Here is a 288,358-nt window from a genome sequence, read left to right on the forward strand (position 1 = left end):
GTTGATGCACACATTGCCAGAGCTAGCTCAGTGTTTGGGAGGCTCCGAAGAAAAGTTTGGGAGAGAAGAGGTATTAGACTGACTAACAAACTGAAGGTCTACAGAGATGTTGTGCTGACCTCAATGTTGTATGCCTGTGAAACATGGACAGTCTACCAGTGCCATGCCAGGAAACTGAATCACTTCCATTTGAACTGTTTTAGGAAGATTCTGAGGATGACCTGGAAGGATAAGGTACCAGACACTGAAGTCCTTGCTCGAGCTGAACTGCCAAGATTCAAACCGTGCTTCAGAGAGCACAACTTCAATGGGCTGGTCACATTGTTTGAATGCAAAATGTACACTTGCCGAAAGGACTATTTTATGGAGAACTCGCATGGGGCAGGCAATGACATGGTGGTCAGAAGAAGCAATGCAAGGACACTCTCAAGGTCTCTCTCAAGAACTTTGGATTTGACTGTGCAACATGGGAGACATTGGCACAGGACTGCTCAGCATGGCATGCCCACATCAGGAAGGGTGCTGTGCTCTATGAGCAAAGCAGAATTGAGACAGCACAAAGTAAACTCAGGATGCACAAATTTGGGATATCCACCCCAAATATTCTCATGGACTATCTGTGCCCAACCTGTGATAGAGCATTGCAAGTTAGTATTGGTCTGATCAGTCACAGTCGGACACACTGAAATTTCACTTTCTCATAGTGATGTCATTTTGTTCCTCTTCGAGAATGAAAGACAACTATTTGAATAGGTCCACCCCTCACTGTAATATTCATTTTCTCTCATTAATTGTTAACCAGTCAGAGTTGATTGCCACCCTCAGGAACATCCATTCTTCCAAGGACATATAAACTGTGAGCCCTCTGTCATGATTAGTCTTTGGCATTCCAGAGTATCATTGATCCATTTTATTGGTGAAATGCAGCATTATTAACAAAATGATAAATTATCCAGAAATTACATCTCTTGAATTTTTATATATGATTAATATAGACTAGAGATCTCAAGTGGGAAGGGATCTTATAGGTCATCTGCTCCAATCCTCTAATTTTAGAGATGATTGAACCTGAGACTCAGAAAGGTTGAGTGGTTTGGCTGAAGGTCACACAGATAGCAAGAGGAAGGGCCAGGTTTTGAACTCAGGCCTTGTAACACCAAGTTCAGTGAAACTTTCATTGCCCCATAAAGCTTCTCAATAAGGAATCAGATCAGGATTTCATGTTCTTAAGGATCTCACAACTTTAGTGACCTGTCATTATTTCTGCTAAGTCAGAACCTGGGGCAGAGGAGACGCCAGTCTTACAATCTCTGTTGTAAGAGTGAAACATTTGGGAAATGGTCAACAAAAATGACAGATTCTTATGGAAGATCACCATCTTAAGATAAATCATTCCAAACTGCTCTGTAATTCTAACTCAGCCTTCCCTGAGTGGTGGTCCTGTTCACAAGTTACATGGGTGACGTGTTAATGTTCCAGAGAGAGACCACAGGCTGGTTGTGATTTAAAATGAAGGATGCCTGTGCCAAACCTTTTCTATAAAATTCCACTTTCCATGTACTGGCAGAAAATAGAACAGAAGTTTCTCTTCTTCCACCTCATGGAATTAGAAACAATTTAACATTAAGGAAAAACAGACCAGTCAGACCTCAATAGCATCATTCCAGTAGAAAACCAATTTCTTCGGTCTTGCCCACAGTACTTCAAAACCAAAGCCATGAGGAAGTGTTTAAAGGCATTTGTCTTTGGGGGGCATGAATTGAGAAAATACAAACATGGAAAGCCCTTTCCTTTCAGTTTGCCCATAGCCTTTGGGTGGGTGAAAACTGGTTTCAAATGCTCTCTAGAGTTGAAACCGTTTTTACCTGGTCTCCTAACTTTGGGTCTCCTCTAGGGGCAAATGCTTGGCTTACTTTCACCTGCCTTCTAAAGTGATCTCAACCACAGAATGAGGCCACAGATTATAGAAATAGAGATTTAGCTCTGGTAGATAATTTTTTTCCAATTTATTTATTTTTAGTTTTCAACATTCACTGTCATAAGTTTTAAATTTTCTCCCTCTTTCTCCCCCCTCCCTCCCCAAGATGGCATGCAATCTGATATAGGCTCTTCACATACATTCCTATTAAACACATTTTCACATTAGTCATGTTGCGTAGAAGAATTATAACAAAGTGGAAAAACCATGAGAAAGAAAAAACAAACAAAAAAATAGATAGCTTTGCTCTTCATTCCAATCCTGTAGTTCTTTCTCTGGATAGGGATGACATTTTCCATCATGAGTACTTTGGAATTGTTTTAGGTTTTTGCATTGCTGAGAAGGACTAAGTCTATCAAAATCAGTCACTGCACAATGTTACTGTTGCTGTCTACAATGTTCTCCTGGTTCTGCTCACTTCACTCAGCATCAGTTCATGTAAGTCATTTTAGGTTTTTCTGAAGTCTGCCTGCTCATCATTTCTTATAGCACAATAGTATTCTGTTACATTCATATACCACAACTTGTTTAGCCGTTCCGCAGTTGATGGGTATCCCCTCCATTTCCAGTTCTTGGTCACCACACAAAGAGCTACTACAAATATTTTTGTACATATGGGTCCTTTCCCTTTTCTTTGATCTCTTTGGGATACAGACCTAGGAGCAGTATTGCTGGGTCAAAGGTATTCACAGTCTTACAGCCCAATCAGTTCTTTTTTTAAAAAGGACTCCAGTCTGTTTTTCTGGTGTACTGATTTCAATTCAATTCAGTTCAACCAGCATTTATTAAGAACTAAATATGTGCTAGTCACTGCGTTGTGTCTTAAAATCAAGGTGCCTCCATCTTCAGAACTCACATTCTGTTAGAGGTAACAACATCTAGACAGATTAGTAAAGACAAACTATGTAAAAAATAAACACGGTAATTTCACGGGGTGGGCACTAAAAATTAGGGAGAGGAAGAAACATGCCTTGTAGGAAATGGCCCTGGAGCTAAGACACGAAGAGTGTAATCATCACAGTCCACCAACCATCCTCAGGCTCAAAACCTCAGAGTCATCCTTGACTCTCTCACTAAAGTTCAGCCAACATCTCCAATTTGTTGCAAAGTGTTATCATTTCTGGTAGCTGGGTGGTTTAGTGGGGAGAACCAGACTTGGAGTCAGGAAGACTCATCTTCATGAGTCCAGATCCAGTCTTGGACACTTCTTAGCTGTGTAATCCTGACCAACTCACTTTATCTTGATTGCCTCAGTTTCCTCATCGGTAAAATGAGCTGAAGAAGGAAATAGCAAACTACTCTTTGCCAAGGAAACCCCAAATAGGGTCACGGAAGAGTTGGACGTGACAGAAAACAATTGAACAATCTTTCATTTCTCCCTTCACAAAATATCTGCTATTAAACTGTTGAAGCTTTAAAACACATTAAGACTTTTGGGACGTCCTTGTTATGTGTTCAGTTTGCCTGTTGTCTTGTTCATTAGAATATGAGCTCTTTCAGGGCAGTTTTTGCCTTTCTTTGCATCCCCAGAGCGTAGCACGGTGTCTGATCTATGGTAGGTGCCTGTTGACTGACAGCTCAAAGAAAGCTGTCATGATCATATCAGGAGTGTCTGGCAGAAGGCAATTAGAAGCATTCCATGTAGGCAGCATCGTGAGCCTAGCAAACCTTTCCCCACACTGGGCTGCACTGAATTCAGAGCCTACCATGGACAGGGCATCTTTCTCAGTGTCTAGGGAGCTCCTGATGCATTCACCACTGCTACAGTTCCTTTCTCCCTTCCCTTCCCACCTGCTTCCCCTCTGCAGCTTTCCTGAGACTCTGGGCCAGGAGGGAGAACAAGGTGTTTCTAGAGACTTAGTTATTGTTATTCTTTGTCCTTTATTCTTGAAGAGAATCAATGACATCTGGAGGGTGATGTCATGACTTGCAAGTGAGGCAGGGCTGTGCAAAGTCATCAGCCTCACCCTCTTCTCCAAGGTCATCTGAGTGCAGAGGCAAAATATAGATCAGGGCAACTGGACATGACCCAAGATGTAATGGGAGACCTTGGCCTTTTTAAGCTAAGGTTTCTCCCAGGTCTCAGTCTGTCTGAGGCAACACCTACTTGGTGATTTAAGGCTAGGTAAGAAATGAGGCAAAAGATGACTTAGTTGGGCTACTCAAAAAAAAAAAAAAAAAAAGCAAACTGGGAGGGGAAGAGTCTCAGGATTTCTTGCCAGAACAAATTGCTATTTCCTTAGACGTCATAACCAGCCCTTGAGGGTATCCAAAGATTACATGATTAACTCCCTGAGAAAGGTCATTTTTTAAAGGTCTTGATAAAATGGAAAGGCAAAGCCTATCTGGAGCTAGAAAAGTGGGACCACAATGCAGGGTGGTTTCCTGCCCCTGGACTAGAAGTAGTCAGCAGGAGTCAAAGGTAGCCTGAGACCAGTTTTAATAGCAGCATTTCTGAAGCAAGTGGCTAAGAGATGATTTCTGTTCCCAGGTCATGGGGGAGAAGATGATGGAGTACTTTGATTCTAGATCATGGCAGCTCACCCATGTGATTACAGCTCTCTTGAAGACAGACACGTTTCACGAATGTGAAAGAACTGAACTTTCTCTAACCAACTCCCCTTCTTTCTTCACTTGCAAACTTGTTTGCTATGAACAAAAATATTTGTAGCAGCTCTTTTTGTAATGGAAAAGAACTAGAAATTAAGGAGTTGATCATCAATTGGGAGACAGCAGAACAAATTATAGTATATTTGCCATAAGAAAAAACACAAAGGATGATTTTAAAGTATCCTGGGAAGACATGAATGAATTGCTACAGAGTGAAGTTAGCAGAATCAGGGGAATAACTTAGACAGTAGCTGAACATTGTAAAAACTAACAATGTTGAAAGACATAAGAATCCTGAGAAGATAATAACCCACCAAGATTCCAGAGGCCTTATTTGTCATGATACCCACCTCCTGACAAGTAATGGATTCCATGCAGAATGAGATCTACCATTTTAGACATCAGTGAAGGAATTAACTTGACTTGACTCTACATATTTGTTACAAGAGTTTGGTTTTTCTTTTTCAAAGAAGGCTGGAGAAGGAGGGAGAAAAAGCATTTGTTGAAGACTTCTTTTTTTAGGTTTTTAAAGTAAGCATTGGTTTGTAGTTGGTTTTCATATTATGAGTTAAAATAAACTATTTCCTTTAAGTTGAGCTTGACTCTTTCTCTCTATATAAGTGTGGTCAATCCAGACGTGTATTTCCTTGGGTCAATTGGTTTATCGTATAAGTGTCCACTGGGACAACTTTGGCAGTTCGAGACATTAGCTAGAAAACTCTTTTCCTAGGAAGGCCTAGGGATTGAACCCTAAATCTCTCAAACTGGGGACATAGTTTATGAATCATTTATCCTATTTTTTCCTTATAAGGCCATAAGTTCCCCCAAGCAGAATTTTAAAAGAGAATTCTGAAACATTCAGTTCTCCAAACTGAACCTAATTTTCATTACTGGGGTGACCTAGGATCCTGGCTGACTTATTGGTAGGGTCCTGAAGTGGGTTTGAGCAGGATTTAGGAAGAATAATTAGTTAGGAAGTATAACTCCTTCCATACACCAATGGGGGAAAGAGTGTATAGATTTGTTTATGTTACTTTTATTTATAGGTGCATTATGGCTTATATAATGAAACATTGCCACCTAGTGGTTATAATGTGCTTATCTGTACGCTATCTGTTCCATATTATAGGTGTGTCAATTATCCTGCTAATTTACTAAATAGAGTTCCAGTCTCCTAGAAGAGACTGCTTTAGAGCCTGAATCCCAAGCAAATCTAAACTGCCCTCAACTGTACAGAACAATAAAGTGTGACATTCATTTAAAAAAAAAGTGGGCAGAAAAGCAAGGATGAAGCATGCTCTCCATTATAGAGAAGTGATGAACTTAGGGTTCAGAATGAGATATACACTTCTGTTTACATCCACTGAAGGAATTTGTTATCCTTGTTGTCCAGTCATGTTTGACTCTTTGTGAAAGAAGAGTCGCTTTTTGAGGTTTTCTTGGAAAAGATATTGCCATTTGCTTCTTTAGCTCATTTTACAGATGAGAAAACTGAGGGGAAAAGGTTAAGTGATTTGCATAGGGTCACACAGCTAGTAAGTGTCTGAGGCCGGTTTGAACTCAGAAAGATGAGCCTTCCTGACTCTAGCCCCAGAATTCTACTCACTGTACCACCTAGCTGTACAGTTATCCTTTACTATGTATATTTATTACAAGAAATTTGTTTTTCGGGGCGGAGCCAAGATGGCGAAGTAGAAAGACGCACATACACACAGTTCCGAACCCACAAACCACAGAACAGCTAGAGGGGACCAACCCAGGGCGAATTCTGCACCCAGAGACCATGGAATATTGGAGCGAGGGAGATTTCTGTTCCAGAGAGACCTCCAAACCTCTCGCGGGGGGTCCTTTGTGCCGTGGACTGGGCGCCGGGACGGGGAGCAGAGGGCAGCCCTGCTGCGGCAGTGACACCGTGAGGAAAAGATCCGAGCGGGCTACGGGGACGGGATCTCCAGCGGCCACGCGGGTCCCTCCACCCACAGAGGGACCTGCAAACCTCTCGCAAAACGTCCATTGCGCTGCAGACGCGGAGCCCAGCCCGGACCTGTGGCGGCGGCCATGGCTCCGAGAGGTACAGATCCGAGAAGGCTCCAGAGACGGGATCTCCAGCGGCGGCACAAGCCCCCCCACCAACAGGTGACTGATGAGGGTAGGTGAGAGAGTGTCTTTGGCTGGTCGAGAGGGGAGTGGGGTGCCCCCATGGCTCGGGCCCCCCCAGGAGATAGAAGCTGAGAGGCGGCTGCAGACAGGGGCTCCCCAAACGGGCGGGAGCCTGGATCCATTGTGGAAGGTCTGTGCATAAACCCCCAGAGGGAACTGAGCCAGAGAGGTGGCCCTGCCCCTGACCACCTGAACTTAATTCTCACACTGAATAGCAGCCCTGCCCCCGCCAAAAATCCTAAGGCAGGAAGCAGCATTTGAATCTCAGTTCCCAAACACTGGCTGGGAGGACCAGGAGGCCAGGAGGGTGTGAGGAGAACATTCAGACGTCAGGTCACTGGGTGGGGAGAATGCCCAGAAAAGGGAAAAGAGATAAAACTATTGAAGGGTACTTTCTCGGAGAAAAGACACTTCCTCCCTTCCTTTCTGATGGGGAGGAACAATGCTTGCCATCAGGCAAAGACACAGAAATCGAGGATTCTGTGTCCCAGCCCACCCAATGGGCTCGGGCCATGGAAGAGCTCAAGAGGAATTTTGAAAATCAAGTTAGAGAGGTGGAGGAAAGACTGGGAAGAGAAATGAGAGGAATGAGGGAGAAGCATGAAAAGCAGATCAGCTCCCTGCTAAAGGAGAACCAAAAAAATCTTGAAGAAATTGGCACCTTGAGAACTAGCCTAACTCAGTTGGCAAGGGAGGTGCAAGGGGCCAATGAGGAGAAGAATGCTTTCAAAAGCAGAATTAACCAAATGGAAAAGGAGATTCAAAAGCTCACTGAAGAAAATAGATCTTTCAAAACTGGAATGGTACAGATGGAGTCTAAGGACTTTATGAGAAAGACAGATATCACAGAACAAAGCCAGAAGAATGGAAAAATGGAAGATAATGTGAAATATCTCATTGGAAAAACAACTGACCTGGAAAATAGATCCAGGAGAGACAATGTAAAAATTCTGGGACTACCTGAAAACCATGATCAAAAGAAGAGCCTAGACATCATCTTCCATGAAATTATCAAGGAAAACTGCCCTGAGATTCTAGAACCAGAGGGCAAAATAAATATTCAAGGAATCCGCAGAACACCGCAGGAAAGAGATCCAAAAAGAGAAACTCCTAGGAGCATTGTGGCCAAATTACAGAATTCCCAGGTGAAAGAGAAAATATTGCAAGCAGCTAGAAAGAAACAATTCAAGTATTGTGGAAATATAATCAGGATAACACAAGATCTATCTCCCTCTACATTAAGGGATCGAAGGGAATGGAATAGGATATTCCAGAAGTCAAAGGAACTAGGACTAAAACCAAGAATCACCTACCCAGCAAAATTGAGTATAATACTTCAGGAGAAAAAATGGTCTTTCAATGAAATAGAGGATTTTCAAATTTTCCTGATGAAAAGACCAGAGCTAGAAAGAAAATTTGACTTTCTAACACAAGAATGAAGAGAACCATGAAAAGGTGAACAGCAAAGAGAAGTCATAAGGGACTTACTAAAGTTGAACTGTTTACATTCCTACATGGAAAGACAATATTTGTAACTCTTGAAACATTTCAGTATCTGGGTTCTGGGTGGGAGTACACACACACACACATGCATATACGCACACATACATAGAGACAGAGTGCACAGAGTGAATTGAAGAGGATGGGATCATATCTTTAAAAAAAATGAAATCAAGCAGTGAGAGAGAAATATTGGGAGTAGAAAGGGAGAAGTTATATGGGGCAAATTACCTCTCATAAAAGAGGCAAGCAAAAGACTTATTAGTGGTGGGATAAAGAGGGGAGGCAAGAGAAAAACATGAGGTCTACTCTCATCACATTCCACTAAAGGAAAGAATATAATGCACACTCATTTTGATAGAAAAACCTATCTCATAATACAGGAGAGTGGGGGACAGGGACACAAGCAGGGTGTGGGGGGGGGAGGATGGAGGAGAGGGCATGGGGAGGAGAATGCAATCCGAGGTCGACACTCATGGGGAGGGAAAGGACCATAAGAAAATAGAAGTAATGGGGGACAGGATAGGATGGAGGGAAATATAGTTAGTCCTATACAACACAACTAGTATGGAAATCATTTGCAAAACTAAACAGATTTGGCCTATATTGAATTGCTTGTCTTCCAAGGGGAAGGGGTGGAGAGGGAGGGAGCTAAAGAAGTTGGAACTCAAAGTGTTAGGACCAAATGTAATGTTCTTACCACTGGGTAACAAGAAATACAGGTTAAGGGGTCAAGAAAGCTATCTGGCCCTACAGGACAAAAGAGAAGACGGAGACATGGACAGGGAGAGAGGATAGAGGAGAGAGCAGATTGGTCACAGGGACAATTAGAATGCTTGGGTTTTGGGGGGAAGGGATAAAAGGGGAGAAAATTTGTAACCCAAAATTTTGTGAAAATAAATGTTAAAAGTTAAATAAAAAAAAAAAGAAATTTGTTTTTCTTTTCTTTTTTAAAATGGATTGAGGAGTGAAAGGGAGAGAAAATAGATTTCTGCTAATTTTTTTTAAATGGAGAGGTGTAGGGGGTGCTATAGATATGCAATGTTACATGCCCTTTTCAGATGAGGTCACCATATTATTAGTTTTGTGTAACTTTTATTTTGTGACCAGAGACCTCTCACAAAGCAGGAGTAATCAGTAAATGTTTGTAATGGAAAAATAAAACTCATCAATGAACCTTAATGGAAGAGGAAGGCCATGACTTTGACCACATGATTCGTTAGGCCAGCCCTCATTGCCCTCTTTTCCAGTTTCCAAAAGAGGCAGCTATACTATCTCTAATGTGGGGGATTGGTCAATCAATAAGAATCTGGTAACCGTCCTGGGTCCTGACTCAGCAGAGGTCAATGTCATCTTCAAGTTTGACTATCATCATTCTGCAAGACAGAATCTGCATGAGTATTTAGACCTCCTCAGCACCCTCAGATTGGAGGGTGAAGCAAGAGCTCCTCCCAAAGCCACCAATTAAGGAAGGGATCCAAGTCAGACATATGTTTTCATTTCTTACCTGGCTGCACCTTATTGGACTTTGTCTCTCTGTCTCTCTGTCTGTGTCTCTCTGTCTTTCTGTCTCTCTCTCTCTCTCTTTCTCTCTCAAATGTGCATTGTGATGCATCCTTCATTTTTAGAGAGGACCAATGATCTCACTGGTCATGTCTTGACTTTGGAGTAAATTGGATTTAAATGAAACAAAATTGCACAAAGTCATCAGCCTCATTCTCTCTTCCAGAGTCATCAAAGTCTAGTGCCAAGACAAAAGTCAGGATGCAGTGGATGACCTTGGCATGTTCAAAGCCTGACCAAACTCTAGCTCTCCACAGCACCTGCTTCAGTCGCCTCCATGGAACAAATTGTCATCATCCATCTATTCCACCAGAAGAAGTCATGTGTGCATTGACTAATTGGCCGACTAGGAGGTCTGAAGTCTCTCAGGTAGTGGTCTACTGCAGGGTAGCCAGAGATGCAATATCAGGGATCATGTGTACATGGAAATACCATTTGCTATGATCTGCAATGCCACTCTCTGTTGTTTCTCTGCTGATTGGCTAATAAGTAGCTTCTATACTTAGTGGCTACTGCCATCTGCTGCCTTTCTTTTGAATTGCATCTGCTAAGGAGCTTTTTTTCCCCAGAGGAGGGCAGAGTTAGGTCTTTTGCCTGTCGATTTCTGAGTTATTCTTTTTGTGTGTGCGACTTAGCCCCTAAACAGAAATCATCTAAGATAACCAGAACCCCTCAGGTCTAGTCTGTCTTCTTTGACTACTTTGCTTCCCCTTCAATGGGAAAGTCCATGGGCTTACTTAACATTTAGTCATTTAAAAAAATCAATTAGTGTTTATAATTTGTCCTATCCTCGGTTTACAAACCTTTTAGAAAAGATAATTAGCGTTTTATTTGGTGAAAGTTGAAAATTAGAAGCAACAGCCAAGGCAAATGGGAAAAATGCCCTTTGATTAAAGGCACTGTTTCATTGGTGTACATCAGTCAATCAAAACATGTTAAGCACCTACTATGTGTCAGGCATCATTCACTACCATAATTTTTGCATCTTTTCTGCATCCAGAACTAGCCATTCATCAGCAAGTATTTACCAACCACCTAATATGAATTCTCAGCTACATCGTGTGCTAAATGCTGGGGGACTACAAATGTTACATGAGAGTCAACAAAGAGTCTAAGACTTAACAGGTCACAGAAATTCAATTTAGTAGGTATTTGCTAAGCATCTGTTGTATGAATGAATAAAACATTTACAAAGAGTTTACTATGTACACTGGTCTAAGTACTGGAGATGCAAATAGGAAAGTATTCGTGTCTCTGATCTCAAAAAGATCACATTCTAATGGAGGAAAAAACCCATATGGAAGATTTCCATTGCCAGGCACATGGGAAAGGCCCCTGGTCCTTAGGATGCAGCAGCAAAGCAGATGAGAATACCTCTGCTTTAATGTCATTTCAGCTGATAAAATCATCTGTTCAATTGTATCCAACTCTTTGGGATCCCATTTGGGGTTTTCATGGCAAAGATACTGGAGTGATTGGCCATTTACTTCTCTAGCTCATTTTACAGATGAGGAAACTGAGGCAAACAGCCTTGCCCAAGATCACACAGGTAGCAAATGTCTGAGGTTAGATTTGAACTCATGAAGATGAGTCTTCCTGACTCCAGGGCAGGTGCTCTATCCACTGTGTCACCTAGCTGTCCCCTGATAAAAATGATACCACTGTCTGATATTGAACCATTTAGCAATGCCAAAGACTGGTGACAAGTAGCTGGGATTGAGCCAGTAGGAGTATTTACTAGGATACATCTCCCAGGGATTGCCAGATTGACTCGATGCCCATACGGCCCAGCCCTATGCTAGTTCCTGGCGATCCATAGATAAAGTAAAAAACAGTCCTTACCCTCAAGTAGCTAACATTCTTCTGGGTGGTAACACATATAAGATAGATCAAAAATAAATTTAATTTGAGGAGAAAGAGAGAAAACTTTAACAATTTTGAGGGTCAGGAAAGTTTCCTGTAAGAGGTGATCGCTGCTGAACATGTTCATTTTTAAATGAACATTAATAGATCCAGGATAACAAGAGTCCCTCTGGTCTTTCCTTTATAAATGAACATGTTTAGCAGGCATCACCTCTTACGTACATTAATTCACAGGATCATAGGGGGGCTGGTGCTGACAGGGCCTCAGAGCTCACTGAATCTTTGAGGAAACAGTTCCTAAGAGATTAAGCCACTTGCCCAAGGTCCTCTCCCTTCCCACTCCCTCCACCCTCGTTGTCATCATCAGAGGCAGGAGAGGAACCCAGGGCCCTATGACTACAGGGCCTTGCCTTTCCATCACTTTCCTGATGTTATGATCCCCTTCGAGAAGGAGGAACAAACAACAAGGAACAGAGGAACATTTATTAAGCACCTACTTAGACAGAGGTTCACATTCACTATTTCTCATCCTACCCTGAGATCGTATTTGAAAGGTCATTGTTGGTTTTGTTGAGAAATCTCGGTGGTGTCTGACTCCACATGATCCCATTTGGGATTTTTTGGCAGAGATACTGGAGTGATTTGCTATTGCCTTCTCCAGCTCATTTGACAGATGAGGAGACTGAGGCAAGCAGGGTGAAGTGACTTGCCCAGGGTCACACAGTTAGTAAGTGTCTGAGTTCAGATTTGATCCCAGGTCTGCCTGACTCCAGGACTAGTGCTGTATCCGCTGCACCACTTAGCTGCTTTTAATTAAATGAATTTAGGGTCTGTGTTATTTTTATACACAGTGTTCACATGGCACTTCATGCCATGAGGATAATAGCCAGAAACCCTTTTTAAAAAAAAACATACTTCGCAACCAAAATCCGGAGGGATGTAGTAAATTGGGAAAGAATTTTTACAGCTAAGCTCGGGGATAAAGGCCTCATTTCTAGAATATATAGAGAACTGATCCAAATGTATAATCATACAAGTCATTCCCCAATTGATAAATGGTCAAAGGATATGAACAGGCAATTTTCAGAAGAAGAAATTAAAGCTATCTATAATCATATGAAAAAATGCTCTAAATCACTATTGGTTAGAGATGCAAATCAAAACAACTCTGAGGTACCACATCACACCTATAAGATTGGCAAACATGACAGAACAAGAAAATGATAAATGCTGGAGAGGATGTGGGAAAGTTGGAACACTAATTCATTGTTGGTGGAGCTGCGAGCGCATCCAACCATTCTGGAGAGCAATTTGGAACTATGCCCAAAGGGCTACAAAAATGTGCATACCCTTTGACCCAGCAATATCGCTACTAGGACTATATCCCCAAGAGATCATAAAAATGGGAAAGGGTCCCACATGTACAAAAATATTTATAGCAGCACTCTATGTAGTTGCCAAAAACTGGAAGTCAAGGGGATGTCCATCAATTGGGGAATGGCTGAATAAATTATGGTATATGAATGTAATGGAGTACTATTGTGCCATAAGAAATGATGAACAAGAAGACTTCAGAGAGGCTTGGAAGGACTTATATGACCTGATGCTGAGTGAAAGGAGCAGAACCAGGAGAACTTTATGCACAGCAACAACCACAGTGTGTGAGAGTTTTTTCTGGTAGACTTAGATTTTTGTAATAACACAAGAACTTCTTACCAAAAAAAAAAAAAATCCCAATGGAGGATCTCAAGGCAAAATGCCTGCCACACTCAGAGAGAGAAATATGGAAGTCACTCACATATTGTAGCAGATCATGTTTGTGTATGTGTATGTGTTTGTGTATCATGTTCTGATTTGTTATACGATTTCTTTCATTTATCTTAGTCTGACTACATAGCATGACTATAGTGAAAATATACTCAATAGGAAAGTATATGTAGAATCTATACAGAATTGTATGCAGTCGTGGGGAGGGAGGGGGGGAGTGGGGGGTAAGTGGGGGGGATAAAATCACAATTGTATGGCAGTGATTGTTAAACATTACAAAATAAAAATTAAAAAAAAAAAGATAAAAATTGGATTGAATATTATCTCACAAAGGTGTCAAATGTGCAAACTACTGACTAAAAATAAAATCCATCTTAAACTTCAAAAAAAAAAAAAAACATACTTCTAAAGCATTTCCAGAGAGCCACAGAGCACATTCGGGGCTCCTCAGATGATTTATCTGAATGGTTTCGATGCAGCCCAAATGTGTCCTCCAGCTGCCTTTTCCCTTTCACAGATGCCTTTCTGACCTAGAACTGTTTGTAAATGAAGGTATCCTCTTCCTGTCTGAAAAACTCGCCCAGGAACACCTGGGGGACAAATGGTTTGTGGGGCACAGGGAGAGGTCAGACTTCTGAGTCAGGAGAAAAAAAAATTATACCCATGATATAAAGGAAAAAACTCTGAAAGACTTCAGAACTCTGATCAGTGCCTCCATGAGATCAGCGATGAAGTGTGCTTCCCACCTCATGCCAGAGGTACAGAATGAGCCAAGTATTTTCTGACACAGCCAATGGCCTTAGTTTCTTTTGCTTTACTCTACTTATTTATTATAGAGGAAGGAGCCTTCTTTTTTCAGGGGGTGAGGCAGAGAATCGTGGTAGGAACATTGGTGGAGGAAAAAGAAAGTAAAAGGAGAGGAGGGGAGGAGGGGGGAGGGGAGGGGAGGGGAAGGGAGGGGAGGGGAAGAAAGAAAACATTTATTAATTGTCTGCTCTGAGATAGGCACTAGGTGAGCGCTTTATAAATACTATCTCCTTACATCCCCATAACAACTCTGGGAAGTAGGTGTTCCCTACTGTGACCCCCATTTGGCAGTTGAGGAAATGGAAGAGAGCAAAGGTTAAAGAACTTCACGTTACAAATATTATCTCCTTTGATCCCCATAACAGTCCCGGAAGGTAGGTGCTATTAGGATCTCCATTTTACAGTTGAGGAAACTGAGGCAGATAGAGGTGACTTGCCCAGGGTCACTAGCCCCTTTGACCTTCACCTTTGGAGGACTTGGCCCCAGAAGTCCCTCAAGTCTACATCCACTAGAATCTTAGATACTCCAGTATCTCTGCCAAGAAACTCCCAAATGGGGTCATGATGAGTCAGGCATGACTGAATCTTAGGACTGAGAAGTAGTATGAGGACTTTACAGGCTCCCATAATCTTGGGCAGGCATCCTAGATGTCATGGCGTAGTTTTAGCAGCACTCCAATAGGCTTGCCTAGAGTTGCCTCCTTACCAGCCAGAACTCCTTCAGGGAATGAGTGCCATAACGTTCTGCTTCCTTAACAGAGTGACACATGGGTGACTTCCTTCATCTCCAGAGTCCCTATTTTTGTTTTTCAGCAATATTTGCCTAGGTTGTGGCTGCCCAGATCTGTTCACCAGTTGGCCTGCCCATGCCTATACAGTAAAGTGGCAAAGGAAGCCCATTTCTAAAGTCTGAGGTGGGACCACGGCCAGAGTGTGGTATCTAACTGCTGTTATGTGCGTTCCTATGGAGTAGGAGGCCATGATGGGGTATCACAGATATGCAGTTCCAGAATGGGACTTTCCCCATCGTGGTTTGATATATCATGGGTCAGTATAAGAAATCCAGTGGAAATTTTTCAGGAGTTTTGAGGAACCTACAGACCACATACAAAGGCCAGCAGAAAACCCAGAAAAGGTTCAGAAACTCAGAAATGCATAAAACATTTGTATAGTACTGTATATCATCAACATATTATATTCTTTAATACCATAATAATTCAGACTCCTTCTCTGCTATAAAGGGAGGGCCAAAAAATTTTACATGGACTTTCCAGATTGCTGGGGGTGCTGAGAGTTAGGTCCCTAACCCTCCCCTATTTGATGTGGAAGGGATAACTGCAGTCTATCAAAATCCAACTCTTTTAGGCATTTTGCCCCTTCCCTTCTTGACCTCCATTGAGGAACTGGCTCCAAAGGGAATTGATTTTTATTGAAACAGGTATATATAACTCTCTATCTCAGCCACACATAAAGGGACAAAAGACAATCACCATCCAAGGCCTCTGACTAATATTAAAAAAAAGTAAAAATTAAAATTAAAAAAGTAAAATAAAAATATAAATCTTTGGGGAGGTTCCCAAATCAATGGATCTCTATGGATAAGAAGAACCCACATCACTAACCAGTTCTAGTGACTCAACCAGCTGTTGCTCAGACTTATCTTGTAACCTCTCGAGTTCATTGGTCTCATCTTCCAACTACACAAATGAAGGAAGTCATGGGAGGTGGGAGGGGGAAAAGGTAAGTCCAAGGCTCTTTCATCACTGGGGTAGGTTTCCAGTCATCATACTTTCTTCTACTCCATCCTGCTGATCCAAGTCAAACTTCACTTGGGTCAAACCTGGTTATGGACCAGGACTAACTTGAGCCATTCTAATGGTTCAAGCTTGGGATTGAAATAAAACGAGAGATTCATGGACCACCTAGTTTAACAAGGTGTTTATGTGACAAAAGGCACAGTGGATTTGGGCATGGCAGCAGGAAGACCTGAGTTGAAATCCAGCCTCAGGGACTTACTAGCTGTGCAATCCTGGACAAATCACTTAATTTCTGTCTGCCTCAGTTTCTTCATTTATAAAATGGAAATAATAGCATCTCCATCCCAGGGTTTTTGAAGTATCAAATGAGATAATATTTGTAAAGCTATTAAAATAGTGCCCAGCACTTGTTATTGGTCAGTCATTTTAAAGTTGTATCTGACTCTTCGTGACCCCATTTGGGATTTTCTTAGCAAAGATAGTGGAGTGATTTGCCATTTCCTTCTCCAGCTCATTTGACAGATGAGGAAACTAAAAGCCAACAGGATTAAGTGACTTGCTGAGGATTACACAGCTAGTAAGTGTCTGAGGCCGGATTTGAATTTGGGAAGATAAGTTTTCATGAATCCAGACCCAGTACTCTATTCACTGTGCCACCTAGCTGCTTGGCATATAGAAGGAGTTTAATAAATGCTTATTCCCTCTCAAACCCTTCCAATAGCATGGAAAAGATATATATCAGGGATATAGCTTTAGTCCAGATAGCACTCTTCTCACCTTGTGTGAAGACATTTCTAGTCAGGTTGATGTCAGCTCACAAATTCTTTGTGAAGTTTAGTTAAGAGGAAGTTGTCTCCATTGGACTAAATATGTCTAGTCCAGGGGTGGGGAACCTGTAGCCCTGAGACCACATGTGGCCCTCTAGGTCCTCAACTGCTGTCCTTTGACTGAATCCAAACTTCACAAAATAAATTCCCTTAATAAAAGGATTTGTTCTGTAAAGCTTGGACTCAGTCAAAAGGCTGCATCCAAGAACACAGAAGGCCACCTGTGATCTGGAGGACACAGGTTCCCCAACCCTGATCAACTCTAACCCTCAGCATAGTTGAGATCTTAATAGCACAATGAGCTTAATTTAAATTTTAGCCACATTGCCTGTGTTTAGTAGGTGCCAATTTTCCACACCTACAGTGATGTTTTGTACAATTTTGTCATTCATGGGAATAATCTTCATTGATGACTCAGTCCCAGCTACTTAAGGATTTGTTGTTGGTGTTCAGTTGTTTTCCAGTCGTATCCGACTCTTCGTGACAGCCTTTAGGGTTTTCTAAGCAAAGATACTGTAGTCATTTGCCATTTCTTTCTCCAGTTCATTTTGCAGATGAGGAAACTGAGGCAAACAGGGTTAAGTGACTTGCCCAGAGTCACACAGCTAGTAAGTGTCAGAGGCCAGATTGGAACTCAGGAAGATAAGCCTTCCTGACTCCAGGTCTGTTGTTCCATCCACTGAGCCACCTAGCTTCCCACTTAATGATAGCCCTTTGGTAATTTCTGGTGACAGAGATCTGAACCTTAAATGTCCCCATAAACCTCTCTATTTCCTTAAGCAAATCCACACGACTCAGTCATTTATTCCTCACATTTTTGTTGACATATCATTGGCAGATGTCATCCATGGAAGGCCTATTGATTTACTCTTGCAGCTTCGGTATTTCATAGGTTTCATCTGGAGATAAATCACTTTCAATTATCTTTCACAAATCCAATGGCATGGACTTATTATCAGCTTTTACTATTTCTCCATTAGTATTTCTGTAGGTTTCTGGTATGTTCTTCATGTGCTCTCAGATCACCTATCAATTCTTTTTCTCCTTTTTGGCAAGGAAATTTGATCATTCTGTAAACTCGTTAAGGCCATTAACCCCATGTCTCATTAACGTTGTATGGATTTTTGTTAGGATATTTTACAAATCTGTTGTGGTCCATTTGACAGTTCCAAAAGTGTACATTAATGTACACTGGCATTTCATTGGTGTAAATTGCTTTAAATGCACTCCTTCCATTCAGCTTTTGTTACAGAATGCCAGTAAGCTCATAATCTATTCAGCCACTGCTCTCTCCCCGATTGCATTAAGCTCTAAGAGTCTTTCCTGGAAGAGACCAATGCATTTGTAAGTCAAATCTTTATCCACTGGTTCAATATGATCTTCCAGTTCACAATTGAAATCCTTCATTTTCTAGCTTCTCTTGCACACATGTAGAATTTCATACTTACAGCTCAAAGAAAAAGGAGGGAAAGCAAAAAAAAAAGGCAGAAAAATAGAATTTTATATTTATCCAATTCAAAGAAGATTTCTATGTCAATGAAGAAAGATCTCTTAAATGAAGGAGCTGTTGAATATGTTTTTGATGGAAGATATAGTCTGATGCTATCTATCAAGTGATGATTACGATACTTTGGGTATTACAGGTGGGCAGCTAGGTGGCACAGTGGATAAAGTGGATAGTCTGCAGTCAGGAAGACTCATCTGAAGACTCTTCAAGTCTTCAAGTATAGTCTCAGACACTTACTAGCTGTGTGATCCTGAGCAAGTCACTTAACCTTGTTTGCCTCAGTTTCCTCATCTGTAAAATGAACTGGAGAAGGAAATGGCAAACCATTCTAGAACCATTGCCAAAAAAACCCCAAATGGGGTCATGAAGTGTAGGACACAACTGAAACTACTGGACAACAGCATTAAATGATGACTGTCTGAAGATCTTCTCATCCTTTTATTATCTTAAGGGAACCAATGTAGCTCTCTATTGCCCATTTCTCATTTCTTATGCTTGCCACATGACCAGCCCCATTTCTCTTCTGGTCACACATGCGCTTGAGAAACTTCTATGCCACCTTCAACACTCCCAAGTACTACATGACCATTAAAAGATTAAAAGGTAACTGGGATAAAGATATATAAAAAAACTTTCCCGACCTACCTCTTGATGGAGGTGAGAGGTCCACATTGCATAGGTTTTTGGATTTTCTCAATGTATTAATCAGTCATACTGATTTTTTTTCCTCTCTAAGAAAAACCCCACTATTTGTCACAGGGGATAACTTTCAGGGAATGGGAGGGGAGAGGATACATGGGATACTATGATGATGTAAGAAACATTAATTAATTATTTTTTCTAAAAGGTGATTGGGAAATATTTACTATATAATAAAAAGACAATAATAAATGTTTAAATAAATATATATTAAATAAAAATTTAATATATAACAAAAACACAATAAAAGGAAATACTGTTCATATTTGAGTTCAGCATCACTATTCTTGACTAACTGTTCCCCAATCTTGTCCTCACCTCTCCCACCTAGAAGCATGCTGTCCTAGGATACAGGAAGACGAGTTCAAATCTAGCCTCAGATACTTACTAGCTTTGTGATCTTAGTCAAGTCATGTAACCTTGGTCTGCTTCAGTTTCCTCAGTTGTAAAATGGGAATCATACTAGTACTTAGCTCCCAGGGTTGTTGTGAAGATCAAATGAGATAATATTTGTAAAATGCTTAGCATAGTGCCTAGAACACTGTAGGCACTTAATAAATGCTTATTTCCTTCCCCAAGTGCAGGCTGTACTTGTACTTAAAATGTCCCTTTTGGGACAAAATGGCTCAAGTGCCATCGCTTTCATGAAACCCTCTCTCCTCCTCTCCCTGAAGGGAATCTCTCCTTCATCAAATTTCTTCACTTGATATGGACTTCTCTTTTGCCTTCTTTATCATGTACCTTGGATCATCATATTTATATATTTCCACCATGCAACTGTAAGGTTCTTCATAAGTTCAAGGGATGTCATTTTTCCACCCTCATAATTTCGGAACCTAGCCAACTGCCTTTGTATCTTAAAAAGTAGATTAGGAGTTACTTTTTCACATCTGAGTGATAGAATCTATAAATTATGGAAATACTCAGACTATATAGTTTAATAAATTATCCAATTGTTAATGGGGAAAAATAATTCCTGGATATTCTTTTCTTTATTTCTTCCCTAAAAAAAAAGTATCACTAATCTTCCTCTTCTCCGCATTCTCTTCCCCCACCCAAAAAAACCCTCACTTGTCATACATATGGATGGTTAAGCAAAATGAAGCCACCCATTGGTCATGTTTGAAAACGTAGGTCATTTCACACCACTCAGAAAAGTGACAAGATGACTGATTTGACAGGAGAGGGGAAGCATCATTTATCAATAGTCTTCTGAGTCCTTATGGCCAGTATATTGATCACAGTTATGAAAAATGAATGAATGAAAAAACATTTACTACTCACTTACAATGCTTTAGTCATCATATGAATTAGTTTCCTGTTTCCAGGATCATTTCACTCTACACCAAATAATACAAATCTTTTCATGCTTCTTTGAATTTCCTCATTTTTTTATGGTACAATGATAGTCTTAAAGTAGGCTGGTTAAAAAGACATGTGAAACATGGGTTACAATCCAATCTATTACTATGTAATAATTTGTTCTTGGGCTCTGGAGAAGTGAGGCTGGTGACCTTGCACAGCCCTCACTCACTCAAAACAAAGTCGCATGCAAGTCATGTCATCATTTCCCTGATGACATGGTCTTCTTCGTCAACAAAGGACGAACACAAACAATTTGTTCTTATATTTTTCTGTTGGATTCAGATAGAAATGGCCTTGGGATAAATTACTATTTTACTCTTATCCTTTCATATTTAGAATTTTGTGGACTATTGGCAAAGGTGATAAAATAATTGCTTTTTTGTAGTGGAACAAAGATTTTAGGATGTAATTCATCTTCTGTAAACTCATGGAAAGCATCCTTGATACAACTCCAGTAGTAGACAGGGCAGCAGAGATATTGAGCCCATATAATTTTGATCTCCTTTGCTTTTCTGTTGTTTTAGTTGTGGTTGCTGTTGTGTGGCTAAGTAGTTTCAGTTGTGTCTGACTCTTCATGACTCCATTTGGGGTTTTCTTGGCAGAGATACTGGAGTGGTTTGCCATTTTCTTCTCCAGCTCATTTTATAGGTGAGAAACTCAGACACACATGGTTAAGTGACTTGCCCAGGATCACACAACTAGTGTCTGAGGCCAGATTTGAGTTTAGGGAGAGGAGGCTTTCTGAATCCAAGCCCAGTGCTCTATCCTCTGCCCCCACCTCGCTGCCCTTTCCTTTGTTAGGTCTCTGTATTTTTAAAGCTTTTCATTACATGTAGCTTGAGGGTTGAGTACTTGGCATGCCAACATCTATTTAAAACACTATTCTTAAGTTTTGATGTCTCCGTGTTATGTCTGGGTGATCATAGCAACAGACTGGTCTGCGATAAATGGTCTGGTTCCAATAGAGTGCGTTGTTTGAGCTCTCCCGAATACCTTGAGGTCTGTAGTTTCCTATGGAGATTTGTCAGCAATTTTTTTCTTTTTATCATTGTTATAATGATGGTGTCATCATAACAGGTGCTTCATGGAGACAGCACATGAGCTGTTTGTTTTTAGAACAAGGGAGATGTCAACCTATTAGGAGTCAAATGAGTAAGTGGTTTTGTTGTCAACTATTCATTTAAACTCAGCTGAGAGGCTGTTGCTAGAAGCAATCAGGAACATGGGTGAGGGGCCATAAGTGAGCTTCTCCCCTATGTGGGAGGCACCTATGGGGATCCTAGGTTCCACCGAAGGGGAAAGGAGAAGAGAATGAAATCGTTTTCCAAATAACTGACCTGGTGACTGATCTGATCTGTATATATCTGGAATGTTATATCTTAGTAATGCAATCTTTTACATGTGGACTTGATCATTCTGTATATTCTAAACTTTTATGCTCTATATTCTTACTTCTTAGCCCATCCCATTCCCACCCATAAATTTTAAAATGTAGCTGAGTGGAATGGGTCATCAGTTTAGTCATTTTTCAGTTGTGTCTGACTCTTCATGACTCCATTTGGGGTTTTCTTGGCAGAGATACTAGAGTGGTTTCCCATTTCCTTCTCCAGCTCATTTTATAGATGAGGAAACTGAAGCAAACAAGGTTAAGTGACTTGCCCAGGGTCTCACAGCTAGTAAGTGTCTGAGGCCAGACTGGAAGTCAGGAAGATGAGCTTTCCTAACTCCAGGCCTCAAAATGAGTCTTAGTGATCTTTAAAAACAAACACCAAATTAGGCTGTTTACAAAAATGACCACCTGACTTTTTTTCCTCTATGAAATTTTGAGATTCTCATTTTCTTCACCTCTTGAAATCCTATCCATCTTTCAAGGCCTACACCAAAGTCAGATTTCTCCCAAAAGGCTTCCTTGAGTATTGTAGCCAGAAGTGCGTTAGACGCAGTTTGCTTAACTGACAAAGTAAGCATTTACACAGATCAAGGCTTGATTTTTTTGATTGGGTAGGCTTAAGAAAGTTATGGAGAACATGTTAACAATACAGATTAAATTGAAAATGTTGCTGCTAGAGTATTTTTATACCCACATGGAAATTTTTTGAAATTTAAAATATACTACTTATAATAACATCAAGAACAAATGATATAAAATGTGCTGTTTTCCATGAACATGGTTTTATGCCTGTTCTGGTTCTGGCTAGCCTTATATCTGTCACCATTTCTCCTCAGCACAACTAGGTATGGCTTCTACCTTAAAGCGGGAGTTGAACTAAAGCACTGATGTTTAGTCATTTTTCAGTCATTTCCAACTCTTTGTGACCCCATTTGGGGATATCAGATTTGGGGGGTTTTCTTGGCAAAGCTACTGAGGTGGTTTGCCCTTTTCTTCCCAGTTCATTTTACAGATGAGGAAACTAAGGTAAACAGAGTAAAGTGACATGTCCAGCATCACATTGCTAGTGTCTTGAGGGCGGAGTTGAACTCAGGTCTATCACTATGCCACCTAGCTGTCCCTAAAATAATGAAGACCTGAGTTCAACTCCGCCCTCAGACACTTAATAGCCATGTAGCTTTGGGCAAGTCACTTAGCCTGTTTGCCTCAGTTTCCTCATCTGTAAAATGCAAATAACACCTACCTCCCAGAGTTGTTGTGAGGATCAAATGTAACAACGACTGTAAAGTGCTTAGCACAGTGCCTGGAACACAGTAAGCACTATATGAACATTAGTCATTGTTTCTGTCATTTTCTTTGACCCACCAATTCTTTAGAATTAAGTCATTTCATCCCCCACTAATTTTTAATTCTTCCTTCAAAGGCCCTTTATTGATATAACTTTACTGTGTTGTTATGAGTAAATGGTGTTTAGCATTTCTGGTTTTCTGCGTTTTTACAATGTCTTTTACAGCGCAATACATGGTCAATTATTATAAAGACAACATACATGAAAAAGAACCATCTTCCAGGAACTACACATAGGTAGGCTAGTGCAGTTGGATTATAGCGTACATAGGGAGGAATAAGGAATAAGAAAGTTGGGAAGAAAGGAAGCATCCAAGTTCTAAAAAGCTTTAAATGCCCAAAAGAGGTTTATATTAGATGTTAAAGGTAACAGGAAGCCGCTTGAGCTCCTCGAGCTGAGGGAGACATGGTCAGACCTACACTTTTAAAAATCTCCATGTACATGTTGGGTAGAGAACAGATTGATGTGGGGAGAGACTTCAGACAGGGAAACCAATTACAAAGCTTTGCAACAGTCTAGGCAAGATTCATCTAAGTAATATATCAATAAATGTTATAATTTCTTTCATTCACAGGAAAATAAAATAAATGAAGAGTTAGGCACAGAATTTTTTCTAAAGTAATTTAATATAAAACACAATCCATTCTTTTCAGACAGATTAGATGATACCAAAACATAACAAAATATTTGAGATGTTTTAAATCCAAAGAGTAGAATTATAACAGTTTAATCAAATAATTATAGAGATGATTTATGCTGAAAATATTTATGTCCAAAAACAGTTAGATGTAATAGTTTCACAGTTCTTGAAAGAAACCTCAATGATCCCCCCTGACTGGATCACCACAGGTATGTGCCATAATTCAATAAACTCATTTTCACTACAGGTGTTACAGAAGTTGTGATGGAACCAGAGGTACACATTATATTTACTCAAATACAGAAAACACCATTTGTGGCTTTTATATTCAAAGACAGCTATAAAATTCAAAGCTTAAAGTGCAACAGCTAGACTGTAAAAAGTATGAATCTCCCCCCAAAGTGAGGGAGAACGCTTGCTACCACAGTAGACACATTTCCCCTTCCATAGGACACTAACAAACGAACTACTTACAAATCCAAGAATAATGTGTTCTCTTTGATTACACATTGCAAATACAAAAATACGAAAGGCTGGTTTAGCAAATACAAGAAAGAGAAACTGCTCAAATAGTAAGAAATTAGTGAAAGTCCAAAGGAAACATTTATAAAAAGAGAATTCAGCTGGTTAGTATGGCTTCTAAGTTGGATTTGATAGCACCCAGAAAAAGCCCTTGTGTTGAAAGATGCAAACTTTGTTTTGGAAATAACATTCTGGGTGGTTTTACCAGAATAAGCCTTAGCCCTTACCAGCCTTATAGATACAGTAAGTGTATAAATCTGATTGCTACATGACAGTTTTATTTCATAACTGGACATAGAAAAGGATTTATAAAAGAGCTCTAGCACCAAGGGTTGAACAAGTGAGGAAAATGACAGAGTACTGGTCTAGGAGACAGAAGATCCAGGTTCCAGTCCAAATTTTCCCACTAATTTGTCATCTAACCTTGGAGACAAACGTTTCCTCTTCTTCTGGAAAAAGAAGGGTTTTAGATCAGGTTGTTCCCTAAGGTCTCTTATATAATGTTGTGTTCTGGATGCTTTGGGCATGCTGTATCAATGAGAGAAAAATAGCTAATACCTGAAAAACATAACAAAGCAAGGATTTAATGACACTTAGAAGGACTGAAGGATTTTCATGATGGATGAGGCAAGCTGATCACTAAGTAATGAAAAAATTTCCAAAAGGACCCCCTGTATATGATAAGAATTTCTATGTTGGCTTACCTCAGAACAAGAAAATTTTTCCTAACCCTAAGATATGAAAATGTCTCAAACAACCATCACAGAAATTTGAGTTTATCCTTAACTGTGAACACTGTAATATCATCATTATCAGCCACTTCACTTTGCTCCAGTCACCACAGAACTTCTTCCTCCTTTTAGAATGCCTCAATGTAAAGGACAAGGGACAATTTTCAATTCCAAAGTTCAACATTTTTTAAGTTATAAAATAATTAGCAAAAAAAAAAAATCTCAAGAACTCATTGTTTGACAAAAATTGCTGGGAAAACTGGATAACAGTGTGGCGGAAATTAGGCATAGACCCATACCTGACACCGTACACAAGAATAAAGTCCAAATGGGTACATGATTTAGGTATAAAGATTGATACCATGAATAAACTGGAGAAGCAAGGAATAGTGTATTTATCAGATCTATGGAGAAGGGAACAATTCTTTACTAAAGGAGAGATAGAAAGCATTATGAAATGCAAAATGGATAACTTTGATTACATTAAACTGAGAAGTTTTTGCACAACCAAACCCAATGCAACCAAAATCCGGAGGGATGTAGTAAATTGGGAAAGAATTTTTACAGCTAAGCTCGGGGATAAAGGCCTCATTTCTAGAATATATAGAGAACTGACTCAAATGTATAATCATACAAGTCATTCCCCAATTGATAAATGGTCAAAGGATATGAACAGGCAATTTTCAGAGGAAGAAATTAAAGATATCTATAATCATATGAAAAAATGCTCTAAATCACTATTGATTAGAGAGATGCAAATCAAAACAACTCTGAGGTACCACATCACACCTATAAGATTGGCAAACATGACAGAATAAGAAAATGATAAATGCTGGAGAGGATGTGGGAGAGTTGGAACACTAATTCATTGTTATTCTGGAGAGCAATTTGGAACTATGCCCAAAGGGCTACAAAAATGTGCATACCCTTTGACCCAGCAATATTGCTACTAGGACTATATCCCCAAGAGATCATAAAAATGGGAAAGGGTCCCACATGTACAAAAATGCTTATAGCAGCACTCTATGTAGTTGCCAAAAACTGGAAGTCAAGGGGATGTCCATCAATTGGGGAATGGCTGAATAAATTATGGTATATGAATGTAATGGAGTACTATTGTGCCATAAGAAATGATGAACAAGAAGACTTCAGAGAGGCCTGGAAGGACTTATATGACCTGATGCTGAGTGAAAGGAGCAGAACCAGGAGAACTTTGTGCACAGCAATGACCACAGTGTGTGAGAGTTTTTTCTGGTAGACTTGGAATTTTGTAATAACGCAAAAACTTCTTATAAAAAAAAAAAATCCCAAAGGTGGTTCTCAAGGCAAAATGCCTTCCACACTCAGAGAAAGAAATATGGAAGTCATTCACAAAATGTAGCAGATCATGTTTGTGTATGTGTATGTGTTTATGTATCATGTTTTGATTTGTTATATGATTTCTTTCATTTATTTTAGTCTGATTACATAGCATGACTATAGTGAAAATATACTCAATAGGAAAGTATATGTAGAACCTATACAGAATTGTATGCAGTCGTGGGGAGGGAGGGGGGTAGTGGGGGGTAGGTGTGGGGGGGATAAAATCTCAATTGTATGGCAATGATTGTTAAACATTAAAAAATAATAATAAAAAAAAAATCTCCTAGGTTATGTGACCCAATTTAAACACAGAATATTCAATGCATTTTACATCTCAAATTCCAACACCTGTTGGGTCATCTACTCTGGATTCTGTACAAATTCTGTCTGAAATAAAAGTTTACTAGCTGTGTCCAAAAAAAATTGTCACAACCTAGTTCCTGAATATTAAAATCTTCACCTGTCCCACATAAAAACATATCCATGATTGTACATCATTTGATAAAATGTAGAGAAAACCTCTCAAAGATATGATTCTAAGGGGTTCTTTAGTTGTTATATCCAATGGATCCAGAGGGATAAACCTAAGCTTTCTTTTTAGGCCCAGTTCATACTAACTTCATTTTAAAAGGGAAGTTCAGTAATAAGTCTTAAAACATAATGATCTTACAACCCAGGAAGCTTAGATAAACACAGTGCAATTCAAAAGCTATTTTTTTTAAAAAATTCCATGCCTATTTGTTTCATTTATGCCAAAGGATGAACTACCAACCATGAAAGAAATCTATCACTATGAATAAACAAATAAGAGATGATGACATAAATACAATTTTTAAATAAAGACTGGTACGGTTGAATATTCCTTCCAGCTCTGTATCTGTGACCTTATAACCCTACTATCATCAGAGATATATACAACAAAGAAAGGAACATGGGTTGTTCATAGCCCAAGCACTGACACAGGAATCCTTGAGATATTAAGGAACCAGAGAAAGGCCAGAGTGGATCCTCTATACATTTACAGGAAGACATGAACAGTCACATGGAATGAAAAGGCATAAAGGGTAGTGATGAGATATGATCACTAACAGAGGGAGTAATGGAGGTCCATGAGACTATGGACCTCCTTTTTGCCCCAGGTCACCAGCAACAACGTTTTACTGCTTGTAACAAAGCATGGAAAGTCTGGCAGACCCAACACATCAACTTGCCTTATAGTAGAAGAAGGAAAAATGAAGATCCCAGGAGCTAGTATCATAATCCTGGAATATTCAAACATTCACCTATCAGCCTCCCTGACACCACCAAGTACCAAGCTATTTGTTTTTCTTTCCATCCCCCTACCTCTATTTCCAAAAGAAGCTCTGAAAATTCCCATTGGGCATCAAGTAAAAATAACAACAGATTTAGAGCCTTGGTAGAGTGGGGGGAGAGAGGGAAGCCTGAACCCAGAGTCTCCAGGCAACAATTTCAGAAATATCCCTTCCCCAAACCCTCTTACCATCCACTAAGTATAAAATAAGCAGGTCTTAAGACAAGCAGCCTATCCTTTCTTGTTGTTCAGAGACATCGAGATGGGCAGTATTCATGCCCATGAGAACAGCCTTAGAGTTATCGACTAGAGCTGTGAAAAATGAAAATACTTCCTAAATATTGGGGATCTCTATCTGTTTTTACAGTAAAGAATGGTTATACATGAAACAACCAAAACAAGTAAATAAAAATCTTCTGAAAGCTCCCCTTCAGGGAATTCCTGACTTTGGCCTGAAGTAGGCAGCAAGTAGGCATAGAAAGCCAACCTTCAGCCAGTGGTTGAAAGAGAATTCCAAATTGTTTGTCTCCCAAACTCTTACAGCAGCTTCACAAAAGCAAGTAAAAGAAGTCAATGGGCTCCATTAGCCATTTGAGGACATCAAGAGCTTTTTAATCTCCTAAACTCTTGCAAGGTCACCAACTTTGGATCCTATGTGAATTCCAAGAATAACACGTTGACTGGCCTTGAGTAAATGCCATGACCTAGTTCTCTGGGACAGAATCATCTGTTGTGACAACACAAAGTGCTTTCTGACCTTATAAAGAAGATATACAACAATCTTCCTTTCCTCCCCCTACCCCCAACAGTGCAATGTCATGGACAAGGTAAGAAACACTCCAGTGAAATGAAAACAAAACATCCCTGAGGTTAGCAACCAGTGCCACAAACCTTGCAGACATTTGCTACTGTTGTTCTGACTCTGAGTTTTGGTAGAGATACTGAAGGGCTTTGCCATTTCCTTCTCCAGCTCATTTTACAGATGAAGAAACTGAGGCAAAAGGGGTTAAGTGATTAGCTCAGGGTCACACAGCTAGTAAGTGTCTGAGGCCAGATTTAAATTGAGGAGACATTCGCTGGTTCTGACTCATCCCAGTGAAGAAGGAGAGCCACTGAGTCCATAGGGTCTTTGTGGAGCTGCAAAACTCAAAGAGAAGCACATTGGCAATGCTGAATGAGCAAGCCATGTTGGTGCTAATTCTGAATACATCTAACGGACGCCTTGGTTAAACATCTATTATTGCTAGCTAGTAAGTGTTGCAGAAGGGGGAGCAGCATTGTTATATGCCATAGTGGGGGGTCTTGTAATATGTTGGAATCCAGGATACACCAAAGATAAAAAAACAACACCCTCCTTTTACAGATGAGGAAAGAGAGGACCATAGGGGTCAGTGGTTTATCCAGGGTCAGGCAGCTCATAAAAATGGCAGAACCAGGATCCACACCCAGGTCCTTTAAATCCACATCTGGTATCCTTGGACCCCACATCTCACAGCCTTTCCACTACAACCATCCATCTACAATGCCTTCAAACTAAACTTCCATACTCAGGAGGTAGGGAGAAGAATTAAGGATGATCCCTAAAAATGACTTTCCAAATTACTGCATGATATTTCAGACTATTTCAGGTTACTCGAGGCTTCACTTAAGAGATTACCTCAACATAAAAATCACCAGTTTAGTTTGATTGGGTTTGTGCCAGACAATTCACATCTCCTTCCCCAAGAAAGGGAGGTAAAACTACCACCAAAGTTATAGCTGGACTTTCTGCAGCTGGGAGATGAAGGCTACTGCCCTACATTGTATGGTATATATCTATTATTCCTATCTATAAGATGAAGGGATTGGACAAAATGACCTCATAGGCTCCTAAGATTTCAAGTCAGAGTGGACCTTGTCTACCCTCCTTGCTTTACAGAGGTGGAAGCTAAAAGCCAGAGGTTAGTGACTTCCCTAGGGTCACATAGCCAATAAATGTAGGAAAACCAGGATTCAAAGCCCAGTCTTTTAAACGCAGGGGACTCTGGGATCCTTTCCACTATAACCAGGCAGTTAAGGTGCTTTAAACTCTAACATTCTATCATTCTATTCCCTTTGCTTTTCTGCTTTTCTATGATTCTTATTTGTGTATTATGAGCTAGAAGAAAGGAATTAAAAAAGAAAAAAGGGATATGAAAAAAGTTGTGCTCATTTTAAAGGATGACAATTTTTCACTTAATTTTGCCCAAATATAGATGATGAATCTAGGACTCTCAGCACAAATAATAAAAATAACTTCTAACCTTACTTAAAACCTAAGTTTTGTGAGATTAGTATTGAAAATTATTCTCCCACAAGCCTGTCATATGATTCTTCATGGCTGTTTCCTCCAATGAAAATCTCTGTAACAAGGATGGAGGTTTAGTCCACAGGTACATTTGCTGTCCATTCCAACCACAAGAGTTCTGAAAAGATCACATGTGGGTGGGAAAGAGAAGGAAAGAAGGTCTGCATTTAACAAATATTCCTCCCCAGTCTGTTGCTTTGGTCTAACAGGACATATTACTATCACAGTGTTTTAAGATTCATGAGCCAGTAGTAAGGAGAGAGGGCATCTAAAAATAAAGCCCAAAGAAGCTAAAACCAGGGCCAACTGAAATTCTACTTGTAAGCATTTTCAGTCTCAAAAAAAAAAAAAAAACCCACATCAAAACCCTTTCTTCCTCCTCTCCAAGAGAAAGGGCAAAAAAAGCATTTCTTAAAGAAAAAAAATACATTTCTTACTGTACACAGTTGAATTCTTGCAAGTTTTGAATATATAGGAGTGAAAAAAAACCCATCTCCTCAGCTGTCATGATCATTAACTAAGCACAGTAAGTGAGGAAAAATAAATAAGGAAATCAAGAGCTGCTGAACTTCACATCATGTGATCTTGACTGGAGATTTCTTGTTGGCACACAGAAGGGAAACATAGGGGACTCCTATGAAGGCCCATTTTTCACTGGGCCAGAATTTGATGACAGGACCTTGCTCTGGGATCTCGGAGGCAGCATCAAAGTAGGCAAAGCAGACACAACCCAGATAGGCAGCCAGACAAATGAGGATGTGCCTGAAAAACAGACAGAGTCATAAACCCCAGTGTTAGCCACAATATCAGGCATTGAATAAACATCTAATAATAATAATTGATTGAAGTTCCTTGCAAAAGCTTGATCTAGAACGCTGTTGCCATTTTAGGCTGACGTGTTCCTCTGCTCTTTTCAGAGTGTTACTGCAGGCTCTGGCCCCTCTTCATTTGGAGGAGATGAGGTTACAGCTCTCCTACATAGCTGGAGATCCCTGACCTATTCAGGGCCAACTTTTCTCATGCTATCCACTGGAAGTGATTCATTTGTTCTCCATAGCAGGAACTAATTCTAAAACAGGGAGGCTAAATCATGTGAAGAGAAGGGACCAAGACTGGGTCACCAGAGGTTGAAAAGAGAGGTTATGACAGGAGGGAAATGAGCTGAGCAGAGCTGCTTTTATTCCAGCCCAACCAGAAAATGCAATGATTGCCTCATGTCTATGTCTCAAGACATGACTATGTTTAAAGAAAGTCACCTATTTTTAAAAACTGTACACTTTTAGAGACTATTCAAGTGTTTGCATGGTCTTTTAAAATGAACAATGTTTATTACATAAACAGATCTATTTTCAAATATGAACAAAAATAGGAATAATCAGCTTGGATAAGAACTATGAAAAGACAGTCTTATACATTGTTGGTAGAGCTGTGAATAGATTCAATCATTGTGGATAATAATTTGGAATTATGCTTAAAAAAAAGTCATCAAACCCATTAACCCAGTGAGCCACTCTTTGACATGACCTCCGCAGAGATCAAAGATATAAGCACAGGTCTAAAATATACCAAACTATTCACAGCAAGCCCTTTTCGGGATTAAAAAAGGACTGGAAACAAAATGAATGTTCATTATCTGTAGAACTGCCAAACAAATAATGTTATGTGAACACAATAGAATACTACTGGTCAGTTAAGAAATGACAAATGTGAGGAATTCAGAGAAACACAGGAAGCATCGTATGAACTGATGCAGAGTGAAACAAACAGACACTTTTGGGACCCTGTCTCACATATGGGTGTATACGTATGTTTATATGCATATGCATGTATACATAAATATGAGTGAGTGTCCATATATACACACATGAGATGATATATGTATGTGTGTATGTGTTCTGTGTGTGGTGAGAGAGGAAGAGGAGGAGAGGGAGAAGGCGAAAAAGAGAGAGGCGAGAGGAGAGTGTCACAGTATAATTTTAAACATTAATATCTTAAAAACTTTAGGAATGATAAGTATAATGATTGCAGCACCATAAATTATAAAAATCACTAAAAGGAAGCCAAATTCTGAATACCTGAAAAACCATAATAGTCTCAAAATATACTTTGCCTCCTCTCCACAGAGTGACCGGGGACATGATGCTGCATTGTTAGATTGCTACATTTGGTGGCTTTTGCTTAATTACATTTTTAGATATGACATATGTGTTTGTCTCAACAAAGCCAAGTAAGGAGTTACTGGGAAGCAGATTGTAAGAAGGCAAGAGATAAAACCTTGACAGCATTCATTAAGCACCTGCAGAGTGTGTCAGGCAATATGGTAATTCTTTACAAATATTATCTTCCTTGCTCCTCAAAAAACCCTGTGAGGTAGGTGCCATTATTATCTCAGTTTTACATTAAGAGGAAACTAAGGCAGACCGTGCTTAAGTGACTTGCCCAGGATCACCCAGATAACAAGTGTCTGAGGTCATATTTGACCTCAGGTCTTCCTGACTGCAGACCCATCAGTCCTTGCACTTTGCTACCTGGCTGTTTTTGGTATTATCATCTTTAAGTTTAAATCCTATAGAATTGTCTGGGGACGCTGAGAGGTTATGTGAATTGTCCATTACCACACAGCTAGCTCATGTCAGGGGCAGACCTAGAATTCAGGTCTCCCTGACTCCCAGGCCAGCCCTCTGGCCTCTATGACTCTCCATGGACACAGCTTTAGACTAATACAATTTCCATAGCAGTTTTGTGGTGGTGTGTTGGGGTTTTAAATTTTTTGGCTCAGGTGTAATTTTTTTTAACTAAACCTGTGTTTCCACTGATATTGGGGAATCCCAGTGAAGAAATTCCCTCTACCAATGTAAACCAGCCCTCTGGTCTGCAACTTATAGAGTCTTATAATGGAGTTCATTCATTCATTCATTCATTAATTCATTCATTTGTGAAGTTAAATGAGGCAAGAAGAGGCTAAGTGATTTGCTCATGACCCCACAGCCAATGTGTCAGAGACAGGACTTGAATCCAGGTCTTTTTAACTCCAAGCCCAACCCTCTATTCATTAAACCATACTGCTTCTCCAGGTATACTAATACCTAAATAATCATAAAGCGAAGTATCATTTGTACACAGACTATCTTTACTAGTGTACCAAACTTGAGAGGGCAGCGTTGGCTTCATATGGAAGATAAATGGTTATAAGCCAAAAGAAAAAGAAACGATTTCTGACCGACATCAAAACCTGCATGTGAATGATCGCAGCAGTAAAAATGGAAAGAAGGAAAAAAACAAAACAAAATCAAATGATGTAAAATTATAATGACCAAGTTTGGTCCCAAAGAAGACGCATGAGGAGACATCTTGCCTTCCTCCTTTGTGGGTGTGGAACAACGCACATTGTATCAGGCTTCTTTCAATATCATTGATTAATTTTGGTGAATTTTTTTCTTCCTCTTTTGTTATTGTTTGTTATAAGGGGAGATGGTAGAGAGAAGGATACAATGTGAAATAAAGAAGATATAAAAACAAAATATATTAATGAATATCTAGTTAAAAAAAACTTTGGAGTAAGTTTATGTGTCATTTTATGTAGTTTAAGAATATCCCAATATCTACACCATCTCCCAACCATAATTTCATTTCATTAAGTTCTTAAATAATTTTTGATTTTCCTATGAGTACCTATCCCATTTTTTCTAAGCAGAAACACGCACTTGCAAGTGAAAAAAGGTTCTTCTGTGTTGATAGCCAGAGGCTTCCTGGGGGAAAAAAATCCACCTTCATCCCTACAGTAATCAATATTTCTCCACTGCTTTCCCCATTGTTGGGTTTTAGTCCTGACTCTGTCACTAAACAGATGTATGACCTTGGGGAAATCATTTAAGTTTTCTGGGCCTCAGTTTCCTCATCTATAAAATGAGAGATTTGGGTTAAACTAGTTTTAAGATTCCTTCTAGCTGGTATAACTTCATGGTAGTTATTAATTAGTGGTAAGAAGTCATACCTCAGCTGGGTCATATATATCCTACAGAAGGTTTGGATTCTACTCAGGCAGAGTACTTTCATGATGAACTGGCCAAGGAACAGTATAATTCATACCCTATTTTAATCTCACATTGCAGGTTAGTATTTTTGTACTTTTACAATTTTCCATTAGATAATGAAACTCAACACTTCTGTATCCTATCCCCATTTCATGGCCCTGCAGGGGTTTGATTTTTTTTTTTTTTTTTTGGTGAGGCAATCAGGCTTACGTGTCCTGCCCAGGTTCACACAGTAAGTGTCAAATGTCTGAGATCCAGTTTGAACTCAGATGATCCAGAGTCCTATCTACTTCCCCACCTAGTTGCCCCACTGATTTCTGTTGCTGCTGCAGTTCCTTTTTGGCTAGGTTTGATCCCTTGGGTCCATACTGCTATTTACATGACTTCCTGTTGCTGGTGAAACTGTTGTGTGTGTCTGGTTTAGGAAATGGCTTATTCCATTCTGTTCCTCTGATTTGATGAAGTACCTCATTAGTCTGGCTTCTCCTACAGAATGGATAAACACGTCTAAAGCCAGAGCTTCCTTGGAAGAAAGTGAAAACATGGCAGAAAGGTTCCCAAAATAGGTGTGGCCAACTTGACCTACATGAGACTTACCACACACAATGCAGATAGGGGAAGTTGAAAGAAGACCAGAGTTCACAGAAGGCTCTGTCACTGATCCAACAGAAGAGAGCCAGTGTCCACCAAAGACCAGAGAAGAGGCCTAGTTTATACACCCTCACGTTGTCACACCTGAGGGAGAAAAAAAAAAGGTAGCTTTTGAAAAGGTAACATGCCATCTGTCCTAGTTGTGGCTGCTATGACCATCTCTACACAGAAGATGATAAAATTCCTTTTGATTTGACTGTCTGAATAGATTAATGGAGATTTTGACTGCCAGTGTTTTAGCTGTAACTAACTCATATGTGGGGAAAAAACCCCAGTTCCCATCCTTGCAGTGAGATGTGTCAGCTCTTTCTTAGTTCCCCTTTCCCTCCACAAGGTTCCCTAGACTTGGAACTCTCAAAGGACTTCCCTGCTTGTGAGAAAGCTACAATATTCCCATTCTAGTTGGGAGGGTGGGAATATTTTCAGAAAGATCTGCCAGCAAAAATTCTATTAAAGTAAGTCTGAATGCACCACTACAGTCATCCTAGCATGTAAAACTAGGGTTTCCAATTAAGTGTCATGGGCTTAAGCTACTCTTTCATATTACTGGAAATATATACATACGTACCATAGATATACATATCACAGATATGTACATATGGGTGCTATGCAATCATTTCAGTTACGTCTGACTCTTTGGAAGCCTATTTGGGGTTTTTGTGGCAAGGATACAAGAGCGGTTTGCCATTTCCTTCTCCAGCTCATTTTACAGATGAGGAAACTGAGGCAAACAAAATTAAGTGACTTGTCCAGGGTCACATATGCAGTACATGTATGAGACCAGATATGAACTCAAGAAGATGAATATTCCTGTCTTCAAGCCCAAAACTCTGTCCTAGTGGTAGGTACCACCTAGCTGCCTATATATCTATGCATATATTTTAATTAATATATTTCAATATATATTGAATATATATTTTAACATATATATGTGTATATACATATATATTTAAGACAAATTAATTCTGAATCAGAAACTGGCAGGCTTAGCAATGGAGAGGATATCATTTGGCTTTCTAATTTTTCAGTTTTTATATGATATATAGCAACAATGAGGAGCAAACTCCAGTCTTTCCCCCTTCAAAACAATATAAATTGTAATAATCTAGGTACAAATCAATTTTTCCTCAAAATGATAGAAAGCATCTACCTAAAACTATTAATAAACATTATTTGTAGCAGGGATAACTCAAAGCCTTCCCAGTAAGATCAAGAATGAAACAAGAATGGCCATTATCACGGTTATTATTCAATATCATATTAGGAATGCTAGCAACAGCAATAAGAAAAGAAAAAGAAATTGAAGGAATCGAAATGGGCAATGAGGTGGTAAAACTCTCTTTTTACAGACAATATGATGATATACTTAGAAAATCTAGAGATTCAACTAAAAACCCAGCTGAAACAATAATTTTAGCAAAGTAGCAGCATATAAAATAAATCCACATAAATCACAAGCATTTCCATATATCAGCAACAAAACCCTGCAAGAAGAAACAGTAAGAGATACGCCATTTAAAATAATGGATAGCATAAAATACCTGGGAGGATCCTTGCCAAGACAAACCCAGGAATGACATGAACACAATTATAAAACATTTTTAATGCAAATAAGGTCAGATTTAAATAACTGGAGAAATATTAATTGTTTGTGGGTGGGCAGAACCAATATAATAAAAATGACAATTACCTACACTGGTCTCCTTATTCAATGCAATCCCAATTAAGTTACCAAAAAAATTATTTTTATTGAGCTAGAAAAAATAACAAAATTCATTTGGAAGAAAAAAGGTCCAGAAATAAAGCAGGATATAAAATAAATCTGACCTTAGACATTTACTAGCTGTGTGACCCTGGACAAGTCACTTAACCTCTGTTTGCCTTAATCCACTGGAGAAGCAAACCACTCCAGTATCCTTGCGAAGAAAACTCTATGGACAGTATTGGCATGCTATGGTCCATGGGGTCATGGAGAGTTGGACATGACTGAACAACAACTATGTGCCAGGCACTATGCTAGGTGCTAGAGATACAAGGACAAAAAAAAATTGAAAAAAGAGATACAAAGACAAAAAAAAAATAGAAAAGAATATCCCTGCTCTCAAGAAGACCGCATTCTAATGAGACAATGTATATGTATATAAATGCTGGGTGTCCCAAAAGTCTTAGTGCAGTTTTAAGTTTTAATAACTTCCAAAGTATAAATGCTAAGAACTTATAAAAAACATCATGTGGAAATAAAATTATTTATATTTCCTGTAATTTCATCTAGCTTTGTGAATTTTCAATAATCAATTTTAAAATCCAATTTTAACAAGGCAGGACACCCTGTCATTATGCATTGTGTCTGAGTTTCTGGATGATACTTTCTCAGACCAGTGGATCAGTAGCAGAGATTCTTTTTTTGGCCACCACGGTCTATCTCCATTAGACATTTTCTTGTGGGGTCACGTTAAAACTATCGTGTATCTATATATACATATGTATAAAATATACACACATGTATACACATATACATGTGTGTGTGTTTGTCCTTCCTTGCCAAAGAAGACCAACAACTTGCACTTGACTTTGTTTTGAGTGAGGGAGGGCTGTGCAGGTCACCAGCCTCACTTCTCCTCCAGAGCCATCTGAATCCAGTGACTAGATATTCATCAGGACGGATGACCTGGAGATGACCCAGGATGAGGCAATTGGGGTTAAGTGACTTGCCCAAGGTCACACAGCTAGTGAGTGTCAAGTGTCTGAGGTGAGATTTGAACTCAAGTCCTACTGACTCCTGCACTGGTGCTGTATCCACTGCACCACCTAGCTGCCCCTTATATATAATATACATATATAATATGTGTATATGTGTATATTATGTGTGTGTGTGTGTATGTATCTCCTTCTTTGAACCATCTTAAAAGCTAGGATCACTGAGCAGCAGCTGATGAAAGCTTCTACAAAGATAGAAAAATCGACTGAAGTAATGTACAGTATAAGACAACGGTTATATTAAAATTTAATTATTTAAAATTTGAAATAATTATCCTTTTGAATTTTGGGTTTTCTATAAGTTGGTAGCCTTTATATTTCTGAAGTTTCAAAAACCTAAAACTGTACTAAGATTTTTGGGACACTTATATACATAATAAACATAATACACAAATAAACATATAAATTATACAAACATGAAATAGTAATATATAGTAATATAATTTAATAATAGATACAATATAATGTAAATATAAAATATAGTTATTCCTTCCATATCATGAAAGGTTAGGGACAGGGTGCTCCCTTGATCTGGAAAATCCGCATAAAATTCTTTTGGCCCTTCCTTTGTGCCAGAGAAGAAGTCTGAATGATTACAGTATTAAAAGATAAAATGTTTATGTTACATAATACCATACATATATTTTATGCATCTCTGAGTTTCTAAATTTTTTCTTTGTCATCTCTTGGCCTCTGTGTGTTGTCTGCAGCTTCCACAAAACTCTCTCGCAATTTCCATTTCATTTCTTATCTGCAATATATCAAAAGCTCAAAGGGGAAAGTTGCAATGTAGAAGGGATAACTGTATTACAAGGTAGCTAAAAACAAAGACATCAGAGGGGAAGAGCACCTGAAGTTATGTAGATCAGGGAAGGCTTTGTGGAAAAGGTAGTACTTGAGCTAAGTCTGGAAGGAAGATAAGGATTCCATGAGGTGAAAATAAAAAAACGTTGTAAGGCAGGCATGAAAACCCACAGGTACAGGATATGGAGTAACATGTGAAGAACAGAGAGAAGCCAAAAGATGGATAAATAGCACAGGGGATACAATGCTGGGAAGATCCAAGTTCAAATACTGCCTCAGACTTGCAAGCTGTGTGACTCTGGGCAAGTCTCTTAACCTCTGTGTGCCTCAGTTTCTTCAACTGTAAAATGGAGACAACAATAGGGCCCCTGCCTCCCAGGGTTGTTGTAAGGATTAAATGAGTAATATTTCTAAAGTGCTTGGCACATAATAGGGGCTTATTTCTCCTCCCCCTCCCCATAGCTGGCCACAGAGTGTAGGAAAGGAATTAATGTAAAAGGAATAAGTTGTGAAGGGCTTTAAAAGTCGAAGGAGTGTGTATTTTATCCTAAGGATTCACTGGAGATTACAGGATAAAGGAATGATATGATCATATTTGTCCCTAAGGAGAATCAGCTGGGCAGAGGAGGGTTGAATGGGGAGAGATCTAAGGCAGGGAGACCAATGAGGATGTCACTGAGACAGTCCAGACAAGAAGGGGTGGGGGTGGCTATGAGAGTAGGGAGAATGGACTGGATAAGAAAGATGTAGCTAGCATTTATATAGTACCTTGAGGTTTGCAAATATTTACAAATATCTCATGTGATTCTCACAACAGCTTTGGAAAGTAGGCACATTATCCCCATTTTACAGATGAGAAAACTGAGACTGAGATGAAGGAAGAAAGAAAGAAAAGAAGGAAGAGAGGGAAGCAAGAAAGGGAGAAAAGGAGGGAGGGTGAGAAGGAGAAGGAATGAAGAAACAAAGAAAAATATTAAGAGCATAAATGAAGCATTTTTTTTAAATGCACAGAAGAAAACAGAGGGAAACACAGACAAGTGAGATCTACTGTCAGCCTAGGTCTTCCCGATTCCAAGAAGTTCAGTATTAGACTTTATAATTAGGGACAGGATCATTAAATAGGTATATATTTTTCCTTTTGAAAGATCAGAGGACTAAACAATTGTTCAGCTAAGAATCTGTTCTAACCATTTTCTTCTCCCACTCTTTAAGATCCTCTTCTAAAATGCTTTCCCTTTTAAAAATCTTTAGGAAAAAAACAAATTTATAAGTGTTAAAACATATCATTTGACTCACAGATAAAGACAAAATGAAATTAGATACTTTGGAGGGTTGTTAGGAAAAACAGCAGTCTAAAACATTATGTTCAAATTCATGTATTGAACAAACCAAGCCCTGTGCATATCAAAAGTCAGGGAAGTCTAATTCAAATGTCTATATGAACAGTTTAATTCTATGTTTGGGTTGTAGCTCCAATTTTTTTTTCTTTTTTTTAATGTTCAGAGTCAGTAAGAGAGCATGACTCATGCTTAATTCCCACAAAAGCCAGTTAGCCTTTGTAGTAAGAAAGCTCCATAGCCATAGATAGCAACCCTGCCTTACTGGCTGGCCATGCCATCCATCAGCATCAGATAGACCATCGATAAAATCATTTTAATTGGTTTGTTTTACCCATGGGCTATCAGGAAGCTGAATGATAGCTCAGCTATCCAGCAAGTAGAATAAGATACTAGAAGATTTTGCAAAGGTTCTTCTGTCCCTTTCTTCTCTACTCATTTAAAAGTCACTAAAGGGATGTCCCAGACTACAATCCAAGAAGATACAAGGTATGCAATAGTGGAAAAGAAATAGCAGAATGAACATTATGAAAGCTTTAGACTGCTTCCTTAGAGCGTTGTTTTTAAATAACTAGGAATAACGACTCCTCACTATGATCTGGGCATCCCCAATGAAGGCAATGCTCCCGTGTGACTACAACTTTCTACGGCAAGCAAGCATTTCTAAAGTAATCTTAAAATCAAAAATTGTTTTTACATGTAATTGGTGAAAAAACAAAGTATTTTTTTAAATGAAGTAATCTTAATTGATGCAAAACCAGGACAATTTACATAGTGACCCCAGTGACGTAAAGGAAAATAACACTGAAAGATGTCAAAACTGTGATGAACACAATGCCCAGTCTTGACTGCAGAGAACTGGTGATGAAATATGTCTCATTCTTCTAGGCAGGAAAGCAAACTACAAATACAGGATAAGGCCTGTGCTATAAAATATACCAGCGTATTTATTCATTTTGTTTTTTAATTATGAGAGTAGTCTTTGAGAAAAACACAACTCTGATCAAGAAAATGATCTATGACAATTCCAAAGGATCCATGATAGAAAGGACAAAGGATCCAAAGAAAGGACAAATAAACTCTGCGTGCAGACTAAAGCATATTTTTCCCATTTTATTTTTCACTTTTTTTCAACATGGCTAGTATGGAAATATGTTTTGCATGATTTCACATGTATAATAAGTAGCATATTGCTTACTTTCTCAATGTGTGGGGGAGGAGTTGTATGGAGGGAGAGAATATGGAACTAAAGATTTTTAAAAGAATATGAAAAAGAGGAAAATTAGCTATATTTAAGTATCAATAAAATATATACTTTTAATTATCTTAGATGGAAATGTTATTTGGTACTCCAAGTAGGAAGTTTCACTAACTTCTCTCTGATGGAGGACCTGAATTCTCTCCCCAAACACACACACATACACACACACACACGTATATTAATAGATTCTTTTTTGTCGCTTTGAATTAGAGGAGGAAAAAAGCAACTTAACCCCTCTGTTTCTCAGTTAACTCATCCAATTTGAATGAGGAGGTTGGTCTTTGTAACCTTAGTAGTAGGGAAAAAAAAATTCTTTACCAGTACTTAAAATTTATCTTACCTGCTTTTATATTGTCCTATAAGGTAGCCATAGTCCAACTTGGGGCACAAAATATTTTCTTATTTTACAAATGCAAAGGGTCTAAAGAAAAAGCTGTCTCTTATTATGTACAAACTTGCAAGACTGGTAGATATATTCTTACATACCCAAGACCACTGTCAGTTTCCTCCTTGGGTTGTATTAAATATTTTCTCTCAAAAGTCTGAGCCCCTACCCTTCAGACATGCCTGTCTCCCCCAATTTGCTGCCTGTCACATGGGTACTGTCATCTTATCTGGGCAGTCAAATTATACATAACCTAAACTTCTCTCCTCCTCAGCGTTAATTTCCAAAGCATGGACCAAAGAATGAGAACCAAGTGTCCTTGAAACTCTCCCCTCTCCCTTCTCCTGACCTCCTGTCTGTAACATAGCCCCCTTACGTCTGTAACTGTATATACTCACTGATGCTTTGGGATCCACTGCCCATGCTGCAGAGCTGTGAAAAAAAACTCAAAGTCTGCCTGCAAACTGAGAAGGGGGTCTTGTCTGCTCAGACCTGGACCAGAGCACTTGGCTGCTGTTGGTAATCAAAGCAGCCCAGCCCGGAGAAAAGAACGTGGAAGGAAAAAAATACGTCATTCACTCTCAAAGCTGTGCTGGGATGGGAAAGAAGACGACGGACACATTCAAGTTGGTATGATGATAATAATGATTAGTATTAATATAATACTTAAAGGGTTGCAAAATACGTCATTAAGTCAATTAATCCTCACGACACCAGGAAGTAGATCCTATTACTATCTTCATTTTACAGATACGGAAACTGAAGTAGTCAGAGGTGAAGTGATTTTTTACATAAGCTAGATCACGAGTTTAAGTGTATTTGGCTAGAGTTGAAGTCAGGCACTATCCAGCATACCACTTTGCCTCCTCCGCCAGAGGCTAGATAGACACATTTGATTGGGATGGTGATGAACATAAAATGCATTTAGAAAATTAAGCACATAAGAAAAAGAAGGACTGTTACAAGAGATTTTTAAAAAATAACATTTAGATATGGTTCACATCTGAAAGAGGGTCTAAACACACTACAAATGTGTTTATGTGCAAGTTCCATGTTTGTGGTAAGTTCCAACTACAGAAATCTTTTAGTAGCAGTTTGTTTGGGGGAAAATAAAATCCCAATTAGGAAAGTAATCCACAAAGAACGTTTCCCATTTTATCCTCTTCATACAAATGTTTTCCATCTTTGTTCTCTTTTATATCTTTTCTAGTGTCTTTGAGGTAGAGAGGTTATGTAAAGAAAATCAGCTCTTTCACAAATTACCCTTCATTTAAACTTCTGCATAAAATCAATAGATTTAGGATAATCTATTTTCTATTTATCTGAAATTACCCCATATGCCCCATCCCATGTAACTATGTCAGGCTGGCTCTAGGTCAATTAGTCCATAGATTCTCTTAATGCTACTTCAGAATTGGCATGAAGGCTCATCTGTATGCTCTCTAATGAGCGCTCAGCAAAAGTTACATTATAGACATTTACAGATTTGTGTATTGTTCTCTTTTTCTGTTCTGCTTTGTATTTGAAAATACTCATTTTGCTGATCCAGCCATTCTGGAGAGTAATTTGGAACTGTGCCCAAAGGGCTACAAACAAGTGCATACCCTTTGACCCAGCAATACCACTTCTAGGACTGTATCCCCAAGAGATCATAAAAATGGGAAAGGGTCCCACATGTACAAAGATATTTATAGCTCTCTTTGTGGTGGCCAAGAACTGGAAACGGAGGGTGTGCCCATCAATTGGGGAATGGCTGGACAAGCTGTGGTACATGAATGTGATGGAATACTATTGTGCTATAAGAAATGATAAACAGGAAGACTTCAGGGAAGCCTGGAAGGACTTGTATGAACTGATGCTGAGCAAAAGGAACAGAACCAGGAGAACTTTGTACACAGCAACAGCCACAGTGTGTGAGGAATTTTTCTGGTAGACTTAGTCCTTCACAGCAACGCAAGGCCCTAAAACATTCCCAAAGGACTCTTCAGGCAAAATGCCTTCCACATCCAGAGAAAGGACTATAGAACTGGAACACGGAATGAAGCAGAATATTTTCTCTTGTGTTATGTTTTGTTTTGGTTTTTCTCATCGTTGCGAAAATGTGAAATTCATTTTAATTTTTCCAAGCAACATGACTAATGTGAAAATGTGTTTTAAAAAAAGGGAAATGCTCATTTTATTTGGTGTTTTTAAATTGAAAATAAAACTTCTACTGAATGAGCTATCATTTTATTTTTTAGTTAATATGAGGAAATTTATTTAGCCATTGTATGGAAAGATTATCCAGCACTGATTCTGCTGGGTGCTGCTCTGTGCCCCATGGGGGCAACAGTCTGAGGCCTCAGTGTGGAACCACTCACTCTTCCTGCAATGGATTTTGTACTCAGGCCACCAGGAAGCTAAATCAGTGGTGGTAGCCTTAGTCCCCTGGGCCAATTATATATCAAGGATGCTTTCAGTATCTTTAAAAAATATTTTTTTTTAAATTATCTTTCCCTTGATGAACTTAGCCCTTCTCAGCAATGCAAGGATCTAAGACCACTCCAAAAGACTCACAATGGAAAATGCTATCCACATTCAGAGAAAGAATGTTGGCATCTGAATGCAAATTGAAGCACACTATTTACTCCCTCTCTCTTTTTTGTTTTGTTTTGTTTCTTTTTTCTTGTGGTTTTTCCCTTGAGTTCTAATTCTTCTTTATGCCACAACTAATGTGAAAATGTGTTTAATATGAATGTATAAGTAAAGCCTATATCAGATTGCACGCCATCTTGGGAAGGGGGGAAGAGAGAGAGTGGGAGAAAACTGAAAACTCCAAAGCCTATGGAAATGAATGCTGAAAACTAAAAATTAATTAACTATATATTTTTTAAAGTTCTCTTTTCCCTCTTACTGCCCCTCTCCCCCAATTAAACAATAAAGCAAAACCTCCCCAAATATATACACAGTCAAGCAAAACAAATTCCCACACTAGTCATGTCCAAAAATGTGTGTCTTCTTACTGGACTTTAAGTCCACCACCTCCTTGGCAAGAAGAGGAAACCCTCCACTTTTGTTAGAGAAAAAATGGCAAAACAGCCAGTCAGGCTTGTGTTCACATAAAGTCTACACTGATCAAGATTTCATGTTGCAGGAATTGAAAACCAGAAGAGACAGAATACTCTTTCTTCTCCTCCTCCTCAATGAGCATTTATTTAGTGCTTGTTGTGTACCAAGCACTGTCCCAAACAAATCCAGGCACCAGACTCTAGTAAGAAACAAGGATGGCCTGAGGTGGGACTGGTTACAGAGAGCGTTAAGCAAGTCATTCCTCAAATGTTTGTGTCAGAGTAAGAATCTGAGAGACTGGTGCACACGGCAAAGGTAACTCACCTTTTCAGTTCTGCAATGAGCAGCACTGTGCAGGGAATGCCCAAGGTCATCAGAGAAATATTGTTGATGGCTGGCTTCACAAATGCAAGACATGTAGTGACTCCAGATAGGACACAGACCACAGCTTTGAACCTGCCCCTGAAAGATGGAAAAACAAATCCACATCCAAAGATTTCTCAGTGTGCTGGGATTGTTTGTGGTTGCCTTTTTTGGGAGAGGATGACTCTATGTACCTAGCACACACAATTAAATGTCCAACTTATATGGAGTAAGGAGGCTTACATTGCTATGACAGCTATATTTACAAAGAATAATTTTAAATAGGGAAAAATCTCTCTCATACACACACACACACACACATACACACACACACACAAAATCTCTAAGCTGGAAGAGATCACAGAGGCTACATGGTACAACCTACATCTGGCCAAGAATGCCCTTTACAACATACCTGTAAAGGATTAGAATCATTCAATGCAAAAACTAGAATGAAGACTCCCTGAGTTTGAGGAATTTTAAGTGAGGAAGAGACTTGATCAGTTTTTCCTGCCCATTTCACTTCTTTTATGTGGTAGCAAATGAAAATCCCAAGTCATATGATAACTCAAGTGTCCATACTAGGGAGAGGAAAGGTATGAAAGAGATTCACAGCCAGCTAGAGTCAGGCTGCAGAGTGAGGGCAATGGTGTGGCAGCTCCAAAAACTACATTCTAGATTTCCTGTTTTGTATAGGAAAAAAAATCTCATCTCTGACATGTTAGAGATGATCATTGCTGGGCAAGATGCTTTCCTGCTTCCAGATCTCTACTTTGGGATTTTTCTGAGCACAGTAATTTATTTGGCAGCTAGGTAGCACAGTGGCTAATGATTTTTGCAAAAGCTGATTTTTAAAAATCACTTTCAAATTTCATTTTATTGTATTTATCCCCTTTGCTCTAGGCTCTTAAATCCTTTTTTGGATCCAAATCCTTAATAAAACCTCTTAGCTATTCCTCCCAGATTTTGTCATCTGAAAATCTGATAAGCATTTCATTAATACAGGCTGCTATCTAAGATGAACTAGTAAGAAATTTCTATATATTATAAACTCTATAATGAGTTTATAAATTTACAGCATGCCCCCCACAAAGCCCCTTACATGAGGAATTTATTTTAGAACTATATGGCTTTACTGAAATTTTGGAAATTTCTCAATTAAGTTCATTTGCTTTTTCTTACCAGGTACTTTTGAAAAGGGATAAAGAAGGCTTGGAGGTAACAAGGTCACTACTGTTCCAGAGGTCCCTACCACAATCTAAATCAGGAGTTCTTAACTTAGGGCTTTTGTACCCTAAGAATCCATGGGTAGATTTCAGGGGGTCCAGAAACATTAATAAGAAAAAAATCACATCTTTTTTTCCTCAATATAACTGGTCTCTTTGTAATCCTGCATCTTTATTTCATGCATTTTAAAACCCACTGAGAAAGATTCCATAGGCAGATTGCCCAAGGGGTCTGGGGAACCAAAAAAAAAAAAAAGGTTAAGAACCTCATGTCTAAACTAACACTACCAGTATCAAGGTTTATCCCTCTGCCTCCTAGAAGAAAGTAAAGGGTGACACATGGACATAAAAGTAATGCTTCCTGCCTCACCCCCTAAATTGATACATCTTGATTTTAGGACAAAATACAAACACAAAGGTAAAACTCCTAGAAGTATTTAAGCAAAGCAGTAGAAAAAGTAATTGAATTTCCCTCCATCTTATTTTTTTTCCTATTCTACTATGTTATGGAAGTGCTTGTTTTATTTCTTAAATTTGGAATAAAGTAAAATAAAAATAAAAATTTTTAAAAATTTAACTGAGTCTGATAATCCTTGCAATCTTACGTTCAAGCAATTAACCATTTATTAAGGGGAAAAGGCGTGTCAGCCACTAAAACATTATTCCAATGAGAAGTTGAAAGGGGCGCCCTCTCTGACCCTAAAGGAAGAGATGCACGCTTTCCTTTGACCAAGAGAACTGGAAGGTTCTGGCACAAGTCACTGCAGGGAAACAAATGTAAAACAGAGCCCATTAAACAGGAATGAAAGTTCACTGAGTTGTCAAAATATGAATTTATGCAAAGCTGTTTCTCAAAAGAAAAGAAAACTTTTAGCAAAAAGGCAGAGAAAGCCACTGATCTCAAAAGGTGGGATTCACCAGGAATTTCATGGCTGATTTCCAAGAAGGGGGGAAAGGCGTTCAAAAACCTCATGAGACTTTGCTCTTTAAATCAATCAACAAGTATTTATTAAGCTCTTACAATGACCTAGAGATTTAAAAAAGGAGTGAGGGAAACAGCCTCTGCCCTCAAGGGACTTTCTAACAGAGGAAAACATATTTACACATCTAAGTACACACATACATACACACACACATATACACATATACACACATAGTAGTATGGATATTACATACAATTCTATATGTATATATAAAAGCAGATAACTGTGTAGATAACAAATATAATACGTGTGTGTGTATTTCAGTCTCACTGTTTACGTAGCTTTTGCTGACTCAACATGAGTTGGCATCACACAAAGCTTGTTAAGGTAATTGGTTGCAAAGGAGTACATCAAGGATAAGCCAAACAAAACACCCTCAAAAGAAAGTTCCAAAAAAAGAAAAGAAAGTTCCAGAACTCTTCCTCCAGTTAATTATCATAAAATCCCATTGGGATTGGGCTCTAAAGAATGTGGAAGCATCCTCTGTGGGCAGAATGTTCAGCCCTGTAAAGTCATTCTTTTGCAACATGGAGAAAATAAACAAATGTCCTACTGCTGTGGCTGTTTCTCCTTCATTCTTGAAGGGAAGTGATGATGCCATGACATGCAAGTGAATTGGATTTAAGTGAGGGATGGCTGTGTCCAGACTCACTTTCTCCTCCAGAACCATCTGGATCCAGTGGCCAGATATGGATCAGAATGATGGGAGATGGCCCAGGAAGTAATGGGGGATCTTGGCCCTTTCAAGCAAAGATCTTAAATTGGTCTCAATTTGACTGAGGCAGCTCCCATTTAGTGATTAATGCTAGGTAAACAAATGAGGCAGAGAATGGCTTCTTTAAAAAAAAAAATCAATCTGGGAGAGGAAGACCCTCAAGGTTTCTGGCCAAGAGTCATCAGGGCCTAAACAATGACCAAGTGGGACTTGGCCTGGGACCTATTGTTGGCCAATCAATGAGAACCAGTGACAAATGTCACATGATTAACCTAAGAATCACTGTAAGATCTTCATTCCTGATTCCTCAGCATACTCTGGAACAGAGCAGATGCAGAGATTTTTCCAAGAACAAGAATAATTAATTCCAAGATAGCCAGAGAGCTTGTAACCAAATCATATTTGAACCCAGTGCCTTGTGAATTTTTGTAACCAATTCCTGTTTCCTCTGAATCTGTATGAAATTTAGTCCTACAAAATAATTCAATTATAACATTTTGGAATAAAACAATTGGTGTTTCAAGTTGGCCCTACCATTCCTAATGTCAAAGGGAAATTGATTCTAAAAATAAAATCTACCTTCAAGATTTTTGTACTCGCTATCAACTTGCTTAGAAAGAGGCAGCATGGTACAGCACCAGTTCTGAATCTAGAAAAACCTGAGTTCATATATCCCATGTCTTAATACGTACTACTTGTCTGACTCTGGGCAAGTCACTTAATTTCCCAGTGCTCTATGCAAAACTATTTGTTGCAGAGAATATGCCAACCTTCACTGGTAGAAGGCAGCTAGATGGCATGGAAGATAGAACACTGAACCTGGAGTCAAGAGATACCCACTTTTCAGATTCTGTCTCATATTTAGCTAGCTATATGAGCCTGGACAAGTCACTTAGCTTCTGTTTGCCTTAATCCATTGGAGAAGAAAATGGCAAACCACTCCAATATCTTTGCCTAAAAAAACCCATGGACAGTATTGCATGCTATGGTCTATATGGTCACCAACAGTCAGGCACAACTGACTAGTAGGACTAGTAGCAGTAACATTGTTGTTATTAGCAGTAGTAGTTCACATGGTTGTGATAGAAGAACACTTACAAGGTCTCTCTGAAAAACTTTGGAATTGATTGTTTGACCTGGGAGATACTGGCACAGGACAGCCCAGCATGGCATGCTCACATTGGGGAGCAAAGCAGAACTGAAGTAGCCCCCAAAAAACAAAAACTCCGAGATGCACAAATTTAGAGAATCCACCCCAAATGTTCACACAGATTATTTGTGCCCGACCTGTGGTAGAGCATTCAGAGTTCATACTGGTCTCTTCAGCCCCAGTTGGACACATGGAAACTTGACTCTAGCATAGTGATGTCACTTTTGTCCTCTTTGAGGACGAAGGCAACAACCAACCAACCTTAACCATTATTTCTTCACCTGGCAAGGTGGGATCCTTGTAGCACTGAAATCACAAATCTAGTGTATCTCTACCTGCTTAGACCCCTCCCCTCCAACGAAATCCTGAAAAGAATGTCCCTTTTTCACAAACGGTATACTGAAAGATTAGTGCTACGCATAAAGGGACCAGAAAACTGAAATGAAATCCTACTTCTTAGGGTGAAAATGACTGTCCATCTGACTAGTCATTTAAAAAAATAACTTCACACACAAAAATAATTCTAATTTTTAGAGCTCCAAGAACAACATATAGAATCCTAAGGCAGAACTGGATCTACAGTTTTCTCTGAACAGGTGGGAAGGGAAGAAGCATTTATGAGGCATCTATTATGTGCCAAGCACTGTGATAAGCCCTTTTTATAAATATCTCATTTGATCCTCACAACAATCTTGGGAAGTAGCTGCTATTATTATGCCCATTTTACAACTGAGGAAACTGAGGCACAGAGAAGTTAGCCATAGTATCCTACAAAATCACAGTATCATTCAAAATTTATCTGTAGCCATGTTTCTTCCCTACATGGTTTCTCTACACAGCATTTTCCAAATAAAGATGCTTTTTCCTCTGTCAGGATGTCTTTCCTCAATTCTTTTGGAAATGATTCTAGGAAGGGACTTTTTAAGGAGATCAGAATCAGACCTTCCTGCACATCTCCAAGCAGAAGCCGGATGACTCTCAGGTAGAAAGGATGACCACGTGTCATGGTGTGGGTTCTCTTCATATTTGGGCTGGGCTAGATACCTACTGAGGTCCCTTCCTGCTCTCAGATTCTGTGATTATGGGAAAGTCACCTGACTTTTAAAACTGGCATTCAAATAATTAGTCTATTTTTTTAAAAAAAGACTGTTTTAGGAAGGTTTATATATTTCTTCTAGAAGTATTCACCAGTTCCCAATATAAATAAGGACATCCTAATTGGACAACTTTGTGATCTGTGTCACCAGGAACCGTAAGTATACAAGGTACAGTAGGAGCTTAATAAATGCTCCGTTGATGTCCAGACAGATGAAAGTACAAAATTCCCTATAGAAGGTAAAAAAAGGCCTGGTGGTTCAATCTGGAGGGCTTGATTTGGGCATTGATGATATCTAAGGAGCGGTGAATTCTTTTAATATGAGTAACTCCAATGCACCTCTATGCATGACTGAATTAACCAACCCTGCCCAGAAGATGAAGCTAAGATACTCCTGAGTCAGATAACAATCACTGCTAACAAAGTCCAGAACTGTACCCTTTGACTGGACCTTTAGAAGGTTTTAGGGGATCCAGGAAGGCTGGGGTTCTGGATTCTGATTTAAACTGTAGTAGGCTAACACAAGTGAACTAAATCTGGCATTAATATAATGTGCCTCCAGGAGCCAGGGTTACTAGGTTATCTAAGGAGGGGTAAACAGGCCAAAGCTGGAAACATGTAAGTCAAAGTTCCCCTAACTATCAGAGTAGGATCAGGCTTTTGAGTGCTCCTTACTCCCCACATTCAAACTCAGCAAGATAGGGAGATCCAGTCTTTAAAAAAAAAAAAGTAGCAGGGCTTAGAGGTCTCAACCCAAGAGCAGTATTATAATTCCAAAGGATTATATAGAATCCTGGGGGGAGGGTGAAGGCTCACAGGAAATGGAAAGAGAATTTTGTTATCTATGTATAGGCTTGGTAAAAGGTCTTTACATTATCTCTTAGGTTAAATTAAAAAGCTGCATGTGGTATTTTGTTAGCCCTGAAACTAAAGGCCCTCCTTTTCCTTTCATTTTGGAGAGGTAGACACAAATTGAATTCTGATATTCCCAGAGAAAACCCTGAGTAGGGAAAAAAGGTAGAAAAATGTTAGAGAGATACACCTATGATTGAACGTGGTCCAACTAAACCTTCAGTTCTGTTTCTGAGCCACAATTCTTCCATTAGACTACAAACTCTTTGAAGTCAGGGATTGTCTTTTTTGCCCTTCTTTCTATCCCTAGCACTTAGCACAGTGCCTGGCAAATAGTAGGCAATTAATAAATGCTTATAAAGTAACAGCAGTATTGTAAGATGATCAGCAGTGAATGTCTTAACTATTGTCAGTAATATAATGATCCAAGACAACTCTGTAGGACTTATGATGAAAAATGCTATCTGTCCCTAGAGAAGAACCGATGGTATCTGAATACAGATTGCAGCATACTTTTTTTACTTTCTTTGTTTTTCTTGAGGATTTTCTTTTTTTTGGTCTATGTTTTCTTTTACAACCTATTATGGAAATGCTTTGCATAAATACACACGTATAACCTAGACTGAGTCACTTGCCTTCTCAGTGAGGGGTAGGGAGGGAGGAAGGGAGAGAGTTTGGAACTCAAAGTTTTAAAAATGAATGTCAAAAATTGTTTTTACATGTAACTGGGAAGATAAAATAACAAATAAAAATTAAAAAAAAAAGAAGAGGTGGCAAGAACGCACAAAAGAAGTACACAAGAAAGATCTTAACACCACTAATAACGACCATGGTGTGGTTTCTGATCTAGAGCCAGACATTCTGGAGAACGAAATCAAGAGGGTCCTAAAAAGTACTACTAACAATAAAGCTAGTGGAGGTGATTCCAGCTGAGCTATCTAAAATCCTAAAGGATTCCAGTAAAGTGCTGCACCCGATACGCAAATCTGAAAATTTGAAATTTGAAAAACTCAACAGTGGTCACTGGATTGGAAGAGATCAGTTTATATGCCAATCCTAAAGAATGGTAACACCAAAGAAGGCTCAGATTACCAAAGAATTGTGCTCATTTCACATGCCAGCAAGACTCTGCAAGTAAGACTTCAGCAATATATGAACCTAGAATTACTAGAGGAGCAGGCTATTTTTCAAAGAGGCAGAGGAACAAGAGACCAAATTGCCAACATTCACTAGATTGGGGAGAAAGCAAGGGAGTTCTAGAAAAACATCTATTTCTGCTTCATTGACCACACTAAAGCTTTTAATTATGTGAATAATCACAACAAAATATGGCAAATCATCAAAGACATGGGAATACCAGATCATCTCATTTGTCTCCTGAGGAACCTGTATGCGTGACAAAAAGCAACAGTTAGAACCAAACATGGAATAACTGACTGGTTTAAGATTAGGAAAGGATTACAACAAGGCTGTATATTTCACCTTATTTAATTTATATGCGGAGTAAATCATGCGAAATGCCATGCTGGATGAATCAACAGTCAAAATTAAGGTTGCCAGAAGAAACATCAACAATCTCAGATATGCAGATGATACCACTATGATAGCAGAAAGTGAAGGAGAATTAAGAAGCCTCTTGGTGAGGGTGAAAGAATGTAAAAGCAAGCCATGGCTTGAAGCTTACCATAAAAAATATTAAGATGATGGCAACTGATCCCATCATTTCCTGGTAAATTGAAGGAGAAGAAATGAAAGCACTGTCCAATTTTAAGTTCTTGGGATCAAAGATCACTACAGGTGGCAGCTGCAGCCACAAAATTAAAAGATGCTTGCTCCTTGGAAGAAAAGCTATGGCAAATCTGGACAGCCTACTAAAAAGCATAGACATTACCTTGCTGACAGAGGCCTATATAGTCAAAGCTATGGTTTTTCCAGTAGCAAAGTATGGCTGTAAGAGTTGGACTCTAAGGAAGAGTGAGCACTATATAGACACGTTTTAATTATGGTGCTGGAGAAGACTTTTGAGAGTCCCTTGGACAGCAAGGAGATCAAATCAGTCAATACTTAAAGAAATTCAGACTATTTACTGGAAGGACAAATACAGAAGCTGAAGCTGAAATACTCTGGCTATGCAATGAGACAGAACTTGTTGAAAGATAGGACTCCCTGATGCTGGGAAAGATGGAAGGTAAAAGGAAAGGGGACAGGAGAAGATGAGATGAATAGATAGTGTCATGGAAACAATGAGGATAGAAGGGACTGGTGTGCTATGGTCACAAAGAATCAGACATGACTGAACAGCTACAATAACAATAAATGCTTATTGACTAACTCCTGGATCTCCTTCATGATCAGTCAGTGAGGAAGACACCTGGTTTCTTTTTCTCACTATTATCTTACTTCCCCTTTCATGAGAGTGTTGCCATTCGTAGATTATAGGGAGGCCTTCTCTATCAGTCTATATAAATGGGCAGGCACTGTATTTATCATATTACCAGAATACTTAGTAATATTGCTCAGTAGAGGTGGGATTTCATTGTCTTATTTGTCACCAAATAATCTTTTGGCCATACCTGGCACAATGTTTAGAAGAGAACATATTCCTTACCTGTCATTTCTGAAGACTTTTGGTAAGTACCTTCTGGGGAACCACATGGCCAGTGCACACATCAATACCCACAGAATAGCAAGTTCATCAAGCATCTGACCCAGGAAACTCAGTGTTGCATGGAAGTAAACTGATCCAATTCCTAAAATCAATTACAAACCAACAGAGAGGGTTAGAAGAAAAAATACGATCATTCAATGTACAATGCTAGAATTCATTTTGCCTGACTCTACATATTTGTTACAGAGGTTTTGCTTTTCCTTATTTTTTTCTGGCTGGGGGAGGTTTGCATTTGGGGAATGGTGAAGGTGAGGAAGAAAGAAAGAAAGGGGAGGGAGAGAGAGGAAGAGAGGAGGACAGAGAGAGAGAACAGATTTGTTCATTGAAAAAAATTAAATTTTTAAAAATTATTCAATGTCAATGTTTAAAAGATTATGCTGACACCTAATTCACAGATGGCACATCTCAGGATGCAAACTGGAGAGAAAAAGCAAACAAACCCATACATATAGGCCACTGTTTATAAATACATTTATAGATGTATTTTGAAACGCATATAAATTTATAAATATATTTCATATATGTTTCAAATATGTAGATATCAGTGTATTATTAAATTCATGGTTAATCCCAATCTATCATATCCGAAATATACCAGAGCCTTCATAGAGATGGAGAGGTGATAAGCTTCAACATTCTCCCCATTATCTAGAACTTTTGTCCAATGAAGGGCTGACTGTAAGCCAAAAGAAACTATTATACAAATGAATCACAGGACACAGAAAGATCAAAGTTATGCAATTATTTTAAAGTCCACTAGAAACAGAAACAGTATTAGAAAAAAATATTTCTCACAACTCTCTGTTCTCAGAATTTCCCAGAAAATTACCACCACCAAGTAACAGTAACCTTAAATAACGGAACTGTGGAGGGGAGTTATGTAAACCTGAGAGTTCCAGACAGCCTCAGTTGTTTCTGTAACTTTTGTTTGAACGTGTGTCAAGCGAGTGAACAAAAAGGTTTTCTAGACGTCAGAGTTGCTTGAGTTTACAAAACATTATGTCCAAAGAAGGTCAGGAAGTAGGCAGAATTCAACATCCTCCCTTTCAGGTCATGCATGAAAGGCTAATCACAAACTAATCAACTTACCAACCACAACGAGTAGTGTCCATATTAAATATATGCCATTGTTGAAGCATGCTGCATATTGACGGAATAAGCACATGCAGATGGGCGGCAAAATAAAAAATAAGACATTGCTGATCTGGAAAAAATAAAATTAAAAGATGCACATTAAACAAAAGAGAAGAAAATAATGTGTTTAAAATGCATTTTGAAATATATTGTGGAAGGCTCTCACATCCCATCCTTCCCTTTTCATATCTGTATGTATCTACTTCACAGTTGGGGCAGCCAGGTTCAAAGCGGATAGAGTGCTAGGCCTAGAGTCAGAAGGACCCGAGTTCAAATTCAGCCTCAAACATTTCGTAGCTCTATGGCTCTGGGAAAGTCACTTAACCTGTTTGCCTCAGTTTTCCCAACTGTAAAATGGGGACCCTGGAGACGGAAATGGCAAACCATTCTAGTATCTTTGCCGAGAAAACCCCATTAAAAATGGAGTCATGAAAAGTTGGACACAACGAAACGATAACAGTAGATAGAGCACTGGGTTCAGTGTTAAAGGAGTTAATATTGAGATAAAAATGAGATAATATTAATAAAGCACTTAGCACAGTGCCTGCCACATAGTAGAGACTTAATAACTGCTCGTTCCCTTCCCCTTATTATTCCTCTCAAAAGTATATTTGAGAAGTCAATTTTGAAAAACATTAAAATAACATTTATACATGCTCTAAAATAATGCAGGAAATTACATGACTGTTCCTGTCTGAAAGCTCTACCAACAAGATCTACTACTGGTCTCTATTGTTTCTTTTAAACACATTTGTGTGCAAAAAGGAAAAGACAAAATTAAGAGTCAATCTCGAAAACAAAAAGAGGAAGAAACTATGGGAGAAATTCAGGAAAGCCAGAAAGTAACAGTGAAGACACAGATCTAATAAGTAAGTTGGCTACTGAATGAAAATTTTCCCATGCAAATTGTTTGGGTCACTCAAATTGAAAAGTAATCAGTCTGAGTTATAAGGTATTTGTGGGACTCTGTGTCAGAGAAGCAATTTGATTACTTCCTAAGAAGGAGGTTTTTAAGCAGAACTACATGAGAAAGTAACAAAATTTTAAAACATATTCATTTCTCTAGACATTTAGAAATTCAAAAAGGATGTTTGCTCTTTAAAAAAATAAACCCATGAAAAACACTGTGAACTCTCACATAGATAAGGGGGAAAAGATCAAAGCAGCCACTTTTCAAAGGACTTTCCGGGGCTATAGAGCTAACAGGCAGCAGGAAGTCACACCATGGCTTTGCACTTGGTTTTATTTAACTGCAGGTTTTCAATTATCCATGCCAACAGTGGTGTGGGTAACTGAGAAATAATTAATGATCCAATAATGTAGGGCATGAATGAACTTTTGAACTATTTTTTCCAGTGCTACAGATAGATTGGTATGGATCCATTCCTACACATGCTCAAGTGATCCCATCATGACCAATGAGCAGCTTTCATATTTAAAGGAGGTCTTTGGGGTACATGTGGTCTGTAGGTATGGGGAAAAGCCAAAGCCCTGGGAATTAGTATCCATTTGACCTTGGGCAAATGAATTAATCATCATGCACCTCAGTTTCCTAATCTGTATTGATGACAAAGATAAGATCTCTTCCACATGGTAAAAGCGTATAAATGTCCTTTTTAGTTCCTCTAGAAATATTTTAAAAAATAATACCTGTCTCTAAAGCCTTTCCAGATTTCTGGGAGAAGCCCCTTGGAAAGGTGAATGACATAGGTCAGAACAAGAGGATAAAGGACACTTCTAAGTGAATTAACCAAAATAACCATGAAGCTGATAACCAGAAATTTAACAAAAAGTTAGCTCTAGTCTGGCAGCCAAGTAGTGGAGTGGATAGAGCACTAGAACTGGAGTCCGGAAGACTCATCTTCCTGAGTACAAATCTGGCCTCAGACATATACATATTAGCTGTGTGACCCTAGGCAAGTCATTTAATTGTTTGCTGTTGAGGGCCAGGATGGAGTGCAGTTGACAAGATCAGGATAGACCTTAGGGGAAACTGTTCTTTGAGATTGTGCTCACTGTCATCCGGAATGGCTCTCCATGCCCCTCCCCCCCATGTTGCTGTCTCAGTGAGACAAACATAGAATTACAGAAAACAAGGGATATGTAAAATAGATGCTCTCTAGACTCACAGGCTTTAAGATAAGACTGATTAAACCACTAGGGCAGGAGACAAGCAGAATGTCACCTAGGCTTGCAGTTTCTGTCTATAAATACCCGGACTCTCAGATCAATAAACAGAGTTGGTCCATCTTCTCCCGCCTCCCATGTCTTTCTTCTTCACCACATCACCGAGCCGTGTAGGGACGCAGGCCGTCCACTACAGTTTGCCTCAATTTCCTCAGCTGTTAAATGAGTTGGAGAAGGAAATGGCAAACCACTCTAGCATTTGCAAAGACAACCCCAAAGAGTAGAACATGACTGAAAAATGATTAAACGACACTACCTCTAATTTAATTAAGAACATTGCTTCTCCTCTTCCCAGTATGTAATCAGGACACAGACCCAAGTAAGGGCAATCTCTTCCCTCTGTTACATGAAGAGATTAGACTAGGATCTACCCCAAAAGGAACACTCAAATCTTCACCTTTTCAATCGGTATTCTCAATATCAATCAATCAATAAACATCAAGTGCCTGCCATGTATCAGGCCCTGGACGTAATATAAAATCTGTGGGAGGAACATCATTGATTTCTCCAGGAAAGTGGTCCCAGAAGAAGGAAATAAAGATATAGCTGTTCAATTCTAGGATGCTAATAATAACCTAGGCTACATTTTAAGATGGTTTTCCTGGTTCAAGATTCCTATAAATTGTTACCTGAAATATTCCTGGAGCAAAGAGTCATGTCAGAAGGCATGGGGACTATGCCAAATGCCTTATATATTAAAAATAAATTAAATAAAACTATATCTGGCAGACCGGTGTCTATACTCAAAGTACAGTATTAGTCAGCATTAATATTTTTTCTCCAACAAAATCATTAGCCTATACAGTTATATATATCTTCCTTATCTCTTGATACTGCTACATCTACACCTCTTTAGTCACACATATACACATACCCATCACCTTTGCTGTGAGAGGCAGCTAGTGTAGAACATAGGATACTTGGTGAAGTGTCAGTCAGAAAGATTTGAGTTAAAATCCTGCCTCAGACACTAGCTATGTATTTAATCTTGGCCACTTGATCAGTTTGGGCCCCCCCAAAAAATCCCTAGAACTTAACTAAATAAATTATAAGAGTAAAAGGAGTCGCCAAGGAAATCCTAGATCATTTGCATAATACGAGGGGGGGCAGTTTCAAAGCAGTCTTCTCAGTCTGGTAGCTCACACTGCCCAAGTGGCTTCCACACTCTGGAGTTCATTCTACCCCAGTAGCCTTCTCACACTGGAAGCACACTCCATCCTTGAGGAATCCTCTGGTAAGTCAGTTTCTCTCTCAAACCTCCATTTTAAGGAAAATACCCAGGCCAGCTAGGAGCAGCTAGGTGGTGCAGTGGATAGAGTGCTGGACCTGGAATCAGGAAAACTTATCTTCCTGAGTTCATCTGGCCTCAGATACGTACAAGCTGTATGACCCTGGGCAAGTCACTTAACCCTGTTTGCCTCCGTTTCTCATCATTAAGATAAGCTGGAGAAGGAAATGGCAAACCACTGCACTACCTTTGCCAAGAAAGCCCCAAATGGGGTCATGAAGTTGGATATGACTGAACATCAACTGATCCAGATTCTACACAATTTTCAGCTTCAAATGTTGTCTTTCCCCATTAGACATAAGCACCCTGAGGGAAGAGACTGGCTTTTTTTCTACTTATATTTGTTATTTCCAGCACTTAGCATAGAGCCCAGGAAATAATGACTTAAATGCTTGTTCACTAGACTGGACTATGTACTCTCCCATTATCAAAATATGACCCTGCTTCTGGGCTGCCAAACTAACCCCACCCCACAACCACCTTTCTTTTCTCGGAATTCATTAAGTCCAGTCTGTTCTGGAGCTCCAGTCTGGAGCACTTGGTTAACACATAATTTTGAAATGGTCTGGCTATAACACGAGCCTCAATTTTGTCTCCCCAAATACAAATCCAACAAACTTTTATTGCTTCTCAAGGACAAGAACCATTTCTTAAGCCTCTTATGCTTTCTCTAAATGACTTTGACAGGGTTGGACACAGAGGAGATATTTTAATAAAAACTTGTTAAATAGGTAAGTAGGTAGGTAGATAAGAACTTGTTGTTAAATAAATGAGTGCCACAGTTGGTCCTCTCTGTTCATCAGTCAAATGCCATCTTTTCTAAGGCAATAGAAAGCCTCTTTTCCTCCACAAATGTTAACTGATCCTACCAGACCCAAGGACTGACCTTCCTATTCTCCCTTATACACAGTAAAATGTTGAAAATTATAAATACGCCAAAGAATAAAACTTATACCCACAAAAACTTGAATCAGAGAAACATTCATTTCAGGCTTTATAAAATACAGTCTTTCATATTTGTACTAATTTAATCCATCTCCAATGAGATTAGCTTAAAAAGGGAAAAACTAAAATGCCATTACCAAACTATCTCAATTATTCACAGAAAAAGAGAAAGGCACAATTGTGGAAAACTTGAAATATACATATTGGATTCCTTTGGCTAAATGCCCCTACACTGACTGTCTACCAGTAGTCCCAGATTGGGGGGTGAAGGGGAATTATTCTACTTTCTGCTTCACAGTCTATCAGGCCTCCTGGTGTTTTGTTCCATGGTATTATTCTGCTTTGGTGTGCTGTGGTTACATAAGTGACTCTCTTGTCTTTCAAAGTTCAAAAAATGTTTATCTTCAAAAATGGGTGTTGTTATCCCATAAGTCACAAAGGGGAAATAAGTCAAGAAGTGTGCTTTATTCTTATTGATGAAACAGATTCTGCTGTCATACCTTCCTCCAAACTCACTCTAAAAACAACTTCCTACTCTGTGTACCCATAGTTATAGGGACATCCTCCTAGAATAATTAAACGGATGCTATCTAATTACACTGAAATAATGTGTTGCGAAGGTTGTATAGTGTTTTTCTTAGGTATTGACAGTGTCACAAAGAAAGATCCTGTGTGTCCGTGCGAGATGTTAGTGCTTTGAACATGGATTCTGGAATCAAAAGTACTGGGTTTTAAGCACCGGTTCTACCTCTCAGTAGCTGTGTCGACCTCTATGGGTCTCAATTGCCTTGTGTGTAACAGCCCCCTTCTAGCTCTACTAACCTAGTACTCTATGAAACCCATAAGCAACACCAAGTCAAACACGCAAGTTTTAAAACTCCACTGGAATTCCTGTTCTCTGTATTAAAGATAAACAAGTGGTTAGCTGCTGTGGAAATCAAACTCGGTGCCCGAATCTCAAGCAACATGCTCAGCTCAAAATGTCTCATCCCCACTGCAACTCACTCTTCCTGCCTTCATCTCCCCAGCGTTTAGCATAGAGCCTGGCACACAGAAGGCGCTCGATAAATGTTGCCTTGCTGCTCAGTATCTGCCCCGCTCTGGGGCCATTCCAACCGGTTCAGTGCTCTCGGAATTCCCCATTTCCTCCTTTCCCAGGACTCCAAAGAGGCAGACGTTTATAACAGAAGTCACCTAGTGGGATGGGACTGCGTCACTGGGAGTCCTTTCACGCACTAAGGGGGGAACCGGGGCTGGCTCCTGAAACTTTTCAGAGTTTCGTGGCCATCACCCAGCGGGTCTAAGCGCCTAGCCCATCTGTCCGTGCCCTGGGAAGCTAACTCTTCCGTGAGGCAGGGCTGGGCAGCCCAGGGCAGGCGGGTGAGGCTGCGGAGAGGAACGAGAGCAGATGTCCTGAGAGGTAGGAGGCACGTCACGGATAAGCCTATTTAGAGCTGGCACACGCGCGTGCATTCGCGGGCGCGCGTGCCCAGGCACACCGGGCACCACCCCCTCCAAAGCCACCCGCACGCACGCAGCCACCCGCACGCATACCCCCTCCGAGCCCCGCACCGTGTTGTAGAACTCGGCGATGGCCGGCATGATGGTGTAGTTATCCTCGCACCAGTCCACCTCCGAGCTGCCCGCCCGCAGCTGGTCCCAGAAGTGCTGGGCGCTCATGGTGCTGGCCGCCGGGTCTGGGGCGCTCTGCGCGCTGGAGGCCGGGGCGGAGGGGTGGCCGCTCCCCTCCTCCGTGGATCATTCAGCTGAGCAGCTGGCTGCTCCCCAGCCAAAGCTGGGCTCCGCAGCTGGAAGCTCCCCGCGGCCCCGATCGAAGCCAGCAGCTGTGCCTTTATCCTGATCTCCCACTCCGGCCCCCTCCCAGCTGGCCGGATGTTCGGCCTCCCGAACGTAGTCTTCAGCTCTCCGCCTGTAGGATGCGATCCTCCAGCAGACCCCTCCTCTCGCTCCTCCTCCTGCCCCAACCCAAGGGGCGGCTACCCCGGACACGCCCACCCCGCCGCTCCCCTCCCGCATCTCCGCGGTCCCAGCCTGAGAGCTGGGCAGTCCAGCTGCCGCAAGGCGACAGTTTTCCTATTCCTTTCTCCCCGCCCTTTTCATTTCAAAGCCGCTGGGGCTGAGGACAACCACCTGAGGCGCCCTCCAGCTCAGCCACCTCCTAACGCAGGACCTTCCCAATCACCCCCGTGCGGTTCTCCACCCGCGTCCGCTCTCCACACACGCGTTGTCTCGTCTACGCTGTCATTATTTGTCTTTGTATGGCCAGCGCCTACCTGGCACACCACCTGGTTCTTAGTGAGCACTTGAGTGCTTGTTGAGTGATTGATGGAGGTTAGAAGGATAGAAGCCAGACAATGAGGAGGGGTTGGAACTGACCTGTTGTAAAAATACTCCTCCTCCTCCTCTGGGAGACAGGCAGGAGGCAGTGGGGGGAGGGGAGGGCCCCCTACCTCCTTTATCCCGGGCCAATGACAAAACAAAACATTATCCTTATGATCCAATGGGCTTTTTAAAAATCCATTTTATTAATATCGAGTTAAACACCTGCCAGCTTCCCATCCATATGACATTGTAAAAAATCTTAGAGTTGGAGGGATCTGTCTAGAATCAACCAGACCAATCCCTGCTGTCAACACCAGCCCAGACAAGTGGCCACCTGGGGTCTACGAAGACTTCAAAACATGGAGAAAGCAGCTCCTGACGAAGCACATTCATTCCACTGAAGATCACAGGATTTTGAGCTTGAAATACTCTTGGAGATCATTTGGCTCTAATCCAATCTCTCCCTCCCTCTCTCCTTCCTCTCCCTCCGTGTATGTGTATGGGTGTGTAGGGAACGAGAACACAGAGAAGTCAAAATCATTGGCCCTGCCAGGTTTCAAGGGCTTTTTTGAACAGTTCAGATCCTTAAATTTTTCCTTCTTTCCACCCAAAATCTGACTGTAACTTCTTAGCCGTTGGTCTTAGCTCTGTTCTCTGAAGCCAAGCATTACAAGCCTAAGTCCTAGTCCACAAGTATCCTGTCCTCCTAATTTTTTTTTTCTGATCCAACCTAAAAATTCTGTGTTGTTTCCATTGTCTAGTTTCTTCATTAACTGGCTATGATGGGGGTGAGATCTGAACCCCTAAAAGGAAAAGACCATGTCTTGCATTCTGGACCCCAGAGTCCCTGAACCCAGATCTCTGGTAAATACCTGCCTGAGGCACCTGGCGTATCCCAACCAATAATTCTTTTAACTGCCCTTTCACTGTGACTCCTTAGCTCTCTCCTTTGTCTGCACCTGGCCCACCCCAGGTTACTTGCTACTCCTTAATCTCATCCAGATTTTCCCACAGCCTTACTGTATAAAATACTAATCTTTCCCCCATTAAATTGCTCAGATTCTTACAACGTGACCCATTTGTATTGGCATCACAAATGGCACAGACTCACTAGGAGTCTAGGCGGCTTCTATTGGTAACATAGTAAAACTAGTCTCTGACTGAAAGAAGGCTTGTGTGGTTTTATTCTTTTGAGGCAGACTCATGACCTGTACCCTTGCATTTCAGGGGTTCCCAAGACCCCTAGAATGAAGCAGTCTGCTTTTGGAGGGACTCCAATGTTTATCAATGCCTTTCCTAAAAAGTGGTATCCAGACATGTGGTTCACACTAGGAACGAGAGCGACTATAATCTCCCAGTACTAAAACCACCTAAGAGTATCAAAATGGCAGGGGGGAGGTTGGTAGTGGCGGAAGTACTATCAAAAATACCACATTGAACTGCATTTCGCTAAAACTCTCTTGGCCATGTCCCAGGAAGTACTTCATGATCATATCTCTTCCATCTTGTATTTGATCAGTTTGGTTTGTTTTAACATAAGAACAGGCTTTTTTCCCCATTATACCCGTTGACTCTTAGTATATTTGGTCCAATGTTTTAGTTTGTTGAGATCTCTCACATCTCTCATCCCAATTTCCTACCTCCAAAAAAAGACAGGTAGTGAAAGAAATATTGACTTTAAGCAATTTAGTTTCTTGGTTTGGTTTTTGTTTTTGTCAATGAGAGAGAATGAGAAGAAATAGGAAATAAATGAGTATTTGTATCTGATTTGGGATTCTGATGGTTTCCACCTGTGATCCCTGTCCCAAAGCCCCATTGGTATGGAAGTCTCTCCTTATTGGTGGGGATGAATGCCCCATTCTGTATGAAGGACAAGGTGGAGTTGGTGAGAATTGAAAGAACCTCAGTTTCCAGTCAGTTCCCTTTGAATGCCTTTTGGGCTTTTCAGGGTGAGTCCACTTTTGGTAGTCATTAAACCTAGAGTCTTCTTTGGGACTCTTCGAGTGTTAAGTTGCTTCAGGGGATCCTAGCTTTAAGAGAGAAGATGGAAGAGGTCAACCTCACTTCATACCATTTAGGGGTGTCACAGTAAGTGAAGTGAACATTTTCAGCCCAAAGACCCATTCTCACATAGTTCTCACACCTCTATCCAAGGACTTCACTGTTGTTGTTAATGCTTCCTTAGTACAGGAAGAAAGAAAACTTTCCTGCTCCAACTAGTTTTTCAAGAAAATCTTCCCAAATTAACTCCAGTACAGTATTCTGCTTCACATTTCCTCCTCAAAGCACTTTGTCATTTTGAAATTACTAACTACATGCAATTACATTTTTAACATGTCATCACTGTGTTAGGCTTTGAAGTACTGTAGGTCAAGTCCCATGTCTGTCCTCTAATATGTATTCTAATAAGGCATAATTAGAGTTAGAGCTTGAAGACACCATTGGAGCATTCTAGTCTAACTCCCTCATTTTACAAATGAGGAAAATGAAACTCAAAAACTTAAATGACTTGCCCAAGGTTGCAAAGGTAGCAAATGTAAGAGCCAGGATATGTATATGTTTAGAAAAACTTACATCCCTAGTGGTAAACGTAAATTTTGATGCTAAAAGAGGCAAATCCCTGGTTATCTGGAAAAATTCAGCTACTTAAAATGATTTATCCTCCAAGAATTGTGGCAGTGATACTACTTTGCCAGTTGTAAAAGATCTCCCTAGGAAGATGTTTGTATAAATGTCTTATATTGAGAGTTTGCTCAGCTTAGCACAGAGTGGCTAGGGTATTCACCCCTCCCTATCCTTTACCCCCAAATTTAGTTTGCTCAGGTCCATTGCCTGAAAAATTGCTTGTTATTGGAGAGCTGCCTTTTTCCCATAATCATTGGCTTGTTAACAAACTTTCAGCCAGAGACAACGCTAATTATGACTCACAAATCTAGGGATTCCCCCAAAGGGAAAAAGTAACAAAGGCATTCAAGATTCTGTGTGAACTGAGTAGAGGACAGGTAATTTACTCCTACTCACAAAAAGATATGCTAAGTATAAAATAATCACAGTGTATATTAACAGGATGATTAAAACAGAATTCAGTAACATTATTGATACAATTGGCTAGGAGCAGCATTACCAGAACATAAAGCAATTTTGTAAACCTGTTAATTAGGCACCTCACATTTCACCTTGGTACTGCACTGTACAACCAAATAGCCAAGTTTGACTTTCCAGTGGTCACCTTCTCCAATGCAGAAATTTCTGTTGCAGCTTGCTCCTACTGCAGCTGCTATGCCAAGTGGACTTTGCTGACCCTGGGCTCACAGACCCAGACATTTTGAACGTATAAGGTCAGTTCCTCAAAAAAAGAAACATGAATCACTAATAATTAAAGTAATTCTGAGGTTCTACCTCACACCCATCTGATTGGCAAAGTTGACAAAAAACGAAAATGACAAATATTGGAAGGGCTGTGGAAAAACAAGTACTTTGACGCAATGTTGGTGGAGCTATGAATGAGTCCAATCATTCTGGAAGGCAATTTGAAAATATGCATAAAAATTACTGAATAGTGCATGCACTTTGATCCTGCTATCCCACTGCTAAGCCTGTACCCCAAAAAGATCAAAGAAGAAAAGATTCTATATGTAAAAAAATATTAATAGTAGCTCCTTTTGTGGTGTCAAAGAACTAGAAACTAAGGGAGTGTTAATCAATTCAGGAATGACTAAAATGGATGTAATGAAAAACTACTTTGTAAGAACTAAAAAGAAAGTTTCAAAGGGACATAAAAAGATTTATAGGAACTGTCGTGGAGTGAAATGAGGAGAACCCGAAAACAATTTATACTATAACATCAATATTCTAAAAAGAAAGGAAACACACATGAGACAGGGGCTGTCAGGGACCCAGGTGAAAACTCACCTAGTTTCTGCATTTAGGCACTAATGTCCACATGGACATGTTTGCTATGACATCAAGAACAGAAAATTGAACTGAAAATTGAAAATTCAGTTGAAGCCAAGAAGCTTGAACCAGAAGATGTTTTTTGGGTAGCTGGGTAGTACAATGGATAGATGTCAGGCCTAGAGTAAAGAAGACTAAAATTCAAAACTAGTCTTAGATAATTACTAGTTGTGTGATCCTGAGCAGATTGTTTACCTTCTGTCTGCCTTAGTTTCCTCAAATGTAAAGTGGGGAATAACAATAGCACCTATCTCCCAGGGACATTGTGAGGGTCAAAAGAAATAATTATTGTAAAGCCACTGACACGTAAGGGCTACATAAATATTAGCTGTTAATATTTTTTCTTTTAACAGACAGAGCATCCTTCCCTCCCTGCTGCTATCACATAAGGGACAACTTGGGGTTTTATATATCATATGAAAATACCAAGCCCTTTCATCAGTGGTTTACCACATGGCTGGAAGCAATCCTAAAGCCAGAAATAGAAAGACTCCCTGTGCATGCTCAGATAACCCCAGTTACACATATGTAACTTTATCTGGATATTTATACTGAGTGATTTAGGGGACTAATAGTTATTTATTAAGGAGTCTCTAGTTTCCATGGACCCAAAGATCCAGCTTCTAGGCATATATACCAAGGAGATCAAAGATAGAAAGGCTCAATACACATCAATATACTTATAGCAGTACTTTTCAGAATAGCAAAACATGAACAAAAACCAGAAATAAAGTATATTGAAGAATAACTAAACAAAATTTATTAAATAAACATGGAATATTACTATACCATAAAGAATGATAAATATTAAATGTATTTAATAGGAATGTATGTGTAGAACCTGTATAAAATTGTATGCTGTCTTGGGGAAGAAGCGGGGAGAGAGGGGGGAGGGAGGGGAAAAGAAATCTAAGTTATATGGTTGTGATTGTGGAACACTTAAAAAAGAATGATAAATATTAAAAATAGAAAGAAACATAAGAAGATTTATACTTTATGAATGCCAAGTGAAGCAAGCAGAATGAGGAAAACAATATACATAAAAATTATCACAATATGAATGGAAAGAATGACAAAAACCAAAATATTAAAAGCAAAATATTTAAAGTTACTCCCCTTATGGCTGTACAGGTTGTGATGTATGATTTTGATAGAATACTATTGGGCTATAAGAAGTGATGAGCATGATGCTCTTCGAAAAACCTGGGAAGATTTATATGAACTGATGCAAAGAGAATGAAGTAGAACCAGGATAATGTTGTACACAGTAACAGCAATATTATATGATGATCAACTGTGAATAACTTAACTATTCTCAGCCATACAAAGCTCCAAGACAACTTCAATGGACTTATGATGAAAAATAATTTCCAGAGAAAGAACTGAGAGAGTCTAAATGCAGATTGAAGCATAATTTTGATTTTACTTTATCTTGTTGTTGGGTTGTGATTTTTTTGGTCTATGTTTTCTTTTGCAATATGACTAATATGGACATGTATTTTGCATGACTGCACATGTATAGTCTATTTCAAAGTACTTGCCTTCTCAATGAAGGGATACAGGCAGGAGAGACAGAAAAAAATTTGGAACTCAAATATTTTAAAAACAGACGTTAAAAGTTGTTTTTACATGTAACTATTAAAAATATAAAAATAAATAAAATATCTCCTGATTTTGCAGAAGTGAATATGGAACATTGAATATACTATCACTGTTAATTTAAAAAATTCTCTTTCTGTGTAATTCTTTATTACAGAGAATGGCTCTTTACGAAAGGGAGAGTGACAAGATATACTTATAAATGAACATTATATAAAAACAAATAAAAATTAAATCTTTTTTAAAAAAGTCTCCAGTTTTATTTCTTTCTTCTCATAACATTTTCTTTTGTGCTATTGTGAACTATGCATTTGCAAGTGAAGATATAGTCTCAGTATTCTGGGTGTTTTCATATATAGACTTTTCCAGGTTTTCTTATAAAGATTATGAGCCAAGGTGAGAGAAAAAAATCCCCAAACTGGACTCAAGTCCCTTGTGTGTTCTTCTTTCATTTTAAAATATTTCTGCGTTTTTGAAAAGGACAGTTGTGTGGTAGAGGAGGGAGCATTACACTAGGAGTCAAAGAAGCCTCTTGCTACTTCACTAATTTGATTACTTCACCTGGCATTTTAATATTTAAGTTCTTTATTTAAGTTCTAAGTTTGTTTCTATATTCAAATGTTTATCAATAGAAAAAAGTTTATTAAAAGACATTCACAAAAAATATTGAATAAGTAGAAAATTTTCTTTCTTTTCTTCTTTTAAGAATTAAATTAGCTTTTAACTTGGCTAAGAAATATTAGACACCCTCCCTTAGCTCCGTCCATGATTGCTTCATGTTTCCCTGTTTCTTCCCAGCCTCCTCTAGTCTTATTCTAAGCTGACTGTTAACTAATTTTGAATGATAACTTAAGTATTAGCTGAGATACAGTCCCAGTTTTATCTAGAGGATGAAAAACAGAAAGTCACACTAAGAACTACAAAGACATACAAGGAATTTTTAAGATGTAGTCTACAAATTGGCTTCTGCCAAAAAGTTCTCCCAGCATAGCAACTTAGGGTTGGAAATTGGAAGGGACACTGTCTGTCCTCTAGGGCATGTGAGAGCATGTGGGATCGTTTGTGATGATCTTTGGAGAGCATTCCTTTAGTATCTCTACAGTGTTACAGAGGGCACCCTGCCAAGTTCAAGTTTGGAAACACTTCTTGGGCATAGGTTTACTCAAAGAAGCATAGTATTTCATTCTGAAAAGGGCTTTCTAGTCCAAGTCTCTCTTTTTACATTGCAGGAAATTGAAGCCCAAAGAAAGAGTTTAAGTGCCAAAGTACACACAGCTAGATCTTCCCTCCTTTTGGTCTCAAGCTTAGTCCACCTGCTTCCTTAGGTCATTGCCATTACCTGGGTTCCTCCTTCAGATTAACCACGGGAAGTGAGTCAGGTATCCACTTCTCCCCTTTCCCTATCTTTGAATTAGGTACATAAAATTTCAGCATTCTTAAGAGTTTTTACTGCTAGTAACTACACATATAAAAAGATCAGTGGCCTAGAGGTAGCTTCAGGAAGGAAAGACAAAGTTTGCCAGTTTTGTGCTGGTCCTGATCTTAGGTGGGTCAATTGACATTAGTTGAATTGAATTTACTACCTAAATATCAAGTAGACCTGATATTCCCAGTGGGCATTTGACAGCCCAAGAAAATGAAATAGAATTAAACCACCTATGCACACAGCTGCAGAAAGAGAAAAAATCTTGGGAGGGATGGGAAAGATACCCTATTAAAGTCTTATGATTTCTAGATGCAGAGGTGACAAGGCAGGCATTCCAAGGATGGGATCACCAGGGCAAAGGCACTGATACTGAAGAATTTCACGAATAAGAAATAATACGAATAGTTTGGATGAGAGAATTCCCACTGAAAGGGAGCAAGGTTTTGGGGAAAGACAGATCTTGACCTGAGGGCTCTCTTGTACTGGCTGGCCAGGTAAGGTTATGACATGATTAACCAAAGAAATGAAATAGCCTGAAGTACGAGTAGTCCACAAAAGAGGAATACTATTCTCTTAAAGGAAAAAGAAGTCTTGATAGTTTAAGAACGCCTCCAAGAAAAGGTAATATTTTAATGGGGAAGCAATTCAGTAACAAATGACAGTAACAACTTTGCAGTGAAGTAATAAGTAGTTTATCTTTGGAGATAGAATGTGTACTAATGGGCAACAATCAGGGGTGTGCTGGTAAATGTTTAACATTTAAACAAATGGGAAAAAATACACATAGCAAGCTTTTAAAATTAATCCACTTGTTAAGTCATTTTTCAGTCATGTCTGAGTCTAAGGGACCCCATGTGGGTTTTCGTATCAGAGATACTGGAGTGGTTTGCTATTTCCTTCTTCAACTCATTTTACAAAGGAGGAACTAAGGCAAATGGGGTTAAGTGACTTACCCAGGGTCACACAGCTACTAAGTGTCTGAAGCCATATTTGAACTCACTACGATGAGTCTCCCTGATTCTGGGCTCAGCACTGCACAACCTAACTGCCCCTTAATCTACATAGTTCTCTATAAATTTCCTCAGTCTATTTTCCTATTTCCTTATTTCCTTCAAATCCTTTTCCTCTACAGGATCACTCCAGTTCTGAGCACTTGTGCACTTAGTTTCTTTAGGCTCTCTGTGATTGATTGACTTAAACTACAACCTTCTGATTGACATTGTTATCACATGGCTAAAGTATCAGAGAATTTTATCATTTTTTAAAACGCAATCTGCTGACACCTTACATTTTTCTCCCCATTTCAATATTTGCCATCCTCAGCAAAACTGCTGGAATTTGGTGAATTCCACGATCTCAATACCTAATAGCTCTTTAGTGATCAAGGAGATTCTGCATTACCTATATAACCATGGCTTCTCTGGGCATGTCCAGTTCTAACATGGAAACACTACTGAGATCTCTCTAACCCCTAAGCTGCTTGGTTAACTCCAATGGCTCGCTTTTACCTTGAAGATCAAATAAAAACTCCTTTTTCAGCCATTCATAGTCCTTCACATTTCTCTATTCACATAGTCCTTCACAGCCTGCCTTTCCAGTCTTATGACATATTACTACATACCTTTCCAACCTTATAACATATTAATCCTCTTCTCACACACTGCAATCCAGACAAACTGGTCTCTTCTTATTTCTTCTACATGGCAGCCTTCAGTCTTGGTGCCTTTGCCCTGCCTCTCTCATGCCTGAAACACCTGCCTTGTCACCTCTCTCTCTAGTAATACTTGGTTTCCTTCAAGACTCAGTTCAAGCATCATCTTCTACATGAAACTTTTCCTGGTCCATTGGCTATTTGTATTTTGTGTATAATGAGACATCTGGGTACTCATTAACTAATGAGGGCTCCATTTTTAAAACACATGCAATGTCTTCATGAAGATTTGATGAACCTGATTCTGGACATTTGTGATGGGGTTGGGGTGCTCATTCCTTCCACACTTTAGAAATATTCAGGTATCTTCTATTTCCTATTGACTTACAATACAGTGGTGAAAAACATTTTAATTGGCTGCTGTATGGCACGGAGTGTGCATGCAAAAGGTTCTTGCAGATGAATTTTCTCTTTTCCCCAGGGGCTGGAGAGGAATGAACTGCTATAAACCCTCTGAATGGGGAGAGGTTTCAGTGACAGAAGCTGCAGCTGCTACCTCATCTCCCCATCCCCTTACCAAGAGGCTGTGAATACATGACACCCATGCTTCTTCTGTGTCTTGTTTATTCTTTCCTAATTTTAGATGAATGATTATCAATCAGAGACAGAATGGACCAGATTACAATCCTATGAACTCTAAAAAATCTCCAGCAGTAGAAATTGGTAACAATAGTAGCTTCAGCAATTGAGTTCAATGAGGAGCCTGCCTATGAGTAGTTAACTGCTTGACTCATGCCATAAGTGAGTTGACCCAGCAGCACTGTCCTCCAAGCAAGCGAATGACTTGTGCCATTCATAGAAGTAAATTGGTGGAGATTCCTTGAAGGGAGAAAATGATTCCCCAGGGACTACCTCTATACACATCTTAGATAGCCAGACTCCCTGGTGGTATCCTCCCATCTTGCCTTCCCCCTTTGCCCAGGCTGCTTTCTATTCACAGGACTTTGATGGGATGGGAATCATCTCCATGGAGAACTACCAGACCTTACCATCTGACCTGTTACTGCCTCCTAAGGTCCTCCAGGACTCTGTAGTTTTATGCCTTGCAGTCCCTGGGGACTGTCATCTTAACTACTTATGTAACCTAAAGACCTCTGGGTTTTGCCATTCTCTTGACTATTGACCTTTCAGGAACTGTGAACCTTTCCACCTGTCCAACTTCTGACTTTCTTTATATATCTTGTCTCCAAAGAGTGTGAACTCTTTGAGATCAGGAATGTCTTGATTTTTCTATTTGTATCTCTAGTGCTTATTTCCATGGGCAGCAGTAGCAGTGCCCCACCCTCCAAAACATAAAAAGAAAAATAAGCACATCACTGAAACATTTATAAAACGCACAGAAGGAAGTTAAGAGACATACACAGGCAGAGTGTATCGGAATTATCATCTTAAATTTATAATATATATATATTTTTAAAAACCTCTATTAATAGAGACTCATGGTTTCACATATATTCTTCATTTCTCTTCTTTCCGTATGAAAGTGATTGTTCTTTTTGATGTTTTTCAAGTTCATGATTGCCCAGGGAGAAAAAACAAAAAAGAGAAATTGCAAATCAGTGCAGGGCAGTATAGGCAACCGGGACATTAAATTTGAAATCTACAACACCCCACCTCCCCCCCCCCGCAAAATCTCTCTAAGTTATATGTATTGGAGATCCGTGGTCTCATGCGCATGCCCACTTTTCTGTTGTTCTTGGGAAATTTATATTGCCATGTTCTAGCACTAGGGGCTTGACTGGAGTTGAAAGGGCAAATGAAAAGTGAAGTGTGTTTCGATCTCCAGTTTCAGAAGACTCAGAGGAAGGGACAGATTACGAGTGGGGTACACAATTTGTACCCTGGGTCAGGGCTGAGGTGAAAAGGATTCATTCACCATGACCAAGTTAGGAATGATGGCTGAGGACTTTTTATTGCAAGAAAGGGAAAGTAAATCAGCAAAGTCTTGACAGTTGCCTCAGGTACAATGGTCCAATTAGAACTGCAGGAGAGCAGTCATAGAGAAGGGGGAACTTCATCAGATGACAGATACAATTGTGCCATCACACAATAGAGGAGGACTTCAGTAGCTGACAGTTATGGTTAGGTATAGCCAGCTTCCCAGCCTTGAAGGTAGAGCCAAGTGATAAGAGTCTAGGCACCTTGCTGAAGAGCTGCAAGAGGCAGAAACATATAGATCAAAGTGAAAGGAATGTTCCAGCCATGAAGCAAGACCGATGGCCTCCCCAAACCCCTTGTCAGTTGGATTGCTGAAATAATCTCTTAACTTGTCTCCCTGTATCAAGTCGCTGACTTCTCCAATCCATTTTTCACACAGCTGCCAAAGGTAAATTCCTGAAGCATGGGTCTGACCATGGCTGTCCTGGTTAGTAAATTCCAGTGGCTCCCTATTGCTTCTAGGATCAAATACAAACTCTTCTGTTTGACATTTAAAGCCCTTTAAAACGTGGCTCCAAACCATCTTTCCAGCTTTATTATACGTTACTCTCTTCCACATATTTGCTATGCCTCACATACAACATTCCATCTCCCATTTCCTTGGCTTTGCACAGCTGTCCCCCAAACCTGGAATGTTCTTCCTCCTCCTTTCTGCCCCTTTGAATCTACAGTTTCCTCTAAAACTTAGCTGAAGGGAGTCTACTTGCCTGGGACAGGAGTGTGTGAGAATAATTCCACTTTCTGGTCTCTCTAGATGCTCGTGCCTACCCCCAGGTATTTATTCTGCATATATTTATAGATGAATGTCCATGAATAGTCTCCTCAACACAGTGTAACCTCTCTGACAGCCGAGACTGTTTCATATTTGCTTTTGTATCCTAAACACCAAGTTCAGGACTTGGCATGTGTTTAATAAATGCTTATTAAAGATTTTGTTCCCTTTCCTCCCCGAAGTATGAGTCTGTGGGGAATTGTACCCATTTGTGTTCATCTCATATGGACTGAGAATGACTCCATTGTTTATTTTCCACTATGATTTACTTTGCTATTCTGCCTATGTTAAATTCTTCGTTATTTGATTTAACGTCTTTGCCTGGTCTTTGGTACATAGCGCATTGCATGGAGAGAGAAGATGAAAATTAGCTTCCACAAGGAAACCAAGTACCAGTGGGATGGCAAGACAGAGAAAGATACCTCTGAACCTCTGATTTCTTTGGTTGGAGAGCTCTTGGGAGTGTCCCCCCCACTCCCTCTAACAATGCAAATTGACACTTGTTCTGAAACTAACAATTATGACTTGAATGTAAGTAAATGTGTTTGCCTTTTATAGATTGGTTTAAAAATGTAACTGAACAATATGTTGCCTATAAGAAACATATCACAGCCAAAAGTCAAATGTAAGATGAGAGGGTAAACTAAATTTTACTTTGGTTGATAGTTCAAGAACACATAGAGTTCCAATGATTATAGCCAACAAAGTTGAATTCAAATGAAAAAGAATTCAGAACAATAAACAAGGAAATTTTATAATATTTAAGTATATAATTTATAATAATAATTGTCATTTATATGGTATTTTATGGTTTACACAGTGTTTTATAAATATTATCTTATTTATCCTCACAAGAACCCTGGGAGAGTTTTACAGATGAGGAAACTGAGGTGGAGAAAAGTTAAGTGACTTGCCCAGGGTTATACAGCTAGTAAAGTGTCATAGATCAAATGTGAAGTAGGTCTTCCTAACTCCAGGTTAGGAAGTGCTCTACCCACTGCACTGTAGCAAGATGGAAAGCCAGGGAAGGAGCAGGAATTATTAGAAAGGTAGAGTTGAGAGAACTTGATTGTTGTGTTTGTCCTTCGTTGCTGAAGAAGACCATGCCATCAGAGAAATAATGACATGACTTGCTCTTGACTTTGTTTTGAGTGAGGGAGGGCTGTGCAGGTCACCAGCCTCACTTCTCCTCCAGAGTTATCTGAATCCAGTGACCAGATATTTATCAGGATGACTGGAGATGACCCAGGATGCACTGGGAGACCTTGGCCCCTTTGGGCCAAGGTCTTTGCAGGTGCTCACTTAGGGTGAGGTAATGCCCATGCATTGAATAGGCCTAGCCAAAGTAGGATAGAGTAGTCATCTGGGTCAAAAGCAGCTGAAAGGTCAAGGAGGATGAGGCCACTTTATTTTTTTAAAGGCCACTGGATTTGGTTATTAGTAGAGTTAGCAGAGTTATTGGTGACATTTGAAAGAGAAGCTTCAGAAGAATGGTGGACATTAAAGTCAGAATGCAAGGGGGTAGAGGAGAAAGTGAATAGTTAAAGAAGTGGAGGTGCTAAGTGTAGATAACTTTTTCAAGTTTAGGAATGCAGAGGAGGAGAAAGATGCAATGATAGGTAAAAGAAAATCTTTTTTGGGATTGGGGAGACTTAAGGATATCTGAAGCCAGATGAGGAGTCAGTGGAGCAAGAGAGATAGGGATGAATGAATCTGAATTAAGGGCACAAGTAGAGGGACAAGATTTAGTGAGGAGAGACGATACCTCTGCTTCCTGTGATTTGCAGGAAGGAAGAATAGACGCCAAGCAGAGTTGTACCTAGAGTGGGTGAACTGGATGTTGTGCCAAGGTGTCTTTGCAGGTGGTTACTTCCTCTCACTCCCCTCGCCACTTCACACAATTCTAGAGCAAGTCAAGACATCATCCACATGATATTATGAGTCCTCTTCTAGAAGGAAGGGCTAACCATAACAAAAGATATTCAATAGTAACTATTGTCTCCACACCATACCTTACAAACAATTGTCAGCAAGTCCAAGCTGGGACAGGGATACAGCCTCCCAACCCTGTGTCTTGTTACTAGAGTCTCTAAGCAACCCAGCCATCACCTTCCAAGCTGTAACTAGGGTGTGTTTTGCCCTCAGGGTGCTGATGTTGGGACATTCTTCTCCCATCATTTTCTTGGAAACTACATTATCTCACAGCTGTTCCTCCCCTCCTTATCCTCCCCACCCCTTGTCCTGTAATGGCTGAGTTTGGACCTTGGGGAGAGAGACAACCCCCTCACCATTTCCTTATCCACTTGTGAGTGGATTGTCTTCTACAATATCCTTCCTGTTCAACTCAATTTGTGTTGGGTGCCAAAATTCTTGGTTGTTGTTCTGCAAGAAAACATTGGCTAGGGAACGTGTCATAACCTGTTATGCTAATAGCAGGATGGCAATAATAATAAACATTAACTTCCAGTCATGCAGCTATCAGTACCTCCTGACCCAGAATTCCTAACTCCCTCTCAGCCTACTTGCCTAGGATCTTTACTTATATTGATAGAGAAGAGGTGAGGAGGTCCCATGTATACACTTGTGATCCCTGCTGCTGGGAAGGCTAGCATTTGTGAATTTGCTTGAGACTGGGAATTCTGAGCTTCAGCAAGACTGAAGCTCATCTGGTGTCTGCACTAATATGGTGAGCCCTCAGGAGTGGAGGGTCACCAGGCTAATCTGAGAAAGGGCATAGCAGGTCAAATTCCTGTGTTGATCAGTAGTGGGATTAGGAGAAAGAGAGTTGGGGAGGAAAGGAGAAAGCAGTGACATTAAGGTATCTTCAAACTTTAGTCCTCTCTATTTATAGATTGTCTGGTTTTCTGTCTGCCACATGGTGGCACAAGGCTTTTTATTATAGAGGGTGTGACAGGATATAATTAGTACTAAAGTGCAGGGAGTATCAGACCCAGGGAGGCACAGCCAGGTTGAAGTCATTATAAGAGGAAGAAGAAGAATTATCTGGGCAAAACAGCAATCGTATCGTTGAACCCAGGAATTCTGGCAGAAGTCTGATGATCCTAGAGCCAATGAAGGCTGTAGAAGGTCTCAATGTCTATTGTTAAGACCAAACCTAAAGGAAATGCAGAGTGCTGGACTTTTTCCTCCACTTCATCTGATTGTATAGGAGAAATATCTTTTCTGGAGAAATAATGCCTACTTGCCTGTGATGGGGTGTGGGAGAATAATTCCACTATGTGATTCCTACTATTATTTATCTTGCTATACTTTTTTTTCTTTTAAATACTTGGTAGAGTCACCTACTTATTTGATTTAAGGGACCTGTGTGGTCCCCTGTGTGATCCATCAAAAAGCATGCATTGGAGTGGGAATCTGAGCTGTATTTACATAATTATGATTGCTCTGAATACTCTACATGGAACCTAGAGAAGTGAGGAAGATCCAGAGTTGAGGAGGATGTGTGGAGCAGGGTAAGAATCAGGGAAGGCTTCACAGAGGTGACACCTGAGTTGTTTTTTATTATTGTGTTTGTCCTTCATTGCCGAAGATCATGCTATCAGAGTAATGATGACATAACTTGCATTTGACTTTGTTTTGAGGGAGGGAGGGCTGTGCAGGTCACCAGCCTCACTTCTCCTCCAGAGCCATCTGAATTCAGTGACCAGATATTCATCAGGATGACTGGTGATGACCCAGGAAGAGGCAATTGGGGTTAAGTGACTTGCCCAAGGTCACAGAGCTAGTGAGTGTCAAGTGTCTGAGGTGAGATTTGAACTCAGGTCCTCCTGACTCTTGCACTGGTGCTCTATCCACTGCACCAGCTAGCTGCCCCAAGTAAACCATGGAAGAAACAAGGATTTTAAAAGGTGGGGAGAGGTAATGTGTTCCAGGAATGAGGAATTGTTTGTAAAAAATTCTCTAAAGAGGGAGATAAAACATTTAATTTGGTGAACAGTCCCATTTTGGTTGTAATATATGATGCATAAAGAAGGATAGTATTTAAATACTTGTTCTGGTGGACAAATAAATTTTAAAGTTTTTTAATTTTCCAGGAAAGAAAGGGGGAAAAGGGTATCATCAAAAACAGACACTGATTAAGCAGCTATAGTACTGTACTCAGGGGACTAAACTAGGCATTGAGGATACAAAGGCACATCTTATGGTCTTTGTCATCAAAAGGTTTACAATCCAGAAAGCCACAATATGGAGATATTATAACAATTGGTGACTGTTCTGTGTAAAATGAGATGTGAAAACTTCAATTTTCTCTGGTTAAAAATTAATGTTAGTACTGGTACTCAGAGGGTGATTTGATGAGTCAACTTATCAGAGTAGGACAAGTAATTTTGGAAAGTCTGAGAAATTGTTGCTAGGGTAAAATGTCAGGAAAACATCTCTTTCAAGTGGAACAATTAATGAGATCCAGGTAACTAGTCATCTGACATTGTGAAGGTATTGCAGTGAATAATATTGACATAGTTATGATGAAAAATGGTAGCAGGTTGTAGATGAAAAATGGTAGCAGCTTGTAGTCCCCAGCATTGGTGAGAGGAATTGAGGCACAAGGTAGGACAGGTTCTTAAGTATAGAAAAATAATACAAGGAACTCAGTTACTGTTATAAAGGTTTAACCTGGATTTGTTAGGAAGCTAGTACAATGATTATAGTTAAGGTTTTTCTTCAATGCCTCTTTTTCAAACTTTAGATAGGAATCAAAATATTTTCTAACAACCAAGTCAGCAGTATTTCTCACATTTTTAATTGACTGTATTTCCTTTCCACTTGCCCCCAACTCCTAATATTTACTTTTGAGAGACAGCATGGAGTAGTGGACACAGAGCTAGCCTCCAGGTTAAGAAGATGGGTTCAAGTCTTCTGACACATACTATCTAAATTCCTGTGGGAAAATCAATAAACCTGCCAGTGCCCCATGGAAATTTCTAAGATTGTAAGTTGCAAAGAAAATGCTGATTTGTAATGGTAAGGGGAATTTCCCATATCAATGAAATCACAGGTTTAGCTGAAAACAAACAAACTCTTCAATATTTCAATGGATTTGTGATCTTATCAACGTGGCTACTTCTTCCAAGTGAAGAAGACTGGGGGAAATGATAACTCTCTTTATTTGAAGGACTGTAATAGGGAGTTAGGTGTCCAAGTGGATAGAGCGCTGTCATCGAGTCAGAAAGACCTGAGTTCAAGTCTAGCCTCACTTACTAAGCTGTGTGATCCTGGGCAATTCACTTAACCCTTTTGGCCTTAGTTTCCTTATATGTAAAGTGAGACAGAGAAAGAAATGGCAAACCACTTCACAGTATCTTTGCCAAGAAAATCCCAAATGGCGTCACGAATGGGAAACGACCGAAAAGGAAAAGCTTCCAAATGATTGGAGATATACGCAAGTAGATCAAGTTAGAGAGGTGGTGAGCTCTCTTTCCTTGTATGTCTTTGAGAAAACCCAAGAAAAATGCTTTTTAGGTATGTTATGGTGGGGGTTCCTTTTATGTATTGGTTTGACTAAATGGCCGTTGAGCTCTCTTCCAACCTCCAAATCTGTGGAATGGAAGGTTTCACATAAAGAACAGTGAGAAGCCCAGTTTGGCTGAATCATAGGGTGCTAGAAGTAATTTAAAGGCTAAAACAGTAGGTTGGAGAAAGGTTGTAAAGGGCTTTAAATGCCAAAGAGTTTGTACTTGATCTTAGATAGAATAAGGACTAATCCCCTTCTCAGACTACTCGGATAGGCTCTTTATAGTAAATAGTTATTATTTCATAAACATTATTAGATATCTATTTCTATGTTTACCAAATTATTTATTATTTATTTCACTGATAAAAAAGGGGGTGTAAATACTTGTGATTCTTGCCGCTGGGGGTGCTATAATTTGTGGATTGCTTGAGATCAAGAATTCCGAGCTTCAGCAAGACTGAAGTCTAGCCTTTCGTCTGAGCTGCAGCAAGGGGCTGCGTGCAGGCGGCAGTGGCTCCCCAGCTTTGGCCCTCTCTCACCCGGCTTTCTTTCTCCAACTCCCACCCCTCCCCCCTCGGTAACCATGATGGGGCAGGCCATCTCCTTCACCAAGGCCTTGCTGGCCGGTAGCATGGCTGCTGCTATCTCAAAGTCAGCGGTGGCCCCATCGAGAGAGTTAAGCTGCTCCTGCAGGTGCAGCATGCAAGTAAACAAACTGCTGCAGATCAGCAGCACAAAGGCATTGTGGATTGTACAGTCCGAATTCCTAAGGAACAAGGGGTGCTTTCCTTCTGGCGGGGTAACTTAGCAAACGTCATCAGATATTTCCCCACCCAGGCCCTTAACTTTGCCTGTAAGGATAAGTATAAGCAGGTGTTTTGGGGAGGAGTGGACAAGCACACAGAGTTTTGGAGGTATTTTGCTGGCAATCTTGCCTCTGGTGGTGCAGCTAGAGCCACTTCTCTCTGCTTTGCCTACCCCTTGGATTTTGTGAGAACCCGCTTGGCAGCTGACGTTGGGAAATCTGGCACTGAGAGGGAATTCAAAGGCCTGGGAGACTGCCTTGTGAAAGTCACCAAGTCTGATGGAATCCGTGGCTTGTATCAAGGTTTCAATGTCTCAGTGCAGGGTATCATTATCTATAGAGCAGCTTACTTTGGCATCTATGATACAGCAAAAGGTATGCTCCCAGATCCCAAGAACACTCATATTGTGATAAGCTGGATGATTGCACCAACAGTGACTGCTGTAGCAGGTGTGGTTTCTTATCCCTTTGATTCAGTAAGGCGGCGAATGATGATGCAGTCTGGGCGCAAAGGAGCTGATATCGTACACTGGGACAATTGACTGCTGGAAGAAGATTGCTAAAGATGAGGGTGGCAAAGCTTTCTTCAAGGGTGCCTGGTCCAATGTTCTTAGAGGCATGGGTGGAGCTTTCGTGCTTGTCCTGTATGATGAACTGAAGAAAATAATCTAAGTACATCCTAACTAAGGAACCAGTGAATATAGATGATGCAAAATACTTAACCATGCTTAGCATTTTGGACCATTGACCTTCTAGAAATTCCTGTTGTCTTTTTATCCAGGACAGATCATATTTTGTAGGGGAGCCAGAAAAAGGTCTTAGAAAAAGGGACTCATTGATTGTGATCCATTATTCACACAGTGGAACTGATGATGATTCAGTATATTGATCATATGGTTTTTGGGAAAATAACAGTTTCTGTGGGTCCAAGGAGGCAGATCAACTTAGACCATCTAGTTTAAATGCTCTTTTGTAGGACCATAAATTTGTGTTTAAGTACTAATTTTTAAAAATCATGTCTCCCATTTGTAGTTAAGCACTATATATACTATTTTGCACAGCTGACCATTTGGCAGTTATGATGATCTGTGTTGGGCATTCTGCTGTTAAACAATAAATACAAAGAAGACTCTAAAAAAAAAAAGACTGAAGTCTATCTGGTGTGTGCACTAATATGGTAAGCCCTCAGGAGTGGAGGGTCACCAGTCTAACCTAAGCCAGGGCATACTGGTCTGGGTGAGAAACATGAAGCGAGTCCACCTCCTGTGCTGATCAGTGGTGAGATTAGGAGAAAGAGGGGGTGGAAGGTAGGGAGGAAGGAAGAAAGCAAAAAGAGGACTTTGGTTTTTTTTAATGACATTAAGGACTCTGTCTGAAATGTTCTGTGTGGAAGATAGACTGGAAAAGGGTAAGACCTATGGTAGAGAGGTCAATTAGGAGAGTATCTCAATAGTATATGGTAGTGAACTAGAGTGAAAGCTGGGTAAATGGGGAGGAAGTGACATGTAAGACATCGTGGAGGGGAAAGATAGTTACTGACAAGGGATGGTTGGGTAGAAAGACTCAAGGAGGGCTTCATGGAGAAACTGTTGTTGAGTTGGGCTTTAAAAAGGGGAGGTGGGTAGAAATCCAACAAGCAAAGAGAAGGAAGAAAACGGGAACAACGGATCTCCTGCAAGTAGGAGACTGAAAGATATCTGTAGAGCCTTTTGGCTGTGGCAGAGAATGCGTGGAAGGGAATAATATGAGATAAGATAGGAGAGAGGGAACTGTGCCAGACTGTGGGTGGGCAGGGGACCAAAGGACTGGTAAAGAAGTTGTTCCTTTATTTTGTAGGTAACAGAGAATGAAGACTTTTCAACAAGTGTGTAGGAGCTTTACATAAGAAAGATTATTAGCAATATGGGGAACAGACTGGAGGTAAATACTTACTAGGAAGCTAGTAAGGGGAATGAGGGTTTATATCAGGGTGGATTTGGCAGAAGTAGGGTCAATAAGATTCCCCCTCCTTTTTTTTTTTTAAAGATTTAAACTTATTTATTTATTAAACTTATTAAACTTATTTTAATTTTCAACATTTATTTCCACAAGATTTTGAGTTTCCAATTTTCTCTCCATCTTTCCCCTCCCTCCCCACCCTCAAATAGCATGCATTGATTACCCCTCCCCCCTCTTAGCCCCTTCTCCTTTAGTTTCTTCAAGGGCCAGATGGATTTCTATACCCCATTGCCTGTATATCTTATTTCCCAGTTGCGAGAACAAACCATTTTTTAACATTTGTTTCTAACACTCTGGAGTTCCAAGTTCTCTCCTTTCTTCCCCAACCCAACTACCCCCATTAAGAAGGAAAGCAATTCAATACAGGTTATACATGTAAAACATCTCCGTAAGTCATGTTGTGAAAGCCCAACTATATCCCCCCCCGCCCATTATTCTGTTTTCTCCTTTGCCCAAGTCCTTTTTCTAAAGCGTTTGCTTCTGACTGCCCCTCCCCCGATCAATAATATTACAAAGGCCCGGAGGTGGTCGATGAATGTCTCGTACGGCCAAAAGCAAACAGGTCCGTTTGACTGGAAGGCGGAGCATGTTATGAGAATGGGGAGTTAAGAGAAGTAAAGAAATACGAGGGCATCTGGAGGTGATGAAGTAGGAGACGCCACACGGGGACCAGAAAGAACAAAAAAGGCGCCTGGAGGGGAGGGGGGACGGAAGAGGAGGGCTCCCCTTCCCGCAGGCGCGGGTCGTTGTCATGGAAACCAACGTTGGAGACTGGGGTAGGCCCAGGACGCCTCGCATTTGCCATCCCTGGGTTCCCCGTCCGCGGGTCCCCAAAGGCCGGCTCCACAGCTGAGCTCTGAGACCTCACTCAAGCAGAAGCGGAGCCAAACAGCCTCGGAACCAGGCCGGGAAAACGAAGCCGCGACCAACGTCGCAGGCTCTACGTCAGCGCGACTTCCGGGAAAGCCGTCCGTCAGAGCGAGGTCTCCTGGGAAACCCACTTCCACCATTCGGCTCTTTCCCACCGCCTCCCCCTCCCAGGAAGTCCCGCCTACGAACGGCTCCGTCCTCCTGCAAGATCTCGCGAGATCTACGAGAGCCTATGTGACCCGCAGGGAGCGGAAGTCGAGTCTCTTTCCCGTGGCAGGTCTGAAGCGGGCGGCTGTGCAGAGATGAAGGTAGGGCATGCCGGGACGGGAGGGGGGCTTGCAGTGTGGTCCTCCAAAGGCCACCTTCCCGCCGCCCCTTCCCCGCCTCGACCCCGGTGTTGTGTGGGCTAGAGGCAGGGGCGGGCGAGGCGGATGGCCGTCGGTGGCCGGGACGCTGGGGAAGACAGGATGGCGGGGGATTGCATCGCCCGTGCCCGGGCACCATGGCCGCCTCGGGGGAACGTGGCTCCTTCCCCCGGCCCCAGGAGGCTGCGGGGCGCTGCCGCTGCCGCGCGGCCAGTCCGGGGGACGGGCCCCCCCCAGCCCAAGTGTGGGGGAGGGGGCCGAGGGCCGAAAGGCAATCCCCGAAAACGACCAATTCCACGGCCTTCCCGTGCCAGTACCTTCCCGTATTTACAAACACCTTTATACTTAGCTAATTGCGCCACCCTGGGCGGGTCGCTTAATCCAGTTTGCCTCAGTTTCCTTATCTGTAAAATGCCAATAATAATCCCTGCCTCCAACTGCAAAGGGCGCCTAGCGATTGCCGGGGGACCTTTCCCTGTCACTCCAGTATTTACGGTACTTGGAAGCTGGATCGGTTCTGACGCCTGCTGACCGGCAGAGCTTTGTCACCAAACCAGGGACCTGAAGCGGTCCAGGGGGCTTTGCACAGATAAAGCAGCGGGCCCCACGGGGGAGCCTGGCGTAGGGTGGAGAAGCCCTGGGTTTCAGTACGGGCTCTGCCGTTGCTGCCCCTCCGATCTTGGACAAGCTCTGTCACTTGGTGGTTAAAATGAGGACCTCATCCCTAACAGCTTTAAGTCTATGACCTCACGATAATAAAAAAGGTCAGGAGGCCAGATCTGAGCCTGGATCATCCAGTGCTAGGTAGTTTTCTCTGTTTTACATCGGCTCCTGTGGTTTTTTTTAATTTCCAGCTCAACATCTCTTTCCCAGCCACTGGCTGTCAGAAACTCATCGAAGTGGATGATGAGAGAAAGCTGCGGACTTTTTATGAGAAACGGATGGCCACTGAAGTTTCTGCTGATGCTCTGGGGGACGAGTGGAAGGTGAAAACTAGCTTGAATTCTTATTGGAATTTGTAATGTTTCACTATCCTGATGCATAGTCATTCAGAGGCATGAGGGGGGGTATAAGTATGTATTTAGGAAATGGCATTTCAGAATAAGCAAGGCTAGGTATCTCTGATTACTAGTTATTTAAGGAGCATTTTGGTCTCAACAGGTTCACTGTCATAGTCTTCGAGGTAGTATTTAGGTTGGAAATGCACTAGTTCTGCAATACATGTACAAAGCAAAAGTAAGTGGATTTGATAGGTAAAGAGAGTTTTATTGCCACCTTGAATTTTTATTCACTTTTTGATGAAAAATTGAGTTGTAAAGAAAAGCCAGCTCTTCCTCTGTTAAGAAGTAATGAAAATATTAAAATGAACTGTTTTGTATCCCCTCTAGGGTTATGTGGTCCGAATCAGTGGTGGGAATGACAAACAGGGCTTCCCCATGAAGCAGGGTGTTTTGGCTCATGGACGTGTCCGCCTGCTGCTCAGTAAGGGTCATTCCTGCTATCGCCCTAGAAGAACTGGAGAAAGAAAACGTAAATCTGTTAGGGGCTGTATTGTGGATGCCAACCTGAGTGTCCTCAACTTGGTTATCGTGAAGAAGGGTGAGCATTTGTATTTTTTCTTACTCTTTGGTTACTCTGTAAAAAATGCTTAGAGGTTTATTTCATACTGACTGTTACTTAATTGTTTATTGTCCAGATACGTTTTTTTCCCTTTACGAATCATAATGTTATTCCTGTATAGTGTCAAGAATATTAGAACTTTTGTCAGTTGCTTTTCAGGTCTTTGTATCGGTAAGCACCCCAACATACACAGGGGGCTTGCTATCACAGGTTCTTTGACCTACTTCAATGAAAGGAAAGGCAGCTTTTGAGGGGTTACCAGTCACTTTATTGAAGCACATATATCATTCTTTTAATCAAGCAAATGTATTATTCACCTACTTCAGAGGGGTCAGCACCCTGAACTTCAAAGAAAATACAGAGAAGTCAAAGATCAACAGACATGGCTTCCTCTGTCTGATCGTAATCAATACATATATCACAAGTCAACAGACAGATCCAGTTGTCTGACCATAGTTACCAGAGAGGGAAGCACCAACTTCTGGGTTGTCAAAGCTGGGGGGGCTCCTTAACAACTTCCCAGAATCCTCTTCTGATCAAACAAACACTTCCAGTCTGTAAGACCCAAAGTAAAACTTCACCCCCTGAGCATTTGTACACTTTACAGAGCCAGAGGGCATGACCATTTGAACAAAAGGTACTTAGGACCCTCCTATAAAACAGCTCCCCTAATCAAGCTTCCCTCCATGGGCAGGCCCATCAATGTGTGGGGAAGATCTTCTTTAATCACGTTATTCAGTCAGGCATATTTAGTAAAACAAAACCAGCAAAAGATTCTATTTTGCCTGGCCTTTTACAGTCTTGTCCAAACTTTTCATTTTTACAGATTAAGAAACTGAATGAATTTGCCAAGACTCAGTTTTTTATTTTTTTTCCTGTCCTCCAGGAAATACATATTTTCTTATTTGGACTACAAATCTATTAAATTGTTTGGTTTTAGTGAATGACCATTGTCCCCAAGAGTAGGTTTCAGTGCATTAGAGGCATTGTTGAACAGTATAGTTTGGTTTTTTTCCAAGGCGTATTGCTAATATTTTTCAGTTGACCTAATAATCTGGACTTTGAAAGATGTCAGCTGAAGAATATAACTAGTGAGAGATGATTCTTTCTGTTTAGTACTAATTCATAACCCAATATCTGAGGAAGTTTGAAAATGCCTGTTTTTAGTAGCATAGTTTTCAACATTTTTTCTTAAAGGTGAGAAGGATATACCAGGACTGACAGATACCACTGTGCCCCGTCGCTTGGGGCCCAAGAGAGCTAGCAGAATCCGAAAACTTTTCAACTTGTCCAAAGAAGATGATGTCCGGCAGTACGTTGTGAGAAAGCCCCTCAACAAGGAAGGTAGGGCTAGAGAGTGTCTCTTTGGAGGTGGGGGTGTCATTTCTTGGTTAAAAAAAATGATGGAGTCAAAATGTTGTGATGCTGTTGGGCTCTCACACAGTGAGGAATGGCAGAAGTGAGGTTTGAGCTGACCTTTTTTCAGTTTCGATTAATCTTTTTGTATGCTAATAGTGGAACTTCCTGAGCTTTGGCTGCTTTTGACTAGTGGAGTTGTTTCTCGAAGTTGTATGGTGAGCTGTCAAGGGATCCTAGTGAGATTTAGAAGAGCTATATAATAAAACAGCACTTCTTAATGTGCCCCCACCCTAGGTTACTCAGTTTACATGATTCTGGAGCCATACTTTCATCTAAAAGAATCTCATGATTACCATGTGCCCTTTTGATTCTACTCTGATAGGGAAATTAGGAGACATAGAATAAAATAATAGTGCATTAAGGTTTGCAAAGTGCTTTGCATATTCTCATTTGATCTTTAATTATCTTGCAGTGTTGGTCCCATTTCCATTTTATGGATTGGGAACTGAGGCCAAATAAAATGTTAAATGATTTGTCTAAGCAAATGTCTGAGACAGGATCCTGAAAACTTTAACTTCCTGTCTGCTATGTGATCTGATATACCAACTGCAGCTCAAGAAGCAGGATTATTACGTGTCAACCTGTGCTTTACCTTTAGGCCAGTAGAGTACCTCAGAATCCCTCAGAATCAGGTTAAGAGATTTGAGCAAAGGGTTGAAGAAACTGATTCTGCAGGGTCACAGTCTGTCCATCTGGTGATGGTAGGAAATTGCTATAAAAAGTATGTGCCTATACAGAATTGTATGCAGTCGTGGGGAGGGAGGGAGGTAGTGGGGGGTGGGTGGGGAGGGATAAAATCGCAATTGTATGGCAGTGATTGTTAAACGTTAAAAAAATAAAAAAATTAATAAAAAAAAAAAAAGTATGTGCCTTTTGGATATCTGTTTGGAAAAAAATAAACTTTTAAAGGGATGATTTTTATTGATGGAATTTGAGATCCTTCCAGGTGACTCCTGAATTGGTCTCAGATAGTAAATTTAAAAATCGTTAATAAAAGTACCCTTGTTAGGTTTTTGGAGGGAAGCTATGCTATTTCCATTGTGATTTTTTTTTTTAATAGATTGGACTCAAAAGTTTTGAAAACCACTTCAGGCATCTGTATTGGGTAGTCTGGTTGATGTCATAAGTGTAATTTTCTTGTACCTAACTTGTTTAGAAAAAAAAAAAGGTACTAATATCAGGCAGTGAGGTTCCATCTGGCTAGACTGGAGTTTTCTCATGTAACCAGTAATGAAATTTGAACACATGGCCTAGGTGTACAAATTCCCCAGGAAGTTTATTGTTAATTATGTTTACATAGAATCCCTTTGAGCACAATAGTTAATCAGTAAAGCTTTATCTCACAATGAAATTCTCATAACTGGTTTTATTTTTCGTGTGTGATGGAAAAGGATAGGAAATAAACTATATTGATATTGGGGGATATGTGATTATTTTGTTGGTGGGTTCTCTCCCCCCCAAATCCCTTTCAGTTTTCCACTACACATGCTTTAATTAGTAGTTGAAGAGCTTCCATTTTCCTGTTCCGTATCTTTAGCTCAAAAAAAGTAGAAACCATTAGTAGTACTTTTTATTTGCTGATTTTCAGGCCTTCATTTGTAAATTGGTAAGTAAGTATTGCCAGTTAAGGATGACAATTACAGTTAGGGATTCCTCAAATATTTACTTAATTTTATTTAGAGATCTTGGAAGCATTTAAAAGTAGGGTGTAATCTGACACCCATTACAGTTAGTGAAGTTTAAATGTGTTGCGTTTAACTCAGTGTTACTGTTCAGTTGTAGTGTTGCTTTAGGTAAGTTTGTTGCTTGTAAACGTTTCCTAATGAGAGTAGCATTTAAAATGGTTTGGGTTACCTGTTTATTTTTTGACTTGAGTTGATTAATTCTACTTTTCTGTAGGTAAGAAACCCAGGACCAAGGCTCCTAAAATTCAGCGTCTGGTGACTCCCCGTGTTTTGCAGCACAAACGTAGACGCATTGCTTTGAAGAAGCAACGTACCCAGAAGAACAAGGAAGAAGCAGCAGAATATGCTAAGCTTTTGGCCAAGAGAATGAAGGTATGGTTGTACATGCCTTTTTTCAGTTTCAGAAAAACCTTTTTTTTATGCTCTAGATTAATAGGGTGGTGGTGGTGGTGGTGATGAAAAGTTTGGTGATATTTTTATAACTCACTGTACATCACTTAGCTGTATGCTTATGTGCCCATCTGTTATCATAAAACATACCTCAGTGTATTGCTCTGGTTCTTTGAACAAATAAAGTACATAATTTTAACATGGGGGGTTTTTTTTGTTTTAACTTAGGAGGCTAAAGAAAAACGACAAGAACAGATCGCTAAGAGACGTCGTCTGTCTTCCCTGAGAGCCTCCACCTCGAAATCTGAGTCCAGTCAAAAATAAAATTTCTAAAACTGTGCTAGAAATAAATAACTTTTGTCAAGTGAAGGTTTGGTTTTTGTTTTGTTTTTAAATTTACAAAAAGCATAGATTTCGTGAATCAGGTCCACATGTCTCATCTTTTCTCTTGGTGAGTATTAAGAAATTATGCTCAATGATTTATTCACTACCTATTGCAAACTGACTTCTATGCCTATTCACCATATTGTTAGGTCCCCTGCAGATGGTATTTGTTACAGACTTCTCCACTGACTTTCACAGTTAACCACTGCTGTTGGACATGACTTCAGACAAATCACACTCTTGGTTCTAACTAGCTGCTTGTTCTTTTTTAAACAGCATGAGCGTTTCCTAAATGGGTGTGTTTGCCTATTTCCCTACATCTACTAAAATGTCTGGTTGCTGCCATTGTCCTAAAGCAGATTCATCAGCACATGTACTTTTTCTTCTTTACAGATGTCACACTGACACCCCTGACACTGGGTAGAGAGACACCTCTCTGGTGGTGTTCTTCTCATATCAGTCAGGGGCAAAGCAGCAGCCCAAGTTCATCCCAGCTTGATGCTTTGCTAGGTGGCCATAGCTGGTTCATGCCCTGGGCACAAAACTATCCCCTGCTCTTAGGAGGGAAAGGGAGTATTGGTTACTGCTAATTTTCATTATTTATGGTTTTTAGAAATTTCCCTTAAAACCAGTGAGATAACTTCAAAAGTTATGTTGGGGAGGGTGGTATATTTGAAGGTATTTGAACCTACTTCCTCAAGGTAGCATGGGCTAGCAAGCCGCACTGTTAGAACAGGTTGTATAGTTCTGTAATTAATGCTAAAAAAAAAAAAAAATCTTTTGGGGGCTACGTGACGTGTCTGCCTTACATCCTCTTCACTTTCAGCCAAACTGGTCTGCTTTACTATTTTTTATACTCAAACATTTTGTTCTGTTTCAGTCATGTCTGATTTCTCACGACCCCATTTGGGGTTTTCTTAGAGACACTGGAGTGGTTTGCCATATCCTTCTCTAGCCCATTATTAGAGAATAATGAAGCAGATGGGGTAAAATAATTTGCTCAGGGTCACACAGCTAGGAAATGTCTGCAGCCAGATCTTACTACCTGTAGTGAGCAGACAAGTCCCTTTTCATTTAGTTTCTATGCAGATGTCACCCTCTTAAATCTTTCTTGATGCCTTTTTGCCCTTATTTACACAAGTTCTGTACCTCAGTGTACTTAAATGAGATTGTATACACTGAGGTTAGAGACTCATTAACTCCAGTGGCTAGCATGTATCTTAAATGCTAGATTGGCTCTTACTGTATGGGTGGTGATGTGAAGAAACTGGGATTCAAAGGCCCACTCTGGCACTTGAGTGTGACTTCCTGTCTTCAGTTCTGTAGTAAAGTGAAGGGTTTGGTCCCCGTCAGTCCCTGTCAGGTCTGAATCTTGAGAATAATCTATTATGACTATGACAGGATCTTAGTTCCAACATGCACAAGAATGGGCCCTAAAGAGGAGCAATGTAAAATTCTTTGGGCATTGTGGCTGGAAATTAAAGAGTACCCTCCGACGTTCTTGTCAATCTGACAGTAGCTCTCTTTACCATAATGGAAAGTGCCAGAGGTGTACCTCAACAAACAAGCCCAGTTTTAGCCCAGCTCAACTGTCAGGCTCCGAGTAGGAAGGAAATGAATTGTTTCTTTTGAAAATATGAGAACTCTGCAGTCTTCTACTTGAAGCAAAATGAGTCAGAAAATCAAATGCCAGAAATAGAAATAATTTATAAACTTTATTTTGAGAAATGCATTAACAAGCTTTCCTTTATAGTCTGAGATCTATACAAAATACACAAAGCGCCCTTCTGAGAAATGCGTCAAATTGTGATGTGATAAACAATTCAGAGATTGACTGCAGTAAGAAGAAAGCTTTTGGACAATCAAACAACAGCTTATTCATCTTGTACAGTTCATTTCCAGAAAGGATTTCAATGTGCTTTGTATCAACAGCAAACTTAATCCCTTTTTTTTTTGTACCACTGAATGATGCAGAAAGAAACAGTTCTATAGCCTTATGAAATATGCACCAACTTCAGCACTGAAAGGCACCTTTGGTGTTAAGGGAATGAACTTATTTGCTAATTTTGAAAAAGTTTTAAGTTTCCAATTAACCTAAAGGTCCTAAGATGAATTTCTTAAAACAAGCTTGCTATAAGAGTATCAGGCCTAATCACTCCTTGCAACACATTTACATTGCAGTGAACTGGAATAAAATAAAATCTACATGTTACATAATATCCCTTACAAATAGAGTATTCTATAATTCTCAAGTGTGACATGGGCTTTATATTGGAGACTCAAGGAAAAAAGTGGCAAACCCTCAACCAGTTCTTTGGCTTGAACACTACAGAAAATTATGATGCTTTGAAGTTACTACAATAATTTTCTGTTAAGATTTATAACCTGAACCACACACTAAGTTACAAGGGAAACAAAAGACATTATTATGGCTTAACTGACTTAGGCTCTTAAGAACTGCTGAATAGCACTTTTTCTTACCAGGGACACACATATTTTCTTCACTTTACAAAAGTTGATGTCAATCCTGAAACTGGTTCCAAATGGACCATTCATTCCTAATTTTCCTTTTCACAAACCTGATAGGAAGGTAAAGAGGTTGCCAAGGAAAAACAAGGCTCAAAATTCAAGGGATTACAGAACTACCTAAATAGAAGCAAAACCTAGTTAAGGCTAGCTGTTAACTGGGAACTGCTGTTTGTTCCTTAGATGTTAACCTGCTAATTGCAAAAACCAAATCTTTATTTGAACAGCAGCTGTGAGTTTCAGCTTATCAGAGTGGTGGAATTTAGTTGGGATACCCAGGTTCAAATCTCAGCTCCAGGACCATCAGCAAGTTATCTAAAATTCTTGGTTCTTAAATGTGCCTGAAAATGTTATGAAGGTGTCAAAATATAAACCTTAAAGTGCCCAAGAAAATGGTAGTTAATATTGATAAAGTTCATAAACTTTCATCCCAATGACAGTAAAGCACTTTGCAACCTTTAAAGGAGTATACCAATCAATAACAATCCTGTGCAAGAACGGCTTGCTCTTAGAGACGAGGAAATGGACACCCAATGTGATCCAGCTGTCAAGTCTCAAGAGTGAGGCTTTGGACCCACATCTTCCTCCAAGTCCAGACCAAGTCTTAACGAGGTCCTCAATAAATATAACAAAATTAACTCGTCTGACTTTCAACTGCATGTAACATGAAGCCACACTCACCTCAGAGTAGAGAGTGATGGGACATTGTCCCCTTACCACTTCTAAACCTAGATGATGACAGAGGGTCTCATCAATTGGGGAATTAAACTGGTGACTTACTTTTGATGATCAGAATTACTTTAATGACATCAAATAGACTCTCAATTGAAGATGCTCTAAGCTATCTGAACAAAGGATATTTCATAACACTGAAACTTCTGATCTAAAAACCACTTATTAATTGGGTCTTTCCAGAAGAAGAATTTCAAAAAGGTTTCTTCTTGTGGCTTGGTTTCATTATCTTTAAGCCAACCCCAATTCTACGTTAAAAGAGGAAGAACATGCAATAGGATATTGTAGTAACTTCAAGGTTAAGTTACTCTGAGATTTATTATTTTGATACTAAAAAAAGCCAAGTTTATTGGCTTAAATCATGTATCTACTTCAGCATCTTTTTTTGCAGTGTTATGAAATCTAAACATGAAGAACTGGACTACTTCTACGTTCTACAAGTGATAACAGTGTTGCTCCAGATACTAATTCGAAAAATGACTCTCAGTAGTCTTCGAGACTGTTTCATACAGTGTTTTTATCTATCTCTGGCAGTCAAATACAACAAAACAAAACAAGCCAACCCTAAAAGCTATTATTCAAGGTTAACTTTAGGATGGGGGAGGGGAAACAAGCCTTTCTTTCCCCAACAAAATCTGCAGAGGTGACATCACCTCTGTAAATATTATAAACTTATAGGGTCTTTATTTCACTTCCTGAAAAAGCCTCAGAAAATTTAAAAGCAGAGTCAAGCAAATACAGAGGAATTCTGAATTCACAATTGGATTTGAAAGAAAGGAAGCAGCAGATTTTATTATGTACATTAAAAAGTAGGGCTTATACTCAGTTTAGATGACATCTTATTTAAAGATATGTAATCTCAGTAAATATAGTTGACTTGTGAAAAATTTGGATTAGTCGAACTGTTGCCTAGAAATGTTTGATCTTGAAGTTTAAAAAATATTAGCCAAACACATTTTTTATCATAGGAAAAATGAACTTGGAGCAGCATTCATGCATTAAATGTTCAAGGTCATTTTTCTAAGATTTTTTTTCAGATCAGAAGAGGAAAAACAAATCCCAAATCACATTAAAATTAAGGGATGAACAGAAAAACAAACATGCATTGCCAAAGATGACAAATAACTTAATACTACTCATTTCAGAAGCCTGAAAACTATAACAAACAGAACACAATGAATAGGCCATGTTATTCATCTTCATAATGCTATTTTTACTGTGTTGAAGGCTTTAAGTTCAATAATACAAAATATAATTTCATAGCAAGTTAATTCTGAATGACTATTTTGTCACTGTGACTTTAAGTATTACAAACTTAAATGACTAAGAGAAAAACTAGGACTAAATTGCAAAAATATATCCTCTACACAAATAGTGCAAAATAGGTTTCTTTAAAGTAATGGTTATAAAAACTTTAGTCATGTCACCTGTTCAGTTGCCATATTATATGTAATTTCTGACGTGAGATTATGCCACTAGCACTCTCAACAATACCTGAAACTGGAGTGCTGCATTGGTATTAAGCTGATACACCCAGAAATGCAGAATGGTGTGACAGAATACACACTGGGGGGAAGGCAGGCTTGTGCTTTTCGGTTACACCATTCAGAAGGGCCTATTCTGAAGCAACTGCTTTCTTTATTCATCTGCAGTGGTTCCTGGAAATTCGGATTGATCTTCATTAACATAAGATCGATCAAAAGGAAGCATATCAGTCCCACAAAGGAAGCTAAGGCGAACACACTCGACAAGGTGTGTTTTTAATAGAAGGCATATTAAGGCATGACAAAATGCTCAAGTGAGGCATGTGAGGTCATGATTTTTCTTAAATCTATTGACTAGAATAAGCTCAAACAGCTTCAACTTTTAAGACTTAATTCATTCAGCTTGTAAAAAAATATATACACATGCACACTTAGGACCATGTGCATGTAAATCTACAAGTACTAACTTTCAAACATTACAAAAATTAAACTTCCATTTGCAGTGCAAGGTATCCCACAGGTTTAAAAAAAGTGACCGAGGTGTGCCTGAACTGGAAGAACTCAGGCCAGAGGGCAAAGTTTTGTCTTTTTAAAGCATCAAGTTCCAATTAATTCTGTAAATCACCATGAAACCTGGATTCAAATTCATTTAAACTACCTAATTAGCTTGTGAAAACATTTTCACCTTCAGAGTTGTGATCTTGGTACCAGGAAAGAGTAAAAAAGGGAAGGGAACTGGCTATCAGGAGTATAACATTCCACGAAAAAAAGAATATATAAACAAAAAGTGAAAGCATATATTAAATTTAAAATAAAGTCAGTGGCAGGGCAGCTGTCAGAGTTTCAGAAAATTTTGACTAGTAGTAACTATAGCCCAGTTTGAGAGCAGTCAACAATTCACTGGTCATGAGACCCTTTCAGAAAGTTGTATTGCAATGTGCAATCTAGAGTTTTAATAAATATATACACTTATTATATAGGCTGTATATGCACACATCTACAGAGACACACAAGTATGTACACACACAAAATCTACTTTCTTCTAGGGTTTGCTCCTAGAATTGGGCTATTTAGCTTCCCTTGGGACTTGAGAGATTTAAAGGTACTTTTCCCAACTCTGAAAAAATCCAAAGAACTTTTGTCAGGAGAAACAAAAGAAATAATTTTAAAAATCAGAGACGTTCAACTGCAGCACACAGATCATGAGCTGCAGATCTGTCAGGCACATACCGCACAATGTCAGATTTGCACCAGTTTTCAAGAATCTGAATCAACACCTGAATGTTTCTAGGTTCACACAGCTTGTTTCCCAGGATTGACATGTGCTGTGAAAATTCAAAGTCATCTCTAATTTAAATGAGAGGTGCTCCAAAACATTTCCTGCACCACTCCACACTGAGACTTGGGGGAGCATCAATTCTCTGAATCTTTCCTAGAACCTCTGAGGACAGACTCTTATATGCAAGTTCATATTCATTATCAAAAGCCTCTGAAAGACATTAAAAAAAAGTTAAGCAATATTAGTAAAGAAAATATTTAAATTATTTGAAGCAGAATAATAGCTCATTTGGAGTATCAGGCAACAAATTAATATTACAAAACTATTTTTTGGACAAAATAGTCAAACAAATTTAACTCCCTTGTTCAAAATAAACGCCATAATTGCTCAATTATACCAACTTACCAATATCAATATTTTCTCTTCCAAGCGACACCAATGACAAGAAGAGGATTTCTCTGTATAAACTCCTGTGAAGAAATAAAAATGTATGCAGCTAATGAGTTAGTAGGCTTATCCAGGTGTTGCAAACACCCCTGGCAGATGGTTTGGGACTTCATCTGCTCATTCCTCTCATATAAACACCCTGCTCTGAGACAGAGGGAGCACATTCATAGGGTAGGAGGGGAAGGCTACAAGAATGGCAGTGGCAGAGTCAGGGACATCCCTGTCTCTATACCAAATCTTGTCTCCTGTTAGACGGCATTAGGAAGGAGCTAAGTGGCAACACAGGGTTAGGGGATTTTCAAGGACCATTTTCAATTTCCTTTATAAATGAAATTCTTTACTCTCCTAAAATTAAATTTACTCCCTCAAAACATGTACTTTTCCTTAGCACCTGAAGGATGTGTGTGCATACAACTTAGACAACACTTTAAAGATACATCATAAAATTATCCTAAGTACTGAATTAGAAAACAATGTCTTCTTACCTTTGTCGTTTTACATCTGGCTTCACCTTTTGCAAAAGCAGGTTGATGGGTTTGAGAACATCATTATGTTGAATGCTCTGCCTGATGTTCTCTACTAAAGTGCTTGTGGCTTGCTGCTCTTCTGCTACTAAGGATGATTTCTTCTCTGAGTCTAGGAAAGGGAATATAGAGGAGAAGCGTCATTTAGAAATGGGATTCCAGGACTTTTTTCCAAGATGTTTTTTTCATTCCAGTTTGGGTTCATATTATATCCCTTGTCTAACCATACCAACCCCACTCTGATAATACCCTTAATATATATGCAAACAGCCTGTACTATATCCAAGCACTTCTTAAAATATTGCTCTAAAAATAATTCTCTAGTTGGTCAATGTGTTTCCTCTCCCCCAAAAGATTATAAACTCAAAAAAAGGTGGGAGCTATATCTATTTTTTAAAATGCTACATGATCCTCTTCTGAAAAAAAAAACAACACCCTAGTATATAGTAATATTCATATGACATTCAACCAATGCTAATTAAACACTCGATATTTATCTTAATGTATTTTACATGCTTATTTGTTTTTCTTAAGCTGTCAGAAAGCCTTCTAAATGCCTTTAAGAATAAAGTCATTTCAGCGGACTTTATTTAAGGCTAAAATCTTTTCATTCTTGAGAACCTTTACAACTCTCTATTTTTAAAAATGTAGTGGTGAAACCAAGAGAACGTAAACACAATATAAATGTTTTCTTCAAAAATAATATATGAAATCAAGAAAAACATTCATGGAGAAGTGTCAAGGATAAGAAGACTTTTAATATATTTTCTATGACTGGGACTAGTTAAAAGCTGTCTCAGAAATATTTTATGGATATTTTTCTCCTCCCTATATCTGTTCTAACAAGAACAATCTTTTTCTCAAATCCTCTCATCTCCAGGAACAAGAATTTACATGATTTGGTATAAATAAATCCCTCTCATGTCACAAAAACTCTCAACTGCTACAAAAGCAGATAATTTCAAATCTTCATAGCACACTAAAGTTTGCAGGCATGAAACCCATACTTTATCAGTTTATCAATTTCAAGAGCAAGAGTCAGTTTTTTATGAAAGGTAGGGAGCTACTCTGGAAAGAATGCGCATTCTGAGTCAGAAAACACAGGTCTACCAATTACTAGATTTATGGCAAAGGCAAACAAAGCTGCTTAATCTCTCATGTTTCATTTTCTACATGTGAAGCCTGGACAGAATACTTGCACTACCTTCCCCACAAGTGTTGATGGCATTATGTCACTGGATCCTCACATACAAGATGTCCCTATGACTACTGAACTTTTAGCTAATGTCATCATACTTTGATGTTTCAGGAATATGTTACTTAATTGGTCTCTCCTACCTAATATCAAATGCAAGACATTTCCTTTATAAATCTCAAGTAAATGGTTTCACAAATAACTCAAGTCAAGAAGCATTAAGCACATACAACATGTCACATACTGTGTCAAATATTGGAAATACAAAGAAAGGCAAATGGCAAGTCCCTGCTCTCAAGAAGCTCAGTCTAAAGGGGAAACAACATGCAAACAAATATGTAAGCTATAAAGAGGATAAACAGGAGATAATTTTAAAGGGAAGACTAGGAAAGGCTTTTTGCAGAACTTGATGGACAATCTCCTAGCAACAAGCCTCTCTAACCCTGGCTACAATCAGTACCTCATCTATCCTTCCATCTTGCTGACAACTGCTGCAGCTTGTGCTTTCTTGGTGTAGTCTTTGAGCATACAAGGTCACATCCATTTGGTACTAAGGTAGGACTTTAATAGAGGAGGATTACAATAGAATTCAAAACTAATAGCTTTGTAACAGAAATGAGGATCCCAACACTACCAAAGTGAACGTGACTGCAGTGCTAGTCCTATATAAACGCTGACTTCTCCAAAAACAAACCAGAACAAAAAAGGGTCCATCAGGAAGGATATCAAGCTCATCCACCTCATGAAATCTTGTTTCTCAACTAAAAATACCAAATTCGGTTAGCAATAGATGTACAAAAAGAACTAAAACGGAAACAGTTAAAAGACTGATCTACTTACTGAAGTTCCTCCAAGAAACATACAAGGGCTCTCCAGGTTCTTGATGAAGGTTGATGTTGTCCCATAATAGCTGAATATATACAAGTTTGCTGTCCTGGGACAGAGAAGAAAGAGGAAGCTAAAAGCAAATTAAAAGAAAGTATTAGCCATACCATGAAAATAGCAAAGTTCAACAATAACTCAATTCAACTAAAAATTTATTAACAAAATTCTGGGACTATGTAAACACAGCCTTGCTAAGCTTGGATCCAAACTTCTGATTCTAACCCTTTCTAACCAGAGATACCATGGTTTTTCTTTAGAAGGGGAATACAGTATATTAGGTTGAATAAGGTTGAAAGGAGAAATCTCTCAGTGTTATAGACTTTAGACATGAACAAAGTGCTGAAAATACAAATTTGTGCTGAATTTTATTTATCATACTACTTGAACCTCATTTATCATAAATTTTTTTCCCCTTATAACAAAGATTTATTCAAGCCTGAGTTCTCTATGCCAATAGAAGAAATAAACATGTATGTAGTTTGTCATTAATTCTTACCCTGCAAATTATCCACCAGAATTAACTTGGTCAGGAAGAGAGAACTGAAGATTTCATTCCCAGTAAATATGGAGAACAAGGGAAATAAATGCTATAGTTCACTGGTCAATGCACACTGTGTTTCTGCCAGTCTCATGTGAGAGTGCACATGTATGTGTACAAAATGCCATTTGGCATCTTCTCCAGAAGAGAAAGACAAGCTATTACTCTAATCAGATGATTGGTTTTCTTAAATTAATTTATTTGTTTTCAATTTTCATTAATCACTTCCATAAGTCTTAAATTTTCTCCCTCTCCCTCCCCAAGACAGCATGCAACCTTATATGGGTTCTACACATACATTTTTACCATAACTTTTTTAAAAAGATCAAGTCAAACAGCTGAAATGTCTCATTTTTTAACGTGCTGATTTGTTTCTATGACTTTTAAAAGAAATGAAGAAATTACTGTGATGTGGCACAAGACAGACAGAGGTCACATTTTACTACAGTGAACTCAAGACATTCCAATTTTGCTGCATTTCTAGATAATTTTGCTATAGCACTTGTTTGAAGTAAGTAGGCTGTCAGGCTGCAGTAACCAGGGCTAGGGAAGTGACAATGTCACTAGCCTAATTATTCCATTGCGTTCTGGCTGCCACATTTTAGACATGGATATCCTGGGAAGATGACCAGGACAATAAAGGGCTTCTTGATCAGAGATATCAAATACTACGTGCTAAGCACTAGACACAAACGCAGATGACACTCGCTGTGCTCAAGGAGCTCCCAATCTAATGGGGGAGACAACAAATATAAATAATCAAGCTACATATAGGATAAATGGGAAGTAACAAAAGCAAGAAGGCACTACAAAATTAAGAATGGCTGGGACAAGCTTCCTGGAGGATGTGGGATTTTAGCTGGGACTTAAAGGAAGCCAAGGAAGGCAGCAGGCAGGGATAAGAAGGGAGGGCATTCCAGGCATTGGGGAGCCAAGTGGGAGGGGGCCAATGTCACTGGATCAAATATTTATGTGGCTGAGACTGAGCTGCAAGGAGACCAGAAAGGCAGGAGGAGGCCAGGTTTGAAGAACTTTGGATGCCATTGTGAGCATTTTATATTTGATCTTGGCACTAAAGGAGTTTAGGCTGACTAGCGGCAGTGAGGGCCCAGCTAAGGTTATGTAACATAACCCAAGCTGGAGGCTGTGGAGAATGAGGACTCAGGAGAGGCAGACAGTGCAGTGTCAAACTGGTTTACCAAGAGGTCAAGATGGGGGGAAGAGGAGAGAGTGGCCAGTGCAGGGAAGATGATCAGTGTGCCTCAAAGTGTGGGGTATGGCAAGGAAAGACAGGGACAGATGAAAAGCCCATAGATTAATGGTTAGATTAGAGGATTGGAGAATTCCTAAACGTGCAAGTGATACATTTATGGTCATCACAAGATCATGGGTATGACTCTTTGTGGATGGCTGAGCTGGGGTAAAGGAGCAGCTCGCAGGAAGTGGGTAGGTTGAGGAACTGAGTGGTTAGGGTGTTTGAGAGACATTCAAAGTCTTAAAGTACGAGGGCAGGAGTTGTTACATGGCTCACAATTTTCATCACTTCTGTCTTCCTTGCTTTGCTGTATTTTTTTTAAAACCTCTCTTGTATTTTTGTTGTCAGAAACATCGCAAAGCAATCTGTTCATGTTTAGTTGTTATTTGAAGGAATATTTCAAATGCTTCTCTTTTATTGAGAAGCCATCTTTTTTCATTGGTGATTAGGCTCAAGTCTGCAGGATATGTCACCTCAGATTGCATTTTGAACTCCTTTGCTCTTTATGCAAACATATAACTCCATTTCTTTGTGATTTCTGGTGGGTGCTGAAGTCTAGTGCTATTTGAAATTTTTTTCTTTACATCTGAAGGTTTTTCTCCTGGTCTCTTAAAGAATTTATTCATCAGCAGAATCATGAAATTTAACTACTCTGTATATCCTGAAAACATTTTTCTGGAGATCTGTGGTTTCTTACAATTGATACCCCCAACCCCATGCCCTGCATTCAGAAGTTCTGGACAGTTTTCTTGTATTATTTCTTGTGCTTATGGTGTTCAGATTTCTGAACTTGTATTCTTCTGGCAGACTTATGAGGCTTAAGTTGTTTCTAACAGTCCTTTCTTTATGATGAATGTTTTGCTTGTACAAAGATCATGTTTTCTTTTATTATTATTTCTCTTACATGTATGTGCATTCCTGATCAATTGTAGTATCCTTTTGTTTCTTTGGAGAGGTTTACCACCATGGACTTTTTTTCTACCCTGCCAATTATTTCCTCTATGTGGGTCATTAATTCTGTTTTCTTGATTCTTTTTTCTCTTGAACCATTTAGGAATATTTTTCTACAGTTTCGTGCTTTCTTGGGAAACCACAGAGTCCTTGACCTCATCAGGTATTGATGCATTTTTTTTCATTTTGCAATATTCACCTGCAGATATCTGTATTTGTCCCTTCTATTAATGAATCACTTCTCTTTGGTCTATCTGCTCAGGGTTTTTAGCTGACTTGTCTTCTTTCCTAAACCTCTGGTCATTCTAACCTTTTTTCTTTGTCTTCCCCTAACGCTCACTTTCTGATTCCTTCCCCTTTGATGGTGGATCCCTTGAGGACTGGAACTCAAAGCTGCCTCAGCCTCCACCCATGATGGGGAATTCACTTTTCAACAGCCTCAGTGTCTGACCCAAGTGATTTCTGGAGAAACAGAAATGGCTTCAGCTTTAGCCAACCCCCTTCTCTTCAGGGTTGGTGGAGCTTCACATACGCTGGCACCTTGCCCCTGAGTTTTCTGACTAAGCACTGGTCAGGACAGCCGGTATGCACGGCAGAGTAAATCTGCTGCTTTCCTGTACTTCCACCTCTTACACACAGGGTGAGGGGAAAAGGAGGTGTTGAGTGAGTTTTGCTGCTTGTTGCCTATGAATGCCAAAGGAAATGCTGAGTCCAAGATTTCAGGGCACAAACCTACTGGTATCATGGTACAGCCAGGTACAGCCTGAGTGAGCACACCAGTGATTAATGAGTCTTTTCAGCTCTTATTTCATCAGGCGCCCTGGACAGTAGAGCCAGCTGTAACTGCTTTACCTCTTGGGTATAATTCTTATTCTGGAGGGGCCTGAGGGGATTGTGGGTTGTAAGGATCTACTCCTCTATTTTGTTTGGTCATGTGACCTTGAAATCTACAGAGACTTTCTTGTAAAACTGGAGTATATGCTAAGCAGTTGAGCAGAGAAGGTCCCTTCTACGATAGGACATAACTTCAACATCAGGCCAAGGGAAGCCCACATACTTCCTATCTTCAACTGGTACCAGGACTCTGGTATTCTTTGAGAGTAAACTCAGAGACAAGTACAGCTGATTATTCCCCTTTCCCAGAAGATATTTGTAGGGTGTCATCAAAAAGCCAGTAAGTACTTCTAAAAATATTATCTGAATCAATTCATTTTATCAGCTAGTTTCAACAAAAATCCAATCTGATATAACCTGGAAATTACTTATAGAATGATATGGGAAAGAACAATAAAAATAACCTATATCTCTATTTATTCTGCAATTATAAACCACTCCTTCAAAGGTATGTATTTCTTTACTAATTCTGAAAAGGATTTTCATGGGCCAAAATATAATCATCCTGTAATATGTATATTACCCAAGTATCTCACTGTTTCCCTTAGGTTTTCACAATTGTTTTCTCTTTTAATACAGCCTGATGGAGTAAGTTAGCACCTACCTGTACTCCTTTATTACAATGTTCAGATGTGAGGATAAGTCCTGGCAAATTGCTAGGAAGGTCCAAACGTCTGAAATACCAAACCAGATTCCAGAAAATGATTGGATGTTGATTGATGAAGGAGGATGTGTGAATCACTTGATCTCCTTCATTCTCCAACAAAGATTCAAGCTCTTTACGAAGCACTAATGGACTCAAGTAGGGCACGGAGACAGGGGAAGGGTTGGGCCGCTTCCTCAAAGGATCCTTGCAGTGAAGGGGAAAGAAAACCAAAGAGAAGACTGTGAACGCCTGTATCTTGCACTCTTTACCACCAGAAACTCAATCACAACCATATTCTTATACCGTACCATAACAGCTAATTCAGAAGTTACTGATACAATGAAGAAAATTTCAAAAAACTACATATGATTTGTGTAAACTGAGTGTTTAAGCTTTTACATTTTAAACTGTATTCACCAAACCTCCCATGGCTTTTTTAAACAATGAGGATTACATATGAAAGTATGAACATGTTACAAAAAGTTTTCTTAAAAAATGTATGTTAAATTCAACAAAGAATAGTTTGCCATGTTAGCTGTGACTCCGCCTGAACTCTGTTTTCTCGTGTGTATTTATTTCTGTGTTACTGATGCTTTTTTGCCTCCTTTCTTTCTACAACATCTTTACTACTGTCCAACTCTTTACAACAGGGACTTTTTAAACCTTTCTCCCCCTTCCACAACAAGACTCTTTTAGCAGTCTAGTGAAGAATATGATCCCCTTCTCAGAACAATTTTTTAAAAATAACTAAAGGAAAAGCTAAAGTTAGTGGGGTGAAAAGATGTAAATTTTTTTCTCATTCAACTTCACAAACTCTTTGAAATTGTAGATCCCAACCTAATAACCCTCGCTTCAGAACAAGGTATTTTCTCAACCAAGTTATTTAGAAATCACAGCAGAGAGAGATGTTTTTCCTTTTTAATATTTATACATTTTAAAGTTTTTGCAAAATGCTTACATTTTGAGATACTTCAGTTACTCTCAAAAATGAGTGGTAGTTCAAAGCAGCTTGAGTCCATTCATATAGCTTGAGGCAGCTTATAACATAAACTCGTGCTATTCCTCAATCATACCTTACTCCTCCTGTCTTGATTTACACTTAATAAAATAAAGAGTGATGTTGAAGAGTATGATATGTAAAAATTGGAACTAAACTAATTTTTGGATCAAAAGTAGGAAAAATGGAAGAAAATATTTTCATAGAAAGACTAAAAAAGTATTGATTGAAGCTTTCTCCTCTAAATGCAATATATAAAATTCTCAAATTTATACTATTTATCAATACAAAGTATAAACAAATATTCAGATAGATATTAATGTTTCTGAGAGGGCGCAAGTGGCAGAAAACATATGAGTGAATGAAATCAAAGTCATATCAACAAATGAGCTGATGTTTTCTAAAGAAGTATTCAAACACCTTCTTATGCAAAATTATGGTGTTTTATTATTTGATTTTTAAAATTTTATATATTTTTAATATTTACTGTTACTTACCACAACTTCCTGTAAACTGTTTGGCAGACTAACTGTTGAAATGCCATGGAAAGGTCGCTGAGAAAAATCAATATTTTGCAAAGGACCTCCAACACTGTGGCTTCGAGTCAAAGATACTCCTCGACTTGAAAAATTATCAGCTACAGATGAAGTTTTCACACTTGGGAAGTCTCCACTCTCTTCCGTTAGCTCAATACTTTAAAAGAAAAAAATGCTCAAATAAAACTCTACTTTCTTTTCTTGTTACTCTACCTAAAAACAAGCATTTCTTCTTTTGAAACTACCACACTTGCAATAATAGCAAGGGAATTACAGCAAACCCAGAAACTGAGCCATTCCAGCCACGCAGGGCTGAGACCAGAAACGTCAGGGAAACAACAAGCATCTGTCTGAACCCAAGGCTAGCGTGACGTGCGATGGACAGACACTGCTAGCTTGGATTTTCCTACAGAAATTTTTATCTCTTGCTTGTTTTGAAATGAATAAATGCATCTGATAAACAATTAACAGATTCCGTTAAAAGACCTAACAAGAAGCAAAATGTGCCCAAGTATTTTCTACGTACAATTTCAAATTCAAATTCAATCACTAGAAACTATTTAAACAAACTATCTATTTTCTCCTTCTGAGCTTCAGATACTACTTCGCTACACTTGCTCCTGCTGTTCCCTAGAGATTTCTAGCTGCATTTATTACTTTTTAGTTGTTTTTATTGTATCTCCAGCTGCATAGTTCTGTGGATTTTTCATTGAATTTGTAACTTCCTAGCAGACTTTTTTCTATTGGCATCTGTTACTTTAGCTGTACTTTTTATCTTTAAAATAAGTGTTAGAATTATACTTCATTTTCTACTCTTGTACCCATGTTGTGGCTATAAAGGTATATTCATTTATTTCCAGGAAGTAATATTTCCAGCCTTCTCCCTATATCTATACTTCATTATAGAGAAATTTCTAGATTTTTAAAAGCTCCATTTGTAGCTTCCTATTTTTAAAGTTTGTTGATAAATTTTGTTCAGAAAAATAATACAAAACTCTATTTATACTTCCAATTATATTTGCCATAATGTATGGCGCTCAGAAAGCTAACTAAAACAATATGAGTCACTGAAACGGATGGTACCACCTTACGTGACACTTGGTAGTTTCCCGTTGTTAAAACAAATGCAGAATGACGGCACATATATGACCTGTATCAGATTGTTTGGCATCTTGGGGAGGAGGGAGAAAATCTGGAACTCAAAATCTTATTAAAAATGCATGTTGCAGTGGATAGAGACCATCCCTGGAGCCAGGAGGACCCAAGTTGAAATCCGGCCTCAGACACTTACCAGTTGTTTGACCCTAGGCAAGTCACTTAACCCCTACTGCCTCAACAAAATGAATGTTGAAAATTATCTTTACATTAATTGGGAAAAATAAAATATTATTTACATAAAAAAAACCAAATGTAGAGAAAGAACAGTTTGTGATTTATAAATTATTTAGAACAATCTGATTCTAAAGTATAAGCACAGAAAACATTACACACATTACTGTGCTCCAAGGGTACCTGATAACTGAAAAATGTGAATCACATAAATATTACAGCTTTTCACTTATTATATTTCTCTCTTGCAAATCTAGTCAGAAGGTGGCATATCCGATAGTTGAAGAAAAATCTGTATCATGGAAGAGCACATCCTAGAGGAGAGATCCTGGACTTGGAATCAGAAGAATAATAAAAAAAATATTCAAATCCTACATTCTCTAGGCCTGTTTCCTCTTCTGTAACTTGCTTGGTGGATGAAAACACAGGGTTTTGTTAATCTTTAGGAGTTACATAAATGATAACTGTTGTGGGTAAGAATTAATCCCCAAATCTCCTATTTTCATGATAAGATAACAATTTCTTGGTATATTATTTCTTCCATTAGATTTGAGCTGAGGGCAGCCTTTCCTCAGACCCCCAAACACTTGGCACAGCATCTGCAACACCAAGCCTCAACTCCAGTGCCCCCTTTTACGGCACCTTTCCTGATGTTGCCAGCTGCGAGGCCCCCTCCCTCCTAACGTCACCTCGCGTTTGCTGTGTTTATGTTCTTTACGGACTTCTATGTGTCCGTGCTGTCTCCCCAATTAGCACGTATGACCTTTGAGGACAGGGACTTTACATAGTACCTGCTGACTGAACAAGTTAATGGGTTCTATTACATTATGCTTATGGTTATATTATTTTTAAGCTTAATAAAGATACCTAAAAGCACTACATATAAAAACAGTACATAAACTCTGAAAAGACTGCATATGCGCTGCCACTGCCGAGAACCTTCTAGGAAGAGATCAGGATCACAATGCATTACAGTTGCCATCATGACCTACTAGCAAATGCATTTAGTAACTGCTTAAACAAAATCTGGAATATTTCCAAATGAAGACGTAAAAGATAGAGACAGCACGGAGCACTGCACAAGCCCTGCTCCTGTCACTTGCTATGTCACTAGGAAGTTCTCCGAGCCTCAGTTTCCTGATGTGTAAAACGAGAGCCACCAGTGCGGCTGATCCCTCAGACTCCTTCTAACTCCGACAGTCTGTGATGCTATGAAATCTAATGGAATTTGGCTGAAATTGACAGAAAGCAAGCTTACAACCAGAGCTACAACAGGCAAACGACTCTGACTCTTCAGACTGAACTTTTAGAGGGTATCCTAAAAGGGTGATCTAACATACCTTGGTTCAGTTGCAGAACTTATTCCTTCAGTTATGACCTGGCTGTGCTTTGGGAAATCCATAAAAGTCATCAAGTCAGGCTCTGCTGGACTAGGCACAGGTTTGTGTTCTGGGGGATCCGTCACTAAGGGGATGCTTCCACTTTGTAAACTGTCACCGGAAGTGCTTGGCTTCAGAAGAAAGCTAAATGGGGCAGGGACGTGAGAAAAAGGAAAAGTCAAATGTTACATCCATAGAGTCATTTTCGTCACCAAACAGACTCTGCAATGGTGCGCAATAACCACTAAAAAAAACACTGCTCTTACTGGAAATAAAAGAGAGAAAAGCTATGAAAGAACAAGGAAGGTAAGCAAATTCTACCCAATATCCTTCACAGTTCCTTAGAGTGGAAGAAAACTCTTTTCAGCTGACTAGCATCAAGAAAGGAAGGAATAAATATTAGATTTTAAAATGTCTGTAGCCAATTTATTGTATCGATAGTTTAGATTTTTAGTTTTCCAAATAAGATGTGGATGCTGATTCCATTAGGCTGAATGCATTACAATGTGCCTAGACCTAGAATCACGGTGCCCAAAACTGCAGGCACTGTCTTTGGCAGGTCTGGCTTCAAACTGGCATTCAGGACAACTCCATCTAGAGCAAGGGTGGGTGGGGGAAGGGAGAGGAGACAGAAGCAAACTGCAGAGATTATAGGTGTGTACGTATAGACGTATGCATACACAGACTGTTTCAGCTGCTAAAAATAACAAGGTAAGTAAGGTGTAAAAAGAAAGCCCTGTGAGGCCACTGATAACACCATCCACCCTGGACCTCAAACAGTACTGGATAATTTGTATTAGAGTTCTTTTATGTTATTCCTACTAGATTGTAAGCATCATAAGGGCAAAGGTCACATCCTATTTGTTGAGGTCAGATTGGGAGTTGTTTGGGTGTGAAAGAATTCACTTAGACTCCTCTTTTAGCCACTGGGAGCTTTATCTATGTGGAAGTACACAGACCTTTTACTGTAGCCACAGAGTTGAGTATTTGGGGGAGCCTAGGTTGTACAGACAGAAAGCTATACAGTCTAGTCTTATGAGGTGAAAGATTAAGGACAGGAAGGTTTTTAGGGTTTTATGATTGGTTAAAGATTAAGGATAAGGGCAGGGGGACACAGGTTAAAGATTAAGGATAAAGGTGACACAGGACAAGGGAGTCAAAATCAATTCTTTTAGTACAAGGAGAAATTTTATGGTTTTTCAAGTTAAAGACACTCTCAAGTTACAGGATGAGTTACAGAATGAGCCCCGCCCCACCCCAGGAAGGGCCTCACAAAATACTGTAAAAGCAACCCTTAATATTCTTCTTAATCCCTAGGGTACCATTTGTATCCAAGGGCAGCTAGGTGGTGCAGTGGATAGAACACCAGTGCAGGAACCAGGAGGACCTGGGTTCAAATCTCACCTCACACACTTGACACTCACTAGCTGTGTGACCTTGGGCAAGTCACTTAACCCCAATTGCCTCTTCCTGGGTCATCACCAGTCATCCTGATGAATATCTGGTCACTGGATTCAGATGGCTCTGGAGGAGAAGTGAGGCTGGTGCCCTGCACAGCCCTCCCTCCCTCAAAACAAAGTCAAGTGCAAGTCATGTCCTCATTTCTCTGATGGCATGGTCTTCTTCGGCATCAAAGGACAAACACACACCGTTTGTATCCACATCAATATACCCCTGACCCCCAATACTCTGGTACTTAATACATCTTTGCCAAACCCGATGTAGGGCATCAAGGCAGAAGCCCATTGCCACCATGCCTTACTCTTGGTCAGCTATTTTCAAACCCAAGAATGACAGAGAGAATGCTGGATTTGGAGTCAGGGGACCTACATTCAGTTCCAGCTCTGCTATTTATCTCCTGTGTGACTCTGGGTAAGTCACAAAATCCATAACCCTTAGTTTGCATATCTCCAAAATGAAGGGACAGGAACAGATGCTCTCTATCACGCTGCTTTTGTGCTTTTTTGCCGCTCTACCACGGCCTCAGAAAACTCAATGGGAAAGTCCATCTCACAAGAACTAATGATCCCTGTACTCACTTCAGCAGTGACCTTTGCCCTAAACACCTCCATTCCAAGAGGACAGGACAGAGGCCTCCTTGGATGTCATATTTCCTACTCGTCTATACTGATTTTAGACTTCTGTGATGTCTCTACCATGCCCCAGTTTAGGTCTCCATCCCCACTTATGAGCTTTCTTTCTTGTTATCTCCCCTCATTAGACTGCAAGTTTCATGAGAGCAGGAATTGTCTTTTTTTCTTTTTATATTTGTATCCCCTGAATTTAGAAAGTACTTGGCACATAGTGGATACTTTATGTTTACTGACCAAGATGAAGACAAAGGTACCTTCTAGTTCTCCTTAGTTCCTAAAGGTCTGACCTCTATGCAGATGCTCCCAAATCTACATATCCAGGCCAAGTCTTTCTCCTGAATGCCAGTCCTCCATCACAGACTGTCAGAAGGACATTTGAATGTCCAAAGGCATCTCAAATTCAATCTATCCAAGATGGAATTTATTTCCTTTCTCACATAAACCTGCTTCTCTGCCATATTTGTTGAAGAAACTACCATCTCTCCAATCACTCAGGTTCAAAACCATCTCTTCCTCCTCACTTGCCATATCTTGCCAATTCTATCTCCATAACACGTCTAGTTTTCATCCTCTTTTCTCCATTCACAGAGCCACATCTTACATAGGTTAGGCCCCAATCCCCTTGAACTAGCACTGGGTTGTTTACCTTTCTACATATCCAGAGCCTAACAGACTGACTTCAGAGACAAAACATCTGAGTTCAAGTGCTACCTCTGACAGTGACTGTGTGATTCTTGGTGAGTGCTTTAGTTTCTCCGTGTCACGGGCAACTCTAAAACTAGACATTACAAAGCAGGGGACAATCTGCACTTAGACTAGCAAAATTTCAAGTGTGGTAAGAAAAAAAATCCCCAGCACCTTCCACATAATAGGGGCTTAACAAATGTTGCTGAATTTCAGCGCTGAAGGAGACCTTAAATGTCATCTAGTACAACCAGTACTTGAATAAGAATATCTTCAACCAGATACTTAACAAGTCATCACCACCTATATTTTGCTTGAAGAAATCCAAGAAGGGGAAACCCAACCCCTAACAAATTCTGTTACAGCTGATATATACATATGGCCTATAATCATCACTAAAAGGATGGATTTACTGGCTTATACCACAAAACAGTAGGCATCATCAAGGCAACAGGGTTTAAATCCTCATGGGATTAAATATGGGTGCAATGGTAAATGCTAAACGATTGGCTCATGAGGAGAAAGTGTATGCACAACACACTTTTTAAAAGTTTAATCTGCATCATTAACATGTTTTACATCATTTTCTTAATTCCAGACAATCAACCAAACAATAAATTAAGCCTTGATCTGTAGGGATTTCCAAGGTGTAAATGCTCAAACTGAAAACATAACAACCTGCTCAAGAGATCAGTTCATGCTGGTTTCCGCATAGTCTGAGCTAGAAGTCAACCTCCGGGAAGAAGGGGTAAAAAAATCAGCTCAATGTCAACAAAAATGAAAGCCTACTTAATCCCTCCACTAATATATTGCTTAAATGTTTACTTCTCATCATGAGGAAGAAGACAGGAAGTTAGAGATAATTTTGTTTTGTCTTTCTTTTTGTGGTGCTTGTTCCAGCTATTAACAACTTATATTATTAATCACTATTATGCCACTTGTTCCAGCTATCAACACAGAGTGGGTAGAGGCAAGAAATTCAAGAGAAATCAATGTTTCTATATGCTAATTTTAATTTATATTTGGGGGGACAGAAATATCTCAAAATAATCTCCAGAATGAGATTTTTTTTTTTTGTTATATCCAGATTTAAAATATTTGAGCTCTCTATTACCAGAGAGAAAATGGCTGTAAATTTAAAAGCCTTATCTGCCAGTCTGAGGCACAGGAGAGGAGAAATACTGAGAATATTTTAAGTCTTCCTATGTGTTTCTCTGAATGAGCTTTCCATTTCCATGATCTTTTTAGAGATGTACTAACCTTGCAGAGCCTCGTAAGTCTTTAAACTCCACATTAAGGAGGGGTAAGAAGTTGCTTTTACAGAAAGGACAGGTGGTATTCAAATTTGAATCATCTGCAGCCCATCCAGCCATAATTTCTTCATCATAAACCAAAGCACCACAAGCTGTACATTGAGAACAACTAGACATCAAGACCTGAAAGTAGAAAAGTATACAATTCTGAAGTTTTATAAAAAATGTTAATTTTTAAAAGTAATACCTCTACTAAAGATACTTTTTTCAGATTTTAATGACCAAAACTGGAATTTTAACTGATTATTTTCTTCCACTGAAGAACAATGTGTGGTGAGATCAAATTAAGCTGTAAAGATGTAAAACCCCACTTGTAGTTTAAATATATGCACTAGCTCACTATTCTAATAAAGACATGCTTATTTTTAGACAAGTCAAGAATCTCAGAAAGTAAAAGGTGACACGTCATCAGTAATGACATCTCTTAAATAGGTCACTCTCTTTAGATGGATGCTGAGTTGTGGTTATTTTGTTCTCAAATTTCCAAGAAGGATTGGAAATTATTTTGTTATTTTGAGAGCAATTTTTACTCACACAAAATTAATTTAGTTTTGATCATATGTGCCAATTTTTAGTCAATTCAAATGAGTCATATACACTGTAAATACCAATTATTTTGTTAAAGATGTCATTTTGTAAAGGCAATGTTTATTAATCTCATGTAATTACTGAACTATTAACTTTGTATAACTTCTACTACACTTTCCATCTTACCTTTCTTAATCATTGATGAAAAATAACTGAACTAAAAAGTAATTCTGAGTTTTCCATGTGTTTCTAACAGAAAATCACTACCAAGTTCAGAATTTCAACAAGCTGCTGATAAAGCTTCCCTCAAGGCCCTATGCTTCACAAATCAAGCAGGGTAAACCTATTATCTGTCTTAAAGTAGGACACTTTAAGCATGTCTTCATTCAATTTTGCTTACTTGTAAAATATGAAGTTTTACTTTTATAAGGACAGGACTAAAATACAGTTTTATCGCAGAATGCAATTTATTTTTACCTCCATTGCACAGTTTTGGTAGATGCTGGACATGCTGGTATTTTGAGAAGATCCATGTTCTGACTTTTCAAAGTCTTGCCCTTTCATGCCTCTTGCACATGGGATTTCACCTGCAAAGACACAGTTACTAATAGTGCACAACAGAACCACAGGAGAAGAGAATTAAACTGCAAAATCCCTAAGTGTAAGCAAACTATAGTCATGAACATTAAAAAACCTTTCCTCAAATTCAAATAGAAAATTGTGTTAGAGACACTATTCAAAATCCTATTTTAAATTTTCTTGGATTTGTTGGAAAATACACCCACACACACACACATACACACACACACACATGCAGAGACTTATTTTTAACTTCACATAGAATTAAATGGAGTGGTAAAATATTCTACTATATCAGGGAACTTGTCCAACTAAATGTATTCTATGACAACTACATTTATTTTAAGGATATTTCTTTCACCAATCTAAATCACAATACTTCCAACCTCCAGAGCACTTCCCTCAATTTATACTTTATAAGATGATTATGCTGGAGGATGAGGTGGATTATCCTTTGTCTGTTCCTCTCATGATAACACTCCCTAAACTTAGCTAGGCTGCTCCTTGGATAATAGATGTGGTCCATTTCTGGGGCTACATTCAATCAATCAACTGATAATCACTTAAGCCAATTATGCACTGGGCACTCTGTTAGGTGCTGAGGAAACAAAGACAACATGATACAGGTCCCATATGCACACTTAACCTTCCTACCTTTATAAACCCCACCAAGGCTTGCATTCTCTTGGCAAAACATTCAAAACCCCAGTGTCACCTCTACATCAGGAGACCACAGGGCTCTGATGCATGGATTTCGCTATGTTAGGGAGAATATCACCTTATACTGAATACCACTGACACATGAAAAAAAAAGGTAAGCCCTTCATACCTGTTGGATAGTGCAATTTCCCTACATCCCCACTGCTGCTGCTACTGCCAAGACTCGTGTTGCTCCGTGTGAGTTCACTGGTGACTAGCCCTGGGACACACGCTTTGGATGTTAGGTCATCTCCCAAAATATGGTCTTCTAAACCAGCGGGAAAGCTATAATCTCTGCTTGGTTCTTCCTTCAATTAAAAGAAACACACAGATACAGGTAAATACACTGCCCAAATGACATTTTTTCAGCCTTTCCACATCCATATAGCTGTCTTGTCATTAGTCATCAAAACTCAAATTTGTCAAAATTACAAACTTTTCATTGTTACATGTGAAATGTTTCCCTTTGTGCTCAGATATCAAGAGAAGAATCTGTTTTAATGCCACAACTCTACCTCAAAGCCGACACACTTGGTAAAACTATCAGAACATGAACTTCACGTCACTATTTCGTATGTTATTGAAATCGATGGCTTCATTCCCTATTCCATGTCTATCCTTATTTTCTTAAAAAAACTTTCTCTGATGTTCATCCTTCACAATGAAATTTCTTCCTCTTCCTGTTAATGGTACAGTTTGAGTACTTTTAAAAATAGGAATTTTAAAAGAATACTGGCTACCAATCTCACAGCATTTCTATTAAAATCACTGCCTTTAATTAAAAAATCCTGTGCTCAATGGCTACAATTAACAATACAAAGGGGAAGGTAGGTGGCACAGTGGATAGAGGACTGGCCATGGATTCAGAAGGACCCGAGTTCAAATCTGCCCTCACATGCTTACTAGTTGTGTGACCCTGGAAAAGTCACTTAACCCCGACTGCCTCAAAAAAAGAACAAAGAAAAACCCACAAAACTTTTCAGAGCAATTTCTAAGATATGAGAAAGACAGCCTGGTACAGCTGAACAAGCTGCAGAGCACAACACCGAAGGCTCAGACTTAAAGCCCAGCTTAGTCACCTAGGCTTGCTATGGGAACACAATTCAGGCGTATTTCCTTCCACCTCAGATTCCCAAGCATTTTACTTTGCTGCATTTACCCTTCTTCTACCAACCACAGTAACTCCAGTCTTGAGGCAGGCAGTCTGCACAAATGTCCCCTTTTCACATTCATCAAACACTCGCTCTTTGTTCTTTCTGATTCATCTTCAAAATCTACCTCTGCCACTAAATCTTCCCCTAATTAAGAGAAGCAGCCTGGCACAGTATTGAGAGAACTGGTCCTAGAGTCACGAGGACGGAATCTCCGCCTCAGAAAATCACCATCTCTGTGACCCTAAAAAGGGCCACTAGCCTCAGCTCCTACAGCCGAGAAAGGGGAACGATGTCTGGAATTGGAACTTCACGGGGTGGCTGAGAGATCAAGAGACATAATGTAAACACAGCATTTTACAAACCTTAAATCAAACAACATATATTTAGGAACAGGAGATGCAAGTATAAAGGGTGCAACAATCCGTACTACTAACACAGCTGACATTCTAATCCAGGAGACAAGTACATATAAGAAAATAATACAGCACAGAAGGTTAATAAATACAAATATATACAATATAAATACTAGATAGTTCAGTAGGGAGGGCAACAGAAGCTGAGGGGATATAGAAAGGCTTTATGCAGGAGATGGTGCTTGAGCCGAGTCTTAAAACAAGAGAGGGACTACATAAGGTTGAAATACAGGCATGTGCCAAGAGATGCGTTGTTCTGCAAAATATTGTGTCAGCTGTGAGGACCAGAATGGAGTCAGGCTGTCTACATCACAGTGAGAGAGGAAGAATAATGTCCAGCAAGACTGGAAAGATGGCTTGGGGCTGGTTTGTGGAAGGCATTAAAAGCTCAACTGAAGAGACTAAATCTGACCCTAAAGGGAAGAGGAAGCTACTGCAGCTGACTGAGTAGGTGAGTCACTTTGCAGAATCTGTGCTCAAGAAAAACCTCCTTCCTAAATGTGCAGAGGATGAACTGGAGCAGTGAGGAATCAGAGACAGGAAGATCAAGTAAGAAGATGCTGCAATAATCCATCTGAGAGATGACGGGGGCCTGAGCTATGAGAGTGGAGATGAGGGTGGGTACAAGACATGTCACGATGGAAGAAACAACAAGATTTCCTGACCGGACAGAGAAGAGAGAGAGAAAATGAGAAATCCAGGATGATGTCAGGATTAGGAACCTTTCAGAGAAATCGTGAGGTCTAGAGGGAAGGCTTGGGGGGTGGGAGGGTGCAGGGATGGGAAACAGAGAAGAAGCTTGGTTTGGGCCATGCTGAATTTAATATGTCTCTAAAACACTCAGTTTGAAATGTCTGATAAGATACTGGTGATGCAGGACTGAGGCTCAGGGAGAGACAGACTGGGGCCAGAATCATAGAAGTTGTTATTGTTAAGTAGAAGAAATAACCAGGTACTCTTAATCTGACAACTGAAGACTCTAAAAAAGTATAATGGTAAAGCCACACAAACTACAGAAATCTACTTCACATAATTTTTTTTGCATGTTCTGAACTTTTTGCTTACAAGTTTATGCAGAAATCTACTCATATACAATGGGGTGGTTAAATAATTCTTTGAAGACCATAACGGTGAAACATTTTTTAAACATTTTAAATATTTTTTGTGAAGTTTGAATTCAATTAAAAGAAATCCTTTCTAATTACACTTTCAACACTCCTTTCTTTTCAACCTTGATTTTATGATGCATTATTCACATAACTGCAAGCCATTCAAAGACTTGCAGAGGGGTACTTCATTTGGATCAAGTGAAAATGTAGATGAAAATGATTTGAAAACTGCTTATAAATATAAGGTGAGGCACAGCTAGGTGGTGCAGGGGATAGAGCACCAGCCCTGGAGTCAGCAGGATGTGACTTAAAATCTGGCCTCAGGCACTTAGTAGCTGTGTAACCTTGGGCAAATCACTTAACTCTGATTGCCTAGCAAAAAAAAAAAAAAAGGTAAAATCTTGGTTCAAGTGTTTAAGGAAAGAAACCTTGAATTCTTAGTCTATTACTGTACAGACCTATGAAAGCAAGAGCTCCAATACTTTTGTATCTCATTTTTTAAAAAAATTACTACATAAGATCATACAAAACAAAAATTCTGATTTGTGGTAAATATACAATAAAGAACATTCTTACCTCATCATCTGAATAATTATAAGCAGAAGCCACAGCTCCCCACATCTTACTGGCTACTGTAGCTGCTTGTTTCATACCAGACTTCAGAACATCTATCTTGGGTCCAGACAAAATATTATCCAGCTTTATTCCTGACAAAGACGTGACTACGGAGCCCAAAGATCCGTGTTGTGAAGAACGCACAAGTGCTGACAAAGATGTGGAGCGCTCTTTTTGCACTCGGTGGGGAGCCTGCTGTTTGGAGTGTCCTGTGAAGGTTTTTGACCTGGATACAGAAGGAGGGCTCTTCTGCTTTTCAGTTTTTTCTCGAAGTGGTGGACTGTGATCCAAGGGCAGGCTAGACCGCCGCTCTAAAGAAGGAGTGAACACCCCAGATACACATTCTGCTGACCCTCTGCTTTCTCGTTTGTGTAACTCCATGCTGGAAGACTTGCTCCCCAAAGGACTTTTCAAATTCATGTAGCTCTCTATCTCATCTGCTAGATTACGTGCCACAACTGGAGACAGCGTCTTCTCCTCAGAGTCAGAAGGCTTTGCTTCTATACATTCAGTGGCTAACAGAGACAGAGGATCAAGCCCAGTTTCAACATCCTCCCTTTCAATCAGTTTGGCTCCACTATAAGAACTATTTCTTTTGTTTATTATATATTTGGGTTCTATTTTTAGGTCTTTGGACTGACTGCCACTCCACGGCTCTGTAAGTTTATGCTCTGCCATGACGACTACAGCTGCACCATCACCATCATCACCAACAGCATCTGGCTGCTCTTGCCCTTCCTCCAGCATTCCCAGGCCTGGAGATGATTTATGCTCTGATGCCCAAAGCCCTGCCCCCACAGAAGGCTTTGAGTTGGCCGGTAGGCTACTTGTACCATCTATACTCTGGTCTCTTTGAAGTTGTGGTGTCTTATTATAGGACAATGCTGCAGTGAGGATCTTGGCATCGGCTCCCATCATTATTGCCATTTCACTAGAATTTGAGTCCAAACTGCTCTTTTTTAGCAACATTCCAGCTCGACTTTCAGAGCTAAAACTACAACTCCTTTCTGAAAAATGTTTTTGTCTTTTCTCTCCTTTGTCACTAGTTTTCAGATTAGATACCTCGGGGAACACCGTATCCTCAACAGAATCCTGAGCAGAAAATAGTATATTTGATGTACTACCTAAAAGAGAAAGTATATTGTTAAAATTTGTTCCCAAAATGTTAATAGATGTTGAGTTAAATGAAGAATCAGGTACAAATTTAAGACTGGATCAACAAACATTGCTGGCAAACATATAAAGTAGTCTCTTAAATATCAGGAAACCATGAGTTTCCTATTTTAAGCAGAATACTAAAAATGAACAAAACTTAAGTGTCTACAATGTCAGCATAAGTCAAAAAAAAAAAATAGATGACAAGAAACTCTCTTTTGGTTATCTCCTAATTTCAGATTAAGATTAATGGAAAAACTAAGTAGATACTTCCTTACCCCCTATCCCCTCAGTATACAAACATAGAGAAGAAAGACCCTTCATGTAAAAGGAAAGGGATAACAGTAAATGTGCAGAGAAACAACCCAAATTTCAAAATGGTGATAAGATCTCCAGATAGATGAGCAAAGGGGTAGAATATTCCAGTGACAGTGGGAATCTTTTCCATACTGGGGAAAGGAAGATGAAATCTTGTAAATTTCACCAATAGAAAGATCTGCTTGCTCCCAATTGAAATCACTTATTAAACTGAGCAAGAGTCATTTGCTTTTGCTTTTCAAACAAAGATCTCGTAAGAACTTTGGATAAATTCCACAACAATCAACATTTTCATTACATTGCTTCCCAGAATTATACACTTTTTTCATCTTTCCAAATCATTGTTAAGTGGTAATTAACATGGCTTAAGCATCAGAAGAATTCAACTTTTAGATGGATTAAAAAAAAATTTTTTTTTAGCACTTGGACTGATGCCTTCAACCCAACCTTTCACAACCACTGAGAAGCTGAGGCACCTCTAGAATGTTAATTCAAAGTTATCTTATTTACTGTAGATTGCCTTCTGCAATGAACTAAACATAAAAAAAAGTGGGCATGTCAGGTCTAGATAGGAGTAGGTAAGACAGGGGAGAAGAGAGAAAAAATTTAATTACTGTTTGATATTCCTTGGCGTATTTCCTATCGTACTGGTCTGTCAGGTTTTGATACAAAAGATCCTAATAACCTTTTAGTAAAAGAACTGAATTAAGAGGTCACCTAGGATAAATTTCAAGACTCCAAAGTCATTTCTATCTCTGCCTTCCCTTTTTTCCAACACTGAAGGAGAAGAGGTACAAAAGCTTCATAACAAATATAATAAGAAAAGAGAAGAAGGAAGTTCACTCTGCATATAGTCATTAACAAAATAAACTTTACTCATTTTTCTGTTATATTTTACTCCATGGGATTTTCTACACACACTACAGCTGACTTCACCAAAATCACAGGATTTAGAGAGAGCTTAAATAACCTGCCCAAGGCCATACATGAAACAAGTTGCACAGCTGGGATCTGAACCTAGTTCCTGTCTCCCAATTCAGCACTCTTTGCACTGTACCATGATGCTTTTCGATGAGTTAGTGCCATCATCAAATGAGGACACAGAAGAGGTGTCAAACTCAAGAGAAGTGTCACGGGGAGAGGCTGCCACAGAGAATGCAGTCACCTCATGGATACATGGCCAACTGTGCATTTTCAACTATAACCCATTAGAAATTTAGCTTCCTTACAGAAAACAGACTGATAATCAAATCAAATGGCTCCATTAGAGAGAGATGGTTTGAGGTTCTCTTCCCTTTTTCCCTCAGGTTGAGGGATGTGGCAGCAGACAGAAGAGCATGACTACTTTATCACTTATCTGTTCCAGAAAAAACATGATAGTCTTTGGTTCTTCTTGCTGGCTCTAACAAGCAGGAACAAAGAGAAAATTTTTTCCAACAGAGAAGGCATGCCAAAAAACCCCTTAGTTTACTCAATCTTTGTGGTCAGAAACCGAACATTCAATAAATAAATTACTCCTTGTGCTTTTTATTGTGGGCAAGTAAATATTTACTGTCTCATTCTGTTCAAAACTGATGAACTTTTATATACTTTTCACTGGATTTTCAGTTTAACATACTTTAATGCTCTTGTTCCATTATGGGTCAGAATTCTTTCCTGTTCTTCAAAATATCAGTCACCACCAACTGAACAACTTCATACCACTCAGACATGTTTTAAGTATACCACCATAGGCCATTTCAACCTGTATCATGTTCAAACTGCCATATTAGATGATAAAGTGACTCACTGGTGCTACTTTTCCGGCTGCTGATATCAAAAATGCCTGATGGAACCTTCACAATACTGCTTCCTGATGTGGGTGCTTCTGCAGAATTAAAGGGCTCTGGACTCAGCTGCTGGAGCTTTTCCACAAAAGCAGGGACATCAGAAACTTCTAAAAAAAAACATCAAAGATATGGGCAGGAACAATAAGAAAAGCAAATTTTAAGTTTCTGTTTTCCCAAATAAGGCAAATATTGCAAATCCAAGAGCATTTGAATATTAATAATGCCAGGACCAATCTACTTCATGCCACTCTAACATTAACCAAACTGAGAATGCACTTGGAAGGAGCTCCTAAAGGTGCAGGCCCTTGCTTTATGTGCAAGATAGGAGCGGAGCTTGTTAGAGCATAGCTGTATACCAAAGGCTAGGAAAGATTATTCACTACATTCCACCTTCACACCTATCAGAATAGGAGTCAGGAAATCATAATCTTCAACACCACTCAGATGAATGATCAGGCTCCATAATCACTCCCAGTAATACTTAGAAAATCAGGTCATTTTAACCCCAAAACAAAGACGACCTTCCCTACAGCATAAGAAACCTGTGTGATTTCTGACAGTATAGCATAGTGTACTATAGTATCAAACTCAAATGGAAAGAACTCCCGAGGGGCAGAGCCAAGATGGTGGAGTAGAAGGACAGACCTGTAGAAGCTCTCCCCCCACAGCCCATAAAATACCTGTAAAAAAATGACTATAAACAAATCCCAGAGCAGCAGATGCCACAAAACAACAGAGTGAAAGAGATTTCCAGCCCAAGGCAGTCTAGAAGGCTGACAGTTAAGGTCTATCGCACCAGGTTTGGAGCGGAGCACAGCCCAGCCTTGGCCACATGGCGTGGCATAGACAGGACCAGAGCAGGTTTCAGGGCACACAATCACAGGCAGCAGCTGCGGTTCCCATATTTCTCAACCCACAAATCAAAGACAGCTTCAAAGGTCAGTGAGAAAGCTCTTTCACCTGGGTGAAAATGGAGCACAGTTCTCCCCTAGCCCCAGCCCCAGGAGGTGGCACCGTCCATTTTTGGAGTCCTCAACCTAAAGACCCTGGGGGAATTGAGCACTGATCTGGATCTCAGCCCTGAGTGGCAGCCCTGAGGTGAGGAGGAGCCCTGACTGGTGAAGCTGGAGGAGGCTCTGGAAAGGAATCCTATTCATAGATAGCAGAAAAGCTTATGGTTGCTCCGAGACCAGAGCACAGGCCAGGAGAGGAGTAAACTCCTCTCCCTTGATTGTGCCACCTTGGAGGAACTGAGAACTCATAGGTTCCTAGAGTATACCCTCCACTTGAAAAAGGACTTAAAAGTCAAGTAACTGGCTGGGAAAATGCCTAAAAAAGGGAAAAAAAAAATAAGACTATATAGAAGGTTACTTTCTTGGTGAACAATTATTTTCTTCCATCCTTTCAGATGAGGAAGACCTAAGCATACCATCAGAGGAAGACATAAAAATCAAGGCTTCTGCATCCAAAACCTCCAAAATAAATAGGCAATGGTCTCAGGCCATGGAAGAGCTCAAAAGGATTTTGAAAATCAAGTAAGAGAGGTAGAGGAAAAATTGGGAAGAGAAATGAGAGCGATGCAAGAAAATCGTGAAATGTGAGCGATGCAAGAAAATCGTGAAATGTGACTCAACAGCTTGCTAAAGGAGACCCAAAAAAATGCTGAAGAAAATAACACCTTTAAAAACAGACTAAGCCAAACGGCAAGAGTTCCAAAAAGTCAATGAGGAGAAGAATGCTTTAAAAAGCAGAATTAGCCAAATGGAAAAGGAGGTTCAAAAGCTCACTGAAGAAAATAGTTTTTTAAAAATTAGAATGGAGCAGATGGAAGCTAATGACTTTATGAGAAACCAAGAAATTACAAAACAAAACCAAAAGAACGAAAAAATTGAAGACAAAGAAATATCTCATTGGAAAATAGATCCAGGAGAGACAATTTAAAAATTAAGGGACTATGATCAAAAAAAAGAGCCTACATATCATCTTTCATGAAATTATCAAGGAAAACTCCCCTGATATTCTAGAACCACAGGGTAAAATAAATATTGAAAGAATCCACCAATCACCTCCTGAAAGAGGTCTGAAAAGAAAAACTCCTAAGAATATTGTCGCCTATTTCCAGAGTTCCCAGGTCAAGGAGAAAATATTGCAAGCAGCCAGAAAGAAACAATTTGAGTATTGTGGAAATACAATCAGGATAACACAAGATCTAGCAGCTTCTACATTAAGGGACAGAAGGGCCTGGAATATGACATTGCAGAAGTCAAAGCTAGGATTAAAACCAAGAATCACCCACTCAGCAAAAACTGAAGTATTCTTCAGAGGAAAAAATGGTCATTCAATGAAATAGAGGACTTTTTAGCATTCTTGATGTAAAGACCAGAGCTGAATAGAAAATCTGACTTTCAAACACAAGAATCAAGAGAAGCATGAAAAGGTAAACAGGAAACAGAAATCATAAGGGACTTACTAAAGCTGAACTGCTTACATTCGTACAAGGAAAGATAATATTTGTAACTCTTGAAACTTTTCTCAGTATTTGGGTAGTTGGAGGGATTATATACATATATGTATACACACACACACACACACACACATAGAGAGAGAGACAGGGTAAGTTGAACAGGAAGGGATGATATCTAAAAAAATCAAATTAAGGGGTGAGAAAGGAATATATTGGGAAAAGAAAGGGACAAATGGAATGGGGTAAATTATCTCTCATAAAAGAGGCAAGCAAAAGCTTTTTCAATGGAGGGGAAAGTGGGGAAGGTGAGAGGGAAAAAGTGAAGCTTAGTCTTATCACATGTGGCTTAAGGAGAGAATAACATACACACTCAATTTGGTATGAAAATCTATCTTATACTACAAGAAGTAGGGGAAAAGAGGTAAGTGGGGTGGGAGGAAAGATAGAAGGGAGGGCAAATGGGAGGAGGGAGTAATTAGAAGTAAATACTTTAGGGGAGGGACAAGGTCAAAAGACAGAACAGAATAAATGGGGGGCAGGATAGGATGGAGGGAAATATAGTTAGTCTTTCACCAAATGACTATTATGGAAGTCTTTTGCATAACTACATATGTATAGCCTATATTGAATTGCTTACCTTTTCAGTGGGGATGGGTGGGGAGGGAGGGAGGGAGAGAAGATGGAACTCAAAGTTTTATGAATGAATGTTAGGAACTGTTTTTGCATGCACTGGGAAATAAGAAATACAGGCAATGGGGTATAGAAATCTATCTTGCCCTACAAGAAAAGAGAGAAGATGGGGATAAGGGAAGGGAGGGGTGTGATATAAGAGAGGGCAAATTGGGGGAAGGGGTAGTCAGAATGCATGGTGTCTTGGGGTGGAGGGAGGGGAGAGATGGGGAGAAAATTTGGAACTCAAAATCTTGTGGAAATGAATGTTGAAAACTAAAAATAAATAAATTAAAAAAAAAAAACTCCGTTAGCACATATTGACTTAGAAAGTCACATATTATCTATATTGAACTATTATTTTTACTCATTTTGTTTACCATTTCAGAATTTGGCATTTTCCCAAAATGATATTTTAATGTCGTTCAGTGCACTCAGGAGTTTTACGAGTCACTTGCTGCTGGGCTTGAGCTTGACACCTCTGGGGTAAAGAACAATGGCCTGACAATCAAGAGACCTGAATTTTAGTCCTGGCTGTTTTTCTCTCTCAGTAACCTTAGTCTACAACTTGACTCAGTCTCTCTGGACTGAAATAGCAACAGGTCTAATGACAGAAGAAGAAAAAAATCCCAAGTTATATTTAACTAGTTATTGAACATCTATTTATGAGTGCTGAGTATCAAGCCAGGTGCTGTGTTAGGTGCAGAATAGGAGACAAAAAGTGAATAAGCATTGCTCACAAAAACTTCTAATCTAGTAGGGAAGGTAAACGAAGTAAAGCCACTCAATAGCAACACTCAACTGTCTCTCTGGGCTTTTGTCTTAGCTAACAATTCTTCCTCAACATGTGCTTCAGTTACATGAAGACTTTCTGCATCATCTTTTATAAGTTCATCCTTGGACCCATATCCTTGATCAGACTGACCACCTGTTAAAACAAACAGGAATCATATTAGAGACACATAATACTTAGCATTTATGAACTACCACATGGTTTTTTTAAAATAAAGTTCAATTCATAAGGTATCACAATTGCATCCAAGAAAAGATTTTAGGGTTTGAGATCAGAAATTTCATAAAACACAGAAGACGCTTTCAAATAACAATAGCAAAGGATATTGAAAATAGGAAAAGTTAAGATCATTAGGCATCTAAAAATATTGCCTTTTGAATTTGAAAAGCCCAGTAGGATATATAGGATATTACGAAGAAAGGCAAAGCTGGTCAGCATCAAGGATCTCAAAACAGGCAACAGGGAATAGAAAGTATATTGCAGACTCCCACAATCCAGTAAGCATCTTATCACCTTATCAAGAGGCAAATTTATATATGAAGACATGTGGCTATGTCAATAAAAGAATTGAGAATATAATCAAATATACTGTTAATTTTTTGCCCCCAAATTTGAGAATTGTAACAGAACTTTAAGAGCACTGAAATTAGGCATCTGCTTTCAACTTACAGAGAGAACGATTCTGAGCTAGGGTAGCAGTTTCCCATATACCACAAGTATCTGCTGATACAACAGAGACATCACAGACCACAACTGTTGCAACTATTGCTACTATCTGAGTTTTAGCCATCATTTCAAGTAGAATTAAAAGGTAACTAGTGTGGGATGTGAATGCTAGTCTTCTACAGTTAGAATATAGCATTCCAGTTGACAGTGATAATTGAGAGGTCACAGGTCTAAAGGAAGGGAAGGAGAAACGTTAACTTTGTCAGGTAACAACGCTGGGTGAACTAAGCTTATAAAGTAAGACTCGGCTCTGGTCTCTCAGGAACAGAAGCCCATTTTCTCTACTGGCACTGTGCAATGACAGTGGCAGCTACCCCAGGAAACAGCTGACACTCACACTTAAGGGACTTCAGGACTGCCCATGACAGTCAGATTGTTCATTCACTAGTTTCTCAAGCATATATAAAAATGCTGCTTAGGCTAGGGAAAGGTAATTTCAAACACACAATAATTTTGCTAATTTGAAAGGAGCAAATGCCTCCTTAGAAAGTACAAGAAAAGTCTGATATATTATTTCATGCCTACTGCAGGAACCACAGTGCTTTATACACAGCAGGTAGAAAAGGAACATATTAAATCTTTGCTGAATGAAAAATAATATCCAGTATAATGTTGGTGCATATTAGCCTCTATTAGAAAGAAATTTAATTACTATAGTATCCAAAAGACTAAATTATTTAGCTGGTTTCAAGTATAAGGTGGTCCTATTATATAGACCTCAAAAGACAGAAATTAAAATTAAGCTTCAAGTAATTACCACACAAGTTGAGAAAACAGTTCTGAAAACTATCCATGAAGTTGTAGCTGAATATCTGGGGAAGAGCCTATGCAAAATTCGAGGGAAAAAAGGCAAGGCACCTAAAAGCAATGTTTATTATGTAAATAGAAAGCTCCCCTTCCCCTAAGTATGACAAGTATGTCAGCAAAATTTAACCTAATAAATGGGAAATTACCTGCAGGAGTTAACATTCAAGGGCAGAAATAATGCCCACGTGTATCCATGGCTTCACGTCATACAAGTCTGTCTGCACCCACACCATGACAGCCAAGGACACATGCAGCACCAAGAAACAGCACAGAGCGAAAAGCAGAGCAACAAAGATCAGAGAGAAGGAGACTCCAGTCCTTGAGACAAGAACATCAGAGGAAGCACAGGAACGAGACTCGGGATTCTCTTTAAGAAAAAGCTCGAGCTATTAACAAAAACACGAGAGGAGAAGAAGGGTGTGCGACACACATACACTGGCACAATATGGTAATTCACTTTACACCTATCTTTAACTTTAATGGACAGAGGTTATCATCGGTGGTTATACTTAATAAATCGTTGAAGAAACTTGCCCTAGTAGGTAATTCCACAATAAAGAGTGTTCCTTATCCACACCATATCCCCTTCTGTCTACATGTTTATAACCTCAAAGTTTTCTGAGGTTACACTATGTAATGAGAAAAAGAATTTCCAAATAACATTCCAAATAAAAGTTTTAATTTGATATTTCTATCAATAATATTGCACAGTTCCACAGATGTTGGTGGACTATGAAATTAGTTTTAAAAATATCATGCTCCCTGCTCTCCAAGAGTAACTCCCTTTAGAGTACTTACTGATTTAACATTGTAAGCTGACAATAATCCAGTTTTTTTCCATGGGAGTATTTTAAGTGACATTGGAAAGTGTTCATATCGCACAGCCGCAGGAAAGGAAAAGCAATGCTTAAAACAAACTGGAAGAGATTTAACATGAGAGTATGTGACGGGTTAGTGAACCCAGAAGGATTTAGTACCTGTGCTAGAGTGATTATCAATGGAATCAAGCCTGATTAAATCTCTGACGAAGAGTGTGTGCTCCCCATTGTTAGCATCATTACCACTATCCAGGCTACCGTGGCTCACCGTGTCCCCGTCACTTCCACCTGTGGGATTCCGAGGAGCTAAAGATAAGGGCAACAGCAGCTCAATATGACATGTACTAACACCTGTGAAACTAAACACAAACAGCTCACTGCACATTTAAAGTTGCACTAGCACATAATCCTGGGCCAAGGTAAACTGTGACCAGTATAACAAAGGCATGATGTAAAACATATCATAACATCCAGTTCTAAAATATTAGAAAAACTAAGAAGTTCACCACGCTATACAAAACAATGTCCCATAGTTCAGAGTGGAAGATTATCTTTGATCCCAGCTTATATATTACCTGATATTTGTGTGGCCTTTTTAAGTGGCTGCCTAAACTGTGCGATGCCACACACCACGTTCCGTACCTTCGTCCACAAGAAGACGCCACTGCGATTACTGCTAGGCCACGGGCTCTCCAAAACTACCTGACAATAAAAATCATTTCATCAGGAAGTTCTCCAGAACAAGATCATCCACAGAAAGCTTCGCATTTCAAAAAGCTCTGTCAACAACAACAGTGTGCACCTCTCCAGGTAAAACAAGAAATCCATGCGGCCCAAGTCTCCGCCTTACTTACCTTATTGTAATAGCCATAGGTAATAGCGTTTGGCTGTATTTTAGCTATCTTCATTTCGAATAAGACTCGCACTGCTAGAACAGGATGACCCCAAAGTCCACAAAGTTGCATTACAACACGATAGCACACCTAAGAGAATTGAGAATGTGATGTGAACTAGTTTAAATTGAGCTGCATTTAAAATGACTCAAATATACATGAGAATATATAATAAATTCATAACATCTTTTCCCCTACATCACAAAGGTCCAACTATTTTTAAAATTTTCTAACAAGAAAATGTTAATCACATGAACAATCTATTTGGAAAGACTTGAGAACTCTGATGAGTGAAATGAGGAACTTTGAAGGCTTTGGGATGAAATATGTTACCTACTTCCAGAGAGAGAGAGAGATGATGGACCCACAATGAAGACTGAGACCCATGTTTTGGTCACGGTGAATGGGGGAATTTTCTTCTGATGTGTTATACTCTGTTACAACAAGGGTTTTCTTTTTTATTTTTCTCAATGGGGAAATGGGGGAGGGGAAGAGAGAAACAAAGATAGGAGGGAGAGAAGGTGGGTTTTCATGGATTGAAAAAAATAAAGAATCGAATTAAGAAACAAAAGAACTTTCCAAATAACTAATAATAAGAAAAATGTAGATCAATACAATCCCAAGGCTTCATTCCATACCCTGTCAACAAAAGTACTGTTGTAAATCTTTTGGTGTATACAGGAACTTTCTTCTTATCACTGACTTCCTCAGATTAGTATAAACCTAGTAATGGAATCTCTGACTCAGAGAGTATAGATATTTTTGTCATTTTATTTACATCATTCTAAATTGCTTTCCAAAATAATTACGCTGATTCAATGGAAATAGATTCCCATCTTTTGTTTTCTTTGCCAAATTCCAGGGTATGAAATGAAACCTCAGGATTGTAATGATTTGCACTTCATTTATTGTTAGTTACATGGAATGCTTTTTTATTTTATCTTAAATCAATTTTCCCCCTCTTTTTTCACTTTATTATTAGTATACCTTTGTAGAAAGTGGTAGTTGGCTGGTCTGCTCTGGAGATGTTAAAACTATTTGCAACTCTGTAATTTTCTTAACAGTAAAAATAAAATTCATCTTATAATCAGCCATTTATAAAATGTAAAAATTTGTGTACTTGCCTCATCCAATGGATCCACATCTAACTTCCTCATCTTAATCAGGACATCATATGCCTGCTGCAATGCTTTCACTTTAGGATGAGAAACTCTAACATAAGCTGGCAAACAAATGAACCACAAGCTGTAACAATGACTGAATAGGCACTTAGCCCACTGTGGTGGGTTTGCATAATATCTCTTGGCCAATTTATGAGCAGTTTTTATCTCCTAGAAAAAGAAAATTAAAGAAAATTATATCCAGTACACCCTAAACTAAAAAAAAGAAACATATACAAAATTGCATTCTAAAAATGGCACCTTAAAACATTAAAAAAATCCCTCAGATCTGTGAAGATTTATTTAGATTAGCAACTCTCTTCTGGAATACCACCTAGAGAGACAAAAATCTTGTTATTTCTAATAAGAAATTCCTCCTTTTTGGAGGAATTTAGTCTCATCCATTATTCAAAAATGAGTAAAAATAGGGCAACTGCAGAACTTTTTGTAAAAATCATAAATTCAGAACTAAACATCTCATCATTCTGCGGAATCTTCATTGGTTCTAAGAGCCCATTTTCAAATTCTGAAGTTGTCTAATTTAAACCTTACTGAATCAACGCATTTGATTCAACAAACATTCAATAAGCAGCTATTTTTATGCTTTGTGCTGGGTATACAAGATGAAAAAAAAAATGACCAAATAGCTTAAAGGGTTTACATTCCAATAGGAAGGAATAATAAAAATGCCCATGAAAAAAAGATAATGCAAGGCAAAAGATTCTTTCGGTCTCTAAATCCTATTATGTTAGGATAATTTCAAAGGAACGCACAAGACAATTTGCTGTGGAGAATTTAAGAAGGCAGAGATCACTATCATACTGGAGCACAGGAGAGGGCTGCAGGCTTAATGGAAGAAGTGGCACCTACGCTGGGACTTGAAACCAGCAAAGGATTTCGGAGGGGGAGGAGGAACGTAGGGGGAGAGCATTACCAGACTGAAGAGATGTTTCCATAATGGCAGAAGGGCAAGGAACTTTGGGGATTAACTGGATTAGGGTGAGGCTTTAAGAGATTAAAAAAGGTCTCTGATATTTTGAGCCTGGAAGCACAGTAGTGCCATCTACAGGAATAAACTGGGAGGAGGACAAACATGTTTTGAAAGCGATGTTAAGTTTAGTTTGGGATATGTGGAGTTTGAAGGGGACATGATGTGTAGATGAAGGTGTTTAGTTGGCAGTTGAAAGTACAGGACTAAACAACTAGAGCTCAAGGAAGAAACTGAGGACACATTTAAAGGTCCATAACCTCCTGATTTACTACAGATATTCATTTTAATGATCAGTACCCAAAAAGAGCAATTTTCTATTCAAAACCAAGCCAGACCTGCTGTCATGCAACTAAACTTAGTTTTCCAAAACATGTTCTCTTTTCATATTTGAATAATATTCTGAGCATATCTGGTTCCCAAGAAATTATGTTCATAGTCTAATAAAAGTCAATAGTGATAGCAAAATAGGAACTCGGTAATTATCCCATCCCTGTACTTCCCACCCCACTCCCATTCCCAAGAGAGGGCAAATTTCTAGAGGCAGGGACCAACTTTTAAAAAAATTTTAACTTCAATACTTAGCATATAGTAAGAACTCAATAAATGTGTTGAATTGACTAGCTATTGATACATTTCATGTATAAGTAAAACACATGAATTTTCTGTTATACATAAATGCATGTATTTTTATGTTTTAAAAACACACATTATGTCAAGATTAACCCACCTGTTTAGTCCTTTTGGCCATGAGGGCTGGACTGTTTGAAATGTTATTTCCTGCAGGATGTCTGCTGAAAGGAATTTTCAATGCCTGTGGTCTATCAAAAAGCTTAAGATCCAGTCTTGGAAAGTTTTTGTAGCTTAAGAGAGAGAAGAAAATGGTATTAGTTCCTTTTTTCTTTCCGTGGTTATTTAAAAAAAAAAAATTTATTTTTTTTTCCAAAATTTCAATTTTATCTATATATTTGATAAATTTTGCTCTCTAAAATGTCATGAAAAAGAGAAATGAATATTTAAAAATCCCAAACTGGATATTTAAGTCATTTAAAAACAGAAACAGAATACCTCTTTGAATAAAAACTTTGGTCATTATAATGATCACATTCTGATACCTTATTTGACAGACTGAATATTATATCTTGAAGTCTGTAACATGTCAACAGGATAGATGACAGTATACAACTGAAATTACAACCTATAGGCCAGAGTTAATGCAGTATCTTAGAAATCATAAATAGTTAATGTAGACATTAAATTCTAGTTGTAACTGTACTGTGAAAGAAAAAAATTCTAAATGTCAGATTCCAAATTACACTTTTTTCTACCTGATTGTTAAAAAATTAGCTAAGGACATAGCTGAAATAACAGCTTCTTTAACAATGTTTCCCCTAATGACTTAGTCCAAGGGTGGGGAACCTCTGGCCTGAAGGCCACATGTGGCCCTCTAGGTCCTCAAGTGTGGCCTTTTAGCTGAATCTAAATTTCACTGAACAAATCCTCTTAATAAAAGGATTTATTCTGTAAAACTTGGACTCAGTCAACAGGCTGAACTCAAAGACCTAGAAGGTCACATGTGACTTAGAGGATGCAGGTTCCCCACCCCTGACTCAGTGTATGTAAAAAGCGTAATGACCACACAACCTACAAAGTATTTTAAGATTTATAAAACATAAACCTATAAAATCATTTTTAAAAAAGCATTTCATTGGTTCATTAAATTGTTGTGGGAACCAAAACTGAAGTTGTTATAGATATTTGAATGTATATCCAGATTTTTTGACGAGGTGATTTTTTTAAACAGGCAGAAGACATCAATGGAACTATGAAATAGATACTTCAACTCTTATCTCCTCATTTCTTATTCTAGAGTCAGTAAGTTGCGTTGTTTTCTCCTAGTTCTACACATTACCTAAATTTAGGTGACAAGTCTTGTCCATCACTTGCAGGTGGCTCTGGTGGCATTATTAATACTGTATGCTCACTCTTTTGGGAATCATCTAGTTCTATTAACCTAGTATCTTCTGCTGAGTCTAAATCAACCTGGAAAAAACAAACAAACCCATCACCCTCAAGTAATTTATGTAAGATAGAACCCTAGAAATGTCAACATAGATTTCATTGTTATTTTTCAAAAAAAAAAATACCTTATCTGTTTTTTCAGTGCCTTTGTCAGGAAATAGCTGGAAAGAAAAAATAAAATCAGATAAATGTACTTTAAAAAAAAGTTTCCCCACATTTCCCTTTTTATAATCAAAGATGGCGTTGAATGAAAATATGGTATCTCTAATCCAATCTATTTAAACAAGTTAGTAGCTCTGAAAAAGGTGTCTAAGATGATAAAGTCAAGAAAAGCAGCAAAAACTGAATACGTGTGTGTGTGTGTATACAGCGAGGTTAACAATTTATTTTTCAATTATTTAACATTTATTTTCTCCTTCCTGATCCCACCATTTAAAACAATATAATAAAAGCAGAACCCTTGTAATAAATATGAAGTCAAAAAAACCAAATTCTCACATTATCAATGGTGCAAAATGATGTCTCATTCTGCCTCTTAAAGAGATAGTAATTAGAGAGTATCATCAGTTTATTTGAACAGCGATTGTCGTAGTCTTTCAAAGCTGTTTTTTGCTACAATGTTGTTACTGTATGAATTGTTCTGGTTTTGATCACTTTGGTGTTGGTTCATATGTCTTCTGTTTCTCTGAAACCATCACTTTTATCATTTTTATATTTCTCAATATTATTCCATTATATTCATGTAACAGAATTTGTCCAATCATTCACTGAATGAGTATCCTCTTAGTTTTCAATTCTTTACCACTACAAAAAGAGGTGTTATTAATATTTTTTTAAATGTTTAGTTCTTTTGGCTTTCTTTGAAATGTCTAAAAAGTAGTGATTTTAAAGGCATTTTTTTCCTTTAAAACATACAAATAAAATTGTTGAATACTGTGGTTATCATTGACAGTTGCTGTCAACTTCTACTTTAAGGAATTGTTATTAAAAAAAAGTTGAGTATTTTATCAAGATCAAACAAGCCATCCTCACCACATTTTGTTGCTTCTAAGAATTGGCTGTATTTTCACTGCTATAACCATTATGAACATAATTATTTTATCTTAGCCTCCTTCATTGGGTTTAATTATATACCTCTCATGTTTCTAAAAATTTTCCATTCCTTACAGAATGACAATATTCCATTACAGTCACATGCCATGGTGGTCAAGCCATTTTCCAATCTTTAGGCTCATATTTTATTTCCAATTTTTTTTGTCATAAAAAATGCTAAGAACATCTTTGTAGACATGGGTATTATTTTCTGATTCTCAGTAACATCCTTAGGGTGCGTCATCAGTAAGTATTAGTTTCTTTGAATGAAAGAGTATGTGCAATATTATAACTTTTCTTGTGTAATTTCAATGCTCTAGAAGGTACAAACCAATTTGTAAATAAATCAGCAGCAAAAATTGTAGTGCTTGTTTTTCCTAAGTGTCCTCTAACAATGAATTTTCGTATCAACTAATTTGAGGGCTCAGGACTGCTTTAATTTCCAAATCTTTTCATCCCTCTTCAAACCTTCCAGGACTCCCCCAATGCCACTCTCTCGACTGAGAACTTTGTTTCATATTTTACAGAAATAGTAAGGTCATTCACCATTAACTCCATTTTCCTTATCTCCTATCACTCAGGTACCTTCTGTTCCTCTCTCCTCCTTCACCCCTCTCACATGATTAAGTGGCCTTTACTCCTTACCAAAGCTCACCTCTATACTTATTCAAGCAATCCCTCTCCATCTGGTCTCCTCCAAAAGATTGCCCTCTCTGTCACTTCCACTCTTTCACTTATTTTCAATCTCCCCTTCTCTACTGGTTTTCCCTACTGCCTACAAACATGTCTATGTAACCCTCATCTTGAAAAACCCTTCACTTGACATTTCTGTCCTGGTAACTATTGTCCTACATCTCTTTTGCCCTTTGTGGTTGAACTCTGAAATGGCCACCTACAATAGATGTTTCTACTTTCTCTTATCTCCTTACAATCTAGCTTAATCATTCCACCAAAACTATTCTCTCCAGTCGCTAATGATCTCTTCTTTGCCAAATTCAATGATCCTTCCTTGTCAATCCTCATTTTTTATCTCTCTGCAACCTCTGACACTGCTCCTCCATAACACCCTTCTCTTGAGGTTTTTGGCACAGCACTCTCTCCTGGTTCTCCTTCCTATATGACCACTCCATCTCTCCCCTTTGTTGGATACTCTTCCAAATAATGATCTCTAACCCTAGGTGTCCCACAGGATTCTGTCCTGGGCCTTCTTCTCTTCTCCTTCTATTCGGTGATCTCATCAGATCTTATAGATTTCTATACTCATGACTCTCAAATCTACTTATCCTGTCCCAATCTGTCTGCTAATCTCAAACCTTGCAAACTCCAACTGCCTTTCTGATATCTCAAACTAGATTCCAGCAGACATCTTAAACTCACTCTGTTCAAGATAGAACCCATTATCTTTTTCCCTAAACCCTGGCCCCTTCCTACCTTCCCTATTACTATGGAGAACAACATCATTCTCTTAGTCCCCTTCCTTCCATCCAAGGTGTTGCCAAGGCAAGTCAATTTTATCTTTGCAACAAGAACATACTCCCTTCTTCTCTGAAATTGCCACCACTCCAATGCAGGCCCTCACAACCTTATGACTGGATTACTGCAACAGCTTATGGATGAATCTGCCTACTTCAAGTCTCTCCCCACTCCAATCCATCCTCCATTCAGCCACTACAGTGATTTTCCTAAAGCACAGGTCTGATCCTGTCACACCCCCACACCCACATTCCAACCCAGATTCCTGACTGAATAAATTCCAATAACTCCCTATTGTCTCCAGGATTAAGTATAAAATGTTATGCTTGGCATTCAAAACTCTTTATAATCTAGCCTCCTCCTATCTTTCTAGTCTTATACCTTACTTCCTGACACATACTCAAGAGACATTGGCCTCATGGATGTTCTACAAACAAGACACCCCATCTCAACGCTCCGGGCATTTTTCTGGTTATCCCCTGTGCCTGGAATCATATATTTCTCCTCCACTCCAATGAATGATTTCCCTGGCTTCCTAAAAGTCCCAACTAAAATCTCAACTTTTACAGGAAGCCTTATCCAACTCCTGTTAATTCCTATGCCTTCCCTCAGTTAATTATCTCCTTTTTAATCCTGTAGTTTTAATCCTGGAGTTTGTTGGCTCCCCAATTAGATTATAAACTCCCTGAGGGCAGGAACTGTCTTTTGTCTCTTTTAGTATCTCCAGTTTTTAGCATAGTGCCTAGCAAAGACTAGATACTAGATAAATGTGCATTGAATGATTCTGAACAACTTCATATATGGTTGGGTTTTTTATTTGTATTTCTTCTTTTGAAATGTTCATTTTCACATAGCCCAGGTCAAACATCAAGTCCAAAGTCAAGAAGTAGATTAGAAGAATGGGCAAACAAAAAAAGAACCTTATCATAATGAGCTATCTACCATATGGTGTTAAGGAAGCTCAATATAAAAATCCAAAAGAGAATGACTTGAAAACAATGATAATGTTTAATATAAAATTTTGGAATAATCTCTTTGTTCTCTCTGAAGCAAACTCAGAGGATGCCTCTTCCTATGTCAGCAAAAGCCAGCCACGGCTGACTCTACATTCCTTAGGAGACCTTTAACCTAAGACACTATCTTGAATAACGGGACGTTTTCCATACTATGTTATGGCATATTAATGGTAAAGAAAAATAGAATTGAATTGAAAAACAGAATTCAATTGAAACTTTGTTTACCCTTTCCTGTGTCAGCTATTTCGAGTACCTGTTTAGGACAGGAAGCCTGGTGGGATTTTCTTATTGTATGTCACAGAGACATATGTTTACACAGCCTGGAATCGCAAGGCCCAACTGACAATGCTTTGTTAATTGTCTTGTCTTACTAAATTTATGATTTGTTCAACTAGGAAAGTTCCTTTCTCACAGCAAAATGTATATAAGCCAGAAGATTTCTGCACTGGGTAGCCAGAAGATTTCTGCACTGGGTAGCCAGAATATTTCTGGCTCCATAATGCATTATGTTACCGTTATCTTTAATAGGGAATTGATTAATTAATTAAATCATAAAATGTATGCATTTAGCCTGTTGCCTTTTTTCTAACCAAGTTTTCAGGTCAACAACAACTATAAGCAACGTCTGAGAGAAGAACATGGCTTGGATTCAAACTTAAGTAAAATTCCTGGAAGAAACGAAGCATGAGTTTTCAAAAAGAAAAAAAAAATTTCTTTGTTTTTATAAATGGAATGAGAATGTTTGAGAAAAAAGTTGGAAAAGAAATGAGAGCTATGAATTAGAAAAAGAATTAAGGGCTTTGCATAAGAGGTACAAAACCTTGCCCTAGTAACAGACTCCCTAAAAATTCAAATGGATCAAACAGAAACCAATGACTGTGTGTGGCAACAACAAATTTTTTTTTAAGTAAAAAAACTAGAAAAAAATGAAGAAAATGGTTGGTATCGAATGGGAACAGATTTAGTGAAGACTTCTCAGGAGTATGGAGACTTCTCCCTGAGTAGAAGAGATCTTAGGCCCAGGTTTTGATTCCTCCAGAGTCAGGTGATCTCCATATAAGGCTATTATATTATATTATATTACATAAGGCGATTTCCATAGAAGTGCATTAGGATCAGCGATTGACTATGGCTCACTAACTCCTCAATACAGTCTGTAGTCCTCACTCTGGTCCCCCTGATCTGCCTGAGTCCTCAATGCGTCACTCGCATATGTTTTCAATGTTGTGCTTTGTATCAGTCTAGGAGTGGAAATCTGAACAGGGTTCCAAAAGGGACTAGTTAGATTTCACGCCTAGAATGTAAGACCGTGCTTCTCAGCCAATGAAAATAATGGTCAGCTGTGGGAGGGGGACTTCTGCGTCAGGGTCCATATAAGTTGCCATTCTGCTTCTGTAAGGAGCCTCCCACTCCAGCCTTACTGGTGAAGGAACCGCCCCACTTCTCGTGAAAGCCTAAAGCCGGATAAGGGAGATTTTCTGTTTTTACTTTGAGACGCCTCTGAGTAGCCAATTTGAGTGGGGGGGGAGGGGTCATGCTATCCCACACAGTATCTCATTGCAAAAATAACTGACTTAGAAAACTGATTGAGGAGCAAAAATTTAAAAATGGGCTACCTGAGAGCCCTGACTGAAAAAGGAGCTTATTTATCCTATTTCAAGAACACTGCCTTCATCCCTTAACAAACAAATAGAAAAGTGGAAACAGAAAGAATTCAGCCACCTCCTCAAAGAAACCCCAAAAGGAAAACTCTCATCTTAACCAACATCCAAAGCTTCCAAGTCAAAGGACAAATATTTCAAGCAGCCAGAAAGAAAGAATTCAAGCAACCATTACTATAAAGAAACAGAGAACTTGGAATACAATATTCCAGAAGGCAAAGGATATGGACTTACAGACAAAAATAACTTATCCAGAAAAATTGAGTATGATGCTACAAGGGAAAAAATGGATCTTTAAAGAAATAGAGAAACTTCCAAGCATTACTGATGCAAAGACCAGAATTCTTTAGAAACTTTGAAGTTCAATCACAGGATTGAAAAAACATTAAAAGGTCAATATGAATGAAAAAACGATAAAGGACTAAGTATAGATGAATTTTTTCACTTTCAAATATGGGGAAACAATACATTTAGGTCCCCTCTGAACCCTATCTGGGAGCCCACTTGGACAAGGACTGGGAGTAGTCCTGTTATCTTTTGATTAACTTAAGAAAATGAACAGATAGAGAGCAGAACAGATAGACAGCAGTAACATACTGGGGTTGGGGAGAAGGAAAAGGAAAGTTAGGGGAAATTTTCTCATAAGTAGTACACAAGTAGACATTTATAAAGAGTGAGCAGTGGAGAAAATGGTTGAGAGTTGAACCTCATTCTCAAATGAACTGGTCAAAAGAAGGAAGAAAACATACGTGCACGGAGTGGAGAACAGAAATATGTTGTAGTCAACAGGCAAATAGGAGGGAAAGTGGAAAAAGGGAAGCGGAATTAGAAAGAGATTAAAGGATTGAGTAATCTTAACAAAACAAATTCTAAGAGTATTAAAAAATATTTGTAGTTCTTTATGGGGTGGCAAAGAATGGGAGGTGCCCACAAACTGTGGAATGGCTGAACAAATTATGGTATATAAATGCGATGGAATATTATTGTGTTGAACTGTTATCAATGTAATGACCAATAAGGGTTTGAGAGGACTTATGAAACATGGTACTCGTTTTCTGATAGAGAAGAAGGGGATAGAATGAGACAATTTTTTTGGAACCTGGAAAACTGCTTTGATAGAATAGATGTGTTTGAAATGGGTTTTGCTTTTCTTGTGTTCTCAATTAGGAGTGAGGGGAATGAAAAATCAGATCTTGCATGATTAAAACAAATAAAATACTTTTTTTAAAAAGAAAAGTTCACTTTTGTAAACCACTTATCTACAGGAATAGCAACTTTGCAGATTTGTGTCAAATCTCTACATATTTTTGACAGATCTATGGATAAAGAAAGAAATTAAGGACCAAAGAAAATATAGAGAACATTACAAAACGTAAAAGAGATAATTATGATTACATAAAATTTTAAAGTTTTTGCACAAACAAAATCAATGCAACCAAAATTAAAAGAAAAGCAGCACTGAGGAAAATATTTTGCAACAAATATCTCTAATAAAGGCCTCATTTTTCAAATATATAGAGAACTGAATCAAATCACAAGTCTTTCCTCAACTGGCAACTGGTCAAAGGGTATGAATATGCAACTTTCAGACAAATCCAATCTATATAGTCATATGAAAAAATGCTCTAAATCACTACTGATTATAGAAATGCAAATAAGGTACCACTTCAGACTTTTCAGACTGGCTAATATGACAAAAAAGGAAAATGATAAATGTTGGAGGGGATATGGGAAAACTGGGACACTAATGCACTGTTGGTGGAGTTGTGAACTGATCCAACTATACTGGAGAGCAATTTGGAACTATGCCCAAAGGGTTACAAAACTGGGCATATCCTTTTATCCAGCAGTACCACTGCTAGGTTTATATCCCAAAGACATCTACATAAAGGGAAAAGGATCTATCTATAAAAAATATTTATAGCAGGAAACTCTTTTTGTGATGGCTAAGAACTGGAAATCAAGAGGATGCTCATCAACTGGGGAATGGCTAAACAAGCTGTGGTATGTGATTATGATGGAATATTACTGTGCTATCAGGAATGACAAGCAGGATGATTTCAGAAAAACCTAGAAAGAGAAAGAAATTTTTCTGAGGTCTTCAAGTATCACAGAAGATGTGTGCTACTGAGGAGATGAACAGTTCACACGGATTTAGGCCCACAACACCAGATTTTTTTCTATCAGACTAAAAGAGAAAACTCTTCATTTGACTATTAAATAGGATATTTCATTTCATTTCATTCATTCATCATCTTGTAAATGTTTCTTTACAAACAAGAACAAAGTTAAGCAAATGAAGGTCCCGGCTCCCAAATAATAATTGCCTTCATTGTTCTATACCACAATTGTGGCTGAACCTTATAATTGTCATGTGTAAACTCTGGATCCAAATATTTGTGAAAACATCAATTCTGTAGGAATTAAAACATTTGGACAGTTTCAGCTAGCACCTGAAAATTCTCAGCATTACTAGACAGAGAAAATTATGCCAACTACCTAAAATATGCAAAGTATTGTAGACACACAGATTAAATTGCATGACTTTAGAGTATTTCCTTTGTGAATATTCTAATACTTTACAACAAACTGGCTACAAAGACAAAAAGTTATTTTTAAAACATCCATTTAATGAACAAATAACGTAGTCAAAACAAGGAACGTGAAATTAAAAAAAAAAAATTAGGGACAATTTCTGATCCTTGCCTTGGGGAATGTGCACTTTAGGCTTTAAAGTTTAAAATATTTCCAAACATTATCGAGACAAAAAAGAAACAAAAAGTCATTGTGGGCAACTGACAGAAAATGAAAGCACATGGGACTTCTGAATCGAACTCTTTCAAACAAACTCCCCATATTATTAACTTCTTCCAATTAACAACTAAGGCTTAAAAGTCTAATTCATTAATTAGAAAATTAATAATAAGAGAAGCCTCTATAAAATGATCTTTACTGGTATAATGAAAATAAAACAAAACATTTACAAGGGAAACTAATTAGTCATATCAGTAGAAGAAACATAATACTCTAAGGACATAAGATTTAGCACAAATTAAGCACCAGTGAATAGTCCCTTTACGCTGGTTTCTAAAGAAAAAAAATTTAAACATTACAGTAAAACAATACCAAATATTGCATATAGGATTAGGCATATAGGCACAGTTAAGACGTTTTAAAGTGCTGTTTATGACACGTTATACTTAGATACTTTATTTAGCACTGGTACATGAAAACACTCTTTACCTTTTCTATGCAGTCATCAAAGAATGCCAGTCCAGTATCTTTGTCACTCACAAAGCTGCACTCTTCAATGAAACGGATAAAAATCTGAGTTTTAGTTAAGAGAGTGTAGAATTTCATATATGCACGATCTCGGCTTTTTAAAAATCCTAGAACAAAAAGAAATCAAATTGTGTACTATAAAATCAGCTGTGAGTGGAATCAGGTATTGTACACCAAGTACGATTTTAAATTTGCACCTACTTTTCCTCACTCTAATTTATCTACATATTAGGAGCACAAAACAAATGGTATCTATAAAAGGTAACTATTATCAGACTTTTTTTCTTCTATTCTTTCTTATGATGACAAATCCCCCAGTTACTAGGGAAGGGAAAGAAGGAAGGTAATATAAAATCAATCAACAAGTACTGATTAAGCATAGACTATGTTCCAGGTGCTGGGGATACAAGAATGAAATAAAAGACAGCAATCATTTAATATGCCTTCAAAATACAGTTTAAAGCACATGATTATGCATAGTCTCCTTCAGGCTATAAATGAGGAAATGGGCTTAGACAAAAAAGGGAGGAGGTAGGGAAATTTAACTCAGGTACTAAAGTAAGTTACCCAACTACAGGATGCTATTTTCTGCACTGGCTAACACGGTACACAGTAATCTACAAACAGCACGGATTTACAACACTTGTTAAGCTAAAATGAAATTGGACGGTTCTTGAAATGGACTTTATCTGGTTCCAGTAAATGGGGGGAAATGAGCGCCTCAACACCTATCTTTCTATGTTCACCCTAGAAATGTGAAATTCTTGCATTCCATGACTTTCACTTTCCTAGACTGTTTAATCCATTCATATTTCAAGCTATAACTGCTGGGTTTCCACTTTCCTTCATGTATCGCTTTGGTTTTGACAGCTATGTATCTAATTAGCGGTAGCACACTGATGTCTGTGTCTCTCATCATCTCTTCCTATTCTTCACAGCCAACATTCCAGTTCAAGTTCTCCCTCGCCTTGGTTCCAGCAATAGCTCTTAACTGGTCTCCCTGACCAATCCAATTCATTCTCCACACAGGCACCAAAGGGATTTTTTTCTAAAGTGAAGGTCTGATCACATCACTCCTCTATTAAAACATTTTTAATGATTCCATATTCACTTGTAGGATCAAATGTTAACTACTCTATTTGGAATTCAAAGCTCTTATAACCTGGCTCCTTGCTAGTTTTATTATACATTATCACCCTCCATGCACTCAATAGGGCAGGCAAGCAGGCTTTCTTCCTGCTCTTTATATACAATATACCAGTTAGCTTAGTGCCATTTGCTAAGAACTAATTCTTTTCCATCTCATATCACACAAATGCCTTCTGCCACTATCTCTTCCTTTATCCCTATCTCACACAAAGAGGTAGCCCTCTTCTCTGGAAAGGAAAACCCCTCTGTCTGCACATGCTCCCATTCCATCCCATCTTCTACAACAAATTACCCCCTCTTGGCTTCCCCACTTGCTCATTTATCTTCCATGTCTCCCAGTCTAACTAAACACGTCCATATCTCTCCTATCCTTAAAGAAACCTCACGTGATCCGTGCCCTTTAGCTGTCTTCTTACATCTTTTCTGCCCTTGGTGGTCAAGCTCCTTGAAAAGGCCAATAGGAGCCTTCTCTTTCTCTCTCTCTGTCATTTCTTAACTCCTTATATTCTGGCATCTGACTTCATAAAAAATTGGTCTCCAAAATTATCAGTGATCCCTTAATTGCCAGATCCAGTGGCCTTTTTTTGATGGTCATTTGTCTTGAGCTCTCTGCAGCTTTTGACATTTTTCTCTTCTCTAGGTTTTTGGGAAACCGTTCTCTCCTGGTTTTCTTCCTAACCTATTTGACCACTCTGCTGTCTCCTTGTCCAGATCATGCACTCTAGCTTTATTATATTCTTAGGGTTCTGTCTTCTCTTGAATAGACCTCTTCAATTTAGATACTTCCCTCAACAACGTAGACTGTAACCCACCCATGCCTGCCCATCATACTCCAATAAGTTCCAATATAGGAAGTGTATCCACTTTCTTGGGACAGACACCACTTTCAAAGATATCAATGGAATGCTTCAGCACAAATACACCTGTCATCCCTTACCTCTGCCATGTGACCGGCTTATCTTCTTTTCTGACCACAGTTCCCTGATCAAAATATTTACTCCAGTTCTTCACTTAAATTTCTTATTTGTTATGTTACAGTCTGACTACACTCAGCATACGCCTCTCTTTCGACCACTGTGATGCTCATTTTTGATTCTTCAGAGATTGCTGTGTTACAATGCCTTGTCAACTACATAACAACACTAGTAGTACACTGATATTAAAAGGATGGAACTTTCTGTGTGGAAAAATATTCTGACCTGCTATCTACCTCCTGTTTGGCGGGAGGAGAGCAGGGAATGGGATTATTTGCTGTGCATTTATATTGTTTGTCACAGATACTTATATTGACAAATTCTAAAGGTCACCCACCTAACTGTATGTCATAATCTGGGTAATAAAACTTCTAAAACTATTTGTTTTTTCCTACTTGAAAGGTTTGAGCAAACTCTTGTGTGGTTATAGATTCTTTTCAATTTTCCACAATTTTCTAAGATTTGAGGCAACAAATCAGAAACCATTCATTAGCAAAAACATTTGGAAGACCTTGCCTTATAGACTCTGTTCTAGTTCTTTTATCTTTTATGAATATCTACACAGTGGTAGATATTCATCTTCTGGTGTCTGATATTTCCGATTAAAGGGTCACTGAACAAAATTACCTATACCATTCTATTTTTCAAAAAATCTTGTATGATTTCCATGTACAGATAAGAGCTAACTCATGGGAAGAGAGTCATTAAAAAAGAATTCACACAATAACCACAATATGTTGTATTCTCTACATTATTCAATAATTGTTTTGAAGGTAAAGATCCCACACCATGTGGTCTACCGTGTATGTACAAAAGTGATGTAGGCTGTCGCAAGGCATGACTGATGAGGCCAATCAACTGGTACTTAGGGTTTGAGAGTGAACAAAATGAGATACATTAGAATTAAGAAAAAGAGATCTTTACTTAGTCATAAGAGGGTAAGAATATTCAACAAGGAGAGGAAGTAAGGCATTTCGTTGATTCATCTAAGTTCAGTTACCCTATCTCAGAGCTACGGTATTCCATTAGCCAATCATTAGGGAATGGCTGGAGCTCCTCTTAGCTTTTTGTATTAAGGTAACCAGGAAACAACACCAACAGTCCAAACCTTTTCTGTCCCCTGAGTCACTTAAGTCTTGAGGACAGTTTTACTACCTTTTAAAGAAAACAGATCTACCCAGATGGCAGAGGACACTGTTTTCCTCCTACCACACATTTACAGATAATTCTCATTAAAAAGCTACGCAGATGGGAAGCAGGAATATAGACTGTATCTGTTGATGTTCTTAAGTCATCTTTTTTTGGTATCAAAAATGTCTAAGATTCTTCAAAGCCTTTAGTATCTTCTTCATTTTCAGAAACATAGTGAACAATCTCTCAATGCCCTCACAATTGTGTTACCTCCAAAACAGAACGCTACATACATCTGGTCTAACCTAGGCTAATACATTACAGTCTTCCTCAGACCCCTCATCACTGTGTGGAAGAAATGCCAGAAAAAAGTGAACTCTATTTTACTAGAGTTTATCATGCTAGAAAAGTTTCACGTACAGTCTCAGCAAAGATTGTCCACTTTATAAAGAATATGCAAACTAAGTAAGGAGAGCTGTATTGCCAGTAAACTGGCCAACTGCTGATCAATTTTTTGATCACGGGAATTCATGGCAAGGAGGGCTGGGTGGGGGGATGCGGTGTGCAGCAGAGGGAAGAGAACATAAAAAGACCCTTAGTGCTACAGGGTACCCTCTGCTTCTGCAGTGATGGCAGCAGAATGGTCAAAAGGGAGCAAAGGGTGCTAAGGATAACAGCTTTATACCATTACAAACATATTTGATTTGTGGTACTCTAAATATGATGTCCTTGTTCAATCAACAGCTCATGGACATACAAACGTAAGAAACAACATCAATCCTGAAGTTCTTGCTACAAATGAAACCAGAAGGAAATCCCAGCTAACGGAAGGATGACTCAGAGAGACAAAACAAATGAGAGATTTGGTTTTGCTGTTCATTTAAAAAAGGCAAGAAGAAACATCATTTCATAGGGCACTAATCTTATACTGCAGTGCTTGTGATAAGTATGTGTAAAAGACAATTATAAGGAATTATGGAGTCTGAATGCAGATCAATGCATCCTATATTCTCTATCTTTTTGTTTGCTTTTCCTTTCTTATGGGTTTTCCCCTCTGATTTTGATTCTTCTTTACAACATGACTAATGTGGAAATATGTTTAATATGACTGTACATGCATAACGTATATCAGATTACATGTTGTCTTTGGGAGGGGGAAGGAGGAAAAATTTAGAACCCAAAACCCTGTAAAAGTGAATGCTGAAAACTAAAAATAAATAATTAATTTTTGAAAAGGGCCACCATGAAGATAATTACAGCATGGGACAAAATTAGTTGCACATGATGAAAAGATAGAGAAATTCAAATTCAATTGGCTAGATTTTGCAGATTAAATCAAAATATACTCTCTCACTCAAAGCAAGGCAGGAAGAGATGAGGATGATGAGAAATGTATTAGAAAAACATCAGTCAAGAGCAGAGGCCCCAAACTGCACACTATGAACATATCATATCGTGCTTCTCCTTCCAACTAAAGAATGAAGACCAAAGGTAAATTACTCTCACAAAGAGTTCAGCAGTGAATGGGAAGGAAGCTGTTGGGAGCAGTGCCTAGCCTACCTTTACGCATCCTACACAGTCAGATTAATGATCACAAGTCCAGAACAGTGATTACAAATCACTTTCCCCAACTCTCTGCAGAGAGCTGATGGATAACAGGTGCAAAAAGAGACACATTTTCAGACACGACCAATATGTATGGATTTGTTTTCCTATAGATAAAGAGAAGGTTTGGGCTTGTTTTTAAGGGGTAAGGGAGAGTCATGGAAAGGGGAAGTAATAATAATGACACAGATAGACACAGAGAGAGAGAGAGAGAGAAAAACACTAACAAATGATTAACTAAAACACAGAAGAGAGAAAAAGCCAGCCTAGGGCAGTGCTGGACCTACCATCTTAAATCTAAGGTATACTTTATGAAAAGTTTTTTTGATACTTTTTTTAAAAACTTGTATACAACTGAAATTTACATTCACTTATAGCTGAATTTTTCTATTCTTTGATAGAGAAACGCAAATGTTTGTTAATTTTTGCCAAGCTTATAAAAATAAAAAGGAAAATAAAAACAAAAGGCTCAGTTGTCCTTCCTCCTTGATATCCCATAAAGATCACAGTAGTCACACATTACTGTTTCTCAGCTCTCCATCTATCTATAACTGCTCAAACGACAGTGATCTATTGCCTTGTGTGGCATCCATTATACCTCTGGCTTGTATTTAACTCTCGTGCAGTTACGTCACTTCTTTTTGATTCCATGCTCAAAAATATCTAGTAGTTTCCTATTGCTTACAAAAGAAAATACAAACTCTATGATGTAACATTTAAGATTTTCATAAATGTGGTTTTAACTTACTTTCCCAGCCTTAACCTGTTTTTCCCTTTCATATTCCCCCATCTCAGCCTGCCTTTTTCTTTCTCCCACAAAGCTCAGATGCCCCAGCTATAAGCAATCTCTTCCTTCTAAGTTGTCTAAAACCATGCCATTTGATTTTATTATATATAATTCTAGTCTAATGTTTATTATGGTTATCTATTATATTCCAAATCAGTAAACTGTAACCTCCTTAGGGGCGGGAGCAAGAAGAATTGGGGGGATGGGGGCAGGGATGGGGGGTGAGCAAGGAACTTGCCTCGAGGCCACATGTGGACTGCTAGGTCCTCAAGTGAGGTCCCTTTGACTGAATACAAACTTGACAGAATAAATCCCCTTAATAGAAGACCTTGAGGCCTCAGGGTTCCCATCCCCCTCCACAAAGTATATAACAATGAGACTTACCAAAGCTACCTTGAAACAGGAGAAGCAACAAAGAACAAAAATGAAAAAAATAATTATAAAATAAACCCTTAAAAAAGTTGCTGGGGAGGGGGAGGTGGGAAGGCAGCGCGGGGGCTTAGCTAGGTAACTTCAGTGGACAGAGCACAAATCTGGTCTCAAGACAATTACTAGTTGTGTGAGCCTGGGCAAATCACCTAAGCCTGACTGCCTCAAAAAAATAGTTGCTCCAGGAAAAGAGAAGTGAACAAGAGAAATTAAACAATCTGAAGAATAAAATCTAAGCTTCCCAGGAGCCTGAGACAACAAAAAGAAAAGCTGAAGAACCAGGATGGTTCTTTCCACTTGCTCCCCAAGTTCCAGAACAAGGCTGGAAAGAAGGTGTAAACTCATTCTGCAAACTACCAGAGAATGTTTTAGGGCTAAAAGAGGAATTAAATTTCAGTTACAGCCAAGAATACAAAGAAGCTCTGTTCAATGATTAACGCAAAATATGAACTATTTACAGACACTCAGCTATTGTATATTCAAACATTCACCTTACTGACCTAGTATTGCTTCCCTTTAGAGGCTTCATTCCAGAATTAAAACCTCCTGGTAAGAAAAATCTAAGAAAAATGTAAAATTAAACTACATTCAAACTCCAACCACTTATTATGACTGATTTATGAGTATAAAGATTATACTTATTCTACTGATAAGGATAGATTATAAAGTCCTTTACAGCAGAGATTATTTTCATATTAATATCCCCAGTATCTAGAATATAACAGATTTTTATCTGAAATGCATTATGAATATAATTCAGAAAAGTTTTTATTTTGGATATCATGCAGTAGGGAAACACAATAGAAAAACCCATTCCAATCATATGGAATTGTACCTTTCAACATCACTCACCTTGTCGGTCAAACAATGAATCTGCAGCAGTAGCTTTATTTGAAGGAGCTTCTGTGATTGGTTTGAGGTATGTACGGTATCCCTTTAAAACGGAAGCCATAAAACGTAAAAACGCCTCTTGGATTTCCATCTCAAGTTCAGTCACTTTCTTCTGCCAGGAGAAATCTGCTTCTATTGGGGTCATCTCTACTGCGGAGCCTTCTTGCGTTTTTCTGTGAACTGCATAATGGAAAAGGCACACACAAAAGAGAGTTTGGAATAAATCAACCAGTAAGCATTAATTAAATGCCTACTATTCATACGCACTGTGCCTGGAAAAGTCAGAAAAGGGTCAGGATGAGGCCATCTGCTAAACCATGATATGCCCCCAACCTTCACCCCCTTGAACAAAGTACTTCTTAAAAGCCTTTTTTATTCTTCCAGATGAACCTCTATAATTATAAAATGCATTTCTATAAAATAATTCTTTAGTGGTCTGGTGCCAAATAAGTAAATTAACTTAGAATTATCATTTTTATTCTATTGGGTCAGTCTACCTATAAGCCACTAATATTTCCCCAATTGTTTAGTTCTGTCTTTATTTCTGTGAAAAGCATTGTCAATCTGTTTGTGTAATCCTTAGCCTTGTCTTGGTGGGCAGACTCCCAAGTACTTTATGTTCTAAGTTGTTATTTTAACTAGAATTTCTTTTGTTGTCTCCTGCTGCTGGACTGTGTTGGTGCTATATAGAAATGCTGATTTTTATAGAAATGCTGGGTTCATTTCATATTCTGCCATGTTGCTAAGGTTGTTGATTACGTCAACTAGCTTTTCAGTTGATTCTCTAGGGTTCTCTAATTATACCAGCGTATCATCTGCAAAGAATGAGAGTTGTGTTTCCTCATTGTCTATTCTTATTCCTTCAAATTCTTTTTCTTGTCTTCTTGCTATAGCTAGCATTTCTAGTGCAATACTGAGTAACAGCGGTGATAAAGAACATCCTTGTTTCACTGCACATGTTATTGGGAAGGCTTCTAGCTTATCCTGTTACAGATAATGGTTGGTTTTAGAAAGACACTACTTATTTTAAGAAAGGTTCATTGATTCCTGTGCTTTCTAGTCAATCAGTGTTGCTGAATGCCTTTTTTCTGCATCTAATGATACAGAGTTAGAAAAGCAAGAATATTGTCAAGGGAATCAAAGAAAAAATGTGAAGGAAGGAGGCCTAGCAGTTCTACATTTCAAACTATATTACAAAGCAGTAAGCATCAAAACAATCTGGTACTGGTAAAAAAAAATAAGAATGGTGAAGTGGTGAATCAGTAGTATAGCTTAGGTAGAGAATACACTATAGTAAATGACCACAGTAATCTAATGTTTGATAATTCCAAAGATCCAAGTTGGCTAAGAACTCAAATTTGTCAAAAAATTTGACATTTGACAAAATTTGACAAAAATCGTTGGGAAAACTGGAAAGCAGTTTTGCAAAATTAGGCATAGACAAACATATCACACTATATCCCAAGATAAGGTCAAGATGGATAAATGATTTAGACATAAAAGATCATATCATAAGACATAAGTCACAAGATTTACAGGAGATTTGTTCTGTGAAGTTTGGATTCAGCCAAAGGGCCACAGTTGAGGAACCAGAGGGTCACATGAGGCCTCCAAACCACAGATTCCTCATCCTTTATAAGTAAATTAGGGGAGCTTGGGAAAAATGTACTTGCATGATCTATGGATAAGGGAAGAGTTTATTACCCAAATAAGAGATAGAGGGGATTATGGGAAGTAAAATAGATAATTTTGATTAAAGAAAATAAAAAAGCTTTTGTATAAACAAAACTAATGCAGCCAAAATTAGAAAGAAAGCAGAAAACTGGGGGAAAAATCTTTACAGAATGTTTCTCTGATAAAGACTTCATTTCTCAAATATATAGGGAACTGAATCGAATTTATAAAAAAGACATTCCCCAGTGAATAGTCAAAGGCAGTTTAGAGAAGAAATCAAAGTTATCAAGTCACATGAAAAAATGCTCTAAGTCATTCTGATGAGAAAAATGCAAATTAAAACAACTCTGAGGTACCACCTCACAGCTATCAGATTGGTTAACAACATTACAGAAAAAGGAATTTAAAAATCTGATGGGGATACAGAAAAATTGGGACACTTGTGCACTGTTGGTGGAGTCATGAACTACTAGTCCAATCTTTCCAGAGAACAATTAGGAACTATGCCCAAAGGGCTATAAAACTATGCATATCCTTTTTGATCCAGCAATACCACTACTAAGTCTGTATTCCAAAGAGATCATTAAAAAAGAGAAAAGGACCTACACACACAAAAATATTTATAGTAGCTCTTTTCACGATTGCAAAGAACTGGACATCGAAAAGACTGGAGAATGGCTGAACAAGTTGTGGTATAAAACTGTGACGAAAGACTATTGTGCTGTAAGAAATGACAAGCAGGATGGTTTCAGAAAAACTTGAGAAGACTTATATGAACTGATGCAAAGTGAAGTGGGCAAAACATTGTCCAGTAACAGCAATATTGTAACGATGATCAACTGTGGAAGACTTACTTACTTAAGACAATTATCCAAGGCAGTTCTAAAGGTCCCATAATGAAAATGCTATCCATTTCCAGAAAGAGAACCAGTGAACTCTGAATATAGACTGAAGCATATTATTAAAAAAAAAAACCCAATATTTTTATTGTTTTATTTTGTGTTTTCTTCTGTAACATGGCTAATATGGAAATAATATGGAAGTATGACTTCACATGTGTAACTAATTAGCTTGCCTTCTGAAGGAGGGGGAAAATTTGGAATTAAAAAAATTTTTTAAATGATTGTTAAAAAAACTAAGTTAAAAATGGCAATTAATTTTTTTGTTGGGGAGAGGGATTTCAGGTTACATAATGTCCATTTGACAATTTGATATTTTATACTTAAGAAAGACATAAAGGTAAAAAACACTGCTATTCACTATATTAGCTAATTAAAATACTCATTTAACTTCTGCTCCCAACATATCATTAAATAGAAAGATGAAAAAAATTCTACTACTGTTGACAAAATACAATGAAATTAAAGGGAAAAAAGAAAATGAGTTAACATGCCTTATACGTGAAATTTATCTCTCAGAGAGGAATATGCAATAACAAAATAAAAAAAGAAAATTCTAATCAACTCTGAAATTAAAAAATTAGAAAATCAACAAATAAGGCAAAAGGAGCACAAAAGAAGTAATCTTTGTGTTAAGAGAAATAAATCAGAAAACCACGGGACTATGGTGATTATAAACAAAATGAAAAGGTTCTTTTAAAAGACTAACAAAAATCAATAAACCATTAACTAACCTGACTAAAAAGACAAAAAATCAAATGATCAAAATAAAAAGTGAACAAAGTGAAATTTTATTCTCTTCTGAGAACAAAAATCTTAAAAAAAAACTATCTACACACAATTATACACAAGTAAAATTTATTTGTCCCAGATATTCTCAATGTACTCCAACAGAAAAGAGGATAAATCTTTTATTAAAATACCTCTTTATTTACTTACACACACAATAGGTACTTCCTTTTACATGAAATATTTCACACTTACCTGAAGACAACTGAGGATGTAATTTTTTTAAAGTACTAAGCAAATTTTTACAGGGCTTTTTGGGAAACTGTTTCCAGTTCATGTTCTTCTTTTCTTCAGATCTATTTAATAAACAGAAAACATAGTAAATGCAAACTGAAGTAAAATATTTCAGTCTTAGAGGTAAGGCTATGCTGTAGATAATCGCTGAAGAAATTGAGGTTTGATCTTGGGCAAATGACAAACTCTCAGGATCCAAGGAAAAACTCTAAGGCTACAACAGGCTATAACTCAGTAAACGGTCTTGGACTAGAATCACTGTAGCTGAAAAATCACTAACAGTCCCATCTGATAACAGACCTCTTCCACCAGTATGCTAATGAAAACTGGCATAGTAAAAAAATTCCTAGAATTTCTGAAATTGAGGAAAAAAATGAAAAAAGACTTGAAAACAAACGTAAAAATGAATCATCCACCTTCTGTAAAGTCATTTATAAGATAGATCTTTATAAAAAATAACACAAGAAAAGTACATCTTAAGTCTCAAGATCAATGATGATCTGTAAGGACTGATGTCTTATGACTATAATTTTTTCCAACCACTAAATTTTAAAATATAGGCATTTCAATTGAAGCAGCATCATTTTGTTTCAAATACGTTGTTGTATAAAATAATTTGGAATGGTTCAGTATAAACTGAACTTTAAAAAGAACATTAAACAGAAACTACATTCTAGTCTTCGGATCCTTGGTTGTTCTCTCCTGGTTCGCTTTCTGTTAAATCTCACTGGTACCTGAGACCAGGAAAATTAGCAGCAGGATTCATCTGTCCATTACACTGCTCTCTGGATTTTACAAGTTAAAAAGGACCTTATGAAGCATAAAGATGAATTCTTTTGCAGGTGAGGACACTGAACTAAATAACTCTCAAATTAAGCAACACTAAAACAAATAACATGACAGAGTAAAATGGCGACAGAGCTGGGAGACTTGAACTTGCATCTCCTGACTCTCAGGAACAGTGGGACACTCTGCTCTCTGGAGCCCTAACAGCTCATGCCCATAAGAGTTTATTACCCCTGAACAAAAGGGAAAATCTCCAAAAGTGCAACCCTTTCCAGTTAGGAAATCATGGCACAATTAAAATGCAGATTCAAGTATCTTTCACCTGGCTCCTATTTACGAGAAAGCATACCTAAAGAGGCCTTGAACTGAGCTCTGGAAAAATCATCTATTCCACTTCTATCGAACCAGTAAGAAGAAAAAACTTCAATAAACAATTTCCAGGCAATGGTCATTACATTTCTTCCTTTCCAAAAATCATTTAAATGGATTACTGAATTTTATTTTTACATTACCTACTATTTTATCACTCGAGTTTTAAGCAACACAGAAACAATGTTCAAAAGTAAACTTACATATAAACTGTATTGGTATCCAAGTCAATGCAAACAACATCCTGTGGTGGATCATAAAGATCAAAGTATCTTGAATCAACTCCAACTATAAATGGTAAGGGAGCACTGAGCACTGCCGCCAAAGAGAGCGGACAAAGGGGAATATACGGGCACTGCCACTGAAACGGAAAGATCATCTGGAAAAAAAGAAACTGTAGTAAAACAAATATGGAACTTCACAGCAAAAAATGGACACCTTGTATACAACTCATTTATTACTTCAATAAAAATGAAGAGGGGGAAATTAAAGTTCCCTTTTATATTTATCTAAGTGATCATTTCATTCAAAAACACAACCTCACTATAACTTCTCATAATAAAACAGCTTACCATGGAACTGCATGACTAAAATCATTACTACTATTATTGTTACTATTAAATAGTTACTATTTTTAATAGTGCAATACAAAATACTAAGTGCCTTTTTGAATATTTCTTCTCCTACTATCTTTGGTGTTCTATGCATCCCCATTTTTTTAGATTGAATAGCTGAGCCAAATGATAGAGGCTCAACAAAAACTTTGGGCTAATTTTATCAAGCGACTTATTCTCTTCTCAAGTCTAACTGTATAACTGAAAATGCACTATCCAAATGTAAAAAAACGGGCACCTGACAACAATTTAACCAACTGAAAGTTTCAATATAAGTAACTTCCAATAAAGCAACATGACCCTTTCTCAACAATAACTGAATGACACAGACATTCATTAAGCATCAATGATGCGCGCAAGGTTCTAAGGCTGATGCTGACTAAAGACTCTGCCTTTACAATGGGAAGACAGTACAAATATATAAATAAATAGAATACAAAGTAGCGAATGCTAAATGAGGTAGAGGAAGGAGAAGACTTCAATAAGAGATGGCACCTGAGATTAGCCTTAAAAGGAGAAATGACAAAAACAACAGAATATGTCTCGGGCATAAGACAAAGCCTACAAAAATAGAAGAAAGAGGCAGAATGTCATGTTCAAGGAATATGAAGAAGGTGAACCAAGGCTGGAAAGGTAAGTTAGTGTTGGATTGTGACAGGCCTTAAAAGCCCATCACAGGAAAGTACCCTAAAGACATAGAGCAAGATGATTACATCTGTGCTCGGGGATAATCATTTGGCACCTGTGCAAACAACAGTTTGAAGGTGGGAGGATCCAGATGCAGAGAGACCAACCAGGAGTTGTTACTAGTCTTAGCTTGAGTAAATAACGTTGAGAGCATGCAATGTAAGTGGAAAAAAGAGCTGGCAAGAGATGAAGGGGCAGAATCTGTAATACACAGCAACAATGGGTGAGGAGGAGGACATAATTCAAGGGTGATTCTGAGGTTTCAAATCTCAGTGAGTACCTGGGAAGATGACAGTGTCCTCAAGAGAGAAACTGGGAAACTGGGAGAAGATTGTAGTATAGTACGTAAAGGTAACTAGAAATAGTGTCAGAAGACTTAGGGTCAAATCCTACATCTGATTATTTACATGACCTTGGACAAATCGTTACTCTGGGCCTGCTTCCCCAGGTATAAAATCGGAGGATGAACCTAAGGTCCCTTTCAGATCTAAATCTATGCTGTTACAATAGAAATCAATTTGGGACATGTGAAAAGATGTGGAAGAGAATATAATAATGAATTTCATGGCTCCTGTGTCCAAGCAGCTTACACATTTATAAAATAATATTTTTTTCTAATTACATGCAAAGATAATTTTTAACATTCTTTTTTTTGACTTCCAAATTTTTCCCTCTCCCCTCCCCAAAATGGTAAGTAATCTGATATAAGTTACATATATATGCAATGATATAAAACATATTTCCATCTTAGACATGTTGTGAAAGAAGAAACAGAACAAAAGGGTAAATCCTCCCTCCACCTCAAGGAAGTGAAAATAGTATGCCTGGATCTGCATTTAGACTAGTTCTTTTTCTGGATGTTAATAGCATTTTCCACTTTAGAACTGTCTTGGATCATTGTATTGTTGAGAAGTCATTTATAATTGATCACCACACAATGTTACTATTACTGTGTACAATGTTTTGGCTCTACTCACTTCACTTTGCACAAGTTCATATATGTCTTTCCAGGTTTTTCTGAAATCTTCCTGCTCATCACTCCTTACAGCATAATACTATTCCATTGCATTCATATACCAGAACTTGTTCACCCATTCCCCAACCGATGGACATGCCCTCAATTTCCAATTCTTAGCAACCACTAAAAGAATTGCTGTAAATACTTTTGTACATATAGGTCCTTCTCCCTTTTTAATGATCTTTTTGCGATACAGACCTAGTAGTGGTATTACTGGATTAAAGGGTATGCACAGAATGAGCTTATAATTTTGAGAGGAATGAGGATTGGGAGGTGGGGCTAATGACAGATAGGGGAAGAAGAGTATCGAAACACCTAAAGGAGACAAAAAAAGTGATATGCAAGCATAGAGACAAGGAGACATTGACAAAAGAAAAGGCTCCATATGCATAAAAATATTTATAGTAGCACTGACTGTAGTGGCAAAGAACTGGAAACAAGACAGATGCCCAACCAACACGAAATAGCTAAACAAATTATGGTACATGTAAGAAATGGAAGGAATGTGTGCTACAAGAAAAAAATTAATATGAAATATTCAGATAAGCATAAAAAGACTTATATAAGCTGATGCAAAGTGATGTGAGAGCCTCAAAAATATACATCACAAATATATAATCACAAAATAATAAAAATCTAAATGGTGCAAAATAAAAATGAACAAACTTGTCACCAAAAAAGATGTATGAAAAAACATCTCCCTCCACAAGTGTGAAATACTGCATAAAATGTCAGAGTTTTTTTCAATATGCTTTTACTGATTTGTTTTTTTCCTCTTTTTTGGGGGGGGTGTGTACATTTTTTTGTTTACAAGGGCTGGCTCCCTAGAGAGTAAAAATGTATGTATTTTTTAAAGTGCTGTGAAAAAATCCAAGGACAGAAGGATCTCTTTCTGATTTAGAAAAGGAGAAAGAAGGCCAAAGGATAACAGTGACACCTAAGCTAGGACTGGGAGAATTAACCACAAGAAGACGGGGACTAAAAGAAGACAGAAGGATCTACTTTTCAAGGAACACACGAGTCCTAGTAACAGATATCAAGCACTGATCAGCACATATCATTTTTTTTAATGACTACTACAAATTGTTCCTCTCTTTCCCTTTATTACTTAGCTCGAGTTCTATTTCTTCCAAGAATTCTTTTTCAATTACCCAGACACAGCAATTTCTTCTCCCATTAAATCCTACACCCCTAAAGGAGTCAGTTACCACATGCTGCCTTGACTGTGGGTGTGAGCATGTGCACACACACGCACATGTACCTTTTCTTTCTGTCCAAGCTGCAAACTCCTAAAAGGCAGAATGTTTTATTTATGTTTTCTTTTAATCATTTATATTATTCATTTTATTTTTATCCTAAACAGCTCATCCCAGATTTTAAGAGTTAGCTGGGACCTTAGCACTTCATTTTACACTTGAAACTTAAGTTAAAAGAAGTGAAATTACTTACTGAAGAGTGCATGTTAACATGGCTAAATAATTTATTAAGTATTTACTATGGGGAACTGTGAACAACTCTTATGTGGCAAAGACAGGACAAGAATTCAGCTGGGTTTGACAGTAACTTCTAGATGCTTTCTACTGCTCCCTGAAAAGGTACTCAGTAATTATTCACTGTTGTTATGCTAAGTATCACTAAAATTCTTCATATAACCACTAACTGTAACTAATTTCTAGTTAGAAGAAAAAACTATGTAATTAACTGACTTGGTTAAATGAGTCTAATTTGACCAATTTGGGTAATCCCACGGACTTGTTGCTCTCTAAATATCTCAAAAGCCAGAAAGAGTAACACTAAAAACTTGACCTCTATTTCCTACCCCTACTTCCCCACACCAAACATGTTTCACACTAGAAACCTGTTTGCTTGCTTGGATTTCTAGTCACTCCAAATTCAGTTTTAGTACAGCGTAGTATGGAGTGAGTTTTTAAACCTAAAATGATGTTTGCTTTTGAATAAGTTACTATCAAAAGACAATCACAATGCTCTAATTTCTTAGAAGGGAGAAAAAACCCAACACTTACAGCGACAACAGCTTCTGCCACGCCTGTTAACACAGCTGGTCTAAGAGAATGAAGCAGGATCTTACTTTCCAGCAAAACAAAAAGAAGCAATGTTGCACAATTTTCAGGACCCAGGTTCATCAACAACGTGCTGAAGTCGGCTCCACTGGAAAAAAATAAAAATAAAAAAAATTTATAATAATGAAATAACACTTTTAAAGACTTATTCTGAACACAAAACACATTTGGTACTTTGATTTCTTTTAGAACTCTGAGGTACAGCGCTAATTTCCTGGAAATAAACAATTTAATACAATAGGATCTATCTTGATGCCAATATAACACAATATAAATACATAAAGATAGCATTTAGGTATTTAAGCAAATTTTGTTCTTAATGATCACTGTTTAAAACTGTCTGCATGACAGGCTGAATCAGGTATTTCTAACTAATGTTTGTATTCATCACTCCCATTGTAAAAGGCTGAATTTGTTATTCTCACTTTCTTACGTAATTAGTGATGAAAAATAAATTTGCTTGTGGCACTAAGTGTAAATGACAAAATTAAGAACAAGGCTTAAATCTTTAACTTTTTGTCCTCCAAAAGAAATAAGGGTTGGGGGAAGAAGTCTTCAAAAAAGATTGTTATAATCTTTTCAGAATTTTCAGGTTTTCAGAATTCACTTTACATTAAACGTTTTCTAGGTCATCAACAGGAGTTGCTGTATTTTTTACCTTAATGTCATAAGCCAAGTTGTGCTGAAAACTGGTATAACGATACAAATATATTACAAGCTAAGTTGTAAATCCCCCATCTTGGGTAAACAAGGGTTTACGTCCCATTCTGAGCCCCTAATTAACATGGTTTTTGCTGTGCATGTTTAAGTAAAGATAATTCTGTTCATCAACGTTTGTTCTGAGACAGGAGTCAGTGAGGGAAGGGACAGATTTTAGGAGTGGCTCATAATACATACATGTTTTCATACAACGCATATTCCGACTAAAGCAATCAGAGAGATATCTGTAAGCCACATTAAAATTCAGCCATATTACTTGTCCTAGAACATACATGGGTAAATTTCATGTTAAGAAGCAGATTTATCAGAACAGCCATGGGAAAAAAAATCACTAGCTTTTGTCCTTATGCTCATGATTCAATTCAGATGACATAAACTGAAATGCTGCCCTAGAAAGATTGGTAATTTAATTCATTTTGATGATTTTACAGAGAAGTATTTAATTTACTTAACTTAGTCCTTAAAACATTAAGATTTTGCCTTCTGATTAGTGATACATAATTTTAAATATCATTAATTACCTTAGTGGTAAAGGTGTAAAAACCGGCTGGGACAATATTAATGCATCATGGACTGATAGCTGTGGAAAAGCAAGACAATATCTGAATTGGCAAAGCCAGCCTTACAAACTAAGTATTCACATTTAAGTTAAGCAGTTTGCCGATGTGACGGGCAGGACAGTGGAGTCAGGGCGAGGTGTCTGACAGAGGAAGGCCGGTAAGGCACGCTTACTTAGCTCACTCAAATGACCGACCAATGAGGTTGTTCTGTCCTGAAAGGAGAGTAACAGAAGAGCATGCAGCGGCAAAACAGGGGAAAAGAATGTGAATGGAGAGGTCCTAATAATGAGAAGGTGCTAACCAGGGGAGAAGAGTTCCCAAGTGGTAACAAGAACTACCAACAAAGAAATCAAGGACTGAGGATTCTGTACCTACAAGGTACAAATACAAGACCCGCGTGTCTCTGAACAACAGCCAAAGAATTATCTCTGTTCAAAGTTTAAGCTCCATTTAAGAGAGAAGGGAAAGGAGCTCAAAGAACATTTTTCCACTCTCCAGGTTACTAGGGAGAATGAAACACTTCTTCAAATAACATGGATAAAACTTCAATATGAATACAAGTAAATAAATCTGAAAAAGTCTAGGAGAATCCTGACTTAAGTAAGGAGGTTAAGAGGTTAAAAAAGTAACATGGGAAGTGTTTCCCGATACACCAGGCAGCTAGCGCCACCCCTCCCCATGCATCCTTTGTTTTCTTTCTGTATACACTATGTATCTATTTATATATGTCTGTATACATATTATCTCCCCTTAGAATATTTCTCCTTGAAGGCAAGAATTGTCTATCACTTCTCTCTCCAGCCATTTAGCAGTGTTAGAGTACTTCAAAATAACAAAAAGTATCCAAATAAAGTAAAAGGACAGCAACAAAGAGAAGAGGAGAAAGGAAAGAAACCTTCACAGGAAAACCCTCTAAGGAAATTGAAAGATCTAAAGACACAAGTAGGCCAAAATAGAAATCCAATGTAAGGACAAATACTGTAGGGGAAAATGGAGTAGAACTCTCCAAATCAAGAAAAAACTGCAACAATAACTAAACCTAAAGAAGAGAGAACAAATATACTTGGAAGAAGATCCAGAGTCTTTATAGACTCACAATGAGGTATAAAGGAATACAGAACATCCATAAAATGGGAAAGAAAGTGACTGAAGGAAGAAAATTCCAGACAATGATCATAAGAATAAAGTAGGAAAGGTGGTGGGGGAGTACTCTCTGTGAGGAATGGAGGCAGTCAGGAAGATAGGTAAAAACTGAGAGGTAATTGGGAGTCTACCTGCCAAAACAAACCCAGGAACTATACGAACACCATTTTAAAACATTTTTCACACAAATAAAGTCAGATCTAAATAACTGGAAAAATAACAGTTGTTCATGGGTAGGTTGAACTAATATAATAAAAATGACAATTCTATTTAAATTAATTTGCTTATTCAGTGACATACCAATCAAACTACCAAAATACTGTTTTAAAGAGCTAGAAAAAAAAGTAACAAAATTAATCTGGAAGAACAAGAGGTCCAGAATATCAAGGGAATAAATGAAGAGAAATGCAATGATGAGAAATGCTAAGGAAGGTGGCCTAGCCACACCAGATCTTACATTGTATTATAAAGCAGCAATCAACAAACTACTTGGTACTGACAAAGAAATTGACTGGTACATCAGTGGAATAGATCAGGTCCGTAAGACAAGTAGTCAATGAATACAGTAATCTACCATTTGATAAACCCAAAGACCCCAGTTTCTGGGATAAGAACTCAACTATCTGACAAAAACTACTGGGGAAACTAGTATGGCAGAAATTGGGCATAACACATCTTACACCATACGCTAAAATAAAGTTAAAATGGGTGCATGATTTAGATATAAAGGCTGATATTACTAGAAGCAAATTATAAAGCAAGAAATAATTTACTTGTCAGATTTATAGAGAAGAGAGGAATTTATCAGAGATAGAGAACATTACAAAATGCAAAATGGATAATTTTGATTGCAATAAATTGAAAAGCTTTAGCACAAAGCCAATATAACCAAGATTATGAGGGAAGCAGAAAATTGGGAAAGAATTTTTACAACTAGCGTCTTTGATAAAGGCCTCATTTCTAAAATATATAGAACTGAGTCAAATTTATAAGAATACAAATCATTCCCCAATTGATAGTTTTTAGAGGAAGAAATTGAAGCTATCTATAATCATATAAAAAATGCTCTGTCACTACTGATTAGAGAAATGCAAATCATAACAACTCTTAGGTACCACATCACACCTATGAGATTGGCTAACATGACAAAACAGGAAAATTATAAATGCTAGAAAAGATGTGAGAAAACTGGAGCTTTAACGCATTTGGTGGAGTTTTGAACTGATCCAACCATTTTGGAGAGCAATTTGGAACTATGCCTAAAGGGCTATAAAAATGTACATACCCTTTGACCCAGCAATACAACTTCTAGGGCGGTATTCCAAAGAGATCATACAAATGGGAAAAGGACCCACATGTACAAAAATATTTATAGCAGCTCTTTTTGTGGTGGCCAAGAAATGGAAATCAAGGGAATACCCATCAACTGGGGAATGGCTAAACAAGTTGTGGTATATGAATGTAATGGAATACTACTGTGCTATAAGACTTATTACGAACTAATGCTGAAGAAAGACTTATATGAACTAATGCTGAGTGAAGTGAACAGAACCAGGAGAATATTGTACACAGTAATAGCTATACTGTCCAGTGAATGACTTTGATAAGACTTAGCTCCTCTCCACAAAGCAAGGACCTAAAACAACTCCAAAAGACTCATGATGGAAAATGCCATCTATATCCAGAGAAAGAAATACGGAGTCTGAATGTAGATTGCAGCATACTATTTGTTCTTTTTTTGTTTTGCTTTTTCTTTCTTATGGTTCTTCCCATTCATTCTAATTTTTCTTATACAGCATGATGAATGTAAAAATATGTACAGCCTATATTGGACTACACCCAATTTTGGGGAATGGGAAGGGGAGGGAGGCAGAGAAAATTTAAAACTTATGGGAAGTGAATGGTGAAAACTAAAAATTAATTTATTTTAAAAAACGGAGAGAGGTAAAAAAATAAAAGAATTCAACTGAACAACAAATACTTATTAAGCACCTATTATGAGAAAAGCACAGTATAACGCTAAGGATATACAGATAAAAATCAAAGTCCCTGCCCTCAAGGACATGTACAAACATGTACAAAAAACATAATAAAACAAAAGCTGAAAAATTAAGACAAAAACAAAACAATCCTGGCTATCAAGAATCTTCCAATTTATTGGTGAACACAACACTGATAATATTGTAATACGGAATACAAAAAATATGTGTATATGCAGAATAAAAACAAGAAAGTGGTTCAGGAGGAAGGTCATGAGCAGCTGGGAAACCAGGAAAGGCTTTGTCTAGAAGGTAGCACATAAAAGGATGTTTCTAGAATATGTCCTATCTACAAACAAACAAAAGCAAGACAGCTAGGCCAACAAGCCCAGGAGACAAGTTGAGAATTACTGGTCTCCCCCAAAAAAATATGAAAGGAAAAAACTCACTGAATCCATAAGATGTCAAAGGGGAATAGTCAATTTAACTTGACCCAAAAATTACAGGTCTTCATAACCCAAATGGACAAAGGACAAAATTTTGCAAGCAACCAGCAAGAAGTAATTTTCAAATAAACAAGAACAAATTTGAATAATGCAAGAATACTTTACCAGGATGAAATGAAAGAGGTCAGAATGAAGCAAGCCACCTTCTCAAGTTGAAATGCTGAATTACAATCATCATCAAGACCAACATTGATGGCTAAGGACTTTCCCTTTCCCTAACCCCTCACAGCCCAGTTCCTACTAGCTGTTTCACAACCCCATTGACCCCACCCCCAGCAACCACACCTCTAGAAAAGTAATAGGGAGCCTCATACTAGTCTTTACCTTTGGACTATTTACCTCTTTAACAACAGTCACTAGGCAAGGACCATCTGCCCTGCCAACACTTTCTAAGAAAGGAAAAAAACAAACATTTATTAAGCATTTACTATGATCCAGCCACTGGGTCATCATGAGTCTTGCCATTTGCTCTGATGACTTACCTGACACATCCTTACTAACATCTGGTCTTTACAGCTGCCATGAAATTCAACCCTACTTAATGTGCTATCTCCCTCAACTAGAATGTGAACTCCTTAAAAGCAGGTGTTCATTCCCTTTTCTCCCTTTTCTTCTCAACCCAGGGTTTAGCACATAGTAAACACTTAATAAATGCTTTTACATTACTTTCCATTCCATTTGTTTCTGAGAACTACAGGAAATCCATAATTATGTTCCCTAAGTCTATATACAAATGTATACTAACTAGTCTCAAATGGGCTTTTATTGGAGCATGGCAATTCTACTTCTTAACATTTAAGTTCTCCACAAAAACTTTTCGAAGGCTTCTCTTTTCTTCTATACTGAAAATATCCAATAAGACTCCCAATCTCTCAGCTGACTTCCTCACCTCGGTCACCAGCAAACAATATTATGACTACTTTCTCTCTTCTCATTTCATCCCTGACACCAACCCCCACTATTTCCTTCTTTATCTAGTCTACAATGAAGAGGTAGACCTTCTCATCATGGCCAAGATCAAGCCTTCTATACTCGCATCAGGATCCCACATGCCTCCCATCTTTTCAACCACACTACCTGCCCCTAACCATCTCTACTTGCTCCTATTTCACAGGATTCATATAAATGAAAAATTATAGGCTGGAAATATACTTAGACTTTATATGACTCCTGAGAAGCCTAAGTCAAAACCCTAATTTCACAATGGCAAACCGGTAACACTGGGAAAGACAAGGAAACAACATCTGATTATAGGTAACTAAGATTAATTTAAAAATTTCAGTATTAAATACAGATGCAGTGAATAGAAGAGTAGTCAAAGTCTTAAAGACTGGAACAAAACAAACAAAAAAAAGATCTAAATAGCAAGATGCTAATTGAAGTTGACCTTAGGGGAAGAGCCAAGATGGTGGAGTAGAAGGACAAACTTGCTATAGCTCTCCCCACATAGCCCATAAAATACCTGTAAATAATGACTCTAAACAAATTCTACACAGCAGAAGCCGCAAAATGACAGAATGAAAGAGATTTCCAGCCCAAAACAGCCTGGAAGGTTGATAGGAAAGGTCTATCGAAAAAGGCTCTGAGGGAAGCACAGCCCAGCCTTGGCCACAGTTCACAGACAGGCTTCAGGGCATGGAATCCGTTCCCAGATTACTCAATCCACAAACACCAAAGACAGCTTCAAAGGTCAGTGAGAAAGCTCTTTCACCTGGGTGAGAAGGAAGCAGAATCCTCCCTTAGCCCTGGCCCCAGGGCAGTGGAAGTGACTGCAGCAGACTCTCCTTTTGGAGCCCTCAGCCTAAAGAGCTAGGGGAAACCAAGCAACTAATCTAGATCTCAGCCCTGAGTGGCAGACCTGGGGGTGAGGAGGAACACTAGTCTGGTGGAGCTGGAGGAAGTTATGGAGAGGGAACCCTACTTGCTGATCTGAGCAAAAAAGCTTATGGTTGCTCTCAGACCAGAGCTCAGGTCAGTAGGGAAGCAAACTCCTTTCCCTTGACTGTGCCACCTTGGAGGAAGTGAGAATTTACAGGTCCCTAGATTATACCCTCCACTTGACAAAGGACTCAAAAGTCAAGTAACTGGCTGGGAAAATGTTCAAAAAAGGGGGAAAAATATAAGACTATAGAAGGTTATTTTCCTGGTGAACAGTTATTTTCTTCCATCCTTTCAGATGAGGAAGAACACCATCAGAGGAAGACACAAAAGTCAAGGCTTCTACAACCAAAACCTCAAAAATAAATATGCAATGGTCTCAGGCCATGGAAGAGCTCAAAAAGGATTTTGAAAATCAAGTAAGAGAGGTGGAGGAAAAATTGGGAAGAAAAATGAGAGTGATGCAAGAAAATCATGAAAAGTGAGTCAACAGCTTGCTAAAGGAGACCCCAAAAATGCTGAAGAAAATAACATCCATAAAAATAGACTAACAAAATGGCAAAAGAAGTCCAAAAAGACAGTGAGGAGAAGAATGCTTCAAAAAGCAGAACTAGCCAAATGGAAAAGGAGTGAATTCAAAAGCTCACTCAAGAAAAGAGTTCTTTAAAAATTAGAATGGAACAGAAGGAAGCTAATGACTTTATGAGAAACCAAGAAATTACAAAACAAAACCAAAAGAACGAAAAGGTGGAAAACAATGTGAAATATCTCACTGGAAAAACAACTGACCTGGAAAATAGATCCAGGAGAAACAACTTAAAAATTATGGGACTACCTGAAAGTCATGATCAAAAAAAGAGCCTAGACATCATCTTTCATGAAATTATCAAGGAAAACTGCCCTGAGATTCTAGAACCAGAGGGTAAAATAAATATTGAAAGAATCCACCAATCACCTCCTGAAAGAGATCTGAAAAGAAAAACTCCTAGGAATATTACAACCAAATTCCAGAGTTCCCAGGTCAAGGAGAAAATATTGCAAGCAGCCAGAAAGAAACAATCTGAGTATTGTGGAAATACAGTCAGGATAACACAAGATCTAGCAGCTTCTACATTAAGGGACAGAAGGGCTTGGAATATGATATTCCAGAAGTCAAAGGAGCTAGGGTTAAAACCAAGAATCACCTGCTCAGCAAAACTCAGTATAATACTTCAGGAGAAAAAATGGTAATTCAATGAAATAGGGGACTTTCAAGCATTCTTGATGAAAAGACCAGAGCTGAATAGAAAATCTAACTTTCAAACACAAGAATCAAGAGAAGCATGAGAAGGTAAACAGAAAAGGGAAATCATAAGGGACTTAATTAAAGTTGAACTGTTTACATTCCTAAATGGAAAGATAATATTTGTAACTCTTGAGACTTTTCTCAGTATTTGGGTAGTTGGAGGCATTATATACATATAAACAGAGGGCACAGGGTGAGTTGAATAGGAAGGAATGAGATCTAAAAAAATAAAGTTAAGGGGATGAGAGAGGAATATATTGGGAGGAGAAAGGGAGAAATGGAATGGGGCAAATTATCTCTCATAAAAGAGGCAAGAAAAAGTTTTTGCAATGGAGGGGAAAGGGGGGGAAGTGATGGGGAAAAAGTGAAGCTTAGTCTCATCACAATGAGGGAATAACATGCACATTCAATTTGGTATGAGAAGCTATCTTACTACAGGAAAGTAGGGGAGAAGGGGATAAGTGGGATGGGAGGATGATAGAAGGGAGGGCAAATGGGAGATGGAAGTAATTAGAAGTAAACACCTTAGGGGAGGAACAAGGTCAAAAGACAGAATAGAATAAATGGGGGGTAGGATAGGATGGAGGGAAATGTAAGTTAATCTTTAACAACATGACTATTATGGAAGTCTTTTGCATAACTACACATGTATAGTCTATATTGAATTGCTTGCCTTCTCTGTGGGGATGTGGAGAGGAAGGAAGGGAGAGAAGTTGGAACTTAAAAGTTTTATGAATGAATATTGAGAACTGTTTTTGTATGCAACTGGGAAATAAGAAATACAGGTAATGGGGTATAGAAATCTATCTTACAAGAAAAGAGAGAAGATGGAGATAAGGGAAAGGAGGGCAGATTGGGGGAAGGGGTAATCAGAATGCATGGTGTCTTGGAGTGGGAGGAGGGGAGAGATGGGGAGAAAATTTGGAACTCAAAATCTTGTGAAAATGAATGTTGAAAACTAAAAATAAACTAATAGATTTTTAAAAAAAGAAAAAAAAAGTTGACCTTAATAGAACACTCAGTTTGACAAATCCTTCGAAGATGAAGAAGATAGAAATTATATAGACTTTAAGTGAATAGACAGAAGCCATCTTAAGTATGGAAATCAGAAAATATTCTTGTGCAAGAGTCCATGGAATTTGTAAAAAAAAATGGATCATATATTAAGGAACAAAGAATTCAAATAAATTACAGTAAGGCAGAAATCATTAAATGCTGACGTTACTCATTATAATGCAGCAAAAAAATAATAAAAACAAACAACAATAATATATCTATTAACAGAAGAACTACAAAGATATTAAACCTGCTGTCCTAAGGAGTGAAGGTAAAAGAACAAATGACAGTAACAAACAAGTATGCTGAAGAGAATTACAATGAAACAATATACCAGACTGTGAAGGTAGCCAGTATAGTTCTTAGGTGAAAAAATGTATTATATTCATATTACATATACATACACGCACAAAAACACCTCATATGTACACCACATACCTTAAGAAAGAAAATGTTTAAAAGGAGACTGCAGAAAAATCTGGAAAGACTCATGAATTGAGTGATAAAGAATAAGAGTAACAACAACCTTTTAAAGACAAACAACTCTAAAAGACTTAAATTTAGATAAGTACAAGTGATGACAGACTCAAGATGCAGAATTTAACATACGTTTTTGGAATGCAAAAATTTCTTTTGTTTGACTAGGCATATTTGGTATAAGAGCTTTCTTTTTTTGTTTCGCAATGAGAGGAGAAAAAACAGCTTGTCAATTTTTTAAAAGTAATTAAAATTTAAAAACAGAAAATCAATGAAAATGTCATAACAAGCACAAAGAAGATTATGCAAATTCAAGGAAACATAAGCTGAAATGGAAAGTTCTCAATAAAATAAATTTTCAAAAAGACAAAATAAAAAACATTTAGCAAAATTGATTTTTAATAGAAAATTTATTAATAACTAAACAAAAAGAAATCCACAACAAATGTAGAAAGCAATAAAGAAAATTATCAAAAATTAATAATAAATTATATGGCCACAAAATTAGAAACCTAAATATGTACATTTCAAAAAATTTATGCAGTTTCACCACAAATTCAACAAATTAGGAAAGAGAGTAAAAAGAACTGCAAAAACTCAGTACTGAAGGGGCTACAGATAAATAAGCATTCTAATTCAGCACTGGTGGAGCTATGATTTGGTATAACCATTTAGATCTACAACTAGAATAACAGTAAAAGCATAAGTATATCCTTTTAATAAGTTTATCCTTTAAATAAAGTACTGAATATTGAATAAAGTATTTAAATAAAGTTTCATGAGCATATCCTTTGAATAAAGTATTGTTCAAATGAAAGAATTAGTAAAGGAGAGGTTAGGGAGAGGGACAGAATATCACTGTACATTAAGAAGTTATACTCAAAGATAATAGTCAACATTGGAGGAGTTGTGGAATGATGAATACACACTAATATATTGTTGGTGGATCTATGAAATGGTGCAAGCATTTTGGAAAGCAATTTGAAATTATGCTAGTAGCATTACTAAAATGTCCACAATGTTTGAACCAGAGATTCCACTACTGAGCTTATACCTCTAAAGAAACCACTAAAAAAGTCTTCATACAAGAAAATATTTATAGTAGCACTTCTTGTGGTAGCAAGAAATGGAACCAAAGGAGATGCCCAGCAACTGGGGAACAGCTAAACAACCTGTGGTACATGAATGTTAACAGTATTCTATGCTATAAAAAATGAGAAATCTATTAAGTGTGGAAAGGTTTGCAGACTTATACTGAAAAATGCAGAGTAAAAACAGAGTCACGAAAACAGAATAACTATAGTAATGTAAATTAAAAAAAACGACACAACAAAAGAATCAAAAGTAAAGGGAATAAAATTATAAAGATCAAGCAATCCTTAATAAAGATATATAAGAGGACACTCCTAACCCATTAGTTTGTGGATATGGGATTATTCACAGATACTATACATTGCATATAGTCTCAGAATTTTTCAGTGTTATCAGTCAGTTGTGTTAATGCTTTTTGTGCTCTTTAAAATATACTATTTGTTATGCAGGGGAGAGAATATTTGGAATAACTGTAATGATGTAAGAAATGGAAGACATAAATAAAAATTTATTTTAAAAAAGAAGGTAAAGTAAAAGCAGGGATCTGCTAGAGCTCTTCCCCCAAAACCAGTCAAATACCTGTAAAAAAATGATTCTAAACAAATTCTGGAGCTGCAGAATCCATTTGTGAAGCAAATCTCCAGGCCAAGACAACCTGGAAAGGTCGATGGGGAAGCATATATCATGCTGCCAAGCTGGGAGCAGAGCGCAGTCCAGCGTGAGCCATGATGGCCCAAACAGGACCAGAGCAGGCCTCAGGGGACTGAATCTCTTGCACCCATGAGGTTTCCAGACTTCAAGACCCAAAAACACTGAGGACAAATTGGAAGGACAGCATAGAAAACCTGTTGGACCTATGTGACTGTACAGTGGTCTAGCCCCAGGGTGGTGGAGGTTGGAGGAGTCCTCAGCATCAGTAGCAGCAGGGGCAGTGCCAGTTTCTGGAGCTCTAGACCCACAGAATGCAAGGGAAAGGGGGATGGAGAGAAATCCAGATGGGGATGACAGTATACCCCTTACCTCCACTGGAAGCAGAGAAGAGCTCAAAAGTCAAGTAAAGGGCTGGGGAAATGAGCAAAAACCGGAAAAAGAATCAGATATAGAAGCTTACTTTGGTGATGAGGAAGATCAAAATATACAAACAGAAGAAGACAACAAAGTCAAAGTTACTCCCTCCAAAGCCTCCAAGAAAAATATGAATTAGTCTCAGGCCATGGAAGACCTAAAAAAGATTTTGAAAATCAAGTAAGAGAAGTAGCGGAAAAATTGGGGGGAAAAATGGGAGTGATTAAAGAAAATCATGAAAACCAAGTCAACTGCTTGCTTGCTAAAGGGGACCCAAAAAAATGCTGAAGAAAATAACACCTTAAAAAAATAGACAAACCCAAAAGGGCAAAAGAGATCCAAAAAGTCAATGAGGAGAATGCCTTAAAAAGCAGAACTGGCCAGATGGAAAAGGAGGTTCAAAAGTTCACTGAAGAAAGAAATCCTTAAAGATTAGAATGGAGCAGATGGAAGCTAATGACTTTATGAAAAATCAAGAAGTTAAAAAAAAAAAAAAAGAAAAAAAGAAAAAATAACACACAATGTGAAATATCTCACTGGAAAAACAACTGACTAGAAAATAAATTCAGGAGAAACAATTTAAAACTTGTGGGACTACCTGAAAGCCATGATCAACAACAACAACAACAAAATAGCCTAGACATCATCTTTCAAGAAATTATCAAGGAAAACTGCCCTGAGATTCTGGAACGAAAGGGTAAAACAGATATTGAAAGAATCTACCAATCACCTCCTGAAAGAGATCCCAAAAGGAAAACTTCTAGGGATATTGTAGCCAAATTCCAGCCCAGGTCAAGGAGAAAATATTGTAAGCAGTCAGAAAGAAGCAATTCAAGTATTATGGAAACACAAGATCTAGCAGCTTCCACACTAAGGCAATGAAGGGTTTGGAATATGATATTCCAGAGGTCAAAGGAACTAGGATTAAAACCATGAATCACCTACCCAGCAAAACTCTGTGTGTATGTGTATGTATGTATGTGTGTGTGTGTGTGTGTGTGTGTGTGTGTGTGTGTGTGTGTTCACCCTTCATTGCCAAAGAAGACCATGCCATCAGAGAAATTACATGACTTGCACTTGACTTTGTTCTGAGTAAGGGAGGGCTGTGTAGGTCACCAGCCTCACTTCTCCTCCAGAGCCATCTGAATCCAGTGACCAAATATTCATCAGGATGACTGGAGATGACCCAGGAAGAGGCAATTGGGGTTAAGTGACTTGCCCAAGGTCACACAGCTAGTGAGTGTCAAGTGTCTGAGGTGAGATTTGAACTCAGGTCCTCCTGACTCCTGCACTGGTGCTCTATCCACTGCACCACCTAGTTGCCCCATAACCCAACAAAACTGATACTTCAGGGGAAGAATTAATCATTCAATGAAACAGAGGACTTTCAAGCATTCTTCATGAAAAAACCAGAGCTGAATAGAAAATTTGACTTTCAAACACAAGAATCAAAAGAAGCATGGCAAGGTAAACAGGAAAGAGAAACCATAAGGGACTTACTAAAGTTGAACTGTCTACATTCCTAAATGTAAAGATAATATTTGTAACTCTTGAGACTTTTCTCAGTATTAGGGTAGTTGAAGGGATTATATACATATAGACAGAGGGCACAGGGTGAGTTGAATAGGAAAGGATGATATCTCAAAAAACAAAATTAAGGGGTGGGAGAAAGATGGAAATAGAATGGAGTAAATTATCTCTCACATAAAAGAAGCAAGAAAAAGCTTTTTCAATGGAGGGGAAGAGGGGGGAAGTGAGAGGGAAAGAGTGAACCTTATTCTCATTACATTTGGCATAAAGAGGGAATAACATGCACATTCAATTTGGTATGAAAATCTAATTTACCCTACAGGAAAGTAAGGGGGAAGGGGATAAGTAAGGGGGATGACAGAAGGGAGGGCAAATGGGAGGAGGGGGTAATTAGAAGTAACCACTTTTGAAGAGGGACAGGGTCAAAAGAGAGAATAGAATAAATAGGTCACAGGATAGGATGAAGGGAACTATAGTTAGTCTTTCATAATATGACTGTTACAGAAGTGTTCTGCATGACTACACATGTATAACCTATATAGAATTGCTTGTCTTCTCAGTGGGGATGGGTGGGGAGGAAGGAAGGGAGAGAAGTTGGAACTCAAAATTTCAAAAACGAATGTTAAAAACTGTTTTTACATGCAACTGAGAAATAAAATATACAGGCAATAGGGAATAGAAATCCATATTGTCCTAGAAAATAGAGGGGATGGGGATAAAAGAAGAGAGGGCAGAATGGGGGAAGGGGAAATCAGAATGCATGCTGTCTTGGGGTGGGGAGAGATGGGGAGAAAATTTGGAACTCAGCCTTGTGAAAGTGAATATTAAAAACTAAAAGTTAATAATTTAAAAACATATTTTTAAAAAATAAGATATATTTATATGGCAAAATCCAAGAACCTAAAGAGGAAAGCATGGTGGAAAAGTATTTCAATAGAATCAAAGGAAGCACAAACAAAAGAGATATTTTGCATCATAGCACAGTAGAGACCACGTAAAAAGAAAGAGCAAACATGCTAAGAAGTTGAAAAAACATCACAAGAATGAGAGAGGGGCAACAGGGAATGAAGAATGTAAAGTATCTGGACATCTGTTGGAAGTTCTGTCTCTATTTAAAACACAGCAGCCAATGACTGCTTGACTAGCCTTTATGATTCTCTCATCTTTCAATCCGTGGAGAAAGCAATGAGGGGAATGTCTGTTCTAGAGCTAATTCTCAGCGAGTAAGCACTATTCTATCACAGAATTTATAAAAGAGAAAAGGAAAGTTAAATATAATCTGATATAGAACCTAGATTTGGGGAGAGCAGACTTCAAAGGGTTCAAAGAAAGGACAGGTAATACCTCAAAGCACTAAAGATAAGTCATTTAATTTTTGGTTTTGTTTTATACATCACAATTAAACCTTATCTTGTAACAAATAAAAACAGAAATTTCTGAAAGACTTGGGAGCAGCTAGATGGTGCAATGAATAGAGTACTAGTCCTGGAATCAGGAGGACTTGAGTTCAAATGTGACCACAAACACTAGATGTATGACCCCGGGCAAGTCACAACTGTCTCAAAAAAAAAAAAAAAAGACATGAAACCTAGTTAACAGAGAATGAACAGAAAAATATGGCATAGTAATTAATATAAGAACAGTGTTTGGGGTGCTAAAAATCAGAATGAAACAAGGATAATGAAATGAATACTACACACCTCGTAAGAGAGACAGGTGACTGACTAAATAAGCAGAATGGGACACTTTTGGACTTGGCCAACTTGTTTTTGCCCTATCTGACTAGACTCATTTGTTTTAAGGGTTTTATTTTGTCCCCCTTTCCCACGTTCTCCCCACTTCAATCCCACAGAGTTGGAAGAAAGAAAAATAAATGCTTAATAACTGAAAGAAAAAAATCTAATTACCAAAAAATTTAAATGCAGAACATTTAGCAATGTACGAAAAAATTCCTATCTTCATATGCTACTCTAACAGACAAAATAGAAAGGTGTGGGTTAGATGATATTGTAATTAAGTAGCTTTGGAGCTAAAGAATGAACATTCAATTTCAAAATAATTTCTACTGTATAGTGCTCCAGGGATCTCTGATAGGCACAGTGATGTTTAATATTTTCATCAATGACTTAGATTAAATATTTATTGAATCCACAAATGACACAAAATCAGGCAGGACAGTTTACGTAATGGATAGCAGAGTCAGAATCTCAAAAGATTAGAATACTAAGCCAATTCCTTAAAAATATGACACAACAATGAAAATGTGACAGCCAAAAACTAATCTAATGTTAGGCTACATTAAGAGAGGAATAATACCCAGGACTTAAAGAAACGTTAGGCTTAACTGTGGTCAGACCATTCTGAAGTACTGAGTTTAGTTCTGGGCACCATGTTTTATTAAAAGTACATTGATTATGCATGTTCAGAGGAGCATGACCAAGACAGTGCAAGGTGTTAAAACCTCAGGCCATATGAAGATCAGTTGGAGATATCCACCCTGGCTAAAAGAAGAGTATAGGGCTGTCACATGAAGAGAATTAGATTTATTCTGCTTGGCCCCCAAATGGCAATACCAGAAGAAAAAGATGAAGATGCAGCAAGATAAATTTAGGCCTTTTAGGCAGAAAATCATCCTAACAATTAGAGCTAGGCAAAAGTGGAATAGAATGACTGTGGGTACCCCCAAATCTGGAGATCTTTAAGTGAAGACTGGATAACCAACTGTAGGTCACCCAGGTAGAAGGCATTCTTGTTTAGATACCATCTGGAAGAAACTTCCTTGGACGTTCCTTCTAGCTCAGATTCTGTCACCATAATTCTGTTTTATGGAAACAGTTTTAACATCAAATTTACACAGTCATGTAACATCTTAAATTTAATCAGTAAGATTAAGTACAAAATATGCTTTCAATAAATCCTTGAAGAGCTACAGGATTACTGATAGACTAATTCTCACTATCATACCTTACACTATGTTTACAAGGGAACTCAAGTTATGGTTTTGCTTTTTAATAGCTTCTCTCTATATTAAAACAACAAAAGAGAATGAGACTAGATTTGCTTCATAAAGGAATTTATTTTTAAAATATAGCCTAGATATTCCAAATGTAATATTCTATAGAAGCTCTAATATTAAAGAACCTAAATATGCAAAATAACACAATAATGATACCTATGTTAGAAGAAATAGGAAATCTTTCTGTTTAGCTACATTTAAGTCAGAATATAAGTGAAATGAGGTCTTGTATATATGTATACACAGACACAGACAGACAGACAGACAGACAGACACACACAGAACAGAGCCAATTGTGTTTTTTAAGACTTTCCATGAATTTACTTTACTTTCTGATTCTGGATAGTACATAATCCTAATTTACAATTACAAAGTACAGGATAAATATGTAAAAGAAAAATGAGTAAGGAGATGATACAGAGAAAGCATTACGGTGCTTTGGATGTAAAACTAAACATCATTTCTTCAGTAAACTCTTGAATTTCCCAAAGAAATAACAAAGAAAGTTAACAACATAAATCTCATATTTCACACCAGCATCCCCCACCTCTGCAATACACCCTGTTTATATTACCTGAACAAGAATTCTCGGTCTCTGTGGTGATGGGAAAGGGATATTTTGCATGAAATGTGAGATGTGCCTGAAAAGAAATTTAAAACATAAGACTTCCCCTTCATATTTAGTTAATTTAACAAGTTCCATTTAATCCCAGTAAATGTTAGCATTGACTTATATTTCTAAATTTCATAGCTTCAGGTGAGCACAGGGTTAATACTTGCTTCCTTCAACAAATAATCACGAACAATCATGTAGTAAAATATACTTAAAGATAATCATGCAAAAATTGAAGATTTCATTATGGAAAGATTGCCTACCATCCCACCTAGCAACTCTTTCCCCTTCAAATTTCAAAAGGTTCTTAACATAAATAAATGAATTTGAACCCATTGAAATAGATGAAACACTTGTAAACAGCATTACTGTTAAAAGAAGATTTTGTAAAAGTCAATGAAAAATTATGGAACCAAACAACTGGGACATTTTTTGGAACCTCCAGTTATTTTACGCTTTTAGTCTAGCAATCTATTCAATCTCTCCATAAAAAGAGGGATGGCCTGAATACAATGCTTTCAACAGCTAGGTTCATGGCTTCTATGGTGTTAACCACAGGGGATGATACTTTAGAGCACCTAATTCAGTGTGAGTTAGTGATAAGCTACCTTGGAGTCAGAAGACCTGAATTCTAGTACTGGTTTTACTATTATAATCTTACACAAGCCACTTAACTTCTGTCTCAATTCCTCTACTTATAAAAAGGGAATACTAACTTTTAAAAAAATAAAACATTTTATTTCTCACATTATAGCTATGAAATTATTATAGGAAAAAAGCAACTACAAAAATCCACTAAATCAAATTTATCACTACCATCACTATTAATGATCAAGTTTTACTCTCTATATTGCTTCTGTTACTGCAAAACATGGGTTAATTATTTACTTGGGAACTCTCTGAATGTTAATTACCAAGTTTTATTGCAAGATTTTATTATTGCTGTAGCACTTTTTTCCATTTGAACATTATCAGGAGACTAAATATATATTTTTTTCTTTAAAACAGAACATACAGGCTATTTTGGTCCCATGAAATACATACTAAAATTCTTGGCGAAGAGACTAAGGTAGTGATTCTGCCAAGCAACCCACATGTGTGAAAATTTACTCCCAAAGAGTGTCAGAAAAAGTAAACTTTGTAGCAAAGGAAACAATAGTATAAATATTCACTTATTATATTAAACATATCAGAATTTTATAAGAAAATGAGGACATAAAAGTAGGAAACATACTTTTATGTCCTCATTTTCTTATAAAATTCTGATTATCTAAAAAGGGACTAATCTTTTAAGTAATGATTTCATTGTAAATTAAGAAATCATTAAATTAGCACCATGTCAATGTGCTACTAAAGCTGCTATCATGTACCTGTATCAGTTTCAGGGTGGCAGAGCTGACTAAAGCATAATTGCAAGTATTATTTTATTCTGTACACTACTATATTTTTATCTGATTTTGGAAGAGAAAATAAGATTCAAAGATTATGGAGAACACAAATATAAAATGGTTTTATGATAATTACAGCCTGAAGAAAGCCAAAAATATTTTTAGGGTCTGTGACAAGATACATAAATTACATATATAGTGTAAAACAAGATACAAAGTGCTAAGGAGCAAAAAGGGATTTTTAAAAAGGAAATTATACCTTTATATTTACTGTGATTGAAAACTTCTAAATTAAAGGAGCTTTGCTTATGAATCATAGGTGAAATCTGTGGATTAGCCAATGCTATAAACTTAACCAAAGTTGTTCAAATTTTAACTTGCTTTCCCTACCTCCCCATCATTAATACTGTCTATAAAATTTCAGTACCAGAATTGTGTGCCTATACATTACAAGGCACAATGAGACATTGTATTTTTCTGTATGATTCTGTTACTACTCTGAATTTTCTTCTGAGTAGTTGAAATTTTCCCACTCATTAATCATCTCTTCAGATATCTGAAGACACACTAATGGAAAATATACATTCCAGAAGATATATTCTGAAGAACATATAAAAATACAGGTACATACATTCATAGCATGGCATGGGTCTTTCTTTCTAGATCTCTTTTTCTCAGGCTTTACTATTTTTATTTTTTCATCAAGATCTCTATGCTATTTTTTTTTTGGTGGGGGCGATTAGACAGAGAGAAATGACCACTAGCATCCCTTTCAGTACCAAGCTCATGGTGCTGATGAAAGTTGCTTAGTTGCTGTAATGAAAATTAACAAAGAAATATAAATTTATACAGACACATATATCTATAGATACATATATATATACACACACATATATATCTAAGTTCCTATGTTTTCAATATCAGTTTTCAATATCCTTCAATATCCTTCAATTCAATATCAATATTCAATATCAATATCCTCACCAAAGACACTTGAAGACATACATACTTTTCAATGGGAAGAGGATGAGGTCCAGAAACTGAAAGTTTGTAGATAAACATAAGAAATTTTCTAAAAGCTTCAAAGAAAGGCCAGCGTGACAGTAGACAAATGCACTTGTTTGAATTGATGGATTTGGGGACCACTCTTCTTTCCACAGGTGTCAAAAGGCCCAGCTGCATAAGCTGCTTTTCTGTTAGCAGTTCTCGAGAATATGGCTCATAAAATTGGATAGCAGCACCATAGACCTAAAAGAAAACAGAATATTCATCCTACTAAGCACGCAATTAATTCTGAGGTTATTAACATAAGCTAATGTATTTTCTTAAATGAAGTTAATTTTAAATAAATGGCTTTAATCCCATCTTGGATATTCTTTATATACTCTTCTGTATTTATATATACTTTATGTAGACATAATCTATATACTTTTTGCATATACTCTATAATATATAACATTATATAGTATACTCTATATACTTTATATACTCTTCTGTATTTATATAATACCATACTTGTAATTAATTTTTTAAAAAATACAAATAAAAGTAAACAAGCTGGAAAGAACAAAAATTAATACAGTACAAATATATTTTCACAAGACATATCCACCTAATATCTAAAGGAATATGATTTTCCTACTGACTTCACTAAAAATAATCAGTCTGAGTTGTAGCGCAAAGAAAATTTTGAATTCAGTAGGCTAAAAAACTAACTAAAGAACACTAACTCTTAAAAATCATATTTTAAAGGAAAATCTTTGGAAAAACTATTTGATTTTTATGGAACTGTGACAAATAGATGAATTTAAATATATTAAGTGCTTGTTATGTGCCAAGCACTATGCTAAGTGTCAATCATACAAAAACAATACTATTAAAGTCTCCACTTTCAAAAAGCTCACATTTCTAGTTGAGGGAGACAATAAACATGAGTGTTCAACTTCAGTGTGGATAGAAAAGTCTAGCAAATCTTAGGATTGAGCATCAAGGCAAATGGAAAAATCCAGTGGTTCAGTGGGCACAGCAGCAGGCTGTTAACTCATTCTTTTACCCACCAGAAAGTTCACATTGTTCAATATCTCATTACTGAAGAGGAGGGCCAAGCACTCCACCATCAACCTTGTTTCCTGACAACTGCAGATGGACTCACAGGACAGCATCAACTTTATCTAAATCCAATAGTCCCAGGTGGGAAATGGGCCAGAGCTGTCAGGTATTATCACTACAGTGAAATATCCCCCATTATTAGCGATGGAGCCACCTCCAACTGTCCTGATCTCTACCTTGCTCCTATCCAAATGGCTCCAGAGGACAAAGTGAGGCTGGTTAGCCTTCCCTTACTTAAATTCAATTCACTTGCAAGTCATGGCATCACCTTCCTGATGTCATTGTCCTCTTTGAGAATGGACAAATAACAACAAAGCTGGTGCTAGGGGCTGAGTTCTTGCTATGGAACTCACTCCAGAAAATGCATAAAGAATCCTTTCTATATTCTCTCATCCTCTGATTCTTGTTCATGCATTCCTATAATCCCTCTCCTGCCGTGTCAATGCCATGTGTTGAGCCCTTTTTCAAGGTCTCTTGACCTATCCTTTCCTTTGCTCTAATCCATTTCTTTTTCTAGTTGCACATCATTTTGACAAAAATTCTTAATGCTATCTTGGGTGCTACTTAGATGACCTGTAATGGAACAGACGAAGTACACATATAAAGAAGTAAATGATCCCAGTAATCAAGTGTTTGATAAGTAACAAAGATCCAAGCTTTGGGGTGTAAGAACTCACAATCTGACAAAAATGGGAAAACTGGAAAGCAGTTGGGCAAAAACTAGGTATAGACCAGTATCTCAAACAGTTTACAAGATAAGTTCAAAATGGATACATGATTAAAACATTAAGGGTGATTAATCACAAGCAAATTAGAGGAACATTGAAAACTTTTCCTAACAGATCTATGGATAAGGGTAAAGTTTGTGACCAAACAAGAACGGAAGAGGATCACAGGAGGTAAAACAGATAACTGATTACATCAAACTTAAAAGTTAAAAATTTTTTGCACAAACAAAACCAACAAAAACTAGAATGAAAGCAGGAAACTGGGAAAAAGTTTTACAGTATGTTTCTCTGATAAAGGCTTCATTTCTCAAATAAATAGGGAACTGAGTCAAATTTATAAAAATAAAATCCATTTCCCAGTTGATAAATGGTTAAAGGACATGAACAGGCAGTGCTCAGAAGAAGAAATCAAAGCTATTAATAGTTATATGAAAAAATGTTCTAAATCACTAATAATTTGAGAAATACAAGGTAAAACAACTCGTCTGTTATTGGCTAACATGACAAAAAACGAAAATGAAAAAATCCTAGAGAGGATATATAAAAACAAGTACACTAATGCATCACTGGAGAAATTGTAAACTGCTGCAAGCTTTCTCCAGAACAATTTGGAACTATGGTCAAAGGGTAATAAAACCATGCAAACCCTTTGACCCAGCAATACCACTATAAGGCAATAAAGAAAAAGGAACAAAGATCTAAATGTACAACAATACGTATAGCAGCTCTTACAGTAACCAAGAACTGGAAATGGAGAGAATGCCCACCAATTAGGGAACGGCTGAACAAGCTATGTATATATGACTGCAACGGAATACTACTGTGCTGTAAGAAGTGACAAACAGAACGATTTCAGAAAAACCTGGAAAGACTTACATTAATTGATGCATAGTGAACAGAACCAGGGGAATGCTGTACACAAACAGCAATACTGTTTGATGAAGAACTGTGAATGACTTAGCTACTGCTATTCTCAGAAATACAATAATCCAAGACAATCTCAGAATAAGAACAGATATTGTTTGAAAACAGACTGAAACATGCCATTTTCACTTTCTTTTTTTTTCTTTTATTCGAGTCTTCTTGTACAAAGTGACTAATATGCAAATATTTTACATAACTCACATACATAACCTATATCTGAATGCTTACCATCTCAGAGAAGGGAGAGGGGAAGGAGGAATAGGATTTGGAACTCAAAACTTCAACTAATAATGTTAATAGAAAAAAAAGAAATGATCAGCAAGATGGTTTCAGGGAAACCTGGGAAGACTTCTAAGAACCTAAGCAAAGTGAAGGAGCACCATCAGAACACCTTCAACAGTTATAGCAATATTGTAATGATGCTCAACGTGAAAGACTTAGCTACTCTAAACTCAACAATGAATCAAGACAATTCCAAAAGACTCATGATGAAAAATGCTCTCCACTTCCAGAGAGAAAACATGAACTTTGAGTGTATAATAAGCATAATTTTTTCACTCTGTTTTTCTTTTTTGCATATTTGGCTAATATGCAAATGTTTTACATGGTTTTATATGCATAACTGATAGCACACTGCTTGCCTTTTCAATGAGTTGGGGTGGGCAGAAGAGAATTTAAAACTCAAGAAAATTTTTAAACAATAAATTTTTTTTTAAATTAAGAAAAAACCCAAAGATATGAATGATCTGTGTAATGATTAATCCTAATTGACTACATCCACTTTACCTGGAAAATAGCCTTTATTCATCCATTGGGATTTTCCTATGGATAGCCACATGTTAACTCTTGAATGAGCGTAATCTCTACCTCTTTTGAAAGATTATGCAATGTCCCAAGGCTTGATACAATTAACATAGTGTCATGTGCCAAAAGAAGTAATCTACAGGGATTCTATCTTCCATTTAGACTCTGTGCTGGACATCTTCCAGAAAGCAGCAAACATCTTTAGAGGGCATGCAATATTATGTCTTCATATTCATATTAATAAGTCAGAGGATCATAAAAAAGTTCTGTTGTTACCTCTCCTAAGCAATTTTGTACAATTTTAACATACACATGGAAAATACCTTATTAGAGGAATGCCATTAAGGTGGCATTTTAACCTACCTAGAGCCTCACAATAAGTTGACTGGGGTATTCTATACTTTGTATCATGCAGTCAATTATGTGATTGTAAAGATATGGTATAATGTAGAATTATGAACTTGACAAACATCTACAAATCAGAGAAAAAAAGGGGGACTATATGAAACTCAGAGTCTCTATTGTACACAGACCATGATAATAAATTTAACATGACAATAACAATACCATCTAGCTTGTCTATGTCCCTTATGAATGTCTTTGGGTACTATTCTGTATTTTTTTCAAATTTCATTAACACTATTCTTTATTTTCCTCTTTTTTGGGGGGTAATGGTGGGTGCGGAGGCAGAGAAGAAGGGCAATGGTATTACCATTGTCTAACTTTCTCCATTACCATCAACTCAAATAAAAGTCTTCTTTTGTAAATCATAAAGTACATTAAAGTCAAAAATTTTAAGTCTCATTCTGTATCTTTCATAATAGGATCATATAACTGAGTCACAAGAAACCTGAGAGGCCATCTATTCTTGTCCAACTACCTCATTTTTCAGAGGAGAAAAGTCAGGTCCGAAGACATTAACACTATGGGCACACAGCTGATAAGTTTCAGAGACAGAACTTGACCTACACAACAATGGAACATCAAAGTAAAACTTTATTGGATTATTATTTATTACATAATTCTAGAATATGACACTGAATTTTATGGAATTTTCACAGGTAACCAGAAGAAAATTTCAAAAGAAGCAGCAAATTTCAATTCTATTTATGTTCAGTTTAATCTAATTTTCTGCAAATGTTTTAGTTCTGCAATATCACAAATACCATCATACAATAATTCTGTTGTCAGATATGACACCTCACACCTGTTCTTCGTAAAAATAGCATAAATTTTTTTCATGGCAAAATTACATAAAGTAGAAAACTGATTATGCTTTTTTTGACAATACAATAGCACCAGAAAGTGGCAAACATTATTAGAAAATATACTGATCATTGCATAACTCTTAAAACAGCTTCTCTGACAGCTTCATTACTTTTTACACACTTCACATTTCTTACATTCTTATCTGCCTCATTCAAAAGTCCTCAAAAAATACTAAATATGTCAAACAAAGCAATTCATCTAATATATTCTACCAGATGAACACAATACTTTGCACACAAATTCTCAGTATTTCAATGAAGGTTAAAATTTAAACTTTTTAGCAAGATTTCATGTCCTTGATGAAGTTTATAACCTGTGGCTAAACTTCACACTACAGTACATTGATAGTGATCCACTAGACAAGAAACTACCAGAAATAAAACAGATGTCCTTAATAGGCCAGCTTCTATGAAGATCTATGATTGATTTATAAATTGACATTGATTAGCTTTAGTATCAGCCAAAGCAACTCTCAACAATTAATTTACAAAAGTGCTATATAATCTGTAAACAAAGACTGAGTACTCATATTGATTAAAAAAAATGACACAGGACCCTGACTTAAGTATCTCTGTAAATTGATGCTTTAAATAAAGTGCTTAATCTGGAAAGTTCTTTCTTCCTTTAGCTCTTGAAATCTTTCCTGTGCAATCTTATTTGTAATAATAACTACTGAGCTAGGTCAATCACGACATGGCCAAATTAATACTTATTTTAAAAATTAAGTGCTTTTTCTACATTAATAATAATCAAAAAGAAAATACAAAATAGATTAGTCAAGATCTTGAAAGGAAAAACTGTTTTATAATAAAATTATTATTTTAATATATACCTTTTCTGCAGAAGAAGCTGTCAGAACAAAAGTTGAAAAAATTGGAAGTGGGTATTTGGTTTGGGGATCCCAGCATTCAATAGTAGCTCCCATGGGAAGGCAGAAGAGAGGTACAGATTCTGAGAGTGGAAAAGATTCATAATCTTCTTCAGGATATCTGAAAATTAACCCTTTGTGGGGGAAAGGTAAAAAACAAATTTAAATTACTAAATTTTTAATGGGTACACAATTCAGTTTAGGAAAAGCTTTTACAACTTTAGATATAGGTATGCATATGAAATGTCAAGTACCAAATTAATTTATAAAAATAATCATTAATCCCTTCAGTGTCCTATTAACAATGAATGAAAAATTCAATAACATATATCAACTTTTTTGGATACAGTCATAAAAAAAGGGAATTTATTTTGCTTAACAGCATTTTTATTACATGGGCTTTATTTTTTCTTTTATGAGGAGAGAAAAAAAGAGAAAACAGATTATTAATTTAAGTAAAATTAAATGTAAAAAACAATAATGAACTAGATGCATTCAGTAAGACTCAGAGAACCAATAAATTTTACAATAATACAGCCATATATTATTACTAAAAGGAAGAATGGTAGAAAATATTTGGAAGGACTTTCCACCTAGTAGAAAATACACAGAGGTCCTTCCCTCCCACTTGGGTGGGGAGGATACTGAAAAATTACTCCACCAGAAGCCAGATGAAATAAACATTGCCAGGTGCTCCTCTAAGTTCATTTGGGAAAACTTCAAACAGAAATTGTGTAAAAACAAGGGCATCAAACATAGAAGGCTTTGGAGTAGCAAGGGAGGAAAATACCATAGACTGAACAGCAGCCACTACTAATCTTCAGAATACCTAATATAAAATCTCCTCATGAGGCCTGTCACATCTAAAGGCCAAAAGCTAGACAACAACTTGCTACTGACTCACTTAAGTTTTTCCTGGCACTAAAATTTGTAAAAATGCAGCACCAAAGGCCTAGATTCTAATATGATTTTGCTCTTAAAACTTGAACATTTTCACAAAGTAGGTTTATGAAGTTAATTTTTAAAACACAGTTTGTTTTTTAAAGGTGAAAGAAAGCCTAGTAATACGCAAGGTAAAGAGAGAAAGATTTAAGAATTGAAGTTAAGAATTAAAATAAAAATCATCAACATGAGTTAATGTTGTTACCTGCATAATTAACTTTTTTCTCAATTATATGAACTAGCTTGTCTTTAATACAATTTTCATACATACTCAATGATATGGTTACTTCTTATGATAGTTTGGGATTTGCTCTATTTTACAACTGGATTATAGTTGTATTTTCGGTTCTAATCATATGATACCAATGGGAAAGAGAAGCTACATTTTAAAAATCTTTATAAGCCACGGCATTTCATTAGGCAGCTAATACAGCACTGAGAGATGTACAGGACTACTTCTTGGTGGAGAAGTTTCTCAAGCTACTGTTCCCACCCCAACTCTCCCTTGACCCCTTCTCCAATGGTTGGGGCAATTTACTATGGAAGAAAGAAAATAAATCTATTTTTTATGGAAAATAAAAGTATGGCAACAAATCAAAGAAATAAATAGAAATCAAAGAAATATAAAAAGAGTAAAAATATAGGTTGCTCTCCAAAATACAGTATGACAATAAACAATTTTCAACTTGTGTAATAAGATACCCATTTTAATTTAACAAAGTAGGAAAAAACCAAGAGTTTAACCAGTCTTACTATGGAAGCTCTTATTTAATAAACACTTAAGAAGAAAATGCTTAATGTACTTTGTAGGAATTTTTATTTTTTAAGCATTATTTCAAATACCAATTTTAAAAAAATACAATACAAAAGATTATTTGACAGGGAAACATTCATCTCTTCTGCTGAGACTGTGTGCCAATAAACATATTAACAGGGAACAATTTAAAAATAACTTACCAGCTTTATATGCTATTGAATTAGAAGCAGGTACAGACTTCTTGTAACACAGATACACGTTGGAACCCCACTATAAAACATAAGTTAAATTTCACAAAAATCAAATCATAGAAAAACAAATTCAGAATTTATTAGATGTTCTAGAAATTTTAGTTATATGGTCAGAGTAGCCATTTAAAAATCACATACATGTAAAGACCAAAGAGTACCAAATTTAAAGTAATAACACACAAAGGTGAGAATTCTGAGGAGAAAGGAAGTAGGAAAATGTATGTAAATCCTACATCCCTCAAAATGAACTAATTTGAAAGTAGTAGAAATAAGCATTTAAGGTCAGAGTCTAAGGAACTAGTATAACCAGAGAGAACCCCAAGAAGAAAACAGAGACTGAAGTCGCAATAAAAAGCTAATTTTGGAGAATAACACATGAGAAGTTCCCCTCCTTCAAATTGTTCTTGCTAAGTGTTTGGCTCACTGGCTTTTTCTCATAAGAAATCTAGCCCAACTATAAATAGAGGTTTGAGAGTTCTCACTTAAAGCACATTCTGATGCTCAAAAATGGAGAGAGGGAGGAGCAGCGAGGACTCGCTGAAACAGCTCTCCTGCTCCTTCTTCAGACTCTGCTCACCTCTGCCAAAGTCACAGTTTTCTCTCATTAATGTAATGTGGGCAATATAGGGAAATACCCCCCAGTAACATTAACTCAGTTTACTTAGAAGACAGGACCTTTAAGTGATAACACAGCCAAAAAGCTAAAAACGTAAAAGCTAAATATAATATAAAGTAAAATGCATGGAGAAGAGGATTTTTTTATACCCCAAATCTTCCAATACTCTGGACCCCCTTTTTTTAAAAATATAACTTGCAAATCAACCATATTTTTTCTTACCATTCCACAGTTTAAATTCTTGTCAACTTTGCAAAATGTATGAGGAGGAGTTTCTCCTTTACTAGTCACAATAACACAGATATCCGTTACAGCCAAGGAATTCTGAGGTCGTACTGGAGGAGCCCTTCGATAAGTAATAAAGATTCTCTGTGAATTTGTTGAGCTATTGTTGACATTGGCACAACGACCATAGGGTGTGGCTTGGATCACTTCACAGCCTGAAATAAGTCGTTCTTTCCCTTCATATAATACTCTGCAATAGAAACAGGGAAAATTAGATTTACCTTTTAGTATTTACACACATAGATGCACAAGTTCCTTGTTAACTGAAATTGCAAACTAAAACCAAGTATAAGTATGTGGAACAATGGAATTTTGATTAATAATATGTCAGATGCTAGGAAAGAATTTTTAAAAAGGTAGTAAAAATGGTTCAAAAGATTAACTCAGAAACATTTTTCAAATGTTTCAAATGCTCAACTGAACTCATAGTACTAAAGCTGAAAACTGTGCTCCCATGGGTGTATCTCTCTCCCTCCCCACCCCAGTCTCTGTTCTGAATTAGTCCCACACATCATTAGCTGTCCATGGGATATAGCCAAATGGAGGTACTATGGACATCTCAAGATCAACATACCAAAATGAATTCTTTTTCTCACCACCCCTCCTTGGTGCCAACTAAACCTATCTCTCCTCCAAATTTTCTGATTTATTTCTCTTTGCTCCTATTAAAAAACTTCAGTTAGCTTTAACTCTTTCTTTTCTCTCTCATCTCCAATAATCAATCTGTTGTCAACCCCTGACATTATTTTACCTTCACAATATCACATTATCACATATATTTGTTCTCTCCTTTCCAGTCTCTCACATCTGTCCAACATCCTTATTCACCTCTTCTCTTCAACTACTGAAACAGTCTCTGAAATGGACACTCAGTTTTCAGCCTCTCTCTTCTCTGAAATATCTTCTAGATAGCTGCCAAAATAATCTTCCTAAAAGAGTTGCTCTCAAGCTTTTTGGAATCAAGATCCATTTACATTCTTAAAAAATTGTTGAAAACCCTCCACAAAGAGCTTTTGTACCTATTGATATTTATCATATTAGAAATTTTAAAAATTTTAGTATTGTTAGGAAAATAGTTTTGACCTCAAATACCCCTTGAAAGGGGGTGCTAGGAGTCACTGAACCACACTTTGGGAACCACTGTCCTGAAGCAAAAGTCAGACAATGTATGTCACTCTGCAGCTCAAAACCTCTAGTGGTGCTTCTATTAGCTCAAGCAGAAAAATACAAGCTGCAGATTATCCAATAAACAATTAAAACCTTCACAACTTGGTCCTACTCCAGGTTCATTATTGTACTTTCTAGCCAAAATAGTCTGTCTGTTATTCCTCAAAGTCAACATCGTATCTCCTACTACCTCTGGTCTTCACAGAGGCTACCTCTCATACCTGGAATACTCCTTTATTGTCTTCACCTAGTACAAACCCTAGCTTCCTCCTTTAAGGCTGAAGTCAAAAACTGCCTTTTCCATCAGCTTATCTTAATGTCCCTAAAATGTTATGCTCTCTCTTCCCTCAAATTATCATATTTATATTTATCCATTTAATGTTGTTTCTCCCAGGGAAAACCTAAGGTCCTTGAAGAAAGGGTCTTTTTCATTCTTTGTATGTGTAGTTCCTTATACTTACAAAGAATTTAATTTAACCGTCTGTTAGATTGGATTATAACCCTGGCATGCACCTGTGCCCAATACTCAAGTTCTGGGTTTTCAAAGAGGCAAAAGGATGTCCCACCCTCAAGAAGTTCACAGTCTAGTGGGGGAGACAATACAAAAATACCAGGGTTCAAAAGAGATAAACTGGAAGTAATTAAGATATGAGATATACTAGAATTAAAAGAAGTTGGGAAAGGCTTCATATAGAAGAAGGGATTTGAAAGAAGCCATAGAAAGAAATAAGTTGAACTGAGGTGGGAGGCTGTAGAATATTCCAGGCATGGGAAACAGTCAGAAAAAATACTGGAAGCCAAGAGATGGAGAGTCTTGTCCATGGAACAGCCAGGAGGCCAGCATCCTTGGGCTGAAGAGTTCGTGTTGGGGATTAAGGTGTAAGAAGACTGGAAAGGTAGGGGCTAGGTTATGGAGGGCTTTGAATGCTAAACAGAACATTTTGTATTGGATCCTGGAGGCAATAGTGACCCACTGGAGCTTAACAAACACCAAATCTAGTCAACTGACAAATATGTAGTGTTCACTCTTGAGTCAAACACTGCTGATTTCCTCTCCAAAATTTTACATAGGATCCTGTCCTTTTTCTAAACCCTTCAAATCTGCTTTCTCAAAATTTGGGACACAGTAGGAAAAGTCTTCCTTTCCTACCCTACTACAAACTTGTGAAAGGAATGGTCACTTCCCTCAAGATTCCCATCGTTTCTACCTCAACAATCAGTTCTTCCTTGTTGGTGAGAATAAGATCGAGTAAACAAACTCTTTTTACTGTTCTGCCTTCTTAAGGATGAAATAACCATTAAAGCAATTCAGGAAGTTATTAGCTACTCTCCTTTTGGTAGAAATTTCCAAAGAGATATCTGGATAACACAGAAAGGTACACACATTTGATCAACTAGAAGGAGCTATATGAAAATGAATTATTTACATGTTAATGTTATTATAGAAAAGAACTGGAAGTAAAGTAGGTGCCCAGTAATTCAAGAACGGTTGGATAAACCAGTTTATATGAATAGAATGGACTTCTTGGAAGGGAGGTGAAAGAGGTAAACAATAAGACATACATTTTCAGATCCCATAAATGTGTTTTGCTTAACTACACTTTTTTTTTTTTACAAGGAAAAGCAACAGTGACAGTGATTAAAGAAAAGAGTGTCAGTGACTCATTATAAAAATACATAGAAAGGAACAAAAGGAAGTTCAGAATGCACAAAGACAAGCTGGACAGGAAAGTACTTGCTGGTACTGTCCTTTTAAATCTGAAATTAACAAAAGCTTATAAATAGTAAAGATTCAGTTATGCCTCCTCATCTTACTCCCCCACCTCAGAAGAAAGGGGCATTTACTATGTTTGTCAATAGTGCTGATCATTCTGCTGGAGGAAACCGAGCACACAAATGCTCATGGTAAAGCCACCCACATGCTCTTGTTGGGGATGGCACTGTCCTAAACACTGCACAGGGTCCTAGAAGAGAGCTGTAACTATCCAAAATATTCTGGCCTAACCATCCAAACAATAAAGACCAAGTGAAGAATGTTTATTAAAGCTCCAATTGTAACATTTAAGGAGAGTGCCCATACCAGCCACTCTCCATTTCCTACCAGGCTGCACGCTGGATTTTTTCACCATGCCCCAGAACCCTCTGTATCCTGGGAGATCACTTTAGCTCTAGAACTCACACCTCAGAAGTACCCTCTATCTGTGGAGCCCCTCCCCTTCTAACCGGAGGGCTCATCTCAGAACTCCCATTTAATGAGAGAACTCAGACTTGCTATTTCTTCATTTCCCACAAGGCTACATGCCTATGGAATACCTTCTTCCCATCTCCCTTGGCTTTTTAGTTTCTTTTTTATATGTGGTCTTTCCCAAAGGAAAAGACCACATTCTAGGACTGACTTTTTCTGGTATTTTATTCCCAGTGCTTAGCACACTGTCTGGCAAAGAGCAAGCACTTGATAAATGCTTATTGACTGAAAGACATGCATTTAAAATGGATAACACATAAAGCTTTTCCTTCAGAATCTATATCTGAGATAAAACAGTACAAGTCATCAGTTAAATCCAAAGTTCTTTTACTCTTGTCTTTAAGCAGCTCCTTACTGTCTGGACTTTCTCCACCACGGACACAGCAGCATGCTCACCCCAGAAGTTCGTTCTGTGACTGTGCAGTTCAGATACTACCTCCTGTTCCTGCCTAACCTCCAACCTTGGGAAGGAAAAGGAGTAATGAAATAGGGCCTCTCATATTTCCTGCCTGATCTCAAGTCTTTTCTATGGAGCACGGGACCTCCCTCCATGAATATTCTCACATCTGGGTTTTTCCCTAAACACCTTAGTGATTCTGAACCCCTGTAGGTAATCGTGCAAACGCCATTTCTCCTGAACCCTCCCACCCCAAAGTCCCAATCAAACTCCACCAAACTGCACCCATTCTCTCCATGGTGCCCTCTGGAATACCTGTCCCACAGGTAAAAAAAAGTCCCTTTCATTCTAAGTCATTTCCTTTCCCATTCCTTTTATCTTCTGGCAATCAACAAAACCTTGCTCCCCCTGATGACACAGACTCCCTGGTCTCCCTTTTGAGCACACTTGCTGCATCTTTACTCATTTGGTCAAGGAAGGGGAATTAGAATAATTCTTGCCCCTATTGCAACTTTTAGGTTCTCTCCCTACCTCTACCACTCAGTAACCTCTCCTTTGAGATTTATGTTATTTATCTGTACCACTCAAATTCCTGTTGGCATTTCTTAAGAGATATTTTTAAAAGAAATTTATGATTCTTAGAAAGATATGACAGAAATAAACTAATAGACTCCCAGGTTACTCACTATCCTTCTTTCCTCAATGAATTGGTACATGGCTCATAATTTTTCTCTCCTCTCAAACTTCTGCCCTCATATTTCAGGGCATACACACTGATTCTCAAAGACCTAACCACTCAGTTCCTCAATCTAACCATTGTCCATGAACTTATTCTTCTACCCCACCTCAGCCATACACACAGATGATCACATACTTGATCCTGTCATCACCCATATTCAAGAATCCCTAAATCTCCTTCTCACCATAACCTCTCCCTCTCTCTGCCTTCTCTTGTCAAACTCTCCTTTTTCAGACACACAGTGACCATCTCCCCTGCACCAGTCACTCTCTCCTCTTTTCCCTGCCTTGATCCCTTACTAAATGAATTCAACTCTATACCATCTGCCTCTCTTGAATGCCCAGTCCCTTTATCATTTTGTTGACTATGCCCTGCCAAGCTTTAGACTTGGATCACTCCCACAATTTGCCACCTTAGCTCTTACACACATGCTGCTAAGAGGTAGAAAAAATCATGCAGTCATACTGACTACAAATTTAATGTTGCACAACATTAACTGGGCCCCCTTCCATACTTCCTTTATCAACTATCTCTTCTCCATAGAGGATCCTTTAAACCTTTTCCTCTCTCCTCAAATTTCTAATGGATCTTCCTCCTCCTACCCTCTCAGCTGAGAACCTTTTCTCATATTTTCAGAAAAAAAATGAAGTTGTTTCTTACATCTTCCTCAACTCCTCCATTTTCTCTCCTCTCACTCACTTCTTAACTACTTATAATCTCCAACCTTGTCATTCCAACTCCAAAGTTACCAATAATCTCTTAGTTGCCAAATCCAATGGCCTCTTCTCAACCCTCATTCTTCTTGAGTTCTCTGCAGCCTCTTTTCCCTACTACATTTTTCCCTCGAGGTTTTCAGGATATTACTCCCTCCTGGTTCACCTATTCATTTGACCCCTCCTTCTCTGTATCCTGTGCTGGATCAGGGTCAAGCACTCTAAGGATGAGTCCCTCAGGGTTGTATGCTGGGCCCTCTTCTCTTCTACCTCTAAATGGCTTCAGTTCTCAAGGCTTTAAATTACCATCTCTATTCTGATGATTCTCAAATCTACCTCTTGTTCAGTCATGCTCCACTCTTTATGACCCCCCTGGACCACATCATGCCAGGTCCTTCTATCCTGCACTGTCCAATGTCTGTCCAACTTCATGTTCCTTGCTTCCATAACACTTTCTATCCATCTCATCCTTGCCAACCCCTTTTCCTTTTGCCAATCTTTTCCAGTTCCAGAGTCTTTTCCACTGAGTCCTGAATTCTCCTTATGTGGACAAAGTATTTTAAGCTTCAGTATTTGTCCTTCCAATGAACAGTCTAAATTAGTTTCTTTAAATATTGCCTATTTGACCTCCTTCCTGTCCAAGGGACTCTCAAAAGTCTTCTCCAGCACCACAATTCAAAAGCATCAATTCTGCAGCACTCAGCTTTCCTTATAGTCCAACTCCCACAGCAACACATTACTACTGGAAAAACCACAGCTTTGCCTATACAAACATTTGTTGGCAAGGTGATACCTCTGCTTTTTAGTATGCTGTCCAGATTTGCCACAGTTTTCCTTCCAAGGAGTAAAGCATCTTTTCATTTTGTGGCTATAGTCACCATCTGCAGTGATCTTTGAGTCCAAAAACAAAAAATCTGAGACTGCTTCCATTTCTTCTCCCTCTATTTACCAGGAAGTGTTGGAACCATGTTTTTGATGTTAAGCTTCAAGCCAGCCTTTATACTCTCTTCTTTCACATTCATCAGGAGGGCTCTTAATTCCCCTTCCCTCACTTTATACCAAGGGAGTGGTGTCATCTACATATCTGAGATTGTTGCTATTTCTACTAGCAAACTTCATTCTGGCTTTTGATTCACTCAGCCTGGCATTTCACAAGATGTACTCTGCATGTAAGTTAAACAAATAAGGTAACAATATATAGCTCTGTCATACTCCTTTTCCAATCTTAAACCAATCAGTTATTTTATGTTTGGTTCTAGCTGTTGCTTCTTAGCCTGAATACAGGTTCCCCAGGAGATAAGATGATCTGGTACTCGCATTTCTTTGAGGACTTGTCATTTTGTTGTGATCCACACACCTATCCTGCCCTAACCTCTCTTTAATGGTCTCCAATCTCTTATTCCAAGTGCCTTTCAGACATCTCAAACTGGATCTTCAGTAGATATCTTAAATTCACCATGTCCAAAATTGAACTCACCTTTTCCCCCAAAACCTTCCTCCCTTCCAATTTTTCTGTTACTATAGAAGCCAACAATATGCTCCCAGTCTCCCAGACTCACAACCTACATGTCATCCTCAACTCCTCGTGCTCTCTCACACCCTCCCATATATAATGTATAGAGAGCAATACCATTCCAAGTCCCCCAGACTTACAAACCACGTCATCTTTGACTGCTTTTCACACAAATATAGATAGATCTAAATAACTATAGAAATATTAATAGTTCATGTGTAGGATGAGCCAATATAATAAAAATGATAATTCTACCTAAATTAATTTACTTATTCAGTTCATATAAATCAGACTATCAAAGAATTATTTTACAAAGCTAAAGAAATAACACAATTCATCTGGAAGAACAAAAGGTCAAGGCTCTCAAGGGAATCAATAAAAAAAAAAAAGAAAGCAGCCCAGTGGCACCAGATTTCAAACTATATTACAGAGTGATAATCTGTTGCCAGGGCTCACTGATTTCAACTTGGTAAAGCTTTCCAATACACTCCCTTCTTTCCTCTGACACAGTCACCATTCTGGTGTAGGTCCTAACTGTATTATTACAAATGCCTGCTGATGGGTCTGCCTGCCTCAGGCCTCTCCCTACTCCAATCCATCCTCCAGTCAGCCACCAAAAGGATTTTCCTAAAATGTAAGTCCTACCATATCACCCTTCCCCCAATCCCACTCAATAAACTTCTGTGGTTCCCTGTCACCTCCAGGATCAAACATCAAATCATCTGTGATTCAAAGTCCTTCAAAACCTGACCCCTTTCTACCATTCCAGTCTTCTATCTTACTACCTAAGTACTCTTTAATCTATCAACACTGGCCTCTTCGTTGTTCCACGAACAAGACACTATTATCTCCTGGTGTACATTTTCACTGGCTGTCCCCCATGCCTGAATACTCTCCCTCCTTAATTCTAACTACTGGCTTCCTCTGCTTCCTTCACATCCTAACTAAAATAACATCTTCTATAGGAAGTCTATCAGAACCTCTTAGTTCCAATGCTTACTGTCTTCAAATTACATCCTATTTATCTTGCATATAGCTTGTTTGTACATATTTGTTTCCCTACTGTCTCACTCAGCAGACTGTAAGTTCTAAGAGGGCAGGGACTGTCTTTTGCTTGTTTGTATCCCCCCACCCAGGACTTAGCATAGCATTGTGCCTGGCAGTAAAAGTGACTTAAATGTTTGCTGACTGACTCAGCCTCTCCAGCCCCTTACTCTAATTGGTCAGTTCCTCCCAGAACTTCCATTTTAAATAAAGTACCCAGGGCAGCCACAATCATTCTATCATTCCTCTCAGGGCTCCTCTACAGAATCCTCTCCAGTCTCTTAAACAGGGGTGGAGAATCTGTGGCCTCAAGGCCACACATGGCCTTCTAGGTCTTGGGTGAGGCCTTTAGACTGAGTCTAAGTTTTACAGAACAAATCCTTTTATTAAGGGGATTTGTTCTGTGAAGTCTGGATTCAAAGGGCCACACTTGAGGACCCAGAGGGCCACATGCGGCCTTGAGGCAGCAGGTTCCCCAGCCCTGCAGACTTTTCTGTACCTTTTTTTCCCATTCTACCCACACCCACCCCACCCCCTTTCCTTTCAGCTTCTCCCATGCAGTCTTCCCCCATCAGAATGTCAGGTCCTTCCTATCTGTACAAAAATATTGATAGCAGCTCTCCTTGTGATGGCAAAGAATTGGAAATTGAGATGTTCATTAACTGGGGAATTGTGAAACAAGCTGTGGCATGTGATTGTGATGGAATACTACTGAGCTACAAGAAATGATGAGCAAGATGGTTTCAAAAACGTCTGGTAAGACTTACATGAACCAAAGCAAAGTGATCAGAACCAGGAGAACGCTGTGCACAGTAACAGCCATACTGTACGTGATGACCAACTGTGAAAGACTTAGCTAATGTGATCAGTACAATAATCCACAAGAATTTCAAAGGACGCATGATGAAAAATGCTATCCGCTTCCAGAGAGAGAACAGATGAACTCGAACAGCAGATTGAAGTATATTTTCCATAACTTTCTTTATTTTTCTTGGGTTTTTTGGTCTGGGTTTTCTTTTGCAATGTGTCTAATATGAAAATAGGTTTTGCATGACTTCACGTGATAATCAATATCAAATTGCTTGCTTTCTCAAAGGAATGGGAAGGGGTAAGAGAAAGGGATAGAATTTGGAACTCAGAATTTTAACTTTAAAGTATTAAAAAAAATTTTACATGGAACTGGGAAACATTTAATAGAATAAATACAAATATATGGAAAGTTACCAAAAAAAAAGAAAGGAATGTAAGGTCCTTGAAGAGCAAGGATTGTCTTTTTGTTTATATTTGTATTCCAAGGGCAAGCACAGTGTTTACCCTATAAGGCTTACTAAATGCTAATTTCATACAGAAGAAAGTTAGTATGCTGAACTACCTTCAAGTAACTGCAAATCTCCTTTAATGACTGAGTGCCTCCTAGAAACAAAAACCTCTTTCTTTTTTTTAAAGTTATTTTTTTCAATTAACAAAGATTTATTTTTTTCTCCCTTCTACTCCATAAAACATACACTCAAGCAAAACAAATTTCCACATTGGCCATATTCAAAAATCTATGTCTCATCCAGCATTCTGAATCTGTCACCTCTTTGTCACGAGGAGAAAAGTAGACTTCATCGCTGGAAAGGCCCATCGTTTATTACTGTTGTTACACAGCCAGAAGACAGGGAACACAATCTCATTCAAATAAGCAGAAAAGAGGATCATGTAGAAGGCAATGAAGGGGTACAGGGTGTATGTAAGCAGGCTGTAATACATAACCAAAGATAAATTCTAAAAAAATAATAGAAAAAGAAGGTGTCATAGGGAAAAATGGATCATAAAAGAGAAGATGAACCAGTCACATGGAAAGGGAATGACATGCTGACAATGAGCCATCTCCACTTCCACCTTTGCAATGTCAGGCGGAAGGTGACAAAGGCCTCCATCACACTGGACAGACACGGCATGGCAAGTTTATGTGACATGATTCAGAGGTAAGATTCACACAGCGGGGGCAGGCATGAATGAGCTGCAACCTGAAGGGCACATCCAAATCTCTGAGATTAAAGCTCCTCAGAGTCACATACATTTGTATATAATTTTAAGTTGCTCATATTGTTTCTCCTGAAAATTGTGAGCTCCTTGAGGGTAAGAATTGCTTCATTTCTGGCTCTATATTCCTAAAACAGATACCAGATCCATACAAAATGATTAATAAAGATAAATGAGAAGTCAAATGCTTAGATACAACATAACCAATTTCACAAGTATAAGATACGAGAGATATGGCTAAATGAAAGTTTATCTGAAAAAGAGCTGGGGAATTTTAGTGGGTTATAAGCTCAATGTGGCTGGCTATAATATGGCAGTCAAAAAGAAGCTAATGGCATCTTAGGCTATTTTAAAAGGAATATAATGTCCAGAACTAGAGAAACAATAGTTCTATTGTACTCTGGCCTGATTGGTCCATATGTATAGTGTATATTCATTTCTGCGTATCACATTTTATGAAGGACACTAACAAGCTAGAGTTTCCAAAGAAAAGACTATGCTATATGAGAAGTGGAAAGGAATTTGGGATTATTTCCAGCCTGAAGAAGCAAAGACTTAAAGGGACAACATGATAGATGGCTGTATCTGAAAGGCTATATCACCAAAAGAGGGAATAAAGTTCTTCTACTTGGACCTTGTGGGCATAACTTGTAACAATGATGGAGGTTTGATGTAAGAGAAGAAGTTTCTTAACAATGAAAGCTAGACAAAAGTGAAATGTGTTGCCTGGGGAAGTAGTGGGTTTTCCTCTCACCTGGGCTCTTCAAGGTAATGGCTGGATAATCACTCATTAGGTATGACATAGAGAGGATTCTTATTCAGACTAGTCTAGATGATCATTGGGTTCCCTTCTAACTCTTAAGGTGCTGTGACTGATTCAATTCCAAGCACCAAATAGATCACACACAAAAATAACACTTTTTCAAAAAAGTTACTTCTATCCATGATTTACATGCTGTATTCCTTCATCCCCCAATAAAATCTAAATGCCTCAAAGCTGTAATGACTTCGTTTTTGTCTTTTTCCTAATGCCCAGGACAGTACCTTACACATAACAGGTGACACATACCATCAATGAACTGCAATCAACTTAAGCACCCCCTTCATGATATAATATTAGTTATCAGAGTTTCTGATTTTTTCACATACTAGCTATCCTTTTTGGCCTGAAAGTCTAGTAACTACAACCAAGAAAGGAATCATATTTCATAATTCAGTAACATTACTCCTTACAAAGACAGACAATGGCTTAATGACTAAGACTTGGTAGAGAAATGTGGTGTTTTACTCATTTCGATTCTAAAATGTAATTCTCATAAATAACACTGCAACAAGTATTTAAGCATTTCTCCTACTGCCTTTGTCAACCGAAAATCCATTCTTTCAGACTTCCACCAAAGCATGCAACAATATCATAAAATCACTTAAGTTCATATTTACTGGATAAATAATGAATAACTCACCCAATGTCTGTGAGAGGTGGTTTGTCTCTTCCCCTCTTGTAGCACAGGAAAAGCTCTGGACTTTTCAAGCTTCCATAGTTCAGATTTGCTTGGAGAGCTGATGGTGTAGCTTCAACACAGGTGAAACCTTCAGGGACTGTTTCCCCTGCAGACTTGATAATAACAGCAATGTCTGTAATTGGAGCTTTGGGTCCAGTTGATTTTGTGTCTAAACGGTTTATTTCTTGATCCAAAAGAGTAGATGTATCAGTGAGGCCTGCCACTACAAAGTAGTCAATTACTCTTGGACCTTTGTCTTCTAGCATGACTGCTATGCTACTGTCTAAAAGGAAAAGAAAAGGAGATTGGTTAATTCCAAGATTTATCTTGTCTCAGATTTTGTTTCCAAAAAAAAAAAAAATTACACTTAAAATAAGCCAATGACCACAAAACAGGCTTTTCACAGCTCAACCTGAAAACTGTCATCACAGAAAAAGGATTTAATTAGCACTGGTCTGTGTAGGTTTTTGTTTGCTTGATTTTTAGACAATGGAGAGAAATAAAAGGTAAAGATTCAGAATCACTCCTGTGACAACTGCATAGCCACTAACTTGCAAAAGTGTATTTGAAGGCAAGCACACAAGCTGTCATACAGAATAATCCCAAAACAACCTGCTGCAACCCACTAGCAAAAAAAAAAAAAAAAATGCCTGGAAAATTATCTGGGAACCAAGATGGCAGAATAAGGGAAGCATTTCAACCAAACCCTCCCAAACATTCCCTCCAAACAACTTTAAAATAATTCATAAAAACCAAATTCTAGAGTGCAGAGCCAATAAAAAGTCGAGGTAAGACATTTTTGCAGCCCAAACCACTTAGAACCACTTTGCAGCAGGAAAGGTCTGTGAACCTAGAACCCACATGACAGTCAGAGATAGTAAAGAGATTAGATGTGATTCCCATGCTCACATTGGGTGCAGAACCAGGAGCTGTTTGGCAACTTCAATGCCTATACCCAACACGAGGTCACAGTTTAAGGGCAAAGAAGTGCACCTGTGGTTGAAAGGGAGCAGGACAATGGTAACAGTTCCTAGGAGGAGAGGACTGTTAGCAAGCGCAACAGAGCAGGTCCTTTACCTCTGTAAAGATCAGAGGGCAGACCAGGAGAGTAGTGACCACACCTCTCTTTCCACTACCTTAGAAGCACTATAAACTCCCAGGACTAATTGTGAAAAAAAAAAGCTTGAAGTTTGAAACATTCCTCCCAACCCCTCTCCCCACAGAGTAAGCAGAGACCAAGTTTAATATAAAGTTCAAAGTCAAGAAACAGGCTAGAAAAATAAGGAAACATAATAAGAACATGACCATAAAAAGTCACTATGGTGACAGGGAAGATCAAGACACAAACTCAGAAGACAAGGGTGTAAAAACAGCAACAAGCAAAACCTCAAAGAAAAACTGCAGATTACACACAAACCCAACAAGAATTCCTAGAACTAAAAAAAAAAAAAAAAAGCAAAAACATGATTTTAAAAATCAAATAAGAGTAGCAGAGAAAAAACTGGGGGAAAAAATGAGTGATGCAAGAAAATCATAAAAAAAATTAATAGCTTGGTAAATAGAGGCACACAAAAAATACTGAAGAAAATAACTTTTAAAAAATAGAATTAGACAAATCATAAAGAGGTATAAACCCTCACTGAAGAAATCCTTAAAAAGCAGAATTGGATAAATATGAAAAGAGGTACAAACTCACCGAAGAAAATAGTTCCTTAAAAATTAGATCTGAGTAACAAAGTCAAAAGAATGAAAAATAGAAAATGTGAAATCTCATCAGAAAAACTGACCTAGAAAATAGATCAAAGAGTGATACTTCAAGAATTATTAAACTACCTGAAAGAAGTAATAAAAAAAAAAACCCTAGACATCACATTTCAAGAAACTATAAAAAGGGAAATTCCCCTGATATCTTAGAAATCGAAAGAAATTGAAAGAAAAATAGAAATTGAAAGAATTCACTGATTACGTCTTGAAAAAGATCCCAAAATGAAAACTCCTAGGAATATTACAGTCAAATTCTAAAGTTTTTAGGTCAAGGAGAAAATAAAAGCAGCCAGAGAGAAATCATTTAAGTACCATGGAGTCACATGTGACAGAAGTACAGGTATTTATTTATAAGTCAATTATGTTGGGATGACTTCAAAAAAGGGTGGGGGGAGGATGAGAAAGAAAGAGGATTGCACCAGAAGAAAGGTGAAGGGAAAGGGAAAATTATTTCACATAACAGAGGCACATAAGAAAGTCTTTTTAAACTGGAAGGAAAAATGGAAAGAGGGATGTGAGCAACTCCTGAACCTCCTTCTCTTCTGACCTGGTTCAAAGATAGAACACACACACACACACATGCACGCACGCACACACATGCATGCACACACACGCACACACACAGTAGGGTATAGAAATCTCTTATCCAACAGTGATGTAGGAAGGGAGAGGACAAGAGAAGAGGATGCAGGGGAGGGCAAATTAAGGGAGGTAGAGGTCAGAAGCAAAACAGACTTTTAAGGAGTGGCAGGGTAAAAAAAAAATAGAAAAAGAAAGATAAACAGAAGAAAATAGAATGGAGGGAAATACACTGTTAGCAATCATAACTGTGAATGTGAATGGGATGAACTCATAAAATAGAAGTGGATAGCAGAATGGATTAGAAATCAAAATTCAACAATGTTATTGACAAGAAACGCACTTGCAACATAAAGACAAACACAGAGTTAGCCTGCAGCAGAATCTCTCACGCTTCAGCTGAAGTAAAAAAGTCAGAGGTAGTAATCATGATCTCAGACAAAGCAAAAGCAAAAACAGATCTAATTAAAAGAGATAATCAGGAGAACCATCTTTTGCTAAAAGGCACCATAAACAATGAAGTAATATCAATATTAAACATACGTGTGTGTGTGTGTGTGTATATATATATATATATATATATATATATATATATATATATATATATATATGTGCACCAAATGGCACAGCATCCAAATTCTTAAAGGAAAAGTTAAATGAGTTACAGGAGGAAACTGACAGTAAAACTGTCAATGTGGACTTCAACTTTCTCTTTACAGAGCTAGATAAATGTAAGCACAAAATAAACAGGAAAATTACTTTCAAAAAAGGACTATGGAAACAAATTAAAAATTAATTGGAAAATAATCTAATTTTTCAAATGAGTAGGTCAAAGAACAAATTAGAAACAATAAATAACTTCATTAAATATAATGACAACAATGATACTAAATTTGAGGGACGCGGCCACAGCAACATTTAGGGGAAAATTTTTATTTCTAAAGGCTTATATTAAAAGAGAGAGTAATCAATGAATTGGGTATGATAATGAAAAAAAGAACAAACTAAAATCCTCAAACACTAAAACAGAAATACTAAAAATCAAAGGAGAGATTAATAAAATTGAAAAATTTTTAAAAAGTGAATCAATAAATAAAAGTAGGAGCTGGTTTTACGAAAAAAAAAACCGCTGGTTAATTTTATCTTTTTAAAAAGTAAGAACATTTAGATAATCCAATCTTAGGGGAAAAAAATGAGTTGACCGGGTTCACTACAAATTTAGGCTAACTTCAACTGAGCCTCCAAAAGTACAGAGAAATCCTTTTACTAATCTCTTTATTATTTTATCTTTTAGAACAGCTATTGTTTTCTTCTTAAACCCTAAAAGATCACTCCTTTCCTTCCTCCCTCACTGCTTTTCATCTTCTCATACCATCTCCACTGGGGTCCTCATAAGGATAAAGACTTTCTCCCTACCTAAGAGAGGTCAGCTTCGGCCTTATCTTCCATTTTCTACCCTTTCCCCCTCCCCTCTTTGTGTAATCCTTCTGTCATTTGAATATAAATTCCTTGAGGGCAGAGACCGTCTTGTTTGTCTACATTTATATCTACAAGACTTAACACAATGATTGCCATATAGCAAGCACTTAAAAGAGCTCTTATCTACAAAAGACTGTGGCCTTCAACTCACCTCTTGGACTGCTTTTACTGTATCCATGTTCTCATTTATCCTCACCTCCTTTTCTCCAATTCTTAACTATCATTCTTTCTGCTCTAAGAAGATGACAAAGTCTTTCTATCTGTTCTATCTTAATAAAACAATTTCCATTATAATCTTGCTCAATTTATCACTCCATCTCTTCCTCTGCTGGTCCCTTTCCCTTAACCTACAAACAGGTTGTGTTTCCCCTCTAAAATAACCCTTGTCTTCCTTGTTTTCAATAGTTTGGAAAGAGTAATCTACACTCACTATTTCCCATCCATTTATTTGACTGCTTGAAATCAGTCTTCTGGTTTCACCATTCTACTGAAACTGCTTTCTCGAAGTCAATAATGATAAATAAATAAATCCAATAAATTCAATGACCATTTTTCTGCCTTTCTCATGCATGATCTTTCTGCATTTGCCATTGTACATTGTCCCTTCTCAATAGCTTCCCTTCCTTTCGCTTGGAACGCTGTAAATTATAACAATAATAAAAATAACAGCTAACATTTACATATAGTGCTTACAATCATGGTTCTCCTGCCTCAGACTTTTCCCATCTTTGCTGCCTCTTATAAGTGTATGACTCACCTGCAACCTAATCTACTCAAAACCTTTATCAACCCCCTATCTAGTAAAATCAAGTGTAAATTCCTAATCCTGGCATTCAAGGCCTTCTATAATTTATCTTTACCCTTCTTTTCTACTCCCCTTTAAGTACACACCACAATCCAGTCAAACTAGATCATTCACTAATCCCTCCATCCCTCATTGCTCCTGTTGTTATGTTCCAAATCCATACCTTTGTTCACACCACCCCTTCCTGGTGTGAACACATTTCTTTAGAATACATTTCTTTAGCCATCTCCAAAAGTCAAAACGGTGATGTAGGGGAAAGGACACTGAACTTAACAGTTTTGCAATCATAAACCTCTCTGAGCCTCAGTTAGCTCATTTGCAAAATGAGATACTAGATGTATAGTAATTTGCAAGTCTTAAAAATACTGTAAAGATAATAATATTAATATGTCAGAAGTCTTGTCAACTTGGGTGCTACCTCTTTCCACTCAGCCTTCCTAGTTTAGTGGTTCCCAAGGGAAAAGAATATGATTTTTGGCACTGCCTTGTTCCCTTTCCCGTCAGGAGGGGTTTTTGTCCTTTTCCCACCTTTAGTGCACCTTTCCCTCTCCCATGCAGCATCCCTTTAGGTGGAGATTTCTGGCATCTCATCTTTCCTTCGTCCTGCTTTTGTAAAAATGCAAACTTCTGCATGGACTGTGAACTCTTTAGGTTCCACGTGCATGTTCATTTCTTTTATGATAAACCTAGCTTTTACGTAAGTTTCATGAAGTTGCAATTGTCTGTTGACAGACCTGAACCCAGATATTCCTAGCTTCAAGGTCAGTCCTCTAACCATAATGCCACAATACTGTTCCAGATTTTTACTGATAAGGAAATCTGCTCATATCCCTAAGACGTTCTCTTCTTTCAAATGATATGTTTATAAAGAGGCTCTTTTTAAAAAAAATGCTCATTCCTTTCCCTTTCCTTAAGGATTTCAGTACCTGGCTCATAACCTTTCTCCCTAACTCTGCTTTTATACTAGGTAACATCACCATCCATGCTTATGTTTCTTCAAAAACATAAACATCTCCCAGTTCCTCAACCTGCTCAAATCCCATGACCCACTTAGTCTACTCTACCTCAGTCATACACAGGAATGGTATAGCCTAGACCTCCTCTCAACATTACTCACAACTTCTTCCTATCAAAAATGTTGAAATTCTTTTATCTGATCATAACCTCTGTCACATTCCATCTCTCTCTGTGCGTTACTATTCCTCTACTTACTCTCCATCTTCACCATGACTTCTAATCCCTTCATCACACAGTACTCTCGCAGGCTGTGGCTATACTCCTTTTTCCAACTTCAACCAGTTAAGTGGATCTCTTCAACACTACACTCTCTAATCCCTGACCCTGAATCAGTGACTTCTCTCAGATTACCCATTTATTTTCCCTGTTCTCATATCCTGCATATACATAGCTGCTTGTCTGTTGTTTCTCCTGTTAGATCATGAGTACTTGAAGGGAGGGACTATTTTTTGCCTTTCTTTGTATCTCCAGGACTTAGCACAATGCCTACCATATAGTAAACTCTTAATAATAAATGCCTGCCGATTTGACTCCCTTCCTGACTTGACTTCCCATAGCTGCCTATGTGGACTACAAAATTCTATAATCTAACCCCACCTTAGCCCTTCATAGCAACAAGGCAATCACTGTATTCCTCCTTAAATGATTCTCTATCCTACTCCCAAGAGTACCTGCTCTAAACCTTATCTTAAAATTCCTCCTCCCTCACCTTTTCAACTTGACTTATACTTTGACTTTACCAAGAGCTCCTCCTCTCCTTTCCCACATCTGACCTCAGCCCTCACTGTCTCCTTTACTCCAGTCTCTGATAATGAGGTGGTTCTTCTCTACAAGGCAAATCCTTCTACAAGTACCCTCAATCCCATCTCCCCCACTCTCCAGCAGATTACTCCCTCAATTATCTCCCCCCATCTATTCTTCAGTTTGTTGGTATCTACTGGTTCCTCTCCTACAAACATGTTCAGCAAGTCTCATCTCATCTCAACAAGTTACCATCCCCTCACAGTACCACAGGATTTCTCCTTTTCATAGGCAACTCTTAGAAAAAGCTGTTCTCCCTTGTTTCCTCCACTTTCTCTCCTTTCATTCATTTCTCAACCCTTTGCAATCTGCCTTAGATACCTCATCACAATGGGAACTGTTCCCTAATTGATCTCAGGGATGATCTTAACTGATAAATCTGATAATCTTTCCTAGTCCTCTTCTCTCAAGCTCCTGGCAGCCTCTGAGACGGCTAACCACCCTCCCATGTAGATATTTCTTCTTTCTGGATTTCCCTGACACTTCTCTTACCTGCCTGCCTGCTGTTTCTTAGTCTTCTCTGCTGGCTCATCATCCACATCATTCTTCCTAACTGTAGACACATACCCCCAAATTGTTATTGAGACTTCTTGAGACTTCTTATCTCACAGATGCCATTATTTCTATAAAGATGACTCTAGATGAATATATTCAGCCGCAAGTTCTCTCTGGACAACCAGTTCATATTATCACAAACTACCCATTAGACACCTCAAACTGGATGTCCCATTGGCATCACATATTCAACCTGGTCAAACAAATTGTTACTTTTCCTTTCCAAACACAAGCCTCTTCTGAACTTTGTTTCTGTTGAAAGCATTACCATTGTTCCAGTCTCCTGGATTCACAGCTTCAAAATCTTCAACTTCTCATTCACTCTCTCTCACCCAACTTATCTACTCAGCTGGCAAATCTTTTTATTTGTATCTCTATTACATTTCCTATACGTCCCTTTTTAACCTCTCATAAACTACCACCCTTAGTTCAGTCTACTGAACTTCAAGTCCTCGTCACCTACTGCTGGACTTTTTTATACAAAGAGCCTCTTAATTGATCTCCCAACCTCCTCCTCGTCTGAACTGGTTCAAAGAAAGAAAACACACATGCATGCACGCATGCACACACATGCACCTCAAATATCTCCCTTCTCCAAAATATCCTCCAGAGAGGCCAAACTAATTTTCTTTAAGTCTCCAATGACTGGAATATACAACCTCCACCCTTCTACTTCACACATACTTCCCCTTCTACATCAGTAATTCTCAAACTTTTTGTTTCTGTACCCCTTTATACTCTTAAATTATTGAGAACCTCAAAGTATTTATTGATGTTTACCATATTAAAAATTAAAAGTGCTCAGTTTAATTTATTGATTCATTTTAAAATAAAAACTCATTACATGTTAACACATATACTTTTATGAAAAGTAACCATATTTTCCAAAACAAACAAAACTTGGGTTGAAGAAGTTTTTAAATTTTTCATTTTATATTTTTGCAAATTTTTTTAATATCTAGCTTAATCGAATACTGCTGGATTCACCTGTTTCTACACTTAAACTGTTGCAAAATGGTATTCTGGTTGATGGATGTCAAGAAAAATCTGGCCTCACACAGATAAATAGGTGGAAGAAGTAGAAATACTTTGACAATCTTATATTCTTCTTTGATACTACATCAAAACTTGACAAGTGGTAGTTTCTTAAAGATTAGTTGCAATGTGGAATCTGAAATCATATCAGTGAACTTTCTATAATGTTACATTAAAATCCACTGGTCTATCTTGCAATCTGAATAGATCTTTTACCTATGCATGGTTTTTTAACATCATGCACTGGTCATCTGGAAGATACTGGTTTACTGAGTTGTGCAAATTTTCCAAATGTTGAAATATTGCACTATACAATATTTTAAAAAACCAAATTCATTATTATCACTATCAATCTCCTCAGAAAAGTTTTGGGAAAATGTTAGGAAACTGTCAAGCTCAGAGTAGCAAATATCAGTTTTCCAAAATTTTAATTTTTCCTTGACAGCTCTACTTTTATCAATGGCAACAAATATGGCTAGTTGTTTTTCCTGAAGTGATATGCTCACTTCATTCACTTTTGAGAAAATGTTTGCTAAATAACTAAGTTTGAAAAGGCAAAGTATATCCGTTCTTTCAAGTAAAAATGGTATTCCATGAAAAAAATCTGCTAGATCAGCTTGCAACTGAAAAATCACAATAGTGATTTTCATAGTGACTTCACATAGTACTTTGGTATATAGCAGAAATGTTTTATGCAAACCTTCCCATTCCCATATAATAGAAAATGTTTTAAAAAACATCCTCAAGGGAATAGATCTAATTAAACTAATGATTTTTATTGCTTTATCATGGACACCCTTAAGTGGCACCAGGCACAGTGGTAAAGAACATAATGTGGCTTAGTACACTTTGGTGCCACTGCCTTGATTCATGTTAAAGAGCCAGTAATTTTACCCACCACTGCTGTTGTATTATCGGTCCAAAGGTCAACAACAGTTGCTTTGGGATAAACCAAGAGATTCAAAAAAGTTTTTCAACACTTTAAAACATTTCAGCATCACTTGTTTTTGTGGCTAAGGATTCGCATAAAAAAAATTTTTGATGATTAGTTGGTGCTAATACCAGACAAGCAAACCACATCTGTGGATTCATTCATTTGTAAGGCAGAAGTACAATTTTGAAGACGAGATAATAACCCAGTCTTCTATCCGCAGCTAGATCTTGAATTCTTAAATCACATAATCTCTAGAAAACTGCACTGTACAGTCAGAAGAGAATGAATAAAAAGGGTAAATAATAAATAATATTTTAGTATTATTATGAAAATAATTTTGACTTCACGAACCACCCTTGAAAAGGTCTTGGGGAGTGGGGGTGGGGGGCATTTTTGAGAATGGCTACTTTACATGAAGCCTTTCCTAAACCTCTTATCTAATAATGCCCTCCCCCCCTAAAACTGCCATATTCTTTATATACTGGAGTACATACATCTGGAGTCCAATGACAGAATGTAAGCTCCTTGAGGACAGAGGCAGCTTCATAAGTAAAAATGCTTGTTTGTTATCAACAGAAATCTATCAAAAACAGGACTTTTTTTTTAAAGCTTCATTATGTATCGTGGAAAAAATACAGGCTTTGAGTTCAAAGTCCCGCCTCTAACACATGTACGACACTACCTGAGCTAGTCTCTATCTCCTTGGACCTCAATTTTTTTCCTCTATAAAATGGGCTCTACAGACTAGATAGCCTCTGAGATCTCTTCTAGCAACAGGATCAGGGGTTCTTAACTTTTTTTGTGTCATGGACTTCCTCTGGCAATCTGGTGACACCCACCAACAGCAAGGTCTACATACTGTAGACAGGAAAACCAAAATCACTATAATCTTACAGGGAGTAACAACTACAGAAACTTCAAAACAGTAATGAGTAAACAATATTTTGAGATATGAGGGACTGTAATGTAATACAAAAATACCTGATTTCACAACTTTTGTTAATACTACTGGGGTTTGTCACCTATATTCAAAACTGAAAGCAATGATAAACTTCTGTTAGAGGTGAATGAAAATAAAGATGTAAATTTTTTTCTCCTACAACATCAAAGACCCTCCTGAAATCTATCCACAAATTCCTTGAGGATCCATGGACTCCGAGTTAAAAACACCTATTCTAGATCTAGGTTCTTATGAATCCTAAAAGTTAAAGATAATTTGTTTTAAAATTCTGAAATTTTATACAATAGATTTTCTTAAAGCAAGATACACTGTATCATTGTTGAAAATTAAGTTCACACTTTTTAAAAATTCTAAATAATTTAAAAAGCAAGATATCTCATGATATTTAAATCCTCAAGTAATCTTGTAAGGTAGATAAGAATGATTTATCTTCCCATTCTAACGTTCAAGTTAATAGTTACAGAAAGTTACAAAACACTCTATAGAACAAATTGGTAAGGAGGGAATTGTGAATTCCTGTTTCCTCACTTTTCCTTACTACAGTCAACTCAATTCAACAAACTATTAAAAATCTACACTAAGTATAATACGCTAAGCTAACAACTAAGGATACAAAAATTTTTAAATGAACAGTCCATGCTCTCAAGTAGCTTACATTTAAATGAGGAGACATAGCAAGAGACAACTAAGTCAATCAATCAATAAATATTTAACAAGAGCCTACTATAAGCATTGTACTTTGCCCTACCCCTGCACTTAAGGAGTTTACAGAGGGGAAGACAACCTGCAAATGAATACATGCAAAGCAAGCTAAACACAAGATATAAATAAGAAATAGTTAACAGTGGGAAGGCAATAATGACATTATTAATAATCGCACTTATATACACTCTCTATGTGCTAGGCACTGTGCTATGTTTTTTACAATTATCTTACTTGATCCTCACAACAACTGTGGGAAGCAGATGCTGTTATTATCCTCATTTTACACATGGGGAAATTGAGGCAAACAGGTTAAGTGACTTGCCTCGGGATCATACAGCTATTAAGTATCTCTGATGGGATCTGAACTTAGATCTTCCTTACTCTAGAACTAAGAGGGGTTGGGGAAGGTTTCCAATAAAAGATGTAACTTTAGATGGGACTTAAAAGGAACCCAGAGAGGCAGACATTCAAGAAGTCAAGAGACCAGAGTGTCTTGTTTGCAGAACAGCCAGGAGGCCAGTGTCAGTAGATGGAAGAACATGTGGTGAAGAGGGCTTTGAAAGCTAAACAGAGCATTTTATATTTGCTCCTAGAGGCATTAGGAAGCCATGGGCATTTACTAGGATGGGGAAGGGGAAGGGTTGCCATGTTCCTTCCTGCATTTTAGGAAAATCACTTCAGTGACTGACCAAAGGATGGAGTGGAGCAGTGACAGATGAGACAAAGAGACCCCCAAGCAGGCCTCTGAAACAATTCTGACACTCGATGATGAGGCCCTGAACCAAGTGTGGCAGTGTCAAACTAACCTGACAAAGAGTACAGCTAACTCAGGGCGTGAGAAAGAGGGGTCAGAGAACGTTTCAAGAGAAGGCAGTATCTCAGTCTTGTAGAAAGTAAGTGTTCTTCTGAAAGACGGAAACAAGGCAGAATATGACAGGCAAAAAAGAAGAGCTTCTGGGAACGCACTAAAGAAGGTGGTGTTATGCTCCAGGAACAGTTAGTCCCATCTGAATGTAACAAAAATGCCTGAAAGCGACAAATGTGTAGTAAGCCTAGAAAGATAAGCTGGGAACATCTGGAGGGTCTTCAATGCCAGACAGAAGAGCACGGCAATAAGGAGCCACGGAATATTCTTCCACAAGACGGCAGCACAGTCAGACCTGGGCCTCTGGAAGATCACTTTAGCTGCTGCCGAGGGGCCAGACTGGAGAGGGCAAAAACTGGGAAGAAAGCCAGTCAGAAGCTAAGACAATGGTCTACGGGAAAGGTAATAAGAGTGGTGGACTTCTTGAATGGAGCTGAATAGGGATCATGCATCTAAAACTGGATTGAATCCAACCTTCTCCTTTTACAGTTGAGGAAGCTGAGGCCCAACATATTTATTAGTTGTACAGTAGTAATAATATTTATAGCGATTTAAGGTATAAGACGTTCTCTTCACATATCACCTCATTCGATCTTTGGAAGTAAGAGCCTTTATCCTCCTTTTACAAAGGAGGACTGGTTGACACAATTACTAAATCTCTAATGGCAGCCTTCAAACATTTGAAGTTTCCCTGACTCCAAGTCCAGCATTCTATCCACTAAAGTCATACAGGTAGTAAACCTGGAAGGTGGGATAAAAAAGATATTGAAGAGGTAGGATCAAGAAGGACAAACAGACAGAAAAGGTAAAAGTAAACACTAATGACAAGTTACACACCTAAGAAACCAGGAGAATTGGGTCATCATATGTATCACATATATCCTTAAAGGTTTCCAACTGATGACATTCCACTTTAAATGCATTAAAAACTATACATGATTTATTGTACACTACACAAATGAACCACGAAAAAAGTTCACAAATTAGCTGACTTCTTTATACTAGATACCTAATATCAAATAACATCCTAAAATGAAAATGAGTTTTGGAATTTCATACCACCTGATGCTGAAGGACAAGGGTCAACCATTTTCTACATTGTTGTGGTTGGGCTTTTTTTTTTTTTTTAAATCAAATCACAAGGTTTGATCTCTGGTATCTGAATTTATATACTAACCAGTTCTCATGCCAGGGTTCTACATTTTAAACAAGTCTACCCTAGGACACTAATCCAATTAATTTCCAATTCATTGTTTGAAAGTATGATTCATGTTCTCTTCATAAACAGTCGCACTACTCTAAGTACAGAAAAACTTAGGAAAAGAGAGTTCACAAAACTGAATTTTTCCACACAAGCAACAATTCCATTTTACCCATTAGAAAGGCCAAGTGAGACAATATGCCTCTGACTCAGCAGCTTTTTTTCCCCTTACAGCATACATTTTAGATATACTGGCTGTACAGCATATGCAAAACTACGATTTATCTTAGCAGAAGGAAAACCCAATATAAATGTAATGTTTCGATCTTAACTGGAAGATACATAGAAATCAGCAATGACATGAAAAACTTTTATTTTACAAATTGCCTTTTATTCCAAATACTTAATGCATGTCTTTTCTAAAAGGTACTCCCATTTAAACAACCATCAGATAATAATTTCTCATTCACACTACAGTTCTCTGTAATTTAAGACATTTAAGCTTCAAGAACAACTTCCACACTCCCACTCCACTGCTAAAAGCTCAAGTTTGCAATACATACAGTGGTTTACATATTAAACAGAAGCAAATGACTACAACACAAAACTGCTGCCCACATTTCTAACAGCACAGTTTTTATATTATTCAGGGCAACTCTAAACTGCTTAAACAAGTACTAAAACCAAGGTTCATTTGCTATATGAAGCAGTCAGCAAAGGGCAATTCTATGATATAACAGACTGAACCTAAAATGCAAACTTGTGACCTTGGGCAAAAAGACTGAGGGAAAAAGTATAGATGGATTTTCTTCAATCAAGACTGGGTGGAGAAAGTCAAATAGATAAGTAGAGAGTAGTCTTCAAGTATGAGGGACTGGCTGAGTTGTGTAATTCAAATAGTAAATAAAATACTGATTTCAAAAAGTGTCACAAATCATGTTGGACTCTTTAACTTATATAAAGAGGTCCTACATAACCGGCTATAAACACACCTCCTTCCATAAAACAGCTCAGAAGTGTTTCCCCCATTTCAACAAGTATTTCAGTGCCTAAACTCCAAGTACTGAGCTAAGTATGTGGGCAGTTAGATGGCACTGAGAATGAAATCGGGAAGGATGGAGTTCCAATCAGACTTCACACCCTTATTAGCTGTGTGACCCTGGGCAAGTCACTTAACCCTGTTTCTTCATCTGTAAAGAGTACCCTAGAAGGAAATGACAAAACCACTGCCGAAAACAAAACAAAATCTAAGTTAGGGTTAGGAAAAGCCAGACAAGCCTGAAAACGATTAAATAAATGCTAAGCACCAATGACACAAAGGCAAAAAACCAGTTCCTGCTCTCAAGGAACTCAAAGTCTACTGGAGCCATGGCATATAGCCTAATCAAGGGTCTGTCTACTGCATGCCCTAATTCTCCTTTCCCCCTTCTGCTCATCTTCTAAAGAGACAAAGGCTCCTGGGCCATGTTCGGTTTAGAGGGAAGGGCACAAAACTAAGTAAACCCATTCATCCCTCCTCCTGGGCCAGCTCGGACGGTCCTCTCTTTTATAAGTTAACTTTTGTAAGTTAGGGTTTGCCTAAGAAATACTACTACTAACAACGGCTGACATTTATGAACACCAATCCTGCCCCAGACGGAAAAGGCCGTCTCACTTCACAGGCACCGAACGGGGGCCTCAGGAGGTTACGTGACCAGGGCCAGGTCACCCCAGGTGCGACCACGCCGCCAGTACTGACCAGGCCCATTTTACAGGGGACAGAAATGACTGCTACAAGGGCTCTGCGCCTTTCTCACCACACCGCGCGGTTAAAAGGGTGAGTTACCCGGCTTTTCTGGCTAAAGGGAGCAAAGGCCTTACCTGCCCAACCCCGCAGGAAAGGGCGTGGAGGTTTTACTCAAAAATGACAGTCGGCGTGGATTCAGCACATCTGGGCTCTTTCCTATGCCCAGAGTGGGAAGGGACCCAGGGAGGAAGCGCTAGAGACCAGATCCAGGAAGAAGGCCTTCTGCGCGCTCACCTGCAACACCTTTCCCTTCCCCCTAACAAAAAAAAAAAAAAAAAACACTCGCGCGCAGACACAGAAACTTCCACCCCACCCGGCCGGGGCGAGGCCGCCTTCTCCACCTCCCCCACCCGGCCCGGCCCTGGCCGCCGGCGCTCGAGGCCCGACGCCGTGCCCACCCGGGCAGACTCCGGGGGCTCCCCGGGGCGCCTCCCCTCCCCCCCAGAAAGCCAGCGGGCAGGACGAGCCCTGGACGCGGCTCCCGCCCGGGTGGCTTTCCTTTCACCTTGGGCGGGGGCCCGCGGCCCTCCGACGACACTCACCCTCCGCCTCCGGAGGCTTTCAGCGCTGCACGGACTCGGCCCCCGTCCGAGACATAAACGCCGCGTTCTCGGCCTGGGGCCCGTCGGCTGGGCCCGGGACTGGCAGCCGCCGCCACCGCGGTCACTGCGCCTGCGCCGCCAGGGCTTCGCCTCGCGGGGCGCAGCCCCCGGGACCCGAGGGTTCCTGCTGGCCGCGGCTCGGAAAGCCCCGGGCTGCGCCGGGGAGTCGTTTCATTCGCAACCGCCAGTCACGCGACGGGAGGCACAGTTCGATTCGTTTAGTTCCTTTTTTTTGCCCTTTTTCTCCCTGCCTCCCACTTTTCCAACTGCGGGGGCGGAACGGGAGGGGGGCGGGGAAAGGAGGGAAAAGCAAGAGAAAGGAAAGGCCTGTGGCCACGCCCCTGGGCGGCCGCGTGGCCGCGGGGAGCTCCGCCCTCGCCCCGCCTTCCTCTCCGCTCCCTTCCACCTCAGTCGGGGGCCGTTCCTGCTACGTTCCCTCCGACCCTGTCCGCACTAGCGTCCCCCCTCTGAATGTTCCCCCTCCCGACTCTCCCTGCCACGCCCCCGACGCTTCCCCAAACCCTCCTTCCCCCGGCCCACACGTTCTCCCCTTCTCGACGCTCCCTGTACGCTCTCCCCGCTCCGGACGTTCCTCCGCACCCCCCTCCCCCCACACGCTCTCCTCCTCTCGACGCTCTACCCTCCTGACGCTCTCCCCCCTCCTGACGTTCTCCCCGCACGCCCCTCCCCCTACGCCCTCTCCCCCCTCCTGTCGCTCCCCCCGCACGCCCCTCCCCCTACGTCCTGCCCTCTCCTGACGCTCCCCCCGCACGCTCTCTCCCCCTCTCTCTGGCTCTCCCGGCCCCATCGCTACCTGGCTGCTTTGTTTTCGCCCGCTCCGGGGCTAGTGAAGCGGGCTGCGAGCCCTCGATGTGCGCGAGCTCCCGCATCCCCGGGACCGCCTCGACCGAACGTTCATTCGCTTTTGCGGCCTCTCTGCCCTGCAGGCCATGCGTGGGGGAAGGAGAGACCTATTCATTCCCCTTTGGGAAAGCTAGGGCAAGGTCTTCCAAGGCTTCGCCCAAGGTCACGGTGTGGGTCAAGGGCAGAGCACGGGGCCCCACGTCCCTAAGGGAAGAGTTCCCGAAGAGGGCAGAAATGGAAATGACGTAAATGGAAACCGACCCTGCCCTGGACTGACTCACCCACCTGTGCCTCTGCCCGAGGCTGCCCGCTGTAGGCACTGGCCCAGGTGGTGCTGGGCAGCGGGGCGGCCCGCCTGCCCCCCCAAACCCTGCCCCCGCTGCGGCCATCCTGGGACCGGTCCGTCAGTCCCATGAAGTCAGCGATGGCCGAAGCGCCCGGAGAACGCAGAAAGAGTTGGCATCCATCTCTCTCTCACCTTGAAGCATGCCCGTACACAAGCATTTTAGTATTTTCTAAAAATTTATTTTTTTCTACCAGTAAGAAAATACAACAGCTAGTTACAGTGAGGAAGTTATGATTTGGGATACTTTGAAACACTCCTTTAACAATCAGGGGATGGCTAAACTTTAAAAGAAACAGTATCTTAGTCTTATGTATCTTGTATGTATCTAACAGTATCTTGTCTTAGTGCCTGGCACACAGTAGGTGCATGATAAATTCGAATCAGGTTGAACTGATGAGAATTTCCAGATCAGTTCTGAATTGAAATGTCATAAAGTTTCAAATAGATGTATACTCCACGGTTGTGTTTTTGTAGAATAGTGACTTTGCTGTACTCTTTCCTAAAGAAATAAAATGCACATACTGGAAAGCTTTGATAAGTTCCTGGGGAGTCATGATGAAACAGACTACTCATTTCCTGAAACATCATGGACTCGTAGTCCAGAGAGAGATATGATTTTTTTTTTGACACGACCAGTTCAAGAATTCGGTTCTTGCTCTCTCAGTTAGGAGCCCAGGAATGGAAAATGGAAAAGTGGATCATCATTTTTAAAAAATTAAATAAAATAGGTCTCTAGATCAGGGGCATCTACTTCCTCATTGTGTTTCCAGACCACCCTGTAGTGTAGATGATTAACCCTATGCCTTATGGGTGATTTGGAAAGAAGGATCAACTCTACAATTAGTTTTGTACTAGCCTACATCATTTTCTTAAACTTGCAAGCAGATGCTGAATTGTTAAAAGCATATTGTGGAGCAGAGGTGTCAATCACTTGGCTGATGTTTGGACCCACAACGCTTCCCAAATGCAACCTGAACCACGTTAAAATGTAGTTCCTATCTAATTTTAATACATCGATGTGTTATTAAAAAATAAATACATAAACTTGTGGTTTTCTAAGACAATATATGACCTGCAGGGATTCTTGTGCAGTTTATTGGCTTCTGTTTGCTCTTTGAGTTGTACTCCATTGTTATAAAGCATGAGTAATGCACAGCAAGAGAAAAACAACTCAAGGTTAGGTTAGGGCTTAATTGCCCTAATCTTAATAATACTCAATATTTTTATAATGCTTTTAAATACTTTGGCCACATAATGAGAAAATAGGACTCATTGGTAAAGACCCTAATGTTGGGAAAGACTGAAAGCAAAAGGAGAGGGGGATGGCAGAGAATGAGATGGATAGATGGTGTCATGAAAACAACCAACATGAACTTTGATAGAAAAGGATAGAAGGGCCTAGCTTGCTACAGAGTTGGACACAACTGAACAAATGAACAGTCTTTTACATTTAGATGTGAAGCAGTTGTGGTATTCGAGCTGCAAGGGACATTAGAGACCATGTAGCCTAAAGCCTTTTTTTTTGTTACAGAAGAGGAAACTAAGATCCAGAAATGTGATATAACTTAGGAATGTTATTCCAGGATTTCTTGTTCTACTAGTCTAAAATATACTTTTAAAATTTAACTGCCAAATTAACTGCCAAACTCTGTAAAAGTAATGGCTTCTATCACCATTCCTCCATGCAAATTGAGTTTTCTTTGTCCCACATAAATGACAGATAAACATTGGTATCTCTATTTCTATGCCCCTTGACTGTCTTTTTAAGGTAAAGGATTTGAAGATTTGTTCAGATTTACATCAGTATTTTCAATTGTGCTATGTATTTATGGGTAACAAAACTATCTACATGATTCCATAGAGTAAGCACATCTGCATTTGGCCTTTCTTTTAAGCTCTTTGAAGCACTCCAAAATGAAAAGAAAATTCTCCTGAAGACAGATTTCCCAGTTATGATTGGGGTCCCCACTCTCTCCCCCAGGGATGGAGAGAGCAAAAAGCGGTGGCCCAGATTATTGTATATTTTTAGTACAACTTCCATAAAAATAAGATAAACTTAAAATCAAAGTCAGCCAAATCAAGACTAGCACACACAACAAACTCATTCCAACAGATGGTAAAGTTAACACTGTGATCATTTAATAGACTATGCCAAAAAAGGTCAGCTCATGTGTAACCTCAACAGGTTCAATCTGCCCCCCTCCACTATCAATCAATCAGTCTAAGTGCCCGAGACAATTTAAATTGAGTAAATTACACTGCTCATTGCGATTGAATTTGAAATGTGTGAATTCAAAACTGAATAATTTTTGTGGAATTAAGAGGACTATAATATCTGTCATAATTCTCAACTTCATTTTCCTAGGTAACATCCCCCAGGTAGCAATTTTAAAAACTTGAAATAACTCTAAATTGATCATAGATAATCATTAAATTTTTTCATACACTTATAAACATGCCCAGATCTCTCCTATCCTTAATTTAAAAAAAAAAATCTTAATTTGATCCTGCCATTCCCCTCAAGCTTCTGTTCTGTACCTCTTCTCTTTCAAAGCCTAACTTCTAGGAAAATCTATCTATACTTGGCACTTCTATTTTATCACCTCACATTAACTTCACAGCCCTTTGCAATCTAGCTTCTAGTCTTATTCAACTGAAACTGCTCTCTTCAAGATTGCCAATGATCTATTAATTGCTAAATTCAGTGGCCTTTTCTTAGTCTTTAAATTTTATTTAACCTCTCTATAGCAGTTGATATTGTTGATCAATCCTTCTTCCTAGACACTATCTCCTCCTTGGGTTTTCATGTTGTTGCTCTTTTTGGATTTCAGTCTCCTTTGTAAGATCATCATCCTTGTCCATCTCCCTTAGAGGGACTATGTCCCAGGACTTTGTTCCCACCTGTCTTATATCTCTATGCTCTCTAATCTTGTTCTTAGAGCTCATGGATTCAATTATTCACCTCTAGAATCCCAGATCTGTCTATATATGCAGACTCATTTTCTCACTTGAACTCTAAGTCCTCTTTTCCAATTGCCTATTGGACACAATTTCACATATTTATAACTGGAAAGTCATTAAATCCAACCTATTATGCAGAGGAAGAAACCAGAGCCCAGAGAAATTAATTGACTTTACCAGAATCACACAACTAAGAAATGTCTGAGGTAAGATTCAAACTCATCTTCCTGACTCCAAATCTAAAGCTCTATGAATTATACTCTTGTTTCTATGGTATTTCCAACTAGATATCTGGTAGATATCTCTAATTCAACATATCCAAAACTGAACTCATTCTCTTTCCCCAAAAAATACTCTTCTGTGCCTAACTCCTTGTTCTATTGAGGACTTTTAATTAATTAATCTTTCCATTAACCTAAGTTGATACCTTCAGAGTCATGGTGAACTCTTCCCCATTTCTCACAAGTCTTGTTAATTGTACTATTAATTATTATATTATAATTAATTATACTATTAAAGCAGCTAGGTGGTGCAGTGGATAGAGCACCAGTGCAGGAGTCAGGAGGACCTGAGTTCAAATTTCACTTCAGACACTTGACACTCCCTAGCTGAGTGACCTTGGGCAAGTCACTTAACCCCAGTTGCCTCATCCTGGGTCATCTGCAGTCATCCTGATGAATATCTGGTCACTGGATTCAGATGGCTCTGGAGGAGAAGTGAGGCTGGTGACATGCACAGCCCTCCCTCACTCAAAACAAAGTCAAGTGCAAGTCATGTCATCATTTCTCTGATGGCATGGTCTTCTTTAGCAACGAAGGACGAGCTGTTAATTATGCTACCATAGCATTTCTTGTACATATACTCTTCTCTCCACTTAAAGGACCACCACCCACATTCAGATCTTTGTCACATTTTACCAGGGCTATAGAAATAACCTCTAATTGGCCCTCCTGACTCCAGTCTCTCTCCTTGGCAATCTATCCTCAACACAACTACCAAATTGATATCTCTAAAGTAGTGACCGAACCACGTCACTCTCTTGTTCAAGTAACTTCATTAGCCGCCCCCCCAAACCCCTAAATGATTAAGGCTAGATAAAGAAATGAGGCAGGTAATTATCTCTTCTCCTAATAAAAAAAAGTCTGGGAGGGGAAGACCCTCAGGATTTCTGGCCAAAAAAGAAACAATTGCTATTTACCTTCACTCTGAGCCAATCAGTGACCAAACTAGGACCAAGTAGGACTTGGCCTGGGATTTATTGTTGGTCAATCAATGAGAACCAGAGGGATCTGGGTTTAAGGCATGGTCCTTAAGGAAGAAATAGCCCATAAACCCCAAGATATTTTGTGAGGTTTCAGCAATCATAATTTACATTCCTTTGGACAGAGCACTTCCAGGCAAGGGTATGATACCCTATGTGGAAAGAAAGAAGGAATGGAAGGAAGGAAGGAAAAGAAAGAAAGACCTGACTTCCAGACAAGGGTCTGGGGGTGTTGCAGCCCTGACCCTCAGAGGAGAATCTGGAACTCAATCCCCAGGTGAGGAACAGATCCTGGAAGAAAAGGGTTCTAGAACTCAAGCCACAACAATGCCCAAGGATGAGTGAACAAAAGAAGATAAAACCTTATTATGAATGGGTACAAAAATTCATTTCACTCAACAGGAAGAATAAGGGAAAGGAGAGAAAGGAGGAGAGGAAGTTAGAAGAAGGATAACTTAAGGAAGGGATTAGTGCTAAGCAAAATAAATTCTAAGGATATACAAAAATATAATTCTTATTTGAATAGCAAAGAATGGGATTCTGAGGGAGCATCCATAAATAGGGGAATGTGTGAGCAAGTTCTTTGTATGTAATTGTGATACAATACTATTTTGCTGAATGCGTATCAGCATAACGACCAATTCCAGAGGACTAATGATGAAATGTTACCCACATCATGATAAAGAGATGAAGAAGTACAAAATATTCAGAATACAGAATGCTCAGAATTTAAAATACTAAATGCTCAGAATATAGAATGAGATAAAAATTTTCAGACATGGCCAATGTGAAAATTTGATTAACTATTTGTGTTCATAGGTGGTTCTAGTTTTCTTGTATTCTCAGTTGGGGGGAGTGGAGGTGAAGGGGTAGTGTGAAGTCAGGGTGGGAGGATGAAAGGCAGATATTGGTTGATTGACAAATTTAAAAATTTTTTTTAGCTATTATGCCACAGATACTCAAGACATAAACCTCCAAATGGAGAATAACTCCTAGACACTTGCAAGAGAAACCTCAAAGGAAAACATTGCTTTCCCATTAAATAATTATCGTTCCTAGGAGAGGTTATGCAAGAGCTAAAAAAGAAAAAGCTTAAACTTATAAGTGAAATGATAAAGGAAAGAATTAGAAAAGAAATGAAAACTATGGAGAATAGTTAGCAGCTTAGCACAAGAGAGCCACTCTTGCCAGTAATAGACGCCTAAAAAATTAGAATGAAGAGGTTAACGACTCCATGAGACAATGAAAAATAATAAAACAAAATCAAAAGACTGAAAAAAATAGAAGAAAATATAAGGCATCAAAAAAACTGACTTGGAAAATAGAATCAAGGAAGATAATTTAAAAATCATTTACCTAAAAATCATGACCCAAAAAGGAAAAATATTTCAACAAATCATCAAAGAAAACTTCCCAGACATGTTAGAACAAGAGGGCATGATAAAAATAGAATCCACTAATCACCTCCTTGAAAAAAAAAAAAATGAAGTCTTGAGAACACCATAGCCAGCATCCAGAGATGCTAAGTGAAAGAACAAAAAAAACCTGCAAGCAGCCAGAAAGAAAAATTTCTGAGGAACTACAGGAAGGATTACACAAGATATATCAGGAAACACTATTATGAAGCAGAGAAGAAGGAATATAATATTCCAAAAGACAAAAATATAGGCCTAGAACCAAGAATAGCCCAGAAAAATTAAGTTTAATCATAAAAGGGAAAAAATTGACTTTTAAGGAAACAGAGGATTTTCAAGTATTCCAGATAAGTAGAATAGCAACTTTGAAATACAAAAATGGGAATAAGGAGAAAAACAAAAAAAGTAAATACAAATGAGTAATCAGAAGGACTTTAGAAAAATAAACTGTTTACCTTCTAATGGAGAAAGATGATACAGGAACACTAATACTGGTAGGGATCAGAGAAGAAGTCAAATAAGACAGAAGGCCTAGAAGTGGTTTTATTATATTTTGATGATCTTGAAAGAAGAAAGGAAAGAGAGTAGGTAAAGTATATACTGGGGAGGGAGGTAGGGGGGAGAAATTATGGAAGAATTTATCCAAAATAATTGGGGTGTGCAAACAGAAGTCCATAGAAACATGGAAGCAGTAGAGATAGCAGCCATCACTTTAACTTTTTGAATTGGTCAAAGAAAAGTAGAATACACAAACACACATTCAACTCAACAGGGAAACAGAAGAGAACAGTTAGAGTGGAAAAAGGCAAATAAGAGAGCGGGTAGATTCAGGGAAGGAATAATCATACGCGAAATTAAAAAAAAAAATAGCTTTGTAGCTAGGTAGTGGAGTGATAGAACCCTAGACCAAAAGTTAAGAAGATCTGACCTAACAAACTTACTAACTAGCTGTGCGACCCTAAGTAGGTCAATTAACTTTTGCCTCAGGTTAATCATCTATAAATTGGGGTGATAATAGCACTTACCTCCCAGTATTTTCAGGATAAAATCAGAAAATATTTGTAAAGCACTTTGTAAACTTTGAAATATTATAATGTCAGCTATTATTATGGCCAAAGTGGAAAGAAAAAGAGTCTGTGACAAAAAGGGCACCAGAAACAAGAAAAAGAAAAAGCACAAGAGAAGATGAGAGGAAATTTACAATTAACAACCATAACTGTAAATAGAATTAACCCATCTATAAAACAGAAGAGGACAGCAAAATGGAGTAGAAAGTGGCACACAAAATATGTATAAAAATGCATATAGAACTAAAATATGAAATTGGATGAAAATCAACTGTACCTCAGGCTGAACTCAAAAGAGAGAAATAGTAGCAAGTATGATTCCAGAAAAGGGAACAGGAAAATATAGACTTAACCTAAAAGATGTAAATAGGAAAAGTACATTTTGTGGAAAAGTAGCATAGACAATTTTTAGTTAACATTAATGCCTCTAATAGAATAATATTGAAATACTTAAAGGAAAAACTAAACAAGTTAGAGGGGAAAATAACAAAATCATAATAACAGGGGTATCTCAATATAAAATTTTTGGACCCAGACAAATTAACCAAACAGTAAACAAGGAAGGACTTCAATAGAATTTTAGAGAAGTTAGATATGATAGACCTCTTTAGATTATTGAAAAAGAATAGAAAAGAGTATACATATTTTTTCAACTGTACATACCTTTACAAAAATCAACCATGTACTAGAGAGAATAAAAACTTCGCAAACAAGTATAGAAAATCATTATCCTTTACTGACCACAATTCAATAAAATTTATATTCAATAAGGGACCAAAAAATCAGCTGGAAAATAAACAATTTCATTCCAAAGAGTGGTGGATCAGAGAGCAAATTATAGGGGAAAAACCAACTAATTTCATCATAATGACAAAAATGAGAAAACATACCAAAATTTTTGGAATGAAGTCAAAGCAATCTTTAAAGAAAACATATATATGGATGTATATAAAATATTGTGTATACACACACAAACACACACACACATACACACACATACAAATATATACTGATCAACAAAAAAAGAGAAAGTACAGGTCAAAACATTGTGCACGAAGCTAAAAAACCAACAAATTAAAAAATTCCAAACACCAAAATAGAAATCTTAAAAATTAAAGAAGAGATTTACAAAATTGAAAGCAATAATGAATAAAAAAAGAATTAATAAAACTAGGTGTTATTTTAAAAAATGAAATCATAGCAAAAACAAATGAAAAGTATAAATTATTCAGAAAAATATAAAATAGATTACTAGAACAAGAAATAGACAATTTAAACAACTTAATCGTAGGAAGAATCCACCAGTCAGTCAATAAATATTTATTAGATGCCAGCTAGGTGTCTGGCACTGTGCTAAAGACTAAAGATACAAAAAAAGAAAAAAGTAGTCCCTGTCCTTGAGGAGCTCACAATATATTGAGGAAGAAAATTAGCAAAACAATACACACAAGTGACAATCAAACCTCAATTTTTGTAGGAGTAGTGTTCCTAGAAAATGGCACAAAAGTAAAAAGCAGCAAATGTTGACATATTGAACCTATGGAAAATAGGGCATTAGGTTCCTGAAACCACCAAAAACTATAATTCTTCATTAGATATTGCTGAAAATACACTTTTCTGTGTACAATACTTTATGACAAAACATTAATTCTGGTATTATTGTTCTTTTCCTAACATAGTAACCATGAAATATGCATAATATCCATAAAATGCAGTACACAAAATAAAATTGGTAACATGGAAAACATTTTTCCTTGCTAGTAATTGCCTGGAATTCTGTGCCCTTTTGTACTCACCTCTCAATTAAAAAAACAACAATAGTGATTTCAGACAGCATTCATTTTTCATAATACACGAAAACTACAGAAAATAGTTTTCAGCCTGAATCTTACTTTGCCACTGTATCAGATAGTGATGTGAGGGCATTGTGCTATATACTATACTCCTGTAAATCTCTCAACCTTGGCAACCTCTGGAAACCAAGGGAGGGGTTGCTGGGATTTTCATTGTTGCTGTTGGAAGATACCTAAACTGGCATGGTCTGGACATCACCTCTGACACTCTCTTCTTCGCAGCTGGCAGATGGCATGATGAACACACCAGCTTGAAATAATCCATTAGCAAACTGTGCTTTGTGTACCATTTGAGATCCTTAAGATTCTCAGACTATGGGAGTATAGTAGAGTCAAATTGAGGTTTAACCTTAAGGCCGCAATTGATGATGAGATCAACAACCTTTACATCTCTATCCAGCTGGTCCATTATGCCAAACCACCCTTCAAACTTGGAAACTGTGAATGGCACAATTATTTTTTTCCCTACTGAACTTAACCTCAAATTGCTTGGTTGCCAACCTGAAAGTGACAATGAGGTTATTCATAAAATCACCAGAATACTTGAAGTCAGCAAAGTTAGATGGGAGAATATTGAGGATTAACTATAGTTTCACCTCGTTAAAAGAGGCCTTTCACAAAGTGGGAATAATCTGCAATATATGTGATATAAAAACAAAACAGCAATAAAATTTAAAGTGACAAGAAGAGATATATTAAGTGTATCCATAATTACTGTGGGGAAGGACTTATTGATACTATATGATACGAACATCAAGTTGTAGGTTTGGTGAAGTTCTTTTTTTCTCTTTCCTTTTTTAATCTTTGTCATGGGGACACCTGGCTAGCTAGGAAAAGGAGGAATATATTCAGAAATTAATGTGATTTAAAAACTTCATCAATGAAAATAAGATGAAGTGTTTTAAAAAGATTATGTAAATGATAAATATTACAAATAAAAATTAGAGCCTTTGTGACCTTACATCTGCCTAAAAAGAGAAATTAAAACTATTTTACAAGTTTAAGAGATATCTGCAATTTTGCTCTAATCCAAGATTGCAAATGCTAATATCTTCACAATAATTTAAAATCTATTTTTAAAAGTTTTTAGTCCAAAAATAAAAAAATATATGTGCAGCATCAGCATTTCTGTATTACATCAATTAAATCCAGTATTGAGATAGAAACAGATATTCCATGTAAAGTAACTGTAGAACGTACAAAACACTTAGGAGTCTACTTAGCATGACTTCACTTAATAAATTTATGAATCATACAGTTAGAAAATACTTTATAGAAATAAAGACCTAAATAATTAGAAAAATATTAATTGCTCATAAATTTGCTGGCTCAATTTATTAAAAATGAAAGCGCTAACTGAATGAATTACTTAGTGTCAACCAAAGTACCAAAGGATTACTTTATATATCTGGGGGAAAAAAATCCTGAAATTCATCTTGATGCTCAATAATGGGGTAGAGGGGAGGAGAGCTGGAAAGGAAAGGGGACCAGATCACAAACTATACTACAAAACTTTAATAATCAAAATATTTGTTATGGCTTTAAAAATCGGCAGTGAAATAAATTAGGTACGTAATATACCAAAGCAAAAAACCCTAGTTGGCCAGAATTGGATAAACTCAAAGACTCCAGCTACTGAGGTAAGAACTTATATGACAAAAACTTCTGGGAAATTTGAACAATCTGGCAGAAATTAGGTTTAAATCAATAACTCGTACCACATACCAAGGTTCGCTCCAAATGTACACATGACCTATATATAAAAGATTATATCATAAACAAATTAGAGAATCAAGGAAGAAATTCCCTTTCAGATCTATGGATGGAGAAAAGTTCATGGCTAAAGAAGTGTTGAGAGCACCATAGAAGATTAAATGGGTAATTTTGACCGTATGAAATTTAAATGGTTTTGCACAAGCAAATCCAATTTTACTAAGAATGGAAAGGAAACAGTTAACTGGACACAAGTTTTTGAAACAAGGTTCTCTGATAAGTATATCATTTCCAAGATGTGTAAAGAGCTGATTCAAATTTAAAATAATGAGTCATTCCCTAGCTGATAGTCAAAGTATATGAATTGGCAATTTCAAAGAGAACTTTAAGTTATCTATTGTCATATGAAAAAAATCACCAATCATTAATCCAAATCATTTATACGAGAGAAATGCAAATCAAGAACTCTGAGGTTCCATTTCACACACATGTATGTGATCTGCCCAGAGTCACATAGCCAATATGTATGGAAGGTAAAATTTAAACACAGTTCTATCCCGGACATCTTTTCAACAGTCATCTAGTCATTTGAATGGACCAGAAATCATGATCTGAAAGAAAGACTTAACCTTTCTTTCACCAGCAGAATGCCTGCCCCAGAACTCCACCATCCTGATTAGTTGTTGCCTAGTATATCTAAGTCCAACTACAGTTGTACTTCATTTCACTCCACCATCCACCTTGTTGCTACACATACCTTCTTTCTCCGTTTATCTCCTTTCCAACTGCCCTCACCCCTTTCCAGTTCTGAAACCATAATCAAATCAACTGTTGTTGCTCCTGGAAAGGGTTTGTTCTTTTGATCTCCTATGACTTGCCCCCCTTACCACTCACGTAATTTTCCAAACCAAAATACTCTTCCCCCCTCCCTGTTAGAGAGCAGGATTGTCTTCACTTCTCCATTAGTATCCCCAGAACTCAGCACAGTGCTTGGCACGTATTAAGCACTCATTTACTGCTTTTTCATCAATTCATTCATTCCTTCCTTCATTCATTCATTCTTCTTGACACTAAGACAAGTTTTCTAACCACTCTGACACACTAGTTTTTATTTCTATGTTACAAATATGAAAATCATAAATGATTTAATCAATAAATATCTATATTTGTTATATTTTATTGTATGATTAAGATTTATGTATTAAAGAAAAAATTTTTTAGTTTTATTTGAATAAAATATGACCTAAAATCATTTGAGTAGATTGTATTATGGAAAGTAGGGACAGATTTTGTTTTGTTTTTTGTATTAAAAAAAGAAAGCAAAGCAGGGTATCATGACGTAGTGTTTGAAGACCACTATTTTAAAATCACTTTCAGATTTTCTGCAACATTACTGATTCTCCTTCTTTCCACTCCCCACTCACTGAGTAAAGCAAAATGCAGCAGTTCAAGAATAATTGTAGAGTAAGTAAGAGTTCCTGGATCCCAACTTCCTGGATCTACACATGGAGAGGCAACTTCAGAAGCATGCTAAGGTTCCAAATTCAAACATGTGGTCCCAGTAGAAAAGAGATATGCGGCCAAGTTTTGGGGGCACTTGAACTCCAACCACCTTGATGGAGGCAGGAGGATTTCCTAAATAGCATCAAGTTCCTGCAGAGTTTGGGGACCCAGCCTTCTAGCAAATGAAGGTAGAATTCCTAAAATGTCAGTTTCTGAGGAAGAAATTCACAAATATAATTCCTGGACTTAACTCTTAAGATGAAAGAGCAAAACCCTGCAATTTGCCCTCTCCTACAATGGTTACTAAAAGTTCTTTAAAACCTGTTAATTCCAATGCCTTTCCCTCTGTTAATTATTTCCTGTTTATCCTGCATATAGCTTACTCTGCATCTATTTGTTTGCACGTTGTCTTCCCTATCAGATTGTAAACTCCTGGAGACCAGGAGATGTCTTTTGCCTCTTTCTTGAATCCCAGTATTCAACATAGTGCTTGGCATGTAGTGGGTGCTTAATAAATGTTTATTGATTGGTTGATTGATACAGCCCAAATGTGAAAAGGTGTGTGTGTGTGTGTTTGTGTGTGTGTGTCTGTGTCTGTGTGCACCTATCTAGTTACCTCAAGTTCTCTCTTCTTCTTGCCCTCTCCTACAATGGTTACTAAAAGTTCTTTAAACCCTATTAATTCCAATGCCTTTCCCTCTGTTAATTATTTCCTGTTTATCCTGCACTTAATAGTATTTTTTCCCTATTATATGTAAAGTTAGTTTTCAACATTCGCTTTTATAAGATCTTGAGTTCCGAATTTTTTTCTCTTTCCCTCTCCTTTCCCCTCCCCAAGATGACATGCAATCTGATATAAGCTATACATGTACAATCATATTAAACTTATTTCCACATTAGCCATTTTGTGAAAGAAGAATCAGATCAAAAGGGAAAAACTATGAGAAAGGAAAAAAAGAAAATAGTATGCTTCAATCTGCATTCAGACTCCATAGTTCTTTCTCTGGATGTGGACAGCATTTTCCATCATGAAACTTTTGGAAGTGTCTTAGATCATTGCATTGCTAAGAAGAGCTAAGTCTATCAAAGCTGGTCATCTCACAGTGTTCAAGTTCTTTCTCCTAAGGGTAGTCAAACCAAGGGAGGTGGTCATAAGCACTAGAGAGAAATTAAAATTGTATTGACTTTTTGCAGATGTTTCTGAATACTTTATGTGTTTTTCGCATTTTCTAGGGGGTGATTTAAAGGTTGTCCAGTATCCAATATCATTGTTACCTTTAGGACCAGAATGGGAGCTGGGAACCCTTTTACCCACATCTGTAGTAACCTTACCAGAAAATATTCAGGCTAAATTCTGAAGTTCCCACAGGTAATTCTGGGTAAAGACAAAACAAGCTAAAGAGATTTTATTTTTGAGTGAAAACCTCAAAGATTAAACCTAATCTCTGTAAACCTGGAACTTGGGGCTACATACCACAGACCACAACTTTGCCACAGAGGCATGGCATAATAGTGACAGGGAACTTTGGTTATGTAGACATCGGCTAGAGCTTTCTCTCTGGAGAAAGCAGAGTAACTAATAACTTCTTAACTTGTCTTCATGGTAATTTCATGCTTCAAAAGATGGAGGAACCAACAAGGGGAGATTTTATTATGATTCTTGATAACAGAGAGGAACTGAATGCTGGAGTAAAAATGATGGGAACTCTGAGTGGAAAGTGACCACATTTTGTTGGCTGGGCCTAATTTAGATCAGTCTGATGTTTCAGGTTCAAAATTGAACTATACGAGTCATACATATAACAACTAACAACTAACAAAAAGAGGTTTTCTTAGCCAGAACATGTAAAGACTACAAGGATAAAGCACCAATTCAGTTGCATACAGCTTTCCTGTCTCTGTGTTGGCCATGCTGGAGCTTTGGTCAAGCCTGAGGGAAAGGTAGTGACACCTTATGTCTCAGCCACCAAGAAGCTACATTAATGACTCAGGTCTTAGTACCCTAAATCAGTTAAGTCTTAAAGGTAATTTAAAATATTTATGTAAAACACTTTTAAAGGAAGAACTAATCATGGGTAGGTCCTTAAAAAGAGTTATCCCCACCTATGTGGCAGGGCCTTTAGAAAATACTATTTCTACCACATCTCTTAAAAGTCTTCTAGAGAATCTTTCACCACTTATGTGTCTTTAGGTATATTATTGGACAAACCTGACTTCAAGGATGTTAGAAGCCTAGTGCAGTCAATATTGGAGGAGGAAACACATGGCCAAAGAAACTTAATTCTGGAATTACAGGTCTTCTGTGTCCTTTTCTCTCTCTCCAGAGGGTCCTCAGCAAGTTTTCTACCAGTCACTATTCTGTTCACCTGGGATGGCTCTTCATGGAGCATGGCTTCTCCACCTTGTTGACGGTTCTTTTGGGTTTGCTCCTCCCAGTCTGTGATGTCTTAGCTGCATCACCAATCTGTTGCTAAACTGGATTGAACAAGTCACACAAAGGTTATGCTAGCTCCTTACCAGGCTCTGCTGGAGAGTACTAGATTCTGCTCCTTGGGCAGATGCTCCAGGCTAGGCCAGGAAAGTTTCTTGGCTGCTAGGCTCCTTTCTCCACATATCTGCTGAATAGATTGACCCTTTGGTCTCCTGCGCTCTGTCTTCAAGGGGAAGCTGCAATCTTCTCCTACCCTGGGTCACAAGGTTAGCCAGGTGATACTTCATTCTCTTTACCTAAAATGTTTATTTAAGCTATAGCTTAGCATTAGTGGAAGCATCTTCCCTTTGGCTCTCTCAGAGCCTTAACTTGAAGGTTCTTCAAGATCCCCTCTAGGCAGAAGATGGGAGTTTTGCCCCTCTTTTCAACAGATTCTCCCTGACTCACAAATCCCTTTCCTCCAAAAGCAATTTCATGTTGCCTTAGGGCAGTCCTGCACAGCCTGCAGCCTGTGGGTGCTTTCAGCCTGAAGGCATGCCAAAGGATTTCTGGCTGCCACATCGCCCCCCAGAATCCTTTGGCATGCAGCAAACACCCTGGAGGTGTAAGAGGCCAAGAAGTCTAAGGTTGGCAGCCTGCAGGGTGATTACTTTCAGTTCAGTCATTTTCTCCTCGCTACTGCTTCTGGAATCTTATGTAGATAAAGGAGGAAGATATGAAGGTACCCATGATGCTCTAGAGGCAAGTTCATTATTTTATTGGCTTCTTCAGATGGAATTATGGTGTTCAAACCTCTCCCCTTTCTCAAATATAGAATGTGTATTTTATATCTGAAGCCTTTCCTCTTTACTTTTTGATGTTTCTGTCTTTTAGTTCCTGAAGATGTTCAGCTTTTGTAGAAGTCCTCCTCATAGCTGAACATTGCATATGGAGCCCTGCTTGTTCCCTACTAATATACTCATCAAGGATGTCCTCTGTTCCTGTATAGATGAGTCTCTTAAAGATTTTGTATAGATAGGAGAGTAGGCATATAGGTCAGAACTTATTCAAGTAACCCTGGACATGTCTGGGAATGGTCTTTTCACCTAATATGGAGAAGCCCTTAAGGGGCCTTTTGAGTATGTCCAGATTGCCTAATCTGGAGGCCTCTTCCTTCGATACTACATGGGTGGGGGTGGTAAGACTGAGCTCAGTTGCTTTTTTTTTTTTTTTACTGCCACTTCATTGGCCACTCTTATCTGCTGCTTCCAGAGGTGAAGATCACAGTTCACTCATTGTACAAATGCCATGAACTGGAATGCTATGAGGGGAAAGACTTTCTTCTCCTTCTCCCTTTTCTTACTCTGGCTACAGGAAATGGGTCTGGGTTTGCTTGTTTCTCTTTTGTGTTGTTTGCCCTCCTTGGTTTCAGGTGCCAGAGGTGATTCCTGCAGGACCTGGGAGTTCAAGCCATGATGCCTTTGGAACCAGGAGTACAGGTGGGATGCTACAACCAGCCAGCCCAACATGGAAGCCCTGAGAGACCAAGGTGCCTGGGATTCAAGTCCAAGGGGGCTTTTAGACTTGGAACTGGGACTGCTCTATGGGAACTGTGCTAGATTATGAACCTAAATCCTTCTCCAGAAACTGAGATGGTGCAAATGAGGGGAAGTGGAGGAGAGATCAGGCCCTCATATGTTAGGGTAGTCATTATTAATCATATTAATATAGTGTAATAGATTATATATAAGTATCAAATAATTGTATACTAATTTACTATTGCTTATGTATTTATAATTATATCTTTTGAAGTAAATATTTTATATTATTGTATTGTATAACAATTTGCTATATTAAAGTGAGCTATCATTAACTAGTATTGTTTTGCATTAAAAGTATAAGTGCTATTAACGATAATGTATCCCTTTTACAGCAGGGTTTTAATTTGATTGTTACTCATTGCTTCCAAAGAACTTGTTTACCCACTCTGTGCATGGTTTTTCTTCTAAGTTTTAAAGGCTTGAAATTTTGATGTATACAATGAATTGTATTCATCAACTTTTAGAATAGCCAAATTTCCTTTTATAACCAAAAAAGCAAAGGATGAAGAGGAAGAATAAATGGAATTACACTGGTCCTTGTCAAACGTACAGAGATAAAAGGATAGAGTGCCTGGAGTCAGGAAGAGGAGTTCAAATGCAGCCTCTGATACTAAAAAACTATGTATTAGTTGGCAAGTCACTTAACCTGTGTCTGCCTCAGTTTCCTCATGTGTAAAATGGGGATAATAATAACACCCAGCTGTTGCGAGGATCAGATGAGATGATAATAAAGTACTTGGCACATTGCCTGGTACTATATAAATATTAGCTATAATTGAGATTTAGGTCAATCTGCTCAAACCACATACTATCTGCCTATCTGCACAGAACACCCTTGGCTTCTTCAGACCCTGGCAGATCTGTGGTGGGTACAAATATTTCACTAGAAACCAAGATGAGTATAAAAGCAACATCTCTCTAGGGATTGAAGTCAAGACAAGAATCCAGAGTTTTGAAGACAATGATCTCCTATATTTCTCAGAATCGTAAAGAATCACACCTATATGCTAGTAACATGCTTCTCAAATTATATTCTATCAAGGTCCAACAGAGAAGCCACCATTGCCCATCCTCACACTTGTTGTCAATATCAGATCTATTAAGAATTCAGTTTCTTTTCTCAAGGCTGTCTTGCTTCTTAAGCAAACAGGTAATTGATCAACAATCATTTACACCTTGGTCCAATTAGTGTGAATAATTAATCCTCTAATGTGGCCCCAGTTTTTAAATTTATACTGCATGTTTCTATTAGGCTAGAACCAATTTCATATTTTTCATATAACTATATTTCTATATAAACTATATTTCATATAGCTATAACTTCAAGTAGAGTTCATTTGAATGCGTATGACCAAGTCAGGGGATTCCTTATTTGAACTAATCAGGACCTAGCTATAGTAAGTGCTTACTAAGAGCCAAGTACTATGCTAAACTCCAAGGGTTCAGAGGTAGGGAAGTTTTGAGGGACCTTTCACTTTGCTACCTACTACAAGTATGACTTTTTTTTTTTTAACGTAATTGGGGTTAAGTGAATTGCCAAGGGTCACACAGCTAGCAAGTGTCTGAAGTGAAATTTGAACTCAGGTCCTCTTGACTCCATGAACCAATGTGCTATCCACCAGCTACCCTTACCTGGATGACCTCTTAACTTCTCTGAACTTCAGTTTTCTTATTCAATTGTAGATATCTCTACAATTCTTTTCAGCTCTAAATCTATGATCTTTTATCTCTTACTAAACCATTCTGGAAGTTCATGGAGATATGTCCATTCTCTCTTCTAGGGGCATAATCATTTTTGTAGTCAATCTTTCCTTCCTGATATTCTCCACTTACCCTATAATATTTTACATAGTAATATGCAAATTTGTAATATGTAATATTATATAAAATATGTAATATATCATTTACATAATAAGGCTTCTTTTTTGCTAATTCATTTCCTCAGTTTTTCTGTTAGTTTCTCTGTAATTATTTTTCTTTTAAAGGCTTCTTTCTTCTGTCATTTTTTCCTTTTCTTTTATTTCACCGAATCACTGAATTCAAGATCTAGAAAGGACCTCAGCATCCATCTAATCAAACCCAAAGCCAAAAGGAATCCCCACTATAACATACCCACCGAGTGGTCATCCAGGTTGAAGACTTCCAAGGAGAGGGAACTTCCTGAGGCAACCCATTATACTTTGGTATAACCCTAGTTGTTGGGGTTTTTTTTCTTCCTGGAAAACCACTAGAGTGGTTTGTCATTTTCTTCTCCAGCTAATTTTCAGATGAGGAACTGAGGAAAATAGGGTTGAATGACTTGCCCAGATAGTTAGTAAGTGTCTGAGATCAGATTTGAACTCAGGAAAATGAGTCTTCCTGATTCCAGGTCAGTGCTCTACCCTCTGTGCCACCTAGCAGCCAACACTACTACCACCACCATAACAGTTGTTGGGATTTTTTACCCCTGACATCTAGTCTAATTTTGCCTTTTTGCTACTTGACCCAGAAAAAGAGAATAACTCCTAAATGTTTGCAAGGAAAGTCTCAAAGGAAAACATAGCTTTCCCACTAGATAACTAGAATTCCTAGGAGAAATTATGCAGGAGCTAAAAAAAGGTAATTCTTTGTCTGATCAGTATTCAGAACATTCATGGTTCCCTACTACACTGGTCTCACTCTTAGATCCAGAACTTTATTGTTTTCCTCTCATTAAGGCTCTCTCTCTCCCTCAACTCTTTCCTTCATTCTCTTGAGTTTCCATAATGTAACTACCTGCAGGACTCTGTCTTGTCTGGCTCTTGACATTTGAATATTTCTCTCTAGCCCCAACTCTTTGCTATTTGTGGGATTCCCCTTGGAATTACACGGATTTTTAAGTGTTGGTTTTTTTTTTCAGGTCTGGGTATCATCTGCATAGAGATAATAATAGAATCCATGGGACCTGATGAGATCACCAAGTAAAATGATAGGGAAAGAGGAGACTGAGGACTACATATAGAGAACCCCTGGGAATTCCTTGTGAATGAGTTTGAGGTGGGGGAGGGGAGGAATCTTGCTCTATATGGGGAGGAGGATTTACCTGAACTCTCTACTACATTATTATTGTTATTATTTACATAATCACAGGCAATGCACATATTGTTGATTCTGCTTTCTTCATACTCTATCACTTTACAAGTCAGTCATTCAATGAGCATTTATTTGTTGTTCAGTTGTTTTTCAGTTATGTCTGACTTTCTGTGACCCCATTTGGAATTTTCTTGGCAAAGATACTGGAGTGATTTGCTATTTTATTCTCCAGCTTATTTACAGATGAGGAAACTGAGGCAAACCGGGTTCAGTGACTCTCACAGCATCACACAGCTAGTAAGTGTCTGTGGCTGAATTTGAACTCTAGCATTTATTTATTTATTTGCTCATTTATTTATTTATTATATTTTAAAAAATAGTTTATTGTAAATTAGAAAATTAACAAAAATATGAACATTTCCAAATATAAAGGTCAGAAAAAGGATCATACATAACTTTTTTTAAAAAAAATTATTTTATTTGTTTTCAGTATTCTACAATCACTTCATATATCTTGGATTATTTCCCCTTTCTCTCTCTCCTTCCCCACTCCCTCCCCACTCCTTCCCCGAGACAGCTTGCAATCTTATCTAGGTTCTACACATACATTCTTATTAAATACATTTTCACCTTAGTCATGTTGCATAGAAGAATTAAAATGAATGGGAGAAACCATAAAACAAAACAAAACCTACCACAAGAGAAAATGGTCTGCTTCATTCTGTGATCCAATTCCATAGTTCTTTCTCTGGATGTGGAAGGCATTTTGCCTCGAGTCCATTGGGAATTTTTTAGGTCCTGTTTATCAGAAAAATTCCTCACACATTGTGGTTGTTACTGTGTACAAAGTTCTCCTGGTTCTGCTCCTTTCACTCAGTATCTGTTTATGTAAGTCCTCTCAGGCTTTTCTGAAGTCTTCCTGTTCATCATTTCTTATAGCACGATAGTATTCCATTATATTCATATACCGCTTGTTCAGCTACTCCCCCCTTGATGGGCATCCCTTTGATTTCCAGTTCTTGACCACCACAAAGAGAGCTGCTATAAATATTTTTGTACATGTGGGACCCTTTCCCATTTTTATGATCTCTTTGGGATACAGTCCTAGAAGCGCTGTTGCTGGGTCAAAGGGTATGCACATTTTTGTAGCCCTTTGGGCATAGTTCCAAATTGCTCTCCAGAATGGTTGGATCAGTTCACAACTCCACCAACGGTGAATTAGTGTTCCAACTCTTCCACATCTTCTCCAACATTTATCATCTTCCTCTTTTGTCATATTAGCCAATCTGATAGGTATGATATGATATCTCAGAAACTCTAGCATTTATTGCGGATGTACTATGATCTAGGCACTATGATAAGCACTCAGGGTACAAAGAAAGGCAAAACAAAAAACCATTCCCTTTCCTCAAAGAACTTACATTCTAATGGAGAAAACAATATGGAAACAAAATGTAAATAATTATGTATACATGTATGTATATACTTGATATATTCAAAGTGGACTGAATGTAATCTTAGAGGGAAAGGCAATTGACTAGCAGATGGAGGGACAGAGAAAGGTCTCCTACAGAAGATGACATGAGTTGAGGAAGGAAACCAGGGAAGCTAAGAAGCAATTACGAACAGAGATGGTATTCCAGGCATGAAGGACAGCTATAGCAAAGGAATGTTAAGTGTTTAAAACAACTGGCTGGGGGCAGAAATGTTCCCACAATGAACTTTTAAGTTTAATCTGCATTAACATTTTCTCTATCCCTTTCTTAAGTCCGGAGTAACAATCAATAAAACAATAAAGCCAGCCCTGACTTGTAGTATTTGCTGATTTCCAAGGTGTAAATGCCCACAATGAAAATTTAACAATCAGTTGTCTAGCTGGTAGTAGTCAGCCCCAGCACAACACTAGAGTTGGAATTTGATGTGTGAGGAACAGTAAGTAAGCCCATTTATCTGGAGAGGTCAGAAAGGCCAGGTTGTAAAAGGACTTTAAATGCCAAACAGAGGACTTTATATTTGATCTTGGTGATAATAGAGAGACACTGGAGTTTATTAAATAAGAGAGGGTGACATGATCAGACTTATGCTTTAGAAAAAATCATTTTGGCAGCTAAGTGGAGAATGAGATGGAGAAGAAAGAGATTTGAAGCCTGGAGACTAATGAGAAGACTTGTTGTAGTAAACAAGGAGAGAAGTGATGAAGGCTAGTGGCTGTGTGAGAAGAGGATATATATGAGAACTATGGATGCAGAAATGACAAAATTTAGCAACAGATTGAATCTCTGAGATGAGTCAAGAATGACACTAAGTTTGTAAGCCTGGGTAACTGAGAAGATGGTGGCAGAAAGTAAAAAGAAATTTGGGAAGAGGGCAGGGACTTGGGAAGAAATATTATGAGTTCTTTCTTGGATGTGTTGATACTAAGATGCCTACAGGACATCCAGCTTGAGATGTCCAAAAGGCATTTGGTAGATGCATAACTATAGCTAGATAACTGGCAATCATCTGTATATAGATGATAACTAGACTCATGAAAGCTAAGATCATCAAGGAAATTAGAGAGTGAAAAAGGAGCTAATACATATCTGACTCTCTGTGACCCCATTTGGGGTTTTCTTGGCAAAGATACTGGAGTGATTTGTCATTTCCTTCTTCAGATCATTTTACAGATGAGGAAACTGAGGCAAACAGGGTTAAATGACTTACCCAGGACCATACAGCTAGTTTGAGGCCAGAAGATGAGTCTCCCTGACTCCGGGTCAGCACTTTATCCACTGCGTCACCTTACCTGCCCATTGGCATTGGCCCAATGGACATTTGTCCACTGAGAGATCATGGATAACACTGGAGAGAGCAATTTCAGTTGAATGATGACTTCAGAAGACATTGCAGAGGGTTTAGAAGAGAATGAGAGGAGAGAAAGGGAAGGCACAGCTTTCTCAAGACAATTAGTTTAATGGGTGGGGAGAAAGATATTGGAAGATATTGGCAGGGATGGTAGAATCAAGAAAAGTAAAGCTGGAGATTTAAGATCAAGAATCAGAAGTCATAAAGATAGAATGATAAAAAATTATGATCAACATAGAAGTAGAGAAGTTCTGAGTAACAGTAGAATCAAGGAATAATGATCTTTATATGTATTATGAAGATGAAATGAAAGAGTAGGTGATGGAAACTCAGTAGATTGAGGAACAGGGATTTTGTATTTTCCCATTTGTTTGTGTTCTGATGGATCATTTCTTTTTTAAATTTTATTTTTCCCCAATTACATGTAACAACAAATTTTAACATTTGTAGTTTTCTTTTCAAGTTTTGAATTCCAAAATTCTATCCTTCCTTCCCATCCCTCTCCTCTCCCAGAGACAGTAAGCAACATGATATGGGTTATCAAAAGCCATTTTTAAACAATTTTCAAAATTTTTAATTTTTTTTGTCCATTGCAATCTGAAATTGTTATTTTCCTTTTTAAGATTCTCTATGCTTACTAGCTGTGTGACTTTGGGCAAGTCACCTAACCCCAATTGCCTTGCCTTCCCCCCTCCAAAAAAAAAAAAAGATGCTTTATGTCTCCCAGAGTTTCTCCTTGCACTTGGCAGCAGCCTTTTCCAAGGGAAGGACCTGGTGGTCCTTGTGCTCTGGGGCCAATGAACAGGAATCACAGAGGGTTCTGTGGTCTTCCTCACAGAAGAGCTTCTTCTTTTCTTCATGTTGATCACAGGTGTCCAGGCCCATGATGGTCTGCAGTAGATGAGGTCTGAGCATTTTGGCAGTGAGGGACAGATTCTGCAGGTTCTTGTTTGTCACCAAATCACTGCTGTACTTGATGATTCTTCTGTACTCTGGGCAGGTTAATGTTTCCTGGCCTCCCTCCCTGCACTGGATAAGACACCCTGTGCAAAAACTATGGCCACATTTGACAGTCACTGGGTCTGTGAAATAGCCCAGGCAGATGGAGCAAGTGAGATAGTATTGGAGCTTTCCAACTAAATCTTTGGCATCCATGTCTCTAGGCTTTTGAGACCTTCCTTCTCAGACACTCCTCTCAGGAGAGATAATGCTGACTCTTTCCCTAGAGCTCTGGCAGTAAAAGATATTAGGACTGAGTCTCTGGAGTCTTTTTATATGCCTTCCTTTGGCTAGCCTTTCCCTTTACTCCACCTACAAAAGGTGAGAACTCCTGGGCTTGAATAGTTTTTTCATTCTCTGCTCTAGAGCTGAGTTCCCACCTTTGTGCTTTTTGCATGGTGATGGGCTACAATTCACAATGGTGTTCACACTTAAGCTCTTGAGGCCAGAATTGTCTGGAGCCTCAGTTCTAAGCAGAACGGACCTCTGATTCCCTCCTTCTCAGTTATTCCTCTCAGGATAGATTATACTAGTTCTTTCCCTTGGATTCTGGCAGCAAATACACAAAACCAAGTGACAATTTAAGTAATTCCTGGGAAGTATTATTCCTATTTATTTATTTGTGTGTGTGTGTATGTTTTTAAATAACCATCCATTACTTTATTGACTTGATTGACATGGGTTATAATGAGTGGAAATGCATTTCAGGTGTTGTTTTGAGTTGCTTGAAATGGAAGGTGTCTCCTAGTTATTATGATCATTTGCAGTCATCTACTGGGGCATAAAATGGGAGATGTAGGTTCTTTCTCCATTTGGAAGGTAAGGAGAGAAGAGAAGCAAGGATGAAGAGACCTTTGACACACTTTGTTTGGGAGCCTGCAGAGAAGAGATCTGTCTATGGCATTGTAAAATACTATATGTCCCCTTTCTGGGGACTATCTCCAGTTGTCTTCATCTATATTTTGCCACTGAACCCAGATGGCTCTGGAGCAGAAAGTGAGATTGATGGCTTTGCACAGCCCTCCCTATTCACTTGCATGTCATCACATTATCTTCCCGATGTCATGGTCCTTTTTGAGAAGGAAGGACAAACAACATGTCCTGTTTCCTAATTCAGGAAAATGCCCACTTTGTGTCCAGGTGAGTTTATACAATAACCATCTTGTGAATTCCAAATAATTTCCATATTTGCAGCCTGCTAGGGTCCTTACTTTCTCAGGTAATGTGGAGCATTTCACCTTTCCATTGACTGAATTTTCACAGACACCCACTTCCCACTCTGTCTTATCTCACCTCCACTTCCCAGTAGTGTTTGCCTGAGGTGACAGTCTGGACCCCCAGTACAATAAGAGCATAGCCAAAGTTTTCTTTGTTGTCAAGCTGGTCCTGGGGGACACTTCCATGCTTGACATTCTTCAAATCTTCAAATAGAATGAGATGAGAAATGAGTTTTTTAAGATCTTGAGTTATATCCCTGTGGAAGGAAGCTCATAACCATTTCTCTCAAGCTAGTGATGGGATGGGTAAATCATTCAGGGAAAGCAACCTCTGGTTCTTGAAGCAGCAGCTTCTGATTTCTTCCTACAGTGTCTTTCATATCCTGGAGCATTTCTTTCTTTCTTTTTTAATAGCATTTTTTTCCAGTTATATGTCAAGACAATTTTTAGTATTCATTTTTACAAGATTTTGAGTACCAAATTTTTCTCCTTTCCTCCCTCCCCTCTTCTCTTCCTAAGATGATTGGCAATATGATACAGGTTACATATGTGTAATTATGAAAAACTTATTTCCATATTAGTTACAGTTGTGAAACAGATCAAAAGGAAAAAACATGAAAAAAGTAAAGTAAGTGAAAAAGTATTCTTCAATCTGCATTCAGAGTTCAGCAGTGCTTTTTCTGGATATGGATGGAACTGTCCATCATGAGTCTTTTGTAATTGTATTGCATCACTGTATTACTGAGAAAACTAAGTCATTCATAGTTGATCATCACACGATGTTGCTGATTTTGTGTACAGTGTTTTTCTGGTTCTGCTCATTTCACATCGAATCAGTTCTTATAAATCTTTCCAGGTTTTTCTGAAACACTGCCTGCTGATCATTTCTTATTGCACAATGGTATTCCATTAAATTCATGTGTCACAACTTGTTCTGCCATTCCCCAATTGACAGACATCTCAATTTCTAATATTTGGCTACCCCCAAAAGGGCTGCTATAAATGTTTTTGCTCATATAGGTTCTTTTGCATTTTTTTAAGATCTCTTTGGAATTCAGACCTAGTAGTGGTATTGCTGGATCAAAGAGCTTGCTCAGAGCAGTTTGCTTGCCCTTTAGGCATAGTTCCAAATTGTTCTCTGTAATGGTTGGATCAGTTCACAACTCCACCAACAGTGTATGAGTGTCTCATTTTCCCCATATCCCCTCCAACACCTACCATTTTCCTTTTTTTGTCATATTAGCCACTCTGATAGGTATGAGGTGGTACTTCAGAGTTGTTTTAATTTATATTTCTCTAATCAAAACTGAATCAGAGCACTTCTTCATATGACTATAAATAGCTTTGATTCCTTTATCTGAAAACTGCCTGTTCATATTCTTTGACTATTTATCAATTGGGAAATGGGTTGTATTCTTATAAATTTGATTCAGTTGTCTATATATTTGATAAATGAGGCCTTTATCAGAGACACTTGCTATAAAGACTGTTTCCCCACTTCCTGCTTTCCTTCTAATCTTTGCATTAGTTTTGTTTGTGCAAAAGCTTTTTAATTTAATGTAACCAAAATTATCTATTTTATATGCAAGATGTAATTTCCTTCCTTATCTCTTTTAATTAGGTCTATTTTTGCTTTTGCTTTGTCTGGGATTAGTATTTCCACCTCCGCTTTTTTTTTTTTTAACTTCTATCGAGGTATAATAGATTCTGCTCCAATCTCTTAGCCTTTACTTTGTATGTCTCCCTGCTTCAATTGTGCTTCTAGTAAACAGCATATTCTAAGATTCTGGTTTTTGATCCACCATGCTATCCATTTCTGTTTTATGGGACAGTTCATCTCCTTCACTTTCATAGTTATGAATATTGTGTATTTCCCTCCATTCTATTTTTCCTACTGTTTGTCCTCTCTCTCCTTTCACTCTTTCCCTCTTCACCAGTGTTTTGCTTCTGTCTACCACCTCCCTCAATCTGTCCTTCTTTCTGTCAGTCCCTCCCCACCCCCCTACCATTTACTTAATCTCCTCCCCTCCAACTTCCTGGTCAGGAAAGATAGATTCTTCAATTCAGCTGATAGTGTATATATTCCCTCTTTGAGCCAATTCTGATGAGAGTATGGTTTAAGTGTTGCCCATCACCCACCCTCCCATCTTCTCCTCCTCTGTAATAAGTCTTTCACATCTCTTTATGTGAAATATCTTACCACATTCTAATTCTCCCTTCCTTCTGCACCCAGTATATTCCTCTTTCTCATCTCTTAATTAATTTTTTATGTCACTCCCTCAAATTCACCTTATACTCATACCCTCTGTCTATGTATATTCCTTCTAGTTATATTATTAGTGATACAATTTTTAGGAATTGCAAGTATTACAGTAACAACCACAGGGTGCAAGGACTGTTTATGATAGGCTTAGCCCTTCACAGCAATGCAAGGACCTAAAACATTTCCAAAAGACTCTTGAGGCAAAATGCCACCCATATCCAGAGAAAGAACTATGGAATTGGAATGCAGAATGAAGCACACTATTTTCTCTTGTGTTATGTTTTGGTTTGGTTTAATTTTTCTCATGGTTTCTCCCATTCATTTGAATTCTTCTATGCAACATGACCAATGTGAAAATGTGGTTAATAAGAATGTATGTGTAGAACCCATGTAAGATTGCATACCTTCTTGGGGAGGGAGTAGAAAGGAGGGGGAGAAAATTTAAAACTTATGGAAGTGATTGTTGAAAACTGAAAACAAATAAATTAAAGAAAAAATGAAAAAAAAAAAAGGAATTACAAGTATTATCTTTCCATGTAGGGATGCACACAGTTCAGCTCTGGATCTTCCTTATCACCAGAATAACTTTCTTTTTTTGTTGTTTTTTGCTCATTTTTTTTGGCCTTTTTTCTTACTAATTAAATTTGAGCTCTGTTCCCAGGGTGGAAGGGGCACTGTCTTGGGCTTCTTGTGTTCTGACAAAAGGAGATTGAGAAGGAGTGTTCTGGGACATGGGAGAAGATCCCAGAGGGAGCAGGGTCACAAAAACCTAGAGAGAAGAGTGTATCAAGGAGAAGGGAGTGGTATAGAGTATCAGAAGCTAAGGTGAAGTCAAGAAGGCTGAGATCTAAGAAAAGATCATGAGACTGGACAATTAAAAGATCACCATTAACTTTGAGAGAGAACATTCTGATGAGGTTGGAAGCTGGGCTACAGAAAGTAAGAGAACAAGAGGAAAAGATAGGGAGGTACTGATTGTCTACAACCACTTCAAGGAATTTAGTTATAAAAAGGAGAAGAAATATAGGACCATAGCTGGTAGAGATAAAGGAATGTCAAAGTTTTTTTTTAAGAATAAGGAAGAGATACAAAAATATTATAGCAACTCTCTCTATGGTGGCCAAAAACTGGAAATCAAAGGGAAGCCCATCAACTGGGGAATGGCTGAAGAAGTTGTGGTATATGAATGTAATGGAATATTATTGTGCTATAAGAAATGAGGAACAGGAAGACTTCAGAGAGGCCTGGGAGGACTTATATGAACAGATGCTGAGTGAAAGGAGCAGAACTACGAGAACTTTGTACACAGGAACAACCACAGTGTGCGAGGCATTTTTCTGGTACACTTAGTCCTTCATAGCAAACAAGGACTTAAAAAATTCCCATTGGACTTTTGGGGCAAAATGCCTTCCACATTCAGAGAAAGAACTATGGAACTGGATCTCAGAATGAAGCAGACCATTTACTTTTGTATTATGTTTTGTCTTGTTTTGTTTTGTCTTATGGTTTCTCCCATTCATTTTAATTCTTCTATTCAACATGACTAAGGTAAAAATGTATTTAATAGGAACATATGTGTAGAACCTATATAAGATGGCACACCATCTTGGGGAGGGAGTGTGGAGGAAGGGTGGAAGGAGGGAGGAGAGGAAAAAAATCTAAGATACATGAAAGTGATTGTAGAACACTGAAAACAAATAAAATAATTTTTAAAAATAATAAAAAGCAAAAAAAAAAAAAGGGAGAGATAGGTATATTTGTAGGCTTTAGGAAGGCAACCAGTAGACAGGAAGAGATTGAAGATAAGCAAGAGGGAAGGGATGATGGGAGGGGCGATATCTGCTGGAGGAGACAGGATAGAATGAGATCACTTAAGCATATAGAGGGAATTATCTTGGCAAGGAGAAGGGCCACCTTTTCATGTGACACAGGGATAAAGGTCAAGATAGTAGCAGAAGGCAGGGAAGTGAATTGACACCAGAGAACTCTTAGGGAAAGGCTTCATTTTATTTTGTTTTTAGTTAAATATGAGGCAAAGTTCTCAGCTGAAAGAGTAGAAGGAAGGCAACCTCCGGGAAATTTGAGTAGGGATAAAAAGTTTTGGAAAAGCCTTTGGGTTAAGTGGGATTGTCAATTGGTTAAGAAGGTTTAAAAGGATTACCTTGTTACAGTGAGAGCCCAGTTGAAATTATGTAGTATAAATTTGTAGTGGACCCAGTCGGTGAACCCAGGTTTCATTATTTTCTCCAGCTTCATTCAGCAGATATAAGTAGGAAGAAATATAGTGGATGGTGAGAGTATTCCAGGGCTGAGGTTTGGCAGGTGGAGATCTTCAATAGGATAAATGGACAAGGGACTTGAGAGAAAAGGACAGTGAACTGTCATTGAACTCGAGATGGGGAAGGAAAGAGAATGTTGCCAGTGTAAATATGATGACCTGGCAAAGAGCTGAAGGTGGAGTGAATATAATTAATAATGAAAGCAAAGAGCAGGGTTCAGGGTTGTAAGACTGAAAGAGGTTGAGTGACAACAGATTGTGATCAGATAAAAGAACTTCAGAGTTCATGAACATGCAAATGCAACACTTGCAGGTGATAGCAAGATGGGGGTATGACCATCTCTATATATAGATGTGGTGGGGTTGGTTGATTGGTTGATTGGCTGTTGTCCTTCAATTTCAAACAGGACCAAAATGACATCACTAAGTTAGGGTCAAATTACAGTGTGTCCATCTGTGACTGATCATACCAATACAAGTTCAGAAGGCTCTACCACATATCCAGCACAAATAGTCCATCTGAGTGTTTAGGATGGATTCTCTAATTTTGTATATCTTGTGTTTCTTTTGAGTCACTTCAATTGTGCTTTGGTCATGGAGTATAGCACCTTCTCTGATGAGGGCATGCCATGCAGGGCAGTCCTGTGCCAGTGTCTCCCATGTCACACAATCAGTTCTAAAGTTCTTAAGAGAGACCTTGAGCGTGTCCTTGTGTCGCTTTTTCTGACCACCATGAGAGCCCTTGCCCTGTGTGAGTTCTCCATAAAATAGTCTTTTAGTCATGCATATGTTTGGCATTTGAACAGTGTGGCCAACCCATCAGAGCTACACTCTCTGCAGTAGAGTTTGAATGCTTGGCAGTTTAGTTCCAGAAAGGACCTCAGTGTCTGATAATCTTCAGAATCTTCCTAAGACAATTCAAATGGAAGCGATTCATTTTCCTGGCATGGCATTGGTATATTGTCCAGTTTTCACAGGCATTCTACAATGAGGCCTGAACAATGGCACTGTAGACCTTTAGTCTGGTAGTCAATCTAATACCTGTTCTCTCCCACACTTTCATTCAGAGCCTCCCAAACACTGAGCTAGCTCCGGTAATGAGCCTTGTTATCAATCTGTACACTCCTGATAAGTATGTTGCCAAAGTAAGTGAATTTATCCACAGTATTCAAAACTTTTCCATTTGTATAACTGATGCTTCCATGTATGGATGGTGTGGTACTGGCTAATGGAGCACCTGTGTTTTCTTGATGTTAATCGTTGGGCCAAAATTAGCACAAAGCTGCCAAAAATCGATCTATATTTTGTTGCATCTCAGCTTCAGGGGCTGCACTGAGTGCACAATCATCAGCGAACAAAAAATCATGCACCAACATTCCCTCCAACAACTCCAGAAGAAATGCCAGGAGTAAAATAGAAGTCCATATACAACGTTTATAGATCTGACCAAGGTCTTTGATGCTCTCAGTTGTTAGGGCTTATGGAAATTGTCATAATTTGGTTGCCTGGAGAAGTTCGTCAGTATTGTACGTCAAATTCATGACAGTATGCTTGTCCGGATTCTGGATAATAAGCAGTACTCTCGTGCTTTCCCAGTCACCAATAGAGTAAAACAAGGCTGTGTGCGTGTTCCCATGCCTTTTACCATGATGTTTTCAGTCATGTCAATGAGGATGAACACAGCATCAAGGTCAGCTGTTGCACTGATGGTAAATTCTTCAATTTGGAAAGACTACAAACCAAGACTGTGATGGGGTTGAGTAGTAGGAAATGAGAAAAATGGAGGATTTGGGAGAGTGATTCAGAAAGTATGTTAAAATCCCCTAGTAAGAGGGCAAGAGTTAGGAAGAAGAGAAAGGCATTGAACTCATTAAGGAATAAAGGAATGTCTTAGAGGTCGGTAGGCAACACCCTCTAGAATTTTGATTAGTTGATAAATATGACTTGAGTGGACCTCAAAGGAGGAGATTTTACTGTGTAGTGGTGATAGAGGGAGAGGCTGAAAGAGGAAAGGAGGAGCAAGGTGCATTGATCCCTATACCGTGATGAGTAAATCAGAGGGTATGATTGAAAGTGCAACCAGTTTTGGAAGGGCTGATCAGGCAAATTGCGACATCAGGAAAAAGCCAGGTCCCATTGAGTGCAAGAAAATGGAAGGAGCAAGAAAGGGAAAGGTTTAAGGTATGGACCACAACCTTGGGGGCCATTCACTGTTAGTGGATGTGAACCTGGATGAATACTCAGCAACTTTGTTAGAGAAAGAGCAGTCTGACAGGTAGGAGAACAAAGCAGTATCACAGAAACCCAGACAGAAGAAAATATCAAGGAGAAGAGGATGATCCACAATGATGGATGGTGGATCTATCCATCTAGAATGGATGAATGATGAACAACGTCACATGCCAAGAATGACAATTAAGAAAAGGTCACTACATCTGGCATTTAAGAGGTTTTTTAGTACTTTTGGAGGAAGCAGTTCCATTTGAATGATGACTGCATAGAGTTAGGAAGAAAATGAAAAAAAATGAGGAGAAGTATCAGTTATAGATGACAGATTTAAAACTTCTTTAATTTCTCTTTGCTGTTTACTTGAACAAATGGGCTTATTCACTATTCAGTATTGGTGATGGTCTTTCTCACAACTGTTGTTTGGTTGGAAGGACTTGAACTGGCAAGGGCAACCTAAGGAATATCTGTTATTTTTGGTTTTCAGTTGTTCAGTCTTATCTGACTCTTCATGACTCCGTAGTCCCTTTATTCCCTGCCATTCCCCAAAGCTGTCCAAGCTCAAGTTCATTGCTTCCATGACACTACCTATTCCTCTCATCTTCTGCCATCCCCTTTTACTTTTGCCTTCAGTCTTTCCCAATATCAGGATCTTTTCCAATGAATCCCATCTTCTCATTATGTGGCCACAGTACTTAAGTTTCAGCTTCAGTTTTTGATCTTCCAGTAAGTAGAATTAATTTCTTTAAGCATTGACTAATTTGATCTCCTTGCTGTCTAAGGGACTTTTTTTTAAAGATCTTTTTCAGCACCACAATTCCAAAGCTTAGATTCTGCAGTGTTCAGCTTTCCTTATAGACTAACTCTCACAGCCATACATTGCTTATGGAAAGAACCTAGCTTTGTCAATGTGGACTCCTGTCAGCGAGGTGATATCTTTGCTGTCCAGATTTGCCATGGTTTTCCTTTCAAGGAGCATCTTTTAATGTCATGGCTACAGGCGTCACTGCAGTGATCTTTGAGATCAAGAATATGAAATCTGAGACTGCTTCCATTTCTTCTCCTTCTATTTCCTAGAAAGTGATGGGACCAGTTGCCAACATCTTTGGGGTTTTTTTTAATACTAAACTTTAAACCAGTTTTTATACTCCCTTCTCCCACCCTCATCAAGAGGTTTCTTAATTCCTCTTCACTTTCTGCCATCATAGTGGTATCATCAGCATATCTTAGTCTGTTGATATTTTCCCCAGCAACCTTAATTCTGGCTTTTGATTCATCCAGCCTGGCATCTCCCATGATGTACTCTACATACAAGTTAAATAAATAAGGTGACAATATAGAGAGTTGTTGTGCTCCTTTTTCAATCTTAAACTAATCAGTTGTTCCATATTTGTTTCCAACTCTTGCTTCTTGGCCCACATACAGGTTCCTCCGGAGACAAGTAAGATGATCTGGTATTCCCATCTCTTTGACGACAACACATTTTGTTGTGATCCACATAATCAAAAGGTTGAGTGTAGTTAATGAAGCAGAAGTAGATGTTTTTCTGGAACTCCTTTTTATTTTTCCATAATCCAGCAAATGTTGGCAATTTGATCTGTAGTTCCTCTGCCTCTTTGAAAACCAGTCTGCTCTTCTGGTAGTTCTTGGTTCACATATTGCTGAAGCCTGGTTTGTAGAATCTTAAACATAACTTTATTAGCATGTAAAACGAGCGCATTGTTCAGTAATTGGAACATTCTTTGGCATTGCCCTTCCTTACTATTGGGATGTAAACTGATATTTTCCAACCTAGTGGCCACTAGTGAGTTTTCCAAATTTACTGGCATGTTGAGTGCAGCACTTTAACAGCATCATCTTTTAGGAATTCCAGCCCCTCTATGAGCTTTACTGTTAGCAATGTTAAGGCCCACATGACTTCATTCTCCAGGGTGTCTGTCTCTAGATCAGTAACCACACTATCATGGTTATTGATGATGCTAAGATCTTTCTTATCTAGTTCTTCTGTATATTCTTACCACTTCTTCTTAATCTCTTTTACTTTTGTTAAATCCTTACTGTTTTTATCTTTTATCATGTCCATTTTTGCAGGAAACATTCCCTTGATATCTCTAATTTTCTTGAATAGATGTCTTGTCTTTTCCATTCTACTGTTTTTCTCTCTCTTTTTTTTTGTACTGCTTATTTAAGAAAACTTTCTTATCTCTCTGCTATTCTCTGGAATTCTGCTTTCAGTTGCGTATATCTTGCCCTTTCTCCCTTACCTTTGGCTTTCCTTCTTTCAGTTATTTGTAAAGCCTCATCAGAGAGCCATTTTGTTTTCTTGATCTTTTTCTTTGGAATGTTTTTGTTGCTGCCTTCTGTACAATATTGCAAACCTCTTCTCCTCCTCAGAAATGACCAGGCAAGCAAACTTTATTTTGAATTCCTTCAAAACATACATCTGGAAGCAGAAATATCTGAGGCGGTAGATATATCTAAATCTAGCCTGATATCTCTTTTGGAGATAAGTAAGACCAGGAACAAGCACCAACCACAGCCTTTCTGCTCCTCCCAACGAGAAAAGTCATAGTTTCCTTTGGAAAGAGTTTAACCCCTATTACAGAGATATCTATCCATGCCATCTTCAGGCTACACATGGATACATTTAAGAACTCATTTGGACATACATATCTTACATGGTGACCCACAGTTCATGGATGTGATCTGGATCATTATCTAACAAAGGAGGCTTTGTTGGAGGCACAGTCAGACAGGAAGGAGGAGAACCTCTGTCTGCCTCAGTTCCCTAATACATAAAATGGGAATAATAATAGCACCTATCTCCCAGGGTTGTTTTGACCATTTTCACTTGAGAAATTCCATATTTATAAAGTGCTTTGCAAACTTTAAAGCACTCTATAAATCATAGCCATTATTATCATCATGACACATTTTCTTCATTACTTTCTATTCAATCTTATCCATACAATCAAGAAAGCAGTAAATCAAGTGTGGATTTGTCACCTTTGCTGATTTCTAAAGTGTAAATGGTCATTCTATAAAGGTAACAATCAGCTCTCCAGAACTGATTTTAACTGGCTCCAGCACATCCTGGACATGATATCACCTGAAAGGTGGAAGGGAGAGAAAGTCAGAAGCAGTAAAAGTCTACTGAGTCATCAGTTCTTCCTGCTCAACGACCAATAAAAGGTTTGTTATGTAATTCCCCAAACATCCAAGAATGAAATCACTAATGGCCTTCTAGAAACAGCAGGGAAGCTCCCCACCTTCTCTGTGCAGTCTCGAGTAAGAGCAGCATTGTAGAATTTTTAAAGTTAATTTATTTATTTTAAATTTTCAACATTTACTTGCATAGTTTAAAATTTTCCCCCCTCCCTCCCCAAGATGGCCTGCAATCTGAGATAGGCTTTACACATACATTCCTATTAACATTATAGATTTTTGAGAGTTTAATCTTATATCCCATCACAATGTTAAAGCCATTAACGCTCTTGATGAGCTTTTTAGTTACATCTATCTAGGTTTATCTATCTATCTGTCTGTCTGTCTATCTATCTATCTATCTAGGCTACATCTATCTAGATAGACAGTTGGGTTATCTGAAAATAGCTAGATTTCCACCATTCTACCTAGAGTTCTAATTTCCTAACTGTATCTTTATCTTTCTAACTAGGTTTCTATTTTTTTGTTATATATCATAAGGAGTTTTTGACACTATTGAACTGAGGCACATGCTAGGCACTGTGCTAAGTGGTGAGAAAGGAAGACAGAAATAAAGTGTGACCATTTGCAAAAATATTTCCTCCCCTTCTACGGTCGTAGGGGTGACTACAATTGGTTCCAAGAGACTACAATTTTGTAGAGAGATAAGTAAAAGCATTTGGAAAGAGCCAGAGTACTAACACACATCATAGTGGACTTTTTTCAACCTTTGCCTTAACATCTTCAATTTTTAAAAATCAAGGAAGAGAGATGCTTACTGAAGTGCTTTGCCATTTCCTTCTCCAGCTCATTTTACAAATGAGGAAACTGAGACAAACAGGGTGAAGTCACTAGTGAGAGTTACACAGCTAGTCTGAGGCTAAATTTGAACTCATGAAGATAAATCTTCCTGGTTCCACTATCCACTGCTCCACCTAGCTACTTTCTTTAAGTGTATAGGAAAGGAAATTAAAAAATTACTCTATTATCACTTTTGAACTTTTTTTGTTTTCTCCAAGTATTTTTAAAAATGTTTTTTAATAATATTCTTTTCTTCATTTTTTGTTTTCCATCTCTAGATTTATTTATTTTTTAAAAAATTTATTTTATTTGTTTTCAGTTTTCTACAATCACTTTCATATATCTTAGACTTTTTCCCCTTTCTCCCCCCTTTCTCCCTCCCTTTCCCCTCCCTCCCCAAGAGAGCACGTAATCTTATATAGGTTCTACACATACATTCTTATTAAATACATTTTCACCTTAGTCATATTGCATAGAAGAACTAAAATGAATGGGAGAAACCATAAAACAAAACAAAACAATGGTCTGCTTCATTCTGTGATCCAATTCCATAGTCCTTTCTCTGGATGTAGAAGGCATTTTGCCTCAAGAGTTCACTGGAAATTTTTTGGTCCTTTCATTGCTGTGAAAGGTTAAGGCTACCAGAAAAATTCCTTGCACACTGTAGCTGTTGCTGTGTACAATATTCTCTTGGTTCTGCTCCTTTCACTCAGCATCAGTTCATATAAGTCTTTTCTCTCCGACATCTTCCTGTTCATCATTCTTATAGCACAGTAGTATTCCATTATATTCATATACCACACTTTGTTCAGCCATTCCCTCATTGATGGATATCCCCTTGATTTCCAGTTCTTGGCCACCACAAAGAGAGCTGCTATTGATATTCTTGTACATGTGGTTGGATCAGCTCCCAGCTCCACCCACAATGAATTAGTGTTCCAACTCTCCTACATCGTCTCCAACATTTATTATCTTCCTGTTTTGTCATGTTAACCAATCTGATAGGTGTGAAGTGGTACCTCAGAGTTGTTTTGATTTGCATCTCTCTAATCAAAAGTGATTTATAGCATTTTTTAATATGATTATAGTTTTAATTTCTTCCTCTGAAAACTGCCTGTTCATATCCTTTGACTGTCAATTGGGGAATGACTTGTATTCTTGTACATTTGACTCAATTCTCTATATATTTTAAAAATGAGGCCTTTATCACAGACACTAGGGGCAAAAATTCTTTCCCATTTTTCTGATATACTCCTAATCATAGTTGCGTTGGGTTTGTTTGTGCAAAAACTTTTCAATTTTGGGGGCGGAGCCAAGATGGCGAAGTAGAAAGACGCACATACACATAGCTCCGAACACACAAACCACAGAACGGCTAGAGGGGACTAACCCAGGGCGAATTCTGTACCCAGAGACCACGGAATATTGGAGCGAGGGAGATTTCTGTTCCGGAGAGACCTGCAAACCTCTCACGGGGGGACCTTCGCAACGGGGACTGGGCGCCAGGGCGGGAAGAGGAAAGCAGCCCTGCCGCGGCAGCGACACCTTGGGAAAGAGATCCAGCGGCCACGCAGGTCCCCCCACCCACAGAGGGACCTGCAAACCTCTCGCAAAAGGTCCTTTGTGCTGCAGACACGGTGCCCAGCCCGGACCTGCGGCAGCAACGGCGGCCGCGGCTCCGAGAGACGAAGTTCTGAGAGAGATCCGGAGGCGGGATCTTCAGCAGCTGCACGGGCCCCCCACCAACAGATGACTGACGGGGGTAGGTGAGAGAGTCTCTTTGGCGGGTTGAGAGGGGAGCGTGGTGCCCCCATAGCTCGGGCCCCCCCCCGGAGGTGGGGGCTGAGAGGCGGCTGCGGACGGAGGCTCCCCAAACGAGGGGGAGCCTGGATCCATTGTGGAAGGTCTGTGTATAAACCCCCTGAGGGAATTGAGCCAGAGAGGCGGCCCTGCCCCTGACCTCAGCACCTGAGCCTAATTTAACACTGAATAACAGCCCTGCCCCCGCCAAAAATCCTAAGGCAGGAAGCAGCATTTGAATCTCAGTCCCCAAATGCTGGCTGGGAGGACCAGGAGGCGAGGTGGATGTTAGGAGAACATTCAGAGGTCAGGCCACTAGGAGGAGACAATGCCAAGAAAAGGGAAAAGAAATAAAACTATTGAAGGGTACTTTATGGGAGAAAAATCACTTCCTCCCTTCCTTTCTGATGGGGAGGAACAAGGCTTGCCATCAGGCAAAGACACAGAAATCGAGGACTCTGTGCCCCAGCCCACCCAATGGGCTCGGGCCATGGAAGATCTCAAGAGGAATTTTGAAAATCAAGTTAGAGAGGTGGAGGAAAGACTGGGAAGGGAAATGAGAGGGATAAAGGAGAAGCATGAAAAACAGATCAGCTCCCTGCTAAAGGAGAACCAAAAAAATCTTGAAGAAATTGGCATCTTGAGAACTAGCCTAACTCAGCTGACAAGGGAGGTGCAAGGGGCCAATGAGGAGAAGAATGCTTTCAAAAGCAGAATTAACCAAATGGAAAAGGAGATTCAAAAGCTTACTGAAGAAAATAGATCTCTCAAATCTGGAATGGTACAGATGGAAGCTTTGGACTTTTCAAGAAAGATATCTCAGAACATACCGCGCAGATTCGAAAAATGGAAGATAATGTGAAATATCTTATTGGAAAAGCAACTGACCTGGAAAATAGAATCAGGAGAGACAATGTAAAAATCCTGGGTCTACCTGAAAACCATGATCAAAAGAAGAGCCTAGACATCATCCTCCACGAAATTATCAAGGAAAACCGCCCTGAGATTCTAGAACCAGAGGGCAAAATAAATATTCAAGGAATCCGCAGAACACCGCATGAAAGAGATCCAAAAAGAGAAACTCCTAGGAGCATTGTGGCCAAATTCCAGAGTTCCCAGGTGAAGGAGAAGATATTGCAAGCAGCTAGAAAGAAACAATTCAAGTATTGTGGAAATACAATCAGGATAGTACAGGATCTGGCACCTTCTACATTGAGGGATAGAAGGGAATGGAATAGGATATTCCGGAGGTCAAAGGAACTAGGACTGAAGCCAAGAATCACCTACCCAGCAAAACTGAGTATAATACTTCAGGAGAAAAAATGGTCCTTCAATGAAATAGAAGACTTTCAAATTTTCCTGATGAAAAGACCAGAGCTGGAAAGAAAATTTGACTTTCTAACACAAGAATGAAGAGAACCATAGGAAGGCGAACAGTGGAGAGAAATCATAAGGGACTTACTAAAGTTGAACTGTTTACATTCCTACATGGAAAGACAATATTTATAACTCTTGAAACATTTCAGTATCTGAGCACTGGGTGGGAGTACACACACACACACATGCACACACGTACACATACATAGAGACAGAGTGCACAGAGTGAATTGAAGAGGATGGGATCATATCTTAAAAAAAAAATGAAATCAAGCAGTGAGAGAGAAATATTGGGAGGAGGAAGGGAGAAGTTATATGGGGCAAATTATCTCTCATAAAAGAGGCAAGCAAAAGACTTATTAGTGGTGGGATAAAGAGGGGAGGCAAGAGAAAAACATGAGATCTACTCTCAACACATTCCACTAAAGGAAAGAATATAATGCACACTTATTCTGATAGGAAAACCTATCTCATAATACAGGAGAGTGGGGGACAGGGGCACAAGCAGGAAGGGGGGGAGGATAGAGGGGAGGGCATGGGGAGGAGAATGCAATCCGAGGTCGACACTCACGGGGAGGGAAAGGACCATAAGAAAATAGAAGTAATGGGGGACAGGACAGGATGGAGGGAAATATAGTTAGTCTTATACAACACAACTAGTATGGAAATCATTTGCACAACTAAACAGATATGGCCTATATTGAACTGCCTGTCTTCCAAGGGGAAGGGGTAGAGAGGGAGGGAGCTAAAGAAGTTGGAACTCAAAGTGTTAGGACCAAATGTAATGTTCTTACCACTGGGTAACAAAAAACACAGGTTAAGGGGTCAAGAAAGCTATCCGGCCCTACAGGACAAAAGAGAAGACAGAGACAAGGGCAGGGAGGGAGGATAGAGGAGAGAGCAGATAGGTCACAGCGGCAATTAGAAAACTTGGGTCTGGGGGGGAGGGGGAAAAAAGGGGAGAAAATTTGTAACCCAAAATTAAAAATTTAATAAAAAAAACAAACAAAAAAAAAACTTTTCAATTTAATGTAATCAAAATGATCCATTTTGTGCTTTGTAATGTTCTCTATCTCTCGTTTGGTCAAAAATTTCTCCATTCTCCATAAATCTGACAAATACACTATTCTTTGCTCCCCTAATCTGTTTATAGCATCAGTCTTTATACCCAGATCATGTATCCATTTGGACTGTATTCTTGTATACAGCATCAGGCATTGGTCTGTGCCCAGTTTCTGCCACACTGTTATCCAGTTTTCCCAGCAATTTTTGTCAAACTGTGAGTTCTTATCCCAGAAGCTAGGGTCCTCGAGTTTATCAAACAGTAGATTGCTATATTCATTGACTACTATCTCTTGAGTGCCTAACCTATTCCACTGGTCTACCCCTCTATTTCTTAGCCAGTACCAAGTAGTTTTGATGATTGCTGCTTTATAATACAATTTGAGATCAGGTAGGGCTAGGCCACCTTCCCTAGCATTTCTTTTCATTAGTTCCCTTGATATTCTAGACCTTTTGTTCTTCCAGATGAATTTTGATATTATTTTTTTCTAGCTCTAGAAAATAATTATCTGGTAGTTTGATTGGTATGGCACTGAATAAGTAAATTAATTTAGGTAGAATTGTCATTTTTATTGTATTAGCTCAGCCTACCTATGAGCAACTGATGTTTTCCCACTTACTTAGATCTGACTTTATTTGTGTGAAAAGTATTCTGTAATTCTGTTCATATAGTCCCTGGATTTGTTCTGGCAGGTAGACTCCCAGATATTTTATAGTGTCTACCATAGCTTTAAATGGGATTTCTCTTTCTATGTCTTGCTGTTAGGCTTTGTTAGTATTATAAGAAATGCAGATGATTTACATGTATTTATTTTGTAACCTGCAACTTTGTCAAAGTTGTTTATTATTTCAAGTAGTTTTTTACTTAATTCTCTGGGATTCTCTAAGTATATCATCATATCATCTGCAAAGAGTGGTAACTTAGTTTCTCCTTTGCCTATTCTAATTCCTTCAATTTCTTTTTCTTCTCTTATTGCTAAAGCTAACATTTCTAGTCTTTTCTTCATTTTTTTAATGTAACAAGGTTCTGGCTCAGTTTCCCGCTGAGAAACTGACTATATCACCACCCAGGGTTCCATGGGTACCCTTGAGAAATTGAACCTTTCTTTCCCTAATGCTACTGTTTCCTAGCCCCTCTTTCCACATCAGTGATTACCACTCAATTTACACTTAACCAGTTAAAATCAATTAGCTTTTACAAGAGGATATTTACTGAGAAGATATGGCTGAACTGAAGTAGACACATTTCCTCTCAACACTGGGGAGAACACTACTATACACTACCTCAGTCACCATGGAAAGTGGATTTAGAGTTGAAGCATTTTCTGCGCAGGGCTGGTCCCACCAAGTTCACTTCCAAATGCACCATTATCACTGGATGAGTCTGCTTCTCAGCTACCACTGGGCTAGATCCCTCAGTTCATATCGCAGGGTGTCAGTTCTGGTTCTGCAAGTTACAAAATGCAGCTTAGATTCCAGTTCCCTGACCTCTGGTGGTTCACCATTCTGACCTTCCAAGGTCAGCATAAGGTAATAGCTATTTCCAGTACTTTTTTCATCTAAAACAGGAAAAAATATATAGAACAGAGATAAAAGGAACAGTATGGCCATGTACACATGGGTCCCTGAAAAAAATCAGAATGATTCTGGATTAATTAATCCTATTTACAATTCATCTTCTATACAGATTAATTTTGTCCTGTAATTGCTTGAGTCGTGAACTTAGAAATTCAGCTGGCCCGTAATGAGGTAAGTTTAAATATCTAATTCTGCTAATAATTGTTCTATTTTTACCCAAAGGAAATCTGGTACCATTGAGGGATGCAGGTGGACGCTGGAAAGTCTGATCTAGTTGTCTTTACACCACCAAGCTATCTTTCAAGAATGTTTGGTTTGCTATCCAAAGTCTGGTCCACTATCTCTAAACTTGCAGGTAGATTCAAATAATGGACATTTCTTAGTCACAGCAGAGAAGGAGGGGGTTGCTATTACCCACTCATTCCCAGACAATCATATTGTCTCCCATGCTCTGTATTCAATCATATTGATTTTATACTTCATGATGTCAAGCTCTTTTACCTATTCATAATTGGTTCCCCACCTATGAAGTCCTGTTCTTTTTTCTGTACTCCCCAAAATTATAAAAGAGAGCTGTCCCCCTCATTCTAAGTCTTATCTCTACTGATGAAACTGAGATCCTATTTACTGGTAAATTCATGCTTTACTAATATATTGATCATGCTCAGGACTTTGTGCCTCAGTTTACCTTATTTTGACAACACCCAAAGATATAAAAAGATAAAGGCCCAAAACCTCTTTCTCCACAGAGAGCTTTTGGCAGTTCTCTATTTACTGGGACACATTCAAGCAGGAATGGGAGAAGTATCACTTGAGCTAGTGAGTACCTTTGAGGAAAGGACTAGGCCAGCCTTGGGACTTTACCACCATCCTTTAGTTGTCTTCTCTCTCTATGCCTAATGTCCCCTTCTCCCACTACTGAGTTCCTCCTGGCCCCCTATTTCTAAGGAAGGGCCTAAACTAGCCACCCTTCATTTTCTAGACTTTGCCACAAGTCCCTTGCTCCAGTACCTTCCCCTTACGTCCCCTTTTTCATTTCCCTCTTTATGTGTTGTATTCCCAAATTAAAATATAAGCTTCTTGGGCTAGGAACTGCCTTTCTTTTTGCTTGTATTAGTATCTCCCTGTTTTTATCACAGGGCCTGGCATACAGTAAGCACTTAATAAATACTAGTTGACTTGATTAGCTTTTTAAAAGTACCCCAGTTCTGGCTATGTAGCCAGTCAAAAGTCTATCTCTTAATCATGTGATCAGTATTCTTCAGAATATCTTCATATGCTCTATTTTACATTCTGCTTGCTTCCAGAAAGCAAGCAACAGTTCACCTGTACCATGTCATACCTCTACTACCACCCAACAACTCAATTTTCACATGCTAGAAGCCTTCCTTTATAATAAATAATTATAGTCAAGCATAAAGTGGCACAGAGGAGAGAGTCTTGGTCCAGGAAACAGGAAGACTCATCTTCCTGAGTTCAAATCTGATCTCAGACACTTACTAGCTATATGACCCTGGGAAAGTCACTTAACCCTGTTTGCCTCAGTTTCTTCATCTGTAAAATGAGCTGGAGAAGGAAATGGCAAAGCACGCCAGTATCTTTGCCAAGATAATCCCAAATAAGGTCATGAAAGAGTCAGACATGACTAAAACAACTGAAGAAAAAAACAGTCAAACAAAACAAATGAACCACACTGGTGATGTCCAAAAAGGCATGACTCACTCTGTACCTCTAGTGAATCACCTCTCTGACAAGAGGCAAGAATAAATAAGCATTTATTAAGCATTGACTATATGCCAGGCACTGTGCTAGATTCTTTATAAATATTATCTTCTCTGATCCTCACAACAATCCTTATTATCCCCATTTTACATTTGAAGAAACTGAGGCAGACAGAAGTTAAATGCCTTGCCCAAGGTCAGGTAGCTAATCAGTGTTTGAGGCTACAGCTTTATCATCATTTTTGTAGTCATGATTTATTACTCATGTTGATCTAACTTCTGAAGTTTTTCCAAGTTTTTTTTTTCCTTTTTATATTGTGGTCACTGCGTAAATAGCTCTGGCACTGGTCTAGTCCTTTTCTCCTTCTATGCAATTTCTCTTGGTAATCTTACCAGCAGGGGCAACTAGGTGTCACCATAGCACACAGAGTGCTGGACCTGGAGTCAAGAAGACTCATCTTCCTGAGTTCAAATCTGACCTCAAATGCTTAAGAGCTGGGTGACCCTGGCCGAGTCATTTAACCCTGTTTGCCTCAGTTCCCTCCTCTGTAAAATGAGTTGGAGAAGGAAATGGCAAACCATTCCAGTTTACCTTGCCAAGAAAACCCACAAAGAGCAGGACACAGCTGAACAACCATCTTGTCAGCTCCTATACATTCAATGATCATCTCTATGCAGATGATTCTCAGATCTATAAATCTGTTTTTATTATTTTATTTGCTTTCAGTGTTCTGCAATCATTTCCATATATCTTAGATTTCCCCCCCTCCCCTCCTTCCCCCTACCTCCCCACTCACTCTCTGAGACAGCATACAATTTTATATAGGTTCTACACATATATTCCTATTAAATACATTTTCACCTTAGTCATGTTGCATAGAAGAATTGAAAGGAATGGGAGAAATCATAAAACAAAACGTAACACAAAAGAAAATGATCTGCTTCATTCTGTGATCCAATTCCATAGTTCTTTCTCTGGATGTGGAAGGCATTTTGCCTTAAGAGACCATTGGGAATTTATTAAGTTCTTGCATTGCATTAAAGTATTAAGTCTACCAGAAAAATTCCTCGCACACTGTGGTCGTTGCTGTGCACAAAGTTCTCCTGGTTCTGCTCCTTTCACTCAGCATCAGTTCATATAAGTCCTTCCAGGCCTCTCTGAAGTCTTCCTATTCATCATTTCTTATAGCACCATAGTATTCCATTACATTCATGTGCCATAATTTATTCAGCCATTCTCGACTTGATGGGCATCCCCTCAGTTTCCAGTTCTTGGCCACCACAAAGAGTGCTGCTATAAATATTTTTGTACATGTGGGACCCTTTCCCATTTTTATGATCTCTTGGGGATACAGTCCTAGAAGTGATATTGCTGGGTCAAAGGTTATGCACATTTTTGTAGCCCTTTGGGCATAGTTCCAAATTGCTCTCCAGAATGGTTGGATCAGCTCACAGCTCCATCAACAATGAATTAGTGTTCCAACTCTCCCACCTCAGATCATAAATATCTTAAGCTTAACATGTTCAACACTCTTATCCCCCAATGCTCACTCTCTCTCAAGCCCTATATTCAATCAGTTGCCAAGTTCTATTATTTCTACATTTGTAGCATCTCTCATATATGTCCCTTTCTCTCCTCTGGTATTGCCACCATCTGGTATAAGCTCTCATCATTTAACTCCTGGACTATTGCAATAGCCATTGGTTGATCTTTCTGCCTCAAGTCTCTTACCATTTTAGCCCATCCTACACCTACCTGTCAAATTAACTATGTCACCCTCTTCCTCCCATTCAATAAATTCTACGGGGTTCCCCATTAAGGCCAGAGTCAAATATAGAATTCTCTGGTGTCTAACTTCCCTCACAATATGGCCCCTTCCTACCTTGCTCCCCTCCACAAACTCTGAGATTTGGTGACACTGGTCTCCTTATTATTATGTGAACATGACATTCCATCTTCTGACTCCAGACCTTTTCACTGGTTCTCTCCATAGCCTGAAATTCTTCCTTCTTATGGCTTTTCTGACTTCCTTCAAGTCTTGTCTAAAATCCCATTTTCTGCAAGAAGCCTTTTCCAGTCTTCTTTAATCTTAACATCTTTTCCTCTAAGATTATTTCCAATTTATCCTGTATATATCTTGTTTGCACATAGTTGTTTTTACATTGTCTTCCACATTTGGCTGTGAGCTCCCTGAGAGTAGAGGTTGTTTTTTGCCTTTCTTTGCATTCCTTTGCACAGTGCCTAGCACAGTGCCACAGTACCTGTTAAGTAGGCACTTAAATGCTCGTTGGCTTGAATTTTTCATCTGATTTTTAAATATCTAATTGAATTTTTAATTAAATATTTAATGTTTCATATTCACATCATGTATCCATTTGGAGTTTATTGTTAAAGAAAAATTTCCTTGCTAATATTGTACTTAGTGTTTAGGTACCAGTCTACCAGAAAGTTTTATTTAATTTATCATTAATAAATATCAAAGGTATTTCTAGCTTGGAAAGGGAGATTCAAACTGGTAGAGACCATATGCCTTCCAACATGACTCTCTGCCCCAAGGTTTCCATTAACGTACATAGGAATCTTGAAGAAGGAAAAGATATCTTAAAATATAGTCTGCCTTAACATTCCAGAATCTCATTCCCTAATAAACCACTCTCTTCATTCCTAGAGTTAAACAAAGGGACCTCCTCCCTTCCAAAGAACCTTTCACAATGCAGAAGGGTGAGTCACTTCAGGTGGGTGGGAGGCAATGCTTTGAAGTAAACAAGAGCTATTCTATCTTAAGGTAATTAAATTATTAAGCATTTATTATTAGTGATTATTCATTCAATAAATTATTATTAATTAGTAAATTAATATTTTTGTTATTAATTATTATTAATTAAAATATTAATTATTAAACAAATAAAACTTTAAACTATTTCTCCTTAAGAAAAAACATTTTGTCCTTTACCTATTATCCACCTTTCCAAGGGTCTTTTCAAGGATTTAGAAAAGATTTTTAAAATAATACTGTATTTTCAGTTTTACTAAATTAGGTTTTTAATAGGCTTCTACATTGTCATATGCAGTATAAAGTGTTGATCTAACCCCAATCTCTACCAGAATTTTTTCCAATTTTCCCAGGAATTTTTGCTAACTAGGTACCTCTTATGTATCTTTATCTAGATGGTATTGCTTATCTAATCTAATTTTTTATAATGATTTGGTGATCACAGCCTCATAGGAAAGTTTGAAACCTAGCATTATTAAACTTCTTCCACTGGTACTCTTTTCCATTATTTTCCATGAGATATCTAACCTTTTATTTTTCCAGATAAATTTGGTCTAGATCTATAAAATAATCACTTGACACTTTAATTGATATGGTACCAAATCTATAAATTAACTTAAATAATATCACCATTTTTGGTATTTTGGCTCAAACAAATTATAAATAATAAATATAGGTCCATTTTTTTTAAAGTCTTCCTATATGTCTGTAAAAGAAGTATCTTATAATTTCCTTCTTGTAAGTCCTTGGCAGAAGGACTCCCAGATACTTTATATATTCTGTAGCTAATTTGAATGGCATTTTTTATCCCTTTTTATTGGTAATATATAAAAACAATTTCAATTAATTCAACTAACTTTTAATTGTATCTCAGTGGTTCTCAAGGCAAAATATCACATCATCTACAAATAGCCATAATTGTGTTTGCTCTTTAAGTATGCTTATTCCCTTATATTTTTTCTTGCTATAATTAGATCTTCTAGAAAAACATTAGATAATAAGGAAATTGAGAATCTTTGCTTTACCTCTAATCTTTTTGGAAAGATTTCAAATGTTTTTCTATTACAGATAATATTAGTTCTTGGTTTTTGATAGATACTGTTTACCATTTTGAGAAAATGTCCATTTATTTCCATACTTTTCACATAAGTCAATGTTAATATGTTGAAAACTTTTTCTACATATGGTGATAGAAGCATGTGATTTTTGTTTTTTGTAATTAATATGATGTGTTGAGGTTCAGGGCACCCCAAAAGGTTGGGGTGCAAGGTTGTCTGAAGAGCATTAGCTCAGACTGTCTCCAAATCAAGTAAAGACGTTTATTATGGATAACACAACATACCAAGCAGGCTCCTCCTTAATAGAAGTAGCTTAAGAGAGACCCCAGCTTAAGAGTTGGGGGAACTTTTAAAGGAACACAGTTACTTCTTAATGCAGACAGCAGCTCCTTAAGAGAGAAATCCCCCAAGGAAGAGGGCTCCTTAAGTGAGTTGCCCCCAATTAAGGGAGAAAGATGCCCACTAGCCAAGGGAGGCTAGGAATTCTTATAGAGGTAAACCTGCCATGGGCGCAGAGATGAAATAATCAGGGACAGAAATAGGGACAGGAAGGTGGATATATTACATTCATAATTTTCCTAATGTTAAACGAATTCTTCATTCCTGGTATAAATCCAACCAGATAATACTGGATAATTTTGTGAATATGTTACTGTCCCTCCTTTGCTAATATCTGAATATTGGCAAAGCAACAGAGTCCTGCCTCAGAGCTAGCCAAGAGATTCCTGTAATCTCTTTCCGATCAGTTGTTTGACCCCTTTGCCATCTGTGGGCTGAGAGCTCTGGAAGCAGCAGCTGGCTGCTGTTTTGCTGGTTTCCAAGGCCTGTTCATGGTTTGTTGGGCCCAGTTTGCTGGACTGTGCTCCACTCCCACTCCGGTGCAACAGACCTTTCCTGCTGACCTTCTAAGTTGTCTTTGGCTGGAAAACTATTTTACCCTTCCTTTTGTGGTTTCTGATGCTTCAGGAATTGTTTTATGGCATTATTCGAAGGTGTTCAGAGAAGTTTTGGGGAGAGCTCAGGTGAGTTGCTGCCTTTTCCCTGTCATCTTGGCTCCATCCCTCCAAATCTAATGCTTTTAAAAAATTATCTTTGAAAGAAAGTGAAAAATAGTATGCTTCACTCTGTATTCAAACAATATCAGTTCTCTCTCTGGAGGAGGATAGCTTGCTTCATGAGGAGAGGGAGGGAGTGAGGGATATAATTTGAAACTTAAAACTTTTAAAAAATGTCTAAAAATGGTTTTAACATGAAAAAATCATATATATAAATTTTATTTATTTACTATATATTATATGTAAATCATATATAAGTTTTTATGAGTTCATATATATGAATATATAGATATAGGAATGTATATATATGGTGTGTGTAGATAACACAACACACCAAACAGATTCCTCCTTAACAGAAGTAACTTAAGAGAGACCCCAGCTTAAGAGTTGGCGGAATTCTTTAAGGAACACAGCTATTCCTTAATGGAGACAGCAGCTCCTTAAGAGAGAAATCCCCCAAGGAAGATATAGATATAGATATAGATATATTCATATATCTACATACACACACAAACTATTATCTTTCCCTAAACCTCAAACTTCCACACTTCCCCATTTCTGTTGAGAACACTACCATCCTTCCAGGTACCAAGGTTTGCAACCTTGGCATTTTCCTTGACTCCTTCTTCATCCCTACACATCTAATAAGTTTCCAAATCTTACCATTTCTAGCTCCACAACATCTATCACATCCATCTCATTCTCTCGACTCACAGAGCCTGGCTGAGGCCTTCATCACCTCCCACCTGGACAATCTCAGTGGTCTCCTGTTTGATCTCTCTGCCTCAACTCTCTCCACACAGCTGCCAACATGATTTTCCTAAAGTGAAGGTTTTACTAAGTCATTCCTCTGTCAAAAAATTCCAGTGGCCCCTATTGCCTCTACGAGCCAATATAAACTCCATTGGTGTTTGAAGTCCTTCACAGCCTGGCCCCAACCTACCTTTTCCAGGACTGGGAAGCCTTATATTACCCTTTTCTACATACTCTACAGCCCAGGCAAACTGGTGTTTTTGGAGTTCTTCACACGCGACGTTCCATTTCTCAACTGTTTCCACACTGTCTGTCTCCCATGCCTAGAATCCCCACCTTCCTCACCTCTATCTTTAGAATCCCTTGTTTCCTTTAAAACAGCTCCAGCACTACATGAAACCTCTCCCGAGTCCCACAGCTGCTAGTATCCCCTTCCTCAAAATTGTTATAGTTCAGTCTGACTCTCCATGATTCCATTTGGGGTTTTCTTGGCAGATACTAGCGTGATTTGCCATTTCCTTCTCTAGCTCATTTTACAGATGAGGAAACTGAGGTAAATGGGGTAAAGGGAATTGCCCAGGATCACACAGCAATCCGAGACCAAATTTGAACTTAGTTCCTCCTGACTCCAGACCTGGGGCTCTATCCACTAAAGCATCTACCTGCCTCACCTTTTGTTTGTGTTGTATATATTTTGTTTCACAAAGAGAATATATAAGCTCTTTGAGCTCAGGGAACGTTTCAGCTTTGTCTTTTTATCTTTATGTACCAGCACAGTGTTTGGAATATAGTAGATGCCTAATAAATGCTGGTTGATGGAGTTTTATACCCCACTCACCCACCCCACCCTGCCCCAGCCCTACTGTGCTCCTCTCCCTGCTTTTCAGGAACTTGGGAACAGCTAGTTGGTTCAGTGGATAGAATTCAGGACCTGGAGTCAGGAAGGTGTGAGTTTAAATCCTGGTTCACACATCTATTAGCTGTGTGATCCTGGGAAAGTCATTTAGTGTCAATTTCTTGAAATTGAAATGGTATTATGATAATAAATGGTACTAGAATAATATTAGGACCTATCTTACAGGATTGTTGTGAGGATCCAATGAGATGAAAATATGTTTTTTTTATATATGTTTAAATATGTATAAATATTTACAAAGGAAAGTCATTTTGGCCCTCATTGCCAACAATAGGTCCCAGTCAAGGCCCCACTTGGTCATTACTTGGGCCCTGATTGGCTCAGAGTGAATTTAAATAGCATTTGTTTCTGTTTTGGCCAGAAACTCTGAGGATCTTCCCCTCTAGATTGAATTTTTTCTTTTTGACTAGGTAAAGAGTTCATTCTCTACCTCATTTCTTACCTAGCCTTAATCACTGAATGGGTGTTGCCTCAGTCAAACTGAGACCTGTTAAAGAGTTTACCTTGAAAAGGTCAAGGTTTCTCACTGTATCCAAGCCCATCTCCAATAGTCCTGATCTATATCTTACCAGTGGACCCAGATTGCTCTGGTGAAGAAATTGAGGCACAGCCCTGCCTCATTTAAATCCAACTCACTTGCATGTTGTGGCGTCACCTCCCTGATGTCATGGTCCTCTTTAAGAATGAAGAACAGGGGCGGAGCCAAGATGGTGGAGTAGAAAGATGCATATACACATAGCTCCGAACCCATAACCCACAGAACGGCTAGAGGGGATCAACTTACGGTGAATTCTGCACCCAGAGGCCACGGAATATTGGAGCGAGGGAGATTTCTGTTCCGGAGAGACCTGCAAACCTCTCGCGGGGGGTCCTTCGCGCTGCGGACTGGGCGCCGGAACTGGGAGCTGAGTGCAGCCCTGCAGCGGCTGCGACACCGTGAGGAAAAGATCCGAGCAGGCTTCAGGGATGGGATCTCCAGCAGCGGCGCGGGTCTCTCCACCCATAGAGGGACCTGCAAACCTCTCGCAAAAGGTCCGTCGCACACTGCAGATGCGGAGCCCAGCCCAGACCTGTGGCGGCCGCGGCTCCGAGAGGTACAGATCTGAGCAGGCTTCAGGGACGGGATCTCCAGCGGCGTCACAAGCCCCTCCACCCACAGGTGATGGGGGTCGGTGAGAGAGTCTCTTTGGCGCGTCGAGAGGGGAGTGGGGTGCCCCCATGGCTCAGCCCCCCCACCCCGGGAGATAGAAGCTGAGAGGCGGTTGCAGACAGGGGCTCCCCAAGCGGGCGGGAACCTGGATCCATTGTGGAAGGTCTATACATAAACCCCCTGAGGGAACTGAGCCTGAGAGGCGGCCCTGCCCCGACCTGACCATCTGAACTTAATTCTCACACTGAATAGCAGCCCTGCCCCCGACAAAAGCCCTAAGGAGGGAAGCAGCATTTGAATCTCAGTCCCTAAACGCTGGCTGGGAGGACCAGGAGGCGAGGTGGGTGTGAGGAGAATATTCAGAGGTCAAGTCACTGGCTGGGGAGAATGCCCAGAAAAGGGAAAAGAAATAAAACTATTGATGGCTACTTTCTTGGAGAACAGACATTTCCTCCCTTCCTTTCTGATGAGGAAGAACAATGCTTACCATCAGGCAAAGACACAGAAATCAAGGATTCTGTGTCCCAGCCCACCCAATGGGCTCAGGCCATGGAAGAGCTCAAAAAGAATTTTGAAAATCAAGTTAGAGAGGTGGAGGAAAAACTGGGAAGAGAAATGAGAGGGACGAAAGAGAAGCAAGAAAAGCAGATCAGCTCCCTGCTAAAGGAGAACCAAAAAAATGTTGAAGAAATTAACACCTTGAAAACTAGCCTAACTCAATTGGCAAAAGAGGTTCAAAAAACCAATGAGGAGAAGAATGCTTTCAAAAGCAGAATTAGCCAAATGGAAAAGGAGATTCAAAAGCTCACTGAAGAAAATAGTTCTTTCAAAACTAGAATGGCACAGATGGACGCTAAGGACTTTATGAGAAAGACAGATATCACAGAACATAGCGAGAAGATTGGAAAAATGGAAGATAGTGTGAAATATCTTATTGGAAAAACAACTGACCTGGAAAATAGATTCAGGAGAGACAATCTAAAAATTCTGGGACTACCTGAAAACCATGATCAAAAGAAGAGCCTAGACATCATCTTCCATGAAATTTTCAAGGAAAACTGCCCTGAGATTCTAGAACCAGAGGGCAAAATAAATATTCAAGGAATCCACAGAACACCGCCTGAAAGACATCCAAAAAGAGAAACTCCTAGGAACATTGTGGCCAAATTCCAGAATTCCCAGGTGAAAGAGAAAATATTGCAAGCAGCTAGAAAGAAACAATTCAAGTATTGTGGAAATACAATCAGGATAACACAAGATCTAGCACCCTCTACGTTAAGGGATCGAAGGGAATGGAATAGGATATTCCAGAAGTCAAAGGAACTAGGACTAAAACCAAGAATCACCTACCCAGCAAAACTGAGTATAATACTTCAGGAGAAAAAATGGTCTTTCAATGAAATGGAGGATTTTCAGGTTTTCTTGATGAAAAGACCAGAGCTGAAAAGAAAATTTGACTTTCAAACACAAGAATGAAGAGAACCATGAAAAGGTGAACAGCAAAGAGAAGTCATAAGGGACTTACTAAAGTTGAACTGTTTACATTCCTACATGGAAAGACAATATTTGTAACTCTTGAAACATTTCAGTATCTGGGTACTGGGTGGGAGTACACACACACACATGCACACACACACGCACACATACATAGAGACAGAGTGAAATGAAGAGGATGGGATCATATCTTAAAAAAAAAATGAAATCAAGCAGTGAGAGAGAAATATTGGGAGGAGAAAGGGAGAAATTGAATGGGGCAAATTATCTCTCATAAAAGAGGCAAGCAAAGACTTATTAGTGGAGGGATAAAGAGGGGAGGTGAGAGAAAATCATGAGGTCTACTCTCATCACATTCCACTAAAGGAAAGAACAAAATGCACACTCATTTTGATAGGAAAATCTATCTCACAATACAGGAGAGTGGGGGACAAGGGCACAAGCAGGGTCGGGGGGAGGATAGAGGGGAGGGCATGGGGAAGAGAATGCAATCCGAGGTCGACACTCATGGGGAGGGAAAGGATCATAAGAGAATAGAAGTAATGGGGGACAGGATAGGATGGAGGGAAATATAGTTAGTCCTATACAACACAACTAGTATGGAAATCATTTGCAAAACTACACAGATTTGGCCTATATTGAATTGCTTGTCCTCCAAAGGGAAGGGGTGGAGAGGGAGGGAGCTAAAGAAGTTGGAACTCAAAGTGTTAGGATCAACTGTAATGTTCTTACCACTAGGAAATAAGAAATACAGGTTAAGGGGTAAAGAAAGCTATCTGGCCCTACAGGACAAAAGAGAAGACAGAGACAAGGGCAGGGAGGGAGGATAGAGGAGAGAGCAGATTGGTCACAGGGGCAATTAGAATGCTTGGGTTTGGGGGGGGAGGGGATAAAAGGGGAGAAAATTTGTAACCCAAAACTTTGTGAAAATAAATTTTAAAAGTTAAATAAAAAAAATTAAAAAAAAAGAATGAAGAACAAACATCATTCATGTAAATCCTAAAGTAATAAATACTAAATAATAATATATAAATGCTAGCTATATTATTGTTATTATTATACACTGTCTAGTCTATCAATGGGCAACTCCCAGAGCTTTGATTCTGAATGTCAATCTATCTGCCAGGCATTGTGCCAGGCACCGGTTACCTTCAAAAGATTTTTGGGCTGAAGTTTTAGTGCTAAACATTAGGCAGGGTGTGAAATCCTTGCTTGAGCACATGACTATTTCATCAGTTGATAACCATTTGGGACTGGGGGGAAACTATCTTGGCACTTTTAATGAAGGGTTAGGGACATCCTGCCTCATACTACCTGGGGAGTGGACATAATCATCAGAAGAGAGGGAAGCTTTGTTCCTGGGGAGCAGGACTGAGAGGAGTTTGATAAGCCTTCAAAGGAATCATGAGTCCTAATCCCATGAAACAAGGAGGCTTCTCAGATTTGGTAGGACCAAGCACATTATAGTCGATGTTTTCCCCATCAGAAGAAGCTCCTAATTGGAAAGAGGGGCAAGTAGAGAAGCAGCTGAGAGTGGGGGAATATCCACTAGAGGTCAGACGAGGGCTTTAATTTGCAAAAATTTCCTTGGCTCATGTTTCTGAAATGGTAAAAGTGGGAGACGTTCTCTCTACAAACCAAAGCAACAAGAGCCAAAAGACACAATTCAGAGAGAGAATCTGAGAATTAAATGAAAGAAACAAAGATTCTGGATACCATATTGCAGGAAATCATACAAGAAAAATTGCCCCAAAATAATTGATATAGAAAATATGAACAAAAGATGTTGACCTACATGGTAAGTTTAAAAAGTGACATCCTAAATAAAAAGTAGGTGAAGGTCTAATAACAGCCTGGTTCCACTCTGGGCTCGGCCCTCAGACAGGGCTCTTAGATGGGGAATGACTTAGACCACAGACAATACTGCCTTGATCAGGGCCTGTAGCTTCAGACTGGATATCAAAAGGAACCAGTTACCAGGACTGACACAGTCTGGGTACTTTGGAGGTCTTCCTCTTCTCTCTCCCCACCACATTTACACATCTTGAGATAGAGCGAGTGCCTCGTGTGAGTTAGTTCAGTCTCTAGTGATCTGGATCTCTGGCCTGTTCCCCAACTGCTATAACCACCCATTATTTGAATGAGGAACATCTCAGTCAGTGTTGCCCTCGACCAACTTGTAACTAAGGCTAGCAAACTTGCACTTCCTATTCCCCTAATCCTGGCAAATCAGCCCTTCCCGGATTTCCTGCTACTTCTCCATGCATTCTCATGCCGGTCCAGCTCAACTGAACCACTTACTAGTCCATTTTCCCTTTTGACCTCTTTTTCTATTGTGTGTTATGGAAACCCTGCTCAATTGTTAGCAAACTTCCTTTAATTCTCTATCTCATTTTTTTCCCTACATACTTTCCATCTTCTTGTGCTCAAAGAAACCTGATTTGTTCTGGAAAACGATGAATCACTGGCTACCGTCTGCAACACTGGTTGCTCATTCTCTGGTGTTATCTGATACACTGGACCAACGAGGGAAGTTGGAATATTATGTACTCCTCACTATAACTTCTGGACCCTCCCTCTGCCCAGTATATAACTTATAAACCCCTCCTCCTTTGAGGTCCATCCTCACTCTATCCATCTGCATCACTCAGTTCATTCCCTTCTTGTTATAATTTAGCAGTCTCTGGGTCACCCTTCTCCCCATCTCAAAGAGTTCCATACCTGTTCTCTCCAACTCAACTCCTATTCTTATACTACATGTTGATGTCCTTTCAAATATCCTTCAAATATGATGTCCTTTTAATCTCCTAAATTCCTATGACCTACAGATTTGCTCCTGTAAGTCTCTCAGGGTGTACGCCCTATATCTCATCCTTGCCCTTAAGGGTGCCATTTCCATAATTGTGAAACTACACTTTACAATCACCATTTCCTCTTCTTCCACCTTTCCATCCGCCTTACTCCTTCTAGGACAATTCAGTGCTCTTTATCCTCTGATCTCTAGCCCCTTTATCTCTTCTTACCTTCCTTGCCATCACCCTTGATTTAGTCTCACTTTCCTTTCCTCAATGTTATAATTCAATAGGTGACAAATTCTCCACAACTGAATATCTTGTTGCTTTGTCCTATGAATATTCACACCGGCCAATTCTTAATCTACCATCATTTTTGTTTTCTGCTAAACATAGCTAGAGGAAGTCACACCACCACGCTGACTAGATCCTCTACAAACTTATGAAAGTTCACTTCAACTGGACCCTCACTACTGTAACAAAAAACTTACACGTCCTTGAAAAATTCTCTATTTCCTTCCCCTCAGTAGCTTTTGTCTCCTCTTGAGCATTCAAAGTCTTTACCTAAGAATGCCAAATCAAATGATCTTGCCTCCTTTTTACTGAGAAAGTAGAGGCTATCTGCTGCGTTCTTTCTCCCTCTACTCTTGCTGTGTGCCTCATAATCTCTGTAGATCTACTCCCATTCACTAATCTTTATTCCTGTTTTAGAAAGATGAAGCCTTCCTTGTCAAGCCCAAATCCCATTACCTATGTAAAAAAACAAAAGCAAAAACCTCATGCCTTCTTGTCTTTTCTTTCTCCTTTTTCTTTTAACTTTTTGGAGGCTATTGGGGTTAAGTGACTTGCCCAGGATCCCACAGCTAGTAAATGTCTGAGACCAGCTCTGAATTCAGGTCCTCTAGACTCCAAGGCCACCTAGCTTCCCTTAAAGAAAAAGTCCATTGTGCTTTTCTGCTTTGAGGTAATCAAGGTTAAATGGCTTGCCCAAGGTCACACTGCTAGTAAGTGTCTGAAGCCATGTTTGAACTCAGGTCCTCCTGAGTGAAGGGCCAGTGCTTTCTCCACTGTGCCATCTAGCTATTCCAGGAATTTGTTCAATCAATTATTTCCTTCCCCTCTCTAAATTAGGAGGATCACTCCTGGTAGGAACTGAAGTGAGTGTTCTCTGAATTTTTGTTCTTAAGTCATTTTAGTTGTGTCCTACTCTTCCCAACCATATTTGGGGTTTGCTTGGCAAAGATACTGGAGTGGTTTGCCATTTCTTTCTTCAACTTATTTGACAGATGAGGAAACGGAGGCAAATAGTGTTAAATGCCTTACCCAAGTTCACACAGCTAATAAGTATCTCAGGCTGGACTGAACTCCAGAAAATGAGTCTCCCTGACTGTAGGCCCAGCACTCTATCCACTGCACCATGACATTTGGCAACAAACACCTCTCCAAATATCTGACTGTGGGATAACTCAGCATTTACATTAGGGAAGGGAAAATGAAAGAAACCCATACACAAGTTTTACTTGGTCAAAAGAAATTTATTAAAGGATATTTGCTATAGCCATTTGGAAGTGAGAATGGGATGCTTAGAGCCTCCAAATCTGTTTCAATTGGAGTGGAGTGATGGTGGCAATATCCACGTGTCTTGGTGGTATGGCAACTCTGTAAGTGGCTTCTCAGCTTTCCTTTTTTGGCACAGCAAAACCCCCAGATTTAGTGTGTGTTAGAGAATGTCTCATTCTTTTCAGGGGTTCTAGGATGGTGATTGATTTGTGGGGAGCAAGGTATTATCCACTATATCCACTTCCTAATCCAAACTTCAGGATCTTTGGGCCCAATAATTAGCTGAGTGGAAGGAGAATATGAGATAGAAATGTTTCCCAATTTACTCAAGATTATCTAAGCTGGGAGTTGTGGAGGGTTTTATTTATGATGTCAGGTGCTATTAGATCATTTGTGTCCAGATGGATGCATTTATAATATTATAATTGGACAGATATGGGAGACCTTTTAAATTTTGTTTCAGGAGTAAAATCAGAAGAAAGAAACAAGTGCCCCTTGCAAGATACTAGTTAATTGATGTACTTAGGATTTTTCCTAAGATATTCTAGAGAAATGCTAAGAGGATAGCTTCTGATGTTTTTTTCAAGTGAGAACCAAAGGCCTTTTTTTGGACCAGAAGAGGGTTTATGGGATTTTTTTTCCCATTGGGATGCTTTATATATGAAATGTAGATCAGATTTCATAACAAAATGGAGGAAGCTTAATATAGTTATGAATAAATATGTATATTAAACATCAATCAATATTGATTCACTTATGTTCATCAGAGAGAAGATAATACTTTCAGTTACAAAATTCTAAGAAGCAAACCTGCCCTTATACACGTAATAAGAAATGCCCTGGAAATCCCAAGTCAACCACTACAAAATGAATTATGGCATTCATAGTTTAACAGACCCTACAACACTCTCTCATCCTCAATATCTATCTATTGGCTCTTACCCCACGGTCTACAGACATGTTCAAGTCCCTCACATCCTTAAAAACAACAACCCTCACTTGGCCCTGCCATCTCCTGAGGATATTGTACTACCTCTCTCCTCTTTTTTTCTACCAGACTCCAAAGAAGAATTTTTATTCATTGCCTCTACTTCACCTCCCACTCACTTTCAATCTTTTCAACCTGGCTCCCTCATCTATCACTTGATTGAAACTTCTCTGTTGTGAATACAGTTAAAATTAGAAGGGAAATAGTTAATTGAGAAAAATCTTTGCAATAAGTGTCTCTAATAAAAGGTCTGATATCCAAGATATATAAGGAACTGATTGAAAGCTATGTGAACTACGGATAAATAATTTGAACAGATAGTTCTCTCTCTCTTTCTCTCTCTCTCTCCCTCTCTCTCAGATGCAATCAGGGTTAAGTCACATAACTAGTAAGTGTCTGAGGCTGTATTGGAACTTCTAACTCTAGGGTGAGTGTTCTAGTCACTGTACCAGCTAGTTACCCCAAATAGATAGTCTCAAAGGAAGAAAATCCAAGCTATCAAGAGACATTTGGGGGAAAAATGTTCCAAATCACTAATAGAATAAAGAATAAATGGAATTATGCCTGATTTTTTTTTAAAAAGAGGGTGATTGAAGCATTTAAAAAAAACATGCAGAAGAGAACAGGAGGAAGGTAAGCAAGAAACACTGATAAGTAGCACAGCTTTGAAAATAATGTACATCATCTATCATATCATATATTATACTATACTATATTACACTATATTGTATTGTATTGTATTATATTACATTAATTTATATATGCAAAACTGCTTTTTCCATTCTGCTTTGTATGTGGAAATAATTACCTTATTTGATGTTTGTTAAGTTTAGAAGCTTTAAAAAGGAACAACTCTTCTCTCTAAGCTTACCAACAATACATTCACTGCTAATGGCTGTCCTAGTTCTCTTTGACTTCTCTGAAGCTTTGACATTTCAGGACATTCTGGATATTCTCTTCCATCTTTGACTTCCATGATACTCCTTAGGTTGTAAACCTAAGTGTCTAATGACATCACCCATCTCCTATACTCTTTACTTGGGTGTTCTCCATGCCTGGAATGTTCTTCCTCCTTCCTCTGCTTTGACTACTGATCTCCTTGGCTTTCTTTAATCCCAACTAGAAATTCTGGAAGAAATGAAGCAAGAATTTTTAGAATAGTTTAAAATGTTTTTATAGATGAAGTCGAGTGATAGAAGGAAAACACAGAAAATAAATGAGAACTATAGAATAAAGAATTGGAAAAGGAATTATAGTTTGGCACAAGAGGTACAAAACCTTTCCCAAGCAACAAACTCCCTGAAAATTCAAATGGACCAAAGAGAAGCCAAGGTCTTCCTGAAACCATAAGAAATATTGAAGTAAAGTAGAGAGACTGAAAAAAATAGAATAGGAAGTATAGTATTAAAAAAAACCTGACCAGGAAACAGATCTAAGAGAAAAAAATTTAAGAATCCTTGGACTATCTGAATGCCATAACAAAAAAAAAAAAAAAGGAATCTAAATAAATATCTTTTTTTTAAGAAATCTAGAAAGAAAACTTCCCAGATCTCAGAATCAAAGGGCACTTTATCCATTCTACCATCTAACTGAGTCTATATTACTTTGGCAGCTATATGGAAAATGAACTGGAGAGGGGAAAGACTTGAGACAAGAAGACCAATTAGGAGCCCCTCTGCAATAGTCAAAAGGCAATAAGCACTTGGATAGGATGGTAGCCTGAGTGGAGAAGAGGTGACAATGTCCAAAAAACATTATGGAGTCCACAAGACTGAATAATTGATTAGACAAGAGGAATGAGGAAGAAGGAAGAATCAAAGATATAAATCTGGAAACCTGGAAGGATGGTGGCACCTTCTACAGAAATAATGAAGTTAGAAAAGAGGGAGGTGCTTTGGGGGAAAGATTCAATCCAATCGTGTTTTAGACATGCTAATTTTGAGATGTCTAGAGGATGTCCAGTCCAGTGGGAAACATCCAACAGGATTTGAAGTCACTCTGCTTGCTCCACAAGTGATTAAACTGCCACACCTTAACACATTGGAAGTCAGTGTTTACACATGAAACACAAGTACTCCAGCTCACTTCTGAGTTCATGCCCTGTGCTGAGAGGAAGAAAAAGAGGCAATTCTTGGGTCCAGAGTTCATGAATCTTCACCTAATGACTGGCACTACTGGTTGGTGTGAGTCAAACATCAGTTGGGAACCATACCCTTCATATCCCATCCACTGTCAATGCCTGTCAATTCTACTTTGGGAACTACCCTCCTATGAATCCCCTTCTCTCATCTGACACTTCCACTACCCTGGTGCAATCCCTTATCCTCTCACCTCTGGACTATTTCAATTGGCTGCTGGTTGTTCCCACCCCAGCATTCCTCGGTCTTCCCCATCCCAGCCTAAAGTCTCTCCTCACATCAGTCAGTCTTCTACTTAGCTGTCAAACTGATCTTCCTAAAACAAGTCTGACCATGTCACTTCCCTTATTCAATAAACTCCCGTGGTTCCCTATTACCTTCAGAATCAAATATAAAATCCTCCACTTAGTTTCAATTTAAAGTCCTTTATAACCTGTCCCAACTCCACCTTTCCAGCCTTCTTGACACCAGCAATGGTGTCAAACTCAAAAAGGAATGGGGCACACTGAATATTACATAAGGATCTCTGTTGGCTGCATCTTGAATTAGAAAACCTCATATCAACATTATCAAGGTTCTATTGTGTTTTTATTTATTTTGTTAAAGATTTCTCAATTACATTTTAATCTGGTTCTGGACACTCAACAGTGACCAGAAATGTATTCAATACTTCCACCTTTTACCTTACTCACCCCTACTTCTGTACCTTTGTAACGGTAAGTGAATTTGAAGCTCTTCCCCGCCCCTTAAGAGGCCCATGTGACCTGCTTTGAGCTGGAGGCACACAGCTCCAGTCACGTAGAGCTGATGGTGGGAGGAGCTCGCTGAAAGGGTGGAGCAGGAACAAAGAGTGAGGTGGAGCTGAGAGAGCAAGTAGAGCTGAGCAGAGCAGCTAGTGTGAGTGAGAGAGGGAGAGGTTTTGCCTAGGGGAGCTTGTGGGAGGGAGGAAAGGCTTGGGGATGGCCGGGCTTCCTGCATTGATGATGTGTATAGATTTCTTTGTTACTATGATGGATGTGGCTTTCTAGTATCTGAATAAATGCTTTGGTTTCATCTTTGAGGAAGAGTTTATATTTTGTTAATTTACCCACATGCATATTCATAGTGGCTGCTGTGGGTTTGGGATTGGCCTTACAATCTTGTGTTGTTATTTTTCTAATAGTTTCAGTCATGCCTGACTCTTCATGACCCCACCTGGGCTCTTATTGGCAAACACAGTGGATTGACTTGCCATTTCCTTCTCTAGTTTATTTTACAGATGAGGAAACTGAGGCAATCTGACTTAAATGACTTCCTCAGGGACACACAGCTAGTAAGTATGTAAGGCCAGATTTGAACTCAAGAAGTTGACTCTTCTTGACTCCAAGCACAGTACTCTGTCTATGATGCTACCTAGCTGCCTGTGATTATCACTATTATTATCTCTAATTTATCCTGTAAGTACCCCATTTACACATAGTTGTTTACCAGTTATTTCTCCCATTAGACTGTGAGCTTCTCAAGGGTAGGGACTGTCTTTTGCCTTTCTCGGTATCCCCAAGGCTTAGCGCCATACCTGGTACGTCACTGGCACTTAAATGTTGACTGACCGACTATTTATTGCCTATACTTTGCCTTTTGCTCGCAGGAGCCCTATAAGACTAAGAAAACTTAACTGTACCCTTTTTTTAAAGAACTCCTAGGTTCCAGGGCTAAAGATGTGCAGTCATATAGTAGATATTTTAGTAAGTGTTGTATATTGCATTCTACAGGGTGTCCCTAAAGTCTTGGGGAAGCTTGAAGGGATGAAAGTTTTAAAATGCAGCACTGTGACTCTTGGGACACTCTATATATTGTTTTCATTGTTCATATGCCAAGATTAAAGCATTCTATACAGTTGATCATGTTTGGTCTGTTTCTGGGGGGATGTAAGGGGGCTGACTTTATTATCTCAAAGTCACGTGTCATTAAAATCTAGCCAATTCAGGGAAGAAGCAGAGTTCTTAGAATAAGGGCTTAGAGTTGATTCTGACTGGAAAAAATTCAAATTAATTCATACCTCCTAGCCCAGAGAGCTGGTATGGCCACAGAGAAAGAGAGAGAGAGAGAGAGAGAGAGAGAGAGAGAGAGAGAGAGAGAGAGAGAGATGACAGAGAAAGAGGGACAGAGAGACAGAGAGGGAGAGACAGAGACTGAGAAAGGAAGGGAAAGAGAGACAGAGAGAGGGAGGGAGGAGGAGAAAGAGAGAGGGAAAGACAGGGGAGAAGAAGAAGAAAGGGAGAGAGAGAGAGAGAGAGAGAGAGAGAGAGAGAGAGAGAGAGAGAGAGAGAGAGAGAGAGAGAGAGAGAGAAGAGAAGAGAAGCTTTCACTCTTAAAACCAGAGAGCTTGGTGTTTCCCTAGGGTTGTAGTCCTGCCAGCTTTTAGCGGGGAGTCTTTCTGACTTAAGGGCTGCAGAGGAAAGTAGAAACTGGAGGAACCAGGAACTACACAGTATTTTTTCTGCTCTTGATTTCTCCCTCTTGCTTTATTTCCATTGCTAATTCCTAATGATTTCTTTGCTACTTAAACTTTTTTATTTACTAGTTTTTGTATCTTTTAACAACAGTTTGTTGGATAAATAATATTCTTTTTAGAATACCGAGAATATTATCCCCTTCTCCTTCCCCATCCCTGCCCTAGGAGAATGTAAGTTCTTTGAGAGCACGGACAATTTTGTTCTGGTTTTTGATTCCCTGGAGTCCAGTACTGGAAGGGGAAGGGGAAGGAATAAGTATTTACATATTCAGTTAGGAAGTGAATCCGGGGTTTATGTTTTTGGGAGAGAGAATGGATATGAGATTGTGGATACTTGAGCTAAATTCAGCCCTCTGGGAGAACATTCTCCTGGTTTTGCAAACCACAGATTCCTTGAGGTCCTGAAGCAGTTTATGAATTTGATTTCAATTTGTATTTTTTAAGGTTGGAAGTTTCTTTTTTAACTTTGCAGAAAAATGAAGTTGGGACATTTAGCCCTCAAGACTAAAACCCTCAAGAGTTAATCTCAGTATTTCCAAGCTGGCAGGTTGCTTGGCACTAGGGGCCTTTAGGTTTTCCTCAACCCCTTCAAGAGAGATGGGATGGAGGAGGAGAGGAGGAGACCAAGAGGTTATTCTCTACACCAGCCCCAGGGACCTCTGCTGAGCAGCACTAGCCCTTCTTCATACCTGGATCACTGCAGTAGTCTGCTGGTAGATCTGCCTACCTTCCCATTCCAAATCCATCCTCCATTCAGCCACCAAAGTGATTTGCCTAAAACCCAGATCCAACCATGTAATTCCCCAAACTAAACAAACTCCTGTGACTCCCTTGTGCCTCTGGGATCAAATACAAAATACTACTTGTCTTTCAAAGTCTTTCATAACCTAGCCCTCTCTCACCTTTCCAGTCTTCCTCACTTTACTCCCCCCACCTCGTCCTCAAATCCAGCGACACAGTCATCCTGGCTATGCTAAGAATAAGACACCTTCCATGTCTCAGGTCCCATCATTTCCTCTGGCTGTCCTCAGTGCCTAAAATGCTCTTCCTCCTCTGATTCAATTTGGCTTCCTTTAAGTCCTAACTTAAATGCTACATTCTACCGGAAACCTTTCACAACCCCTCTTAATTCAAATGCCTTTTCTCTTTTAATTATTGCCTATTTATCCTGTACACGGCATTTTGTACATATTCCTTTGTTTATCGTTTGCTCCATTACATTGCAATCTCCTTTGAGGTCGGGAACTGTCTTTTACCCATTTTTGTGTGTTTGATGCTTAATGCAGTGCCTGGCATATAGTAGAAGCTTAATAAATGTTTATTGACAGACTGATTTCTCTGCAGGGTAGAACATCCCAACCATCAGCATGAATGCAGAATTCCTAGTTTCTGATCCTTCCTGTTCAATACCATAAATCGGTGTTTGGCGAGGCTGCTGGGAGGTTGAAGCATGTTGCAATGGCATAATTTAACCACAGCCTTCCCAAGCAGGGAGTCTCCCACCAACTCTATGAAATAGGCAGTACAAGTATTATAACAATTTTAAAGATGAGAATATTGAGAGATGAGGAGGTTATATTTTCAAAAGTTCAGAACTTCCTATAGTTCCATCTATCCTAGAGATCAGTTCCAAACCACTCAATCTAAATTCTTCCAATTAAGGTACCAGATGGGATGCAACACCATCCTTGATGACTTGGTTTCCCCCAGAACTGAATTTTCAACAAATGGTTATATGAATTTCTTTTCTTCAAAACTAGGACCTGGACTCCAGTGTTGCTGCAACAAGAGGCATAAAATACTCATTTCTCATGCCTCAATTCTAAGCCTTTGCCAATAGGGCTTGAAGAACATCCAAACACCTCAGCCTTCTCTTCTAATACCAAAAGGTTTTTTGGGTCCATAACCTTTCCCACTAATAGTCTGATGGAGCTACATCATCACAGCCTTCCTCTGTGAGGTCTGCAGAATACACAAAAACCACAGCCTTCTGATTTACAATTCATAGAGTATTTCAGGGCATCTACTTTGTCCATTAAGCCTCACTGTGCATTTCATGGTCCCTGTGGGCTCGTAATGATTTATTCCAGGGTTGAGGAACCTGATTCCATTCCATTTTTCCAGTAGCAATCAGAGGCCATTCTAGGGCCATGCTTTTACCCAGGAATGGTAATTCAACAGGGTACTAAGAACATAGGCATTTTCAGGCTACTTGTGTCTTTTATATGCATTGGATCTCCCTCCTCCATGTCTTTGTACAACCTATCTCCATGCTTAGAGTGTTTTTTTCTCTTCATACCTGTCTCTTATAACTCCTAGCTCCCTTCAAGGCCCATCTTAAGTGGCACTTTCTACTATGAGAAACTTTTCCTGATTTTCTTAGCATTTAGTGATCCCCTCATCCTGTAATCACTTTGTATATAGCTTTATCATATATACATATATATTTGTTTTATAACATCTTATGTTGATTTATCTGTATATGTGTCTTCATTTACCTCTCTCCAAGTAGAAACTATTTGATTTTTGTCTTTGAGTTCCTGGAGCCGAGAAGGGAAAAGGAATAAGAATTTATTAAGCCCCTACTATGTGCCAGGCACCATGCTAAGCATTTTATAAATATTATCTCGTTTGATCCTCACAACAACCCTGTGAGGTAATTGTTATTGTTTAGTCATTTTTGATTCTTTGTGACTCATTTGGTGTGTTCTTGGCAAAAGATATTGGAGTGGTTCACCATTTCCTTCTCCAGCTCATTTTTTTCCAGATGAGGAAACTGAGGCAAACAGGGTTAAGTGACTTGCCCACGGTCACACAGCTAGTACGTGTCTGAGGATGAATTTGAACTCAGGTTGTCCTGATTCCAGATCCAGCACTCTATCAACTGTACCACCTAGCTACCTTTACTAGTGCCTGGAACATTACTTAATGCTTGTTTGTTTGAATTGGAATGCATTTGATGGCCACAGATATTTCTGGCAGAAAGCAGATTACCAGGGATACCTACTTTCCCAGCGAGATTCAGGACAAAATTCATTATAAATAGGGGTCAGAAAGAATTCAAAGACAACAACCTCTCCTAGAATAGTGCTGAAAATATCCCAATGTCCAAAATATTCCTACTTGTATCATATTTCTCACCTTCACAATGGATGGAAGAGGGATGGAGGGGAGGAAGAGAATTTGGAATTGAACATAAAAATTAAATTAAAGTATTCCTACTAGAGTTCTCAGGGCATTCTAGAGCCACACTTTTTCCTAGAAGAGTTCAAAGGGATGTTCCATAGCGCCTACTTTCCATAGTCCAAGTCAGAGAATATCAGAGCCTCCAATTTTTTCAATAAGACTCAGGGAGAACTCCAACACACTTTTGTGAGAAAGGCCCAAGAGTATTCAAAGACCTCAGTTTTCCCCACAAGTGCTCAGATTATACTTTTGGACTGTGGACCTCTCTAATTGTACTTGGATACTCAGTCATTCAATCAGTCAGTGAACACACATTTAGTAAGCACATCTGTGCCAGGCACTAGGCTAATCACTGGAGATAAAAGAAGGTGAAAAAAATGATCCCTTCCCTCAATGTCACCTTCTAATGCTCAGAGAGAATTCCAAGACCTATCATTCCCTATTAGGTATTAAGGACTTTGTCTAGGGCACAACACTATGCACTGGGACTCATAGGTCTTTCCCAAGGTAACACCAAAGAATATTCCAAAATTATACAGCCTTCCCTAGGAGGACTTTCAATATGGCTCAGAGCACATTTGCACTTTCACACAAGTGCCAAAGTAATCTTGTTCAGTTGTGTCTGACTCTTTGTGATTCTATTTGAGGTGTCCTTGGCAAAGATGCTGGAATGGTTTGCCATTTTCTTAACCTCATTGATTTTTACAGATGAGGAAACTGACGCAAACAGGGTTAAATGATCTGCTCAGAGTTACACAGCTAGTAAGTGTCTGAAGCCGAATTTGAACTCAGGTCCTCCTGTCCCCAGACTCAACCCTCTAACCACTACAGCACTGCCTGCCCTATTTTCCTGTCCTAACACACACACACACACACACACACATACACACACACACACACACACACACACACGTACTCTCAAATATCTTCATGTTTATGCTAGCATTCAAGGCCTTCTATGGTATGATTCCAAACTTACTCTTCCAGCTTTACCCCTGCTATTCTCCATCACAAACTCTACATTCCAGCCAAACTGGACTACTACCTATTCACCAGTCTCTACTCTGCCTTCCCCTACATTCATAAACATGTACATGTTTTCCCTTGGACTGATGACTTCTCTTACTTCAAGGCCAATTCAGGTGACACCTCCTTCATGAAACTTTTCCCAATCTTCCTCCCTTATCAAATCTCCTCTGCTTCTCTGATCTCCCTTACACACTCATATTATTCCTACTTATTATTATAAATGTAAGAGGACACATGTATGTAAGATGTATGTCCACGTAGGTTGTCTAAAAGCATAAATTTGCCAGTGGCTCTGAAATATGACCTACTCCTCTCCAAGAGAGATTATGATTTCTGCCTTGAGGGAATCAGGAGAAGGGCTGTGGATGGGGGCTTGTTCCTGGTCTAATCTCTCAGAAGGAGATTGGGTTGGAATTCTATCTGCCCCCTCAGATTAGAACTCTATATTGGGACTCTAGAAAGATGAATCTAGTTTGGAAGGAAAGAAGCTTCCTTGGCTGCTCTTAAGGGGGAGGATAACCCTTAGTTTATTCTTGACAACTTAGCTCCTTCAAATCCTGGTTAAATAAAAAAGCACCACAAACAGTGAGCAGCAATTAAATCTATTTATCCAAACAGCCATCAGAAATCAGAAAGGTCCAGTAGAAAATATACTAAAGAATATATAGGAGTGAATGAGTTCTTTAGGTGAGAGCAAGGTAAATTCTCAGCTCACATAGAGAAAGAGCCCAATCTCACCCAAGGAGGACCATTCCAGCAAGTCTCTAGGGAAGTGTTATTCAGTCCTCTCCAACTCTTTGAGACCCCATTTGGGATTTTCTTGCGAAGACACTGGAGTGGTTTGCCATTTCTTTCTCCAACTTTAACAGATGAGGAAACTGATGAAAACAGGATTAAGTGACTTCAGCTAGTAAGTGTGTGTGGTCAGATTTCAACTCACATCTTCTAGACCCCAGTCCTGGCACTCTATCCACTCACTACCTAGCTGCCCTGTGGCAAATTTCTTCAGGGAGATAAACTAGAAATAAGAGACATGTTGAGACACCTGCTTCCCCTACATATCTGCAACTTTTCTTTTCCAGGTGTCTCTTCCAAAGAGTCTCATCCCCCAAAAACATGTCTCATATCTATCTCACCCCCCAAAAACGCTGCTACCAACTCCATCCCTCATGTAGATATGCAGTGTTATAGCTACATTTTGTCTAATCTGGAATCTAGTCTCCTACATAAACAGGCATGTTCAAATGCAAATCCTCCAGGCTTGCTTAGTGATTATCTGTGCATGGCTTTAGATTGCAAATGTCTCATTTAGTTTTTAGTTTTAGTTTGTTTTTTTTTTTTGTTGAATTCTCAGAATTTAGCCCTGTATCATTCACATAGTAGCTGCCTAGTGATGGGCTTGTTAACGTGGATTTTTAATTTCATAGGACTTAGCTCAATGACTTCCCTTCCCAAGACAGGTAAACAAAACTCCTTATTGATAATATCATAGCTGATAAACACAAGCTACCATTTCGAGAAACTTGGGCTTTTTTCTGACTGAAATATAGCACCAAAGCAATTGGACTTTACTATTGACAAATATGCACAATAAAGACAGGAATGTGAGTGGTGGATAGAGAACTCAGGCCTTGCTTCCTTAGGTCACCTTTTGTCCCAACTCAAATTCTTTTGCAGCTAAATCCTGAGGGGATAGGGGAGAGTGTCTAATCAAAAGTTAAAGAAGGCTTTGATGTGTGGCCCAGACTTTGGGGTGGAAAATGACAGACCTAACTTTATCCTGGGGGCATTCTACTCTAGTTTTGTTAGCTAGGTGTGGTAGCTATGACTAAAGAGCTGTCAGCCTTATCTGGCAGGTTCTAATCTCTAAACCCTACCCTACCAAGCCTGAAATGCTCTATCCAGCCAGGATCAGGCATGGCAGAGATACTGTCAAACTCATCAAGGAGCAACCCACCCACGGGACACCACTCTCATTGAGGAGAAGGCCTACTGAGAACAAAATGATGGATGACATCACCAGAAGATACCATCCTGCACTGTGGAAGGTCTGAGTTTCCCATACACATACATTTCCCCAGCGTGGGTCACTCATATGTGATTTCTGTGCATGCTCGCTCACTCCTCCCATTGATGGTATGTATATTTGCGGGGAAAGCATGCCCTACATTTATAAGAGGGATGTGCTATTGCAAATCTTACCATGCTATTTCATTAAATGCCTTTGCTTTGAACTGCATTCTCTAGCTGCCTAGAGAAAAAGTATGCTAGACTCCTGGGTTATTATTTTGAGTCTAGATGGATCTGCTGAGAACTTTGACCCTGAGGTAGCTACTGGGAGAATATATTGTGTGTGAGGGGGGAAAGGGTGTCACAACCGCAATAATCTGACTATACCAAAAAATTTTTTTTACCATCTCTACCATGCTGGGTTTTTTTTTTTATAAATTAATTTATTTACTTTTAGTTTTCAACATTCACTTCCATAAGTTTTACATTTTTTCTTCCTCCCTCCCTTCTCCCTTCCCCAAGACAGGCATGTAATCCAATATAGGCTCAACACGTATATTCTTATAAAACATATTTTCACATTAGTCATGTTGTATAGAAGAATTAGAATGCACAGGAAGAACCATGAGAAAGAAAAAAACAAAATAAAACAAAACAAAAAAAGAGAGCTAATAGTATGCTTTGATCTGCATTCAGATTCCATGTTTCTTTCTCTGGATGTAACGGCATTTTCCATCATGAGTCTTCTGGAGTTGTTTTAGGTCCTTGTATTGATGAGAAGAGCTAAGTCTATCAAAGTCAGTCATCAAACAATGTGGCTGTTACTGTGTACAATGTTCCCCTGGTTCTGCTCACTTCACTCAGCATCAGTTCATATGAGTCTTTCCAGGTTTTTCTGACGTCTGCCCGCTCATCATTTCTTATAGCACAACAGTATTCCATTACATTCATATAGCACAACTTGTTCAGCCATTCCCCAAATGATGGGCATCCCCTCAATTTCCAGTTTTTGGCCACCACAAAAAGAGCTGCTATCAATATTTTTGTACATGTAGATCCTTTTCCCATTTGTATAATCTCTTTGGGATACAGACCTTGAAGTGGTATTGCTGGGTCAAAAGGTACGCACATTTTTATAGCCCTTTGGGCATAGTTCCAAATTGCTCTCCAGAATGGTTGGATCAGTTCACAACTCCACCAACAGTGAATTAGTGTTCCATCCCTACCATGTTTTAAGTGAGCTCAGTGTTGTTCAGTTGTTTTCAGTTGTTTCTGACCTTTTGTGGCCCCATTTGGGGTGTTCTTGGCAAAGATCCTGGAGAGGTTTACTGTTTCCTTCTGAAGCTCATTTGACAGATGAGGAAACTGAAGCAAACAGTATTAAGTGACTTACCCAGGGTAACACAGACAATAAGTGTCTGAGGCTGGATGTGAACTCAGATCTTCCTGACTCCAGGGTCAGCGCTCTCTCCACCCCACAAGTTGACTTGCTAATTATTAAATGAAGTCAGCATTTTTTTTTTCTCTTTTTCATTCATGAAGAATTATTAGCTGCCAGGGCAAAGTAGGTGAATGACCATTCTCAAGGCCAAATATAATGGAAGGAATCTCTCAGGTGGGTCCTAGCTGTAATGCCACTCCCAAAGCCTACTGATATGGGACCCTCTCTTCCTTGGTAGAGATGAATGCCCAGCCTTTAGTGGATAGTAGGTTGGAGTTGGTAAGAGACAGCCTTCACCCCTCTTCAGTCTTCTTTGAGTCTCTTCAAAAGTCAAGGCTCTCCTAGCACTTCTGGCTTCTAGAGGGGAGGAGGCCAATCCCACTTCAGGTGGCTTAAGGAAAAGACTCTGGGGAGACCCAAAAAGAGCAGCTAGCCTTCATCATATCCCTATTCCCAGCTTGCTCTTCTAGAGACTTTGGGGAGTTTCCCCTTGGGTCTTTCTTGATTAGCTGAATTATCTGGCTTCCAATGGTTGAGAGCTCTTTCACTCTGTATAGGATGGCATATATTCTCCAATGTATACCTTCTCTGTTTCTGTTTTGCTACCAGTTTGGATAAATGGATTTCTTTGCTAAGTGCTATGTGTGTTCACTATAAAACTAGTATTTGGTGAGAAAGGCGTCAAGCCTCAGATATAGAACCAGGACTCTTGCTTCTCCTCAATAATGAAATAGTGGTCAGAAACTAGATTGAACTTGATCATATTCTCAGGGCTAGACTAGTAACATTTAGGAGAGCAGATAGACAAAATTCTAGCCCAGTACCTCCTTTCTCTGGGGAGAGCAGAGTGGGGAGTACAACTTCCCTTCCTGGCAAGAATTAAAGTTCTCCTTGGAAAAGGGTGGAGGGAGAAGAGGCTGGAGATATCTATTCTTGTTCCCTTTGTGCCACCCAAGGACATCTTCATGCTACATGTGAGGGACAGATCCTCAAAACACATGGAGCCTCTGTACATGTGGGGCCTTGCCACAAAGTAGTTCTCAAACCAATACCACTCAACTCAACAAGTCTTTAATATTCTGCTAGCTTGTGCAAAATTGCCCTGGAAAATAGCAGAGAATAAGACCCATCCTTACCTACAATGTAACTGAGGAGACAAGATTAATGTGGGAACAGAGTTGCAAAACAAGGGAGGACATCATGAAGTGACCAAATAAATGGTACCCATTACAAACATGAAAAGTCTAAAAAAAGAAAAAGAAGAGGGCATTGTGGGTTAAGATGGGCAAGAAATCAAATTAACAATAATTTGAATGACAATAATCACAACTCTTGTTTATATACTGCTTTGAGGTTTTTTAGAGGGGTTTTCCTCACAACAGCTCTGTGAAATAAATAGTAGTATTTATCTCTGTTCTACAGATGTGGGAACTTACACTCAGAAGGATCAAGTGACTTGTCCAGGGTCACATAGACAGTGTCACCTTGTAGTTGACTTGTCTGTGCATTCATCCCTGCAGAAGAAGGGAAGCTCCTCAAGGACAGAGACTGCTCCCTCTTTGTCTTTATGCTGCCATAACTGGAAGATAGGTGGCTCAGTGGATAGACTGCTAGACCTGGAGTCAGAAAAACCTGAGTTCAAATTTGGCTTCAGATACTTACCAACTGTGTGACTCTGGGCAAGTCACTTAACCCTGTTTGCCTCATTTTCCTCATCTACAAAATTTCCTGGAGAAGGAAATGGCAAACTACTCTACTATCTTTCCTAAGAAAACCCCAAATGGAGTCATAACAAGTTGGACAGTGAACAACATTGCTATAACCTAGCACCAGACCTGGCACAGAGGAAGTGCTTAATAACTGTTGAATCAAATTGAATTGGAGAATGGTCAAAAGATATGAACAGGCAGTTTTTAGAGGAAGAAATTAAAAGCTATCTTTAGCCATATGAAAAAATACTCTAAATCACTATTGATTAGAGAAATGCAAATCAAAACAACTCTGAGGTACCACATCACACCTATCAGATTGGCTAACATGACAAAACAGAAAAATTATAAATGCAGGGGAAGATGTGGGAAAATTGGAACACTAACACATTGCTGGTGGAGTTGTGAACTACTAGTCTAATCCTCCCAGAGAGCTATTTGGAATTATGCCCAAAGGGCTATAAAATTGTGCTCTTCTCAGCAACTCAAGGATCCAAGACATCTCCTTTTGGACTGACAACGGAAATTGCTATCCACATCCAGAGAAAGCAATATGGAGTCTGAATGCAGATGGAAGCATACTATTTGCTCTCTTTTTCTTTTGCTGTTTTGTTTCTTCTTTCTTGTGGTTCCTCCTATTAGTTCTAATTCTTTACATCATGACTAATGTGAACATGTTTAATATGAATATATTCATATTATATTGCAGATTGCATACCATCTTAGGGTGAGGGAAGGAGGAGGGGGAGAAAATTTGAAACTCAAAATCTTATGGAAGTAAATGTTGAAAACAAAAAATAAATTAAACATTTTTTAAAAAGTGAAAATATTAAATTGGGGCTTGGGATGAGGACAGTGGGTTGTGAATCCTCTGAGCTACATGTCTTCCCTACTCCTACCTCCCTTCCCTTTGCCCCAGTGTTTACAGGAGTTATCTCCTGAGTGGTGTTGCTGACTGAGGCAATTTAGGTCAATCTGTTTTTCCTGTGTTAACCTCCTCTAGTAAACGGCAGACATTTCTGGAACCATCTTCCTGACTTCCTGCCCTTCAGGCAGCAGTATTTGTGGAATGCCTACTGTGTGCTCACTGCTGGAGTTTTACACTCTTTGACAAATATAATCCACTAGACTGTCTACTTGAGAAAGAACCTGACCATGACCTTTCCAATGTCACATGCTGGTAATTAGCACTCAGTGTTCTGGAATGCAGGAGGATGTAGGGTGGGGGTGACCTTTATCTGATTTTGTTCAAACAGTGGCTTTTGTTCTCTCCATTCAGTTTGTTGGGATTTCCCCCCCTACCCCTCCTACTTAGATTATGTGACAGAAAAACTAGTGCATTCCCTAAGAAGAGATCTATCTCCATGGTCCCTTAGCATTTAAAGTATTTGCAGAGCACCTACTATGTGCTAGGCACTGTGCTAAGTGCTTTTTACAAATATCATCTCATTTTATCCTTAGAATAACCCTGCAAAGTAGGGGGCTATGTCACCCCCATTTTACAGGTGAGGAAACTGAACCTAAGTGATTCACCTAGGGTCACACAGTATGTATACAAGGCTGGATTTAAACTCAGGTCTTCCTTGGTATTCAGTAGTGAGTGTTCAGTACTTTATGTCTCCATTTGGGGTTTGTCTTGGCAAAGATACTAGAGTGGTTTGCCATTTCCAGCTCATTTTATAGATGAGGAAACTGAATCAAATAGGGTTAAGTAACTTGCCCAGGATCACACAGCTAGTAAGTGTCTGAAACCAGATTTAAACTCGGGAAGAGGAGTCTTTCTGGTTTCAAGTCCTGTGAGTGCTGTATCCACTTCTACAACTAGATGTCCCAGGTCTTTCTGCCTCTAGACCTAATACTATATCCACTTCATTATCAGCTGCCCCTGATTCTCTTGGCATAAGGTGAGATCTCATAAGAACTCAGATGTGGTACCTTTAGGAAAGGAAGGAAGGAAGCAAGGAAGGAAGGAAGGAAAAAAAGTAAGGGAGGAAGAAAGGAAGAGTACTGGCTTCTGCTTAGCGGTCAGCGCAGGTAAAAGAATATATAACATTTATCATTATGACTCTGGAGGCAGAAGATCTAAGTTCAAATGCTACTTCTGATTCTTACCTCTGTGATCCTGGGCAACTTATTTAATTTTTTGTGGCTTCATTTTCCTTATCTGCAAAGTGAGAAGATTGGATGATTATGATCTCTAAGATCCCTTCCAGCTTTAAATCTATGATCCTCTCATGAACCTGTTACCATTATGTTTATTTTTGCAGATGAAGAAACAGAGGAATAGAGTAGTGGAAGTAATAAATTGTTGTTCAGTCATGTTCTACTCTTTGTGATCCCATTTGGGATGGTTTGCATTTCATTCTCCAGATCATTTTACAGATGAGGAAACTGAGGCAAATAGAGTTAAGTGACTTGCCCAAGGACACACAGCTGGTAAGCATCTGAGGCTACATTTGAACTCAGGAAGAGGAGTCTTTTTGATTCCAATTTCAGTGCTCTATCCACCTAGCTGCCCCAAAATGATTATATTACAGGAAGTCAATACTTGATTTCCTTCAAGTCCCAAATAAAATCCTATCTTCTCCAGGAAGGCTTTTTCAGATTCCTCCTAATTCTAGAGCTCCTAATTGAGGGAGGCATATTTTTTACCACTTTGGTTTTTACATTACCTTTTCAGTAAGTATTCTTTTACAAAAGCTAACCGATGGTAATTGACTAGTCCTTACTAAGTAAAAAATCAACTCCTTAAATTGATAGTGGGGCAAAAATCACTGGGTCAAGGAATGACATAAGGAAGATAACTATAATTGGAGATGATATTGGGAAGAACATACTAGAAGAAGGGCTCAAATTGATAGGAAAAGGAAGACATACCAAGCCCTGAGGGGGTACCTCTTGAGGTACCTTGAGAAAGGGAATGTAGCTGCTGTCAGGTGACCTGACTTTTCAGTATGAGTTAGAGTTGGGATAAGGATCTTCAGAGTATTATAAATGCTTTATTTATTTTACCCCATAAAAATGAAGAACTTCCAGTTGTTATTCAATCATTTGTCAGCTGTGACCCCATTTGGGGTTTTCTTGGCAAACATACTGGAGTAGTTTGTCATTTCTTTCTCCAGCTCATTTTACAGTTGAGAAAACTGAGGCAAACAGGATGACTTGGACAAGATCAAGCAGCTAGTAAGTGTGAGGCCAGATTTCAATTCAGGAAGATGAGTCAGTGCTTAGTGTACTATGGTGCCACCCACCTGCCCAAAAAACTTGCAGAGGAGTCCATAGATAGATATAGAAAACATGGAAAGCACTCCTGGCAGTCTCTAATTCTGGTGAATCTCTATTGCAACCCATAGAGGGTGAAACTTCTGAGGTTTTGGAATAAAAACCTACTTTTTAGATCTTTTCCTTTGTCCCTCCCTCCACCCATGACCTAGGATAGAGATTAGTGCTTCAAGCTGTAGGTACCATGAGAGAAAACCTCTTCTTTCTTCTAGGATGAATGCTCTCACTAATTATAAGGGTGTTTCTTTTCTTTTTCTAGAAGGTCCAATGCCTAAACTCTTTTGAACTTGGGTACTTGAACAAGGGGCAACTAGATGGAGAAGGGCAGCTAGGTGTTGAAGTGGATAGAACAGCAGGTCTGGAGTCAGGAAGACTCATTTTTCTGAGTTCAAATCCGTCCTCAGACACTTCTTACCTGTGTGACCCTGGGCACTTAACCCTGTTTGTCTCAGTTTCCTCATCTATAAAATGAGCTGGAGAAGGAAAGGACAAACTATTACAGTATCTCAGCCAAGAAAATCCCAAAAGTAGACATGAAGAGTTGAACATGATTGAACAACACTTATATAGTGCTTACCAGGTACTAAGCACTTTACAATAATATTCTCATCTGATCCTCACAACAACCTTGGAGGCAGGTATTCTTATTATCTCTGTTTTACAGATGAGGAAAATGAGACAAACAGAGGTTAAGTCACACACCATGACTATTAAATGTCTGAGGCTGGATTCGAACTCAGGTCATCTTGATTCCAGTTATAGTACTCTACCCACCACACCACCTAGCTACCTCAAATTCTGGCATTTCAAAGTAAAAACGATCTTCTTATGTACTACTGAGAGCATGCAGAAAGGAAGTGAAGCCTAATAGTTTCTTTAACCTGACTGCTCATGATTTGAGAGGTAGCATCTCCACCCCTTTGTAAGTTTTCCCCATAAGGTTTTAAACAGATTGCCCTGGGTAGTGCTGATGGGAAAGGGGGCACAGATAACATGACTAATGTGAAAATGTGTCTAATAAGAATATATGTGTAGAGCTCATATAAGATTGCATACCATCTTAGGGAGGGAGAGGAGGGAGGGGGAGAAAATTTAAAACATATGGAAGTGATTGTTGAAAACTGAAAACAAAAAAATTAATAAAAAACATAAAAAATAAAAATAGAAATAATGAGGGAAAAATTGGACTGAAATCAAAGATAACTAAAAACAATCTGCATTACAAAAGAGCAATCACAGATTCTACTTGGAATGGGTTATTATTCTTTTTTAAGGAGCAGGTCAGTGTAACAGACTACATAAGCAGGAATAAGAAATGATTACACTTAATTGTTTAATGTTGATTAAACTCCATAATATAATATTTCTGGAAGGAATTCCAATTTCAGAATGTTGGGAAAAAAAGAGCAGGAATTGTTTTCACTAAATAAATGAATGAATGCAAAAAAAAAAAGAAAAGAAAAGAAAAGTGGGCATAGAGACAGGAAGACCTGAGTTCAAATCTAGCCTCAGACATTTGTTAGCTATGTGACCCTGGGCAAATCTTTTTATCTCAGTTTCCTCAACTATTAAATGGGGATAATAATAACTATTATCTCCCAGGAGTGCTGTGAGGCTCCTATGAAATAATATGTGTGCAGAATATACCAGGAGTTGTAGAAATTGCTTATTTTTTTTCCTTTCCTTGTCTGAGGTGTATTATGAAATTGTATTCCTTTATGCCATACCTATAATGGGTGCAGAGAATGTTTTGACAACTTGATTCCCTCCTTTGTTATTTATGTTGTTTCATGTCTCAATTAAAAGTCTTGCCATTAGATTTATGAGTTATGTGGTCTGGCAACAGAAACAGAGGCTTAGGCCATACATTGCATAATTGATTGCACAAAACAAGTCACACACAAGCTGGGAAAGGTGAAGAGTACATGTGCAACAAGTGTGTTAGAAAGGAACAAAACGAAGCATTATGGGAGGTCTCAAAGGAGAGATCAAAGAAGGAGCCATAGGGGGAGGAGCATTTGAGTTGGGCTTTAAAGCATGGGAAGTCAACAGGTGAAAACATTGCAGGCACTGAAAACAGACAAAGGCATGGAGGGAGGAGTGTTCAAGGTGTGTTCTGGAAGCAGGGAACAGTTTAGTTTGACTGTTTAGTTGTTTTTCAGTCATGTTAGACTTGATGACCCCATTTGGGATATTCTTGGCAAAGATACTGGAGTGGTTTGCCATTTCCTTCTTCAGCTTATTTTTACAGTTGAGGAAATAGAGATAAATAGGGTTAAGTGACTTGGTCAAGATCACACAGCTAATAAGTGTCTGAGGCCAAATTTGAACTCAGAAAGGTGAGCCTTCCTGACTTGAGGCTGGACACTCCATCCACTGCACCACCTAGCTGATCCCTTAGTTTGATTAGTGAGGAATAATATAAACTAGCATAGGAAAGGTAAATTGGCATCAGACTATGGAAAACCTTGGCTACACCTCGAAAGGCAAAGAACTTAGAATTTTATTGTGCAAGCAACAAGGAACCACTGAGAACTTCTGAGCAAAGGAGCGATATATCATGTCAATGGATAACAAAAATTTCTCTGACAGCAATATAAAGGATGGATGGAGGACATGGTCAATGTGGGAACTTACGTTGTTTGGCTATGCATATTTGTTACAAGGATTTGGTTTTGGTTTTTCTTTTTCTTTTTTTCCTTTCCAAAGGGAGTGTAGGAAGCAGAAGGGGGGAAGGAGAGATAATAAATTCTTGTAACTGAAATAAAAGTTTTAAAAATGAACAGAGGAAAGAACAAAATCATTAGGAAGATATTATAATACAATAACCCAGGCAGGTCATAATGTAAACAAGGACAAGGATGTAGGCAGGGAGAATTGTTGTTTGTCCTTCATTTTGGAAGAGGACTGACACATCAGGGAGGTGATGCCATGACTTGCAAGTGACTTGGATTTAAGTGACAGCTGTGCAAAGTCACCAGCCTCACTTTCTCCCCCAGAGCTATCTGGGTTCAGAGGCCAGGTATACATCAGGATGACTGGAGATGGCCCCTGGATAGGGAGAATAGAGAGAAGATGGATAGATGAAAAAGATATTATGGAAGTGACATAAACAGGACTTAGTTATTCCTTGGCTATGAAAAGTGAGGCAGAAGGAGATTAAGGAAAAACAAACAAGATTTCAAACATAGAAGAAAAGGTGGAATGGTGGTATGACTGATGGAAATAATGAAGTCATAGATTTTGAACTTCAAGGGACTTTAGCAGTTCAACCTTCTCATTTTACATATAGGAAAACTGAAGTCTAAAGATTTAGAAGTCTAAAGATTGCTCAAGGTCACACGGGTAGTAAGTATCAAAGGCAGGATTTGAACTGTGATCTTCTGACTTCCCTAGTGTTCTTTCCATTCTGACATATTTCTCCTACTGCACTCTGAAACTGAGATTCCAATGATCCCCTTCCTAAGGGCTCCTCTGGACCCTTCTGGCTTCAGAGTGATTATCAACAGTAGCTGTTGCTGTTTCTCACCCAGGCTGATGTCTTTCTTTTTCTTGATCTCATTAAAGGGGCCATGCCCTGGCTACTTCTTAAACAGGCCTATTCAATAAATGGGAGTTGCCTCACCCTAAGTGAGTACCTGCAAAGACCTTGGCCTAAAGGGCCCAAGGTCTCCCAGCGCATCCTGGATCATCTCCAGTCATCCTGATGAATATCTGGTCACTGGATTCAGATGGCTCTGGGGGAGAAGTGAGGCTGGTGACCTGCACAGCCCTCCCTCACTCAAAACAAAGTCAAGTGCAAGTCATGTCATCATTTCTCTGATGGCATGGTCTTCTTTGGCAACCAAGGATGAACACGCTTCTCCTATGAAGGAATTTAGATGGGTGGGAAATTATAAGATCATTGTTGGTTATATAGATTTGTTTGGCATTCAAATCCCTTCATAAAGTAGCCCACTCTTACCCTTCCAGTCTTCTTATACCTTACTCTTTGCCATACACTCTTCAATTCAGTCCCACTGGCCTCGTGGTTGTTCCAAGAGCAAGACACTCCATCTCTTAAGTCCCAATATTTCCTCTGGCTGTACCCAAGATCTGCAAAGCTTTCTCACCTCATCTACACCTTCACCTTCCTTGGCTTCCTTTAAGTCTCAACTACAAATTCTACCTTCTACAAGAAGCTTTCCCCAATCCCTCTTCATTCTAGTGCCTTTCTTGCCTTAATTATTTCCTAATACTAAATAGTAACTGTTTCTCTTTTACTCAGGATCCCTGAGGGTCTTCCCCTCCTAGTTTGATTTTTTTTTTTTTATTAAAAGGGGCCATCTCTTGAGTAACTACTTAAAGAAGCCTATTTATTGAATGGGTGTATCTCACTCAAAGTGAGAATGTGATAAGACCTTAGCCTAAAAGGGCCAGGGTCTCCCATTGCTTTCTGGGCCATCTCCAGTTCCCCTGATGAATATCAGGCCACTGGACTCAGAAGGCTCTGGAGAAGAAAGTGAGGTGGTGACCTTGCACAAACCTCCCTCACTCAAATCAAAGTCAACTGCAAGTCATGTTATCATCTTGAGGTCATAGTCCTGTTCAAGAACAAAGGACAAACACAATATTTCCTATTTATCATGAAGATAGTTTGTTTGTCCATATTTGTTTACCTGTTCTCTCCCCTATTAGATTGGGAACTCCTTGAGGGTAGGGACTGTCTTTTGCCTCTTTTTGTATTCCCAGCACTTAACACAGTGCCTGCCATATAGTAGGTGCTTAATAAATATATGGAGCAAGGACTTCAGTGTCCTGCCAGGTGATCCTCAGAATCTTCCTAAGACAGTTCAAATGGAAATGATTCAGTTTCCTGGCATGATGCTGGTAGACTGCTCCTGTTTCACAAACTTATAACAATGAGGTCAGCACAATGGCTCTGTAGACCTTCAGTGTGGTAGTCAATCTAATACCTCTTCTCTCCCAAACTTTTCTTCAGAGCCTCCCAAACACTGTACTAGCTCTGTCAATGTGTACATCCATGGAAAATACACTACCAACGTAAGTGAACTTATCCACAGCATTCAAAACTTCTCC

The 288,358-nt window shown here is 38.6% G+C and overlaps 3 protein-coding genes, 1 non-coding gene and 1 pseudogene across 8 annotated transcripts; 3 read left to right on the forward strand and 2 right to left on the reverse strand.

The window, feature by feature from the left end:
* Positions 1-30,124: 30,124 nt before the first annotated feature.
* On the reverse strand, positions 30,125-60,734 carry ACER2 (alkaline ceramidase 2). Its single transcript, XM_072597043.1, has 6 exons — positions 60,491-60,734; positions 54,454-54,568; positions 53,305-53,446; positions 44,636-44,773; positions 34,666-34,803; positions 30,125-30,796 (listed from the first exon to the last, which is right to left on the reverse strand). Exons 1-6 carry the CDS (start codon positions 60,596-60,598, stop codon positions 30,610-30,612), a joined length of 828 nt encoding a protein of 275 aa, XP_072453144.1. The 5' UTR covers positions 60,599-60,734; the 3' UTR covers positions 30,125-30,609.
* A 17,983-nt stretch (positions 60,735-78,717) lies between these two features.
* Positions 78,718-80,083, forward strand: LOC140496800 (ADP/ATP translocase 3-like; annotated as a pseudogene).
* Positions 80,084-81,497: 1,414 nt separating this feature from the next.
* On the forward strand, positions 81,498-87,655 carry RPS6 (ribosomal protein S6). The gene is made up of 6 exons (XM_072597049.1): positions 81,498-82,115; positions 83,027-83,158; positions 83,561-83,771; positions 84,990-85,136; positions 87,111-87,268; positions 87,515-87,655. The coding sequence occupies exons 1-6, from the start codon at positions 82,110-82,112 to the stop codon at positions 87,608-87,610; spliced, it is 750 nt and encodes a 249-aa protein (XP_072453150.1). The 5' UTR covers positions 81,498-82,109; the 3' UTR covers positions 87,611-87,655.
* Positions 87,656-88,075: 420 nt separating this feature from the next.
* Positions 88,076-88,214, forward strand: LOC140497925 (small nucleolar RNA SNORA48). Its single transcript, XR_011964928.1, has one exon. It is a non-coding gene; the product is annotated as a small nucleolar RNA SNORA48 (small nucleolar RNA).
* Positions 88,215-93,633: 5,419 nt separating this feature from the next.
* Positions 93,634-208,977, reverse strand: DENND4C (DENN domain containing 4C). 5 transcript variants are annotated; one of them, XM_072597046.1, is made up of 34 exons: positions 207,976-208,062; positions 207,508-207,689; positions 192,908-193,229; positions 181,536-181,788; positions 180,647-180,716; positions 178,712-178,881; positions 173,055-173,293; positions 170,619-170,685; positions 154,979-155,037; positions 153,681-153,825; positions 149,541-149,716; positions 148,144-148,244; positions 144,548-144,766; positions 137,582-137,727; positions 129,222-129,257; positions 128,987-129,117; positions 127,805-127,937; positions 126,051-126,257; positions 124,888-125,016; positions 124,609-124,735; positions 124,193-124,339; positions 121,692-121,817; positions 117,717-117,863; positions 114,416-115,578; positions 111,294-111,471; positions 110,363-110,472; positions 109,305-109,480; positions 105,229-105,411; positions 102,521-102,716; positions 100,985-101,230; positions 96,698-96,815; positions 94,624-94,774; positions 94,097-94,161; positions 93,634-93,901 (listed from the first exon to the last, which is right to left on the reverse strand). In XM_072597046.1, exons 3-34 carry the CDS (start codon positions 193,210-193,212, stop codon positions 93,765-93,767), a joined length of 5,856 nt encoding a protein of 1,951 aa, XP_072453147.1. In that variant the 5' UTR covers positions 193,213-193,229; positions 207,508-207,689; positions 207,976-208,062; the 3' UTR covers positions 93,634-93,764. The 5 variants fall into 5 exon arrangements, with proteins under 5 accessions (XP_072453147.1, XP_072453145.1, XP_072453146.1 ...); XM_072597044.1 differs by lacking the exons at positions 207,508-207,689; positions 207,976-208,062 and adding an exon at positions 208,850-208,976; XM_072597045.1 differs by lacking the exon at positions 207,508-207,689 and having other exon boundaries at positions 207,976-208,091.
* Between the last annotated feature and the right edge of the window lie 79,381 nt (positions 208,978-288,358).

This window comes from Notamacropus eugenii, chromosome 3 (genome assembly GCF_028372415.1).
Source record: "Notamacropus eugenii isolate mMacEug1 chromosome 3, mMacEug1.pri_v2, whole genome shotgun sequence".
Classification (NCBI taxonomy): Eukaryota; Metazoa; Chordata; class Mammalia; order Diprotodontia; family Macropodidae; genus Notamacropus; species Notamacropus eugenii.

What these genes read in the sequence shown, in the direction of transcription:
- ACER2 (XM_072597043.1), bottom strand. Translation starts at nt 60,598, where the DNA reads ATGAGCGCCCAGCACTTCTGGGACCAGCTGCGGGCGGGCAGCTCGGAG. An exon ending in TCGCCGAGTTCTACAACACG is followed by an intron (nt 54,569 to 60,490) that starts GTGCGGGGCTCG and finishes TATTTTTTCCAG; the next exon opens with ATCAGCAATGTCTTATTTTT. An exon ending in GACACTACTCGTTGTGGTTG is followed by an intron (nt 53,447 to 54,453) that starts GTAAGTTGATTA and finishes AATTGATTTTAG; the next exon opens with GAATTGGATCAGTTTACTTC.
- DENND4C (XM_072597044.1), bottom strand. Translation starts at nt 208,925, where the DNA reads ATGCGGGAGCTCGCGCACATCGAGGGCTCGCAGCCCGCTTCACTAGCC. An exon ending in TTCATTGTTTGACCGACAAG is followed by an intron (nt 137,728 to 144,547) that starts GTGAGTGATGTT and finishes TTTTTGTTCTAG; the next exon opens with GATTTTTAAAAAGCCGAGAT. An exon ending in AGTTCTGCAACTGAACCAAG is followed by an intron (nt 102,717 to 105,228) that starts GTATGTTAGATC and finishes TTTCTTTTAAAG; the next exon opens with TATTGAGCTAACGGAAGAGA.
- RPS6 (XM_072597049.1), top strand. An exon ending in CTCTGGGGGACGAGTGGAAG is followed by an intron (nt 83,159 to 83,560) that starts GTGAAAACTAGC and finishes TATCCCCTCTAG; the next exon opens with GGTTATGTGGTCCGAATCAG. An exon ending in TTTTGGCCAAGAGAATGAAG is followed by an intron (nt 87,269 to 87,514) that starts GTATGGTTGTAC and finishes GTTTTAACTTAG; the next exon opens with GAGGCTAAAGAAAAACGACA.